Consider the following 288,358-nt stretch of genomic DNA (forward strand, 5'->3'; position numbering starts at 1 on the left):
TTCTCTCTTCCCAGGGTCTCTGCCATTCTATGAGTCATCTCTATTCTTCTGTGTTCTTCTCCTGTGTGTTGACATCCTGGGGCTCCAATATCAAAACTCCAGCATCAAAACTCCAACTAAGTCCTCTGCTCTGCCAAATAATTTTCTCTGTGAGTCCCTGCCCACCAAAGAGGCAGGGACTCAGCATTCTACTGATGTGGCCCAATCAAGGCCTTAATCATTATTTAATCAAGTTAAAGTGAAACCTCTGAATCCAATAAAATCTAATGTGTAACAAGCCAGTTTGCAAATATAATCCAATTCTATTTTTGGAATTATTAATTAATACCAAACTACTACAGATATTTACCTTCTTCCTTTTAATCTGGGTATATGGTAGGGCCCGAGACAGGCCCCTTAGATAGAATGGGAAAGTCAGGGCCATTAGCAAAGAAGAAGGCATGTGGAGCCACAGGGAGTTTATGCATATTGAATTTATTTCATGCTCTTTTCTAGCTTTCTCTTCTCTAGCTTTCTCATTCTACATTCTACCCCTTAAATGGCAATGTGTCTTAAGGACTTACTGCTGAAGGGCTGCACCTGGGGCTTAAAGGCCACAGCAACAACATAAGGCACAACAAAACATAACTAAGAAAATTATAAAACCAACGTCAATTAACACAACTTATTTCCAAATGGATCTTAGAAGTTCCCATCAATACCTGGTTCAACTATTGACTACAGTATGATTACAAAGAAAATGGGGGTTCCATCCTGCTCTTTTCCAGGAATCATTGGCACATTGTTCAATATACTGGGGGGCTATGTCCCTTAATGTTAGATGTTCAGCTGGAAGCTACCCCACCCCCTTATTATAGATAGCATAACCCATTGGGGAGCAGGTAGTGTCCATATCTCTGTGGAGTAGTGCTTCTACTTGTCTCCATATTGTTTCCCATTCTGGTGTGGACTGGTTGGTTATCTGAAGCCATGTCCAACTAGCTTCAGTTGCCAGGGTGATGGTCCATGGAAGGCCTTCTGCTCCTTCTGCTGGCAAGTCAGTGCATACCCAGCACTGGGTTATGTTGTGAACATGGGCATACATATGAGATCTTGGGCAGTATTGGCTTGGGCAGAAAGATGGTAGGGCCAAAGATGCCATGAGAGGTAAATCATGTTTCTCAGGCAATATACATGTGACCTGTTCATCTTGGGACAGAATGGTGGCAGGCACTGGTGGCAGCCCTGGTCTGGAATACTATACTTTGTCTCCTCACACTAAAGTTGACTGCAAAGGTGATAGCTCCACTGGGAACCATGGCATGGGCTACATTTGCAAGACAAAAATTCCCCTCAGAAGGGTTCCCCCTGAGTTTTCAGGCAGTACAACTCATATCTCAGATGGCCATTTACAAACCTATGGTGTCATGGTCAATCCTCTCTTCATGTCATCTCCATATGGTAACAGGATGGCTCTCCAAGTGAGGACTTCAGTTACAATAGTTCATGGCCATGTCCACACTGCTGTTTGTTTTGACTCCAAGGCAGTGGGGGCAGACAATTCCAAAGTTCCATCTAAAACTTTAGGAAATGCAAGAGAATCTGAGGTATTTATTATTACATGTAAGGGTAAAGTACATCTCTGTATAATTAAGTCTAGGGGGGACTGCCTGATTCACCACAGCTGCTCATTTAAAAGGCATACTGTCTGCAGCAGATGGGCAGCCCATCCTTTCAAGGTCAGCATCTTTAGCCCACCCCTGCAAGTTTCTTTTAATAAACCATTATACTGTTCAATCATCATGCCTACAACCTGCAGTAAATATGGCACATGTAAATGCCAATCAATGTCTTCATTTTTTGCTGAGGTTTGCACTTTGGAATCTGTGAAATGGGTGCCTCTGTCACTCAACCCTTCAAGGGAATGCCCATACCAGGCATTCAAAATATTCAATGCCACAGTGGTATTCTTTTGGTGGCTATTTGGATTTGAAGGCCAAAAACTAAATCTGTATTGGTATTCAGAGCTGTGAACAGGAATTTATATCCTTCATTAGAGGGCAGGGGTCCACTATAATCTACCTGCCATATCTGTAGGGGTCTATCTCTTTGCTTTACAATGCTTTCCTTCATGGGCACCCGACATTTACATGGGTATTGTTTAGCACATAGCTCACAGGCTGTTACTGTGTTCATTGCATCTGCAGTTGTTAATGGGATACTATCACCTGCCTATCTGCAGGAGGTTTCGAGCCCCCACATGACTCATGTGCCTATGTAGCCAGGTGGCCCATCCATCACTGGATGGTGTAAAGTTCTTACTTGTGCTAGACTGTCTGCAGGGTCATTTCCTGGATTTATGAGAGGTTTATGCCTTGCAAGATGATAAACAGTTATGCTGCACTCTTGTCTTTTGGACTACAAGTCCTTCTACAAATTTTGTCCCCAGAGGGGTCTTTTACCAATCACCTATTCTTGCTGCCCCCCACTGGGGCAGCCATAAAGTTAGTCCTTTGTGCATGGCCCACCTATCTGTACACATGGTAAATGTTCGTGCATTATCACTAGCCACACAGCTCTTAGTTCAGCCCACTGGCTGCTTTGACCAAATCTGGTTTCAAACCAGATATCTTCTGTATCCACTCAGATACCTACAGCAGTCCAAGACAATAACATGCCTTTTCTGTACCTATCAGTATCCAGTAAACTAGGCATCAGCTGATATAGTGCCCATTCCATGCTTGTACAGGCTAGGCTCTAAAGCCCTCTGCCCGAGGGGTCAACTTGACACTTTATTGGTCCTAACACTTCTTGCAACTGTGCAGATGGGGGGTTAGTACTCAAAATTGCCCACTCTTTCAAATATGCACCCCTCTTAGCCAAAGCAAGTGTCTGAGTGACCCTAGCTCTGGGGCATTTAACCACAAACATACCCATCCTGCCAGGTTCATACTAGGAATCATTGTGTTCCTGTAAGCACTTCACATGCCTGAAGGGCAGCATACACTGCCACTAACTGGTGCTTAATAAGAGAATAGCATGGTTCTGCCCTTTTCCATAGTTGAGACCAGAATCCTATGGGCACCCCGAGCTTCCCATGTGTTTGCCAGAGATTCCAGCCATACCTGGCATCATACAAGTGACATCAAGTTGCAAAGGCAGAGAATGATCAATAACTTGCAAGGCCTGAGCCTGACCAACTGCCTGCTTTGCAGCTTGAAAAGCACGTTCATGGGCATCAGTTCAATCTCAAACACTTCCTTTCTTCTGAAGGATATACAAGGGGTGGAGAATCTGTGACAAATGAGGTATAAACACCCTCTAATATCTTTATAGGCCAGTAAATACCTGTAACTGTTTCAGAGTAGCAAGTCGGGGGTGTGCTTGTACCTTATCTATAACTGCTTCAGGGATAACTTTTGTTTTACCTCACTAAACAACTCCCAAGGATTTGACAGATACTCTAGGCCCTTGGACCTTTGCTTCATTGACTTCTCAACCCCATGTTGTCAGCCTATCTCACAGGTCCTGCTTCTTCTAAATATGAAAGAGAATCAGAGGTTAGCATAACATAACAGAGGATCTATGCATCCATATAGAGAGATCCTGTGCAATCAAACTATGGCAGATGGTTGGGCTATGAATATATCCTTGAGAAGCACCAAAAAGGTCCACTGGTGTCCTTGCAACATAAAGGTAAATTGTTCTTGACTCTCTGGTGCAATATTTACAAAGAATCAAAAGCATTAGCCAAATTCATCATATAATGATATTGTCTCAACACATGTGATAACTGATCCATGATCTCAGTCACTGACGGGACTGCTGCATGTAAAGGTGGAGTCACTTATTCAGTTCATGGTAATCTATCATCATTTGCCATGTTCCATTGGGCTTCTGTCCCTGCACAAGGGAACTATGTGCAGCCTCTGTTCTCCAATCTGCCTAATTGTGTTCCTTGGCCTACTTGCCAATTTTCATAAACATTGTCCTTTGATTCTATTTGTAAAACATCTTGTAAATGGAGAGGACGTCCCATTAGTGGGGACTTTTCCCCCTGCAACTTTGTGTACTGCTGTTCTGGCATCTCTCCTTCCAGAGAGCTAGTAGCACTTCATTAGGTTGCTGCTTTTTCTTATCTGGATTCACATTGGCAAAAATGAAGTCTGCCCACATTTTCAGTTGAGACACTTTCAGTGGTTTCAAGGACATGCTCCCATGGGGCTGTGTTGAGCGGGTTCCTTGCCCACCCATACAGCCCCCTCCTCATGCTTCTCCAGAAGGGAGAGGGACCTTTTGGACTCCACAGTCCTGCTTTATCCACGGATGGGCTAAGAAGGCTGCTAAGGAAACAAAAGTACCTAGTGGATCTGTAGCCAGAATCATGTCCTTCATATGGGTGGAAAAGAGTTCACTGTCTGGGCCTACTTAATTTTCCTGGAACATCATTTGGTGCTTTCCCATCTCATGCACAATCTGAACCAGGTCCATATAAGTGGCCCATTTACTAACAGTCTCTGAGAACTCCCCAGCTTTGTGCCATAACATTCGACACAAAGTCCTGGCGGTGGTGTGGGGACCTAGCCTGGGGATCATCGCAAGTACTCACAGCACCATCAGCCCCTCTGAGAGCTGTCTCTTCCTGCAGTGCACTCAGACAGGCCTCCAGTCACTCCTGGCACCCTGTAAGTCTCTAAACAGTGACATGCACAGCCAAAATGTCCTTGTGCTATTCCCAGAGCATAGTCAGGAACAACCAGAGCATTTTCCCAACCCATTCCTTTTGGGAAAGGTTAACATGGCTGCCAAGGATTCCAGTGCCTTTGCAATGAACTCCAGAGTGGGATGAACCATATCTCAATTCTCCAGAGGAGCCCATTACAGGAGAATCACTGCCACTGGGTACCAAAGAACTGAAGGGGGCCACAGCCCACCTCCATCATGCTCTGCTGGGTTCAACAGGGCTGAAGATCCACTCACCACGCTCAGAACATCCTGCTGCCTATGCCAAATGTTGGGGTCCTAGCCAGGCCCCTCAGTCAGAATGGGAGAGTCAGGACCATTAGCAAAGCAGAAGGCACGTGGAACCATCGGGAATTTATGCACAGTGAGTTCATTCCATACTCCTTTCCAGCTTTTTCTTCTCTCTCTCTCCTTTTCCTTTAAGCTTCCTTTGCTCTCTCCACTCCTCTGTTTACATGGGAGCTGCTTATATGTTACTACTATCAGAATATATTATTGGCTCTTACAATATCACACCTATCGTATTACATATACTAATTGACTAGTGCATGTACCAGTCAGGACCAAGCCCACTCCCCAGAAGCTGAGGAGAGTTATAGTGCATCACTGCATACTGCATATAGCCAAGAAGTAGCCAGGACGCTTAGGCTGTTTAACTATTGGGCTTTAGCACTCCCACAGTATATTTTATTTCTTTATTTTATCTTTTGAATGAGCTAGGTTCTAGCTCTAGTATAATTTCAAATACAAACGGTGAGAGTGAACTTCATTGTCTTGTTCCTGATCTTAAATGGAAAGCATGCTATCTTTAACCATTAAGTATGAGGTTACAGCAGGGCTTTTTAAATGCCCTTTATCAGGTTTAGGAAGTTCCTTTATATTTCTTATGTGCTGAGAGGGTTTTTTTTGTGGGGAGGGGGTATGTTTTTGTTTTCTTTGTTAGTTAATGAGGTATGGATATTGAACTTTGTAAAATATTTTTGTCCCTATTTAGGTACTGTTTTAGTTTGCCAAAGGCTGTTGATGTAAAGTACCAGAAATGCATTAGTTTTTACAAAGGGAATTTATTTGGGGATAAAAGTTTACAGTTTCAAGGCCATGAAAATTCTAATTCAAGGTACCATGAGAGGTGCTTTCTCACCAAAGTCAGCTACAGTTGATCCTTGCAAAGTGAAGTGGCCACCAATCTCTGCTGAGGTATCAGCCTTCTGCTCCAGACTCATTGGCTCTTTAGTCTAGCTCCTGGAACTCAGCTATTAGCAACCAGGCATAGGGCTTATCTTCCCAGGCCTTCTCTATCAGCCTCTGCTGCTCCACTCTTTTCTTGAGTTAGGCTGTACACTATCAGGCATATATTAAGAGCAGGGCTGGTCTGCACTTGAGCTGCTCTGTGGGCCCAGCCTCTTTGTGCTTAAGTGACCCTCTAGTCCTCTATCACGACAGGATCAATAATGGTAGCTACCTTTTCTTGTGTCATTCTGTGTCCCTGCCTGTGTCTCTATTTTTATCAGACCCAGCAAAGGGAGGAAACTCAATCTGAGTTATGCCTCACTGACATAATCCAATTAAAAGGGTCTCACATCCACAAGAATGGATTAATTCACAAACAATCTCTTTTTGGGATTCACTTAAAACTTCCACAGATACCATGTCACTTTTATTATTTTTATATGATGAATTAGATGGACTGACTTTCTAATAATTATTTCTTATAATTAGTAATTACATAGGTATATATTTGGATTTGATATGCTAAGATTTTGTTAGAATTTTTGCACTATATTCATGAGGGATACTAATATATAAATTTCTTTTCTTATAATGTCTAGAATAATTCTAGTATATTCAAATGAATTTGGATATCTTCCCTCCAATTATCTGGAAATTTGTACAGAATTAGTATTACTACCTCCTGAAACGTTTGTAGAACTCACCATTAAAATCATAGGGAAAATTTTTAACAGTAAATTCATTTTCTTTAATAGATAGACACATGCTCATGTTAACTATTTCTTCTTGAGTGAACTTTAGTAGTTTATGTCCTTCAAATAATTTGTTCTTTGCACCTTAGTTGCCAAATTTATTGGCATAACATTGTTCATAGTATTTCCTTATTCTTAAAATAGCTGTAAAATCTGTAGTGATATCTCCACTCTTATTCTTAGTTTTGTAAATATTTGTCTTCTTTCTGTTTTTCCTCATCAGTCAGCCTAGAGTTTTATTGATTACACTGATTTACTAAAAGGATCAATGTTGAGTGTATTAGTCAGCCAAAGGGGTACTGATACAAAGTACCAGAAATCTTTTGACTTTTATACAGGGTATTTATTTGGGGTAGAAACTTACAGTCACAAGGCCTTAAAAAGAAAGTTACTTCCCTCACAAAAGTCTGTTGCCACATGTGGGCGCAAGATGGCTGCCAGACCCAGCTAGGGTTCAGTCTTCCTCTTCCTCTTAAGATTTCATGGTCCGAGCTTCTTCCATTCTCAGCTGTAGGCTGTCATAAGGCTCATCTCTCTTCCTAGGGCTCATCTCTTTCCAGGATTAGCTGCTCTGCTCTCTTCACAGCTGTAAACTGTCAGGAAAATGGCTCAGCTCTCACCCCAGGGCTTCAGCATCAAAACTCAGCTCTCTCCTCTGCTGTGTCATTTGCGGTGTGAGTGTCTGCCCATCAAGGGGACAGAGACTCAACATCCTACTGACATGGCCAAATCAAAACCTTAATCTTAATTTAATCAAGTAAAGGCGAAACCTTTGAATTTAATACAATCAAAGGGTATCAGGAGTTCAAAGGAACAGACCAGTTTACAAAAATAATCAGTATTTCATTTTGGAATTCATCAAAAATATCAAACTGTCATATTGGTTCACTTATTTTCTCTATTATTTTTCTGTTTTCTCCTTCATTGACTTCCATTTTGATCTTTATTTCCTTTGTTCTGCTTTCCTTTACATGTTCCAGAATTTTGAAATGAAAGTTGAGGTCATTGATTTGGACCTTCTTTTCTGGTATATGAGTTCTGTGCATGTATTATTGAGTGATCTTATTTATCATTGGATTTGCTTATTTCTTCTTGAAGTGCATTATTTCTTGCTTTATTTTTGAAGATCTAATATTAGGTGTATAACATTTTATGATTGTTATATCCTCTGCATAAATTGATCCCTTTTATTCTTTAATTTATCTTCTATGTTCTCAATAATATTATTTGCTCTGAAGTCTATGATTATATTAGTATGGCAGCTTTCTCTCGATTAAAGTTACCATGCTGTATTATTTTCTACAAGTTTAATTTTATTCTATTTGAGTCCTTTTTTAAAAAAGTATTTCTTGTAAAAAGCATATTTTTTAGGTGTTAGATTTTTATAAAATCTGAACGTATCTGCCTTTAAGTGCAGATATTTATACCATTTATATCTAATGTATTTATTATTTGGTTAGGTTTAAGTCTGTCATTCTGCTTTCCATTTTTTACTATGATTCTTTTTCCCATTTTTTCCCTTTTCAGATTACTTTTTATGAGCCTATATAATCTCCTTTGTTTTCCTATTAAAAATAACTATTTTGTTGTTTTAGTATTGCTCGAAGATTTATTGTACACATTTCAGTTTCATACAGAATAGATTCATCACTGCAAAATTCCCACTGTGCATCAACTATTCAATGCTTTCCTTCCTCCTCAGAGCCCTGGCAATCATTGACATTTTTCTGTCTTTATAAGTTTGCCTTATTCAAAATGTTGTAAAGCTGGAATAATAAGGTATGTAATCTTTGGAGACTGCCTTCATTCATTTAGCAATGTTTTCTTAAAATGTATTCATGTTTTTCATGGCTTGATAGCTCATTTCTTTTAATCTTTGAATAATATTCCATTGTATAGATATACACATTTATCTATTCACCTATTGAAGGGGGCATATTGGCTGCTTCCAGTTTTGGGTGATTATGAATAAAGGTTTAAATATTTGTGTGCAGATTTTTACATGGGCATATCTTCTCAAAGCAATTTAGTAAATATCTAGGAGTACAAATACTGTATGTGATGGTAAAACTATGATTATCTTTGTAAGAAACTACCAAAGTGTCATTCAAATTGCCCTTAATATTTCACATGCCCCCTGCAAACAATGAGAATTGCTATTGTCCTGCAATTGATACAGAGAGTTTTGTTTTGTGCTGGTATGTGCGTTTGGTGGTAGTGGTGGGGAATTAACCCTTTGAATGGGTATGCAGTTGTATCACATTGCTTTAAGAAAAATTCTCTAATGACAAAATTATTAAGCATATTTTCATGTGCTTATTTGCCTTATGTATATCATGTGGTGAATATTCAAATTGGTGAATAGCCTGTCCTAATTTCGCCTACTTTTTAATTGAGTTGTTTCTTTTTTAATAGTTGAATTTTAAGAGTCCTTTGTATATTTTAGAAACAGGTTTTTTAACAGATACATGTTTTGAAAATATTTTTGAAAGACATTTTTCTTGAGTGTACAGATTTATTTTCTAACAGCACTTTAAATATGCTCCTCTACTGGCTTTTCACCTTCTCCATTTCTCTTTGCCTTGGGGTACCTTGATAACCCATATATTAAGCCTCTTGAAAATTTCTCAGAGCTCACTGATGTTCCTTCCAATTTGGTAAGTTCTTTTTTCTTTGTTGTTTCATTTTGGATAGTTTATGTTGCTATGTCTTCAAGTTTACTGATCTTCTGCATGCTAAATCTGCTTTTTTAGCCTATTCAGTGTATTTTTTATCTCCAGTATTGTAGTTTTCATTTCTAAAAGTTTGATTCAAGACTTTTTAATATTCTTTGTTTCTGCTTAACTTTCTGAACTTAAAGAATACAGGTAAAATAACTATTTTAATGTATAATGTTATAATAACTGTTTGTCATCCTTGTTTGTTATTCAAATATCTGTGTGAAATTTGGGTTGGTTTTCATTGATTATTCACTTCATTATGGGTTGTGTTTTCTTGCTTTCTTGTATGACTAGTAATTATTGATTGGATGCCAGATATTATAAGTTTTACTTTGATAGTGGTTGCATACTTTTTATTCTTATAAATATTTTTAAACTTTTTTTCTGGGATGCACTTAAGTTACTTGAAATAATTTAATCTTTTCAGGCCTTGCTTGGGTGATTTTTAGGTAGTTACAGAATAGTGTTCATCCTAGGGCTAAATATTCCCTACTGGTCAGAAAATAAAGTCCTTCCTAAATATTCTAATGAATGAACTTGAAATTTGAGTTTTTCTGCTTGTGCTGGTAGAGGGAAGCACTATTCCCAGTCTTGTGAAAGTGCTTGGCACTGTTGTATAATCCTTTTGGATTGTTTTTTTCTTCACTTTTGGATAGTTTGTTCATATACATTCATTGAATAGTAATGGGGAAACCACTGCAAATCTCTGGATTTCTACCTCTTTGCAGCTATTTCTTCTGTAAAAATCATGCTGTTGTATATAGAAGTTTGTATATAGAAGTGTGTGTGATCATTAAATAGTGTACATGCAAGCAAGAAAAAGGGAGAATTAAAATTTTGTTCTTTTTCACACAACCATCTATGCAGGCATTTTTAAAAAATCAATTATATAGACACTATAGGCAGGGCAGACAATCCCAAGAATTCAGCACCCTGTCTGTGGACCTTACCTTGGAATATGTGATAACCTATCACCACCCAATGTATTGCAGTTAGACTCATTTATAATTTTCCTACCCATGGTTCTTATCCCCCTTTTATTTGAACCTATATTTAACACTATGCCTATTTAAGTCCCAGAGACTTAAATCTTCCAGATATTCATATGCCAGGTGAGCTCTAAATCTCAGCAGAGCTGCAGCCAATGTCTATTCTCCAGTTCATTGAATTCAACCAGGACAACTAACAAAATGATGATGATGGACAGTGCCCATGCTGAAAAAACAGAGAGCATCTACAATTGCAAGCAAGACAGTTCTACCCATCTGCTCCATGGGATCTAAGACTCCTCTCAATCGGAAGCACAGTGTGCATTACCATCCCCAAATCCTCAAGATTGAGGTATGAACAAATGGGGGAATGAAACTATGGGCTAAAGTAGTAATGGAAGAACTTGTAACACTGATATAAAGGCCATGGTCACCAGAGGTTCTGAAGGGAAGGAGAGGAAGAGTAGGTGTAAGAGGAAACATTTTTGGGACATTACAATTATTATCCATGATACTGCAATAATAGAGAAGGCCATTATACATTTTGTCAAAACCTATAAAATTGTGCAATGCAAAGTGTTAACCATAATGTAAACTCTAGATGGTGGTTAGTAGCAATACTTTAATACGTGTTCATCAGTTGTAACAAACGTACCACACTAATGAAAGATGTTGTCATAGGGAAAATTGTGGGAGGGGAAGTGGTGGGGTATACAGGAATTCCCTGTATTTTTTATGTAAAATTTATGTAATCTAAAGCTTCTTTAAGAATAAAAAAATAAATAAAGCAAATATAATTATCAAAGTCTTATTTCTTCCCTTGGGCTTAATAACTTTGTCAACACCTGTAGATGTAAAAGAAATGAATAACTATAGTTTCACTTGGAAATGTCCCTCAGTTTTTGTAAATGTAGATGATTTAATGCAAAATATAACCATTCCATTGAAAAATCCATTTCACCTTATCAGATGTTTTTCTTACAAAACATCAAATAGCAGAATTAGCATGTGTAGCATGAAATTTTAGCCAAGACTGTTGCTGTTTAAATTTACATTCTGACTACTGAAAGAAAAAATTAAAAATGTTGTTTAAATTCACATCTGACTACTAAATTTAAAAGTTTTGTTTAAATTCAATTCTGACTACTAAAAAAGACTATTTTGCTTTGTTTGAAGAAAAGCTCATCTAATTAGCTTAGAACAGTACAAATTCTTATTTGTGTAATAAAACCTGGACATCCTAAATAGGTCATTGTGGTCACTCAGCAATTGAAGTTTTGATTATATGAATAACACATTCTCCTTCTACTGAATCTCCTTCATTGTCTAATATACCACTAAAAAATTCATTGCTCAATCGACATTTGTTGATTTACTGATTAATTTATTAAGTAAATTAAAATGAAAAGTGACCCAATGCCTATGTTGTTAAATCCCAGTCATTAATCGTTTTTCTGTGTATCAGAAAAAAATTATTTCCTGTTTTCATAATGGTCATACCAGTTTCTGGTATGTAAATAATGCACATATTTATAAACATTTTATTTGCTATTCTTGATTTCAAATGCATAAAATCTATGACTATTTTTTATTCGAAAGCCCAAAATCTAGATTTAAAGCCCTAATTCTATGATATGATGTTGTTTCAGCTAATTCACCATTTTAATGATACTAATGCTTAATCAGTATGTAACTAGTTAGTTGAATTTTCCTTCGTATCCATTTATCTGCTGTTTTATTACTAGCCAATAAACTCATTTATGAATGCCTATTTCAAAATGTTAAATGTGTAATTGCTGCTACATATGTATTAATTTCAGTTTTAAAAATATTTTTTAAAATTTGACTTAAAAATGTTCTTTCCTCTTATTCAACATTCACCTTTAATTCTTTAGTGTCTTTTCTTTTAGGTAAAAAGTTTATGTCATCTAAATTTGGATCCCACCTGTTCGATGTTTAAGATTAACAGATCTAGTGATTAATCAATCTCTGTGAGGGGCCGACTTGCATTACACAATTCTGAAGAACATTAGATTTGTCACTCTTCTGAGAGACACAATATTTAATCACGTTCGTACAAGAGAATCCTAAATTGATAGAGAAGACCCCAAGGAAGGCTGCAGATGGCTTTGGATGTCTTTTCTGGAACGTGTAGTTATATATAACATCATACCATGGTAATGGGCCTTCTTGCATATTTCATAGTAAGCTATTAAATGATTTAAAACACTTTTGCTTTTTTTTAATAGTGTGATAAACTACTTAAGTAATAAAAATGCTTCCTATTCATTCATTCAACACATTTTACCCTGCATCCCTCACCTCACCTCCATGCCTATTTATCATCAGAATGAGCAACCCTTGCTGCATCTTAAATCCATTGGTATTCATTAGTTCATTTCTTTTTCAGACTTTCAGAGCCTTCAAAGTGTGTTGTATTTTGATTTTCTGTCATATAAACTTTGTTTTCCTGGCCCTTCTTTTTATAGCTCAAATATGTCTCTCATTTTTTGTTGTCAACTCCAGCTTCTTGATCACTCTTTCTGAAACACCATGCTACTTGATGTATCCAAACATGAATTGTTTCAAACTGGGTGATATATAGACTAGTAGATTTAGAAAACTAGCATATTCATAATGGAAACTTTGAAATGTAGGTAAATTAATAGCACATTTTCTCATTTAATCTAAAATAAGTTTTTAATGCATTTTCAATAAAAAGTATATTTTTGCAGTTTCCTTATTAATTTCCTTGCATTTTTTGATAGATATTATATGTTTTTGAAAGAAAACTATATTCTAAACAGATGTACCAATCAACTTTGTAATTCCACTCTAATAGGCATCATGTAGTCAATGTTCAAAAATAATCTTCTCACATTTTCTAAACAAATATCAACTTGGATTATTTATCTCCTAAACCCAAAGTGAAAAATATCATAAAAATGCTGTTTTTCATTCCAAAGTTTTTCAAAAATGCAATGTCTGTGCTGAATTTTAACACAATATTATTACATTATCAAAAATAGAAAAGGAAAATAATATTCTTATCTAAAAATATTCAGCTATATTTAGTATTTAAATATCTCAGCCAACCAATTGTTAAAACAAACTTTAATGATCACATTTCAGATAAGTGAATATTTCCACATGCTATAATCAACAAATCTAAACAATTGTTACATGTATGAACAGCACATTTAAACATCTGTAAGTTAATAATATGTATGCATGATCAACAAACCTAAACAAAAGTTGCAAATAATTCTCCATGTTCTGTAAAAATGCAAATTTCCTTTATTTGGGGTTTACACTCACGGTTTTAGTGTTACGAAAGAAAGGAGATGGAATATTAAGTTTTTAAAGAACTAATACATAAATTTTAATTCATAATAATACAAAAATGACATTAATCCTAAATAATTTATTGATCAACTTTATTTGTTTCAGGTGTGCTATAAAGTATAATTTAATTTTTAATTCATGTAATGTCAAAACATATAAGACCAACACAATATAAGATGGAGACAAAACTATGATGATTATATTTTTTGTTATTCTTCACAAAAATTGAAATAACATTACGCATTCTTTATTTTCCTGTCTTTTATATTTTTAGCATTTAGTCCCTTAGAATTAGAATAAACATTTAACAAAACCCAAACAAGGTAAGATCCCTTTTGTATCATCTCAAATAGTTGAACCTCCTACTTTTCCTTAGTTGAGTGACAGGGCACTCACCAGCTCATGGAGTAAGTTTTCCATTTTTAATGAAGTTTAATTACTGAGATTTTCCTCAGATAAAGGTAAAGTTCTGTCCTCTTGAAACTCCTCCTTACTGGTCTTAGTTCACTCATATGGAGCTAGGAAGTGGAGGTTAAAAATAACTCTCCCCGTTTTCAGTGTAAAACACAAATTGTTTACCAATAACCTCTAAGTTAGTAGAATTCAAACGTTAAACTCTGTGTTCTTTATTATGCCCAACAATTAAAATCAATGCTCAGTTTTAGTTTTCTGCTTTTGCTTTCCACTGGGTTCCTTTGAGCCTGTCCCAATCATGTGCACTTTAGAGATTAGCCAAGAATTTGAGAAAACTTTAAATACATATTTGGGGACTCAATCTTCTATCATTCTCCCCTATCCATATTTCTTTTCCTAATGTGATATCCATATTTCTTTTCCTAACGTGATATTCATTCTGGAGGCCTTAAACTTCATCTTCTGTCACTTAAAACTAATATGATTGATACTTTCTGACTGAGGTCTAGCCAGGCCATTCCCTTTGGACTGTAGAGAGCCATCAGAGAAATGGCCATGTAAACCCATATCTCACCCTTTTTCAAGGGTGCTCTTTTGTCAAGGATCAAATATCTGCTACCAGTCTCAGACTACTTTGGTTGCTTTCCAAAATATAATAGGCTATTTTCAATATATATTTTGACCAGTGTTTATAATTAATATCTGTGGAAAGGTTAGCCAATAAAATTTTCTCAAATTACTAGAAATTGGAAACTCTTGAGGAAGCTGTGTTGAATAAAATTATATTTCTCATTGCATGTTTGTATTAATATTCAATTCCTGCATAGCATATTGCTCCAAGGCTTAGTGGCTTACAGCTCAAAGATTTATTATCTCAAAATTTTCCATGGTCTCAAATCCGGAAGCATTTTAGCTTGGACCACATAATGAGGTCTCTCCTAATGCTGCAGTTAAGGGGAGGGACAAGGCTGCAGTCATCTCAAGTTTCCACTGAAAAAAATATATGCTTCCAAGCTTACAAACTGAACTGTTGGCAGGACTCAGATTTCCAAGGTCACTTACTTGACTATTGGCAGTCCTAAATTTGCAGTGGATTTTGGTTGGAGACATCAATGTCTTGCCTCATGGGCGTCTTCATAAAGTTACTTACAACATGACAGCTTGCTTCTTCCAGAGTGAGGCTCCAAGTAACAGCGAGCAATAAGGAACTCAGAACCTTTTTGTAATCTAATCTTAGAATTAACACCCTGTCACTTTTACTATATTCTGTTCAGTAGAAGTGAGTTGCCACTTGGACCAACCAGCACTCAGGAGGGGATTACACAGTGGCAGGGATACCAGAAGTCAGGGGTCATTGGGAACCATCGTAGGAAAAACCTTAAGGGGTATAGCTGTATAAACACATCTCATTCACCTTTCAAAATTCTTCCGATCTCTAACAACTTTGGTCAATCTCCAAAATAGGATACTATTGACCAGAGTTTATCATTAATATCTGCAGAAAGATAATTCATTACAAGCTTTTTTCAAAATACTAAATTGGAAATTCTTTTAAGTCATAATTGTTGATATAGTTTTATTCATTTTTACTTATGATTTTTTTTTCATCAATGACATAAAATGAATCATCTTCCTTCAAATTTCTGTGTTAGTAGGCTTTGATGTAGTTATTACGTTGGTTACCCTATTAAGAGCAGCTTACAAATTCATAATGCAAATTGTACATTGACAATGATACTTCATTTTTGACATTATATATATTTTTACATAATCTTATATATAAACTCATTAGATTGGGGTAACATGTATTTTCAGAATTTTTCCCATTTTATTGTTCTGTCATTTTTTTCTCTTTAGGGAGTGAACAAATTCTAATGGTGACATATAATTTGATCTAGGGAAGAAAAAAGGTGCAAAATTAATAATTTTGCTAATGTAACTGTCTCTTTTAGGAAAATAACCTACAGCTAAATTAACATGTGTTTTCTTTGTATGTGTTTGTGCATAATTGCTCTTTAATAGATTTTAGCTATTAATTGCATGTCTTGCACACATACATACATACATTCCCCATGACTTTATTCACTTTGTGTGTTGTATTCATAATTATTTCTTCTTCATTGAAATAACTACATTTATGCTAAGGTTTAATGGGTAACAACTAAGTAGGTTTATCACCTGGATAGTTCATCAAGTTAAGTTCAAGATTAAATAAGTGGTAATATATAAATTTTACAGAATTCACTTCCAATATATGACAAGAAGTATGTGCTTTTGCTTCAAACATAATGGACTGGAAGAATAGATTGAGATTGGAGTCATGTTGAGATGCTCCCTGCTTCTGCACAGCTCTGGTTTTTTGAACTTAAAAAATTTAATTAACTAGAGTATGCTTTAGTTTCCTCCTTTGAAAATTAAGGTTAGCAATACTTCTTTCCTACCATCACTCATAGATATTGAGAATTAATGAGTTAACAATTGTCGTGTTCTTTGAACTCTTCAAGGGTATTATTAACATTTTGTATTTATCTCACCATTCTTCACACATTCACAGAAAGAAATTAATTAGTCAAGGAAAGGACACCCAAAAATAGCAACAGAAGTTTTTTTTTTTTTCCGGGGGAGAATACTGCCTATACCTTAGTTTTATTTAATGTAAAATAATCCAAATCGGGAGGAAAAATGTTCATAATTTAGATGTGAGAGTTTTGCAAAATTGCTACTTTTACTTATCATGGAGGGTGGGACAGAACCTTAACTTATAAGGGACAGCACTCCAAAATTCTTCAATGCAGAATGAACCATTGCAAATGTTATTTAAAAAAAAAAGAAAAAAAAAACTCTTAGATAGGTAATTTTCATACTATAGCCCTTACCTTGACTATCCCAGTCACTGCTTAGAACATGGGAATCCTCTCTAATCTTTCATTTTTCTTGGCTGGCTACTGTCAGGACTGTTTACTGAGAATTTTTTTTCTCACACCACTCATCTCTAAATCTAAATTAAAAATACATCTGAAAGACAAATATTTTCACCATGTCCACTTCCCCTCCTTAAACAAACATCTTTATAACTTGCCTGGGCTAGTCAAAATTCTCAAATGATCTCAGGTCTTCCACTTTCCCTATCATCTGCTTTACTCAGAGCAGAAACACTCATCCTTTAAACATTCAAATCATATTATGTCATTTCCCTGCTCAAACTCTTTCAATGACATCTTTATCATAAAGGTCCAACAGGAAAGAGATGGCATATCCAAATAGGTAATTGAGTTGAATTTAATGAAGGTACATTTACAAATATATTAGAGGAATTAAGGGAAACCAAGGAGATAGTAAAGCCATTATTATGGTGGAACCATTAGCAATCACAGGACAGAAGAAGCAAGGAGAAATTTGATTACCAGGATCTAGAAAAAGAGCGGGATCTGCAGGATGAGGCAGCAGTTCAGAAACAGGGTCCTTTGGTAGAGGAGCAAACACAATCTCTGCAAACCTTCAGTCTAACTAGGAATGACCTGGCAGGGAAAACATACTTTTACTTCACTCTTCTCCTATCTTTTATTGACGAACCAAAGTGAAAGGAAATACATACAAATCAGCTCCTTGTGATAGAAAGCAGGGCAGAGAGGGAATCTGAGGGGTAAATTTAATGCACATTCTGTCTGGCTTCATCATCCTTGCTGTCTCTGCTCCAGGCACACGTTCCTACATGGGATTTCTTGAACATACCAAGCATACTCTTACTCCAGGGTCTTTGCCTTTTCTACTCCTTTTCAATGTTTTGCTCTTCCGCCAGATATTCCATCTCTGAATATTCTCTATAAAATCAGTCAAATCTCTGCCCAAATGTCAGCTACTCAGTGAGAACTTTCCTGATCGCCTGTCTAAATTAGCATTGCCATATACTCCCTACATTTTCCTCTGTTTCTTTTTCTTCATGTCATTTGTATGTCAGGAAATGATTACTTAATTATTTCTATTATCTGTCTCCATCACAATAAGTAACAAGGGATAAGGATTTTATTCTTGATTATATCTCCAGGGTTTAGAACAGTACCTGCCATACAGAAAAACCCATTTATTAGATTTAAGTTATATTATAACAATATTGCCTCTATTCTAGATGGCTTGTTTTATAAGTCAGATTATAAATCCAAATTGTTCCTGTCAGCAAAAAATATTTTTTTCTTTTTAGCATGCTTTAAAGAACTGAAATTTTTAACTTTAAAATACAAATATACGTGTTTATTCAAGAGTATTTGCTATGCTTTCCTAAATATTAGCATGCACTCCTGCATATAATGGATTTCAACAGGACAGTGTTGATAATAATGTTATGTTAAAACTCATCTACCATGACTTACATGACTCTCATATTTTGATTGTTGTTTCTAACTCAACTGAAATATCCTGGATGGTCATATTATTTTCTTTCAAATTTCCAGCAGATATTTGAGTGCTCACTGTATTCCATATACTGTGTCATGTTCTAGGAATGTCATCAAGAGCAAGATAGAGATGGCCACTGTCATCAAAGAACTTAATGTCTACTGAGAAATTCAGAAAAGAAAAGAGATTATTAAAATACAATATGATACTGTATCATTTTTCAACTGCTTTAAATAACCATACCAGGTTGTACTACATTATTCTTTTATTTATTATTTCCTTTGGAAAATTTTTCTTTCGAATTCAGTTACTTTGTAGGAGGAAAGATGAATAAATCTATTCAGAAGCCACCCTCTTTTCTATATCCAAAATGTTTTAAGTGACATTTTTCTAGGTAGAGACAAACATACATTTATTCATTTCTTTTTTTTAATTTTTTTATTGACTTTGTAATAATATTACATTAAAAAAATATATATATATGAGGTCCCATTCAACCCCACCACCCCCATCCCACCTCTCCCCCCCCAGCAACACTCCTTCCCATCATCATGACATATCCATTGCATTTGGCAAGTACATCTTTGGGCACCTCTGCACCTCATGGTCAATGGTCCACATCATGGCCCATACTCTCCCCCATTCCATCCAGTGCGCCCTATGAGGATTTACAATGTCCGGTGATTGCCCCTGAAGCACCATCCAGGGCAGCTCCATGTCCCAAAGACGCATCCACCTCTCATCTCTTCTTGCCTTTCCCCATACCCATCAGCCATCATGTCCACTTTTCTCAATCCAATGCCACCTTTTCTATGTGGACATTGGATTGGTTGTGTCCATTGCACCTCTATGTCAAGAGGAGGCTCAGATTCCACATGGATGCTGGATGCAATCCTCCCACTTTCAGTTGTAATCACTCTAGGCTCCATGGTGTGGTGGTTGTCCTTCTTCAACTCCATCTTAGCTGAGTGTGGTGAGCCCAATAAGTCAGATTGTAGGTGCTGGAGTCTGCTGAGGCTCAGGACCTGGCTATCACATTGTCAGTCCAGAGATTCAAATCCCCTAAATATATCTTAAACCCCGACACTAACTGCACCTCTAGCACATTAGCATGAAAGTCTTATGTAGAGAGATCCCATCTGAATCCAGATTCATCACACATAAACACCAGTTCCAAAGAGGGGCCATCTGACCTGGTAGTTAACCCCATCGGCCATGACCATAACTCCCATGGGTCTCTTTAGCCCTCGAAGGAACCGATATCTGGGGGTTGTATCTGCTTTATCTGTCTCTCAGACTCTGCTCAGTTGTGCATAAGGGCAATCCTTCTGACAGCCTCCAGACTCTTTTTCAGAGACTCGTAGCCATATAAACTCATTTCTCCTTTCCATTTCCCCCTTACATTAGGTCAAACAGCATTTTAAAGTCATGTTATTTTATGTAGACAGGGATATTCCGCTGATCCGCGTTGAACCTTCCTTATAAGGTCATTTTCCAGTTGCATCATCAGTTGGTAACATTTATTCATTTCAAAGAACATATGTTGGTCTATGCTTCAAAGAGAAGAAACAGCTGTTTTATTGAATAGAATGGGCAAAAATGTAACCTGCGTAGTAGATGGTTCCCATTTTAAAGGGAAAAGTCAATGTGTGGTTGAGATGCTGATTATAAAATATTTAGTTTTGTGGGGTGGGGATTTAAAAAAAAAAATCTGTTCCTCCCCTTGAGAGAATTGATCACCCTGCAGAACAGGGTCCTGGCACTATGACAGAGCAGATTCCAGGTTAGTCTTAACCTATTTAAAGATTGGGTTATATATGGAATGTTGGTGTGTATGGGAATTGCAAGAGGTGAGTCCTATTAGATATAACATTTTGGGTTCAAGACTGCTAGCAAAGAGTTCTGTTTCTGAGTTTGACAATGCGGAACACCTTTCTTCAAAGAACTACCATAAAGAATCATGTTAGCACCCTCTGTTACCACTGAAACAGAGAAATCCACCTCAGCTGCTTGTTTGGGCTCCACAATCTGGCACCACCTTGCAGATGTGAGCAGTGCTTCACTATCTCATAGCCGGATTCTTCCATGCCAAGTGCAAAATATCTCATTGCTGTGAAGTAGTAGCCCTCCAAGAGGATTCCTTCCGCCTCATATATTTGCATAATATCAAGAGGAGAATAGTTTTCACCAGGAAGGCCAAGATGAGGCTAGCTGGAAGTCTTTCCATCGTGAAATACAGAAGAGTGTGCAGCCCAATATCCCAAAATCAGTCACTGCAAAGAGAGTAACTATGGCTATGGTGAATGTCCACAGCCTCACTCAGCTTCAGAATTCGGAGCCTAACTTTCCATATCCAAATTATACCTGGACTCCAGACAACTTGGACCCAGTCGTTTTACCAAATTAAACACTTCTGAGCTGAATTCTCCTCTCAACACCTGGGTGAAGTGAGGAAATCCATGAAGATATAATGGGCTTGGGAGTGAAACTTTGGAAAGTAATGAACTGACTTTGTCATCTTATAGCTAATGCTGGCAAGTGAAGGGTGGAACAGCACCAGTATTTACACAATGAACACAGAATAGAGTGATTTAATTTTTCCCAAAATGTTTATAAAGGCATTGATTTTAATTGGTTCTTAAGACCCTGTATGATCTTATTTCTCTCTAACTAACTGGTGTCTGCCCAATCTTTGTCGGCTGCTCTGGCACATTTCTAATTTTCTTAAATGTGCCATGTACAGCAACATGATTTATTGAGATGTTGAATTTTGGTTTGTTCTTCTTGAACTTTTTTTTACCAAGTTCCTAAGTATTTAAGATTGTGTGCTCCCTTATCATTGGAACAGTAAAAACAAATGTTGTAAGCCAGGTGCCTTTTCCAATTGCCTGAGTTGAGAGGCTTTTGAAAGGTGAGTGAGGTGATGAAGTGTTTTTAAGTGCAGGAAACTGATGGATATTGGAGCACTGTGTAATACAAGGGGCCTGAGTTTGGCTTCCTCACAGAATCCCTAGGAGGTAGTTTCTGGAGTTGGTATGTGGTCAATCTAAAAGCGCTGCCATCTGGGAATGAGGAGCCTTTTCCATGGTTTTTTTTTTTTTTCACCGTGCCCAAGATTGCACAGAAATAGGCATTTGTGACAATAGTGAACTGGAGAGGCATTTCTGAATAGTCTGTTCAGGATAAATTCTGGGTTATCATGTGGTTGTGAGAAATTGGCAAGGATTAAGGATAATAACTAAGTTTAACTTTCTCATCGGTTTATAGGATTGGAGATTGAGTCACTTTAAATTTGCTTTAAAGAGAAATATAAAAGTGATATTTCTTACACATCTGAATTTATAACATAAGGTTTTTATTCACATCAACTGCTCCTTTCTACCCCAAAGTTTGGATCATTGCCTCTGGTTTCTACCTTTTCATTTGGTTACTTTAGGGTCTTACTTAAATGTTACTTTCTCAAAGAAGTCTCCTGTTACCCACCTTTCCAGATTTGGTCAGTTATCCTGATTATAATATTTTTATCCTTCTGTATTTCTTTGTTGTATCATATATCACAATTTCAATTCAATAAATAATAGTATTATTAGTTTTTTAATGCATGTCTCAGCTCTTCCCTTGCAACCAGAGAATTTAAGTTCCAAAGAACGAGATCTTGGCCTGTATTGATTATTGCTCTCTCCAAACACCTCTCATAATGATTTTTATAGAGCAAGTACTCAGTGCATATTGATTAAGTGAAAGAGTGAATATAAAAGTGAATGACAAAGTAAATTTGACCTGGGAATAAGTTATTAGTATAAAGTCTTGTCTGAATGAAATCATTTGGGAATAGTAAATAGAGAATGCCTAAGATGAATCCTGAAGTACTAAACTGTGATGGTGCAGAACCAGTTTTCTACCAATGAGTATTGAGAGAAATGTCTTTCAGTTGATGCTACATTCCTCAAGCCTAAAACACTCTAATTCCCCAACATCCACCTGTCATACACACAGAAATGCACACAAACACACACCACTACCTCTATCGCCATTACCGAAAGGTAGAGACTGATAGCCACTTAAACGACAGAAAGGAGTACAATATTGTAACTTTACTACCTATATGTGTAACTAGTTTTTAAATGTCTGTCTTGCCCATTTGTGAGCTTATGCACTTAGAAATTATACCTATTACGTTCACTCTTGTATATACATAGGTGATATAAATATATATATATCAAGAATAAATATGTGAATAAATGAATGAATGGATAAATTAATGCCAGTAAGGAAAACAATTAGTGGAAAAGACACAGTAAGCAATGTAAGTGAAATATGCATCTAAGAGAGGAGTAGCAGTGGATAGAAAATTGATGATGGGGTATTAATTGTATAAATATTATATTTCTTTTTTATAAGCTTTCAAGAAAAGTAACTAGTTTTTAACCATTTTTGTATTCTCAGTGCCTACCATTGTTTCTAGCACATGGAAGAGAATTAATATATTTTATTAAAATAATGAATGGATGCTATGCCTTAGCCCTTTACGCTTGAGGGTCACACTTGGCAAAAACCAAGATAGTGACTTTCTTGCTACGACTCCACCTAGAAACCCATGCGTTGTGTTTTCTGTTCCTCTTTCCTGCACCTTGTAGTTTTATTTTCTACTCTTTCTGATACTGTCTGGGTTTCTATGATAGACACACTCAGGACCATGACGTTGGTATTGCCATGGCAACACCTAAACCCTAAAGTCCTCAATCCTCCCTACTTTATTTGCCTCCTTCAGAATGTACTTTCTCTACACCTTAGATCACTGACATTCAAATAGGCCCTACTACAGTTTTCAAAAAAAAAAAGACTGTGTAAAAAAGATAATCTGTATATTGGACTACTTCCAGCAAATTAGGAAAATAAGGCAAAAACATTGAGTGGATACTTTATATCCCTTTTCAGCTAGTCTCTTTAGCATTATTACAGTGCTTTCATTTGAGGCTTCCTGAGTTTTACAGGCAATGAGTATATTATCTAAATATTGGAGCAAGAGTCCTTCTCAGAACTGCACCCCCTGTAAATTTTTGGATAGGGCTTGACTTAAAAGGGTCAGGGCATTTTCTGAATCTTGTTGTAGCACAGTTCAACAATATTGTTGCTTTATGCCAGTGTCAGGACCTTCCCATTCAAAGGCAAAGAGTTTTTGCAATTCTTTTTCTAACGAGTAAAATGCCTCTTTTATGTCCAAGACTGTCAACCAGGTGTAAGCATCAATAATATTAATGAGGAGCGTGTAGGGAGACACCACCTGGCAGATGTCCTCCATTACTTGATTGATAGCTCTCAGATCTTGTAGAAACCTATATTCTTGGGTGCTTGGTTTAAGCACTGGCAGAATAGGGGTATTAAAGTCTGACTGACAGAGTCTAGTTATTAGTCTCCGCTCTAGAAATTTCTTAATCAGAGGTGAGATGCCAGCTCTAGCCTCCCATCTCAGTAGGTGCTGTTTTGTTGTTATTGTTGTTTGTTTGCTTTTAATATTTTTTCTTTATTTTTAAAAAAACTTTAGGTTACATACATGTTACAGGGAAAGTATAGTTGATTCCTATGTAGACTACCCACTCCCCCCTCACACTTTCCCCCATTAACAACATCTTTCATTAGTGTAGCACATTTGTTACACTTGATGAACACATATCGAAGCATTGCTACTATGGTCTACAGTTTACATCACAGTTTACACTTTGCACCATGCAATTTTATAGATTTTGACAAATTATATAATGGCCAGTATCCATCATTGTAATATCATGTAGAACAATTTCAATGTACCAAAAATGCCCCATGTTATATTTCTTCTTCCCTCTCTCTTCCCTCAGAACCTCTGGTGACCACTGCCTTTGTATCAATGCCACAAGTGCTTCCATTACTAGAATAATAATGTCTGCTTTAGTCCTTATTTGCATTCCCTACTTATGTTTGTTCATTCCTCTATCTTGAGGATTTGGGGATGGTGATGCCCACTCTACTTCTGATGGAGAGGGGACTTAGATCCCATGGGGAAGATGGATGGCACTGTCTTGTTTGCAGTCGAAGGCACTCTGCTTCTTGGGTTTAACCTTGTCCATCATCATGCTTTTGCTCGATTTCCTGTGTGAGTCCCATGAACTTGAGAGTAGGTATTAACTGTAACTCTGCTGAGATTCAGGTTTCTTCCAGCATATACCTTGGCTGGAAGTTTTAAGTCTCTGGGTAATATATTTAACGGGTATAGTGCTAATTATCAGTTCAAATAAAAGGGCAGTAGAACAATGTGTAGGAAAATTATAATTTATAATGTGTCTAACTCTGACACACTGGGGGAGATGGGTTTTTTATATTCCAATGTAAGGGCCACTGATGGGATGCCAATTTCCTGGGGTTATCTGCCTTGCCTATAGTGTCAAGATATCTCTAGAATACCCAGGAGCACAGTGGGTACGGTTTTAAATGTGGTAGAGTAGTGTTTAGCTGCAGTTTTACCCTGACTTCTGGTGCTTTAACTGCCCATCCTGGGGTCCTCCAATAACCCATACCTTGGCTGGCACCTGTTTTATTTTTCAGGCACTCCAACCTTCTCAGTGTTCCAGCCAAACCTAGTAGGGCTGATTGGAAGGTGTAGCAGAGGACAGTTGCGACCTGTATGTTCATTTCATTAGGAGTCATTGAAAGGGAGGCTTGTAATTTGGAAAGTAAGTCTCAGCAGAGGAGGGGACTTGGCTATTTAGGCACGTAGAGGAAGCACCTGCTTCCCATGTATGAGGTCCTGGGTTCAATCCCCTGTACCTCCTAAGAAAAAATAGTTGATTAAGTTTCTCCAACCTGACACTGAAGTGGTTGTAATAATTTAAGGCTTTTAGTCCCAAATACACCAGGGATAGGGACTAATTCATCAGTTTATGTAGTCTCTGGTTTTAGACTGAATAAATGGCTCCAGTGACCAACAAGAAGTCAACTAACTCCTTACCTATTTGGAGTAGGATCCAAGATTCAAACCCCTGATTCATCATGGGTGATTAGGATGGTTTCCCAATAGGTGGAAGGTGCCTCCAGGCCTTGTTACTCCAGGTCACTGTCTTTGTCCCTGGTTTCTGTGGGATTTGGGTCCCTGGGCAGGATGTCCTAGCCCCTCGCTTCCCAGTGAGGCTTGAGCATTCCTGCTTACAGTGCCTTTCTTCCCTACAATAAGTATATCGGTGGGGATCCAATGGTCTTCTTGGGTCCCACGGGGGTCGTACCCTTCATTGAATATCTGCATCACTCTTTCCTCACCTCAGGGTTTGTGGGTCTCTGGAATTTTTGCTGACAGCTGCTTCTCTGAGGCTGACCTTGTAGGCAGCATGCTTCTTTTGCTGTTTCTCATGGGTAGTCTCCCAATTGTGAAAAGCCTTAAAGGCAATCTCCATGAATTCTGACATGAGTTTGCCCAATCCCCCTTACAGCTTTTGGAGTTTTCACCTTATATCAGGAGCACTTTGACTAATAAAGGACATATTAATGGTAGGCAAATTAGAGGAATCTTTTGGATTAAAATCAGTGTAGTGCAGCAGGCTTTCTAAGTAGGCAGATGGGTTTTCTCCAGGGCTTTGAGTGATTTCTTGAATTTTGTTCAGATTGTTTTTTGGGGGCATTCCTTTCTGGAGACCTGTGATATTTATAATTTACAATGATCCACTTTGGTTCTATTCATTTGTTCACTTGGATTCCAGTTTGGCTCATTTCTGGGAACTGCCTGATTCCCTGGGACATGCACTGGATTGTTTGGATTATTGTTCCTCAGTGAATGGGCTTGGCTGTGGACTCTTTCCAGTACCATTTGTTTCTCCTTAGAGATTAACATTACATCTAGCAGTGGCTATATAAGTTCTCAAATAGGATTTTGTGTTGCATAAATGGGGTTAAATAGATTTTCCATTTTCTGAGGATCTTCCCAATAACTGGAGACTGGGTCCTTCCAATTATACAGATCTGAAGTTGGGAATGGGCTGTGGACGTAGAGATAGGCTATTAGTCTCCCTTGATTATCCATTCCAGCTGGTACTTGTCTCCATGGAAATTGCCCAGCTGAGGAGTTCACTCTCTGACCAAATTGGGTACTACTTTGGTTGTGAGCCGGGAGGCCGTATCTGGAGAATCTAAAGGCAATTTGGACAGGTCCTCCCCACTCTTTGTTCTGCTTGTGTAAGGAGGAAGAGGGATGGTGGAGTCAAGAGATAGTCTAATAATTCATATGAGGAGTTCAAATTGGGAAGAGGTTTTTCTTTCTTTTCTTTGTTTTCTGACTTGATTCTGGCCCTCAGCTAGGTAACATCACTCCATGCCCAAAATATTTATGATGAAGTTTGGCATTGTTGGCTAAGGCCATGAAATATTGTACATAAGATATTTCATTCCATTTACTGAGCTTTTTACAATATAATTCTAACTATGAAATAGCATTATCTTCAAGAGATGCCTTTGATGGCCATTTCTGACCATCTTCTAACTTATATTGTGGGCCACATTAGTTTGCATAAAAATATTCTCTTTTTCATAATTGGCTTATAACCAAAATGTTCTCAAAATTTCAAAATGCAATCTAAAAGATAACATCCCTCCTTTGAATTATTACCCATTCCAAACCTTTTCTCTGTTCTGGTAGACCTGGCAATGATCAGTTCACAATTTTCAAATTCCAAGACCAAAGAGAAATAGTGTGCCTGCCCAGGCACATTGCAGTCCTGTTCCAGGAAGCTACTCCCCTAAGGGCACTCTGAGACTCTGAGTGTCCCTAAGACAAAGACCAAGACCAAGAAATCAGGGCAGTCTAACTGCCTATAGCTTCAGCAGGATAGTTAAAAGCACATCTATAAGACCAACTTAACTTAAAGAATAATTTGAAGGATAGGGTACTCACCAGATTTGAGATTGGATAATTCGAAGGATAGGATACTCACCAGAGTTGAGGTTGGATAATTTGAAGGATAGGGTAGTCACCAAGGTTGGATGGCACAAGGGAAAGAATTTTATTAAGCCAGTGGAGGTAAGGAGACAAAGTCTCAAATCTGCCTCCTTGAACAAAGAAAAATTGAGTTTTTATAATTTTTAGACAAAGAGATGTGGGGATAGAGATGTTGGGATGTCAAGGGACATTGATTTGTTTATTTGAAACTCTAAGTGCAGAGGCTGGCTGGAGTAAGCATGGGGTTACAATTTACAAATTGTGTTGGAAATTGCTTCATTACCATCTATTAGTAGCTGACAAAATCCAGTTAGGTAATGCATAAAGTTGTAAATAGTTCAGTCCACATAAGATAATGCTAAACTAAACAAAATTTGGCTGGAGTAATATATAAAGTTGTAAATCATGTAATTAATATGACTAAGCTAAACAAGTCGACCATCAAGGGCTAGTAAGGCTTGGCAAAATCCATGCATGGTAAGATAGGGAAATATAAATGGGACTAGCTATGAGTTAAGGACGGTACAGCTATAAAAATATAACATAGTATTTAGAATCAATGAAATAAGTTTTAGACATTTGTCTCTAGCTACTTTTAAAAGTGAATAATTCAGTGGCTAGGGTTATTTGTTCCCATTCTGTTTGTAAACTCCCCAGTTTCTCTAGGCTCAGACAAAGAGAAATGAGTGGAAAACAAGAAATTGCTAGGTACAGATAAGGGAAAGAAAAAATAGGAATTTATTTTGTGACTAAAGACAGTTTTTCTGTAATAGGTAACAAGTACACAGCTACATAGCTGTGAGTTGTCAGAGTGAGATTACATAGTCAAAACTAAAATATCATTCATTAGCTAAATCTAAAAATTAAGGCTTCAGTGTAGCATATATCATATAACTGCTTTTGGTTTCTTTCAAGCAGACAGGGATTTCTGTCCTCAATAAGTCACTTAAACTTTTTAATATAGCTTCTTTCACTTTTCAACCAAACTCCCTCATACTTGGGCAGCATAAGTGTTCTGTTACATGTTTTGAAGCACTAACTGCAAAACAGCATTTTAACAGTGGTCTTACACTGAGGTAAAGTATACTGCCAATATATAATGTTAACTAATACATGAATTTAGAGACTATGAAAAACCTGATTACACCTCTTACCCTCACATACAACATGCACAATTCTTGTTCAAAATAATTTCTGTTTTACAGTTTAAGTCTTTTGTCCAAGTTAAAAAGCAAACTTTTGTGCTTTAGATTTATCAATAATTCTTGGCTTTGACTAAGTGAAGAAACTGAGAATATGCCTTACTTTGAGGAAGAAAAGGGAGATAAAAGAGTTTCAGTGGAGAATAAAACATATTTCTAAAGGGTTTCAGTAGAGAATAAAACATATTCTCAAACAGAGTTGGGATGGAAATGGTGTACACTTTTAGATAGAACTATTACTTCTTTGGCATTGTCTCTAATTACTTCACAAGATGCCTAAGACTTCCTATGAAACATCATATACTGTTGGCCAGTTTTCCTTTGGAACTTTATTTCTATCAACTCTGAGGATGATGATTATCACCATAAATGATGATATTAGCAGTTAAATTCAAAGCTATAGTCATCTCCCCCTAATAGAATATCTGACTTAATGCTTAACACTAATATCCCATGACTGACTACACAGGAAAAATAAGCTAAAATACTCCCAAAGTGAGTATAGTGATGTCATATTGTTGAAAGATTTGAGCTGTGAATTTTATTGCTTCATCCACAGATGCAGTCAAATAGTTCAGCTATTTTGAACAGAGGTAGCCCAAAGTAATATTTAGCCTTGCTTTAAGTACACTAAATAGAACTTTAATCCTGGAACATAAAGATACAATTCCTACCCTGATCATGAGAAAAAGAAAAATGAGCATGGCATGGAAAAATGTAAACCCATCACCACAGAAGTGGTGATCCACAGGAGCAGATGAGTGAGCATTCATCTGCACACTTGCAGTACAACAATATGAGATTGTAATCTCACTGGAACTTTAGATATATAAATATGTATATGAATGTAAATACAAATTTGGATTTATATATAATAATTTTTGTGAAGAGAGAACTAATTGCTATGAGTTTGGAATAAAAAGAAATGAGCATATGCCATGGTACTGATTTCAAAAACAAAATAAAACAAACAGATCTTCAAAGTACAGGTTATTAGAAGGTTACCTATGGAGTCAAATAGCTCAGTTAGATAAATTCTCCAAAGAAAACATAATAATTAAATTCCTAATATACCAGGGGCCTACAAAAATCAATGTTTTTCTTTATAGTTCCAATTTACGGTGCATGTAGAGACATCAGTACATTTCTTCAGGCATAGTAATTATCTCTATGCAATAATCCAAAGATCAATCCTTGAAAAATAAGCATGACTGATCTTGCAATCACACAGTTCAATGTTGTATTTTCTTATTTTTCCCTTCCTTAAAGTTTTTTCTCCATTCCTTACTGTTCACAGTATGAAATGTGTCTAGTCCCCTATATATTTCTTACCATTATTCTTAGTTTTATGAACATGGTAAGATTAATAAATCAATGTCCATAGAAGAATAAGAAAGCATCTAAATAAATAAAATCTTCTCTCAAAGAGTTAAAGATCAGACCTCAGTTTAACCAAGAATGTGAATTAGGCAAAGGTGATTTTTCTTCATCAGTGGTACTCTTCCTTTTACCCCATGAGTACTACATTTAAACTTAGGCAAAAGAACTGAGGGTAATACTGACCTCTTACAATGAGTTAGGAAGTATTTTCTCAACTTTTATTTTCTGGAGAGAATTTGGAAAATTGGTATCACTTCCTAAATTTTTTGATAGAATTTTCAGTGAAAACTTATGGACCAGGGCTGTCATTTATTAATTCAATTTCATTCATAGATATAGGCCTATTCAAATGATATATTTATCCTTATGTGAGTTTTGATAGTTTATTTCCTTCTATATTATCAAATTGATGGGTATAATGTCTCTGGGATCTTCAGTGATGCCCTTCTTTCATTTATGATATTAATAATTTGTGTTCTCTCTCTTTTTTTTCAGTTAGCCTAGCTAGAGATTTATCAATTTTATTGATCTTTTCAAAAAAACAAATTTTGTTTCCATTGAGTTCTCTATTGTTTTCCTGTTTTCAATTTCATTGATTTCTGCCCCAATTATTCATATTTTTATTCAGTTGCTAGATTTGGGCTTTAATTATACTTCTGTTAGTGGGATATTCTGGGTTCTTGGTTTCTAGGTTCTTGGTTTCATCACAAGAAAGAATTCAGAGATGAATCAGTTAAACAAGGTCAGAAAAAGAGTTTATTAAGAAATGAGGAAAAGTGATAGTGCACACCCAAGACAAGGATGTGGGCGTGCTACAGGATGAGAGGTGCAATGTGGAGCCCAGGTAGGCCTTTTTAGAACCTTTCCTCCTCCCCCTTCCTCATGTTGGGGAGAAACCCCAGGGATTTGCTGGCCTGATTGGTAGCCTTCTCCCTTCATCTGTTAGCCTTCAGGGAACCAGTAGGAGTTATCAGGGCTTCTTTTGAGCCTGGGAGTTTCAAATGGGACCTTGTGACCAGGGTCTTGTCTGGCTTTTCTGCTGTAATGGTTATGGCTTTGTTCTCAAGCATCTGCCTTCCCTCCGGGGGTTTCCAGGTAGGGTCTCATGGCTATGTTCTGACTAGCAGGGTTCCAGCTGTTAAGGACTTTATTCTGACCAGTTGCCTTCTGTTGATTCCTATACTACCTGCCTCACTTTCTCTAGTTTCCAAGGTGGAAACTTAAGTTATTGGCTGAGATCTTTCTTCATTTCTAATATGTGCTTTAGTGTTATAAATTTCCCTCTAAGTCCTGCTTTTTCTGTCTCCCAAAAGTTGCAATAAGTTCTATTTTCCTGGCGGCAGACTGGGCCCAGTGGTTAGGGCACCTGTCTACCACATGGCAGGTCCGCAGTTCAAACCCCGGGCCTCCTTGACCTGTGTGGAGCTGTCCCATGCGCAGTGCTGATGCACGCAAGGAGTGCACTGCCACACAGGGGTGTCCCCCACGTAGGGGTGTCCCCGCGTAGGGGAGCCCCATGCACAAGGAGTGCACCCCATAAGGAGAGCCGCCCAGCGCAAAAGAAAGTGCAGCCTGCCCAGGAATGGCGCCTCACACACGGAGAGCTGACACAGGATAACGCAACAAAAAGAGACACAGATTCCCGTGCCACTGACAACAACAGAAGCGGACAAAGAAGACACAGCAAATAGACACAGAGAACAGACAACTGGGGTGGGGTGGGAAAGGGGAGAGAAATAAATAAATAAATCTAAAAAAAAAAGTTCCATTTTCCTTTTCATCTAGTTTATGTTTGCAGTTTCCTTGGGATGACAGCAGTTTAAGCAGGGCTTTCATTGCTTGTCTCTTTCTCTGACCTCAAGGAGATATTAAGCTCTACTATCTGCTGGCTAATTTTTCTGTTGTTTTCAACAGTGCCCTGGGAGATAGTTTAACCCCTTTATTAAGGTTAGTCTTTGAAGTTAGTATTTCAGGTTTGCTTTGATCCCATAAGGGTTCTTTAAAGCTACTGCCTTTCTAGTTTCTCAGATAAATTTCCAGTTGATCTAATATTTCCCTTCTTGCTATCATGGGACTACCCTTCTTTCTTTAATTGTTCATCACAAAAATGTCCATTGTGTTCCATAGTGCCTTTAAGCTTGAACTTCCCTATACTCTGTTCTCTTCACTGTGAGGAACTCTTGGGGTTCCTGGAGGTAAACCCTATGAAAGTGTGGGCATCCCTACCCCATAAGGTTGCAGGACCCAGGAGTTCTTCATTCTTATGCTGATTTATACTTAGTCTCCAACAATGGGTCAAAATTACCATTTAAGTTTTCCTACCACTTAAGGCTCCAGTAGCTTCTTGACTGTGACTTCTAAATAATTCAACTTTCCAGATTTTTGGATAATTTGTCCTTCAATAGCAGTTTTTCAAATGCTCCAATGAAAGTAAATGATTTTTCATTTGCTCAGCTTTTTCTTTTTATAATGTCTTCAAAGGTTTTTATGTGCCAGGTTGAAACTTAAATCGTGATAAAAGATTTTAATATTTTTTAATTATAATTTTTATTTCCTTTTTGATTCTAATAGATAAGGTCAAATATTTCAGTCACTTTAAAACACATTTATAAAATGATTTCAACTTTTAAATTTAATTTAATTTGTATATTAAAATGTATTTAAAATCTGCACATGAGGAATTCAATTAAATTATTTTTTGTACTTTAGATAATTGAGAATAGATGGTTGCTGGAAGACAATCCCCAAGATTCTGCCACTCCAAAGAAGACATCCTCCAGAAGCCAGGAGAGCCCTGGATATTCCCCAAGGACTTTATCATTGGGCCCTCCTGGGAAATTGACCGGAGAAATAACCAATCAAAATGGTAAACAGCTGGAACTCCTCCCCTGCCATTAACACAGGGGTGGGATAATCAATAGTTCAAAAAATGGGCACCAGGCTTCAGTTCACTTGCTCTCGTGTTCCCTCACCTCTGGACCCATTCCTACCTCTGCACACTGCTCTCGACATTTTTCCTCCGCCATGTGGCCACATAAGTAAAACTTGGGCATTTATAATCTATAATGGGAAATTGTAGTCTGTAAATCAGCCTGCTTTATCATTTTTCAACCCCTTCCTCTCTACCTAAGACACCTGATCTATTATTTTCTCCCATTTCTCTTCCCTCCCTACCTTAATAAATTATTAGCCTAACTCACCTGACGTGCTCTTGAAATTCATTTCTGCAGCATAGTCAAAGAACCCTGATAAAATCCAGTAACATTATGATACAATTAGAAATATGAAGGTGAAGTTCAGAAAAAAAGAAAATAAAAATGAAAGTAACATGGTCAAAGGGCAATTTGCTTAATTTTTGAAAACACTTAGCAATGAAAATGAAAAGAGTTCTGTAAATTACTATCCAAAGAAAATTCGCAAACATGATACTACAAGTTCTTTATCTGATAACATTTAATTATTGATCAAAACTATATGTGGAAGAAGAATGGGAAATAAAACTATTCTTGTCAAATGTACAATTTAAACAAGTCAGATGAAATCACTGAACTGTTAATTTAACATTTTATTATATTACTATATTATTAAAATTCAACAAACAAGAATGAAAAGGGAATTACTCTTGTTAAATAAACAACTCAGAGGCAAAAAAATTTGCCATTCTGGTCTCCAGTTAGAAGTTGAAGAAAATTGCATTAATAAAATTGGCAAATTGTATGAGAGAGGCAAATCTTTGAAATTTTATTATATTTATTGGATGATACTTTTGGAAAATGACTGCCACATCTTTCTGCCACCTTGAGAATATGTCTAGCGTTATGCAATCCAATACAAAATATGTTTGCAATTTTCCATTGGATGAAAATCACAAAAAAATTCAGTATTATATTTTTTTACCAAATACTTTTAAATGGAGAAAATACTGTAGAAACTGGCCTTTTTTCTAAGTTCAAAGATAATGCATTTTATTACTACTTTACTACCGTTGATACTGAGCAAAAGTAGGTTCTTTTCTCCTGTTAGATATTTAAAGCCAATTCCTGAGAAACTGGAATTTCAAAGGGAGAAAAAGTTTGTTTGCTTGTTCAAGCAAAGGAGGTCAGTCACCTTAGATTGCCCCCAAACTGCCTTCTTGCTCTGCAGAGATTCTAATATTTTATAATAACATCGGGATGCTAATGAATAATTGGGGTGGAGCTGGACACAAGTTCCTTCATTAATAAACATTAAGGGGTTGAAAAAGCTGTGTGTGGGCCCCAAACCAGGGGTAATTACTAAGTTACAAGCATTTTCAGAGACCATATTTCTGAGCTTGGAAAGTACATAGCAAAGGTCAGTCAAAAGGTTTACTATACAGACATTAAACAGAGGAGGGTGAAGTAGTTACCATCCCAATAGTAAGCATACACAAGGATGAGGTTAAATCTAGAGTAACCATAAACAGGGTGGGACCACTCTAGCTAGCTTCAGTAATTTCAGGTATTAACCTTTAGCTATTCATAATATAAAGGCATCTATATAATGATTTAGTAACCATAATTATTTAATTCTTAACCCTCGATTGCACTGTTGCATATTTCCCAACTCATCTTCAAGATTAGCTTTGTCAAAATGAATATATTTGCGACTGGTTTTAGGTCTTCTAAAAAGAGGACGTGTAATAAAACATTTTTAAAAAAGAGAAAGAGTATCTCTCACACAAGCAGCATACATGTAATTGCTAGAACTAAAGACTGATTAAACAGTCAACAAATGATAGTATTCAACAATGATACATAAACAATAATATAGCACATTATGGACCCAAGAACAACTATGTATTATGATGTATTTTTGGCACCAAGTTATTTGGTACATACATACCTAAAAAACAATGCGAAGTCTATATTTGGAAGAAGTTTCCAAAATCTGATGACAAATTGACTTAATATGCAAAGAAGATTAAATATTAATGAAAAAATAAGCTACCTAGAATGGTTTTGGGCATTGAATTTTGTACTCCTTAATAGACATATTCAAGTTTTAATCTGTGTTCCTGTGGGTGTGAACCCATTTGTAAACATGAATTATGAATATGTAAAGGTGAGTCAGTGCCTAAACTCATTTGTGAATAGGATCTTCCAAGATTTGATTTTGATGCAGCTGAAATGAATCAAGGAGGACCTTAATTCTTTGTGACTGGAGTCTTTATAAAGCAGCAGAAATGTGGACTCACCCAATCACTAGAAGCCAAAAGTAAGCTGTAGCCAGAATTCAGAAGACAGAAATCAGAGACTAAAGGAGATCACTATGTACAGAAAGCAGAGATATAAACTAAGAAACCTCAAGAATAGTCACAATTCAGTATCAGAGGGTTATAGACTCCAGGGGAAAGCACGTTCTATCAAGATCTTGACTATAGACTTCCAGCCTGAAAACAGTGAGACAATAAATTCCTGTTGCTTAAGCTAACTAGTATGCAGTATTTGTCATAGCAGCCCTGGCACATTAAGATAAATGGACAATCAAAATGAAATTAGTTCAATAGGTAATAAATTAAGAGAAGAAATCATGTATACACTTCAAAAATATATCTTACTTTATTAAGTTCAACTACATTGTACCAAGAATGAATGTCATATGAAAAGTCAACCTTTAGAATAAATATTATTCAACTCTCAGAAGAAAAATATAAGGAAATTCAAAATGAGTATCATAATTTAATAGTAGATAAAAAATATATATTTTTGTTCCTTAAATGGACATCAAGATAAAAGGATGTTTTATTAGTAATTTTTAATTGAAAATTTTCCTGAGACAATTGTGGATTCAATTCAGTTATAGGAAATGGTGACAATATATGTAAAACGATAGTGTTCTATCATCCAGGATACTGATATTGAAACAATCCACTGATTTTATTCAGATTTTCCATTTTACTTGTACTCATTTGTTTATGTGTGGTTGTGTGTGTGTGTATTTAGTGCTAATCAATTTTATTTCTGGCACAGTGTTTTAGTCTGCCAAAGGGCTGCCGTTGCAAAGAACCAGAGATCCGTTGGCTTTTATAAAGGGTATTAATTTAGGGTAATAGCTTACAGTCCCAAGGCCATGGAAAATCCAACTCAAGATACTATAAGAAGTACTGTCTCACAAAAATTAGCTGCCATATGTTGAAGCAAGATGGTGGGTGATCTCTGTGAGGTTTCAGCCTTCCCCTCGTAGCTTCCTCTCTCAGGCTCAGTGGTTCCCTTCTTCCTGGTTTCAGCTACATGCTGGCATAGAGCTTTTCTTTTAGGGCTTCCTATATATTAATAAGTCTCTGCTCTCTCCCCAAGGTCAGCTATAAGCAATCAAAGAGGTTCATCTCTCCCCCCAGTTTTTTTTGTTTGAGCCTTCTCTTTTCTGTCACATGGCAGGATCAAAATGACAGTGCTCTTCCTTCTTGTGTGTCTATCTGTCTGTGTGAGTGTCCATTTATATCAGACTCAGAAAGGGGGCAGAGACTCAAACTGACTCAGGCCCAGTGACAGTGAAATTAAAAGCCATAATCATAACAGGTAATTTAATTAAATACACCTCAGCTGAATTTAATGCAATCAAAAGGTATCACATCCAGAGGGATAGATTAGTTTACAAACATAATCTTTCTCTCTTTGGGATTCATAAATATTTTCAAATTGTCATACATGGTTTGGTCTATCATGAGCACATTTGACATCATGAAAAGTTCCATCACCATAAGTACCCCTTGTGCTGCCCTTAACCATGTTCAACACCTTCTATTCCAACCCACCCCTAACTTTTGATAATCACTCTGTTGATCTCTACTTTTAAAACATTTTTTACTTGGTATGTTTTATGTAAATAGAAAAATATAATATATAAACTGTGGGGGTTGAATTTTTTGTTCAACATCATTCCCTAGAGATTCATCAAAGATGTAGATGTATCAATAGTTTGTTCATTTTTCTTGCTGGGTAGTACACCACAGCACATGTGTAATACAGTTTGCTTTTCCATTCATTTGTTGAAGGGCATCTGAGCTAAATTCAGTTTTTCTTTATTACAAATCAACTGCTTCTAACATCAGTGTGCAGATTTTTCTTTGAGTGTAAATTTACATTTCTCTGGAATAAATGCCCAAAAGTCAATTTCCAGGGTCATATTATGCTAATTATGTGTTTAGATTTTTAAGTAATTGCCAAACTATTTTCCAGGGCAGTTGTAACATTTTATATCCCCACCAGTAATGTATAATTGATCCAGTTTCTCCAGATCCTTGTCAGCATTGTGTTGTCATTACTTTTTGTTTTAGCCATTTGAATAGATGTGTAGTGATATCTTGTTGTGATTTCAATTCTCATTTCTCTAATAACTAGTGATGTTGAAAATTTTTCATGTGCGTATTTGGCATTCATATAATTCTTTTGGTGAAATATTTGATCAGGTATTTTGTCATTTTCTTATTAAATTGTTTGTTTTACTGTTGAGTTTGGAGACATCTTTATATATTCTAAATATTGGTCCTTTGTCAGATGTGTGGTTTGAAAATATTTTCTTTTAGTCTGTTGTTTGTCTTTTACTTTACTTAACATGGACTATCACAAAGAAAATATCTTCATTTTTGGTGAAGTTCAACTTGTCAAGTTTCCTTTAATGGTGTCAAATATAAGTTTTCTTTCCCATTCTTTTTCTTTTTTTAGTTTTGGAACTCCAATTATATTAAATCATTTGATAATATCCAACAGGTTTTCACAGATTTTCTCCTTTTCTACCTGTCTTTCAGATTGGATAATTTCTACTGTTCTGTCCTCAGATTTACTGACTTTTTTTCTACTGATATCTGCCGTTAATCCTATCCAGTGTGGTGTTTATCAAATATTGTACTTTTCTATTCTAGAATTCCCATTTTGTTCTATATATATATTTTTTCTTTTTTAGCTGAATTTACCTATCTGTTTTACTAATAAAGACCATATTTTCTTTAATTCTGTGAACACATTTCTTTTGATTCTTTGAAAATAATTATAATAGCTATTTTTAATAATTTGCCTTGCAAATTCAATAGTTTGACCATGTTTGTATCAGTTTCTATGATTAATCATTTCATTGATAATAGTTCTTATTTTCCTATTTATTTGAGCACTTGGTAATGGTTTTAGAATATACTGTACATATTGGGGAGTATATTGCAGCAATTCTGGATTCTGCTATTTTTCTCTAAAGCGTAATATTTTACTCTAGTTGGGAGTTGATCTTATGTAGGCTTTGTTTTGTATTTCATTATAACAGATCTGTAGAAACTCCGAGATGTCTTATCAAGGCATTCCATCCTGGTCTGACTATCCTCTGTCTCTCTTGTATATATTATCAGGACCTGATTTTAGGCTCTGTTAGCAAAGCCTTATTTTAGGACTATAATTCATAAACTGTGGTCTGATGTGTTCTAGGATGCCAAAGTGACTGACTAGTGTGCTGTGAAATAGTTTTAAAAATGGAGGGAAATTCAGTGACATCTGTCAGACACATGCAAATTACAACTATTAAGCTATTTGGACCTAACTGCTTAATAAAAGGAACCATTATCTATTTCTTTTGCTTTAGTCACACAGTGAAAAAATTTACTGAGACCTTAGGGTACAACAAACAAACTTCCCAAAATTCTGTTCTAGAATGTTGTTTTAATTCTAAGGTACTGCCTATCTGGTATTTTAGCTGGATGCATGGGAGCCAAACAGATTTAGAGAAGACTATCTCCAATATTGCTTGACTACTAATATTTCTGTTCTACTTTCTACCCCATAGATGGTGGCCTCTTTTAAGCCTCAGGCAATTCCTCTTTGCAGGCGTGTAATGCAGTTCTCACTTAAGAAATTGCGGGGACCCACATATAGATGTTTGCAACCTCTACATTACAGCTCCTGTGCAGCTGGGGTTTGTTTAACCCTGACGCTGACGGGGGGGTCTGGAGGGGTCAGGCTAGACCGCAGCGGCATCTGAGGCTGCGGCAGACAGCCTCAGAGGGGCTCTCAGGTGTGGAGGATGCACGGCAAGGGGAGGAAGAAAGCCGCGGAGACCAGGTCTGTGCGCAAGTCCGTTTTATTAAGGAAGTGCAGTGGGTTATATAGAGAATGAGGAGGGCGGGGTAGAGCAGGAGGAGTGAGGGCTACGGGGCGGCTGGGGATTGGCAGAAACTTGTGGGCGGACTTGTGGTCTTGTGCTGTTAGCTGTTGCTAGGGAAGTGGGCAGATTTCAGGTTATGGTGCAACACTCCTGCCTCTACAGTGACCTGCCCTGTTTATAAGTAAATTTAGCTGCACCATTCCCAATCTCTGCCCCTTGTCTGTAGCCCAGCATGGTAAACCATAGGCAATAAACTGACCAAATCAGAGAGCTGGGGGTTTATGGGTCTGCCTTGGTGAGTTTGTCTTCTTTCAGATATTTCATCATTGAGTTGTCCATAATCTAATGTTGGAAACAATTGGATTATATGGTTTTGTTTGGTTTTGTTTCCAATTTTATGGTTGTTTTAGAATGGGAAGACTATTCCATTTCTAGTTTCTTTATCATTGCCAGGTATGAAAGTCCAAATATATTCCTTATTTTTTTAACAAATCAATTTTATTGATAAATATTAATAAAGTATAAGTTCATCCAAAGTGTACAATCAATGGTACTCAGTATAATCATATATTTGCGCATTCATCAGTTCTGTTATTCTTAGAGCACTTTCATTATTCCAATAATAATAATAATAAAACAAAACTCATCACCTCTTAATATCTCTATGCTTCCTCTGCCATACATAGCTGCTATTTTTTCCTTCTCTCTAGTATATTTGTATTTATATTTTGTAGAAATGAACATATATGTAATGTGACCCATATTTATGTTTTATATGAGGTTTTACTATCTTATACATCCCTAAATTACAGTTTTTAGCATTCCTTCTAGTAATATACGTGACCTTAGACTTCCCCATTCAACCACTGTCATATAATAGCTCTGCTAGTTACAAACATCATGATATGCTCTCACCATTTCTATTCATTTCCAAAGATTTAGGAACAATCTTTTACCAATCTTCCCAGAATAGTCCTCAGCTTTGCATTTTCTACCCTTCTATTTTCTGGCGACCTATATTTTAATTATTGGTTACATGAAGTTACACAGTATATTTAATTCATAGTAGCACAGTCATATGGTATTTGCCCTTTTGTGTCTGACTTGCTTCATCAACCTAATGTCTTCCAGGTTCATCTATGTTGTCATATGCTTCAGGACTGCAATTCTTCTTGCCATTGCATTATATTTCATTGTGCGTTTATACCACAATTTATCCATTCTTCAGTTGATGGATACCTGGGTTTTTTACAAGTTTAGACAACTGTGAATAATGCTGCTATGAACATCGGTGTGCAGATGTTTGTTCATGTCTCTGCTCTCAGTTCTCCTGCGTATATACCTAGTAATGGTATTGCCAGGTCCCATGTCAAGTCTATTATTAACTTCTTTAGGAAGTGCTAAACCAATCTCCACAGTGGCTGTAACATTCTGCATTCTAACCAACAGTGAATAAGTATTCCTATCTCTCCACATCCTCTACAACATTTTACAGTGTTTCAGCTTTTTAACAGCAACCAGTCTAACAGGTGTGAAATGGTATCTCATTTTAGTTTTGATTTACATTTCCCTAATCACTAGTGATATTGAACATTTTTTTCATGTGTTTCTTTGCCATTTGTATTTCTTCTTTGTACAATTGTCTTTTCAAGCTTTTTCCCCATTTTTTAATCAGGTAGTTGTCTTTATTGTTGAGTTTTATGTTTTCTTTGTATATCATGGATATTAAGCCCTTATTGAATATGTGATTGCCAAATGTTTTCTTGCATTAAGGAGGCTTTTACACCCTTTTGATAAAGTCCTTTGAGGTTCAAAGCTAATTTTGAGGATGTCCATTTATCTATTTTTCTTTTTATTGCTACTGCTTTAGGTATAAGGTTTAAGAAATGACTGCCTATCACAAGATCTTGAAGATATTTTTCTAGATTTTCTTAGAAGTTTTAAGGTTGTTGCATTTTTATTTAGGTTCTCGATCCATTTTGATTTAATTTTTGTATAAGGTGTGAGATAATGGGCTTTGTTCTTTCTTTCAGATATAGCTATCCAGTTCTCACAGCACCATTTGTTGAATAGACTGTTCAGGCCCACTTGGGAGGGCTTACTGCCTTGTCAAAATTCATTTGACTATAGATGGGAGTCATTGATTTGGTTGCATTGGTCAATGTGCATGTTTTTATGCCAGTACCATACTTTTTCTAATAATGTAATATGCTTTAAAGTCAGAATTGAGAGTCCTCCAACTTTATTCTTCTTTTTTAAGATCCTTTTGGCTATTTAGGGCCCCTTACCATTCCAAATAAATCTTATAATTCATTTTTCCACTGCTGTAAAAATGGCTGTTGGGATTTTTATTGGGATTGTATTGAATCTGTAAATCAGTTGGGGTAGAATTGACATCTTAACAATATTTAGTCTTCCAATCCATGAACATTGAATGTCCATCAATTTATTTAAGTCTTCTTCAGTTTCTTTTAACAATTTTTTTTGTAGCATTCTGAATACAGGTCTTTTAAGTCCTTGGTTAAGTTTATTCCTAAATATTTGATTATTATGTTTGCCATTATAAATGGTATATTTTTATGATTGTCTCCTCAGATTGCACATCAGTAATGTATGGAAATTTTATTGATTTTGGGGTATTAATCTTGTATCCTGCCTCTGCTGAAATTGTCTTTTAGTTCCAGTAGTGATGTTGTGGATTTTTCAGGAGATTCCAGGTATAGGATCATATCGTCAACAAATAGTGAAAATTTTACTTTTTCCTTTCCTATTTGGGTGCCTTTTATTTCTTTGTCTATCTTATTTTCTCTAGCTGGATCTTCTACACAATATTGAATATCAATGGTGACAATGGGTGTCCTTGTCTTGCTCCTGATCTCATAGGGAAAGCTTTCAGTCATTCAACATTGAGTACTATTCTAGCTGTAGATTTTTCATATTTGCACTTTACCATATTTAGAAAGCTTCCTTCTATTCCCATCTTTTGGGATGTTTTTATCAAGAAATAGTTCTGTATTTTATCAAATACCTTTTCTGCATCAATTGAGAGGACCGTGTAATTTTTCTTCTTCAATTTATGAATGTGGTTTATTATTAATTGATTTTCTTGTGTTGAATCACCTAGCGGGAAATGGAATTCCATTTCCCACCAGAAATAAGGTCAGGGGCTATAGCTACTGTGAGTGGGTGCCACCAGAAGGACAGAGGCCTTCACAGTGCCATGGCAGCTCCAGGCAGCCTCCTTAGCAGCAAAAGTAGCTCCCTGCATCTCCTGGTCTAGCTACTGCTCCTTCAGTCCTGTCTCAGCAAGGCCCTGGTAGGCAGTTCTGAGTCTTCTTCTGGTGGGTAAACTATGCCTTTGATTGGGGAGTTCAAGCAATTAAAATTCAATGATATTACTGTGAAGGCATTACTTACTTCATCCGTGTTGTCATTCAGCTCTCTGTTGTCATAGCATTCTATTGTCTGTCTTCTTATCCTTTAGTTTACCCTTCTTGATAATCTTCACTTCTACAAACTTTTCCAAATCTCTAGCCCTTGTTTTTTCTCTTTTCTTTTTCCTTTCCTCAGGCAGCAACACTCCCTTTAGTACCACGTTAGTGCTCTTTTGTTAGCATATTCCATCAGTTTTTGTATGTTTGTGAAGACTTTGAACTCACCCTCATTTTTTTTTCACCCTCATTTTTGAAGGACAGTTTAGCGGGATGCAGAATTTTTGACTGGCAGTTTTGCTCTTTCAGTACATTAAATACATCATACTACTTTCTTCTCTCCTCCATGGTTTCTGATGAGAGGTAAACATTTAATCTTATCAAGTTTCTCTTGTATGTGATGATTTTCTTTTGCTGCTTTCAGCATCCTCTCTTTATCTCTGGTATGTGTCATTCTGAATAATAGGTGTCTGAGGATATGTCTATTTGGATTCATTTTGTTTGGGGGCATTGTACTTCTTGGATATTGATATTTATGTCTTTCATTAGGGTTGGTAAGATTTCAATCATTATTTCCTCAAATATTCTTCCTGTCTCTTTTCCATTTTCTTCTCTTTCTGAGACACAGATAACGCAAATGTTTGTGCATTTTACCTTGTCATTCAATTCCCTGAAACTTTGTTCCATTTTCTCCATTTTCATCTCTTTTTTTCTCCTGTCTTTTCCAGTTTAGATGCTTTGTCTTTGAAATCACTGTATTAGTCTACCAAAAGAGTACTGATGCAAAGTATCAGAAATTGTTGACTTTTACAAAGGGCATTTATCTCGTATAAAAGTTTACAGTTACAAGTCCCTAAAGAATCCAACTCAGGGTTCCTCTCTCACCCAAATCCATTGCCACATGCTGAAGCAAGATGGCTGCTGATCTCTGCCTTTTCTCTCTTTCCTGGGATTCCTCTTCCTCTTGAGGCTTTTTCCAATCTCAGCTGTAGGCTAGGATAGGGCTTTTCTCTCAGGGCTTCCTATATCAGTCTCTGGCATGGGGCTTGTTTCTTTCCAGGCCTTCTCAGCTTCTCAGCTGCAAACTATCAGGCAAATGGCTCATCTATCCCTCGGCCCCCAGTATCAAACATGACAGAGCTCTCTTTATTCCCATGTCTTCTTGAGTGAGTGTCCATTTATATCAGTTTACCAATGTGTTAGTGACTCATCCTGGGTCACACCTTACTGAGGGTGTTTGAATTAAAACCGTAATCTTAATTGGTAGTTTAATCAAGGGCCCTTCAACTGAATTCAATATAACCAAAGGGTATCACACCCAGAAGAATAGATTAGTTTACAACCAAAATATTTCTCTTGTTGGGACTCTTAAATAATCTCAAACAGCTACAATCATTAATTCTGTCTTTGAACAATTGCTCTTGTATGTCTCTAATTATTTTTTATTCTCATCCAGCATGTCTTTCATTCCTATAAGATCTATTACTTTTCTTTGCAGGCTTTCAGATTGTTCTTTGCGCTCTCCCAGTGTCTTCTTAATATCCTTTATTTCTTTAATCTTATTTTCTTTAAATTATTTGAAATGATTTATGAGAATTGTGTGATTATCAATGATTAATTGCCTTAAATCCTGTATCTCTTCAGGATATTTGGTTAGTTCCTTTGGCTGGGCCATCTCTTCCTGTTTCCCTAGTATAGCTTGCAATTCTTCCTGATGTCTAGGCATCTGAATATGTTGGTGACTTTACTCGGATGGCCAATTTCTCTTCCTTACCTATTGCTGTTTGTTTGTTTGCTTTTTTTTCTTCATAGCTCTTCTTTGAAATTTGGCTCAACTTATTCTAAGTCTTTAAAATTGCCCAGCTTAAGTTATCAAAATTGGGCCAGGGACTCTCTAATTTGTCCTTGCAATTTCCAAATTGACCAGCAGATGGCACTTGTGGATGCACCTTTCCATGAAAGTGTTTCAGTTTCACCATTCTTGTGTTCCAGTGTTGAATCTCCAGAGCAGAGATTCAAAGTGGGCTCTGCTTGCTGAATTCACTGAAGAAAAGACACCCAACTCCCCCTCCCTTTTTCCTTAAAACAGCTGACAGGGAGGGAAATGTCTGTTTCCCTCTCAGCCAGCTGCAGTGAGCCATTGGTTTTAACCTGGTTTAATATCTTGGGGGTGGAGGAGGCAAGCCATTCCTGGTCTCCCTGAGGACTTGGTGATTAACATCAGTTGTTTCCTCTCTCCTCACCCTCCTGGGTGTTCTGTAGCACTGTCCTGGTGTGCGGAAACTCAAAGTGGTTCCTTTGGATATCTTTTGGCTCTTTCTCCACTGTTTTTATGGGAGCATTGAGCTCTGCCTGTCAGTCCAACATCAACTTCCCACAATCCACCCAAATATATTCTTTATCCATATTTGTTAAGCTTGTTACCAGCTTCTCACTGACCAACTGATTATAAGGGCAGGATTTTTTTTTTCTTTATTCTTAAAGATGTTTTAGATTACATGAAAGTTAAATTGAAATATAAGGGATCCCTATACACACTAACCCTCCTCACACTTTTCCCCATTAACAAAATCTTTTATAAGTGTGGTACAAAAATCTTCTATAAGTGTTAAACTGATGAACACATATTGAAGCATTGCTACTTACCATGGTCTATAGTTTATGTTATGGCTTACACTTTGCCCTGCACAATTTTATAGGTTTTGTCAAAATATATAATGGCCTTTATATGTCATTGCAATATCCTGCAGAACAATTCCAAAGTCCCAAATATGCCCCATGTTATACCTAGTCTTCTCTCTCCCTCTCCTCAGTACCTCTGGTGACCAATGACTTTGTATCGATATTACAATTTCTTCCATTTCTAGAATAATAATAAGCCCACTTTAGTCCATAGTTATACTCCCCCTTATGTTTGTTCATTACTCAGTCTTGAGGATTTGGGGACGGAGATGCCTACTTTGCTTCCAATTGAAAGGATGCTTAGATCCCATGGGAAGATGAATCAAAGTGTCTTGCTTGCAGTTGTGGATACTTTCTGTTTTGGGGAATGGGTGTTGTCCATTATCCTTTTGCTAGTTGTCCTAGGAAAGCTCCATGAACTGAAGAGTAGGTATTGGCTGCAACTCTCCTGAGATTCAGGTTCAACTGGTATAGGAACAGTCTGGGACATATATTTAATGGGTATAGTGCTAATTATAGGTTCAAGTAAAAGGGTCATAAGAACCATATGTAGGAAAATTATAAAATGAATCTAACTCTGTTACATTGGGAAGATAGGCTATCATATATCCAATGTAAGGCCCACCGATGGGATGCTGATTTCCTGGGGTTGTCAGGGCAGGATTTTTGATTCTCCTAAATTCCTAGAAATCATAGAGCCAAGTGAAATATGTGTCTATATTAAACACCCATATTTTATGAATATTATAGTTAATCCTCAATGAATCTTTGAAAAAGCACATTATTCATGATAGTTACAGATAAGAAAACTGAGTTATGAAGCCACACATCTAGTCAATGGCAGGTCTGGGATTTAAATCCAGATCTGCCTGAGTCTAAGTCCATATTTTCCAGGCCTATAGAATAAAATATATTGTTAACAGCTACTATTGCTTTTATTTATGCCCTTGAACATATATCCTCTAAATCAACTTTTTTAAGTTAGACCAAATAATTGATATCTTAGTACATGACTGCATTAAATATATAAATACATAAGAAAACCACAGGGAAAAGTTTTGGGTACTTTAAAACTTACATATGCCCCTCAAGTAAATCAATGTTCACACAAAATATTTTTAACCTCAGTGATTCCCAAATAGCCAGTTTCAGAACATTCAGAATATTAGCACATAAGACATTTATCTCAAATTTATTCTAAAATAATAATTCCTCTAGATCTTACAAATGACTATGAAAAATTATTTTTTTCAGTTGTGCTCAGAGAATAATGTCTGATTATAGGATAATTGAATAATATAAATTTAATGTAGGTTGTAACTTAAATTTGTTCTTCTAGTTGTCAGCTGTAAATACCAAATATGAAATACACTATTATAGTATCACAAAAACTTTCTACAATGTAGTGATGATTTATTAAGTCAATATCAAAATTCTGTTATTTTGAAAACTGCTTTTGCCTATAAGGCTTAGTAATGTTGTTTGGTCTCCCTGCTGAATTTTTTTTTTTAATTAAATTTTACTATCAGTGAAGGGAGTCTTCTAAAAATGAATTGTATATAGAAAGCAGATTCTGACATTTACAGCATTATTTATATAGTCAAAAGGGTAGGAGATTAGAAAAAATCCCTTCCTTCTGGCCATTCACTTCCCATAGCTTCTATAGTAAGGTCCAAGCCAATCTTGTTAAACTGAGCAAACACATACAAATCTAGGATTTGGGATACTGTATGCTATTTTCAGGAATTTTTAAAGTTCCTGGAGAAGTTTGAATAGAAATCATTCCATACAAAGCTAATTTTTTTTCTATAGGCATCTAGGGATACAAGTATGTGGCAAGGTAACAATGCAAAAAATAAAATATGAAAGTTTGCAAATCAAAGGTGTATCTCTTACGAGGATATAAACTGAAACCATTAAAATTTTCTTAGTGGCTTGGTGTATTAGGCTGAAAATTGCCATCCCAGAGATGTTCATTGTCATCTCCAGAACTATGAATACGTTAGATTATGTGACAAAGGGGAATTAAGATTGCAGATGGAATTAAGTTTGCTAATCAGATGAACTTGAAATGAGTTTATCCTGGATTATCTTGGTGGGCCCATTGTAAACACAAGTGTCCTGTTAAGTGGAAGAGGGAAGATCATGAGTCAGATTCAGAGGTAGATATGCAGATATTTTGCTATTTGCTTTGAAGGTGGTGGAAGAGTCCACAAAGCCAAGGAATGTAGGAGTCAAGAAAGAGAAGGAAACAGGTTTTCCTCTAAAGCCTTCGATAGGGCACATTCATTCTTACACCTTGATTTTAGTACAGAAAAATTAATTTAGGATTCTGATCTCCATAACTGTAAGATAATAAATTTGTGTTGTTTTAAGCAACTAAGTTCATGGTAGTTTGTTATAGCTAGCAGCAATAGGAAACTAATATACTGGATTTGTACATTGACTAAAACAACAAATTTAAATAAAATCCAAATATGTAAGAGTTTAATTTTTCCATATAACCATTAGGAGTGAACTAATACAATATTTCACAGGACAAAACACTGTGTGGTATTGGTTCACCTGGGATTACAAGCATTAGTGAAAGTTTACATGGTGAACGTGTATGATCCATTCTGAAGAAATCACCAATGCTAACATTTCTGGTATGTATAAAGAGATGAGTAATGCCAGTGAGTTTACATTTAGGTTCAACTGTTCGTGCACTGCACAAAACTACTGCAATCACTAATCAAGCAATGATTTAGAATTAATGAAAAGTTGAATGTTTTGTATCTATTCAATAAAGGAAAATATTGCAATTCAAGGAGCTAAAGATTTCCATCTATACTTAACATTATCAAATGTTTCTAATACATTTACATTGTGCTCATTAACTAATATACCATCTGATGGTTTGTCAAAACACATATGAAACAGTGATAAAATCAAAACTATTACTTTATAATTTTGTCAGTTCAGCTTTATTCAGAAAATTTGCCATTCTTATTTTTATTTTTGTAGCAATATGAGAAAATTTCTTTAATCACTGAAACATATTTGCAGCTATATTAATAGGATAGTTTACAAAATCTAAAAATATGAAAATTGTAAATTTCATGAGTTGTCCTATTTAAATAGACTAGGGTTCTTATTATTAAAAAAGAAGACAATTACTTTGAAAGTACCATTCCCTTGATACCTACCTTAAATTTGTGCATTAGCACTTTTATTATATTTTCAGAATATAATGAGTTATAAATATTAATTTACTGAAGATTTTGTGGAGTGATTAGGGAAGGAAGGGATGTGACAAAATATAATATTCATCATTTTACTTCAAAAGTCCTTATTTTACTCCTCATAATTCCATCCTTGCTTTTCAGCCACCTGTTCTTTCTTCTTCACTCTTTCACTATATAGCTGACTCCAGTTTTCAAATTTTATTTTTATATACGTGACCATATTCAGTAAACAAAAGGTAACTGAATTTTCATTCTCATTAGAAAACAGCTAATATTTGTAAATAAGATTTATATTTTGCCTTTATTAAGGATTTTTGTCTTTTCCTTTTATAGCAATATATTTTTAAACCAATCATCTTTGAAGCTATTACATTGTGAAAATAAACATTCTCTACTATCTGCAAAGATTCTCTTAAATTCAAATTTAGAAATTAGAAATAGCATATATGTATATGAATGCATGCTGTATACTGGTGATAAATTGGGTTTTATTCTTACTCTACTACTCGGTTCCATGGCCTTTTGGTGTCAGTTAACTATATTGTGTCTTAGATTTGTCAGATATAAAATGGAAGATTGACCTAGTTGATCTCTAGGCTTCTTTCCAATCGTAATAGTTTATAATATTTGGAGAACTCAGCCTAATCTTAATCTTTGAAGCATTAATATCATTGGGGAAGTAAATGCTAAAAACTTTTATAATGTAGCATAAATGTGGTGTCTAAAAGAGCAAAATTAGAAGTAAGTAAAAGCAGACATTTGGAAAAAGGTATATAACCTTAATTTTGAATGATAAACTTGAAGAAAGAGATACTTTTGGTAAAATAAAAGAACAGAGTCTGGGATAAACATGCCATGTTGAAAGGATTGTTTTAGAATTGGCTTGACTAATGCATGGAGAATTTGCTGTGAAACTGTATAAGTTTGCGTTGGTATGGTAGAGCCTGATGTTAGCAAGACTGAAATATTAGACTGAGAAATTTTGATTCACTTCCATAGGTGGTGGGGAGCTACTGAAAGTTGTTTAAGAGAAGAATGATATGATGAAAATACAATAGACAGCAAGGCTGGCATAACATATAAGACCCAAATCTGCAGGGTAAAAAAAGTAAAAGAGAAGGATGGAAGTGGAAACAAGTTAAAATATTTGTCAAAGTTCTGCAGTATATAAAATATTGCTTTATATGCTGCAGGAGGTGCCTTCCTATAATAAAGTATACTTGTAGGAGGTACCAGCATATAATATACGAAGAATACAATCTAAATTTGAAATAATAAGAGAAAAACTTATTATGTGGCAGGTTTTTTATATGTAGTCTGACAACCCATGGGAATTTATCTAGACCTTATCCATGGTGGGGTGTTTCAACCAATGAAGACAAGTTTAACAGACTCAGGGTTCCATGAGAAACAGAGTGGCAGAATGGACAATGGAGCTCTTTAGAGCTCATGCGTGAAGAGGAAAAGGGCCGTTAGGATAGGTTAATTTGAGCAGAAGCCCCCAGGGACAGTGTGAACAATCCTTCCGAGTTAAGGCGTGACTGATAATTCTGGCTTAGTCCCATCCCTCCTCACTTGAGTACCCCACATCCAGGAAAGTAGAAGCTTTCAAGAACTCCATGACTTCCTGGAGGTACACACATCTTTCCCTTGGGGCTCTCTCTCACATGATTAAATGTAAGAAAATGAAAATACTTCCCTCTGGCCGAAGGTGGAAGCTAATGGAGAGGTGATTCTGACGTTGACAGCATAGAGAGCAGAGCTCCATGCTTCTGGATATGCTTCAGAGGATCAATAGCTAAATAGTATTAGAACAGTGAGAGATTACCAACTGTCTTGACAGTGGCCTCTGGCTGATGACTTACAGGATATCATTAAAGATCATGAAGAGATTAATAAAATAATGAAAAAGGGCTTATTAAATCATATCGGACATGTTTATCCTATTCCTTTAGAGTCACTATGTATATTGAGCAGATTTATTTTTTGAGAAAGGTCTCATACTAACAATTTCCTTCTGTTTAATGTTAACCATAGCTTATATTTGTCTTTTATGTGCAATTCAAGTGCATAAAGATATTTTTCACCCAAATTTAAGTTCATCAGTAAGGACTATAAGTTAGAAATGCACACTAGTTTTTGCATCTTTCACTTTAAATGAAAGTACTTAGCTTATATCAAAAACTAATAATTTAAATAATCTGCATTAATTTATATATTGTGAAATGCAATATTTTGAATATCTTTTAGAGCTCTTCAGTTACCATTATTTCTATAAATTTCTTGCTCTTGTGAAAGTACGATACTTTGGTAAACATTGTAGGTATATGGTAAATGTAACTCTCATTATGTAAAGCTGAACTTTCAGGATATATGATTTAGACTGAAAGGAGGTAACAAATAAAGATGACTCCTATCTATTATTTCTTACTCTGTTATTGAACAATCTCCTTTCCTAAAAGCAAGAGATCACAAACAAGATTTATTTTCCTTTTCCAACTAAGGTAACTGATGAAAACATATAAAAATAAAACAGAAATGCATAGTTTGAGGTGAAAACCACCTCTTTTCTAAACACACACACACGTGTGTACAAACTCTTTGGGGCAATATAATATGTTCTAGTTACAGTCCTTTTAGTTCCAAGAAAGAAAGGCTGCTTCAACTGGGTCCCGCAAAAAGAGGGGAGGGTATTTTCTTATAAACATATAATGGGCAATTGTATAGTCATCCAGAGATAGGAACAAAGTCTCATAGGGACTGAAACTACAAAGGAGGAAATCAAAGGTTCTATGGACATTTCTCAAGAGCTGCATGGATGCCCTAATGTCAGCATGCGTACTCCTTGCTCTTGTTTCTCCTTCCTCCTCACTTATTATTTCTACTCCTTAATAACTTCAGCTTTCATTATCTCTGGCCTGCTAGCATACCTACCTCATTCCTGACTCAGCTTCATAAATTTTCTATTTTATTTCTGCCAAATACAGCTTTATAAATTTTCTCTTTCAAAATCCTCAGGTACTGAATGCATGTCTCTGGTTTCTTTTTAATTTTTTTTTTTTCAGTTTTGTCTATATCTGTTTATTATATAAATGGAAGAAGCATACAGTTTTACTGTTTTTTCCCCTCCTGACCCCTGCCCTGCTGTTTTTGCTGACTGTGTCCATTTGTTGTGTGATCTTCTGTATCTATTTCCATCTTCTGTATGTATTTCTTTTTGTCCTCTCATTTTTTCTCCTTTAGGATTCACTGGGATTTGATCATGGGGACCTCTGATGTGGAGAGAGGTTCCCTGTCACCTGCATCACCTCAGTTCCTGATTTCTGCTATGATTCACCTTGACTCTCCCCTTTGTCTCTCTTTTGTTCTATCATCATCTTGCTGCTTGACTCATTTGTGCAGGCACTGGCTCGCCAAGTGCGCACTTGGCTTACACATGGGCACTTGTACAGGCACTCCACTTGCCATGTGGGCATTGGCTCACCACACATGCTTGCTTTCTCTTTTTCTTTTTTACTAGGAGACCCCAGGGATTGAAGCTGGGTCCTCCCATGTGGTAGGGGGAATCCCTATCACTTGAGCCACATCTACTTCCCTTTCTTGGTTTCTTAATTCAAATTCTCAACAAAGCATTCCTGGCTCAATCATAGGAGGAATGTGAAGATAGTATGGGAGCATGTGACTTGGCCAGCTCCAAGCCTAGACTAAGGGTGAGAATTCTCTGAAAAAGGTGTTGGCAAAACTGGCACCCCAAAAAATAACATCAAATAAAACCTTGAGAGGCTTCTCAAGAAGACTGATTTTTTAGCCACTGATTAAGGTAAAGTCATATAGGAAGGAAAGGCACGCAATTGAGAGACATTCAGTCCTTTATCCCTCTAGCTCAACCCTTTTTATAAATTGAAATAACAATGCTTCCTCGGTGTTATATATTATGTGAAAACCTTAAGGCAGGCCTGAATCCATTATAATTACTCATTAATGCATACAAATATTTCTACTTTTCCTAGCTCTCTAAATGCTTAGACAACTCCCAATATTTCACTTCTAAAAGTAATTCCATTAAATCTTAATTAAAAAAAAAATTTCCCTGTGATATTTTTTTCTTGAGTTTCGGCTTACATTTTGAATGCAGTACTTTTTTCCCATTCTCTTCCACAGCCTTTATTAATACCTTAATTATTTGATTTTCATAAAGGTTTGTTCAGAGTATTTTCATGAACTTATCACATAGTCATTACAACAACTCTTTGGGAAAAACAGTATTATCATCATTTATTGAGAACTTATGTGCCAGGTGTTATTTTAAGTGATTGGGTGTAACATAAAATGGAGGACATTCACTTTAATAAAGTTTACTTTCTAGTAAAAGTAGAATGAAAGTAGGAAAAAGTAACAGAAAGAAAGAGATCAGACACATAGAAAGAGGAAAGGAAGGAGAGGAAAATGAAAGAAAACATGGTGATTGTATTAGTCAAAGGGGTGCTGATGCAAAGTACTAGAAATCTGTTGGCTTTTATAAAGGGTGTTATTGGGGTAGACGCTTACAGTTACAAGGCCCTAAAGAGCCCATCTCAATGTTACTTCCTCACCAAAGTCTCTTGCCATGTGTTGAAGCAAAATGTTGGGTGACCTCTGCTTGGTCTCTTCTTCCTTCTTCCTCTTAAGTCTCCATGGGCCCAGCTTCTTTTGATCTCAGGTGTAGGCTGGCATAAGGCTTATCTCTCTTCCCAGGACTTTAGTTGTTCAAGCCTTCTCCTTTCTGTCACATGGCAAGGACCAAATCCCAAGTTCTTTCCTTTTCTGTATCATTTTCTATGTGTCTTCTTGAGCAAGTGTCTATTTATATAGCCCACCAAGGATGTGGGAACTTAACCTGACTTACACCTTACTGGAGTGGTTGAATCAAAGCCTGAATCTTAATATAATCTAATCAAAGACATCTCAGGGAGGTCTGGCAAGATGGCATTGGTTTAGGAATTCACTCCCTAGGTTTCTCACAACAAATAGCTGAGAAGGGGCAAAATCCTACCTGAGTGAAGATTTTTGGGAATGCATAGAGCAGGAGACTTCAGGGCATCAATCTGGAGGGAACTGGATAAAGAGATAAAGAGCCCAAGGGAAAACTGTGAGTTTTTCACCCCTGTGGCTAGAAACAGTGAGTAGCTAAGCTCCACCCTCAAGGTAAAAAACCTCTACAAATCTCCTGACTCCCACCAATCACCAAGTAGGACAGTACCTTCTCTGGGAGGAAGAGGGTCCTGGCAAAGGTGGAAAGGGGTTTCCTTTCCATGGTTTTGATTACCTGGACCCCCTCTGAATTTTGAGAAGACCAGCTGGCACTGAATTAACCCCAGGATGAGGGGAGAGGAGAATCTGCTCAGGCAGCCTGAAGCACCTAGCTGTCCTGGGAGAGAGGAACTTGGATGGGGAGAAGATGTAGACAGGCAAAAGACTAGCCTGGAACTGAAAATGATAAAAATTCCAACTCCCCTAAGGATGCAGGTGGTAAGAAGCCTCAATAAGATTCCAAGGGCCTATTTAGGGTCCCTTGGCAGGAAGAGGGGTCTGGAAGAGGCTCAAGAGTGGTTTCTTTGCAGTGAGTTCAGTCACCAGGGTCTCCATTGAATATCAGAAGGGACCTCAGCCTGACCAGGAGAGAGGAGAGGGGACCCACTCAGACAGGTGGTCATGCCCAGCTGCCCTGGGAGAGAAAGCAGTTAGAATACAAAGGGGGTAGGGACAGACAGGCTCTAATCAGCAGGACTCTGGCCAACTGCAGAGATTCTAACCTGCCCAAGGCAAAGTAGGCTGATAGCTTTCTCAAAGACAAACTAACCCAAGGAGAAAGTTTAGATCAATGGAGGAGTTTCCACCTTGAATATATGAGGTCGCTGGTTCAATGCCTCTCTCTTCTTAGAGAAGTGATCCTCCACATTATCAGATAACCAGTTGATACTTTAGGACAAGAAACATATAGACATTCTTTTTGTAAACTTTTCCTGAATCTCTTATTTTTCTTAAAAAAGATTCCTTTTTTTCAATTTAACCTAGTAGACTTGCTAAAACCCAGTTCAAAATCTTCAGAGAGCAGGTTGCCGGGTAATTGATTAATACCAGCAACCCGAGAAATTCCTTAGGGCCCTAAGAAGAAAGACTGTTTTTCCATGTTTTTTGTTTGTTTGCTTGTTTTTGTTCTTTTCCCCCATTTTTCTCTATCTTCCCCTTTTTGTTGTTAATTAGTTGCTGCTCTCTTGTTTCTTCATTGCTGTGTTTCCTTTTTTTTGTTTCCCTTTTTTTTTTTGTTTTCCCTTTTTTTTTGTTTACCGATTTTGTCTACCTATACTATTTCTTTTCCTTCCTTAATCTTTCTACATTCTGATTTCTGTTGTTCTTTTCATTCCACCTTTTTTTTACTTGGTCTTCAATTTTTCTTGTTCTTATTTCTCTCTCCTTTTTTATGCTTTCTTTCTGTTCTTACATTTTTTTCTTTCTGTTTTTTCTCCTTCCCTCTCTTCTAACCATTCTGGCTCTTTCATTCATTCTATATGTTTTTCTCTATTTGGTTTCTCATTTCATTGTTTGTATTCTACCTTTTACTCTTATTCCTCTGCACTTCTTCTTGAGTTAATTATTCATTTTCCTAGGTATTATATGATTCCTCTACAACCTTTTACTATTATTATTACTATTATCCTATCTCTCTTCATACTTTTTTCCTTTTCTGTGGCCCTAATTTTTTTTTTCAAGGGAACGTAGACAACAGAAAGGAAATAGAATAAGAGGAAAGAATTATCAAAGTGAAAACTGACCACACACACAAAAACAACAAAATTAAAACCTTAGATTAGAAAAAGAAGTTAATCAACTGAACAAACCAATGAAGACAAACCAATGCCTAGACACCAACAAAAAATTACAATCTATACAAAGAACAGGAAGACATGACATAGTCCAAAGAACCAACTAAAAAACAGGAGGAAATGCAGAACATGGAACAACTAATCAGAGATGTCCAAAAGATATCATTAATAAAATTAATGAAGTGAAGGAAGATATATTAAGAAGACACTGGGAGAACACACTGAAGAAATTATAAACATACATAAAAAGGTAATGGATATGATGGTGATGAATGGCACAATACAAGAAGTAAAAATTACAATGGAAGCATATAACAACAGATTTGAGCATGCAGAGGAAAGAATAAGCTATATGGAAGATAGTATAGCTGAAATCAATAGTAGAACAGATAGGAAAAAAAAAAAGATAGAAAAAAATCCAGTAGGGACTCAGGCATTTGAATCACAATACAAAACACACAAACATATGCATTATAGGCATCCCAAAGGGAGAAGGAGAAGGGAAAGGGTACAGAAGGTGTGTTGGAGGAAATAATGGCTGGAAACTTCCCAACCTTATTGAAGGACATGGGCATACATGTCCAGGAAGCATAGTGCATCCCAAACAGTATATCCTAACAGCCGTACTCCAAGACATATACTAGAAACCCAACTTAGACCCAGGAATGTAAAGAGGCAGAAAATAAATGGTTGGAAAATGATTTTACAAGCAAACAATAATCCAATAACCAAAGGACAGGAGTAGTTATACTAATATAGACTTTAAATGCAAAACTATTGTAAGAGACAAAGATAGACACTATATAGTAATAAAAGTGATAATCTATCAAGAAGAAAGAATAATCATAAACTTTATGTATCTAATTAGGGTGCCTCAAAATACATGAGGTAAACATTGAGAAAACTAAGTGGAGAAATAGGTGCCTCTACAATTATAGTGAGGGACTTTAATACACCATTATCACCATTAGACAGAACATCTTGACAGAGAACCAATTAAGAAACAGATTTTGAGAATTTGAATAATACATTAGAGAATCTGGACCTAATAGACATATACACAGCATTACACCCAAACACAGTGGGATATATATTCTTCATGACTGCACATGGATCATGCTCCAGGATAGACCACATGCCAGGCCACAGAACAACTCTCAATGAATTCAGAAAGATTGAAATTATATAAAGTAATTTCTCTGACCACAATGGAATGAAGCTGGAAATCAATAAGGGAAAGAAAACCAGATAAAGCTCAAAAATGTGTAAGTTGAGTGACACACTCTTGGACATACAGTGGGTCAAGGAAGAAATTGCAAAAGCTCAATAACTACCTTGAAATGTATGAAAATGACACTATGTATCAGAACCTATGGGATGCAGCAAAAGCTGAATTGAGAGGAAAATTCATAGCTATAAATGCCTATATTAAAAAAAGAAGAAAGAAATAAAATCCAAGACTAACTGTATACCTGGAGGAAGTAGAAAAAGAACAACAGACTAACCCCAAAGGAAATAAAAAGAAGGAAACAATAAAGATTCATAAGAACTAAATGAAATTGAAAATAAGAAAGCAGTAGGAAAAAGTAAGCAAAATCAAAAGCTGGTTCTTCAAGAAGATCAATAAAATTGAAAAATCCTTAGCTAGACTAACAAAGACAAAAGGAGAGAAGATGCAAATACATACAATAAGAAATGAGGAAGGAGATATGCTCACTGACTCCACAAAAATAGAGTATCATAAGAGGATATTTTGAAAACTTATGTGCCAACAAGATGGGTAATTTAGAGGAAATGGGCAAATTCCTAGAAACACAAAAGTAGCTTACATTGATGAAAGAAGAAATTGATGAATTCAACAAACATAAGAAATGAGATAGAATTAGTCATCAAAACCTCCCAACAAGAAGAGCCCAGGACCAAATGGTTTCACAGGTGAATTCTACCAAACATTCCAGAAAGAACTAACACAAATCCTGCTTTAATTCTTTCAAAAATGTAAGTGGAGGGAACATTGTCTAACTCATTCTATGATGCCAACATCACCCTAATACCAAAGCCAAATAATGATGCCACAAGAAAAGAAAACTATAGACCAGTCTCTCTAATGAACTTAGGTGCTCAAATCTTCAAAAAAATACTTGCTAATCATATTCAACAACACATCAAACAAATTATACACCATGACCAAGTGGGTATAATCCCTGGTATGCAAGGATGTTTCAACATAAGAAAATCAATCAATGTAATACATCACATAAACAGATTAAAAGAAAAAAAATCAAATGATCATCTCTATAGATGCAGAAAAATCATTAGACAATATACAACAGTCTTTCCTGATAAAAACATTACAAAAGATAGAAATAGAAGGAAACTTCCTCAACACGAGAAAGGGTATATATGAAAAACCCACCACTAACATCATATTCAATGGAGATATCCTAAAAGCTTTTTCTCTAAGATTGGGAACAAGAAAGGATGCTGACTTTGACTGCTCCTGTTTAATATTGTGTTAGAAGTACTTACTCAAGCACTTAGGCAAGAAAAAGATATAAAACACATCCAAATTGGAAAGGCAGAAGTCAAAATTTCACTATTTGCAGATAACATGATCCTACACATAGAAAGACCAGAGAAATATACAGCAAAGCTTCTAGAGCTTATAAATGAGTTTGGTAAAGTTGCAAGTTATAAGATCAATGTGCAAAAATCAGTAGCATTTCTGTACACTAAAATGAGCAATCTGAGGAGGAAATCAAGAAAAAATCTTACTTAGAATAACAACTAAAAGAAGTTAATACCTAAGGATAAATTTAACTAAAGATGTAAGTGACTTATATGAGGTAAACTACACAACATTTTTGAAGGAAATCAGAGAAGACTTAAATAAATGTAAGAATATTCCCTGTTCATGGACAGGAAGACTAAACATCATTAAGATGTCTATCCTACTGATCTAGACATTTAATGAAATCACAAGAAAAATCACCAAATTTTTTCACTGAATTAGAAAAACTATGAAATTTATCTAAAAGAGCAAGAGGCCCTTAATAGCCAAAGACATATTGAAAAAGAAAAATGAAATCAGAGGAATAACACTACCTGACTTTAAAACATACTGCAAAGCCACAGGGCTCAAAACTTGATGGTATTGGTACAAGGATAGACATACTGACCAATGGAACCAAATTGAGAGTTCCTGTATAGATCCTGTCATACAGTCAACTGATATTTGACAAGGCCACCAAGCCCATTCACCTGGGAGAAAATGGTCCCTTCAACAAATGGTGCTTGGAGAACTGGATATCCAATCCAAAAGAATGAGAGTGGAACACCATCTCATACCTTATACAAAAATTAACTGAAGATAGATCAAAGATCTAAATATAAAAGTCAAGACCACAAAGACCTTGGAAGATAATGTAAGGAAGCATCTACAGGATCTTCTAATAGGAAAAGATTTCATGAACTACACACCCAAAGCACAAACAGGGAAAGGAAAAATACATAAATGGGACCTCTGCAAAGTTAAAAACTTTTGCACCTCAAAAGAGTTTTGAAAGAAAGTGAAAAGACATTCTACTCAATGGGAAAAATATATATATTTAGTAACCATTTATCTGATAGGGGCCTAATATCCTGCATATATAAAGAAATTCTACACCTCAAAAAAAGGTGTATTTTAAAAGAGGGCAAGTGATTTGAACAGATACCTCTCCCAAGAAGAAATACAAATGACTAAAAAGTACATGAAAAGATGATCAACATCACTAGCTGTTAGGGAAATGCAAATCAAACCTATAATGAGATATCATTTTATACCCATTAGACTGGTGATAGTAAAAAAACTGAGTACAAGTATTGGAGAGGATGTGGAGGAATGGGAACACTAATTTGCTGCTGATGGGAATATAGAATAGGGCAGCCATTGTGGAAGACAGTTTTGTTGTTCCTCAGAGACCTAACTGTAGAACTACCATATGATCCAGAAATTCCACTGTGTGGTATAAACACAGAAGAACTAAAAGTAAGGACATGAACAGATATATGCACATCAGTGTTTATTGTGGCATTATTCACTATTGCCAAAAGTTGGAATCAACCCAAATGCCCTTCAACAGATGAATGGATAAACAAATTGTGGTATATACATGCAATGCAATATTACTAAGTTATAAGAAGAAATACCGTATTAACACATGGGATAGCATGTATGATCTTGAGGATCTTATGTTGAGTGAAGCAAGCAAGGCAGTGAAGGAAAATTATTATATGACCACACTGATATGAATTAAACAAATTGATCAGACTCACTCTGAAAGATAGGTTTACAGGAAAAAGAAAGAGAGAAGAAGGTGTGAGTCAATGCCCATATGGACAAAATCTATGATAAAGTGGAAGTGTGTAGTTGTATAGTGGAGTAGCATGACAGTGGTGTAACGATACTGTTGGGTTGGGTGGTGCTGGTTTGTCAGGGGGATGTGGTGGGGAGTGTGGGTTGGAATGTACATGGAAATTAGGGGAGAGTTGGAGGAAGAAGCAGTGAACAGTGGGCATTGGTGGGTACATGGTTGAAACTACAAGGTTGGGAATGCTCTGTTGGCAATATGGCAAGTGAGGGTTGCTGGTTTGGGGTGTTGGATTTGTGGGGCATTCAAGACAGGATACACCTAGGGCAGGCTTCCAGGTACTGTGTGAGTGTTCACCTTTCCATAGTGGGTTGTATCAGTGGGTGGAGACCCACATAAGTGCTGCATGGTGGTGGACACCCATCCTGGGGAGACCTGCTGTGTTCTCCAGTAGAGGGACAAGAGTCTCTTGAGAGCATGGGTGGGTCTAATAGGGGCAGACCAGTGTGCCAAGCCCTCAGTGTTATTATAAGTAACTATGAATTTTGTCCTTCAAGGAGTGAAGACTAGTGACTGCCATGGGTCCGGAGGTGAGAGGGAGGTAGAAATAGAATAGATGGAATAGGGGGCATTTTGGGGGTGATGAAAGTGTTTTACATGACCTTGCTATGATGGATACAGGCCATGTTATGTTCATCAAAATTTATGGAAGTCTATGGTCCAAAATGTGAGCCATAATGTAAATCATTGGCCATAGTTGGCAGCTATGTTTCAATATTTGTACATCAGTTGTAACAAACATACTATCCATATACATTAATAAAATGTTATTAATAGGGGAAGGGGTAAAGGGGGAGGATATTGGGTATACGGGAGTTCCCTGTATTCAGTGTGTGACTTTTCTGTAACCTGTAATTTTGAAAACAAATGAAAACAGTAAGACACTGGGGGAATAAATGGAAGAAAATGTTACTGTACATATAGGACAACAAATCTTACAGTGATGAAAAGCAAAAATGTAAAAAAAAATATTTTTTCATTAGTTTATATTATTGCCATTTTTTCATCCAAAAATGTTTTTGTATTTTAGTTCTTATTTTTAAACTATCATTATTTCATTTACATATTATTTTGTATTTGGCTATTTTACAGGCTTAATTTTTAAAAAGTTTTGGATTGCAGAAGGATTACAACTGTGGTAAGGGAAGATCATTATTGTGGGGTTTCAGTGGTGCGAGCTACTTGGGAGGAAGCTCACCTGGGCATACATATAAGGCATATAAATATGTTCAAATGTTCATGGGGCACTGTAATTGTGGGTGGGGATTCATACAGTAACCAAAGGAATATCTAATTCCCATACTGGGGAGCTTTGCCACATTCTCTAATGGAACACCAAGGATCCTCTGAGTATAGGGGCAATGATTCGTGAAGGAGGATGATCCATTGATGGGTCCTTGGTATCGATGACTGTGCTTATGAACCTTTACTCTTGAAATGATAACTTAATCGAGTAGTATAGAATGTCTAAAGATTTTCTCCTAGGAGCCTCGTTGTTGCTCAAATGTGATCTCTCTTTAAGCTGAACTTAGCATATAAATATATTACCTTCCCCCAGCATGGGACATGGCCCCTGGGGATGAGCCTCCTGTAATGCAGGGATTACTACAAAGCATCAACTAGCAATGCACCTGGTAAAAGACCTTGACCAAAAGGGGTAGAGGTAAAGACAAATGAGTTTATATGGCTAAAAGATTTCAGAGTGAGTTGGGAGGCCATTCTAGAAGTTACGTTTATACATGTCTCAGTAGGATCTCATTGACTGCCAAAGTAGAAACTACCCCAAATAGCAAGGCTACTTAGGACTCTGGAGACATGCAGACACTCTAGTCAGGACAGATAGCTCAGGAGTTTGGTCCCTTGCCAGTGGACCCTACTTTGGAATTTATGCTCCCCTGGATGACAGAGTTTGACTCAGTTGTGATTTCTCCACACATGGCTCTTTTGTTCTTCTATTTAAACCTATAATTAGTACTACAGTTGGTAGGTGTATGTCCAAGAAACTTAAAATCTTTGGACTGTCCATATACGAGCTGGGCTCTGAATATCAATGGAGTTGCAGCACCTACTCTCCAGTTCATTGGTCTCATCCAGGACAACAAACAAGGAGGTGATGATGGACTACTACCATACCAAGGAACTGAGAGAGGCTACAAATGCAAGCAAGAGAGTCCCATCCACAGCCCTAATGGATCACAGGTGGAGTGGACCTCACCATCCCAGAATCCTCAGGATTGGGGAATGAACTATGGACAGAAATAGACTTACTGGTATTCTACTATAGACTTATTGTGACCCTAACAATGGAAGAAATTATATCATTGATGTGGAGGCAGTGGCCACTGAAAGTTCTGATGGTAGGGAGAAGGAAAAACAGGTGTAATATGAGGGCATTTTTGAGACTTGGGAATTTTCCTGAATGACATTGCAATGACAGATACAGGCCATTGTATTTCTTGCCATAACCTACAGAATTGGGTGAGAGAGTGTGTAAACTAGGCTTACTTTAATCCATGCTTAGTGGCAATGCTCCAAAATGTGTTCGTCAATTGTACTGAATGTACCACACAAATGAAGGATATTAATATGGGAAAATGTGGGAGGTATGAGGAGCATAGTATATGGGAATCCCCTATATTTTTTACGTAACTTTTATGTAACCTAATTATCTTTGAAAAATAATAGGTGCAATATGCTGACATTTTCTAGACACTGGAATTGTCCTGATTGATGTTGCAATGATGGATACAGGCCATTACATATCTTGTCATAACTTACAAAAATGTGTGGGAGGGAGTTTTATCTATAATGTAAACTATAATCCACACTTAGTGGCAATGCTCCAATATGTGTTCATCAATTGTAATGAATATACCACACTAATGAAGGATGTTGTTAACATGGGAAAGTATGAGAGGGGTAGGGAGTGAGGCATATGGGAATCCCCTACAATTTTTATGTAATGTTTATCTATTCTAAGTACCTTAAAAAAAAAAAAGACATCTCAAGTGATTCTAATCCAATCAAAGGGTATCATTCCCAGAGGAACAGACCAGTTTGCAAACATAACCTCTCTTTTTGTAATTCATAAATAATCTCAAACGGCACAATGACAAATACTATATAAAGAATTTAAATAAGATGGTGTTATATAGAGTACATGGTAATCTACTTAAAGTCCATGGTTGTTAAGAGTTGCTTAGGGGTGACTTTTAAGCTGACCTCTATATGATATGAGTTATGCTGGGAAACAACAATCTAGCCAGAGACTTAGCAGAGTAAAAAGTGAAAGAACTAGCTTAGAGTGCTTCAAAAACAGAAAGCCAATGGGTCTGGAATTTAGGAAGACAACAGTACTGGAAGGGATTGGAAGTTTGGACAGATTATTAAAAATTTGTAAGGCAAGCTATGGATTTGGAACTTGTTTGAGAGTGATGGAAATAGCAATATCTAAATTATATTTTAAAAAGTGTTTATCCTGATTGCTCATTGATGAATTGATTTAAAGGATCAAGATGGAAGCCAGAAGGTCACTAAGGAGATTGTTGTGCCATCCATAGAAGAAATGATAGTGATAGGCTTTTCCCTAGAGAGATGTGATGCATTCAGAATATATTTAAAGTATCATTGATGAGAATGGGTATGAATGACAGAAAGAGAGAAATCAAGAGCTCATCCTGAAATATGGCATAAGAAACTACATGACTGCTATGCTATTTACTTACTGGCATGGGAAAGACTAGGGTAGAAGAAGATTTATCATGAATAGGGTTTTCATGCAGAAATTTCTTCCCACTGGGTTTTTTTTTTTTCTCAATCCAAAATCCTAAGAAAAATCAGTAGAGAAATTGGGAAAAAGAGAAAATATTATAATTCCCCTGAAAGAATTAAAGCTGAACAATCCACAAAGAGATATTACTAATTTGAAGAAAACCTGTGATGTCAAGTTGAAACCAAGAGTAGGAAATACTGATGTGCAGAATCAAAGGTTAAGGTCAACATTTCTGGGAGCCATCAGGAAACATTTAGGAAGAATCAATCATAATCTACTCAGTCATTCTTGATCATAGCTGCTTCTGAATGAGTAGTGTTTAATTTAGGTTATTTCTGCTAATAAAATAAATATTACTATATATAGTCATAACATACTTTATACAAATTTTATATGGATGTTTCAATAAAAAGTTTTTGGACATGAGTCCTTAAATTGGCAATTTCAACTTGCAATTCTGGGTAACATTTATTGAAGCCTCCAGCTTCAATTCTAGAGATATCCATATCTCCCTTCAATGTTGCCAGTGTTTCCATGATATATTTAAGGGCATCCTGGTTAAGCGCATATACAGTTATTTCTTCCTGGTGGGTTATCCTCTTATTAATATATAATATGCTTTTTTATCTCTTCTAACAGTTTTGCATTTAAAGTCTTTTTTGTCCAATGTTATCATAGCCGCACTTGCTCTTTTTTGGTTACTGTTTGTGTGGAATACCCCTTTCCAACATTTTACATTCATTCTATTTGTATCTGAGTCTCAGGTGAGTCTCTGTAGACAACATATGTATGGCTTATATTTTGTTATCCATTCTATCAGTCAGTATCTTTTGATTGGGCATTTTAATCTGTTAACATTCAATGTTATTACTGTAAAGGCATTACTTACACAACCATTTTATCCTTTGACCTTCATATCTTATTTTTGTCTTTCTTTTTACTCTTAGTTACTGTGACAGTTTAAGATTATTTTATGAATTGCAAAAGGAGAAAGATTATTCCTCTGTGTGTGATATCCTTTGATTGCATTAAATTCAGCTGAGGAGACTTTGATTAGATTACATGTTAAGATAGCTTTAAGGCTTTTGATTGGATTATATCAGTGGGCATGACTCAGGTTGAGTTCCCCCCTTGATGAGTCTGATATAAATGGAATTTCACACAGACAGACACAGAAAGAGAGAGCACATCATTTTTGATCCTACCATGTGATAGAAGGAGGAGGCTCAAATGGCTGAGGCCCCAGGGAGAGATGAGCCATTTGCTTGATAGCTTACAGCAGATATTTGGAAGAGAGTAGAACAGTTGAGATTGATATAAGAAGTCCAAAGAGTCAAGCCCTATGATAGCTTGGAGCTGAAATCTGGAAGGAAGTGCAGCAGCTGAGTCTGAGATAGAAAGCCTGGAGGGGAATGAGAGACCAGGCAGAGATTGTCAGCCATCTTGTTTCAACACATATCAGCTGACTTTGTTGATAAAGCACCTCTTATGGTACCTTGAACTGGACTTTCACAGTCTTGGAAAAGTAAAGTTTTACCTCAAATAAAACCCCTTTATAAAAGCCAAGGCATTTTCCAGTACTTTTCATTGGCACCCCTTTTGATGAAGACAGAAGTTGATACCATGAGAATGGGGCTGGGTCACTACAATTACCAAAAATGCTGGAACACTAGTTTTATAAATGAGTAAGGGATTTTTTTTTGAGGAAACATGAGATGCTTGATGGAAAAGGCCTATAATACTGTGAAGAGACTGTTGGTAGGAATATGGACCATAAAGTTATTTCCAGTGAGGGCTTAGATTATGAAACTATTATTGGAAACTGGAGGAAAGGCAATTCTTGTTTTGTTGTTGCAGGGAAGTTGGCAAGATCAACTCCTGATGTTAGATGGAAGGCAGAATTTGAAAATTACAAGCTTGGACATTGAGCTGAGAAGATTTCCAAAGTAAGTGTGGAAAATGTGGCTGAGCTTCTCCTTGCAGTTCATGGCAAAATGTGAGAGGAAAATGATAAGCTGAGAACTGAATTGTTGGACATAAAGAAATCAGAGAGTAATTTCAGAAATTCCAAGTTTCTGGAAATCAAACCCCATGACGACAGTACCTCATTTGAGGAATTCCCTAAACTTGGAACTTTTAAGTTAGATTAAAAATTCAATATTCCAGGAGGGACTTGTGGAAAGTCTTACTGATAGTTTGAACCCCTGTTTTCTGCATGCTAAACGTCACCAGAAATAACTGTATATAGACTTGTATGAATGAAACCACTGTCAGCCTTGACTAAAAGGGGCAGAGAGGGAAGAAATTGAAGGGGAAACAGCTTTAAGGGGAAAACCATGGAAGCTGATATCTTGATTTAAGACATCTCCTTGAGCCAAGAGAGGAACCCCACCTATGCGTATGGAGAGGGAAATTTGCCCTGGCATTTGAAAAGGGTGATGTTCCAACCTACTGTTAAGACAGTTTGACCACGGTCTGTGGAGAGTGTGGAGTACATTCCCTGGTGGTTGGGAAGTGTTAGATCATCACCACACTTCTCTGAAGGGGTTGGGCCTGTTCTCCATAGGTTGGGGAGAGGTAGGTGACCACCCCACTGTTTTGTGGGGGTTAAGCATATATGGTAGAGATTAGGGACAATGTTGCCATCATCTCCCTGTACTAAGGGATTGAGATTGTACCCCAGAGATTGGGGAAAATGTGGCCATCAACCAAATGTTCTTGGAAGGTGAGGTCTAGAAATTGGTTACCATCCAGATGCTTGATGAGGGTGGAGCTGAGAAAATGGCCATTGGACAAGCCTGTGGAAAAGATGGGCCACAATAAGGCACTGAGAAGTAGACACCATCATTCTAAGGATGACGCTTAGACTTTGAAATCCAATAGAGTATGCCCTGCAAGTTTTTGGAACAGCTGAGGACCCATGACACTTGTTTCCTTCCCAAATTCTCGATACTGCGTATGTTTATCCTATGTCTGTACCTCATTTGTATATTGGAAGCAGATAACTTGTTTTCAAAAGTTTCTCCGGTCTACAGCCAGAGTGAACTTTGCCCCAAGACTGCATGTTTATAATTAATTTATTTTATTTTATTATTTTATTTTTTAATTCATTTTTAAAAAAAATATTACATTCAAAAAATATGAGGTCCCATTCAACCCCACCGCCCCCACCCCCCACACCCCCACAGCAACACTCTCCCCCATCATCATGACACATCCATTGCACCTGGTAAGTACATCTCTGGGCATCGCTGCATCCCATAGTCAATGGTCCACATCATAGCCCACACTCTCCCACGTTCCATCCAGTGGGCCCTGGGGGGATCTACAATGTCCCAGAGTTGTCTGTGAAGCACCACCCAGGACAACTCCACGTCCCAAAAACGCCTCCCCATCTCATCTCTTCCTCCCATTCCCCGCACCCAGTAGCCACCATGGCCACCCTTCCCACACCAATGCCACATTTTCTCTGTGGACATTGGATTGGTTGTGTCCATTGCACATCTATGTCAAGTGGGGGCTTAGATTCCACATGGATACTGGATGCAATCCTCCTGCTTTCAGTCGTAGGCACTCTAGGCTCCATGGTGTGGTGGTTGACCTTCTTCAACTCCATGTTAGCTGAATGGGGTAAGTCCAATAAATCAGAGTGTAGGAGCTGAAGTCTGTTGAGACTCAGGGCCTGGCTATTATATTGTCAGTCCAGAGATTCAAATCCCCTAAATATATCTTTTTTTTTTTTCTTTTGAGTAACTGTGGGTTTTTTTTCACTTTATTTATTTATTTATTTTTAATTGATTTTGTAAAAATATTACATTAAAAAAAATATATGAGGACCCCTTCAACCCCACCACCCCCACCCCATCACTCCCCCCCCCCAGCAACACTCATTCCCATCATCATGACACATCCATTGCATTTGGGAAGTACATCTCTGGGCACCTCTGCACCTCATGGTCAATGGTCCACATCATGGCCCATACTCTCCCCCATTCCATCCAGTGGGCCCTGTGAGGATTTACAATGTCCGGTGATTGCCCCTGAAGCACCATCCAGGGCAGCTCCAAGTCCCTAAGACACCTCCACATCTCGTCTCTTCCTGCCATTCCCCATACCCATTAGCCACCATGTCCACTTTTCCCACTCCAATGCCACCTTTTCTCTGTGGACATTGGATTGGTTGTGTCCATTGCACCTCTATGTCAAGAGGAGGCTCATATTCCACATGGATACTGGATGCAATCCTCCCGCTTTCAGTTGTAGGCACTCTAGGCTCCATGGTGTGGTGGTTGTCCTTCTTCAACTCCATCTTAGCTGAGTGAGGTGAGTCCAATAAATCAGATTGTAGGAGCTGGAGTCTGTTGAGGCTCAGGGCCTGGCTATCACATTGTCAGTCCAGAGATTCAGATCCCCTAAATATATCTTAAACCCCAAGACCAACTACAATTCCAGTAAAGTAGCATGAAAGTCTTGTGAAAAGAGATCCCATCTGAGTCCAGTTCCATCATGCAGAAACACCAGCTCCAAAGAAGGGCCATCTGACATGGCAGTGAACCCCATCTGCCATGATCATAGAACCCGTGGGTCTCTTTAGCCCTCAAAAGAACCAATACCTGGGGTTGTATCTACTTTATCTGTCTCTGAGACTCTGCTCAGATGTGCATAAGGGCAATCCTTCTGACAACCTCCAGACTCTTTTTTGGAGACTCGTAGCCATATAAACTCATTTCTCCTTTCCATTTCCCCCTTACATTAGGTCAAACAGCATTTTGAAGTCATGTTATTATATGTAGACAGGGAGATGTGATTTTGTACTTAGCATTGTTACTAAAATAATTTAACATTTTTTGGAATATTCTAATATCTTTTTGGGATTCAGAGGGGCAGTTTGAGATTATTTTATGAATCCCCAAAAGAGAAAGATTATGTTTGTAAACTAATCTATTCTTCTGGGTGTGATAGCCTTTGATTGCATTAAATTCAGTTAAGTAGCCTTTGATTAGATTAACTGTTAAGATTGCTTTAGGGCTTTTGATTTGACTATATCAGGGGATGTGACTCAGTTTGAGCCCACTGCCCCTTGCTAGTCTGATATAAAAGAACAGTCACACAGACACAAGGAAGAGAGAACTCTGTCATTTTTGATCCTGCCTTGTGACAGAAAGTAGTCTGAAATAGCTGAGCCCAGGGGAGAGATGAGCCATTTGCTTGGGAGCTTACAGATGAATATAGGTAGAGAGCAGAACAGCTGAGACTGATATAGAAAACCCTAAAATACAAGCCGTATGTCATCTTGCAGCTGAAATTGAGAAAAAAGTGGAGCATCTGGGCCTGAGAGAGGAAGCCCAGGGGGAAGGAAATACCAGGCAGAGATCACGTGCCATCTTGCTTTAACACGTGGCAACTGACTTTCGTGAGAAAGCACCTCTTATGGTGCCTAGATTTGAGGCAGTTTCTTCCTTTCCTCTTGCTGATTTTAGAAGAGAGGTGAGCCTTGTCTGTCTCTATACCACCATCTTCCCAGAAGACCTCTGGATAGTACTTTTAACTTAACCTTGCTAATAGATCTCACTGTTATTTGAAAATAAGCCAATAATGTTTGCTAATGTTGTCTATTTTTTTAAATACTCAATATAGGTTTAAAATTCTTTGTACATACTATGGAAATGTATTATTTTCTATCTAGTAAGCATTTTATTATCAGTAACAGTAAATAAAGAATATTAAGAATATTGGAAATAGTTTAAGAATAGCATGACTGGGGGAATTCTCATTTCTCTTTCTCATATTCCAAAGATTACTAACTTTATGAAATTTGGAAGCACTCACATGCATTCCTAATGTCTTTCTTGCCTCACGGTGCTTTTTCCCTCATTTTCACAATCAGTACTTACTTGCTGATTTTCCTTCACCTTTGCCCTCACTTTTCAACCATAGCTACTTTTCTGCTAACCAATTGGTATAGTTATTTCTATTATCACTATCACTAATCTAGGTCTAGGAAAAACTATACATTTTTTTTTCCGAAGTGAGGAGAAAGGATTGCATTCTCTTCCAGAGATAAAGGTGCTTACAGAACTTCTAGAATGTTCTGGTATTAAATTATTTGAAATGCCTATTTCATCCTGGGGGGAGGGGAAGGGAAGTAGTATTATTATTATAATTCCCAATTTTTGGATTTTGAAACTGATGAATAGAGAGCTAAAATAACTAGGACAAGTTTACATAATAGGTTACCAAGAGTGATTAATTAATTAACATTAATTAATTTATTCAATATTATCTAACACTGAACAATTTGACCATAAATATCAGCATCTAATGGCCCTGGGAATACAAAGATAAATAAGATGGCACCTTTAATATCATAAAAACCTGCTATTTAAAATGATTTTCAGATTGCTTTTCTGCTTGGGGTTACCATCAATGATCAAACCATATGACTTGGGAAAATATTCAATGACCATTGCACTCTGATTTCTCTGGATCACAGTACATGATAAATCCTGGTAAATCCTGGCTCCTGGAGGCCAACCTGATGCATGTGAGGGCTGTATCACACTCAGCCAACACCTGCCTGCCAAATTTATGGTGGTCCTCATTTTGCTGGAAGAGATATGTCAGGTTCCTGATGAGTTATAATTGTCTTTCCTTCAGATGTCAAGTGGTTTCTCTGGCAGTTGTTTTTATTATGGACTGATTAATTTGTATATTTTTCTGACAATATTTTTTTGCTTCATAGGTTCATGGAGGCCATGTTTGATTATATCCTGAGCCACATTTGGAGCTATGAAGCTTTAATAAGGCCCATGGCCTAATGTTCATCACTGCCATAGACAGTGATTATTTTACTATGTATATCTTTTAATATAAGATCAGCTAGCACCTTTCTTCAATCATCCCCTGATTTATGTTCCATGGCAAAGATGTTTTCTGTGATACTAAAATGTCTAGGATTTTACAGTGAATTGGTATGGTGGATTCTTGATGAATTCAGGCAAAACGTACATTTAAGAATTGAATTATTCCATTTGCACAAAATCATAGTATTTTATATTAGTAGTTACTATTTTTGTCAGTGATCTAAACTTTTGTTCTAAAATTTTGACTGAATAAATAAGGCTACTCAAGGATTTCTGCATGTGCCTGCTACAAATGATCTCCTCTGGATTTTTGTTGGGTTCCTGAATTCTACATGTACAATCATGGTTGTAAATTACAGTGTTAATTTCCTCAATCACCTTGTGGAATTCCTTGTTTTCATTTCCCATATTGTCCTGTCCAATGAAAGTCATGCAATTAGTATATATTAATTACATTACTTAGAAGTAGCTCAATATGAAAGAATCAAAAAAGGTGTTGAGGAATCTTCTTACACACTATTTCTGAGTGCTTGAACTATGTGTAGCCCTCTGAAGACATAAAATAATATATAATGTATATCTTATACATGAGAAGAGTAAATTTTTTATATTAGTGTTACATTTTGGGTTTGACTATAAAAGGAAGGGACAGGGAAACGGACTTTGGCCCAGTGGTTAGGGCGTCCGTCTACCATATGGGAGGTCCGCGGTTCAAACCCCGGGCCTCCTTGACCCGTGTGGAGCTGGCCATGCGCAGTGCTGATGCGCGCAAGGAGTGCCGTGCCACGCAAGGGTGTCCCCCGCCCACGCGCAAGGAGTGCGCCCGTGAAAAAGAAAGTGCAGCCTGCCCAGGAATGGGGCCGCCCACACTTCCTGTGCCGCTGACAACAACAGAAGCGGACAAAGAAACAAGACGCAGCAAATAGACAACCAGGGGAGGGGGGGAAATTAAATAAATAAATAAAATCTTTAAAAAAATAAAATAAAAAAAGGAAGGGACATCATTTAATTGAAATATATCTTTTTCAGCAAATTTGACTAATGACCCTTCCTAATGTGAAGTCTGCAACTTTGCCTAAATGTTTTAGGTACAGAATTTATTTTATTTTCTTACAAATGGAGATAAACTGGGGAGACTAGAGTGATAATTTTTAATAAGTGATATTTAAAACTTTTTCAGTGTCTCAGTTTAAAGCTGTTTTGGACACCAGAAAATTCTGCTCTTAAAGCTAATCTATTCTTATGCATGTAAACCTATTGTAAGTGGGAACTTACAAGTAAATCACTTCAGTTAAGGGCCTTTGATCTGATTGTGTGACCTGGAATGGGTCTAATTCCTCATATTGGAGTTCTTTATATGCAGGAATAAAAAAACCACAGACACAGACAAAGAAAAAAAGCTTCAGAGACAGCGAGAGAAGCCTCCAGAAGTTGAAATCAATGAACCCAGGAGAGAGAAAAGCCATAGATGCAGCAACCTGTTGCTGAAATCAAGGAGGCCCAGAAGAGGGGGAGAGATGACACTTTCATGTGCCTGATCACCCACAGCTGCAACTCAAGGAGAAAGCATCTCCTAATGATGTCTTGATATGGACACATTCATGACCTCAGAACTGTAAACTTTTTACCTAATAAATCCCCATTACAAGAGTTAACCTATTCTGGTTTATTGCTCCCAGCAGCTTTTCACAAACCAAAACCATCAGTATCCCTACAGTGTATGTCTCAGCTATTACAGTTTGTCCTCTGTATATCCTGTATTTATCTCTTTCATTTCCACTATTAGTATGGATCCTCCTAAAAAAAGACTTCAGGGAAACAGATGTGGCTCAAGGGATAAGGCCTCCGCCTCCATATGGAAGGACCCAGGTTTGATCCCTGGAGCCTCCATGTGAAAAAGAAAAAGAGAAAGTGTGTCTGCATGGTGAGCCAGTGCCCATGTGGTGAGCTGAGTGCCAGCACAGGAGCCAAAGTGCCCACACAGTAAGTTGAGTGCCCATGCAGCAAGCTGAGTACCAGTGGTGGGTGCCCATGTGATAAGCCAAGTGTCCATGTGGTGAGCTGAGGGCCCACATGAGTACCCGAGTGGTGAGCCAGTGCCCACATGGCAAGCCAGTGCCTGCATGCATGGTAAGCCAAGTGATCATGTTAGTGCCCACATGGTGAGCCAGTGCTCACACAGCAAGTCAGTGCCCACATGGTGAGCTGAGTGACCACACAGCAAGCCAAGTGCCTGTGCAAGTGAGCCAAGCAGTAAGATGATGACATAACAGGGGAGAGAAGAAGGGGAGAGTCAAGGTGAAACACAGTAGAGATGAGGAACAGAGGTGCAATTGAGAGGTGACTTCTCTTCACATCAGTGGTCCCCAGGATTGAATCCTGGTGAATCCTAGAGGAGAAAGACGAGAAGAGAAGGCAAAAGAGAAATAGATACAGAAGATCACACAGCGAATGGACACAGACAGCAAAAACATCAAGGTGGAAGCAGAAGTGACTTAACCAACTGGGCTCTTATCTACCATCTACCATATGGGAGGCCCTGGGTTCACTTCCCAGGGCCTCCTTGTGAAGGCAAACTGGCCCGTGCCCATGGAGAGCTGACAGCCCATGCCTGTGGAGAGCTGGTGCAGCAAGATAACACAACAAAGGGAGACAAGCATACACACAGTGCACAGCGAATGGACACAGAGGGCAGACAGCAAGGAAGTGGCAAAGGGGAGGAGGGATAAATAAACAAACAAACAAATAAATCTAAAAAAATAACATACACACAAATGCAGCCGGGTCGGGGAGGGGAAGGAAAAAAAAAGACCACATCAAAATAAGATAAATAAATATAGCAAAATTCACGTCTTGGTTGATTCATCTCATGCTTTGATTCTTGATGATCAAATTCCAATGTTGTTAAAGTAAAAACAAAAAAAATCTCTTTCCTGGGAGTAGAAAAGATTTGTTATAGTCTAACCTCATCAACTAATTAGCTATGACTTCAATAGTTTAATTTGTGTTTATGGTGATCAGTTTCATCATAGTTACATGTATGAAACTCCTTTCTAGTTTTAATAGGTTATAATTCTATAACTTATGGAACCTCAAACCCTGCATCTTTATTTGCATAGAAACAGAATAAGGGTAGGGGTCTCTATTGTTCAGGTAACAGATGGCGCTCTCAACAAAGGTGAAAATGGATAGCTGAAGGAAGGATTGCTTACAAATATGTGAGGGGAAAAAATAAACAAGAAAAGATAATGAGGCATCCTAGACTAACTTCAGTTTGAAGCCAATACCACCCTTACACCTGACATGGTAAGAGTAGTTACCAGACATGGAAAGAACAATAGCGATAGGGGAAGGCTACTCAACAAAGTATGGACTGCAGGAGAAAGGTACAATGACAACTGAAGCATGGTAGTGATAGACTTGGGGAAATAAATCCCCAAACTTTCTCCCCTTCTCCTCTGAAATAAATTATTAGTACTTCCCATTCACTAAATCTAACAGAAAACTAGGAGGCAGGGTTTCCAGTTGCTGCAATACATACAGGTTGATATTCTGGAGCACACAGAGGGACGGAGAAGGGTGTAGAATGGATCTGGAGTATCATAGGAAGAACCCACCTTAGGGTTAATTATAAACAATACTTTCCGGGAAATCCTCTTCTTCTGGATTTCAGCTCCCAAGTCCAACATAACTAAAACATCTGGAAGCTTTAGTGGGAACTTCATATGTGGTAGAGAGGCTGAAAAGGAGGGAAGATTGGCAATAATTTATTTAATTCAATCTTTCTGTAATGATGCCTTTTATATATAATTCATTGTTTCAAACTTTCTAAGATTTCTATCATAACTGAAATATTTGATTTTTCCTGTATTCTTCACTTACAATGAAGTGGATATAAAATGATAAGAAGAGGATAATTTTGCAATGAAGAAAAAATTCCAGGGGGCATACTTCCCCATCTGTAATTATTTTACAAATATCTGTTTTGCATGAAAAACAACACAGTTGTTAGGCATGAAAAGCTGTGTTAATGACTAGCTATATTTCCATAAAAGCAGATGCCAAGAAAGCATAGTAAGGAAGTAAAACCAAATTGTGCGAACAATGAATACCAAAACTGGACTGTCTCCTTTTGAAATAAATGAGCAGACCAATCAAAATAAGTGAATAAATATGCACATAGTTAGCCATAGCTTATTACCATAGAGCTAATTCACCAGAAATTTGTTTATTTTATGTGTTTAAATTTGTTGACTTAACTAGAAAATGCTGTTATTTTATATATAGATGCCTCAGAAGATCTTTTATGATGGGGTTTTCAAGATACTCAGAATTGAGTGTACATTGTAATGCTTGTTGAGTTACAAGAAGATGCCTTGAACTGTTAATTTTGGGAGAAGCAATATGTGGTTTCAAATCAAGTGGATGAGCAAAATGAAGATTGGAAGGAACTGATTACCTCTCACATTTCTTTATTTCCCAGGCAACAACATCCTATGCTTTGCAGCTGTACTTACTCTACCTAAAATTCATCTGATCTCTAAGAAACCTTCCTTTATGCTTTAAAATAAGCAAGGATTGAAATTTGGTTAACCCTCTGCTGAACCAGAAAGATGAGAAAGTTCTTCAAGTACCATCAAATGTGGCACAGGAATTCTACTAAGGTACAGAGTATTTCATAAAGAATGCTGAGAACTCACTCTATAACATATCCTACAGGAACACAGACATGAGGTCATCTTAGATTTCGCCGGAGGAAATACAATGACCCCTTGCAATTAAAAGTATCCTAGAATTGTTAGCAATCTCAACATTAAAAAATCCTTTCATAATCATTATCTCATTTTGCACCTACAAGATAAACAGGGAAAAGATTATTTTATCCATTTGAAAAACTGTGAAAGTGAGATGCATGTTTATTCCCATGAGATAAGTTAGACTTGCTTTACCCCCATGATTTTAACTTGCTTGATTCCAGGCACTTGCTTATCCATTTACCTGTTTCCATGCTTAACCCTCTCAGCGTTCCTGTGAGCTTAATGCTAAATGCAATACTTTATATGCAGAGTAAATGAGATTTAGAGTGGGGAGATCATTTTCCCAGAGTCACTAAGCCTGGGCTATGCAAACATAGGCCTGTCTCAGAGCTTTCATCCTTTTATTATGTTACATAATAATGTAAGATGAATAACAGTAATAAAAGCACCTTCATTCTGATAACCTTAATAAAGCCAAAAAACATGGATATTAAAGGAAACATTTCATTATCCATAAGATAATCATTCATTTTGTATTTTCCCCAAATTCTTGGTATTTCAAGGTAATCTCTTTCCTGCCTTTTTGGGGGGAGAATTATCAAATCTTAATAGTTTCAGAGGAATAGTAACATAATTGCCTATCTTTAAATTAAATGAGGTAAAACATATCACTGTACTTTGCTCTTTTTTATACATTTGGATTAGAAAAGTAATATCTGATGGTTCGGGTTTTAAAAACATTGCATAAAGGATTCCTTCTGAATTTTTAAATAAAAAACAATACCAAGCTACTATTAATTGTATTCTAAATATCCTACTCTAACCAATTGCAGAAAACTGAGAATTCTGTTTAAGAAATGTAACTAGAGCAGATTCCTATTTTATATATGTCTTCAGTCATATATAAAATATGATTTAAACAAATCTCCATATTTAAAAGGTCTTATGTTATCAATAAAAAATGTAGATCCACTTCCCTAACTTGGTTATCCATTGCAGAATTCTGGCATGCCATTAAGGAACTATATTTTATTCACTTCTTGGAATAATTACGGACAATGAAAATTTTTGTGGAAAACAATAATATTCTTTGCAAACCATTGTGGTAGACATCTAAGGAAAGAGTGTGCAAACTACATACCAAAACAAAATCATATATGCATATGAGATAATTTATCTTTGATACATGTGAATTTCCAATGTATCATTTGTTGAATTACCTCATAAAAATCAATGATTTAGTCCATAAATGTGCTAATAAAGAAGTAAACTTTTGCTTTAACCAGCTCTCTATAGCAAAGATTGGATTTATTTCTAGCAAAATGCTTTCCTTTTCCTCCTAATCACACAGCTAGAGCATATTTCCCTGCCTCCATTAGAGTTATGTGTGTCCATGAAATTTGGGCAAAAGTGGTGAACTCCTCTTGTAGGATTAGCCAATAAAACCACCACTGAAATTATCTTTCCACATTTGCTGGCTGAACAAATCCACTTCAAATACTTAGAGGTGGGTGATACCTTTAAATGGAAGAGCTTGAGCCTTTGAATCATTGCATGTGAGGGCATCTGCCAATCACATGAATTGAGTTCTGGTGTGTGTGGAATAAACTTTATAGCCTTAGCCACTGGGATTTTGGAGCGGATGTTACAGAAGTTCAGCTACTCTCCCTTATAATACACTCCCAAGGATTCACTTAACTGAATCAAATATATATATAAAAGTTTCAAATTTATCTATACATTTCTGGTCTCTATTCTCTACTTGTGCTGCTTATAAATATATTTCTAATTTAAAAGTCATCTTTGTGGTCTTTTAACATTACTCTCTGTAATTATGTGACAACTCATATTTAATAATGAAGCAGTTCACACAGTCTTTTATCCTGTTTTTAAGTCACCATGTATTTATTCAAGTGACAGGATGCAAACTCCAGTTCTTGCCATACAAAGTGCAATTTCTTTAAAACACTTCCTTGTCAAAACAATTATATTTCAAGATCACCTAGGAACTTTAACCTGAAAAAAAGGATTGTGTGTCTTTCTATTCAGCCTCACTTTTTTTTTTTTTTTTTTTAACACAAAACATCCATTGCACCTCTATGTCAAGAGGAGGCTCAGATTCCACATGGATGCTGGATGCAATCCTCCCATTTTCAGTTGTAATCACTCTAGGCTCCATGGTGTGGTGGTTGTCCTTCTTCAACTCCATCTTAGCTGAGTGTGGTAAGTCCAATAGATCAGATTGTAGGTGCTGGAGTCTGTTGAGGCTCAGGACCTGGCTATCACATTGTCAGTCCAGAGATTCAAATCCCCTAAATATATCTTAAACCCCAACATTAACTGCACCTCCAGCACATTAGCATGAAAGTCTTATGAAGGGAGATCCCATTTGAGTCCAGACTCATCACACATAAACACCATTTCCAAAGAGGGGCCATCTGCCCTGGTAGTTAACCCCATCGGCCATGACCATAACTCCCATGGGTCTCTTTAGCCCTCAAAGGAACCAATATCTGGGGGTTGTATCTGCTTTATCTGTCTCTCTGACTCTGCTCAGTTGTGCATGAGGGCAATCCTTCTGCCAGCCTCCAGACTCTTTTTTAGAAACTCGTAGCCATATAAACTCATTTCTCCTTTCCATTTCCCCCTTACTTTAGGTCAAACAGCATTTTAAAGTCATGGTATTTTATGTAGACATGGATATTCTGCTGATCCTCATTGAACCTTCCATATAAGGTCATTTTCCAGTTGCATCATCAGTTGGTAGTTGATAGTGGTCCAGCCTCACTTTTATAGTACTCTGCAATCTCTAATCTTACTATACCTCATACTTAAAATATCCCTTGACATATTGTTCCCATTTCTAAAAGGCATTTTAGTAGTTTTTTAAAGTTTCTTATAACTTTTAGTTAAAAAATGCACTTGTTTTCTATATTGACCTCATTTATCCTGTAGGTCTTCTATCTGGACTTTCCAACTGAGAAAGATTTAAATGCATTAATGATTTTTGTTTGTAAGGCAATTATAATCCTGATTTTCAACTAAAAATTTCTTATGGATTTCACTACACTAAGCTCTGAGGTCTGTGTTTATTGACAGAAGGCTAAGAATTTCAAATATTTTAAAAATGAGCTGAGCTTTAAAATCTTCAGCCAGAAGATGAATGCTGGAAATGAATCATTGTGATAATTCTCAGTGTCTTGACATAGAATAATTATATATATTGTAGAAACATCTAATTTCCTTCTTTTCCAATTATGCCCTGCATGGGCTGTTAGCAACCCATATTTTTGGAATAACTGCTAAAACAGGGAAAATGCATTCCACAATGTACTGTAAATAGGTAGAGAAAGGGTAATCTTTTGACAAGTTTGGGTTCACTTCTGTTTCCCTGACCGTGCTGACCCCATTATGTAGCTGTGCAGTACAGTCTTGGAGTGGCAGTTTCTGCATTGTCAGTGTACCAGAGCTGAACTCCAGCTACTGAGGCTTCGCTACAAGAAAGGGTGCATTTTCGTGAGCATTAATCATGGGAAGTCAACTTACTATTAGTCTCAAAAAAATGTCATGAAATGGATTTCGGCTTTGCCCTTTTATACGTTTGGGATACTAGGACTGGGTTGAAGAAGTACGTCCCCCCATATTACAGATATGATACTTAACAACTCGCCAGTTACTGCAATGATAATAGAGCCCAGTGAGTGCTGAGTTTGAGCACTGGTGGGACCAACCAAAATATGACCTGTCTTGGGAATGGAAGTAAGGTAGGCAGTGATGATATCTAAACACATCAGAAGTGGGGTTCAAGGAATCAGCTTTTTGAGTAGTGAATAACAATGGGTTATGGAACTCTGAAGAGGTATTCTAAATGCCAGTCTGAGGACAAGGGCCAGGAAAGCAGCATTCAAATCATTTGGACATCTTTTTGATAAAGATTTCCTCTCTTAGGTTCCAGATATTTTTACTCACTATATAATGAATAGGGAGATAGAGTGTGATTTTTAATAGAGCTGTAATAAGTGGTCTAGAGAGCTTGATGGCATTTGTGCTAAGTACATCATCCATGTGAAAAGAAAATAGGACTTTGATTGACAGGGATAACCCTGTAACCACTTATTTTGCCAAAGCAATAAAGTGTCTCTATGCCCAAGGAAAACATAATTCTGGAAATGGATAGGCATGGGGTATATGGTGTTTTAATAGTTTTTATATATATATGTATGTATGTATATATATGTATATATATGTATATACATACACTCAAGAGCTCTAGTTTTAAAAATGACAAAGACAAGAAATATTAAAGTCATGTGTTAGACTCATAGCAGGCCATACAATTGCTTTCATCTGCTGTTTTACTTTTAGCCTTAATAACTGTTGGATAATATACTATTTCTCTGCTTTCTGGTTTAAATTATTAAATGTTAACAGACTGATATAAAGGAATTGGGAGTCAGGATTTTGTTCACTTATCTCTTAATGGATGATATGAATCTGACAGTCCATGGCATTTTTTTGGTCTCATCGATTCTCTCTTTAAAGATTTCTCCATTGCCCTAATTCCTAAGCTCTATTGCTTTCTTCCTGCAATGACATTTAATTTTACAAGTGGAAAGTTTTTACTTTGTTATGAATGTTACATTATTTTCTTGGGTGTGTTGTAAGCACTTTCCCTCTTTTTGTTACTTACTATATGAAACAAGTTAGGCTTAAAAGAGAAATAAAAAGATGAGTAAAATACCATTTCCCTGAAGTCTCCTATTCTCAAGTAAGATAAAATAATTGCATAAATAAGTATTATATGAAGAAATTAATAATAAATAAGTAGTAGGTAACCCAGTTTGAACTTACGCTGGGATCAGTATATGGCTTGGCACATGAAATAACTATTTACTTGAAGGAAAAATAAACCTGGAAAATGATGCATTCTAAGAACAAAGGCAACAGGCTTGATGGCATCAGCCTGGTACATAGTCTTAGGCTAAAAGGGAAGTAGTGATTTTACTTGGAAGAGGCATAGCCATTGAAACCAGCAGGAAACCTTGGAAATAATCACTGTAGAAATTTGAAGTGAAATGGTCATTATAAGTCTTAGGAGATGATTGGTTTTGGGCAGACACTCTCAAAAATCCAAGTGTCACACAAAGGTGAGTACATGTGATATCGGACATTGCTGAGTCAATATTATCTTCCTTTATGTTGTTCCATAGAATTGGTATCTTTGGTTGTTTCCTCTATTTAGAAGAGGGCTTCTGTCTGTAGGGTTTTTTCACAGAGGTCCCCACTGGGGTGATCATTGGTGTGGTAGTATGGGAATGTATGGTAAATATCAATAACCTGGAGGAAAAGCTTTTCTGGTAGATGTCGATAAGTCAATGGGTAATGCACACATACCATCAGCTTCTAGGGATACCCAGGCCCCTGGGAATAATAGGAAACCAAGTAGTAGTAGCCTGAAGAAGTTGAGGATGAAATGTTAGCATGGCTTTATTATCAATGAAAAAGAAACTAATTCAGAGAGAAGAGAATGAATACTTTCTAGATGGAAATGTCATTTATTTCAGTATCAATTGTTCCTTTATTTAAAAATTTAAGCATACAATCAAATGTTATAAAACACATGAAAACTAAAACATGATCCTTTGTTGAGAGAGGGAAAAGTCAATAAAAGCAAATTTAGAGATGGTTCAGATGTTGATATTATCAGTCCAGGACTTTCAAATTATAAAGGAAAGTTGTTGTCAACAAACAAAAGGAAAATTATAGCAGACTCATGGAAATTTTAAAAGAGAACCAAATAGAAATGCTAAAAATGAACACAATATCAGGAAAGCAGATTTAATTTGATTAACATCAGATATAATGGTGGAATATTAACTACTTTTTATTTAAGATAGGGACTAAGACAAAGATATCTGGTCTCACACATCTATTAAACTTTGAACTGGAGGTTCTAGTCAATGCAAAATTGCAAGAAAAAGTCATAGAGATTATAAAAGAATATATAAAACTATTATTGTCTTAAAGAGAAGATAATTATGCATATATAAAATCCTAAAAATATACAAAAACTCCTGTGGTATTAACAAGTAAATTTGGAAAAGTCTCACGATATCTGCCAATAAAAATAACCAAACATTTTAAAAAATCATATTTCTATATGCTAGTTACAAAGAATTGGAACATAAAATTTAAAAATGTACCATTTACAGTCATCAAAAATCAAATACATAAATGCAAATATACTGAAATATATTCAATATCATTGAGATCTATAAAATACTGCTGAAAAATTTTAGGTAAAATCTAAATGAATGAAAATATTTACTGTATCGATGGATTAGCAAACTCAATATTACCATGCTAATTCTCTATAAATTGGGACCCAGCAATTTCATGCTTAGGTACTTACTCAGGAATAATATGAAAGTATGTGATCACAAAGGAAACATTCAAGAATTATTCATAGCACTCATATTAAAAAATATTGACTATGCATTCAATTGAGCGGCTTGAATATCATTTCAATTTCTATTTATCAAGCATCTATAGTGAGCCAAGTATTATTTACATAGTCAAAATGCAATAACAACATTATTACTCCAGCCCTAAACATGTAAAATTTAATAAAAAATATAATATGACATTTAATACATTAATGGTAAATGGAAATCAAGGATGGGGGCATGGTCAATAGGAAGTCGGAAGTTTGATGTTATCATTTGATCTAGTGGAGGTTTTTATTACACTATTTAAATTCCAAAAATATTTGATACTGTGCTTTTGAATAGAAGCACTAAAATCAGAATTTTAAAAACATTGGTATATTTTATTTCATGAAAAAATTTCTGGTGCTTTTTCACCAACAATTTTTAAGTACACCTCAATTACACCAATTTTTTTTTCTGTTGTTATATTTATTTTTCTGAATAGGACTGAATCACTATGTCATCATACAACAGAGTTGAAATGATGCTGTCTAAAGATTCTGCTAGGGTAAAGATGTAGAGTCATGAAAATAAATTCAGGTTTAGATAATTACAAGTTAGAATTAGGAGGAGATGAGATTAAAGTGGGAGATTAAGCTAATACAAAGGCAGCAGTCAAATTGATGAAGAGGAGAGGGCATAGCTGGGAATTATTTAAGAGTTAGGCCATAATATCCTGGTAGATATTGATGGGAATAGAGGGGATGGAGTTTAGAAAGACTCTCAGATATATGGCACTCACTTAGCAAGTGATAATAACCATAACAATAATAGCAAGATAAGATATAATAGTAATTTACATTAATGGACTTTTTGCTATGTAACCCATACCATAATATGAGTTATATCATCTATAGTAATTCTTACAATTCTGTGAGAGGATGACTGTTATCCTCATTTGTTTTTTCAATAAGTACATTTAAATACAAAGAGATCGAGTGTCTTTCCTAAATTCACACAGGTAATAGCTAGCAGACCCAACAATTGAATTGGACAGTCTTGAGTAAATAATTGCATATAACATAAAGCTTCAGCTATATGTTGTGTATATATATATGTAGTAAGGCAGAAACAAACAACAAGTTTTGCTGAATCCCACTACTATAAGAAGCTTATAATCACAAGCCCATTGCTGTATTTTATTAGCAGTATCAGAGATATGCTTCTAAAATAACTATCAAGAAAATATTGGAGATTTGAGGAAGAGTTTATACTGTCTTCTTAGTATTACTTAAAAATATGTCTTCCCTCTATAATAATGTGTCAAGAAAAAAAGGAATTGCTTTACAAAAACAAAATCAGCATTTAAGGATAAGACTGAACAGCAGTGTCTCTGAAAATAGAACCTTGGATAAGAAACGGATTTAAGATTTTCATTCATTGGGTTGTGAGAATAATCTTTAATTGGATGCTAAAGTAAACTACTAATATGTATTTTTCATAATTTTCAATTAAAATATGTACATATAACTATAATCCAAAGGCAAAACCTAACTATCATTTATGTTATTCAAAGTCAGAACAATGTCAGTGTTTGTTCTAAACATGCTGATTATGAAATTCCAGTGCAAAAACTCATACTACCAAGAGAAGATATTCAAGCACTAACCCCAGGGACATAGTAATTTCGTGGTTTTTTTTGCTTTAGAGAGCACTTTCATGTATTTAAAATATTACTATTACACACTAGAGCAATTTACAAATAATTGACAATTTTTTTATTTTTTATTTTTTTATTTTATTGACTTTGTAATAATATTACATTAAAAATATATATGTGAGGTCCCATTCATCCCCCCCCCACCCCACCTCTCCCCACCCCACCCCCAGCAACACTCCCTCCCATTATCATGACACATCCATTGGATTTGGTAAGTACATCTTTGGGCACCTCTGCACCTCATAGTCAATGGTCCACATAGATATGGACATACTCACTGCCTATTCTTAGTCCCAGAATGGAAATGCCTGACTTACAATTAGCCACTTCATCAATTTTGGTCATGAGCTTTATTCAATGAGAAATTTTGGTTGGTTTAGGACAATCCATCCTCTTTTCCGGGAAATCAGTTCGAAATTTATCCTTCACCAGATTTAGGGGCAGTGTATAGGAATGATTATACAAGGATAATACATAAGAAAGGGAGTCAAAATACCATGTTCTATGAACTAATAAATAAACATTAATATTCAAAACTAAATTTACTACCTTCTCTTCCAAAGCTCTTCTGCTGTAAAATCAATCTCCTTTAATGGTATCACCATTCTTCCAGAAATCCAGATACGAAAGTTCTGTGTATTCTTGACATGTCTTCCACATTTGTGTCCCACATTCAAGCAGTGCTAAGTTTTGTCTAGCCTACCTTTGTGATAGTTTTAATCTGTCTCTTATTCTTTATTAACAATGCTCATAACTTAAATAACTTAATTCAACCTCTGTTTATCATACTTAGCCTATTGAAAGAGTATCCCAACTATTCTCCCTATCTAGCGTCCCAGTATTTCATAGCTGTCATCTGATACTTTTGAAATAGGATATTGATTGTGTTACATAAATAGTATCTCATAGTATTTACAATAAATTCAAACTCCCTAATTTAGTATTTAATGTCCTCCAAAATATCATCAGAAGATAACTTTCTGAACATAGTTCCTACTGATCACCTTATGTACCCTGCCAAGCAAACTGAAGTATTAACTCTTCCCTAAATGTAATTGACACTTTTTTCCAATTTATTTTATTCTTATCATTTTCACCTCTCAAGATGATATTCCCTCTTAATGTTAATGTTTGTTTTCTCCATTATTGAAGTATACAATACATGAACATACATAAATAATAAGTGTATAGTAAAATTTATGAACTTACAAAACAAATACACATATCATCATACAGGGCTCCCATGCAACATCCTATCACCAACACCTTGCTTTGTTGTGAACATTGTTACAAACTATGAAAAAGCATCACCAAAATATTACTAACTACAGTGAATATTTTACATTTGCTGTATTTTCCCCCCAACCCACTCATTTATTAACACACACCATTTAGTTTTATGTATTTTTTGTAAATATCATTTTGTAAGATTCAACCTATATGCCATGCAATATGTTTATTCTATCATTGGAAAGCCTAAATTTACAAATTGTTTTATTTTTCTCAAAGAAGGTAGAGTAGAATTGTTTTGTTTTTCCCTTAAAGTAGGTAAAGTAGGATCTATGTCTGATGGACTTTATATCATTATGGACCTTCACAGTTTTTGCTTATTTTAAATACTCAATAAGTACAAGGAATGGATTTTTGTACTTCAATAGAAAAACTCATGGGGAAAGTGAGAAATGTCACATTATAAGCAATGGAGAATCAATTACTGAATCCAGAGGACTGAGCTGTATTGGTATTATGGCTTCTGATACAAGAGGGGCAATCATTAAGCTTTGTGCCCTTCAGTTTCTTTATGCACTGGTAGGGATGATACATTCTAGATCTTCATCACACTGCGCCATGACAATTCTGTGAATAAAAGGATGAAGGATGAAACTTACTAACAGCTGACTCAATGTAGAATAAGACTTACAAAGGGGTAGTAAATCCATTGTCAGCCAAGTGCAGATTTCTCACAGCCAATAAGAAAAGAACATTACCTGGCTTCTTCATATATTTTGTGAAATATCAAAAAATTTCTCTTTCAATTCTATCAAAGAAAAATATTAATTTTAATGACTCACACATGATAGCTGTCCTAATAACTTTCCTTCCCTTCTCCTTAATGAATGAAATAAATGGATGTAAGCTGTACATGAAATCCTATTAGAGATTTCAGTATAATATTTGGTGAATACTAAACTTGGTTATTATTCATAGGCTTATATAGTCTAAACAATTCATAACTAGCCTAAAAAACAGTAGTAACTAATTCTTAACTCAATAATAAAAATTCTATTTATGCATCTCCTAAATTGTAAAAGTGCAGAAACAAACTTAACAGTAATTAAACTAAGGAAAACATGTACATTAAAAAAACAAACTTGTTCTATGGTTAGATAATTCTATTCAGATGTATCACTAGATATAATAGTGCTTATCCTGGGACTGTCTTTGAAGCTTCACCATTGCCTAGATTGTGAAGAAGGAGAAGTATTTTAGGGTGCTGCTTTCCAGTGTACCACCTCTTACCTATTATCTTTAGACAACTATTACCTCTTACTCTCTTCCTCCCTGGTTCTTGTACCAATTATTAAAATAGTCAATCATAAAAAGATGGGTTTATTTTTTTTCCACAAGGAAATACAAACTTATTTATTTAATTTGGGTCCAAAATGCTGAGGTGTTTTATTTTTACTATGCTTCTCATTTATGAATTTGTCAAATTGAATCCTATATTTCATTTTTCTTTCTTTTTTAAATATAACAATTGCCCAAATACATCATTATTTTGGAAGCCATATCAAACTTAGAGAAATTCTGGCAATACAGTTTAAGTACTCTTTTTCTCCCTGAAACATCTGAGACTGGTGTATCTAGCTAATAGTCTATCATGTCCCAAAATATAAGTATATATTTCTTACAAACAAAGATATTATCCTATCTAACTACAATACAAAGCATCATCCTAAGGAGATTTCAACTGGGGTACCTTTCAATCACCTAAATCTAAAAGCCCATTCAAATCTGACAGATTTCCCAATCTTGTTCTTATTAAAGATACTATGTTCCAGTTCAGAATCATATGTTGACTTTACTTTCCATGTCCCTTTAGGCTCCTTCTTGGATGGTTAGTCAGTCTTTCTTTGACTCTCATGACTGACAATATCAGCCTACTATTCCATAAAATGTCCCTCAATTTGGGTTTTCTGATGTTTTCTCATGTTTAAATTCAGGTCATGCATTCATGCGAGGAATATCTACAGAAAGGATATTCTGTTCTTATTGCCTCCTTTGATTTGGATTTGTTCCATCATTGATTATGTTTATTTTGAGCATTGAAAAGGTGCTATCTATAATATTAGGTTTCTTCTCTTTCAAGTTACTAATTTTGCTTTTTAATCAATAAGTGTGTAAAACTATGCAAATATTCTACTCCTCAATCTGTTAATCTAGTTATTCATTTATTTTACTATGGAACATAGCTTCCTATTTTATTCAGTGAGCTATAATATGTTCTTATCAAATTTGGTCAGTGAAACCCCTTCAAGCTAGCTCCCATGGTTAGGTTATGGCAGGATAGATAATATCCTGCATCTGAACCTGCAATGTTACTCAGGACAATTCCAAGTCTTGAAAATGCCCCAATATTATACCTCTTTTCCCCTCTCCCTGCTTTCAGCAACTCCAGTGGCTATTATCTCCACATCAGTGATATAATTTCTTCAATGGCTAGAATCACAATAAGTCTACAGTAGAATACCAGTAAGTCTACTCTAGTCCATATTTTACTTCCCAATTCTGAGGATTCTGGGATGGTGATGCCCATTCCACATTTTCATTGAGAGGGGGTTTGGATCCCACATGGCTGATGGATGGGATTCTCCTGCTTGCAGTTGTAGACTCTCTCAGTTTCTTGGTGTGGTGGTTGTCCATCCTCACCTCCTTGTTAGCTGTCCTGGGTTAGTCCAATGAACTGGAAAGTAGGTGTTGCAACTCCACTGAGGCTCAGGGCTCAGCTGATACATGGACAGTCCAGAAATCCAAGTCTCCTGCACATACACTCATTAACCCCAGTGCCAACCACAGGATCAATAAAAGGGACAGAAGAGGCATGTGTAGAGAAGTCACATCTGAGTCCAACTCCATCATACTTGGGAGCACAAACTCCAAAAGAAGGACTCACTGAAAAAGCATCAAACTGGAGCCATCTGCCAAAACCATAGGACCAGGGTGTCTCTGTAGCCCACAGGAGCCCTACTACCTGAGGTAGTATCTACTTTGGCTGTAGATCCTGCTGAGAAGTGTATAAATGCTGCCCCTCTGATGATCTCCTGACTCATTTTGAAGTCTCTTAGCCAAATAAACTCATTTGCCTTTACCATTTCTCCCTTTTATTCAAGGCCTTTTTCTAGTTGCATAACAAGCCAGTGCTCAGTAGTAATCCCTTGGTGCCAGGGAGGCTCATCCTCTGGAGTCATGTCCCAAGTTGAGGGGAAGGTAATGCATTTATATATTTATATGCTGAGTTTGGCTTAGAGAGTGACCACATTAGAGCAACATGGAGGCCCTCAGGAGGTAACACTTAGGCACCCTGCAACACCAGGCCAAGTTGAAATATCAGGTGTTAAAGACTCTTAAGAATAGTCATCGGTATCAAGGGCCCAATAGTGAACCATCTGTCACTAGTCATTGACCATGCACTTGGGGGATTGTTGCTCTTCCATTAGAGAATATGGCAGAAATCCTCAGGATGGGAACCTAGCATGCCCTCAGTTGTTGCTTGAATCTACCCACTGTGGCAATACCCAAAGAATATCCAAACTTATCTACATACCCTATATATATGCTCAGGTGAACTCCCTCCCATGCATACCCCATCAATGACACCCCACACCAATGTTCCTCCCCTGCCATAGTGGAACCCCTCTGTGATCCAAAACTTCATCAAAAATGAAGCCAAATATATTGCAAATTAAATTAAATCAGTGTCCTGGAATCCAATGGAATGTGATCAAGCATGTAAGTCCTCTTTGATGTCATTCAAACTTATACTCAAACTCCAGGAGCTAAAGAATAAAATTGAAGAATTCTACAAGGCCTTATTTTAATGCTCCAAAAATTATGTGCTGCTCTTTTGAGAAGATTTCAGAGTTAAAGTGGGAAAAGAGTTTATTGATCAGAATGTAATGGGAAAGAAAAGAATTGGGAGGGATCAATGAACTCATTGAATTTTGTTCAGCTTCACCTTGCATACAATATATTTAAACATTCAAAACTACATTTGGAGCTTTCTAGACCAGCTTCTTACAAGCCAAATTGATTTTATTATGGACTGAAAATTCTAAGAACCAATGTTGTTTAGTGTGACATATGGTCATACGGTCATGTAAATTCAAATTGCTGTTTCCCAAGGATTTCATTTTAGCTGTGTAATTTTATCATTTTATCCCTTCACACTTCATCTATGTAAGATCACAAAAAGAGGTGCAAAATTAAAATTAGCAAAAACAGTTTGATATATTGCTGAAATGTCAGAAAGAATAGCAGCAAATGAGCTGTGGCAACAATAGAGTGTGAATTCATTGATGTTGAAAAGGATGGAATTAGAAGGAAAATATGCTAGAAATAAAGATCGCAGAGGGTTAGGAATGAAGCATTGCAACTTGTGGGAAAGCAGAGAGGACTCAAAGGAAAATGATGTTGCTGAAATAAGACAATTAGGAAGGGGGATCTATCTAGATTAAAGAGCACATGACCCAGAAGTGGCAAAGCATAGCAAAGATTTGTGTCAAATGTAAGGAATATTGAAAAAGCCATAAATCTCTTCACACATGAACTGTGATTATAAAATAAAATTTATTATGCAAAATGGACACACTTTTGTCATTCATACAAACAAATTTATGGAATGTGCAAAGTTGTAGTAGTAGCAGCTCTGAATATATTTCTTTCAAAAATGAAACATGCAAACTGGTGTTCATGTAGGGAGAGGCAGACGGTGAATAAATTTAAAAAAATAAAACAGTAAATTACCCTGGTGACAGAAGCACTGTAGAGAAAGAGAAAGGGGATACTGACAAAGGAGATTGGGAAGGTGTATTGCAATTTTAAATATGGTAGTTAGGTAAGGTCTCACTGGCATCTCGTCAGAGACAATCATCAGAAATAAAAGTAAAAGAGCAAGGTAGTGTACATGAGGGAAACATTCCAGGAGCAGAGGTCAGCAAACTCAACAGCTCTGAGGGAACATCTCTACTGCATTCAGGGCACGTAAGAGTACACTGTTACCTGAGCTGAGTGAGCTTTATATATCATGTGTATGTTGTATGTGGGTGAAATGTAATATTATACACAATATATTAAAAACCTTCTTAGCATAAATCATGTATAAGCACTATCCCTGATAAGGAAAAAGTCCCTTTAAAACAGGGGTTCTTAACCAGGGGTCCATGAGCTTGAAATGAAAATTCAAAAAATGTTATTCCCATGGGGACGTATTGTTGCGGGCGTGATATATGTATTAAATAATACACAGTATAGTATGGACTTAGTAAGGGGTCCGTGGTTTTCACCTGACTGGCAAAAGTGTGCATGGAACAGAAAAGGTTAAAAACCCCTGATTTAAAGTAATTGAAAAATCTAATGACTGGTATGATGTTTCTCTCTGTGTGTCTTTCTCTACATGTGAACATGTACACACATATACTCATACACCTGTGTGCAGAAAATAGCTATAATTAGATGTCCCTCTAAAAAATTGGAACTGATTTTGCAAATAAGATTTAATTTTAAGCTAAATCATAATTTCCAAAGATTATTTTGAGAAAATTATTGTTTTAATATTCTGATTTCTAGTTCCATCTAAAGGAACCCAAATGCCACAGTAGAGTCCACCCAGTAATCAGTCTATCACAAGCTCCCCAATTTAGCTTTAAGTTGATACTTTTACTAAACCCATACAAATGATCATGAAGAATAGGAGATTCAAAATTTTAAATTATATTTCCTTTCATAATTATGATTAATTTCACTAACGTGTATAAAGCCATGCAGAGGGTATATTTAATAGAAATCATTTGAAAGTGTCTTTTATTATTATCCTAGGTGAAGACAGCTTATCAATTATATTTTTAGATAGGTTAATAATGATTATAAGTAGCAAGAATATAATCTGAAAAAAAAACAGCAATGAAAATTTAAGTTAACTTAGAAAACAAATGGTATGCAAAAATGCTCTATTCATGATTCTGTGATGCATGATGGACTTCTGTCTAAAACACTACTTTGGAGTTATTGAGATCAATGATTATTTTGACTGTGCATTACAACTGGTATCTCTACATCTGATGCTCATAGCCACGAATGATGAACAAATTAATATTTGTGCCTTAATTGAAATTTTTGTTCTCAACTCAAGAGTGGTATTTCCCACCCCCTACCTCCACCCTTACTATTTTTATTAAATTCTATTAGAAATGAAAAACAGATTGAAAGGGAAACAACTCTCTGAAAATGAGGTAGCCTTCATGATTAAAGCATACATGCAAAAAAAGAATATATGCTATTTTACAATTCAATAATTTGGCAATTTTGGCCTGTAATTAACTGCAGTAGCCATCATTTACTTACATCCAAAAAGCAAGACTGGTTGTTTATAAGAAATTGTTGTTAAATATCATCTTTAAAAACATTTATAAAAATTAGGGCAAGAGATTTCTTTCTTATAGGATTAAAACAAAAACTAAATCTCTTGCTGTGATAGCACTGGGAAATCTTACTTCAAAAGATGTCTCTTTGTTCTTTTTCATAATAATACCTATTTTGTGGCTGTTGTTATACTCTGGTTCCAAGATAGTGATCCCTTGGGTAATAGTTTTCTGCTTATATCTGCTCACTAAGGTGGTAGATTTTACATTTATTGTAATTGAATCTCATCTTCCTGCAAACATGCAATTTGTCATATGATATTTCTACTCTGATCCCTGAAAGCTGCTGAGCATAGGGATTTTATAGTGTCTGCAAGAGATAACGAAGTCTAGGTTGCTTGTCAAGCGAGGGTTTGTATTTAGAGCAGGCTAGATTAAATAAAAATTGACTTTGGTCCCCTTCTGCATGGGTACTATATGGATAATGAAATAAGTGAGAATTGGACAGGTTTTAATACTGTAGATGAGAAGGCTACAAAATGGGATATCAGCTCAAAGGAATAGTGATTTGGAGAACAAGGAAAATAAGTCTGGCTACGGGCCAACTCACTCAAACCATCTAAACACTTCATTTCAGCATTTTAATCCAGTGATTTATTTAACTTTGAATTTGATGAATTTTATCCCAAATCATGTACTTTTAGAATATATTTGATCCTGCAAATAAAGCTTTTTATTTTATTCCAAATATAGCAATTATTCAGTCAAAAATTAGACAATCAAGTCTGTTTTGCTGATTAATTTTTTTGTGGGTAAGAGATACACTAATATCACACCTTTGAAGATATTTAGAAAATCAATTTTATAATGACTTTAATCATTAGTGTTAAAATTCCAGAAATTAAAAAAAAAATCCTCTTGATTCCAATGCTGTATAATGGAATGTTAGAGAAACTCTAAAATCAATAAGTCAGTATTTAGAGCCAGAATCAGGTTTCATATAAATATGTGTTTACTGTTTTATTCTCTTTGATTGACTTCATATGTAAATTGTATCATGTTGTTTCTTAATAGTTGTAGATTTTATTAATTTCATCTGTGATTTAGTTTGGTACCTGATTATTTTGAAAAGAGGTGACCATATAGCAGGCACTGGTGTCAATAACTCCAATTTGAAAATTTTCAACACCAAATAGCACAATTAATTATTCTTTCTTTGGTACTAAGTTGCCCCTGACATAGGAAATACTATCTTAATTCAGAGTATATTTTAATAATGGAACCTCTGTTTAGAGCCCCAAATACTATACACTAACTTAGAACTATATATATAATAGAAATAATATTGTCTTACCTTAAATAAAAACTTCTTGTTGACACACTGATCTCTATTTCTCCTTGGAAGTAAACAATTTGGTGAGATAATGCAGTCTTCAGAACAATTCATCAAATGCTAATTTTGTACACCTTAACAAAAGCATTGTCCATGGTGCTAGGTATAAAGTGGTGAATAAAACAAAAGTTTCTCAGGCTCATGAATCTTATGGTTTTATAGTCATGATGGGTAAATGAATGATTAAATCAAACAAGCAATGGAAAAATAAAAACAAAATATGAGGGAGAGAAAAAGCAAGAAAGAAAGGACTGTTGTTTTTCTGGACTACATCATCATTTTTAATCCATGGTATGGAACTACTGTTTTCTTACAACTGTTGTAAAACAACATTGTTTTTTCACTCTGGAATCCTTGATGACAGAAATATCTATAGTGAAAACCATCAATCTACATTCATGTATATCTCTAATATGTCATGATTATCTGTAATTTTCAACAATTTATATAATTTTCAAGCTTCCAAATGGAGCCTATGATTTGCACTCCCATCATTTTTTTATTTGCTCAAACGTGATGGATATATATGGTTGTATAACAATGTACTTCTCATGTCCTTTATGTCAATCTCCAAACCTCTGAGAGAAAAGATTTCTTATATTATTTTTCTTTTTCCCTGACTCATAGTAGGTGCTGAGCATAACCTCGCTACAAAAAAGATTTCTGATGGGTGAGTATATTAGTCTTTCCTAGGGGTGCTGAAGCAAAATACCAGAAATCAGTTGAGTTTTATAAAGGGTGTTTATTCGGGGTAGAAGCTTAAGTTTCCGGGCAATAAAGCTTAAGTTACTTCCCTCACCAAAGTCTTTTGCCACATGTTGGAGTGAGATGGTTGCTGACATCTGCCTGCAGTCAGGCTTCCTGGGTGCCTCTCTTCCCAGGGCCCGCTTCTCTCTGGGGTCAGGGTTCCTCTCTTCCCAGGGCTTGCTTCTCCAGGCTCAGGGTTCCTCTCCTTCTGAGGCTTTACTCTCTTTCCTCACAGCTAAGGTCCTCTGTTGCTTACTTCCCGGGGTTCCATCTCAAGACTCCAACATCAGAACACCAACAGCAAAACTTAACATCAAATATCCAACTCTGCCTTTTGCCATATCTTTTATCTGTGAGTCCCCATCCACCAAGCGGCAGGGAAACAATATCCTGCTGCCATAGTCCAATCAAAGCTCTAATCATAATTTAATCATGCCCAGGTACAAACCAGTTTACAAACATAATCTAATATTCATTTTTGGAATTCACAAACCATATCAAATTGCTACAGTGAGCAATCATGCAACTTGAACCAATCTTTAAACATAGTCACTGGTTGTAATCCCACATGGCATGTAAGTTTGTTCATAATATGCTTTTACCAGGTAATGATGACAAATTTTCCCAACTTCTCTTTCTTTAGGCCTATGAGTAGACTACTATCAAATGTATTTTTTGTCTTGCTCAAACTTAGAAATGAATATGGAAGCTGGAATCCACAACTGCTCAGGAAAAATGGAGAAACTATTGTTATTTCTGGCACACGTATCCGCATAACATTTTATTTTCAAACTTACATTCACATATGTAAAAACAACAGTGTATAGAGAGGAAAAGGGAGATGTAAAGTATTCAAAGTAAACAAATAATACTTTATTGAGCTCTGTGATTTACCCAGGACTTTTCAAATATTTTCTCAGTGTCTACAAAGAGAAAGGATAAGAATAATATTTATTAAATTCAGATGTTATTAGAGATATTTGAATTGGAAGCAATGTATGGAACATCAGGAGAAGTTGAAGAAACATTGAACTTTTCTCCCATAGTTAGTACCAGAACCAAGAAGAGGGCCCAGGGTTTTTTGCTTTATATGAAGGTATAGAAATCTGGGTTTATTTAGTATTTGAGTATAATGCATGACTATGTTAATAGTTGATGTGTAAGGGTTAGGGAGAGCAATAAGAAACAAAATTAGTAAAAGAATTTGGATAATAGTAGGATAAATATCTATACTTAGTAGGGTTTTTTCAGACTTTTTCTTAATAATAAAACTCCTCTTAAAAGGGAGTTGGGATCGAACAAAGAGGAAATACCAGCATCTCTTCTATTTTAAGAATCATTGACATATTCATTTCAATCATGGTCAGGAATTTTAAATAAAATGCCCCATCTGTAACTGTTAGATTCCACAGCTTTTCATCCATCAGAGCTATGGTCATAGATTTTAAGTACTATTCGCTCTTTAATTTGCTGATATCATTGACTATTAACCAAAAGTGACTGCCTCTAAGAAAGCCTTAATCCAGGAAATAAACAGGAAAAAATAAAACTAGCTATGAGAAGAACCTGTTTGATACCAGTCTTTGTTCTTGGGCTTTTATAACAATCATATTAAAGCAGAATTATAGTAAATTTAATGAATGCTCTGAATGCTCTATAAAAACATTATGTAAGTGCATTGTTTGTATATAGAAGATATTAGATTTGAATAAGGAATCAAGAAAGCCTTTTTGAAAATATTTGACGTTTCAACCAGTCTTGGAAAGAAATAAAGGATTTTGAAAGGTAAAGATAAAAGAGAGAGCATTCTAAACAAAGGGACTTCCATGAATAAGGATATGGAGAGCTAAAAAGAAAGTGAGAAATATTACATTTCTTAGATTGGCTGAAGCAGGGATTATTTAGAGGGTGTTTAGCTTCCCAGTTGCTGAAACAAATACCTTAGAATGGGTTTGCTTAAACCTTTCATTGGCTCACATTTTAAGTGAAAAATTGAGGTGTCAGTAAGGCAATGTTTTCTTCCTGATGACTATGATGTTCTGGAGGTGGCTGCTGATGATCCTTGATTCTTGTCACATGACAATGAACATGGCAGCCTCTCCTGGCCTTTTTGCTCTATTGACTTTTAGCTTCCTCCCATGATTTCTCTCTCTGTGTCTGAATTTCTCTCTGCTTATAAGAAACTCTGGTAATAAGATTAAGACCTATTCTGATTCAATTGGGTCACATCTTAACTAATGTAACTTCATCAAAAGTTTCTATTTACAGTGAATTCATACTCTCAGAATGGATTAAAATCAAGACCAGGGTTTTCTGGTGTACATAGCTCCTAGCTACCACAGAGGGGAAGAAGGTGATAAATTTGCAGCTGGATATTAAAATCAGATTTTGGGAGGTCCTAAGTACTAAATATCATGGCAAACTGCTTAAAAATAATTTGACAGATAATAATAGAAGAACATAGGAAGTTTTAAACAGTTGCAATTATAATTTTACTTTAATAAGAGTCCTTTACCAACAAAGCATAAAATGGATTTGTAGTGGGAAAAAAAAGGGAAAATTATATTTTTTCGGAGTTTATCAGTGTTTTGATTACTAACAGTAAAAATGGAAAGGAATGGGTCAACATCAAAGAAATGATAACTATAGCAAGAAATTGCCAACTGACTTGACAACTGATTGAATTCAACAACAAAGAAGATGAAGAAATTAGAAGATTTCAGTGATTGAGTACATGGTGTTATTGTCATGTGAAAGTGAAAAATGAAAGGAAGGATAGGGTTTCCTAGTAATTTTGGTCACATGAATCCAAATACAGCTCAAATTTAATGTATATTTATCTACCATAGACTCTATCTATGTACATGTCAAACACAGCTATTCCATTAAATCAGGTATTTTGGTTACACCTTCTGGTGGTTTGAAGCTGTATGTACCCAGAAAAACAAGTTCTCAAATCTAATCCATTCCTGGGTATAAACTCATTGTAAATTGACCTTTTGAAAAGGTTACTTCAGTTAAAGTGTGTCCCACCTTTATCAGGATGGGTCTTAATTCTATCACTGGAGTCCTTCATAAGAGAATGTAATTCAGACAGACAGAGAAAAAGCCACTGAAGCAAGAAGCTGAAATCCACAAAACCTGAAAGAGAAGGGAAAGACCAGCTGATATAGTTTGCTAAATGCTGCCAAGGCAATAAACCAGAAAGGGAGTGGTTTTAACAATGAGAATTTATTAGTGTAATAAAATGTGCAAAGCATGTCAGGAAATACTTTCTCCTTGAGCTGCAGCTTCAGGCGATCAGGCACAGGGCAGCATCTGTAAGACTTTGCCTACTCCTCAAGGCTCTGTTGCTTTCAATGTCTGGCTTCTCCCCTGGCTCTTTCTTTCCTGAGTTCTAGTGATTTCAGTTTCTTGTTCTCATGCCTTTCTTTCTTAGCTTCTGTGGGTTCCCTCTGAGCTCTTGAGTCTTTTCTCTTTGCCTCTGTCTCCCAGGTTCATCCCATTTAAAAAGGGTTCCAGTAAGTAGATTAAGGCCCACACTGGGTCTTAATTGGATTAATTACTGAAGTAACCTAATCAAGTGTCCCCTAACTGAATCTATTGAAAAGGTCCCATTTGAAATAGGTTCAAACCCACAGGAAAGGATTAATGTAAGAATATAATTTCTGGGGTCCACAAAAGACTCAAACTACCACACCAGCGGATACCACAATGTGCCTTGACATGTGGCAGAGGAGCCAAGGATCATTGGCAATTGGTCTGGAAGTAAACATTGCCTTGATGATCTCCTTAATGATGCCTTGATTTGGACATTTTTCAGCCTCAGAATCTTGAGTGAATAAATTCCCATTGTTTAACCAGACCCATTTCATAGAATTTGCTTTGAGCAGCCTAGGAAACTAAAACAGACCCTGTTTATTATTGATGGATGACCAGTAGATAAATGTGGAGATGCCTAGGAAAGAGATTAATTTTGCTGTAGATTGAAGTGGGAATATATATCTATAGATGCTCATTGCAGGTAGAACAAAATGCAACTCATTTCAAGGGTAATTGTCAAAAGCATGCAATTGTGATTATGGCCCATTTTGCAGAAGAATAAAACCTCCCTTATACCCTAGCTGGGAATAGGCACAACAGACTTACATACCTTTACTCTCTGTCCAAAGAGAATATATATACAATATCCTTTGAGATGTATATGACCCATATCTGAGCTTCCATCTCATGGTAAATTGAAAGATCTTCAAGAGATGTGATATCTCAGATATTCCTATCAGTCTATTAAAGACGAGAGAAGAATTGTAGGGCCAGAGAATCAAAATATCCAACATGTTTGTAGTTTCTGTTTTCCCCCTATCTTGCAAGCTCCTTTTAAAGTATCCTGGTCATTTCCTGCACCATTAATTTCTCTTTTTTTATTCTAAGGAAAAAAAAAGTTTAAAGAAAAGAGGTTTTAAATTTAGAGAAATAAAAATATTTTAAAATATGCGAGGGAATGGTGGGAACAGGGCAAATCTAAAGATAGTTTACACCAGTGTGGTCTGTAAGAATGTCCACCAGATTGTTTGATGCATCTGTTCCAATTGGCCGATACCTGTGTTATACGGGCTGATGAATATTTGGAATATGATTTCACCATAGGGGAAAATATTGCAACCATGTAGGACAAAAGTATAGATCAGTGCTTTATATTTAATGAAACTATGGAGAGAAGTTTGGTATAAGGCAATGAAATATTCAGAAAAACAAACAAAAAATATATATTATATATGCTATTTGATTATATGTGCTATATTATATATGGCTACATATTATATATCATATAAATTATAATATACGCTGATTATTATATATTATATATAATATAATGAGATGTAACTCAGAGATAGAACACATAGATTCATAATTATACATATATTATTTAAGCCACACACATATATAAAACATGTGTATAATTATATAACCTATATATGTGCATGCATGCATGTAGGTATGTGTATGTATATGTATGTAGGGGTATATGTATGTGTGTGTAACTATCTTTTGGAAGTTGCTGACCTGTGCTTCTACTTCTGACTTTGTTGTTCAGGGTATGTGCAGAATATTAAATAATACATGCTATCTCCATTCTGACTTCAAGGGAGAACCCAAACATTCAGGAATCTAGGATTAGGTTGATGCTGACACTCACAGTGTTGGTGCTTTGTGACATGATTCAAAACCATTTAGGCAGCCTGCTGTATGGATTTCTCTGTTTGACCTTATTCTCACCTCTATATGTTGGGTATAACCCATGTGGGTATGTAAAATGAGAACTCAGTGAACAAGAAGATGTGTGCAGAACGTTATAACTGAGCTCAGTGACATTCAGTGGAGGGCTTATAGCTGGGCTAAAACAGTGACAAGAACAAGCCAGCATGGGATTTCTTCTATTTAAACAGCTTTATTGAAATATAACTCACATAGCATATGATTTACCCATTTAAAATATACAATGCAGTGATTTTTAGTATATTACAGATGTGTGCAATCATCACCATAATCATTTAAGATATTTTCATCAATTTAGTTGTGCAGTGAAGGGATAAGATAGGGGCATAGGGATACTATTGGGTTGGACTTGGCAGGCTTGAGGGGGCTAGGGTTGGGAGGATGGGTCAGATGGTCCATGGAATTGGGGGAGGGTTGGGGGAAGCAGGTGAACACAGGAGATTGTCAAGTACGTGGTTGAAACTATAATGCTGAGAAAACTCGTTAGAAAGTATAATAAGGGTTACTGGTTTAAGATGTTTGATGGGAGGAATCTGGCACAGGGTTCACCTGGGGCAGGTTTCTATGAAGAGTGTGAGTGCTCATCTTGTCATAGTGTGTTATATCAGTGGGTAGAGACCCATGCAATGAGATGGAAGGAGTTGTACTCTCATCCTGGGGAGGCCTGAGGTTCTCAGAGGGAAGGGTATCTCTTGAGAGTATGGGTGGCTCCCAATGGGGGAGGACAGACTAGTGTTTGAAGCCCTCAGCATTGTTGCAAGTATCTGTGAATCTTGTCCTTCAAGCAGTGAAGCTTGGGTGTCACTGTGGGACCCAAGAGGAGGGGGAGAGAGGAATAGAATAGATGGAAGAGGGGGTAACTGGGGGGCAACGGAAGTGTTCTGCATGATTGTGCCATGATGGATGCAGGCCATGTTAAATTTCACCAAAGATTTATGAAAGGGTACAGTCTAAAATGTAAACTATAATGTAACCAAAAGTTTATAAAAGTGTACAGTTTAAAAGGTAAACTATAATGTAACCATGGTTAATAGCTATATTTCAATATTTGTACATGAGTTGAACCAAATGTAACATCCACATGTAAAAAGATCATCACTGGGGAAGATGGAAAAGGGTTTGATGTTGGGTATATGGGAGTTCCCTTTATTTTATATGTGACTTTACTGTGACCTAAAACTTTTTTTGAAGAAATAATTTAAAAAAAAAAGATGTAAGACATTGAGGAAGCAATGGAAGAGATTGTCTTGCCACTATACATATAGGGCAAAATGTATTACAGTGATGAAAGGCAAAACGTCAAAAACAAATTTTATGATATTTTTCCTTTTTTTTAAGAACCCAATTTATTTTTACTTTATTTTAGTTTTTCTAAATTATTATGTATTTTATTTCTAATTTTTAAACCTATCATTACTATTTCATTTTCTTCTTAATTGACTTTGGCAATATATTAAACTTTAGTTTTGAAGAAGTTTTGGATCACAGAGGGGTTCAACAATGGCAGGGGAGGAGCATTGGTATGGGGTATCATGCTTGGGGGATGCATGGGTGAGAGGGAGTTTGCCAGGGCATGCAAATAGGGTAATGGATATGTTCAGATGTTTGTTGCAAATTGACAAAGAGGGTAGAGATTCACACAACAACTGAGAGAGTGCTGAGTTCCCATCCTGGGGAGTTCTGTCACATTCCCCAAAAGAACAGCAACAAAGACCAGTGAAGAAGGATGGTGCAATGATGGGTCCTTGCTACTGATGACTATGCTTATGAGCCTGTATTTTGAAATTTCAACTTGGCCTAGAGCTGCAGGGTACCTAAGTATTACCTCCTGAGAGAGGCCATGTTGCTCAAATGTGGCCACTCTTTAAGCCAAACTCAGCATATAAATGGATTACCTTCTCCCCAGCATGGGATATGACTCCAGGATGAGCCTCCCTGGCTCTGGGTGATTACTACCAAGCATGAGCCGGTGATGCAACTAGAAAAAGGCCTTGAATAAAAGGGGGAAATGACTAAGACAAATGAGTTTGTAAGGCTAAGAGGCTTCAAAATGACTTGGGAGGTCATCAGACATGTGCTTATGCACATGTCAGCAGGATCTTAGAGACAGCCAAAGTAGATAAAACCCCAAGTAGCAGGGCTCATTAGGGATATGGAAACACCCAGGTCCTACGGTCATGGCAGATGGCTCTGGAATTCAGTGCTTTGACAGTGGGCCCTACTTTGGAATTTGTACTTCTGAGTACGATGGAGTTGGACTCAGATGTGACTTCTCTACACATGCCTCTTCTGTCATTTTTGCTGAACCTGTGGTTGGTGTTGAGGTTATTGTATGCACAGGAGTCTTGAATCTCTGGACTGTCCATGTGCCAGCTGGGTACTGAGCCTCAGCAAAGTATTGGAATGCCTACTCTCCAGTTTGTTGGACTTACGCAGATCAGCTAACGAGGATGTGAGGATGGTCAACCACCAAACCAGGGAACCAAGAGAGTCTACAACTGCAAGCAGGAGAATTCCCATCCATCAGTCCTAAATCACCTCTCAATTTAGAGGTAGAGTGGGCATCACCATCCCAGGGTCCTCAGGATAGAGGAATAAAATATGGATTAGAGTGGACTTACTGGTATTCTACTATAGAATTATTGTGACTCTAGCAATGGAAGAAAATATATCATTGATGTGGAGACAGTTGCCAAGGATGTTGCTGAAGGCAGGAAGATGGAAAAACAGGTGTGATATGGGGGCATTTTCGGGACTTGGAGTTATCCTGAGTGATATTGCAGAGACAGATGCAGGACATTATATATCCTGCCATAACCCACTGAATGGACTGGGAAAGAGTGTAAACTACAAGGTAAATTATAATCCATGTTGTGTAGCAGTGCTCCAAAATGTATTCATCAATTGCAATGAATGTGCCACACTAATGAAAGAAGTTGTTGTTGTGGGAAAAGTGGTGGGTGTGGGGAATGGTGCATATGGGAACCTCCTATGTTTTCAATGTAACATTTTGTATGATCTATGTATCTTTTAAAAATAAATAAAAATATATTTTTAAAAACCTATCTGCTACTGGCTTTCTACTAAGAGTAAATGATCATCTGCCTTTTTTTGCCTTTTTTGTGTGAGAAATAATCTGTCACATAGTGTTGAAATGACACCTACATTAAAGAAGAACAGAAAATTGAGTTAAAATGCATCCCTATTATAGTGTATTTATGGAAAACTTTTAAAAATGCTTTCCCTGACTTTTTTTTAAATAGGAAGAAATTGTAGCTAAATAGATAGAAATTATTCTTGCTCATTACTTATAAAAATGTTGCTTCTACTCCAATTTTTCTATTGTAAATCTGGAATCAATTGTAACTGATGTAACTTATTCATTCTTTTTGAACTTAAAAGTCTCTATTTATATTTTTCCTGTTTAGAACCTACTCAATTGCTGAATAGAAATTATTAGGACATCTGAAGGAAAATTGAGAAGAGGTTTGACAAGAAATAGTCATGCAAATCTCAATGATTTCAAAGGAAAACTGATTGCTTTTCTTTGCTTGATTTTTCCTGAATTGTGTACTTTATGTGCCATAGCATTTATGTTAGCCCCCAAATACACTTTGTACCTAATTAAGATGTTTAAACTAGTGTTTCAGAATATGAAGGCATTTAGTCCTTAAGAATTTGTAAACCCTTGCAAAATGACATTTCTCATTAAAACGAAGTGTTTTTGATCTATATATTTAATAAAGTTCATACCAGAAACCAGAAGAAAAAAATCAGCTCTTGAAGTCTCTAATTGCATGTTGAGGACTTCTCTAGTTATTTTTTATATCTGCAAAGGAAGTTAAAAAATAATTATCTTTCTTTAATGTAAATACCATTAGAAAGTAATACTAAATATTTGCTTTATGTTTATAATCCTTTAAGAAATGACTCTTAGAAACAAGATTGGCTGAGTAGTCATTGTCATGTTAATCCCTCCATCCATTTGGAAGATGAATAGGAGATTTTCTGATTATCATTCCTTTCAATCATTCCATTGTTTTTAAAGTTTATAAATGTTCACAAATGTATATATTCCCACAATCATGGTCCATATTGAGATATCAAGTAGTACTTCCCTTTTGCCTTGTTCCGGTCAATACCCTCCCCAAAAGAAACACTATCTGTCTTCATGAGGTTTTAAAACCTTCATATTCTTTAATAGACATTAGACTATTCAAATTTCCTATTTCTTAAATTTTGGTGTTTCTCAAAGAAGTTGAGAATTTCACCAAACACTTAAATTATGGAGGTAAAATTTTCATGGTACTTTTTAGTATATTCCTTTATCACTATTATTATTAGCTTGTGTTTTCTTTATTGTTGTTTATTCTTAATCAGTCTTGTTAGGTGTTTATCAAGTGTATCATTATTTTTAAATTGTTTTGTCCTCTTATCTTTATTATATCTGATTATCTTTATGCATATAACTCTGGAGAACTTGTCTTATGAGCAATGCCTTATTTTATTATTCTTTCAATGACTTTTTTACAAGGAAAGCCTATGCATGTAACAAGCATTCAGATAAAAAAATTAGAATATTACTTGCAAAAATATAGTGTGTTCCCATTATCACACTTTGAGGAACATGTCGGTATTTTGAAAACAGAAAATAATATTTAGTAGTCCAGTTCTGATATTCATTTGTAATGTACACATTCAAGGTAAAAACTTATCTAGATGGGTATATGGGACATCAGAAAATCAGGGGACTTGCCAGTCACTCAGAATTTTTGGTTTCCAGCTTGGTGTTCAGACATCTGAAAAGTGAGAAGTCAGTTCCCTTAATAGTCAAAGATTTAAAGAAGAGGTTGCATTTGGACTTACTGTCCTTATAAATTTTCACACACACAAAAAACAAACAAACAAAACCTCAAAGAATAGAAGACAAGAAAGATAGTGAGTGAAATAATTAAAGAGTAAGAAAGAGATTGTATAAAAAAGATTGTTCTAGAACTCTTAAGGGACTGTTTTATTGTTTTTACCTTAAGAAAGGTATTGATATATAAAAAGGTTTCAGAATTATTCATCCTCAAAGTACAATGACAATTGAGTAGGAAATATCAGGTTGATAAATAACATTTCATTTCATGATTCCTTCTTGAGAGGGTTAGACTTTGGAGTGGGCAATGTGGATCATTGACTACAAAATCACAAATGATAGACATAACAAAAATGATCTTGGAAGGGTTGTGAGTGAAATTCTATGGGGAAATATAATCTAACTCTGTTAATCTGGTCAAACATTATGAATTTCCCAGCTTAACTTATCAAAATTGTGCCAGGAACTCACTAATGGGGAGCAGATTTTCTCCCACAAGTTGAAGAATAGAAAGATCAAGTGCAGGTTTTGTTCATGAAATTTTCAGGCCAGCAAATGGCCCTCTTTGGCACACCTTTCTATGGAGGTGTATCTCTCTTGGTTTTCTCTTGTTTTATTCTGGTCAGAGCTGAGATTTAAAGTGGGCTCCATTGGCCAAATTCACTGAAGAAAAGCCCCACAACTTCCCTCCATTTTCCATTGTAACAGCTGACAGAGAAGAAGACATCTGTTCTCCTCACAGCCAGCTACAGGGAGCTAGAGGTTTTATCCCAGCTTAATATCTTGGGGGAAGGAAAGTCTTTCCTGGAGGCTAGGAGGTTTAGTAACTCAGTTTGTTGTTTCAGATTCTTTGTCTGTTTGTCCATCACCCTCCTGGGAATTGTGAAGTACGGTCCTGGCCTGCTGAACCCCCAAGCAGGTCCTTACTTTTACTGTAGCAAATATTTCAATTGAAAGATATTATTTGAAAGCCTACCATATGCTATAAACAAAGATGAATTATTTTGCACTGGTAATATAAGAATTGTTTACTGAATCTGTGCAGTCCTCAATTTACTTATTTAGGTTACACTTGCAATCAAGAAATTAAATGTTAATGTATTATTTTAATATTATTGCAGAATTCCTTTTAAAATAAAACTACAAGATATAAAAACAAAAAGAGGTGATCAAAATTAAAAATAAGAATTATCTTATATTTTTCATCTTGGAAAGAGTGCTATCACTGTGTTATTAAGCACTTAGAACACTACGTACAATTAAAATTTAGTATTAGTTTTGTTCAAAATATTTTTTGGTTGTACGTGTGTACTTTTAAAAAATATTACTACAGTATTTAGGCTATACCATCAGTTTTTGTTGAGGCATCAAACTCACCTTAAGGTTTTTATTCTTTGTCTTTACTGATTTATATTTTTGGCCACGCATTCTTGAACATTCTTTCCTTAGTGTTGAAAGTATGGGTATTTTAATTCTTGAAGAAGTCATATTTAATGATGAGTAAAAACAACATTTCAGAAAACAGTAACTGTTCCTGTACTGGTGTTAGGTTCTTGATGCCAAAAACATAGATATAATTTATCTAACAGGATTTATAACTTGGAAAGCACAGAAATTTCTTATAAAGATGTCTTTTCCCTTGATATGTGTACATGTGTATGTGCTTGTGTCTTGGTCCTCTTTTTCATCCAGCTACCAGCATTCTTAAACATTAAACTTCACTGTCTCAATTCCATCAATCAGAAAATTCATTGGCATTTTTGTATAATTCCTTGCTATTACTAGTGACAGTTCTCCCCCAGTCACTATCCATAGGGATTTTTATCAATTACTCCCTATCTAAAAGAGGCAATTAAAAATGTTAGAATCTTTAAAATGAAATTGTTGGCAGTTTCAAGCAGCAGTACATTTGAAGTGTGGATGTGAGGAGGTTTGCCAGAGATGCCATAAACGCTTGCAGGAATGGTCTCAGAGAATTAACAAGATCACAGCTGGGGTTTTTGAGCAGCTGAAATGAATAATACCATGATGTCTGTTACCATTCTGGTCTTAGGTCTTAGCTTTAAAAATTATGTGGTTTCCTCCCTTACATTATGCATCCTAGGCTAGATCAGCTTCACCTACAGATAATGTAAATGGTTTGAATAAAGGCAAAGATGAGTAACTGGTTTCATTGGCTTGGATTCTTCTGAAGTCACTACCAACTCTTTCAAGGCTCATAATTTTCTCACATAAAACCACTTTTTTGGGTGGAATCAGATGAAAATAGTGATTAAGTCTGTGTGTGTGTGTGTGTGTGTGTGTGTGTATGTGTGTGTTGGTGAGACTGGAAGGATACAAGACAGACATTATCGTCAAAATATTGCACAATTATGTACTGGGTAGAATTTTCCTTTATGGTCTAGTATATGGGCAATTTAAAAAATGTGTGTGTATTAGGAAAGAATATGTGTTCTGGAAATTAGATTGATTTTGTTATTATCGTGTTGCTCTACTATTTTTCATCCTTACTTATTTGTCTACTCAAAGTCTCCTTCATGGTTGTCGATTTGTCCATTGTTCCTTGTATGTTTCTAAATATTGATTGTGTATGTTTCTTCTTATATTTTAAGTTAATATCATCAGGTAAATTTAAAATTGTGATAGCTTGCTGGTGAATTAAATCTTACATCCTTTTAAAGTGCTCCTCCTTTCCTTTAGAAATTGTCTTTGCCCTTAGGTCCAATTAGTCTGACACTAATAGAGCAATGAGAACTTTCTTTTGGTTAGTCCTGGAATGGGATATATATTTTTTTACATTTTGCTTTCAATTAAACATGGACTTTCTATGAATCTAAACTCTACCTATATGGTGTCCTCTGCAGACACAGGGATAAATCTATATCCTCTACCTTCTACTAGGAGCATGGAGTGCTGGTCTAGCCTGGGGTCATTCTCTATACCCTGAGAATGGAATTGAGGCTCCTGGCCCTCTGGGGAGTTGCCAGCACCAGGCCACTCTTGGCCTGGTCCTCAGTGACAACCTGCTCCTACTGGGTTTCATTGAGCATTGGGAACCTAATGAGACCCTGTTCTGCCTGGGGACCAGAAACAGGCTTTAAAGCTACTTTTCCCTCTAAGAATATGTGTTCTGGAAGTTAGCTTGGTGGGCTCAAGGGAGATGAAGATCATGGAGCACCGTTGGCAAGATCAAAGGGCTGGGATTCACCAATATTCACTGAATAGTCACTGAACATGAACTCTTGAAGGTCAGCTTTTCTTTCGTTTATTGATGAGTATATGGAATCAAAGACAGTTTCTAAGAGATAGTGGGCTCTCAATAAACTATCATAAGATATGAAGTCTCTAATAATTTTGAAAAATATCTATTGTGCATATGTAAAAGTTTTAATTAACTAAGAACCAGCATATAACACAAAAAATAACTTTTTAAAAGAATATTTGAGAAATAGGGATTTATAGAATTAGTGATGGGAAATACTAAATAAGATTGTTGTTTCATATGATAATTTTTTTTACAGATACATAAAATGTAATATTGAGGAAATGACTTCTAAGATTTTCTGCCAAAAATCACCAATGTCACATTTGTAACCACCTATACCCCTATTTGTTTTGAATTATCAAATCAAATACTGTGACAATAGCATTCTATTCCCCAGGAATTTCATATGGTACTGATTAATCAGTAAAGAGGTACTTCTTTTATTTAATCATATAAAATTGTAAGAACAGTGCTTCTCAAAGTGTGGTCCCAGGAATAGCTGCATCAGCATAACCTGTGTTTTTGTTAGAAATGCAAATTCCTGGGCCTCACCCAGAAATACTGAATCATAATGCTCAGTATGGATTTTAGTATTTTGTGTTTTAACAAGCTCTCTTGAGTTTACTAATGAGAGCTACAATTTGAGAATTGCTGCTGGTGTGACGTAAAAATTTCAAGTAATTTCCACTATGTTTTAATTCAAGGTTGGAATTTTTTTTCCTTTTATCTTGGTATTAATCTTCCGTACCCCTTCTTTCCACCATTCTTCAGACCACAGCTGAATTTTTGAACTCAGTTGAGCATATTAGATATTCTTTCCTAGGAATTTCTGACTGGAACTTTAAAAATTTGTTTATTCTTTGTAAAATTTATTTAAGGAGAGGTAATAGGAACTTGGAAATTAGAGCTACCATTTTGTGGTAAACATGATATGAACCAGAATGTGGAAAGGCTGGGAATAATAAAGCAGAAGTAAAAGGTGACTTACTGCAGAATAGAAAAAAGAACAATGTCTGTTTAGGTTCCTTACAGGTTTCCTCTTGGTTCTTCAAGCATTCCCCTGGATTTTGTGACACACTCCTTTATCTTTCCTGTAAATCTTTCTTCTTTCCCATCCTTCCTTCTTTATTCTTTCACATCACTGAAAAAAGAAAAAAGAAATCATGAATTTAATTTAAAGTGGATGGTATATGTATTAGTCTGCCAAAGGGCTGCCAATGCAAAGTACCAGCAATCTGTTGGCTTCTATAAAGGATATTTATTTGGGGTAAAAGTTTACAGTCCCAAGGCCATTGAAAGTCCAGCTCAAGGCATGATAAAAGGTGCTCTCTCCCCAAACTAACTGCCATGTGTTGAAGCAAGATGGTGGTCAATCTCTGCTTGGTCTCTCCTTCCCTTACAAACTTCTTCTTCCTCTTGAACTCCATGGGCCCAGCCTCTTGACACTTCATGCTTAAGTGATCTTGTAGTCCTGTCTCTCCTAGCATAGGGCTTGTTTCTTTCTGGGCCTTCTATATCAGTCTCAGCTGTTCTGGTCTCTTCCCAATTTCAGCTGTAAGATATCAGGAAAACTGTCTCATCTCTCTCTGAGACCTCAGCTGTTTGAGCCTTCTCATGTCTTTCCATGGCAGGATGAAAAATAGCAGGGCTTTCTCTTCCTCTATTTGTCTGTGTTTGAGTGTCCATTTACTGAGACCCAGCAATGGGCAGTGTCTCAATCTGAGTTATGCCCACTGTTGTAGTGGAATCAAAGCCCAAAATCATCTTATCAAATAATCTAATCAAAGGTCCTGAACTGAATTTAGTGCAATCAAAGGGTATCATACCCAGAGGAATAGATCAGTTTAAAAAGTAGTCTTCATCTTTTTGGGGTTCATAAAATAATCTCAAACTGCCACAATACATACCTCACATTCATGAAAGTGAAATTTCATGAAATGTTGGATGTATTTTAAAAAGGTTTTAAATTACCAAGGTTAAAGGATGTGTAATTTGGATTAGAGACCCTTTCCTTCCTCCCTCCTTGCTGCCTTTCTTCTCCTTCCCTCCATCCCTCTCTTCCCTCCTTCCTTCCTTCCTTCCTTCCTTCCTTCCTTCCTTCCTTCCTTCCTTCCTTCCTTCCTTCCTTCCTCCTCCTTTTTCTTTCTTTCTTCCTTTCTTCAACTGAAATAGTTTTAAATGGTCTTATAAAGTCTCTAAAGCATCTAAATATTAAATAAGACTAACATGCTAAGGGTGGATGAATAGGACCAAGTAAGTTACCATTGGGTTTCAGAATAGAGAGTGTAAGCAGAATGAAACTTAAGTTTCTGTTCAAAGAATATTTGGGGACAGGGGTTGGGAGAAATTGATAGCAGGAGATGAAATGTACTCAATGAATATCTGGTTAAAAAGCAATATAATTAACACTGCTTCTAGCATTAAAATATTACAAAAATTTAATAAGTATCAACTTATAAGTCTATTGCTTTTATCTATGATTTTTAAAAAAGCATGTAAATTATTCTGTGAAAAAGCACCAGTGTTTTTATTTTAATATTAACAAAGATTAAACAATGCTTTACTATTTAGTAAAAGTTCTGACTGAAAAATCTGCCATTTTCTACAACATGCCTTTACCCACTATTCCTGATAAAGGATATACTTATTGTGTCAGAAACATGATCATATACTTCTTTGATGGTTCTTAGAAGATAACCCAAACTTTTACCAAAAATAATTTCTTTCTCCTTGCCATGGAAATATTTTTCTACACTATTGTGATGTTAAATTAAGAATATATATTTTAAATCACCCTATGATGTATTGTTCTCTATCTTTGTAATTATGAAGTTATCTCATTGAGACATTCTAGAGGTTGAAAATATACAATATTACATAAAGTAAATGCAGAGAATCTAATCTACTTAGGGGTATAGAATAATCATTATATCATTGATGATTTTAAAGATGAACAGCATCATTCTTTTCTTTTATTTCAATTTCTCCTTTAGTTTTTGCAAAATGTTTAGTCATATTTAACATATATATTTTTAGAGAACTTCTTAAGTACATAATAATGATATTAATAAAAGAAATCCAAAATATTCAGAAGTATTATGTTTAAAACAGAACGTGTTTTAATTCTACCATTAAAATATCAAATCATAGGGTAATGAATGAATAGAATGTTCATGTAGACTTTGTAAATTCTAAAGAGCTATCTCAAAGTTTTTTCTAGGATAAGGACATAGAATTGCCATTCTTGATTTTTGCAAAGTTATGAATTTTTAAAGGAAGATTGTAAAATAGAGCTACTCATTCAATCAATAAACACTTATTGAACAGCTGCTGTATGACAGACAAGGGGATGGCAAATTCAAGTGTGAAACATATGGGAGAAACTCATAATCATACAGCAGTTCCAAACTCTGGCTGCACATTAAAATCACTCAGACAACTACAAAACAACTGAGTCTTGAACCAAAACTAATTGAATAAGGATCCTGCAAGTGATGTGTAAGGGGAAGGGGCTTTTTAAATGCTCAGCTGATTATTGTGATTAGTAGCCAATAATGAGAAATATTTCTGGTTGTTTATAGGTGTTTGCTATTGAAATTTTCTTGCTGCCACCACTGAAAGCTTCAGGATTTTTGTTTTTAACATTTCTGCTTAGATTATAACAATACATGAAATTTAATTGATCTTCATTAACTTTTTTTTTTACTCAGGTTCTAGAGTGATTTTCAGCACAGTAGCTACCTGGCTAGCTTTTGTAGGGTAAGAAAACATCACTGTACAAGCTATAATGGCATGTGATTTATTGGCAAATTTCATAGATATTGAAATAAAAGGTGAATTTGCTTAAAACGACAATTTTACTGTTTTGTTTTATTCTTAGAAAAGAATTTCCATTCTGTGACCTAAAAGTGGGTAGTAGTCTTTTCTACACTTGCTTTTACTCCCTGGGTTAAGGATGGTATCTTGCCTGCTCTCTTCTGGTGATAAAAAAATTGACACCTTCATTTCTCATCTTCTTAACTGACCAGATCACCAGAAAAGTCTCTAGTATGTTCCTTAGATCAGTGTTACTCAAAGCATCATACAAAGAACCAAAGCCAGGCTAACACTTTGAATCAAGGTATGTGCAGAAACTGAGTATGAGGATCTAGGGACATTTTAGCAATCAGGCAGAATAATCGTATGCCTATTTGAATCTAATAGAAAACAGTGTTTATAATTGTGTTTCTGTTTTTCTCTTCATATGGTTTAGTAATTTATTTTTGTACTTTAGAAAATGATCAGTGTGCTATGGATTGGAATAAGCAAAACTGATCCTTCACCATTGATATTTTGAGAAGTCCTGATAGATATTACTTATATATTTATTGCCTAGTATCTATGCAATGTAAACATTGGCTCTAGGAAGAAATTTTGTGTTGATCCATAATTTGCCTCAGAAACATTTTGTTGATAAATTAATGTATGGAAAAGAATTAATACAAAAAGGGGTACATGTAATATAGAAAAGCAGAAAAGAAAGAAATGAATACATTACTGGAGGAAAGGAAAGAAGAAAAAGAGCAACAAAAAAGAACTAGAAAACTAGCATAAAAAGAGTAAACAAAAGAGCATATTTTTGGCTAGATGCAGTTGACCTAATTTTGTATCAAATTAGTATTCATAATTCTATAAATGTGGCAAATCCATTTTTTCGGAAACTTCAGTACAATGACCTTACAGGTAGCCAAAATCTTTATATCTATTTAGATATTAGCTATTTAGAATTAATAAGTTAGCTATAATAGAAAGGGATAACACTGTAATAAAAATAGATTTGTTTGAACTTTCCTTTTTTCTTTATTACCACATTCTTCATGTTAAATTAAAAGCTGTGAATATTTGGCAATTTAAAACATAAGATACACAAATCATTTTAGATTGGGTAGCTCTATCGGGATCCAAATGATGGTCAAGATTGTCTGACTCAAAAAAATCATGTATCAAGTACAGTGATTTTAAAGATTTGTTAATATAGATTTTAAAAATTGTTATTCTGTTTCTTTGGAGCTTAATCAAGGAAACATAGTTTCTATTTTGAAAGAATCTCTTAATTTTTCTTAAAATACTGACTACCTATAGTTTGACTTTATTTTGTATGACGAAAACAAGGAGGAGATAAAATTTTCCAAAACCTATTAGTAGGAGGTGTTTTGTTTTGTTTTGTTCCTTCTTTTCTCTCAAGCCAATAATTTTTCTTTAAAGGCAATGAAAATTGTACTTAATTGTCACTTTCAGGAAAAGGGGAAAAAACAAAAACAAAACACACAAATGTCAAGACATAAGTATTACCTGCACCTACACTCATTGCTTGGCATGTCAATTTAATTGAGAGGTTGGATGACTTCTGAAGAAGGTACATGAACAATTTTGGCTATTTAAATTCTGTGCTTTATGCAAAAGTAAACTGACGTGCAGATTATTCTACTAACTAAAATCATATTTCTGTTCTTTGCTTAATAATTAGGCTTCATTTTTACAGTTTCATGTTTTGAAATTTCAGGTTCTCTCAGTTAGTACAGAATCAAACAATTATTTTCATTGTAATTTAACTTTTATGACATACTTAGTCATTGTCTCTAGAATACAGCCCACTTGTCTGACACCATCTCTTATTGCATTTTTTTTTCACAGTGAATAGAGAATCCAAGTCACTTTTTCAGAGAAGAATGAATAAACCTTCTCCCCATACATAATCTCTTTAATGTATGGGGATTTAGACTTCCTCTGGTTCTCATTACAATCCCATTTCTTTGAGGCCTGTGTAGTTGAGCATTAACATAATCACATGTTGCATCACGAAAACAGTAAACATTCGTCTCCAAAAAATCTCTATCTTCAGTAGCAAATTTAACTTTACATGCAGTTCCTTATCAAGGTGTGCCTATGAGTAATAAAAATTAAACCTGGAATAAAATGAAAAAGGTTTTAGAAATGATTCAGTGAATTGGATTATTCATTATTGTACTATATAATCAACTTTGGGAATCTTCTGAAATGTAAATAGTATTTAGGAAAATATTCTTAGAAAATGCCAATTTGTATGTAGGAGTGAAACAGAAATTGGAGAGTATTTCAAAGTGACATTTAGAGAATTGCTATGTATAAAGGATGACATGACAAATTTCATAGATAAATTGTAGAGAAAAGCTAACTAGGAGTTCTTTGAATAGATTCCCCTTTTGTCCTGAGTTCTCTATCTTCTACTTCATTGGCTAAATTCTATTCTTATAATGTTCTGGTGACAGACCCATAAGATAAGCTTTTACAGGACAAACTTATCATGCTCAAATTACACTAATAAACTCAAAGGACTGAGACTACCATTTATTTAAATTTTTCCATACTATTTGGTCATTGACTTATAAGATGCTTCAATTGTTTGGACAATTCCTTCTCATAACTGCATTTACTTCTACACTCAACATTTGTATACTCATTCTCTATCTAAATAATTGCAAGCAGTACTGAGATTTCAACAAATGTATTTACCTATTATTTTTAAATGGATGATATTTGGTCGTAATCACTGATTCTAGGGAATTCCTTTTTTCAACTCTTACTGAATTGGGTAAGATTTCTATCAGTCCTCAATTTTCTACATTTCTTTTAATATTTCTTTTCACTTTTCATTTTTATTATTAAATGTGAAATTAAAATGAGTTGAATTACTCAGCCATTTAGGGATCAGCATCTATTTCACTCTTTTCCTCAGTTAATTGTGTCATGACTATCCTATACCTTCTTTCTTTCTCCTAAGACACATGCCTAAATGATATTCTTATTTTATCTGCTTTCTTTTGTTAACTCTAATGCATTCTTCTTTTGGGATATGCTAATTTTTTCCCTTAAAGCTGTAACTGAGACAAAATCTTGCTCCTTTTTCTCATGCCAATTAATGTGCAGGTTTTCTTTTTTAAGGAACATTGCTAAATTTCACTGATTTTTTTTTCTGTTTTGTATTATTGCATTAGAGTAAAATTATGTTCTGATTCAACTAGGGTTAAGTCAATTTGTTGCTGAGCAGAGGTAACTCAATTATAAATAAAATCGAACTTAGTAATTTTCCTCTGATATCTTTTCATGTTTTGAAATTTGGAAAAGATCTTTCTATATTTATATCAGGAATGTCAAGAGAAATGAATGAAAAATTCTTTTTGAAAAGTAAAAATGATTACTGAAGAATTATTAGTTTCTCTGAAAAGGAGAGATGTAGTAGTCTTTTAATAGGACAAAGAAACTGCATCAGAAAAGTTTGTCCAGATTATTTTAAAAATAATTATTAATCAAATTGTTTCGAGACAAACTATTTTTACATAAGTGTTAATCATGATTAATTAAAATATAAGTTGTTTTTTCCTATTTTAGTTTGACTACAGTAAAATAATTTTAGTTGAATATGCACTTAATTTACAATGCCCTTTATAAATACAGAAAACTTTTCATTTAAAAATAAATGTTTATTTTGGTCACTTGGTTTTAATTTACTAAAAGCTGCCAAAACCCCTGTTTATTAACCTATAAACTTATAGTTCCAATGCTGAGAAAAATGTCCAAATCAAGGCATCAGGAAATACTCTCTCCTCAAAGACCAGGCAAATTTGGGCTTCTCTTTTACATGTGAAGATACTTGGTGGCATCTGCTGGTTGCTGTCTTCTCATCTGGGCTCCTTTACTTTCAGCTTCTGGCTGCTTCATCTGTGGCTTTCTCTCTCAATTTCTGTAGCTTCTTCCCTGAGCTCCTATGTCTTTTTTTTTTTTTTTCCTGTGTTCATGGCTCCATCTCTCCATATTCATCCCTTTTATAGAGGACTCCAGTAAGAGGATTTAGACCTATTGGGAGCCTTATCCTACTGCAATAATCTAATCAAAAGGGAAGGTCCCACATACAATAGGTTTGTACCCACATCTCTTCTGAGGTCTATATAAACTTCAAACTACAATAGATGGTACCTGCTAATTTTTCTATAATGTGACGTTGATATTTTCCTTTGTATTTAATAAGTTTTTGTGGAGAGGTATTTTGAAACTATGTAAATATCTTGTACCTCCTAAAATCACTAGACTGAGGGTCTATTGATTATCTTGCTGGAAATCAGTTATTCCTATTACAATTGCCAAGTGATGATTTTCTATTTTCATTATTAATTTTATACCTAATAGTTTCATTCTGTTATAAGGAAAAGGTTTCCCTTTCTCTTATTTATTTTTTTATTCATTTATATATTTATGTCAATATGGGCTCATTCTAATTTAATTTTATATATCATAACACACTATTGTTACCAATATCAGACAAATAGATATCATGTGTCTTCAGATATATTGTTTAAAGGAGATACAACATAATTTCTATGATACTCTTATCCAAAATTCTTAATCTAATAACCAAAGACACATCAGACAAACAAAACCTGAAGGACATTATACAAAATAAACTATTTCTTATCTTAAAAAATATTAAGTCTTATAAAGAAATAATGAGAAGCTGTTCCAGTATAAAGTATTCTAAAGATACATAATAACAAAATGCTTTGAAGAACATTAATGGAAAAATTGGTCAACTTAAATAAGGTCTGTGGACTAGATTCTAGAATTGTATTAATAATAATTCCTGATTTTGATGATTGTGTTATAGTTATTAGAGTGTATCCTTATTACTAGGATATATGTAGCAAAGTATTTGAGGGTGAAGAGGAATTATATCTGTAAGTTAATCTTAAATAGTTCAGAAAATTACATGTAAATGTGTGTATGTGTGCTATGTAATATCTATATATATTTGTCTGTATACATAAAGGTAAGAGAGAGGAGATGGAGAGAGAAAAGCAAATTTGGTGAAATGTTAACATTAGAAAGGATGGAGGATATATGAAAATTTTACTACTTTTTTACATTTTTATATGTCTGAAATTATTTTCAAATTCTAAGTTTAATAACTAAAATTTGTATCAAATTGTTTCTGTATTATATGATTCCTCTTCTTTCTCTTCAGGAAATATTGAACAAAAAACTCCATTAAGTCTCTTCTGTTAAGGCATTTTCTTCTTTCTACCATCCCATCTCTGAAAATTCTTTCTTCATTTCTAACTTTGCAGTAAGACTTACCTCACTAACCTTAGAATACAAAGATCTGCTGTTTAATCTGAGTTCTGAAAGTGCAGTCTTTACCAAACAACCTAGCAATCAAAATGTAAACTTTATATTTATCCTATGTCATTTCACTTCCCAACTATGTGACCCTAAACTAATCAGAGGAAATGTCTTATACTTCTTTCCTCTCTCCACAACTTCTTGCAATTTAAAGTCTATAGAAAATGATCAATTACTCCCTAATGCTTGATCTGAAAGAAGTTTTCTAGGAATATAGATCTAAGCACTGAAGATAAAACAATAAAATGATGGTCATTAGTTATAAAGTTAATTTCCTTCTCTGCATATTGTTTGGGCCAATCTGATATACATGATGAGTCTTAACACACTATGGGAATGCAATATGGATTATGAAAAGCTTGTGGATATTATGATTTTCTCCATGCTAGTCATAACCTGCTATGTTTTTCATTATTGACCTAATTAATTATTTTAAAGAAAAACTTTATGATAGGGCCATATAGGCAGAACCTTCAAACCCAAGAAAATATTTTTCAGATATTTTGAATTTATTAAGCTGTGAAAAATAAATGCCTTTTATTTTATAATTTGATATATATTTAAGAAATCCAATAAAAAAACAACTGGATAAGTAAGTCACATTAGTTCAAATATTTCATAAGATTATTTCAAATATATTTTAACAGATAGAGAAAGAAGAGAGCATTTGGATATCAAAAAACTGATGAGAGAACTTTTGGAAAACATTGAAGTGGAATGGTCAGTTCATTACACTATGGGTATATCAGTTATTTGCTGCTGTTTAATAAACTATCCCAAAATGTTATAACTTATAACAACAATTTAGCTCATAATATTCTGAACAGTCTGGGTGATACATTTGGCATGAGCTAAAGTTGGTTTCAGCTGGATTTGCTCATGAATCTGCAGTAAGCTGGTAGCAGAAGCTGGTGGTTAGTTGGTGACTGATGCCAAAGATAGTTTCATTCACTTATATGATGGCCAGGAGGCTGTCAGCCTGGAAATAAGAGTGATGACTATCTGTGTTTATCTTTACGCATGCTAGTTTGGGCTTTTGCATATGGTGGCAGTGTCCCCAAAAGTCATAAGAGAGGAAATAATTAAGGTAAACCCCATATTAAAACTAGCTAACATTAAATTCTAAGTCAAAGAAGAACAATACACTGGTTCATAAAGAAATCACAATGGAAATAGAAAATATTTTATGTGAATAGATAATAAAGATACAGCATATCAAAGCATTATTGAAAGTATTAAAAGGAAATTTTGAGGTACATTTATAAATATAAATACATACATTGGACTAGAAAAAAAGTGTTGAAATAAAAAACCTATATTTCTATGTCAATAAGCTAAAACAGAAGAGAATAATCAAAATTCAAGAAAATACAAGGAAAACAATAATAATGATATGAACAGAAATAAATTGAAAACAAGTATGCACTAAAGATAATCTATGAAGCTAAGATTTCTTTTAATATTGATGAAATTGATATGTCTCTGGAAAACTGATTTTTAAAAGGTATGTGTGAACAGATTATGGAAAGAAAATACCTATATCATGAATAAAATAGGAAGATATTACTCTACATACTACAAAAACTAAAAGGATAATATAAAGATATTATAAACAGTTTAATGCCACTGCCTTATAACAATTGGTGAAGATAGAATATGCATGAAAAATACCATTTATCAAAACTGACATAAGAAGAAATATGAAATTTTAATACACTTGCATCTATTAAAGAAATTGAATACACTATTAAAAATCATCATGTAAATAAATTTCTAGGCCCAAGTAACTTTCCCAGTCCATTCCTCTTCAATATTTAAAAAAGAATTTTAAAAATATACAACTCTTGGAGAATTTAGAAAAAGAAGGAACTCTTTCCACCCACTTGTTTAAGTGAACATGACCTTGTCAAAATCTGATTACAGACCTCAACATGACCGTGTCAAAAATAATTACAGACCTTTTCTTTACAAAAAATAAAAATGTCTACACAATATATTAACAATCTAATCCTGAGGTATATAAAATGCATATTGGGGGTTTCTATTCTGAACCACTTGTTTATATGTCTCTTCTATGTCTATATGTCTACTACATTGTTTTAACTAAAATAGGCTTATAAAAAGTGTTGTAAGTTTTCTACTTCTACATTTTCTTGAATAGCATTGGAGTTTAGAATGTCCATATCCAATTTAAGATCAGATTTCACATATAGTCATATAAAAGGATTTATGGTATAGAAGAAATTACAATGAAGTGGGAAGAGAATGTTCCTTTCTATTTATGATGCTAAGTTAATTTGATGTACATGGAAAGGATATACTTGACTTTGTATAATTTACATTATACATAAAAGTAAATTTCATATGTACCATAAATCTAAATGTGAAAAGGAATACAATACAATTTATAAAATCAAATTGTAGAATGTATATTATGTAAAATTTTTCACCAATATAATGTAAATGACTGACAGAAAGGAACAAATGATAGACTGGAAAACATTTAAATTAAAATCCTCTGTTTACCAAAAGTAGTAATTAAGAGTAAAAATTTACTATAGGAAAAAATTTAAACAAGGATAAAAGGACTGGTACATTGAAAAGCACAAAATACTCTGAAAGTAATTAATAAAGACAAATAAATGGCAAGATATCTAATGTTCATGGATAGGAAGAGTTAATATTGCTAAGACATCAATATTACTCAGTGATCTACAAATTCAATTCATTCCCTATAAGAAACCCAACAGACTTTTTGCAGAAATGAGAATTCAATCCTCAAATTCATATAGAATGGCAAGGGGCCTCAAATAGCAAAAACTATTTTGAAAAAGTACAAAGTTGTAGTACTCAGACTCTATGATTTCAAATTATACTGCAAAGCTACAGTTATCAAAAAATGTGGCATCAGCATAAAGATAGACAAATAGGTTAATGGAATAGAATTGAAAGTCTGAAATAGACCCATACATCTATGGCCATTAATTTATGACATGGCTGCTAAATTCACTTAATGGGGAAAGATTAGTCTTTTCAATAAGTGGTGTTGGGAAAACTGGATATGCACATGCAAAAGAATGAAGTTCTTCCTATCTCATACTATATATACAATTTAGTCAAAATGGAAGAGCTAAAAATGTAAAACTTTTTGAAAAAACAAGGCAAATCATTATGACCTGGGATTTGTTCATGGTTTTTAGTATGACATGAAAACAGGAGCAATAAAAAAAATAATAGATAAATTTGATCTCATCAAAATTTAAAACTTTTGTTCATCAAGGGTCATTATCAAGAAAGTGAAAAGACAACTTACAGAATTTGAGTAAATAGTTGCAAATCATATATTGGATAAGGACTTAATACCTAGAATATATAAGAAACTTTTATAATGCAACAACAAAGATAAGCCACCCAATTAAAAATGGACAAAGGGCTTGAACTATTTTTCCAAGGAAGATAAACAAATTACTAAAAGCATATGAAAACATGTTTTACAACATAGACATAAGAAAATGTAAATCAAACCACAATGATATACCACTTCATCCCACAAGTATGCTATTATCTAAAAAATGGAAAATAAGTGTTGGAGTAAATATAGAGAAATTGGACATCTGGCACACTCTTGGAGGGAATGTAAAATGGTGTAGCCACTGTGGAATCAATATGGAATTTCCTCAAAAAGCTACATATAAAATTGCCATATGACCCTGCAACTCTAGTGATAGATACATAACCAAAGAAGTGAAAGCAGGGTCACAAAGAGATACATGCACAGGAATGTCTAAAGTATAATAATACACCAATATCCAAGAGATGGGACAGAACACATATCCATCAACAATGAAAGGATAAATGAAATGTAGTATATACACACAATGGAATGTTATAGATTGCAAGAATGAATGAAGTTCTCAGACATGCCGCAACATGAAAAAATCTTGAAAACATTATGTTTAGTGAAATAAACAAGACACATAGGACAAATATTGTATGACTTCACTTACAAGAGATATATAGAAATAGCAAATTTGCAGACTCAGACAATAGATTAGAGGTTACCAGTGGATGGGGGAGGGGAGTAACTTTCGCTGGTTGGTGGTTGAATACGTATAGCTGTATTATCTCCAAATAAACAATTTATATTTCTTATTTATCTCCAAATAAATAATTATATTTCTTCTTTGACTCATCCAATGATGCATTTATTGATTAAATTCCAAACACTTGAGGATTTTCTAGATATCATTTGTTATGGATTTCTGATTTAATTCTATCATGAATACATGGTTTGAGAACATACATTGTAGGATTTCAATCCTTTTAGATGCTGCAAGGGCTTGTTTTATGGAACACTATATCATCTATCTTGTTGCATATTACACGAACACAAAAAAATAGTATATATTCTGCTCTTTCTAGTTGGAATATTACATAAATATAAATTAGATCATTCTGATTGATATTTAAGGGTTCTATATCACTACTGATTTTTGTGTACTATCAATTATTGAGAAGAAAGTATCTTCAACTATAACTCTGAATTTGTCTATTTCTACTTCATTCTATTATTTTTTGCTTCATGCATTTTGAATCTTTGTCATTGGATGCAGAGATTTATAATTGTTATGTCTTCTTGGTAAATTGACTTTATCATTATTAAAATATCCCTTCCTTCCTTCCTTCCTTCCTTCCTTCCTTCCTTCCTTCCTTCCTTCCTTCCTTCCTTCCTTCCTTCCTTCCTTCCTTCCTTTTCTTTTCTTTCCTATCCATGTGATATCATACTTTTGCTGCCTAAAACTCCAAAAAGTCTTCATATATTCTTTATTTTTTAAAAGTTGCTTGACATAGAATTCTAAGTTGATGACTCTTTCAGCACTTAAAGTTGTCCCTCCACTTCTCCTTGTTCTCATACTTCCTGTGAGTGAGTCTGCTGTAATATTCAGTTTTATTCTTCTGTAGACAATGTATCTTATCCTCTGGCTACTGGTGATTTTTATGTTACTGTTTTCAGCAGCATAACTATTATTTCACTAGGACTGTGTGTGTATAGGTGTGTGTGTGTGTGTTTGTGTGTTTTTGCTTGTGTCTTATTTTCTTAGGACTCTTTGAGAAATCTATATGTGTGGTTTAATACCTGTGGCAGTTTGATATTGTTTATGAATTGCCAAAATAGATATTGCATTATGTTTGAGAACTGGTCTCTGTTCCTCTGGGCATATTAGATTGGATTGGATTCAGAGGTTTCACTTTTACTTGACTGAATAATGACTAAGGCTTTGATTGGGCTGCATCATTAGGATGTTGGGTGGGGACTCACAGAGTAAATGACATGGCAGAGGAGAAAGTTGGAGTTTGTTTTTGCTGGTAGAACCCCAGGAAATAGACACTGAGGGGAAGAACACAAAGGAATAGAGATGGCTCTAGGAGTGGCCACAGGAAGACGGAGAGCCTGAGAGTCTACAGCTGACCTTGTGGAGAGAACAGAGCAGCTGAGTCCAGAAAGAATTGAGCCCTGGGGAAAGAGACAAAGCCTGAAGAAACTGGGACCATGGAGCCTTAGGAGGAAGAGGGAAGCTGAACTCTTGCAGAGATCAGCAGCCATCTTGCTCCAACTCACGGCAACAGACTTTGGTGAGGCAAGTAACTTACACTTTATGGTTTTGTGACTGTAAGCTTCTACACCAGATAAAGACCCTTTATAAAAGCCAACAGATTTCTCATATTTTGCATCAGCACCCCTTTAGCTGACCAATACAATACCTTTCATTATTTTCTGAAAATTTCTGGTTTCCTTCTTCTCAAACATTTATTTTATCCTGTTTTATCTCTTTTCTTCTTCTGGTGTCACATATATTAGACTACCTGCTATTTTCCTCCAGATCTGAGATGCAGTGTTCTCTTATACTTTTTTTTTCAATATGGGTAATTCATATATTTCTATCTTCAAGTTAATTTATTCTTTGCTCAATCCTGCTTAACCTGCTGTTGAGCTTGTCAGAGGCATTCTTTATCTTTCTTAGCATGTTTATTTTCTGACATTTTGGTTTCACTATCATCATCATGTTCAACTTTTTGCTGCAATTCCCTATCTATTAATGAATGTCACCCCCCTTCCCCATTTGAATCTTTAACATGTCAGTCACTGATATTTTTAATTTGTGTCTGATAGTGCCATCATATAGTACACAGTATCTTTTGTTTTTTTGTGTCTCATACTTTTTGGCTGACACACTGGCATCATGTACAGAAAAGTTGATTGAGGTAAATTTGTGTGTGTGTGTGGAAATAGGCATAGTTCTTCTGGTGGCTTTTTTGATATGAGGATTTGATTCAATCTAGTGATATTAATTTTGGGTTTTCTGTAGTAATTGTCAGTGCACCCCTAGCTTTAAATTCTTCTGGTATTAACCTTATGCTTATTGTGGGGAATGGGGTATAGGCTTCATTATCAGTTTTAAACCCTCCCTTTGCAACCATACTTCAGAGATAGCCTCTAGGTTCTTAGCCCTCTCCTAGCAGTAGATTGTTACAGTTTTTTCTCAGTGCCTACTAGCTTGGTGGAGGGGGGAGAAGGAGAAGGGTTGAGGTTTCTTATCTTTATATAGCTTGGGTATTAAGCAAATCCCGTCTCTGTGTTTAGGGGCTGACATAATTCTGCACATCTCCCAGCAGTAGGTGATCTTTTATAGTATAGGCTTACAGGGTTTTTCTCCTCTTCCCCAGGGGGAGAGGATTTTATCCTTTTTTTTGTTCTGACAGTATGAATAGATCTACCCCTATGCTGAGAGGTCAATAGTGTTTGTTGCCCTTCCTTTGGCAACTTCAGGCTTTTCTTTAAAGAAAAACAAGATTCATGGGGACTTTTTACCTTGCACACAGTATCATATGTACCCCCCCACCTGCCACAGTCTGCAATAGATGGAAACTTCTCTGGTCTCCTCCCCATTTACAATATATCTTTTGATCACTCAGTGAAGGTCCATGTAGAATAGCCTGTGGGTGGATGTGAACCCCTTCTTGTATCTGATTGTCTCAGGGGTTCTATATTTTCATGTTAGTCCACAGTTGACTTTTAGTAGTTTGTTTAAAAAATTATCTGATTTCTTTTTATCCACCTGTAAATTGGCTCTGCCGTCCTCTAGTACTCTGCTTGTATATCATCAATTCCTTGATGATGCTTGCCTTAGTTTTCCTATGGTTTCAGTTTTCAGATGTGTACAAGAAGTTATGAAAGTATGATTTTCTGATTTTTTGTGTGTGGATAGGTTGTCAGCAACACTATTTCCAGCTTTCTATACATTAAGCAGAATTTGGAAGTCATTTATTAATGAGGAAATCTGTTGTAAACATACATCTTTCAGTCATTGAAATAAATAAATGATGTCATTTGGTTAAACTCAAAAAACAGGAGAATAAGTGGGGTTAAAATTACATATTACATTAATTTTAAAGAATGATTCCTCAAACACAAAAGTTAATCTATAAAAGGTTTAAATATTTATTGACAAGTGAGTCAGGAAAATTTAAACAAATTTTACTAACTTCTACTAATTAACAAATTCTAGGTTTTTTATTTTTATTTCATAGAAATATATGCACCTCAGCTGGGAAGTCACAGGTGTCCCTAGCAGCCATCTCCCAGCCCTTGCCTACCTCTTTCCCTTTCCCCACTTGCTTGATTGTGTGCAGATGTTCTAATGTTCCCATTCCATGGTGGATTGGGGAGGCTAGGTCTAATGGAACAGCCTGATCAAATTTTGAACCAGAAACCAGGAACAAGAAGCCCAGCTGCTTATCAGGGCTTGAACTCTGCACAAAATTTGCTTAAAGTGTGCCTTTTGTTCAGGTTGGACCCCCAACACCTGGGTTGTATAAATAGCCTGCCCTCAAGCATCAGGTGTGTCTTATTTCCTACATGAAGCAGTATGTGCAAAACCAACATCCTCCAATCCTGACCTGACCAGTTGGCCTCCCCTTGGATTGGGCAATGATGTAATTTCTTCCCTTGCTCTTCTGGACCCCTTTTGCTGTGTAAGTATTGAAGTGGTCATTTGCTGAAAGTTTCTGTTGTGCCTGACCTGTGGTCCGTGATACACTGTTTAACAACTTGCTCCTTTGCCTTTTATACAATTTCATCTGGATCTGTCTATATGTTAGCTATGTGTTTGATTTTTACTACTGATTCTATGTTTGTAACCTAAGTGTTACAGGTTCCTGCTTTACCCAAGACTTAATTTAGTAAAAGGTCAGTGCACTTGGATAAACCTCTATCCATGGTTTATTGAATATTGATAGACATATACTTTTGGAGTAAAGAAAAATTATGAATGAATCAGCTCACTCTATAGGGCAAAGTGAACCAAAAGAACTTCAGTTACTTTGGTTGAATGCAGGCAAAAATTAATAGAATGTGTTTTGCTTCAATCGTCTCATTCCTACTGTTAAAAGAACCATTTTCAGACTCTTACTCAAAAGAAAAATTGGGAGTAATACAGTTATTATGTGTATGCTATTTTAATTATTGAATGGGATATAAAAGGTTTTGACAGAAATTAACCAATATGCCTTGAATGCATCTATCACAAAGATCATATTGGGCCTACCTTAATAATTAGTAATGTCCACTATTACTTTTCTTGCCCAGAACTTCAATTATTTCATAGTTTCTCAACCATATTACATCACAAACTCATTATTCACTGTAGTAAAAATGATAACTAAAGCATCGTTAATATTCACATCTAAAAATTTGAATTTTAAGAGGTGGCAATATAAATTATTTCTTCAAATATTTTGTTTTCTGCTGGCACTAGATTCATAGACACTTATTCTTAAACATATACATGTAAATTGAACCATTTTGACGATTTAAGTTTGACTTGTATACAGCAGTGTTTTTGATTCCTTCTTAATCTCCTTAAATGAAGATTTATTACATGCCAATTAGCCGATATTACACTAATGTATTTCCTCAAACATCAAGGGCTTCTGAAAAATGTTAAAAAAATTTATTATGAATGAAAATTGGTTCAGCAAGTCCTGGTGGATATAGGGTATATAGAGACAGCAAAAACAAATCTCAAACCTTCAGTGGATAGTGTTGGAATACAACCCAGGGCCATTTTTTAATTCCTTGCAGAACTGGAGCTGTTTCATGGAGCTACTTTGATAATTGCTTCAAAGCATAGTGTATGTGGAAGCAATTTTGCAAAGAAACGTTTTACCTGCATGGGGAAGGGTAAAGGCAATAAATAAATAAATAAACAAATAAATAAATAAATAAATCTTCCAAGGCTGAAGATTTCAGATATTTCCTGTTATCTTAGTCTCTTCAAACAGGTCTCAGTGGCTTAGTTGGCCTACTTGTGAAGCATAGGTAAGAACATTTCCTTTCTGGATTTGTTCAAACTCTGTAACATTCTTGAAAGCAATAAAAGTTCTAAAGAATCACATATTAGTGAAATGTGGATTCTATATATAGTCTAATTTCTTTGAATTACTGTGAAGTGGAAGTCCATTCAAGCATAATACAGAATTTAATATAGGAAAATATTTTAAGGAGGTAAGTATTGTAAGTATAAAGATGGTTGCAGAAGAAAATAACATTAAAATCCTGAAATTATTAATAAATTTAAAGGATAAAAAAAGCCAAGATTATTAAAAATTAAGTGTTTCTACTATACCTCCATTGTTATTACATTTTTGGGATTTCAAATTTGTTTCTACATTTTACTTAACCCTTAATAAGCCCTTAATGAGAAATTTAAATTGCTTGTGGATGAAGTTCTTCATATAGGAGACATTCAAGTAATTTGTGACCAAGCCAGAAGGGAGACAGACTCTTCTTTGGGAAAACTAGAAAACACTTAGATACTAGTTCTGAGTTTTATTTTTCACTTCCTTATATTTAATCTTTTAATGCATATTGATTCTCTTTCCCCAAATATCACAATGCATTCATCTACCCATACTCTCTTAGTACATCAAAAAAAGATATCAATGCTTTAATACAGTTTCTTTAACATAAAATATCAGCATTTTTCATAATATAATTCATCTCTAATGTTGAAATTTCATGCACTCTGACATAGTTGAGGCAACATGTTTGGACAAGAGACTGTCTTGGTATCCAGAAAAGTAAGAATTCTTCACCCACTGTAATAGTGGTATTTTTCATGTCTTATTCCTTGCATAATATATAATTACAGTATCATATTTCCATCACCACAGAAAGATCACATATGCTCATTTGCAATCAATCTCCATTCCCTCTGCCAGCCCCAGTCAATTAATCTACTTTCTCACTCTAGGTGTGATTTTATGGACATTTCATGTAAATGGAATTATGAAGCAGGTGGTCATTTCCATCTGACTTCATTTATTAAGTAGAACATCTGTGAGGGTCATCATGATGTAGTGTGTATCATTATTTCCCTCCTTCCTTCTTGGAGTGCAGCGTACCTGGAAGCAATTTAGCAAAGATAAGGGAATTTTACTGGTATGTGGGAGAAGTCCTTCTCTCTGCCTCTGTTCTCTTTACTCCAACCTAGGAAACCAAATAAAGTTCTGAGTAGTTTTCTTCTTCTGGTTGCAGAGGCTCTAATACATTTGGGATTTGTCTCAAGCTGGGACATATCCTCAAAGTTGAGAGTATCCTCAAAGTTATCACTTGTTATCCTCCTTATCACTTGTTCTTTCTGTCTGTTGACCTCCTTATTTTGTGACGTGATCTTATACATTCTTAACTCCACATATAATTTCTTGTCCTTGGTAATAGCTACTGCTTCAGTTTCCTTGACTCTAAATTATCCTTCTGCATGGTTTTAGCTATTCACTTCCATCTGGGTGTCTCTCTCTCCAAACTTTGCTCCTATCCACAAATAAACAATATGATCTGAATGAATCCTTAATGTGGAGAGAACTAGCTCATTTGCCCTTTAACAATATCACTTAAAATAGATTAAAAATTATTTTGTCTTTACCATCCGTTTTAGTTTGCCAAGGGGCTACTGATGCAAAATACAAGAAATAGGTTGCATTTTGGAGCATTGCCGCTAAGCATGGATTATAGTTTACATTGTGGTTTACACTCTCTCCCATGCAATTCTGTAGGTTATGACAAGATATATAGCATTATAGATAAAGGCTTGTATCTGTCATTGCAATATCATTCAAGACAAATTCCAAGTCCTGAAAATGCCCCTATATTACACCTGTTTTCCCTCTCCCTGACCTCAGAACCTCTAGTGGCCACTTCTTCCACATCAATGATATAAGTTCTTCTATTGCTAGAATCAAAGTAATTTTATAATAGGATAACAAGTAAGTCCACTTTAGTCCATACTTCATTCCCTAATCCTGAGGATTCTGGGAGGGTTGATGCCCACCCAAACTCTATGTGAGTGGGGGCTTTAGTCCCATATGACTGATGGATGGGATGCTTTCTTGCAGTTGTAGACTCTCTCAGTCCTTGGTATGGCTTGTCCATCTTCACCTCCTTGTTAGATTTCTTGGATGAATCCAATGAACAGTTGAGTAGATTTTGCAACTCCATTGAGGCTCAGTGCCCAGCTGCCACATGGATAACCCAAAGATTCAAGTCTCTTAGGTGTATACCTGCCAACTCCAGCACCAACTATAGGTTTAAATAGAAGGGACAGAAAAGCCATGTGTAGGGAAACTGCAACTGAGTCCAATTCGGTCACACTGGGGAGCACAATCCCCGAAGTAGGACCCATTAGCAGGGCACCAAACTCATGAGCTATCTGCCCTGACCATATTTCCTGGATGTCTCCAGAGTCCTCAGAAGCCCCAATATTTGGGGTAGTGTCTAATTTGGCAGTCAGTGATATCCTACTGAGACATGCATAAATGTAACCTCTGAATGACCTCCTGACTCACTTTGAAGTCTCTTAGTCATATAAATTAATTTCTCTAGCTTTTTCTGTTTTGGTTGAGGTCTTTTTCCAGTTGCATTGCTAGTTGGTGCCTGGTAGTAATCCCTCATTGTCAGGGAGGCTTATCCCTGGGAGTCATGACCCATGCTGGGGGGAAGTTATTGCATTTATATGCTGAGTTTAGCTTAGAGTGAGGCCACATTTGAGCAACAAGGAGGCTCTCAGGAAGTAATGTTTAATTTTTAAAATTATTATTACTTACAGGAAGATCTTACAATGATTATACAATTATATAGCATAAAAATAGATTAAGAAGTAATTGGTACAAAGAGGCAATACATTTGGTAAAAAATTAAAATGAAAGGAACTTAGAATTCAAATGATAATTATGGTCTGTAAATCTGACTTCAAGTTTCCTAGAAGTCAAAGCAAAGAGAGCTAAAAGTTTTAGTGTCCATGTGAAAAGCAAATATTATTTACAGAAATCATAGAACTTGCAATAATTAATTAATTTAAAAACAGAGATGAATAAATGGAGAGTAATGATTATTCATAATTTGAGTTTGAGTAGTTTAGTACTTTACAACAAAGTACAATATTTCCAATGTAACTGTATTAGTCAGTCAAAGGGGTGCTGATGTAAAATACCAGAAATTGGTTGTGTTTTATAAAGGGTATTTATTTGGGTTAGGAGCTTACAGATACCAGACCATAAGCATAAGTTACTTCCCTCGCCAAAGTCCATTTTCACATGTTGGAGCAAGAGTCTTGCTTCTCTCTGGGTTCAGGGTTCCTCTCTTCCCAGAGCTTGCTTCTTCCTGGGCTCAGGATTCCTCTTTTGCTAGGGCTGGCTTCTCTTTCCTCTGTGAGCTTACTTCCCAGGGCTCCAGCTTAAGGCTTCAGCATCAAATTCCAATATCAAAACTCCAACATCAAAAATCCTCGACTGTCCTTTGCCATGCCTTTTATCTGTGAGTCCCCAGCCACCAAGAGGTGGGGACTCAATGCCCTAATGATGTGGCCCAATCAAAGCCCTGATCATAACTTAATCATGCCCGGGTACAGACCAGATTACAAACATAATCCAATATCTATTTTTGGAATTCATAACCATATCAAACTGCTACAGTAACTGAAGTGAACATACCAGGATATTAATAAGTATTGATAAGAACAAATAGTTTGCATTAATGAGAAAACAGTGAAAGTTAAACTGCATGAATTTAACCATAGCTCATAACTATATTAATAGCTAGCACTTGTTGAAAACCTACAAATATTGCAGACACTATTCAGATATATGGAATATCACATTGAACTCTTGCAATAATTTTGTGAGGCGGGTACTTGTATTGTCCTTATTTTATACATCAGGAAAACTGAGGTATAGAGAAGTTAACCACTTTTTACAATATCATAGAGTTAAGTAATTATTGAGATAGGCCATGTAAACTGCAACCAAACAATAAATCCTTGATCCTTAATCTGATGATAGTTTGGGTCCAAATTAAATTATTTCTGATTTTGGAGGTTCTCACAAACATTACATACATGGATTCTGTTAAATGATGAGAAATAATTGAAATATAGTTTTAATTAATATTAAAATTTTCCATTAAGTCATGTAATTGAGCATATTTATTTAAAATATATGTAGATTTATATTTACAAATATATATATATGAATTATACCTTCTGTAATTTTATTTTGCTTCAAGCCATTTTCTCAGTAAATCACTTAAATACTGATATTTTTACAACAAATTTATGCTAATCAGAGATGTTGAATATTTCGAAAAGATGACTTATCAGCATATTCACAATATACTTGATGGAGTCACCTTTAGCATGGACCTCTGCACTGGTAATTGTGCTATGTTAGTTTTAATGAAAGGAAGAAGGGAGCAAGAGAAGAAGAGAAAAATGGTAAAGAAGGAAAGGAAAAAGTTAAAAAAAGAAAGCTAAAATGTACAGGGTCACTTAAAAGAGTATGTTTACAGTTCTGAATTCCATTCTTTTTAAAATATTAAGCTGAATCTAGATGCATGTAAACATCAATGGAGAGAATATAACTTAAAACATTTCTCTCCCTTTCCTTAAAATGAAGAAACACAACCAGAATAGTTAAAGGGGATTCTTCAGAAACCAGCCATTTGGAATGTAAGAAGACCAAGAAAAATACATCCCTTTGGCCTAACTAAAAAAAAAAAAAAAAGAAACAAAGCAGGAAAAATGAAGCTTATATGAACCTCATCTTATGTGGGGATGAATAAATGCAAGAAAATATCCAAAAATAAAAATAACATGGGTTTCATGAAAATATTCTCCAGTACAAAAAAGTGCAATATAACATTTTAGTTATATAAGTAAATAAATTTTCAGGAGATTCTGTTTTGCAGTACTAGCTAAAAACTTCAAATATAACCTATGGAAGTTAGTACATGATGAAATAAGACAAATTCAAATGATAAAAGAAAAAACCATTATGAGATAATTAGAAATAAATAAGGGAAATGGTTATTCTAAAGTAAGACTGTGAAAAATGACAACATAATTTGAGGATAAAAATATATATTTTAGGAGACTTAAAGTTTAAAACCCACAAAACTGATAATTGAATCCATATGAAGAGAAACTTAAGAAGTTTGATGAGAATATGCAGTAAAATAACAAAAATGATTTTATGAGATAAAATATTATAAGTAATGATAAGAGAGAACAGTGAGTAAGCATATGGAAAATGGATAATCTGCTGAATACGTAACCAAAGACAGACAGACTTGATAAATTTACACCTATAGAAAAATTGTTTGGGGATAAAACGACAAATGAGATACATTTCCTAGTTTCATAAACCTTACATGTGAGTACTGGACTCAGGCAAATAAACAGTCAAATGCCATTAGTGCTATCACAGGCTTGTTTACTTACGCCCTGGATTCCACTGAGCACAGGAGATAGACACCTCATCCACAGTTGTGAAAACCTGAGAAAACCTCTCACAGAGATGATATATAAAGTACTGAAAAAAGTAAGATTAAGCTTTTAATTAAAAGTTTAAAGGGTTAAAAAGTAGTGGTATGAAAGTGAATGCATAAACTTTAAATGCTAAAATAAAATAATAGTCTTATTCAATGTTATATGATAATGTCATTTTGCCATATATTGCAATTAAAAATATCCTAAAATTTGTGATTTAATTTCTAAAAGCTCTGCTAATCTTCACAAAACCCTGACTATATCTGTATTTCATGTATTTTAAAAATGACATGCAGATGCTCATTTAAATGATTTCTTTTAAAATTTTGCAATGATGTTTTTATGTTTATTAGTGTAATGGAATTTTGATATCTAAAGCACTTAGTATCAAACTGATCATTGAAAGTTTGTTTACCAATACAGCAATATTAAGTTTTGAGACTTCTAAACTTCACAATATCTAGAAATGGGAAACTAATAATTGTTGAGAGTCCTATTGCCTAGCATAAAAATTAGAGAAAAATTCAATATGTTAGAAAGCACCAAATGACTATTTTGTTCATCTGGAAATAAAACTATTTGTGTTCTTTGTTTTTAGCGTATCATTTGTTATGTTCTGTGCAGTATGTGTATAATTTACATGTATAATAGGGTAAAACACACTCTTAAATCACACTCAAGTCAAACTGACTAGTGTTCCAATTGCCCTTCATGGTGTCTTTTTCTTTTTTTTAAGATTTATTTATTTATTTATTTCTCTCCCCTCCCCCCACCCCGTTGTCTGTTCTCTGTGTCTATTTGCTGCATGTTCTTCCTTTGTCCACTTCTGTTGTTGTCAGTGGCACGGGAATCTGTGTCTCTTTTTGTTGCATCATCTTGTGTCAGTTCTCCATGTGGGTGGCACCATTCTTGGGCAGGCTGCACTTTCTTTTGCATTGGGCGGCTCTCCTTACAGGGCGCACTCCTTGCATGTGGGGTTCCCCTACGTGGGGGACACCCCTGCGTGGCATATCACTCCTTGAGCGCATCAGCACTGTGCATGGGCCAGCTCCACACGGGTCAAAGAGGCCCGGGGTTTGAACCATGGACCTCCCATGTGGTAGACGGACGCCGTAACCACTGGGTCAAGTCCATTTCCCCATAGTGAATTATTACTACTATTATCAATAGTTAACAAAATGAAATTCTTCAGTTCTCATTTAAATATCCTTGGAATATTAGGACAATTCTTTGGAGAAATACAACAAAATTGCCTTATTTTTTTTTTAATGAAATTTTCTTTTTCTCTCCTCTTCCTCCTACCCCCCCGCCCTGCCCCAGTTGTCTGTTCTCTGTGTCTATTTGCTGCATATTCTTCCTTTGTCCGCTTCTGTTGTTGTCAGCGGCATGGGAATCTTGTGTTTTTTGTTGTTGTTGTTGCATCATCTTGCTGTGTCAGCTCTCTGTGTGTGCAGCACCATTCCTGGGCAGGCTGAACTTTTTTTTTTTCGTGCTGGGCAGCTCTCCTTATGGGGTGCACTCCTTGCATGTGGGGCTCCCCTACGTTGGGGCACCCCTGCATGGCAGGGCACTCCTTGCGTGCATCAGCACTGCGTGTAGGCCAGTTCCACACGGGTCAAGGAGGCCTGGGGTTTGAACCACCGCCCTCCCATGTGGTAAGCAGACACCCTATCCACTGGGCCAAGTCTGCTTCCCCTATTTTTTTGATTCATTGTCTCCTCAACAGATATGTAAAATGCATGAAGAGGGAATCATAACAGAATGTTAAGCACTTAGTAAGTACTTTAAAATACTTGCCATTTGGGTAGTTGTTACATAGATATTGCTATATCCTATGGAGAGTCTAATTACACAGAATATTTTCAAGATTGATATATTAATGGAAAATCCTTTACAAGAAAGTCTGTCTAATTTTCCAAACATGTAATTGTCATTATCAAAAATAAACTTCAAATTTGATTTTTTGAGAGAAGAGTTGAGTTGAATTATAATTGTTATTTTTAGAATTTGTTCTGTAATGCTGTAAAGTAGCAATTGCCTATTTCAAATACCTGAATATGCTCCTCCAGAAATATTATAATTGAAAAAAATATCCATTTACAATACACAGTAAAATCTGAAGATTCGCACCAGAAATCCATCGGTTTTTGTTAACTGTATAAAACACTGGGTTTATTTCTTTGATCAGCTCCCTTTTTATTATTCCCACCAATTTAGTAAAAGGATTAAGCTTACGGATGCTGGAGCCAGACTTTCTCAGTTTGAACACTTCATTCTGCCAATTCCTTGCTGTGATAACTCAGGGTATTTACTTATTAACCTCTCTGTGCCTCAAGTTTCTCCTGTATTTAACAGACTTTTTGTGAGACTTAATTGAGAGTATAGTGGATTGATGAATTAAACATGGATATAAATCCTTTGTCTCTCCTTAAGTCAAGTGGTGGAATCTATTTTCTCTCCTCTTAAATAGGCACTGTCCCAAATTGCCTTGACCAATAGAATATAGCAGAGTTGATGCTCTGTTACTTTTGAAGCCGGGCTTTAATTTTTCTGTAATTTCCACTTTTATACGCTTGGATTGCATCTTGTTAGAACCCATTTGCCTCCTATGAGATGCTCAAGTCACAAGGAGATGCCTATTAAAAAGAATCAAAGTGCCCTGGTCCACAACCCAGCTGAGCTCCCAGCAAACAGCCAACACCAACTGGCAACTATTGGGAAAATCATCTTGGACGTTGCAGCCAAGTTGAGCATCCAAATGACTGAAGTCACAGCTGACACCACACGGAATACCAGCTGGACCTAGTCAACACACAGAAGCATGAGAAAAATAATAGATTGCTTTGGTTGGGAGAGGATGGTGGTTTGTAACATACCAATAAACTTTGAATAGTGTCTGCCTCATGGCAAATACACATAAAAATGCGGCAACAGTTATTTTAAATCATCTTTTGAAACTCCTAGGTTAAGTTCTATCTCTATTCTTGGACAACTTGTGTTTTGATATTCCAATTTGGCATATTTTTGTGTTTGAAGAAGAATTTACTAAAAGGTTACTTATCAGGCAACTGGGTGCTGTGCAATTGGTGATGGATACAATAAGGGAAATTTAAAGCTATCTATTAGGGAATCTAACAAAAGAAAGTAATTTTCCAGGTATTAATCATTCAGGTTATCTTGCCTTGAGGAACCCAGATAGGACTTTGGGAAAGGTTATAAAATAAAAAGATGACTTTGAAACATCTTCCTAAATAACTTCAGGTATTTGCATGTTTATCAATATTATCATTCTATGAATATGGGAAAGCTTTGGAATTATAATAGCTGCAAATAACTTATGCTTAAACTTTAATAGATTAGCATATTATCATTCAATTTGTTGATAATTTGTGTATACTTTTTATGACTTTTCAAGTATGAAAACACCAATTTATAGTTATTTGGAAATAACTAAAATTAATAAAATATAAACTTCACAAAATATGTATAACATAGACCTAATATACTCATCTGAGCATATCCGTGCAATATTTGCAGTCAACTAATTATGATATTTGAATATTTTTCTCAGAATTCTTAGGTCAAATACTGGGTAAAAACATATTCCATAGTCATATTAAATAAGGTGTTTTCCCTTTAGCTACTAAATATAAATTCACTTTAATAGCCATTTATTATTTAGTAAAATTTACTCAATGTTACTAAAAGATTTACTAATATATCCTTATTTTATATCTCCCAAATAAAAAGTTGTCATTTAGCAGGGTGGTTTTCAACTTGGGATAATTTTTACCCCCAGAAAATTTACTTTGTTTGGAGACATTTTTTAATTGTCACCACTGTGAGGAACTAGAGGTATCTACAGGTGAGGCTTAAACATCCTTCACCCCTATAGCAAAACATATTCTGGTCCAAAATGACAATATTGTCGAGATTGTGCAGTCCTGATTTAGCAGTAAAAGAAGAGTGGGTCTTTTGGAGAATAAAGAGTAATTAATTAATCTTTAATTTTTTCTTTAGTTATTAAGATGATGTATCTAATACACCAGCCAGTCTGTTTCAAAATATAATACAGATCAATTCCTAGCTATGGCACTTTAGAAAATATGATGCTTACAAAGTAGAAGCTAAAAATATAACAGTAATACTTCAACATTGGGAATTCTTTCTTTAACATTAGACAGTTGAAACAAAATATCTAAATGGAATATTTAAATTTGCTTGATAGGATTTTCCATGCTTTCTTTCCAACAAATATTTTTCTCTTTCCCTCAACTAACTGTTTTAATTTGAGTAGATAGATCCCTAGAATGTATTCTTTCATTGATTAGGTCAAATGCTGACTGGCTTTAGAATGAGCTTTAGAATTTGAGGAAATGATTTGTAAGAAACATAAACAGAAAAAGGAGGTAAATGCAATATGGATTTTTATTAAGTGTCATTCGTTAATCAAATTATTGATACTGAGACAAGATACCTGAATAGTAGAACCTACGTCAAATTCATTGAAAATAAAATTTCAAAGAAAATTGTGTCCTCATTACATTTATCCCATGTTTGATTTATTATAGATTAGTGTGCTCTTTTAAGTCTTGCATTGAATACAATGTAAAATCTGTAGCAGATATTAAAAAATATAAAATTAGCTGAATTATTTCAATTATTAAACCTGTACATTAATTTTCCATTACTACTTCATCTTTTACACATTTATTTTTTCATTTTATAGAAGAAAGATGTTTGTTTATTTTTCCTTGAGGGAAAGTTTGGCATTACTAGTCCATGGTCAAAATGGATCATCTAACACTTGGGCTGATATTTGCAATTCTGCATTTGAAGAACGTTTAGAATTTTGGTTTCAATTGAAATACATGTTCTCTTCACCATATAAATTGCACCCAAGAGCATAACTTTGATGCAATCTCAGTTTCATGAGCTGATTGTTTTTGATCTACAGTCAGAATGATTTTCCTTGAGATGAGGGTGCTATAATGGGCTTTTAAATGTCAGATTTCACCCTTGGCAGTGTGTTGGCTAATGATCCTGGAAGAAAGAAATAAAAAGTTGATGCAAGGGACCCAAATTTTTCACTTTCATTTTTTTAACCACTTTCATAAATATGAAACCTGTAACAGGCTTTAAACCAAGTAATATGCTTTATAGTTCTCTTTTTTTCCCTTAACATATTAGAACATCAGAAAGACTAGATTTCTGATTCATCATGAATGCTATTTCAGATTGCATTAATGTAGATTGTCAGTTTACATACTTATCCTTCCCCTCTTATTAACATGATTTTCTCTATCAGTTAACTCAGTAGGGGTGCTTTCTACAAACCAAGAAACTTTACAGGTCCACTCGATGGCACTATCTCTAAATGTCTTGGCTACACAATGTACCAGAGGAGAGTCATGTTCAAATCCTAATATCGGTAATTGCCACTTAATTTTATGATGTACTACATATATTTCAGCAGATATTTTCAAACAGACTAAATCTTTCAGAGGTTTCTGTTATAATGAGCTTGTCATTTATCAGACCATACCCTCTGACTGAAAAGAAAATAAATTTCTTCTTATGGATAAAGAGCATGTACTTAAAAATCAGATAAAGACTGTGTGGATAATGCTAAATGATGCAAAACATTGTTAACTGTTCTCTGGCAAACCATGTAAGGATTATGCTTATTTTCTTTTTGTTGTTTCTATTCCCTCCATCCTTTTGCTGATCTGTAGATGATATATTTGTTAGTATCTGACAAATAGTCACTTTTCAGAGAAACAAATACTAAACAACTTATGCCATTGGCTGGCATTTCAAGAGAGCTGATTTTGTAAAGTACAATTCTCCTGAAAATATTTTCTTTTAGACATTGTGCTTGCAACTTGAATAATTCATTTCCTCCCAACATAGTCATTCCCTTATATGGTGCTTTTCCTATCAAGAACTAAACATTACTGTTCAAATTTAAACACAATATTTGCTAATAATTTAATTATTAAAATACACCTCAAATTTAAATTTTACTACATTCTTTAGGGCCCTTAGGCAAATTTCTCACTGGAATTTAATTATCTTTAATTGGCTTAATCTAGCAGGGGTCTTCCCTCATTTCTTAGCAGAATATTTCATTTAACTCATCTTGAACTTTTTTTTTGCAATTGATGGCTCCTATATTTGTGCATGTGTGTGTCTGTATGCATCTACATGAGTCAAAAAAAATCTTGTCAGTATTATTTCGATTTGTCTTCAGATTCCTCCCTTAATAGACAAAAAACAGATTATTCCTAACATAGTCATAGGAGTTAAGTTTTAATGCTTCATAAACTCTAAAAATTGGTTCTGCGACTACCTGACTCTTCTTGGTACTGAATACACACACATACCTCAAGCCTTCAACTCTAAGGAAAATTCCAGTACAAAAAGAAGGTAAAACAACCTAATCATGACATTCCATAAATATGGCAGGCACTTTTTCCATAATTGTAGAATTCCGTAAATATAAATTGGCCTTTCTGACTCAATTAATTACCTTTGTCACCTAATCACAGTGATTTTTTAATTCTTTACGAAGGAATGCTGTCCTTTGAAAGGTCCGGCAAAATGTTCCTAAGAAAATTCAAGCATCGTCTCTGAGAAGTTCAGGAACAAAACAAAACGTCTGCTAGGTTATATGAGTCTCTGTGTATTGCCTCCCTAATGTGCTGGGCTCAGCAATTCTCCGCCAATAGACGCCGGCTGCCCTGATGGTCAGTATCAGCATATCCTGGAACCATCTTCTCTGCTTAGTATCATTCTTTTTTAACATAATTATAAACATTGCATCCCAATGTGAATTGGAATCTCAGGCCTTCTCACTCTAGGCACAGAAGAGTATCCACCAAACTCAGAATCCTTGTTGCCTTTTCACAGTTAAGACTTTATTACATGCTTAAACTTTGCTCTCTGGATCCAATTTGCTCTCCAAATGAGTTCTGTGCCATCCCTTGGAGGATTTACAGCTCCAACTGTAAATAGATTTCTGTCAGATGAGAAGGCATGTCCAGGCATAGAGTACTAGCTGTTAGACAGTATCCATATGCCTAAACTCCCAAGAGGAGAATCCATGTCTCAAATGGAGACATATGATAAGAGACTTCTAAATCAGTCCAGGTAACAACAATAATAATACCTATCAATATTTAATCATGATGCTTACTAGAGTGTAAGAGATTTGCATCACCATATTTAACCCTTGTAGAAATATCTGGATATACATGCTGCTATTTCAACTTTTTACAGAGGAAAAAATGAAGCTTATGGAGCTTAGGTAACTTGTCTAAGGTCTTCTAGCAATTAAGTGACAAAACAGACACAAAATAAATTCGTGGATGATATAACTCAATTATATTTCCTCTCATCAAAACTCTAGAACCAAATATGGATTGCTAATTCTACTTTATAAACATTTAAAATTTCTCTTACACTTTGGTATTTCCCTTAAGTTTAGCTTCTTGTCGAGATACTTGAAGCGGTTAAAGTCAAATGATATAGCAAAATAATCTTTAAAATTCAATTTACACAAAATTTATTTAAAGTATCTTTATTATCCTATTTAGCGAGACCATAGTAAACTGGAAGTTTGATCACTATCACTTAAAAGTAGCAGCTAATATTCATTAATATAAATAAGTTTTTGATACAGTTTTGTTTTTACTAGATATTTGAATTTAACAGTGTTTACTTTTATTCCAATTGTTTAAAATTTGATCATAACTATATTACAAAGCAACAATTCATTAAGGGGAATGCTCTGTTCATATAATTAGAATATTCTATTCCCCAGTATTTCAGGGTGTACAATATGTCAGATGTCTTTGGTCATTATCATATGACTGGGATTTGGGCTACAAGCATTTCTGTTTCATTAAAATAGCATGGAAGAGAAATAAAGATATCAAGTGTTACATCCAAAACTAATTCCATTTACAGAGAAATTTATGTGGAAGTGTTGGTCTAAAATATGTTTATTCATGAAGGTTTTCTGGTGGTAGAGGGTTTAGAAAGAATGTAGGAAGATACATTGGCTACCAAACAGTGACCATTATTGAAGAGTGAAGTCTCTTGAGTGAAAGATGAAAAAATTGCTTGCTGGCTTGAGGGTTTGGTAAATTGAATTACCTTCTTCTGCCACATGACTTTGAAGTTAGCTAATGTAGGTAGAATACCACCCTAACCCTCCCCACCCCCCACACACAAATTAATGTTGGATTTAGTCATGTTACTATTTTGTCAATGGAATGCAGGCCCAAGTAACATTTTGCCAATTTGACCAAGGCCTTAAGAGTTTTTAAAGCTTCTACTGTCCCCTTGTACTGCTGTAACCCACAATCAGGAAAACATGTCCTATGTACCTGTTCTTCCAAGAAGAATGTGGAAATCTGTGAAACAGAACTGGCAGCCTGAAATCAAGATAAGAAGCCACAGCCTGAACTAGAGCACCTTCAGCCCAACTGCCATCTTGGAAGTCACTTATTCTTGTCAACAAGATTGGACAAAAATTGGAGCAACAGCTGACTAATACATGCCCTTAAAAAAATACTCTGTCTTAAGTAGAAATTAAGCAATGACTTTTTATAAGCAGCTCTAAACTATAGTGCAGTTTTTTCAAAAGAAATTTACTTTAACTAAACCAGAATAGGAAAGCTAATTTTTATGAAATTAACTCAATTTTAAGAAATTTAATTTGAAAGATAATAATATGCCTTGGTTATATGCCACTCCTTAAGTAAATTTTAGTCCCTTAAATTGAGTTTTCACAAAATATTCAATGTCTCTCAAAAGATCCTAAATCTGTTAATTGTAGGACTTCTTTATTACAGTAATATCTAACATGAGACTTTGCCAACAAAATAAATATGAGATGTTGAATGATTTATATAAATATTTATAAGGAGGACCTGAATTTTTTAAAATAAAAAGGCTCTTATATTCTTTAATATTGAATATATATAGTAGATTTCAAAAATTTTCTAAGGTAAATTTAAAAATATATATGCAAATATTCACATCTACAAACATATTTTCATATTATTCTATTCCTCTCTTTTCTCCCTAGCTTTGTTTGAATTTTATCAGAATTATATAAGATAGCTATACATACGTTATTTTATATAGGACCATAGTATTCCCATATTGACATTCATTTTTTTATGCTATGTGATAAATGCAAATGCATCATTAAATCAGAAAATATATTTCCCAAATCAAGACATTCATTCTAAAATTGTTAAATGTAAATAAAAATGTATCTGTTTTTTAAAACTTACAATGTGCCATTTTGGGACAATTTTATTGTCTTTGAGTAAAAACACTGTATTCATATGGCTACTTTTTTTCATATTAAAATGAAAATTTGTTATAACTTTAATGGAAACATTCTTAAATATGTTCAGTTTGATACAAATATATTTTATGTTTTTAACAGCAAAAACCAACCAACCAAACAAAAAATACTGGAGATCTTACGTATGACACATCGGCATTACAGTAGTATTTACCTTGCCCAGTCTCTGGGAAACAGGCAGAAAAGCAATCATAGGGATCCTGTAGGTGACTTTAATAATATTTTGCCCTCAATGAGAAAAAATTTTCCTTTTGAGTAATGTGACCAGTAGCAATTCTTTACTTCAGAGAGCTAAGATGAAAGTGTGGGTCTTATGTACGGTAATAGAAAAAGCTTAGAAAATCTATCTCATGCTCTCAAACAGACAAACTACAGATAATCACAGTTCACTGTCAGAAATATTGCTTTAACCCACATTTCCTATATAATATCTCAGTACTATTGAAAATGATACTCTGTAGCAGTCAGGTCTCAAGTGAGTGTGGTCAGTTGAAACAAGGAAAAGTGTCCAAATGCTTTGTCAGAAAATAGAATGTGAGGCTTTGCAAACTTAATGCTAAGTGATTTCAACAAATGTATAGACAACATTATAAATCAAGTTTAGCTATAGAAAGGCTTGAGAAAAATATAAAAATATTTACTGTTTGTGTTTTTAATCATAGGAAGAAAATCCCATAAATTCAAGTGAACCATCAAGAAACAGTAAACATAAATATTAAAAAGTTTTGTGGGAGTACATATTTTTAAAAATTGTATATAAACTAACATAAAAGTGATAATTTTGAGCTAAATGAGAGTCCCAGTGAGTTAGGACAAAAATAAAATATATATGAATCTATTATGAATATTTTGAAGGTAGGGACATTTTATTACAAAGGATATTTTAGAAAAAAGATTTTTCTAGAAGTGATTCTTTTTCTTTTCTTTATAGGACAGAAGGATTTCATTGAGATGAGCTTCCTGCTACAAATACATGTGCATACTGCATAAACTATATATATATATATACACACACACACGCACACACACACACACACATATATATATATATATATATATATAATGGAAAATTATGTTAAGGAAATGATCTTAAAAACAAAAAGAATGAGGAAGAGTAGGGGAATTAAAAAGAGGGAAAAGGCTACTGGCTACTACCAAACCCACACAGACTTGTCTGTCATTTCTCCCATTAAAGAGAAAACTTAAATTTCAGGGAGGGCAAGAAAAACCATGGCCTGAAAAATTGTTGGAATCTGACTGCATCTAGTAGAGGAGACAAAGAAAAAAAATGTGCTTTGGGATTATATGCTAGGCCTTGCATTGCATCTGGGGGAGAGGCAGGGGCCTGTGAGAAGGCCACAGCCCTGAGACCAGGTTCATAGTGCCTAAGAGTGAAAAGTAATCAGAACATCTAGCACACCCACCAAAAACCACCAAGCAAGCAATTAGTGACTAAAATTAACAGTGGCATACAGCTGGGAGACTTGCACATATCAGATTCTCTTTTGGCAACAGTATACAGAAATGATCCAAAGCCAAAATGGGAAGACAAAAAGCCAGGTAGTGAGAAGATATTAAGAAAACACTGGCTAGTTATCTCACCTTAAACTTAGGATATCATTACTGGAATTTTAAGCTTTTGTTGCACTAAGGGTAACTATAGCAACAAAAACTTTGCTTCAAACCCTGCTTAGCTCCCAGCTATATTAGCACAAAAACTCTACATTAAAACCTAGAAGAAGGAAAGTCTGGTTTATCTTCTAGGATAAAAACTATTTTTTGGTATATATTATCTTTTCAACATTTCTAATTAACCAAAAATAAAAAGCATGATAAAACACAATCTGAAAAAACATAGCAACTATCAAAGTGTGTTCGAGGTATGATACAGATATTAAAACTTTTAGATGTAAAAATTACTGTGATTTATTGTAAAAGGCTCTAAGGGAAACAGACAGTATTCAAGGGCAGATATAAAATTTTAGCAAAGAGATGGAAACTATAAGAAAAATCAAATGGAAATACTAGAAATAAAATAGAAATTATAAAACAGTTAAGGAAATGAAGAATGATTTTGACAGGCTGAAAAGATTCAGTGAAGTTGAATATAGGCAATAAAGATTCCAAAATTGAAATGAAAAAAGTGGATGAAAAAAAAAAATTAGAAAATCCAGGACTATTAGAACAAAATCAAGTAGTCTAACATATATATAACTGTAATCTCAGAAGAAGGACAAAGTAAGAGGGCAGAAGAAATATAAAAACTTAATGGCAATGTGTAATTAACAGCACTGAATTTTATTATATATGTGAACATGATTAAAAGGTGGAAACTTTAGGTCATGTTTATGTTACCAAAATAAAAATTAAAAGAGAAAGCATAGGACTGTACAGCACAGGGAACCCTATTGTAAACAATGGACTATAGTTAATAGTACAATAATAAAAATGTTCTTTCACTATTATAACAAATGTAACACAATAATGCAAGGTGTTAATAATAGAATTGTGGGGAGCCACCCGCTGTGAAATCTATTTACAGCCTCCAACAACATGGGCGGATTTCACAACTACCTCAGCCCTGCCCCTCCATTTCCTTCTTCTTCCTCCTTGTTTCTTTGTTCTCCCCTTCCCGCCACAACTCTGATAACCACAGCAGCACGCATGTGCAAAGCGCGAAACTCTGCAGACCGGGCATGAACTTTCAGCCAATCCCCTCCTTGGACGTCTGCCACCCGCAAAACCAGCCTACCACCTATGGACACGCTCCCTTCCCTCAGTATAAATTCCCATGTTCTGCCCCCAATAAACGAGGCTTGATCAGAACCCTGTCTTGCCTCCATTCTTCTCTCGACTCCTGCCCCTACCCCTGCTTCTTCCCACAGGCCCCTGGACTCGCCCCCGCCGGTTTCCGGCATAGAATGATATATGGGGAAAAGTATACCCTAATATAGTCTATGAACTGTAGTTAATAGTATAATTATAATATTCTTTCATCAATTGTAACAAAGGTATTACATTAATACAAAGTGTTAATATTAGGTGGGAGTGGATATAAGAACACTGTATTTTCTATATGAATTTTCAGTATACTTTTAACTTCTGGAATTTAAAAAAAATTAAAAATAAAAAAGTAATGGCCAATAATTTTCGAAATTTGTGACCAAAGCCAAGCCATAGAGCCAAGCTCAGAAATCACCAATCAAAATAAATACTAAGAAAAAAGCACTTAGGAATATGGTACTACTCAAAGTGCTAAAAACCAAAGATCAAGAGCAAAATTTGAAAGTAACCAGAGGTAAGTTAGACACAACAGAGGAAAAATAAAACAAGTATAAGAATTAAAATAGAGTGTTCATCAGAAACCATGAAAAGAAAAAGACAATAATATTACAAAAACTTGAATCTGCATAAAGAAATGAAGTGTCAGAAATGAAATAAAAGATTATAAAATAAAAGCAAATTTTCATTTCTTTTAAATATAACAACTTAAAATAAAAATATTAGATGTTTACAGTATATATATAAAAGTGAAAGGTATGGCAATAGTGTATGAAATGAGATAGAGGAACAGATAATGTATGGTTTTAAGGTTTTACATACACAAAGAGTACATGACCTTGAAGATAGATGCATGCTATTGAATATATATTGTAAACCCTGTGGACACCAATAAAACATTTTAAAAGGATTTAGTAATGACTCAATAGAGGAGATCAAGTAGATTTGTAGAAAAATATTCTAACAATTGCAAGTTATTGCATTTCTGTTCTGCTAAGGAAGGGTTAAAAATAACTTTGTTGTTAAGCTTGGAAGCTTAATATCTAATGAATCCTGCCAACTACGCAAAAATGTTTTGCTAAGGAAAAGCTAAAAGCTATATAAAAGCAGCTTTATTCAATTAAATAAGTTTCAAGTTATATCAAATTATTATAATAATTGGGCAATCACAGTAGAAAATAATTAAGTAGGGATATAAGAAAGAATGAAAATATATACAGGCACTCACCAAATTGGGGGAAAACATAACATTTGATCTTTTCTGAGGCAGGTAAGTCCCTTTGGCAGCTGATCAGAGTCCCAATTGGAAAAAGGTCCTAGGCAGAGCATCCCCTCCTGGGGGAGAATTCAACTGGCAGCCATAAGGGACCCCACTTTTATAAGAGACCAAATCTATGATCTCAGGGTGGTCATGCAACTCGTGATTTGTCAGCTCCCCCTAGAACAACAATGCCCGTCCTCAGGAGAATGGCCAGTTCCCTCGAGGGACATCGTGCCCCAAAGTGCTCTATTCTATACATGATTCTGTAGATGGTACACTGAACAGGAACATGAAGGTTTTCAGTTTTAGTTTTACAGGGGATACAAACAGGATGTGCCCATTCCACATCTGGTAACTTGTTACTTTTAAACATTTGTTTTTTGGTTACTACATAAGAGGGTTGCCTGCATAGCAGCATTATAACATTCCAAAGGACAATGACCAAGTTAATCATTCACAATTCTAGGCTAAAACAGCAGACACTATTGATTAGAAAGCTTATGAATTCACAATTCTTAATAATTTTCTTATAGTATATCAATTTCCTATTGTGATGATCCATTTATTCATTTAACAAAGGGAAATATGAATAGACATTTCATAGATGAAGAAATAAGAATGGCCAATAAACATAAATAGAAGCTCAATAATGTTTCTAATAAGAAAAACACAAATTCTAAAAAAGTTTGGTTACGTTGCTGAAAAATTAGACAATAATATCCAATTTTAGAAGTAGTATATAAATTGATGCAACCTTGTTGGAGGTGTTTGGCATCATGTTATAAAGTTGAATTGTGCTTATGTCCTATATACCAGGAATTCTACTTCTAGGGACAGTCCTTGATTATATTTACCCAGAAACATACACATACATGGTATTCTTAGTAATATCAAAACTTAGAGACAATGTACATGATAAGAGAATGGATAAATAAATTTTAGCATTTTTATGTATTCAAATAAAACAGCAGAGAATATGAACTACTGTCATGTGCTTAAATATGAAAGAAATCAGTAACTTACCATTCAATGGAAATCATCAGTAATAGAAAAATGCGTACAGAATGAGTTTATACACAATTAAAATAGTCAAAACCTAATAATCTATTTGTTTTACTACACATATTCTATAACAATATAATGAAAGAAAAAGAAAATGATATTTAGATCTTGATCAGATTAGGGAAAGGAAGGAAATTTCTAAAATATGCAGAGGCAGAAAGAGGGCTTCAATTCTACTAGAAAATAGAGAAATAAAATAAAACAACTTAAACATATATGCACAGGTACATATATTTTGCATGTTGTCTAACATATATATTCTTATGAGTATTTGTTCATATGTATATTTTTTTCTAAAATAAATTATTAAAAACATATTCATGGGGAAAAAGTAGACTATATAAACAGATGTGAAGATTGAAGATGTTATTTCAACTTACAGTGTCTCATCATTTTTCTATTTGATTAAAGTTCTATGAAAGGAAATTTGCTCTGAATATTTTATTTAAAGTTAAGAAGAATTTGTTTATTGAACTTCTTATTCTTAAGTTATTTTAACTTTTTATATGCATACACTAGATAGGATTTTAACTGTCACTATCTAGGATATTAAAATATCCCATTAGGTTGCTGGAAAATATGCAAAGAGTCTGAATTCCTGCTTTAGCATGTAAATTATTTCTGAACCAATCAATCTGACTTTCACTTGTAACACTACCCAAATTTATGTAATTTTGAAATATATACAAAAATAAATATAAACTCTATCTTTTCATCTATTCAGTCTGAGGGTCTTGCTGAGTTAGTGTATCGGTTTCATTTTAAAATGTCACATTTCCTTAAATCTCATAGTGAACGACTTTTGAGAACTCTAATGTTTAATCTGACTTGTTCAATAGACTTCTTCAAAAGTCAATTTGCCTCCATGCCCTGCTGTGTAAATTCTCTTATTCTTTTCCATGATGTGTAGTACACCACATTGTGTAATTTATTTAGCAATTAACCATTATTTTATGATTTATAATTATTCAATTAAAGTGCATGCTACTCTTTATGTAGGAGTAATGTAAATGCTTGAGTAGTAAATATTGATGTTCTGTAAGGAAGACCCTTAATGCAATTCTCTTTTTCATGCCTACATTGCATGCTATAGACCAATCTCAAGTTTCTATCTTTCTAGAGAATTTCAGAATGTAGTCTTATCATCAAGGTTCTAACCAGTGCAATGAGATATAATTACAGGATAACAGGAAACAAAATTATGAAATTGGTAGATAATATTTGGATCAAAACATTTTATTAGAATTAATTTAAAAATTCAGTAAAATTTCAGGTAAATAAAATAAAAACACATTAATAAGTTGACATAACTTGTTCAATGTTTGTATGTTTGCTTTGTAATTTACAACTTTTACTATACACTTATTGTTTACATATGTTCATGTATAAGTGATATAAAAATAATAGGGTGGGTTGGAGGAAAAATATACTAAATGTAAGATACTTTGGTTAGTAGTAATATTTTGAGGATGCTCCTAAATCATTAGTTAAAAATGTTTCACAACAATGCAAGGTATCGGTGGTTGGGTGAGGTATGAGAGCCCTGTATGATGTTGTGTATGTGTGTTTTGTAAGTTCACAACTATTAGTACATACTTATTGTTTATGTATGTTTATGTATGAGTGATATACTTCAATACATTTTTTTAAAAAAGATCTCTAGAAAAGATAATAAAAAATACAAAAAAATTAAAAGGACTTCTTCAATAGTAACAGTGTTCGTGACTAAACACAAAATACACCTGTTCCTCCCTCTACGTTTTCCAGCTCCTTTATAGTAAATTGGGGCCAGAAAACTGGTATAAAAGATGGCTGTCACTTCCAAGGTGAAGCATTTAGGGGAGGATGTGGACCCTCCAGCTCACTCTTCTAACACAGTGATCTGGAACCTATGTGTTGAGACTGAGGCATCAATACATCAATCAGTCTATATTGCTGAGTCACCGAATGACAGATAGCTATCCTAAAGTATTATTCAATTCATTAAACTTTTGATATGTCACACTACAGAAGGTGGGGGACTAACTAGTTACTACAACATACACTAGACTATCCTTACTAATACATCAATGCTATTTGATGCAAGAGTAATTGCTAATATTAATAATAATACAAATAGATTTTAAAGTGTGTGCTACTAATGAAGAGAATGGTAGAAAACTTTCCAAAGTTTTATATGGTCCATGATTTGTCTTTAACAAAGTCATTATCTCAAACAACAGTTTTGACTGAAGACCTGTACATTTAAATTTTAAATGTTATTAAAAACTATTAATAGCCTATGTTAATGATTTTCTCTGTTTCTTGTATTTGGCTTTCCTTCTTAAGGTAGTTAAGTATGGGTAGATTATTTGAAGTTCTTCGAACATATTGAAGAAACTATGCTATATATATTTAGTAGTAATGAGTATAGAATATATAAAATACAATTCTATGAGGTTAAACTAAATTGCAGTTACTTCTTTATGGCGAGTCTGTTATCTTGAACACAATTTTAAAATATAAATTTAGTTACTTGATGTTTCTTCAATAATTTAGCTTTTAGGATCAAGTATAAATAAAATTGCTCTCACTTCAGTTTCTAGAAGCCAAATTTAGTTGGACTGGCTTAATTGAGAGCTCCTGAAAAGTGTCAATACTGGGCATTATAAATATTTTACAAAGTCTCTGAAAATAATCAGAAGACCATCCATTAATTAATCTGATAAAAAATTTTTAATATGTTGCTATCTAAATTGAATGTAATCATATCCTGGCCCAAATAATCACTTAAGAATTTTTGGCTCTACATTCTACTATTTGAAAGTACACAGAAAAAATAAATTTATTCTGGAAATTTACAAACATTATTTAAAAACATATACTTAATCGAGATATAAGTATATGACTAAGCATTTACTTTATATACTATCCATGATGTTTATAATACTAATAAATTCCTTATTTTAATATGTATACTAATTTTTATTGTTTTTCACATACCATATAATAGAAAACTGAAAGTTGTTACAGAAAGGAAATTAGGATTACAACACTTTTGAGAAAAAGAGTGAGAAGGAAATATGCAAGTTTGTAAATAGATACTCATAACTGCATGTTATTCTTTTACTGACAAAGAGATAGTCTTAAACATTTTATCATAATATTTATGGAATATTACCAGAAGTATTGAACATTTCAATTTCTTAACCTTAAAGGATAAGGCCCAATAGTTCTTTGCTTTGAAGCTCATTTAATATTTTATATACTTCTGTTGGTATTATGTATTTCTGCACATTTTAAAAATATATAATACAGAAGACATAAATTGCTAGATTTTTTCTAATACATTAAAAAATTATCCTCCTCTCTCTATTTTTCATTGTCTCTGAGTTTAAAAGTACCTTCCAAAGATTTATCAGAGCAAAAACAAAATTGTGAATCTTAAGAAGGAAAGTTTGAAGTTAAATAACACCATAACCCCAGTGATGTGCAGAACCAAAACCAGATATCTGAAATCTTGTGCAATCACATAAAATACAAGAGTATAACTGATCACCATATTATTAAGATATTTTAAAAGACAATAATATATTAATCCACATCTGTCTCTTAAGGGGTAGCTACACTCTCCATATAACTAGTTTGTCATAAAGCCAACATACAACATAAGCTTTAGAACTAATGAGTAATGCATACAGCTAACCATACTGTCTTCTTAATTACAAATCTTTTGAGATGATTAAAAAGTGTTCTTGAAGAGCTAGAACATTTGTCTCTCATATTAAGTATTAGCTTGCTATGCTGAAGAGATAACAAAATGTTACACATCCTCTCCAATTTCTTTTAAGGAAAACAATAGAGAAGATGGATAAAAAATTGCATTCAGATATTATTGCTGTGAATAAATTAATGTCATATTTCATTTTAGAAGGTTTTTCTAAAATGTATAATTTTTTCTTTGATGTGTTAGACACTGCATAAAGGACAGATTCACAATCTATGTTGAACAAGATAGACCAATCAATAACTGCATTTATCTAGATTTTGAATCTATAAAGTGGGTATAATAAATCCTGGAGTTAATGGCCTCTGCTTTTGCCTCAAAAAATATGGCATAAAAATTTATTATATCAAATCCATTAAGACCTGGCAGTCCTTTCTCACTGGTTATCCCTGAATTTGATTTTAACATTTATCCCTGTTTCATTTAAGAATTTATTTAGGCCTTTGCATTTAATAGTACCATCCATTAGCATATAGTGTTTAAGAAGATAAAGCAATTTGTTGTGTTCTAATAGCTTTGTTACTTTAAGAAAAGAAAAATCTATTTTGAGGTCCCAAGGTAACCTCACTAGAGCCAGGCCTAAAAAACATAGATCCAGAAAACCCATAATTGTGAGGCAGATGATATTATGTTCCCAAGGTCAGGCAATCGGAGAGAATGAGCTAGTATGGTACCAGGCAACAGAAATTTCTCTGCAGGTGGAAAAGTATAGCAATTCAATTTAGACATAGAAAAAGTACAGATAAACATATTTTTAAAAATATTTATTTTATTTATTTCTCTCCCCTTCCCCCCCCCCCACCCCAGTTGTCCATTCTCTGTGTCTATTTGCTGCATCTTCTTTGTCAGCTTCTGTTGTTGTCAGCGGCACTGAAATCTGTGTTTCTTTTTGTTGCATCATCTTGTTGTGTCAGTTCTCCGTGTGTGCGGAGCCATTCCTGGGCAGGCTGCGCTTTCTTTCCTGCTGGGCGGCTCTCCTTGAGGGGCACACTCCTTGCGTGTGGGGCTTCCCTATGCGGGGGACATCCTTGTGTGGCACAGCACTCTTTTCATGCATCAGCACTGAGCATGGGTCAGTTCCACACAGGTCAAGGAGGCCCGGTCAAGGGCGACCTCCCATGTGGTAGATGGATGCCCTAACTACTGGGCCAAGTCTGCTTCCCAATTATTATTCTTTGTAGAAAATTTTATTTCTTAGGAGTTGCATTACTGTAAAGTATGAGGAAATTATCAACTACATTTCTAAAAAGGCCTTAAAATTGCTTACTAAAAGTTAATGAGAAAATGATCATCCTTCTTACATTCTAAAATCCTTTATTTTGTTTTTCATACAGTGTAACTGAGTATATCAAATGAAGTTGTTTCCTTGAGGACAAATTATTTAGGACAAAATGCAATATATGGGACCAAGGATGATTTTTTAAAATGTGAAAATATTACTTCTTTACACTAGATTATTGGATGTTAAGGCAATGCTTAAGTCACGATATTGTTCTCAAAGCATATTTCAAGGTTTTACTGCAGTGTTTCTTATATTTCCAAAGGTAAATATCTTAATCTATTGAAAATTCTAAATTCAACCTTGTAATATACCTATATATCACCATTCACTTCAAACCAAAAGAGATTAACAAGCCCAAATCATATTAATAGTCTAACCATAATATTAAAATCTTTCCACATTAACAATGATCTATCTTTTGCTAAGGAAGGATGCACAATGTGTTATCTCATAACCTTCATTGTCCCTTTATCCTCTACTCATGTATCTCAACTGAAGCATCCTTCTCTTGCTTTTTCCCCAAGTCATTTAAAGGTTGAGAAGATTCTGACGTTTATGTTTTGATGGATATCGTTGTGATCTATGCATTTTAGAGAAAGAAAGCAACCAACAACAAAAACTATACAAAATGCAAACATTTGTCCAAAAATAGCAAAGTTACTATGGGGTAAAAGGTTTGATACCCAAACTCAAACTCAAAGACTATACTAAGAATGTTATGGAAAGTACACCAGAACTCAGCTGAAGCCATGAGGAATTAGGTTTAATTTTACCACCTAAAGATGTTTAGTCCTCAATCCCTGATATTGCCTAAATTTATCATTAATACAATGATCAACAGTGGCAGGAACAGCTATGTTAGTCTGAGCACTCAGTTTTGTTTCCTCTGTGTTGGTAATTGAATCATGTATCCCTCCAAAGACATATTAAAATCTTAATACATTTCTGTGGGTGTTAATTCATTTGTTAAAAAAGGACCATTGAATATGTTAAGATAAATCAAGGAGTGCACTGATTTGTCCATATGAGCCTTATGAATGAAGACCTTATAAAGAGAGGGAGTTTGGATGCCATCTTTCAGAAGAAGCCAGAGAAAGACAGGAAGAGACCAAAGAGAGAGAGAACACAAAGTGAGGGAAGCAGAGATATAAGCCAAGGAACCCCTAGGATTGCAGCAAGCCAGCACCAGAATGCTACAGACTCTGAGAGAATGCATAGACATCTGAGACTTGGATTTTGGTCTTCTAGCCTTTAAAACAATGAGACAATACATTTCTCTTGATCAAGTCAGTCAATGTGTGGTATATGTTATAGCAACCCAGCAAAATTCGGTGATGTGCACTTTTGCAAGGTTGACTTTAAAACTTTTCATGCAATAAAATTTTCCCAATCTGCTTGAAGCTTGCCAAGCAGAACACAAAGGGGCAAATATTCCTACTTCTTCCAGCAATTTTCTTCCTTTTCCGTGCTTGTGGTGTGTATTGCTTCACAATCCAATAGTTACCCTGTGTTCCACAGCCCAGGAGTGTCAAAGAGTTTCCAAATTTTGGAGGACAACAAGTTAACTTGTCTGTAGAGCCTTTTTACAAAGTTATATTTCATGAAAAAAGCCCCACCAAGGACATCTGTATTTCATAATTTGGCATACTTTCTCTCTAAATAATGGAACAAAAGTTTAAAAACTGAATCCTTGCACAGCAGGTGTAGCTCAGTGGTTTAGCACCTGCATCATATGTATGAGGTTATGGGTTCAATTCCTGTACCTACTAAAAAAAAAGAATCTTTCCTCAGAGAATTAGGATGTATCTCATTTCTATATACTTTTGAGAATGAGAGACATACTATTTCCCTTCAAATTGTCACCACCAACTACCCAATATTGAGTTCTGCAAAACTACATACTAAATAAAAAACAAAATGACCCCCAAACTATTCAGTATTCAGTATTAACCATACATTCTGAAACTTTTTAAATAAGCATATTATTTCACTGAAAACACATCAGTTATACTACTACTGTGACATATTTCTTTTGTCACTTTTCTTCTGGTAAGAAGTTAATTTAGTGACTGCTTACTGGTTTCTTCTCACTGATACATTTGTCTTTCCTTGCCTCCTTTTCATTTTTCATATATATAATAGAGCTGAATATAATTTTGGTTTACTAGGTAGTACAATGAGCTCCCCAGGGGGAGGACGATGTGTTCCTTCAGCAATGGCATTAATAAGTGATGTAATCCATTCATCAGGAGTTTATGAACTCACTGGCTGAGTGTTTGAAACAAGGTTATTAGCATACAAATTTTAAATAAAGCTCTCATATTCATGATTGAAGATGAAAAAATGTATATCTTCTAAGTTTGTCATGTTGCCAGAAACTTATTTACAGTAGATTTACTATCAAACTTAGTCATCATGTCAGTATTTTATGATTAACAACAATTTAGATCCAGAGACTTCGTATACATTTACAGAAGCTGCAGTGGCTCATTAATCTATGCTGTAAAAGTATTAATTAGTGGCTCCTGGTCATGATGCATTTTGGAAACCTAAGAAATCAAAAGAAGAGTGTATGGAATAATTTATTCTCTTAAAAATATCACCAAGTAGGGAAAAAGCCAATATGTACACAATCTAAAATTAGTTTTACAAAAATAAACATGCTTTTGTTGTGTGTGTGGGTTTTAGGAAGTGGCATAAGACTAAAACTGTTAAATGAGGCATATATTTAAAAATTTGCATACTTGAATACCTATAACTATGACAGATTAGTTACTAGTAACTCAAAACTGAGAAATCTTCATCTCCTAGAGAGCTTGTGAAAAGAATTTTTTTTAAGAGTGTGGACCCAAGTACTGCTCAGGTCATAGCCACCATTCAGACATATATCACAGTTAATAAAATAATGTTTATTTTCAGAGACATTCTATTTATAGAAAAACTGTTCTGTGAATTTCATTGCTTCTCTCCAGGGTTCTTTTTTAGACTTGGTATTAATTAAGACATTGTTTTCAACAATGAAGACATGAATGACTACATTTAGTTCAGGTGTCATTTTCTCTAGAAAGTATTTTTTGAAGTCCCAGTTGGTATTTGGTGTTCCTATAAAACTGGGCATATTTTTCTATCATAGAACTCAGTATTTTACTGTAACTGTCTATTTTCTGGTGACGTCCTTCCTTGGAATAGGATGTTGACTTAAATCTTTGTATCTCTAGATATGACACAGAGCGAGCATTTAAAAATATTGGTGGAGTCAATTGGAGGAATCACAAACAAGAATATTTCACTGTTAGATAAAGACTGGCACAAAATACAAGAGAAACGAAAAGGAAGTAGGGATTTTACGGAAAGAGGATCTGGGGAAGAATTTGTGGAGAGGATTGAAGCTATTGTTCAATACATAAAAATTTCTAGTGAAGTAGGAGGCAGGAGAAGAAAGGAATGGAAAGAAATAGGGAGAAGAATAAGGGCTAAAAGCAAATAAGCTTTTTGGTAAACATGAATTAGTTGTGTTAAATTAAGTAGAGTATTAGGAGAGTGAGAAAAATAGGATGGATGGGTCTGTATAAATTATGTGGGCATCAATAGTGAAGAGATTTTTGTATATCATGATAAAGAGTTTGGACTTCATAATAAAAGATAATGGAGGGAGAAATGTAGGAAGATAACATCAGATTAGACAGGCAAGTCTCAGCTCTCTCAAAAAAACTGGAGAAAGAGCCAAAAACTGCCTGAGAGACCTGCTTAGTGGTCAGCAGACCATGACAGTGCTTCACAACATTGAGTGATAACAAGAAATGCACAAACATATGTATTATCAGTGTCCCAGAAGAAATAGAAAATGGAAAAGAAGCCAAAATAATATTTGAGGAAATAATGACTGAAAATGCCCCAACCCTTATGAAGAGCATAAATATCAATATCCAAGAAGGACAATGCACCCAAAACAGAATAAACCTGAAAAGTCCTACCCTGAGACACCTACTATTCAGAATGACAAATATCAGAGATAAAGATTCTGAAAGCAGCAAGAGAAATACAAAGCATCATGTACAAAAGAACCTCAATAATATTAAGTGCCAACCTCTCATTGGAAACCATGGAGAAGAAAGTGGTATGCTCTATTTAAGGTGTTGAAAGAGAAAAACCTGCCAGCCAAGAAGTCTATATTCAGCAATGCTGTCCTTCAAAAATGAAGGGGAGTTTGAAATCTTACAGACAAAAACTGATAGTGTATGTTACCAAAAGACCAGAATTATAAGAAATACCAGAGAGAACCACAGCCTGAAAGGAAAACAAAACAAAACCAAAAACAAAAAACAAGGTTGAGAGACTTAGAAAAGAGTGTAGAAATGAAGATTACAAGGAAGGGAAAATTAATGGGTAAAAAGATAGACAATAGCACAAGATGACAACAGAAAGTCAAAGGTCAAAATGGATGAAGTATTTAGTGCCTTTACAGTAATAGCATTGAATATTAATGACTTGAAATCCCCAATCAAAAGAGACAGACTGACAGAATGGCTAAAAAATATGAGCCATTTTATATGTTGCCTACAAGAGAGTCACTTCCTACGTAAGGACACAACCAAGCTAAAAGTGAAAGGTTGGAAAAAGATATTCCAATCAATAGTAACCAAAAAAGAGCTGGAGTGGCAATATTAATATTGGACACAATAGATTTGAAATGCAAAATTGTTATGATGGATGAAGAAAGTCATTATGTTTTAATAAAGGGGCAATTCAGAAAAAGAAATAGTTATACTAAATATTTAAGCCCCTACCCTGAATGCCCCAAGATACATGAGACACACACATGCAAATCTGAAGGGAGAAATAAATGTCTTTACAATAATAGTTGGAGACTTCAATGTACCAATCCCAGGATTAGATAGAATATCTGGATAGAGGATAAATGAAGAAAAAGAGAGCTTTACTAATATGATAAGTGAGCTAGACCTAAGAGACATCTATAGTGCATTGCATCCCAAAACAGCATGATACATTCCTTTCAAGTACTCAGAGATATTTCTCCAAGATAGACCATATGTGCTGTCACAAGTTCATGTCTCAATAAATTTAAAAACATGGAAATTATACGAAACACTCTTCCTGATCATAACAGAATGAAGCTGGAAATCAATACTGGACAGAAAAAGGGAAAATTCAAAAATATATGGAGATTAAACAATACACTCTTAAATAATCAGTGAGTCAAAGAAGAAATTGCAAGAGAACTCAGTGATTTTAACATATCAAAACCTATCGGACACTTCAAAGGCAGTGCTGAGAAGGAAATTTATAGTCCTCAATACTTACATTAAAAAAGAAGAAAGAACTAAAATTGATGTTCTGACTGTACACCTGAAGGAGCCAGAATAAGACCAGCAAACTAATCCCAAACAAAGTCAAAGGGAGGAAAGATCAGAGTCAAAATAAATGAAATAGATAACAACAACAACAACAACAAAATAGAAAGAATCAACAAAATCGGAAGTTGGTTCTTTGAGAATATCAACAAAATCAGCAAACCCTCAGCTAGATAGACAAAGAAAAAAAGAGAGAAGTCACAAATAAAGAGATCATAAAAGGATACCATGATCAACTGTATGCCAAAAAACTTGACAATGTAGAGGAGATGGAAAAATTGCTAGAAACATTGTAACAGCTTGATATGGTTCATAAATTCCAAATATAGATACTGGATTATATTTGTAAACTGGTCTGTACCTGGGCATGATTAAATTATGATTAGTGCTTTGATCTGGCCATGTCAGTAGGATGTTAAGTACCTGCTCCTTGGTAAAGGACATGGCAAAGGACAGAGTTAGAGTTTTGATGCTGGAATTTTGAGCTGGAGCCCCAGGAAGTAAAACACACAGAGGAGCTTGGTTGTGAAGAAAGAGAGACGGTCCAGGAAGAAAGACCAGCTGTTCACCTGAGAGTTTGCAGTAGCTGAGCCCCAGAGAGAGGCAAGCCCTGGAAAGAGAGGAACCCCAGAAGCCTGAACCCATGCAGACATTGGCAACCATCTTGCTCCATCATGTGGCAGTAGACTGGTGAGGGAAGTAACTTATGCTTTATGGCCTGGTAACTGTAAGCTTCTACCCCAAATAAATATCCTTTATAAAAGCCAACAGATTTCTGGTATTTTGCATCAGTACCCCTTGGTTGACTAATACACAAGCATGAACTGCACTCACCCTAGGAGAAACAGAAGACCTCACAAACAAATTACAAGTGAAGAGACTGAAATAATCATCAAAAACCTCCCACAGATGAAAAGCCCAGGACCGGATGACTTCACAGATGAATTCTACCAATCATTCAAAGATGACCTAATACCAATATTGCTCAAGTGCTTCCACAAATTTGTATAGGAAAGAATGTTATGAAACTTATTCTATGAGGCCAGCATCATCCAAATACCAAAACTGGATAAAGATACTCCAAAGAAGAAAATTACTGACCAACATATCTCTAATGAATATAGATGCAACAATCCTCAACAAAATACTTGCAAACCAAATCCAAAAGCACATTAAAAGAATTATACACCATGATCAAATGGATTTTATATGCAAGGGTGGTTCAACGCAAAAAAATCAATTAGTGTAAGGTGCCACGTTAATAAATTGAAGAAGAAAAATCACATGATCCCTTCTTTTGATGCAGAAAAGGCATTTGACAAAATATAGCACCCTTTCTAAAAAAAAACAAAAACACTCCAAAAGATAGGAATAGAAGGAAGCTTTCTCAATGTGGTAATGTGTATATTTGAAAGATCTACAACTAGCATTGTACTCCAAGGTGAAATAATGAAAACTTTCCTGCTGAGATCAGATGCCCACAATCACCATTATTATTCAATATAGTGCTAAAAGTCCTAGATAGAACAATTAGGGTAGATAAAGAAATAAAAGACACCCAAATAGAAAGGAAGAAGAAAAACTTTCATTATTCACTGATTACATGATCCTCTATCTAGAAAATCTTGAAAAATCTACAACAAATCTATTAGAATTAATGAGTTCAGCAAAGTGGTGGGATACAAGATTAATATGCAAAAATATAGTGTTTCTATATACTACTGATATGCAATCTGAGAAGAAATTTTTTAAAATATAGTTTTAATAGCTACCAAAAGAATCAAATATTTAGGAATAAACTTAACCAAAGACATAAAGGACCTTTATTCAGGAAACTACAAACATTCCAAAAGAAACCAAGAAGGCTTAAATAAATGGAACGATAGTCCATGTTCTTGTATTGGAAGACTAAATATTGACAAAATGTAAATTCTACAGAAACTGATTTACAGATACAATGCAATCCCAATAAAAATGTCAACAGTATTTCTGCAGAAATTAAAAAGCCAATAATCAAATTTATTTGGAAGGTTAAGGGGTCACGAATAGCCAAAAATGACTTTAAAAAGAACGAAATTGGAGGATCTCACTTTCTGAGTTTAAAGCATATTACTTAGCAACAGTGACAAAGATAGCATGGTACTGGCATAAGGATAGACAGATTGACCAATGGAACTGAATCGAGAACTCAGAAATCGACCCTTAACATCTACAGATGAGGGATTTACCAGCCAAAAAAGCTTCTAAAAGAAAATGTAGAAAAATATCTTTAAAATCTAGTGGTAGGTGGTAGTTTTTTAAAACCTTTCATCCGAAGCACAAGCAACAGAAGAAAAAATAGCTAAATGGGAACTCCTCAAGATTTAACACTTTTGCCCTTCAGAGGACTTAGTCAAAAGCGTGAAAATGAGGCCAACTCACTGGGAGAAAATTTTTGATAATCACATATCTGATAAGAGCTTAATATCCATGATATAAAAGACCATACAACTCGCCAAAAAAAAAAAGACAAAGTATTCACTTAAAAATGGGCAAAAGGCTTGGAAAGACAACTATCTAAAGAAGAAATACAAATGGTGAAGAAACACATGAAAAAATGTTTGACATCACTAGAAATTAGGGAAATGTAAATCAAAGCTACAATGAGATATCATTTCGCACCTATTAGACCAGCTGCTGTTAAAAACTTGGGAAACTGTAACTGTTAGAAAGGGCTGTAGAGAGATAGGAACGCTTATTCACTGTTGGTGGGAATGTAGAATGGTACAGCCACTGTGGAGAACCGTTTGGCACTTCCTAAGGAAGCTGAATATGGACTTGCCATGAGACCCGCCAATATCATTGCTGGGGATATACCCAGAAGAACTGAGAGCAGTGACATAAATAGACGTTTGCATACCAAAGTTCATAGCCATGATATTAATGAGAGCCAAAATCTGGAAACAACCCAGATATCCATCAAGGATGAATGAATGGATAAACAAATTATGGAGTATACACTTGATGGAATATTATGCAGTGGTAAGAAGAATGAAGTCGTGAAACATATGACAACATAAGTGAACCTGGAGGATATTATGATGAGTGAAGCAAGCCAGACACGAAAGGACAAATACTCTATGATTGCTCTATTATGAACTAAATATATTATAGGAAATATAAACATGTGTAAAATTGCACATATAAGACAGTTTTTCTTTGAAACTGAACAAATATAGGTTAATAATACAAAATGTTGCTATCAGATCACAAAATCCATTATACTAGATGATGGAGCTCAGACAAAGAATACCATATTTTGTATGATTTCATTTATATAAAATGTAAATATAAATCAATTTATAAAGATAAATTTAGATTAGTGGTTATGTAGGCTGGGGAAGGCATACTAAGGGTGTGGAATAATGAAATTGTTCTAAAATTTTTGAGATGATAAATGTGCAGCATTGTGATTATACTAAAAGTCATTGTTGATACACTTTGGATAGATAATATGGTATGTGAATATGTCTCTGTAAAACTGCTTATAAACAAGTAAGTAATTGTGCAAGAAGAGCCAGAAATAGTAGCTACTTACGGCAGGGGAAACAGAGAAATTGAGAGGTGAAGAATTTTATTCTTTGTCTGTTTTTTAATTTTTATTATTATTGAAATAATGAACATGCTCTAATAATGATTGAAGTGGTGAATGCACAACTCTGTGATTATACCATTGATTGTACACTTTGGATGAATTGTATGTTTTATTAATATGTATCAATAAAATTGATTTAAAAAAATAATGGAGAAGAGTTGAATATAAATGTTGAATATAAATGTTGAAGAGTTTAAAGGGCAGACCGAAGTAGGGGGTGGGAACTGCTATACTAGCATTTAAGAAAGTTAATATCATTGATGTGGTGAGCATGGACAGAAAATATTAATTCCTTAGAAAGCTATTTCAGTACTTATTCAAATGATAAGAAGGTATGCATTTAAGGCAGTCTGGATACAGAACCAACAATGACAAATCTATGAATTTATCTAGGTTTGGAGATTAGCTGAGCAGATACGACAAGGTTGAAGTTAATTTCATGTAATGATTAAAGCTGCTGAATTTATAACCCTGGGATAATAGATAATTTTAGAAGGACATGCATTCAAGACAAAACTTACAGAAAAGGTTTGTAAGACAGTTTTAATGATTATAAAATAATTAGGCAAATTGATATTTTGTATCTCAATCTTTTCTTCTGACACTTAGAGAAGGTTTGAAATGTTTATTCTTGCATTTGAAGATAATTGGTTCCATGCAACAGACTGTAATATATTGTAGTTTTCCTTGCTATAAAAGGCCACATATCATAAAGTTAATGTGCAATCGGTTTATGTCGGTTTAAGTTTTACTACTTTAAATCAGTCAGATCACTGTTGGAATATGACACAATTATTTTGTATCTCACCGTCCTCATATTCTTCTGGGCCATTATGGATTTCTTTCCCATTTTCAAGATACTAAAAAATCACCAAGCTCCTGGGGGTACTTTTATCAAGAACTGAAGAATATATTTTATTTAAATTGCCTTAGCTATTGTTTTACTTCTCTCAAAACAACTGCCTTGAAATGTAATTAAATAGAAATGAGCCTGGCTGCAATGGCATGTACAGAGATGGAACATCATAGGGGAAAGTCATAAACTATGAAGCAGTGAGTACTAAAATCTTTTAATATTGAAAACTAAATGGACAAGACAAAGACATTTAGTCACTCCATCTACTTAACTCATTCATAGCCATAAACCTAGCAAATACTACAATTTCAAAAATCTGAACATCTCTCCCTCTCTCTTCCACACACACATATACATTCTCACTCTGTCACTGAATCTTACAGAAAAGCTGTAGTTAACCAGGTCTAAGGGGATGGATCAGTTGAAGGGCATTGCAGGCAGAAAGAGATTAAAGAGAGTAATCTCTCAGAGATTAGATGCAGCATTGTACAGTTAGGGAACTGCAAGAAAATTACAAGTTATGAAAGAGAATCTGAGAGAGCTACTAAGCCATAAGGAGTTTTGCAAGCAGTGTTAAGGAATTTGGCTCAAGGGAAATAGACCCAAGGAAATTGACAATCATTATATGGTTTTAAACAGGAGGATTATATGATCATGTTTGTGCTATAAAAAGATAAATTGGACTGCAGTCTTCAGTGGTATATTGTTGGAGGGTGAAATATTTGTTTGGAAGCTAAATCCGGAAAAGAGATGATGCTGAGTTGAATTAAGTGAGTGACACTTAGAATGGATAAAATTGGATTGTTTGAAAGTTGTGAAAGAAGTAAAATCAACAAATCTAGCTGATTGATTGGATGCTGGAAATGAGGGAAATGGTATATGTCAGATTTCTAGCCTAGGCAGTTGTGTGGTTATTCACTCATTATTCGATAAGAGAAGAAAAAAGAAATAAGTCTTGTGGTAGTGTGGTAGTAGAAAATTATTTTAGTTTAGGAAATAATTGCTTAGGTTTCTTCTGTGAATGTTCCAGTGAAAATGTCTAGTAGTAATCTTAATGTCTTATATAGTTTCAGTTCCTTGTTTAGTCCTCAATAACTAGATTTTAAATAAATTTATTGAAAAATTTGAGGTTCTCAGACAAAATTCCTTCTATTTGCTGGGGCTATCTCCTATAACTACATTCACACCTTTATTTGTCTCAGAAAATGAAATGCTTATTCTTTAATTCCTATTCCTTAGGCAATGTTTTGGATTTCTCTTAGAATTCTATTATATTTTAATTTCCAATTTTTCTGTCTTCTGGATCTTTTCTTTTACCATTTATAACTGTTCTGCTTGGTCCTATGCTTAAAAAACAAACAAGCAAATAAACCAAAAAATTTTTGAAGGATAGCATTACTTTTTTCCATTCCTGTTCATGCAAGCTTCACAGAAAATTATGCAGCATTTATGGGACTATCAAGTTGGGAGTGTATCCAGTTGATTTTGTAATTCTTCAGTCTACCTCCTTACTTTCTAGTATGTTGAATTTATTCTTATGAAGTTCATCAATTTCTTCTCATTGAAATAGCCAACAGAAACTTTTTAGAATGTACTTTACTTCACCTCTTTTCTGCAACAAATCTCTGAAAATCTCTCCAAGTAATTACTCAGTAGTTTTGACACATAAAGGGTGCTCAAATAACTAGGTACAAATATTTAGAGACATGACTGCTGTAATTTCCCTTTCATCTATTCCTTAAAAGGTTTTATCATTTACTCTGGACCATTTCCAGTGTGTTTCAGGCCACTAAAATATCCACACCAGAAAGGCAAATTTCTCTTTTTTCTCTCATTTTCTCTATGCATAAAACTAGAATTAGTTCTTCCGAAAAATTTCTCTCACATTTTGGATTTCAGCTTGCCCTAAAAATTCAGTCCTTTCCTTTTTGTTTTCCATGCTCTATGTACATCACAAAAATAATCTAACAATCATGCAGCTCTCTTTAAGTCATTTAATGTTAATATCAAGCAAATTGCCTGTTAACAATTTCTTAGTAATATATGTATGTTTATATATGTACATAAGTTTATGTGCACATAACATAAGTGAGCTATCATACAATATTTACCCAGGTATCTATCAAAAATAATTTTTTTTGCTACCATTTGTGAAGATTCTGTAGCAGGTAGTATGATTATTACTTATATACATTATCTTATGCCATGTTCATTGATACTCTTTATATCAATTAAAGAATAAGGTAATTTACATTTATATGAAAATGGATAAGAGATTTGACCATAATTATGTACAAAATCATCTGTACCAAGATTCAAAGAACTGTGATTTCAATGACTGTTCTCTTAAGCTTAAGCATGGAGAATAAGATAGCACCATATTATAAAAGGCCTTCCCAAACTGCAGTGATTAAATATCCATAGAGGATGCTGAATGTGTTGTGTTAATTTGATTTCAGGATATTTTTAATTAACAATATTAAGAGTCTAATATAATTTATTTTTTCATCCAAAACAATATTTGTCTGTTTTGGGAGTACACCCTGTTTAATTACGTCAATAGATTCTGTATTTATGAAGTTTAATTTCCATGCAAATACTCATTTTTTAATTTCTTTAGTCATAGTTTTTCTTTTCACTGAGTTGCCTTCAAGTTAATGTCGAAGTAATATATAAGATTGGGAACTTCTTGGGAATATAATTTATAGCAGGTAAATAGGATTAATATGAAGAGGTGTTAGTGAAATTAAAGGAGAAAGCTTTAGAATGTATTTTCCTACTTCACAGGTAACATAAAATCTTTTTTTGTTTTGGTCTACCCTTTGTGTTAATGGTTCTGTGAAAAACTTATTTTTCTTTATCTACTTATTTATCTTTTGAATAAAATCCTTAAATGATATTTTAGAAAAGCAAATTGGTACTGTTTGTCTGCAAGTGAATATGTGTTGAACCACTTATCTGCCAATTACTTTTGGGCCTGGACCTTGTAAATGGGAAGCCAGCACTCAACCATTGAGCCTCATCAGCTCCCCATTGTATCAAAACTTTTTGTTGTTGTTCAGTGCTCTGAAGTGAACTTGTCAGTCTTTACTATTTAGGGGTCTATAAATAATTTAATATTTATTTCATTTTCAGGTATATAGCAGTTTTTTAATAAAAATGCTTATACCATTTTATAATATTGAATGAGGCGCATGTTTGAAATAGGATAAATAAAACTATTCCAGAACTTAAAAGTTAAATATTCACTTTCATATATAATAAAATCTTAAAAAATTAAAAACTATGCAGAGTATATCACAAAAGTTATTTTGGTGGTTTTGCAGTGTCAAGAATTGCTTATACTAACTCTAGACATAAATTATTTTCTAAATATTACATAAAATAATACTGTCAATAATAGATAATTATTTAGGGGTGCTGACAGAAGTTTAACTTATTGCATTTATAGACATCAAAAATCCAGACACTTTAATATTGAAAAATATAAAAATATAAAAATCAATAAAAATCAATATGAGGTGCCAAAATTTTTTAGGGATTCATATATACCAGAATCTGCATATTTCCCAGTCATCTTTATACCCTCCAGGGAAGAAGGAGAGAATGTGAACATGTCAGATCAAAGGAAGCAACTGAACATAACTATTTTGGACCACTTGGAGTCACTCTGTTTCCCAGAATAGTGACATAAGCAATAACAAGTTGGTATTGGCTATCAGCAGTGTGTCTCAAGTCTTCACATGCGTTTCTCCAAAGTTTCCTGAGTGCCCTCAGGACATGGTAGCTGCCATTCCCAGGGTGAGTGATTTGAGAGAGTAAAGTGAATGCTGCAATGTATATTGTGACCTAGACTAGGAAGTCCCACTTTGTGGTTTTCAAAACATCATATTGAATATGTCACCCCTAGTCAAAGTGGGAGGAAACTACAGGGGTATTAATACCAGGAAGTAAGAATAGATAGGGGCCATTTTGGAGACTGGCTACCATGAATTCCCTACTTACCCATCTAAATTTGGTATTTTGGAAGCAGCAGTTTATTTTTTATGCCTCTAGTTTTCATTTTAAAGTGAACAACTCAGTGTCATTTAGTGCATTCACAATGGTGTACAACTATTGCATCTAACTAGTTTCCCAAAACATTTTTATCACCTCCAAAGAAAGCCTCATAAGCGATTACTCCCTCTTCTTGCTCAGGTGCCTGACAACCACCATTTTGCTCCCCATCTTCATGGATTTAAAAATAATCTTACAATATGTGACCTTTGCTGTGTAATTTCTTTCATTTAGTATAATGCTTTTGAGTTTCATCCACATTGTAGCATCTATCAGTACTTCATTGCTCTTTGTGGCTGATTAAAATTCCATTGCGTGTATATACCATTTATATATGTGTATGTGTGTGTGTGTGTGTGTGTATAGATATATACAAATATTTATCAGTTAATCCCTTGATGGAATTTTTATTGTTTCCACCTTGGACATTTGAATAAGAATGCTACATGTACCAGCATTTGCTTTAGTACCTGTCTTCATTTTGGGGGGAGTATAGCATCATCATCATTTTTTTGTACATGGATATCCAATTATTCCAGCACCATTTACTGAAAATATTACCCTTCTCAAATTTCTTTTGCTCCTTTGCCAAAGATCATTTGTCCATATATGTGCAGGTCAATTTCTGAACTCTGTTGTGTTCCATTGATCTCCTTGTCTATCTTTTCACCAAGTCTCTATCATCTCTTTTGTTAGAGCTTTATTGTAAATCTTTAAATACGGTAGTGTTAGAACTCCAAATTCATTCTCAAAGTTATTTTGGCTATTCTTAGGTCATTTGTTATTCTCTATGACATAGAATCAAATTGTCAATTTGTACAAGAATATAAAATAAAATTCCTATCTGATTTAGATTCGAGATCATTGAAACTGTAATTAAATTTGCAGATCATCTTAATAATATTATTCTTCCAACATATAAATATGGTATATCTCTCCATTGATATATGTCTTCTTTAATTTCTCTCAGTAATGGTTTATGCTTTTTGGTGCACAGGTCATGTGGATTTTTGGCATTTATCCCTATGTATTTCACATTTCATACTAAATTTAGTTATTAGTTCTAATATCTATTTTGTTGTTCCCATCAGATTTTCTACAGATTAATATTGGATAAAAGTGGTGAAAGTGGACATCTTTGTCTTTCCTAGGCTTAGGAGGAAAACATTTCATCTTATCCCAATAAGAATGTATACATTTTTCATAGATATCCTTTATCAAATTGAGGAAGTTCTCTTCTATTCCTAGTTTATTGAAAGTTTCTGTCAGAAGAGAGGTTGGAATTCTTCAAATATTTTTGTTGCATTAATTAAGATAATATAATGCCACTGAACTGTCTTCAGTGTTTGATTATTAACTGAACCTGCATGTGGCAGTTTGAAGATTTTGTGAACCTCAGACAAACCTGTTCTTAAAGCTAATCCATTCCTGTGCATGCAAATCAATTGTAGTTGGAAACTTTTGATTAAATTATTCAGTAAAAGGGTTGACGGCCTTTGATTAGATTGCCTAACCTAGGGTGGGTCTTAATCCTCTTACCAGAGCCCTTTATAAATGGAGGAATAAAAAGTCCTAGATACAGAAAAAGCTGCAGAGACAGAGAGAAGCTTCCAGAAGTTGAAATCAATGACCCCAGGAGAGAGAAAAGCCACAGACACAGCAGCCAGAAGCTGAAGCAACCAAGCCTGGAGGGGAGGAGAGAGACAAGTGGATGTTGCCATGTGACTGATTACCTACAGCTCCAGCTTGGGAAGAAAGCATCTCTTGATGATACCGTGGCTTGGACACTTTTATAGCTTTAGAATCATAAGCTTTTAAGCTAATAAATCCCCATTGTAAAAGAGAACTCATTTCTGGTATATTTCTTTGGCAGCATTTAGCAGACTAAAACACTGTATTTCAAGGTAAACCCTACTTGGTGATGATGTGTAACCTTTTTATGTATAGTTGGAAACACATTAGTAAATTTTTATATTTAAAATTTGTTTTCCATCTGTGGTCATAAGACGTTTTGATCTTAACCCCTTCTGTATGTTCATATATATATTTACCATGTAATTAGATGGATAGATAGACTAATACAATATCTATTTATATATACATATATTATGTAAATACATACAGATTAGTAAATGAATAAAATATACTGATAGAGAAATTCATGGAAGGAAGGATGGATGTAGGGAAGAAATAGAGGGTGGATTGAGAAAAAGAGAATAAAGATTTATAGATAGACTTAAAGATATACAAATTGAGTTAGAGATGGGGAGACAGAATCCATAGTGCCATCCCTTTGAGGTGGTCTTTCTGACTAACTTGTCTATCTCAGTTCCTGAGAGTGTCTCTGATTTCATGTTGATGTAGCCATGTTTATACGTTTAGAGAACACTATCTTTTCTGGCAGCATGATGGGCATGTCCACTCTCCCAAAAGAACAAAGACCTTTAATTGTAAAAGTAGTATAACAAAATGCTAATTACAATAATAATAACTAACATATGCCTTCATTTACCAAATGCTAGGGATTCTGATAAACAGCTTATAGATGATACTGTAATTTATTCTTTTCAATGTTCTATAAGTACTATTATTGCTATTTCTTGTGGGTTGAATTGTGTCCCCCACAAAAATGTGCTTAAGTCCTAACTCCTAGTACCTGTAAATGTGACCTTACTTGGAAACAGGGTCTTCATATTGTAATGAAGTTAAGATGAGATCATACTTGATTATCGTTGGCCTTAGATCCAATGATGGGTGTCTTTATAAGAAGAATGTGTGAAGACACAAGGACACAGATACACAGGGAGGAGAATTCCAATGAAGGTGGAGACAGAGATGGAGTGATACATTTACAAGCCAAGGAATGCCAAACATTACAGTAACCACCAGGAGTTAGGAAAGAGTTACGGAAGAGATCCTTCCTTAAAGACTTAAGAAGAAGGCCCTGCCAACACCTTGACTTTGGAATTATAGCCTCCAGACTGTGAGAGAATAAATTTCTGTTGTTTTAATCCACCCAGTTTGTGGGTATTTATTAAGTTATTCCTAGGAAATTAGTACACTATCTTCTATTTTAAAGATCATACCAAGGCATATAGAGATTAAATAATTTACTCAATTTATCATATGTACTAATTTGATGTAGGGATTTGAACCCAAATATTTTGGTTATAAACTAATGCTCTTAAGCTCTGTAATAGCATACAATGTCTAGCTCCTGATTTTTCCTTATCTCAACAACTTCTATCCATGTATTTTGCTACTCAGAGCTAAAGTGAGAGCAGTCTTAGGGAATTGGGAAAGGGAGGTTATGTTTATATTAAACAGTAAGAGGAACAGCTAATATATTCCAGATACTCATGCTTTAAAACAGTAAGGAAAATAAGTAATATCAAGGACTAGATGGAAATATACATTTGAGCTTTTTGAAATCGAGTTCTATGTTTCTAATATCTTTTGATATTTTATTAGTAGTCTAATTTTTACATTATAATGATGACTTGTACATACATTTTTTTTTCCAGGGACTAAAGAAGACCCATATCACCATGGAGCTAATAGGATTCACAAAAGATCTAACAAATTATTAAATATACCAAATATATACAATAGTTTATGCAATATGAATGTACAGCTTAAAGAACTATAATATAAAATACATTACTCTTTTACCAGCAATTCCACTTAAAAACAAAATATAGCAAGCCCTTTGAATAAATTTGCTTGTCCTTTCCCAACCAATATTAAAATCTATATTGAATTTTGTGTAAATAAATTATTTCATTTTTTATATGTAATAAAACCTACATAGGAATGGAATTTATGATATGCATAGTCAGATTTCCTCAGTGGTCACCCCAATTTAAACCTCCACTGGCAACATATGAGATTGACAATTGTTGCACATCCTCATTCACACTTGATATTTCACTTTTTCAATTTTTGACAATCAGATGGAAATTAAAAACTATCTATAGTTTTAATATACATTTTCCAATAAGTTCACACTGCTGGGTTTAAATTCATGTGTCAGCTTGGCTAGGTGATGGTGTCTACATTTTTTGGTCTAGCAAACACTGGCCTGATTGTTTCTATGAGGGTATTTTGTGGGTTTAAATCATTAGTCAATCCATTGAAACTATGACTGATTACAATCAACAAAGGAGACTGCCTTCAGCAAATGAGAGAAATCTCCTTAAAGGCAGAACTGAGGTTTCAGCAGTCAGGAAGAAAAATTTTTCTCACTAGTCTGGACAGCCAACTTCTGGGGAATTCAAGTTTCATCAGTTTTCAATATGTGGCCTGCCCTATGGAATTCCAGTCCCCCTGGTCTCATGATCCAATTCCTATAATATATTTGGTCAGTACTGTTTTTCTGGAGAACCATGACTAACACAGTCTTTTTAATATATTCACTAATGATTTATGTTTTGGCTTATGTAAAACATCTGCTTTCTCTTTTGTCCACTATTCTTTTGCATTGTTTATCTTTTCCTTATTGATTTGTAGGTACACTTAAATATGTTAGATATTTTTCTGGTCAAATATGTTGCAATTTATTCTAGTTTATAGCTTATCTTCTCACTTTCTTTACAGTGCCTTTTAATGCCAGATATTTTTATAATCTGCAAATAAATAGTATGGTTGGGATTGGTAGACATACTAAAATTTTAGATAATTTGCAGAAAATTTCTTCCTTGTAGCAGGATAATGGTAATTCTGTTACCTTTCTTACCTTATAGTAATCATAAATGTATGCTGAACTTTCTAATAAGGAATTAGTACAATGAAGGAAGTTATATAGTTTTAGACATAATTTCCATTAATATCAGGTACCTTCAACAAGTTAATAAATTTGGACTTGAGAAATAATACGATCAAATGTATTATTATGATATTGACATAGGCACTGATTGCACAAAATATATCAGATTTTCTCTTGGCACAGTTTCCATGGGTCAGATATTAAAATCATCATTTAATTAACTGAAATCCTCCAGAATCATGTTATGTGAAAAACGCATTTTCAGTCATTGTGTAGAAAGACATATGTGTGTGAGGGCAAAGAAAAGTGTTCATGAAATCCTACAAGTCAACACTCCATGCTATGTCTTTCTCTATTGATTGCTTTTCTACAGGAAAGTATTGTGCTCTGTACATAACAGTTTTTGATAAAAATAAAATGCTTGACCTTTCCAGGCCACACTCTGTTCTCTGTACTTTAGCAATATGTGTTCCCAGATTCTATTCTCAAAGCTGTTGAACACAAATTGATGGAAGTGTATTATTTAGGCATTCCATCCTTTACACATTTTAGTAAACCTTATTTGTATCTGATGAAAATATAACTGGCTATTTGAAAAATAATGACTTCATTCTTTGTCTGGGATAAAAGTAACACACTTCTCTTCTCAGAAAGTATATATGATTCCTGTCAGTTCATGTAAAGGAATGGTTTTGATAGGGTCTAGTTTATGTCGTTCATTGCAGTAATGAGAGGTTTTGAAAAAGAATACAAAGGATAAATATCCATTTACAAACTCATCATAGCTTTTATTACAAGCTAGCTGAACCAAATTATTCATGATAACATTGTTTTTCTCTCCATTGTTTTATGCTATTGCAAAATTGTTCCATTATTTCTGTTTATCATTTTATCATGAATAGTCTCTGAAGCCTATTTTTTTCTCTTCTTAACACAATTTACAGCAATAAAGACTTGGAATCTCATGCAGAAATGACAGTAGGTCCTGGCAACTCTCTAAGGTAACTGTCCTACTCAGTGGACCTTGTGCTCTGTCTCCTCAACACAAAGCCTCCACGTTTGACATAGTGTGGGGCATGTTGCATCCAGGCCTGTCAGACGGGGAAAAGTCACAGTCTCAATCTAGAAGGGACTCATGTCCCTTTTGATCTTGTCTCACTAGACCAAACCAGTTACTTATACCTGCCTAATTATAGAGGACCACAGTTTTCTATATTTATGATTTTTTGAGCACATATTATTATATAATGACTTATTCATAGAAAACTACATGCAATAATTGAATTCACAAGGAAATAGAAATAAAAGATGAATTTAGAGAGTGACTCTTTCCAGTGAACATATTTTTATTTTATTATTTTCCTTCTATCAGTGTAGATACGCCTTTTTTTCTATCAAGGCAACATGTAAAGTGAACTAAAACTATATGTCTATTGGTGCCTGTTCTTCAGTTAAAAAAGAAGCAGACATCTTTAAGAAATATCTAGGTGGTGAATGATAATGTGGTTCGCCAAATTGTGACCAGATCTAACATGTACAGTGTTTGACACACTGCCAAATTAGTCCTCTTGCAGTCCCCTTCTCTTGAACATCTTGCAAACAGTTTTCTCTATTAGAAGGTTTTTGTTTTGCTTTATTTTGTTTTCTGTTGTTATATCAATGAATAGGCAATGGGTTTCCATTCACACACTTGCATTACTTGCCCTGTTCTATTTTTCATCATTGTGTGAATAATTTTTCTATTAACATGAGTTCTCTAAGTAGCTATATGTGAATTTGATTGTACTTCCTCTGCAGTGATGACCTCATTTCCTTCATTTATGAGTTCTTTAATCAAACCTTATTACGAGCTCTACACTTTAATTTCAGGACTCCTCTCTTTTATTCTTATAACTATGGTAAAGTTTAGGAAAAGATGTAACTATGTGAATAATTTTCCTTCTTGGTGAAACAACATGAAGTAATTTCTGTGATAGAGTTTTATATGTAATCACTGGATTTCTGGCTTTACAGCTTCTGAGTTTAAATGTTTCTTGTAAGAGCTCAATCCAAGGACGAGTTTCTCAAATACTTTTACAGGGAAAGCATTTTCTAAAACATGAAAATTAGAAGGTAAAAATGCTGAAAGCCACCACAAGAAGATTTTAAAGTTTTTCATTGTTTTTCTTTTAGCATCTCATTTTAATTCCAGAGACAGGGGTACTGACTTTTAAACTAAACGCCTGTCTTCTCTCCTTCAAGCTACTTTCACTTTCAAAGAAATGAGTTGAAGCATATGTCCTTAGGTATCTATCACTTGATTGTAACATCTCAGCATTCATTTGACAGATTAATGGAGAAAACTGCCAATGCTGATTTCTTTCTAACCATGACTTTTGGCACAGGCATACTTTTAGAGACATTTCTTATGTGTTCTTGGAATAATTTTAAGAAAATTACTGGTAAGGCATTTTGGAGAAAGGTAGTTTCTTCAAGGTTTACTTTCATGTACCTAAAACCATGAAATTTATTTAATTCACTACCTGATGCTCTTTATGAGGTTACTGTAGAAATTTTAGACTAGTCCTTTTAAGATTTATGGATTTATCTGAATATTATTTTACCATCTAAATATGCTGTTGCTGACTAGATTACAATTAATTTTTAAAAAATTGAACTGATCCTGAGTTTTGGATGAAAATTAGCTAAAAAAATGAAATGTCTTTTAAAATATAAATTATAAAATAAAATAATTTTGTAATATTCCTTTCAAATACAGATTTCTTACATTGATTTCCCTGAGTTCAGGGTAAGGGCGTTTTTATGTTGCGATGCCCAGTAGTTAGCTCATATTCTGGTAGGTAATAGGTGCTTAACACATGTTGAATGAATGAATGAGTGTATGAATGAATGAAGATTCAGGCCTGAGACTCTTTGATGGAGAAGAAGCCATTTATTTCATTTTCAGAATTACCTTCAAATGGAAGAAATAATTTTGATAGCTTTTCTCTCCTGATGACTTCCAGAATGTAGATTTTGGGTAACTATTATTCAATAAAATGTAATGACAGTCACAAATGTGAGCTGCTATATTAGTTTTCTATTGCTGCATTACAAGATACCACAAACTTAGCAGCTTAAAACAGTGTCCATTTATTATCTCCTATTTTTTGTAGATCAAAAGTCTAGGTATAATGAAACTTGATTCTCTGTTCAGGGTCTCCCCAGCTGAAATCAAAGTGTCGACTGGTATTGTGTTTTTCATCTTGATGAGAGGATCCTCTTCCAACCTCACTAGTTGTTGGTGAAATTCATTTCCTCGAAGCTGTTGGACTGAGGTCACTGTTTTCCTGCCAGATGTAGAATGCTCTCAGAGGCTGGAGGCCTCCCACAGTTGCCTGCCACAATGCACTTCAGAGGCATTTAACAACATGGCTGTTTGCTTTCCCCAGTCCAAGCAGAGAACACTTGTCCAATTTTCTTTCTCTACTTCAACCAACTGGAGAAAAAACTCTGCTTTTTGTGTAATTAGATCATTCCCATTGAGAGAAGCTCTCTACCTTAAAATAAACTGATTTGAGACCTAAATTACATCTGAAAGATACCTTCATAGCAATATCTAGATTAATGCTTGAATTAATAATTGGGAGAAGGTGTGTCTACACCAGGAGCTGGGAATCTTGAAGGCCCATTTTAGAATTCTGCTTACCAAACTGAAAATAATTTTAAAACTTAAATTTTCTGTTAACTGCATTAAAAAAAAAATGAAAAGAGGCACTTAACTTAATTTTAGCAGTATTTTATTTAACCAAATATATCTAAAATATTATCATTTAAACATGTATTGAGATAATTTATTGAGATAATTTATATTCTTTTTGTCATACTAAGCATTAGAAATCCAAAGTTTTAGTATATCTTAGTTCTATCCATATTTCAAGTACAAATTTGGTTGGTGGCTACCTATTGAACAGTGCAGTTATAGCTATGATAGGTCAAAAATCTAAGAATTTAAGGAAGAAAGTAGAGTACCAGTCTTCTGAAACTGGACAATTACATTGAAAGTGATCCCCCAGATAGCAGTGCCTATCCTTATATTGAACATATTTTTTTTGTCCAGAATTTAGGCTGAAATAACAAAGTAAAATAAAATTAATTTCAAAGAGAAAAATCAGTTTACCAAATTCAAGTAGAAAATAGCATTTTGTTAAATCTCTTACAATGTTTCTTCTCTTATATTTTTAAAGGATTAACTCATTTGAGGATATTTCATTTTAAGTTCCCATAATTGTATCCCCTCCAAATAATTACATTTGCATAGGACTTTTCCAATAATCAGCCAATATTTAATTTACTAACAAAACATACATAGATGTGACCATTTCTTAACATGAACTTTTGTAAAAGTTAAATAAGAGAATTATTTTCTTAACTTTTACTGAAAGCAGCACAACATCCTTCTTTGTGTATTTTAGTAGTTTAATGATATTAAAGTTTCAATCTTTTTCTCTAAACAGTAGATTGTTACTGTTTTGCAAAAATCATAAAAGCTAAGTCATCAAAGAATATACATTTGTATTGGTATCATTTCAACAAATAGCAGCAGTTAGAGTGAGTCACAATGTTAAAAAACAGTGACAAGAGTAATTATATTATTGACACTATATTCTTTTATTCTATGTTACAATCAATGTAACACTAATAATAGAATTCACTTACCTGAGAAAATAAATTATTCCAAGCAAGGTTAGGACACCTCAACACCTCCACAATAAATACTCCATGATTTTTCCTGCAAGTGGACTTTATTAAATAGCATGAGTTAATAAATAAACATGTAATATGGACTTAGTTCCTCAGTAACACTTTACTGCTTTAAGTACATCACCTTTTAAATTGAGATTACAATACCAATCATCTTCCTCCTGTAATTGACAGCCATATCTAATGAATATTCACGGAGCTTTCTGTGTCTCACTTGATAAATTTAAAATGCTCAAAAGTTTTTGCAAAGCATGTTGCCTAATAGCTTTCCTTGATCCATTTTGGCATCACTTTCTTTGGTCGCGTATTTAGAATAGCAGAATTGCTTCATTTCAATGTTCTTACTTAATGTATTGCATAGCATTTTTTGTTGGTCTTATTCTACACTGTTCACCACATTGCATTTTGATGGAAATTATTGTATTTTGTTTGTTTTTGTTTCTTTGGTTTGGGCTTCTTATATCGTATTATTATTGGCAGGGGTGCCCAAATCCTAGGTTGTTTAGATATATGGCTGCTGCAACATGTGGAAAGAGAAAACATTGTACAAAACAACTTTTACCACACAATTGTTCTTCTAGCTTTGAGATTGATGTGTAACAGTACTGTAAATGGTGAAAGAAAAAATGTTAGAAAAGGAAAAAGAAAAGTTGTAGAAGAAAAACAAGAAGAATAGGCTTTGTAAAGAATGGAAAGAATGCTACACTGAACATTTATTCTGAACTCTATCCTATTTTACATGCCAAGCAGTGCACAAAGTATGCAGTTAAACCAGGCTCACATTCCTTTAATGGAAAGTTTTAGTTGTCAGTTGCAGAACAAAGATTAAATTGATTTTTACATTATAATTGATTTTGAAAGCTATTGCTAAAAATATCATTTATCATAAAACCCACATCCTCCTCAAGATATCACCATAATCTTGCTTCCTTTTATTTAAAAAGCCCTTTCCAGACATTTTTTCCTTCCTTTATCTACATCCTATTAAATTCTCTGAATTTGTTCCAATTAGGTGGTTCACATTTTCAACATCATCAGTAGCCAACTTGTTGGAAAATCCATAATGAATTATGAATCTTCATTTCATCTATCAGCAGAATTCAATTCTTTTAAAATCTTTAATTTTCTAAAAAAATTGCCTTCCAAGGTAACACCTACTCTTGGTTTACTTTAACTAGTGGCTCCTTTTCATTTCTTTTTGTTGGTTTTTCCACATTTTCCAAATCTCCAATATTTGGCATACTGGGAATATCAACATGTTTTAGGGCAGTAGTGTCTTTTTAAAATTCTACTCAGTCTTTTAATATGATCTTATCCTGTCTTTTTACCCGAGTTTATATATTATCTGTAGGAGATACATCTGGTGTCCCATTCCACATTTCCTCAGGCCACCTCTGATTTCAAATATAGATGTTGTGTACAATTCCATGCAAACTCAGACTTATCTTGCACTGACAGTATTCTACCTCAGGCATTCACTAAGCATATTTCTGTTGATTGCCCTAGGGAAAGAGTAACTGAGATGTGCCAAGGGTGCTTAAAGCTCCTGGGTGATGTTTTACAGTAGCTGATGGATAAAATATCCAGCCTCCCTTCCTTCAGTTGAAAACAATCTCAGTTTTCTGGACTTTTCAAGAGATTCTTGTAGAATTTAGTTCCCAATACTTGCAGTAGAACCTTCAATAATGCACAATTAATATGGGCTTTTCTCCTGCCACAATATGCCTTCTCTCTTATTACTACTTGCAGGGATCCCCAACTAAGTAAAGTTCTGTACCTATAATTTGCTTTTGTCCTAATTCAAATTAAGGCACTCTACTTATTCTAACAGCTTCCAAATTTACATCTCCAGCATGGATCTCTTTTATGAATTCCTGAATTTTCAACAATAAAGTGAACTACCTATTTGACCTCTCCAATAGGTTGAATAATAGGCATTTAAAACATAAAAAGTCTAACAAGAATTTCAAACACCATTATCACCCTGGTTCAAGCCATCATCATATTTACTTGAACTATTAGATTTAATTTGTCTCCATGTCACAAATGCTACTGTTCTTATAACTTCTCTACACCAACATGAGAAGAATTTTTAAAAATGGAAATTAATCCTTTGAATTTAGATCCTCTAGTAGATTCTCAAATCTCACTTAAAGTAAAATCCAAGGACCTGTGCAGGGTTGTGGGATGATAGTGATGGACTAACAGGCACAAAAACTATGGAGAGAAAATCAAAAGCTGTCAGAGGGACCTGCTTTGGGAGTCAGCAGACCAGGACAGTGTTACACAACTCCCAGAAGGGTGAGGGATGGAGAAACAAAGAAGATGAAACAACAAACCTGAATTAATAAGCCCCTGTGGTGGCCAGGGAGGGCTCCCTCCTCCACCCCCAAGATATTAAACTGGGCAAACTCTTAGCTCACTGCAGATGACTGAGAGGGGAACAGACGGCTTCTTCTCTGTCAGCTGTTTTAAGGGAAAATGAGGGAAGAGTTGGGTGCTTTTCTTCAGTAAATTCAGCCAGTAGAGCCTGCTTTGATTCTATAATCTGGAGATTCAACACAGGAACCCAGGAAAGCCAAGACTGAAATACCTCCTGAAAAAGGGACACTGATAAGCACCATCTGCTGGCCGGTCTGGAAATTCATGGAAAAAACTGTTCTCAACAGTCTCTTTATGCAACCCCTGGAGAAAATCTGCACCCCACTAGTGAGGCAGGCCCTAGCCTGATTTTGAAACTTGAGTCAGGCAATTTTAAATTCATAGAATAAGTTGAACCAAATATCAAAGAAGAGCTGTGAAAAACAAAACAAAACAACAACAGTAGGCAAGAAAGAGAAATTGGCCATCAGAGTAAATTCACAAACTTATTCAGATACCTAGACACCAGGAAAAAATTACAAGCCATACTAGGAAATGGGAAGAGATGGCCCAGCCAAAGGAACAATCCAAATGTCTTGAAGAGATACAGGATTTAAGACATTCAGTGATAATCACACACTTCTTCTAAATCCCTTCAAAGAATTTAAAGAAAATATAACTAAAAAGCTAAAAGATATTAAGAAGAAACTGGGTGAACATAAAGAACAATTTGAAAGCATGCAAAGAAAAGTAACAGAGCTTATGAGAAAGAAAGACATAATGGATGAGATTAAAATACAATAGAGGCACATAAGAGCAGATTTGAATTGCTTGAAGACAGAATTAGTGATTTTGAAGACAAAACATCTGAACTGGAATAGAAAGGAGAACAGAAAGAAAGGGGAATTTAAAAAATGGAACAGAGTTTCAAGGAATTGAATGTCAACACGAAAAAAACATTTATGTTATTGGTGTCCCAGAAGGAGAAAATAATTGAAAAGCATCAGAAGGAGATTTATGAAGGATATAAATATCAATATCCAAGAAAGACAATACACCCCAAACAAATAAATCCAAATAGACCTACTCTGAGACACCTACTAATCAGAATGAAAAATATCAGAGATAAAGAGAAGATTCTGAAATCAAGAGAAAAGCAAAGCATCACATTCAAGGGAAACTCAATAAGATTAAGTGCCAATCTGTCAACAAAAACCATGGAGGAGAGAAGAAAATGGTATGATATGTTTAAGGTATTGAAAGAAAAAAACACCTCATCAAGAATTCTGTATCCTTCAAAACGGACCTTCATAAATGAGGGTGAGTTCAAAGTCCTCACAAATAAAAATTGGTAGAATATGTAACAAAATTGTTGAAGTACTGCCTTACAGTAATAATATTGAATGTTAACGGATTGAACTCCCCAATCAAAAGACAGACTGATAGAATGGGTGAAAAAATAAGCATCTATATGTTGTCTACAAGAAACCCACATCAGATGAAAGGACACAACCAGGTTAAAAGTGAAAGGTTAGAAAAAGTTATTCTACATAAATAGTAATCAAAAAAGAGCTGAAGTAGTGATATTAATATTGGACATTTTTCAAATGCATAACAGTTATAAGGGATGAAGATCATTATATATTAATAAAAGGGCAATTTACCAAGAAGAAATGACTATACTGAATATTTATGCACCAAACCTAAATGACCAAAATACATGAGGCACACACTGGCAAAAGTGAGGGGAGAAATACATGTCTCTATAATAATAGTTGGAGACTTCAATATGCCACTCTCAGTATTGGATAAAACATCTGGAGAGAGGATAAATTAAGAAACAGCTTGAATAACATGATAAATGAACTAGACTAACAGACATCTATTCACTGATGCACCCCAAAAGAGCAGGATATATATTGTTTTCAAGTGCTCATGGCTCCTTCTCCAAGATAGACCATATATTGGGTCACAAGATAAATCTCAATAAATGTAAAAAAGATTGAAATTATACAAAACACTTTTTCTAATCATAACAGAATGAAGTTGGAAACCAATAATGGATGGAAAAAGGGAAAATTCATATATATACATGGAGGCTAAACAACACACATTAATAATCAGAGAGTCAAAGAAGAAATTGCAAGAGAATTCAGCAAATATCTTGAGACAAATGAAAATTAGAACACAACAATATTAAAACTTATGGGACACTGCAGAGGCAGTGCAGAAGGAAAATGTATGGCTCTCAATGCTTATGTTAACAAAGGAGGATGTACTAAAATTGAAGATCCACACCTGGAGGAACTAGAAAATAAACAGCAAACTAATTCCAAACCAATCCAAAGGAAAAAAATAGTAAAAATCAGAGCAGAAATAAATGAAATTGAGAACAAAAACAATAGAGAGAATAAACAAAACCAAAAGTTCGTTCTTTGAGAAAATCAACAAAATTGGCAAACACTCAGCTAGACTGATAAAGAAAAAAAGTGAGAAGAAATACATAAATAAAATCAGAAATAAAAGGGGGGGGGCATTACCACTGACTCTAAAGAAATAAAAGAGATCATAAGAGGATGCTATGAACAACTGTATGCCAAAAACTAGACAATATAGAGGAGATGGATAAATACCTAGAAACACACAAACCACCTAATTCACCCTAGAAGAAATAGAAGACATCAACAAAACAATCAGAACTGAAAAGATAGAAACAGTTATCAAAAACCTCCAAAAGATGAAAAGCCAGGACCAGATGGCTTCACAGGTGAATTTTGCCAGTCATTCAAAGACAATCTAATATTGCAAAGTCTCTTCCAAAAAAATTGAACAGGAAGGAATGCTACCAAACTCATTTTATGGAGCCATCATCACCCTAAAACTGAAACCATATAAAGATACTGTTAAAAAAGGAAAATTATCAATGAATATTTCTAATTTTAAAAGATGCAAAAATCCTCAACAAAATACTTGCAAACTGAATTCAAAAGCACATTAAAAGAGTTTACACCACGATCAAGTTGGTTTTATTCTAGGTATGCCACCACTTCTTGGTTCAACACAAGAAAATCAATTAGTGTAATATACCACATGAATAAATTGAAGAAGAAAATTCACATGATCCTCTATTGATGCAGAAAAAGGCATTTGACAGAATACAGCCCTTTCTTGATAACCCAACATGTAAGAATAGAAGGAAGCTTTCTCAATATGGTAAAGTGCATATATGAAAGATCTGCAGGTAGCATAGCACTCAGTGATGAAAGACTGAAAGTTTTCCTGCTGATATTAGGAACAAGGCAGGGATGCCTACTGTGCCATTATTATTCAATATTGTGCTAGAAGTTCCAGCTAGAGCAATTAGGCTAGACAAAGAAATAAAAAGCACCCAAATAGGAAAGGAAGAAGTAAAACTTCTGATGCTGATGAAATGATCCTATATCTAGAATCTCCTGAAAAGTCCACAACAAACCTACTAGAACTAATAAACAAGTTCAGTAAATGGCAGGATACAAGATTAATATGCAAAAATCAATAGCTTTTCTATATGACTGATGTGCAATCTGAGGAGGAAATCAGATAAATTCCATTTATGATAGCAACTAAAGGTAATCAAATATTTAGGAATAAACATAACCAAGGACATAAGGACCTGTATTTAGAAAACTGCAAAAAATAGCTAAAAGAAACTAAGAAGACTAAAATAAATAGATGAACATTCTGTGTTCATGGTTGAATGACTAAATATCATTAAGAAGTCAATTCTACCCAAATTGATTTACAGATTCAATGCAATCCCAATAAAACTTCCAACAGTCTTTTTTGCAGAATTGGAAAAAAACAATTATTAAATTTATTTGGAAGGGTAGGATCTCCAAATAGCCAAAATACCTTTAAAAAAGAAGAAGGAAGGTGGAGGACTCTCACTTCCAAGCATTAAAGTGTATTCCCTAGCTACAGTGGTAAAAAGAGCATAGTACTGGCGTAAAGACAGACACATTGACCAATGGAACCAAATTGAGAACTCAGAAATAGACTCTCACATCCACAGTCAAGTGATTTTTGACAAGGCTGTCAAACCCTCCCAGCTGTGCCAGAACTGCCTATTTACAAAAAAAGTGGTGCTGGGAGAACTGGATATCCAAATTCAATAGATAGAAAGAAGACCCCTATTTCACACCTTATAAAAAAAATTAACTCAAACTGGAACAAGGACCTAAATATAAAAGTGAAAACCATAAAATTCCTAGAAGAAAATGTAGGAAAACATCTTCAAGATTCTGTGGTAGGAAGTAGTTTCTTAAACTTTATACCCAAAACATGAGTAACAACAACAAAAAAGATGGATGGAACTACCTGATTAAAAGATGGACGATTGTCCAAAGAAGAAATACAAGTGACAAAGAAACACATAAAAAAAAGTTCAACATCACTAGCAATTCAGGACATGCAAATCAAAACTATGATGCAATATAATTTCATACCTATTAGACTGGTCGCTGTTAAAAAGTAGGAAAACTGTAAATGTTGGGGAGAATGTGGGAGGTAGAAACAGTTATTCACTATCAGTGGGAATGTAGAATGGCACAGCCACTGTGGAGGACTGTTTGGCAGTTCCCAAGAAAGTTGACTACAGACTTGCCATGTGACTTGGCAATACCATAATTAGGTATTAATATATTTCAAGAAGAACTGAAAGCAGAGACATGAACAGACATCTGCACACCAGTGTTCATAGAGCCATTATTCACGATTGCTAATTGGTTGGAAACAACCCAGGCGTCCATTAACTGATGAATGAATAATCAAATTGCTGTGTATACACACAATGGAATATTATGCAGTGGTAAGAAGAAATGAAGTCGTGAAATATATGAAAATATGGATGAACCTGGAGGACATTATGTTAAGTGAAGGGAGCCAGACACAGAAGGACAAATACTGTAGGATTGTAATATCATGAAATAAATATAGTATATAAACCCATAATGTTAATTTAGAATATAGGTCACCAGAAAATAGAAGGAGGGTAGAGAATGGAAAGCTGAGAGTTGATCTGTGCAGAATTGCTAAAAAGGTTGTTTTTAAATCTGTGGAAATGAATAGAAATGTTTAAAGCATATCATGGCGTTTGTAACTAGCAGGCTATTGAATGGGTATGACAGTAGTTGAAAAGGAATGTCTAAGGTGATGTATTACCAGAAGGAAAGCTAAAAACTGTAACATTGAACTGTTTAAGATAGTAAAATCTCAGTAAAACACAAATATGGGTGATAGTGCACATATAAGACTGTTTTTAGAAAATATACAGTATTCTAGAAAGAAGAAAAAAGAATAGCAGCTATGTATGTCAGGGGAGGCATAGAGGTTTTGAGAGGTGATGAGTTTTGTTTTGTTTGTTTTTTATTATTGGAATAATGAAAGTGCTCTAAGAGTGATTGGGGTGATGAATGCACAAATGTGATTACACCAAATACTATTGTTTATACTCTTTGGATGGATTTATGCTTTGTTAATATGTATCAATAGAACAGACAACTAAGGGGAAGGAAGGGAAGAGAAATAAATAAAAATAAATCTTTAAAAAATATTTATCAATAAAACTGAATAAAAATGCTGTTCTGCTAGATAAAATGCTTTGCTAATGCTTTGCATTATATATATATTAGAGAGAGAGAGATTGATATAATAACTCAATTAACTCAAGCATAAGAAAGCAATACACACACATATATTTATTTTATTAAACTTCTGTTAATTGGGAGACTATAAAATAAGCAAAGGATTGTCTACAAACAGGGGTCCAACTGCTGCTTCATAATCATTTATTTTATATATATACTATAGATATAAGCTCACGAAAGCAGGGGCACACCAACATACGTGGCACACCTCTGGCCAGAGTGCCGAATGGATGCCATATAAATATATGTGTGCATATCTAATTTAATAAGGCTATCCTAACAATTAGAGTGAGAAACAAGAATAACATAATCAGTCAAAAGATTAAATCAACATTGAACAGAGTCAAAAAATAGCAGAGAAATTAGAACATACAAACTCACCAACGTCTAGCTCATGGCTGGGAAGTTCCAAATCCACAGCCAATACCAGAGTCTTGATTGAAAGCAATACCTGTGTAGATCACCCTCTCCCAGGGTGGGACTTCCACTGGCCTGACCAGGGACTGTTCTTTTATTGTGTTCATGATCAATGAACTTGATACTATAGATGCCAACTTGTGAGCACTGCTTCAGTTCCTGAGGAAGTGGCCAGCTTTCCCCGGGAGGAACACAATACTACCCAGAATGCATCCTATCTGTTCTTATTTGTTACAAAACATCCCCAATGTGCCCACTGTTTTAGTTCTCATCACTCCTCTGAAATATGAAAAGTGCTGACCAGTAAAACACTGCTGAATAACAAAGCTTCCAGCATGATGTTTCACTTTTAGGTTTGGACAATATTTACAATTTTTTTTCCCAATACAAATGCTTAAGAAAAGAAAAATATGAATGTACAAAATAATTAGAGAGACTGAAATGAAATAGCTGTGTACGGCAAGGGAAGCTTAGAGAGATTGAGAGGTGACTATTAAGGGGTATAGTCTTTTGTTTGTCTTTTTCTATCTATTATTACTATTAATATTGGAATAATTAAAATACTCTAATGTTTTAACTGATGAATGCAATCATTATTAGAGTATTATACCAAATATCATTGATTGCACATTTTTGGATAGCTTGCATGCTTTATTAATATGTATGAATAAAACTGCTTTAAAAAAATCCAAGGTCCTTATCCTTGCCAAGAATGCCTACTTTTATAAAATTGTACACCCACTGTTTCAGGTTACTAAAGGCTATCAAGGCAATATACCAGAAAGGGGTTGGCTTTGAAAATGGGGATTTATTAACTTACAAGCTTAAAGTTCTGAGACTATGAAAATATCCAAGTCAAGACTTCATGAGGTGATGCATTTTCTCCCCTGCTATGGGCAAATCTGGGCACCTCTCTCACTTGGCAAGGCACATAGGGGCATCTGTTGGCCTCCTCTGGGTTTCCTTGCCTTCAGCTTCCTGCTTCATGGATTTCTCTCCGCTTCTGTGTTCCACTGATTTCAGCTTCTGACTTCTGGGGCTTTGTCTCTCAGTTTCTTTAGAGTGGCTTTTCTGGACCCCAGAAAAGATCATGTCCTTAGAGCTATTCCATTCCTGTGGGTGTGAATCTATTTAGGTGGGACCTTTTGATTAAATTCCTTCAGTAGGGTATCACCCAGGGCAGCTCTTAATCCTCTTATTGGAGTCCTTTCTAAACAGATGAATATGGACAGAGAGGAAGCCCCAGAAGCTGAGAGAGAGAAAGCAAAAGAAGTAGAAAGGACCCCACAGAAGCTGAGAGAAAGCCATGGACAGAGCAGCCAGAGGCTGAAAGTGATAAGACCTTAAGAAGGGAGATGCTGCCATGTGCCTTGCCATGTGAGAGGGAGGTCCAGGATTGTCAGTGGCCAGTTTTCAGGGGAAAAACATTGCCAGATGCAGCCTTGATTTGGACATTTTCATGGCCTCAGAACTATAAGAGTTTAAGTTAATAAATCCCATTGTAAAAGCGCTCCCATTTCTGGTATATTGCTTCCAGGAGATTTTAACAAACTCATACACCCATGTATGGCTAATCTTTATGCCTATTCTGTCTCTTTGTCTTCCTAGAACTAATGAAACTCTGACATATTAAATAATTCAATTTTATTTCTATTTATGTACAGTTTACCCCTCCCACTAGAATGTAAGGCCCAAAAGGGCAAAGATTGTTGTTGTTTTCTGGTTTTTTCATTGCCAAATCACTGTCCAGCAGCTAGAACAATATTTGGTACTCAACAAAATATAATAGAATGAGGAAACATTAAATATCTATTTAGTTATTGGTGAACTGATAAATATGTACCTCAAGAAATTCCACAAGAAGTTCAAAAATGCTAAAATCACAAGAAAGAAAATTATGATAATATTTTGTTTTTTAGCTGCTTTCTATGTATTATCTATTGTTTTGTCTGATATAGAGTTTTCTTATAAAAAGAAGTGAACTTTTCTTTTCAGTATGTTGCTTGTGAATTCCAATAGGTAATCACCCTGCTTTCCGGGCTAAGCATGCCTGCATGCCAATCACGTTAAATCTTTGTTTATACTCTGAGTGGCATGCTCTTCCTTCTGCAGCATACTAGCTGCTTTAGGACATCCTGTGACATCAGTGCTGATGCCTACACAATCTCTGTGAAGTGGGAACCAGGGAGACTGCGAGAAATGGTCAATATCCATGCATATGTATTATAATTCCCTATCCATTTATCAGACAACTGATCAAGATTGCCTTAAATTGAAATTGGTGGTCTCTTGAATACTGAAATAAAGGTAATTTATGAGTACAGCAATTGGGACTTTGAAATTATTAACAATTTTTTTTTAAAGAAAAGACAAAATTCCCTTTATTAACACAATTCATCATTTAAGAGGATATCATTAAAGAACCAAATTTTGTAAGTGGGCATTCTTTAGATGTAATTTTTGATGCTAAAATATTTGTTTATATATACCCTGCAATTGCAAATAAAAATTCACTCTCGGATATGTGAAGAAGAAAGACACAACATAGAATATGACTATTTGGACTAAAAGGTCTTTTTAATAATTTATACTAATTTACTCACAGAGTTATATTAGTTGTAGAAGTTTCTTTTCACTTAATTATTACCTTCAAAAATAAATATAGGATTACACTTACCTATAAGAAAGCTAAGATAAGAGAATAACGTGTCATTATCCTGCATCTTATTATTTAGTACAATATTAAAATATATTAATTCACATGCCTCAATCCAAGAACAGGTTCACTCTTCTTAAATACAATCCTGAGTAAATTAAAAAACAAAGTCTTGAACAGAAAACATACTTATCTGCAACAGGATGTGATTTAATTTTAGAGTCCATGACTGTGCATGGCATTGTTGAACTATAATTTTGTAACTATAATTTTGTAATTTTGTAACTAATTTTTTTCCTGACTCTTTTTTCCTTTTCATCTGGATGTTGCTCTCAAAATAGTCCTTGTCACAGTTAAAAAGTAAGTTAAAACTTTTCAATCATATTTTTGTACTTACTTGATTTACTGAATTCTTACCCATAATATAGCAGGGCAAATGCAACATTACATATTATATGCTTATGAAAAATTCTAAAAATGCATGTAGTGTTTTGTAAATACTTCTGTATACTTCATTAATGCCAAACCATGTGTTGTAGATTGAATGAAATATCCTAAATTAGACATGACCTTAATTTTAATTATTGTCTCTGTGGGTGTGAACCCATTACATATAGGACCTCTTGAAGATATTGTTTTTAGTTAAACAGGTATGGCCAATTGAAGTATGGTGGCTTACTGGAGGTCTTCCAAAATTAAGAACCAGAAGCTAGGGTTAGAGAAGGCTGCAGAAAGACAGCAGACATCAGCAGAAACCTGGGAGAGAAAGAAGGGGAAATCACAATTTGACAAGAAAACTGCAGAGCCCCAAGCGTTGTTAAGTCAGTACCAGAACTCCACAGTATTCTGGGAAAGAGCAAGCCCTGAGGATATCTAGATTTTGAACTTCTAGTCTCAAAACCATGAGCCAATAAATCCCTGTAGTTTAAGCCAACCCATTATATGGTATTCATGATAACTGCTTAGGCAAACTAAGACACCATGTAATGTCTCTGCAGAACATCTACATTTAATTTTAAAATAATGTATATGCTCAGAAGAACATGAATTTTTAAAAACCATTTCTAGCCAATGAAAATATTTATGATCAAAGATAGTATATTTTTAAGTGGATTAGATAATTTTGGTTTCATTGACTGGAAGTGATCGTGGGGAAAATCATACCCAACTATTCTCGGAAAAATAGAAACAAGTGTATAACAAAGAGATGGAACTCATTTTCTCTTATAATAATCACAGCTAGCATTTTTCCTATATATTGCTTGCTGCTAAAGTAATATAATCATATGAATGGAAATCAAAAGAATAAGAAAACTCATTCCTACCCTCTCCAAAACATCATACTGTTCTCATTTTTTCTGCCGTGTTTCTAGTCTTTATGCAAAATGCTAAAACAAATTTTACAAAGCTGTAATTATAGTTTATATAATTATAATTATATAGTTATTTTAAATTTCATGTTTCACTTTTTCCACATATGTTTGTTAATTTTTACATTCAGTAAACACTCTACAACCTTTACTGGGTATTTATTATTTTCCAGAAATTGCTTCAAAATGTCAGGTTCAAATATTAATACATTTTTGCCCTCAAATAACTACCAGTGCAATAGGGAAATTGCCATATAGACAATACTCAAATTCATTACAACAAATGCCATATTGTAGTATACATGATGCAAAGATGATAAAAATTAGGAAATAATCAACTCCACCACACACTTATAACTGAGTAGTTTTAATGAATGCTGGTTATGTTATTGAACACAAAAAATAAACAAGCAAATAGCTCACTTTACAGGAACTGAACTGAATTGCCATTCCAATAACCACAATATACCCCAATGCAAGTTAGACATGTTAAATACTGAACTAAGTATGTAAGAGATGGGTGGGAAAAGATTAGGTATGGGAGTCAATTTGGGATGATCTGGGGGGTTCTTCTAACCTCGGACAATCATATCCAGAGTATAGGATGGTTCTGTACCCAAGGACCAAGAGGATTAATTCACATTTGCATACTGGTTAGTATACTGATCTAAGCAGGAGTGGTGGGAAGGAAGTTTGTCAAAGCAGTTAACCAGCATGGAGTGGTAAGAGTTAAAGCAATGAGTCATCATCTGTATCTTGGGCTCCCCATTGTTCACTGGAAATGAAAACCCCCTCTTCTCTTGTACCTAGAAGCTGAGCTAGAAGACATTGAAAAGCGCAGCTCCAGTCTCTGCCTGTCAACAAGGCTGACAGGCATAAATGGCTAGGTTCCTAACCATTCTCAACCCTGATGCAGAAGTCCTGTCAAGCCAAGGAACAGGAACAAGATACATTGACAGATATCACAAACCAGAAGGTACAAACAATCCCCGCAGGCCATATGCTATCTGTCATAGCTCCTTGAGGAAAAACAAAGATGGGACTAGCAGGCATGGCAAATCTGATCCACTCTACTTATTAAGACATGACCACCTGGACAAACTGTCCAAAAGAACTCGGAATTTATTTTAGCCAGAATACCTTTTCATCCTGTTTCTCTTCCCCAATCTAACAGATCAACAATCAGACCTGGTTTTTACAAAGCCTTTTCTCTAACTAACATATATACATATAAACATATATTTCATTTATTATCTCCACAACAAATTAATATGTAAGACACAGAAAGGATTTTAGTACCGTTGCTCAGGGTAAACTTGGTTTATTTTTTAAATCATGTAAAAACAGTTTCAATTTGGAGGAGTATACATTTGTTTAGTTACTGAAAATGTAACTTTTAATTTAAACAAGGGCTATAAAAACAGCCTCAAAGAGAAGTTGAGAAATGCTGATAACATAGTGCAACTTATTTATTTTTTATATTCTAAATCGATTAAAGATTTAGCTTTCCTTCCTCTGTCCTTTGGCACAGAAACATAATTTTAAGATAAAAAATGAAGTGCTTGAACTTAACAGTGCAGTAGGTTTCATTATTTTTAAGGAAGAACAATAATTTTTTGTGAAGTTATATTCTGAATCTATATTTGTTGATGTGTTTTGAATAAGATTTCTAAGTCTTAAATATTTTAGATGAGAGTCTGTGACTCTCTAACAACTCTACCAGCATACACTTAAAAAAGACTTAGAAAAAGTAGGTATTAGAATAGCTGGGATTTAGATAATTTTATTCATGCCTTCATTTCTTATCAGTCTGGCTTTATTGCAAGATAATATTCTCTTCAGATAGCATTGCTCAACTTTTATTAATGTATGGAGAAATAAATGACTTAAAATCAAAACACTAAAGTGACTCTTTTCTTTTTATGGTAGTTTCCCTTTTAAAAAAATATGACAGCTGGAATGTTAAAATGTAATGCAATGGAGAAGAGGCTGTGGCTCAATCAGTTGGGCTCCTGTCTACCATATGGGAGGCCCTGGGTTCATGTCTCAGGGCCTCCTTGTGAAGGCAAGCTGGCCTGTGCACCATGAAGAGCTGACGGCCCATGCACCGCAGGGAGCTGATGCAGCAAAGGGAGATACAGAAAAAACATGCAGTGAATGGACACAGAGAAGAGACAGCAAAGAATGGAACAAGTCGCAAGGGGGGCATAAATAAATAAATAAATAAATCTTTAAAAAAATGTAATGTAATGTAAAAATATTAAATTGCTATAGCTTCCCATTTCATGTTGAATAGAAGGAAATTAAAGCAACCAACTTAACCACTGTGTATTGCCATGCCCATCACTAGCCTTGTAATATAGTGCACTGCATTTCACCTTTCAAATGATATTTATTCATTACTTAATATACCCCTTTACCTAAACTCCATATAATTAACTTATTAGAATAAAGTTTAATGTCTTCTTGGAACACCCTCCTGTACTCCATGCATTGTTCATGCAGTCTCTCCTTTCTCTCTCTCTCTCTCTCTATCTATTCATCCTCTATCTATTTTTCTAATTACTGGCAATGGCATTTTGCTGACTGGTGGAAGGGTGATAATGTCCTTTAATTACCAATGGTAGGATTTAATTTGAGAGTTTCTACTTAGTCTGTTATTATTTTCTGTTTTTCAATTTTGTTATTGTTATTTTTAGTCTATAGGGAATTTGAAAAATAGAAGTGATCTAATTATGTAGACATAAAATTTCCATTTTACCTATACCTATATATTTATATCTATATTTATAATTTTATCTATACATTGAATTAGGCACACATATGCAATCTTCTCCAAACAACACAGCTCTCTTTTCCCTTTATTATAGTGTCTCCACCAAATGGCAGATTGAACTTTATCATAATACATTTTACACTACCAGACTCTCTTATATTGTCATCTTACTTTAACTATTCAGGTAGAGGGAATGGATGAAATTAAATAACATGATTTCATTTGACTTAGGTCCCTCACCACTTAGGGATGGCTTGGGAATCATAGCCTCTTAATTAACCAGGTCTTTTTTTTCCTCCAAAGATTCTGCATAGTTTTCATTATCATTTGAAATACATGATTTCTGTCAAACTTGAAGTTGTTTTTCCAAGTCAAATTACAAGAAGAAATTGACTTGGAAAAACTATGCTTCCTATGTTTCCCATGTTGCAGCACTCACTTGAAATACAGTGATGGGGTTTGGGGGGAAGCTGGTACCCTGACATGCTTTCCTAGCTCAAGCAAGTCTCTATTAGTGATTTCTAGAATATTAGGGTACAGGAGCTTCTGTTTTATTTAATTCAACTAACATTCATCAAACAGCAACTGTGAATAATGTACTTGATATTAAGATATAAAGACCTAAATATGGAAGATAGAGAAAGATACTACACAGAACAACAATGTTCTATGAGAACATTACTCTCCCTCCCTTACCCCGCATAGTATGTATCCTCATCTAAAATCGTATGGCTTATTCACATGTACATTTCCCTCTTGTTTGTCTTCCCCCTACTGAATTTAAGTTTCATAAAGACAAAAAATAATATGCATTTTGTAACATCCTAATCTCATATTTCATACTGAAACAGAAAGTGTAACAGAACACTTAGCCAATTGTTAATATGCTGTCCTGTTTACTTTATAATTCATGCTTTCTCTTTCTCCCCACCCCACCTCTTTCTCTTTCATTTTCACTCTCTCTGACAACCACTTAAGAAAAAGTTCCAGATATTAGACTTCTTGTTCTTTATGCCTAAACCCTTCAGTGTGAAAGGAACAAATATTCTTTTACATAACCATAGTATACTTAGAAAAAGAAATAAATCTAATATTGTTGTAACAGAATTACAGCAGTCATAGTCCATATTCAACATTTAATCATCTCTATAGTATACTTTAGAGCTATTGTTTTCTCAGACAAGAATGCAATACAAGATATAAAGCACTGAATTATCATGGTTATTTACTCTTACTTTAACCTGGAATAAGTCTTTCATTGTCTTTCTTGAACTTGAAGATTTTGCAAAATGTCACTAAATTGAGGTTTGTCATGCATTTTCATGTGGTTATATTCAAACTATGCATTTTTGGCAAGGAATACACTATGCATTTTTGGCAAGGAATACACAGAAATGATATTATATCCTTCTCAGTGCATCATATCAGGAGGCACTTGATGTAGGTTTGCATTTATATTAGTTATATTAATTTTAATAGCACAATTAAGATTTTGTCCAACATTTATCTTCATTATCAAGTGACCATTTTTCCCTTTATAGTTAATAATTTATGGAAAGATTCTTGGTGATGATGTTAAATATCCTGTCTTCATTAAATTTTACCCGCTCACTTTAGCATCCTTAAGGAATGCTGTAAATTCATCATTCCTGTTGTATATTTTAGTTGGCATCATGCTGAAAGAGTTTTCCCTTCTCTCCCATTTATCCATTCACTCATTTATTGATAACAGCATGAGCTCAAGAATTCTTATTTTACTCAGTGAGTTATATTCTGTTACTGTCATCATTTACTTTATTGCTCAAAATATTCTAGGTTTGGCCCACCAGAGTCCCATTGAACAGACACTTACAGCCTTTTATTATGAACCCATAGTTCTCTGAGCACTTACTTGTTTTCTAAGTTGTTCCATGCTTATCTTACATTCTTTGTACTGATCCAGTAATTAGCCATTTATCCAAGAAGACTGCTCATTATAATCAAGAATAATATTCGGAAACCAAGGTTTTAGTGCTAGTATATTACTTGTTTCTGCTGTGTCATTATTTATAGGAAAATTCAACCGAAAAGATAGAAAATAGAAAATAATAGACAAAAAAATAAACACATATCATCATTTCTATACTTAGCTTTTTATGTATCTCTAATAAAATATAGGCATTCATACTGATCCCTCCAATTCCAATCCTTGAGCACATAGAGAACACAGTATAATTTAGCCTTCTCAATTTTTACATTTAAAACTCTATTTGCAAACATTGAGAAAACTGCTCCCATTTTTCACAAAATATTTATACAGTTACTTAACTCTAGAATACAGAAAAATTGTTCCAGAATTCATAAATAATAAACTGTGAAAAGAAAACCTAACAATTAGAATTGCTGCTTGCTTGCAAATTTTCTTTGACAGAGAATTTAAGTACAATAAAGCACATCTCCAATGTACAATTTGATATTTTGGTCAAGCACACCTGCATCACCCCATTCCTCTAACCAGATATAGATTATTTTATCACCCTGGAAAATTTCCTCATTCCCTGTGTCAGTCATGTATCTCCTCAGAGACGATCTTTTTTTGTTGTTTCTTTGTTTTCTTCACCATAGATTAATTTTACTATTCTAGAAATTCATCTGAATGAAAACATACATTATATTCTTTTACTTCCAGCTATTTCATACTTCATAAAGTTTTTTATAGTTGTACACTTTGTTTTATGTATTCGTAGTTTGCTCTTTTCTAGTGCTGAGTAATGCTCCATCATATGAATATAACAAAACTAGCTGTCAATTCTCCTATGAATAGACATCTATGTATCAGTCAGTTTGAGAATATTATAGTTAAAATTGTTATGGATTTTCATACTTAATTTTTTTTACATATATTTTTATTTCTCTTGGGTAAATATTTAGGGTAGCATTTGCTGGATGATACAGTACCTATATGTTTGATATTAAAAACTTCTCAATAACAATTAAGAGAATTGTGCTATATCCTTACCAACATTTGGTGTTATCAGTCTTTTCATTTTCACCATTCGAGCAGATATGTAGGGATACTCATTATGGTTTTGCTTCACATTTTCCTGATGAATAAGAATTTATGCTGTGGTTATATGATTAGTGGCTTTTCATTTAACTTACTTTTGGAAATATCTTCTCAAGTCTTTCAATTATTTGCTTCAGTTTTCTTTGCTACTTAATTATTGAATTGAGGGAGTTTGTTTTTTTCTTTGTCATATGTATATTTTACATTAAAAAAAAATCTCATTCCATGTTTTGTCTCTTTATTTTAGTAACAGTGAAATTTGACGCCAGGAGTTTTTACTATTTATAAAGCCTAAGTTGTCAATTTCATCTTTTATGTATGGCAAGAAATATTTCCTACCCACAGGTCATGAATTAACTACCATATTTTTTCTTCTAGAGGCATAAATTTAACCTTTACATTTAAAGCTATACTCTACCTCAAATTAACTTTTACAAATGATATGAAGTAGGGGTTAAGGTTCATTTGTTTTTATTTTCCCCAAATGGATATCCAAATTTCCAGCACCATTTGTTAATAAATTTTCATTTTTGTGTTAAATTGTTCTGGCACTTTGGTTTACAAAATAAAATCAATTGATCTTATAAGTGTGGGTCTATTTCTGGAATTGCACTGTATCCTTCATGTCAAGTAGTATAATTCCTTTAGCTTTGTGCTTTTTCAAAGTTATTTTAGACCCTGCATTTCTATATAAATTTTAAAGTCCTCATGTGCATTTCTATTAAAAAATATGCAATTATTATTTGGATCACAATGAATCTATAGATCCCTTTAGAAGAGTGAAAATTTTAATAACGCTGAATATTTTGAGGTTGACTATATCTTTCTGCTTATTTATAACTTAATTTATTTTATGAATATTTTTTCTATTTAATGTTTTTGCTTTCAATATAGAAGTTTTGCAAGTCTTTTGCCTAGCTTATTCCTAAGCATTTTAATTTTAATGATGTTTTAATTTTTTTAATTTCCAATTTTTTAATGCTAGTTTAGAAAAGATAAATATGATTTTTGTCTTTATGTTCCATGGCCATGTCAAAGTCACTAATTAATTTTGATAAGTTTTTGTATGTTTTTAAAGATTTTCTATTAAACAATTATGCCACCCATGAAAAGGTAGCATTTTACTAATTCCTTCCCAATAATTATTTTAATTTCTTGCTTTATTCCACAGGCTAGGCCATCAAGTCAAATATTGTATAAAAGTGGTATTTGTTCCTGCTCTCAGGGGCAGAGTATAGTGAAAGTTTTAGGTTTTTCATGAATGCTCTTTTTTCAATGGAGCAATCACCCTTCTGGTCCTAACAAGATGACTTCTTATTTCAACATGAATATCTGTTTAGTTTTGTTACATGATCTTTTAAAAATATTTTTTCTTTGTTTTTAAAGAAGCATTCTATTACATAGATGTTACATTGAAAATATAGGATATTCCCATATACTCCACACCCTCCTTCCACACTTTCCCCTATTAACAACATCATTCATTATTGTGGTGCATGTGTTACAGTTAATGAACACATATTGAAGCATTGCTACTAAGCATGTTCTATTGTTTACATTTTGTTTCACACTTTGCACCACATAATTTTATAGGCTTTGGCAAAATTTATAATGGCTTATATCCATCATTGCAATATCATGCAGAATGATTCCAATGTCTCAAAAAAATGCACCTATTTTTCCCCCTCTCTTTGCTCAGAACCTCTGGTGACCACTGTCTTTATATCAATGTTATAAATTTTTCCATTAGTAGAATAATAAGGTTGTTTTAGTCCATAGATGCATCCCCCTCTCCTCCCTTATATTTTTTCATTCCTCTATCTGACGATTTTGGGGTGGCAATGCCCAGTCTGTTTTGGATTGAGAGGGAATTTAGAGCCCATGGGGCAGATGGATTGGAATTGTCCAGTTTGCGGTTGTAGATACTCTCTGGGCCTCTTGGGGTGGGTATTTTCCATTATCATCCTTTTGTTAGTTATCCTGGGTAAGTCTGATGAACAGTAGAGTAGGTGCTGATTGCTTGCCTGGTGCGTGAACAGTCAGAAGATTTAAGTGTCTGGGACATATTTTTAATGGGTATAGTGCTAATTATAGTTCAGATAAATGGGACAGAAGAACCATGTGTAGGAAAATTATAAATGAGTCTAACTCTGATATGTTGGGGAGATGAGTTATATATTCCAAGGTAAGGCCTACTGACAGTGTGCCAATTTCCTGGGGTTGTCTGCCCTACCTATAGTGTCTAGATCTCTCTAGAGCCCCCAGGAGCCCTCCTATCTGAGGCACTGTTTACTGTGGCAGTCAGTGAGATCCTCTTCAGATGGACATAAGTGTAACTTCTGGAATGACTTCCCAACTCACTTTGAAATCTCTTAGCCATATAAACTCATTTGCATTTAATATTTTCCCTTTTTGGTCTAGGTCTTTCTCCAAATGCATCATTAGTTGGCACTTGATAATCATCCCTCAATGCCAGAGAGGCTCATCCCTGGGAGACATGTCTCATGTCGGGGGTAAGGTAGTGAATTTATACCTTGAGTTTGGATTAGAGAGAGTGTACATTTGAGCAACAAGGAGGCCCTAAGGTGGTAACTCTTAGGCAATATATAGTACCAGGCCAAGTTTTGATTTCACAAGGACAAGGTTCATAAATAAAAACATCATTATCAAAGGCCTGGCGCATGGGTCCACCCTCCTTGGTAGGCACTGCTCATGTACTCCAGAGATTCTCACCACTCTATGAGATAATGTAGTAGGATTCACCAGGATGGGAATTCAATATCCTATCTGTTAGTCTGTGGATCTCCACTCACCCAGACAACAATTTTTTAAAAAATTATTTTATTATTGCTAGTTTTTTGTTGACTGTGTTTTGGGGGAGGTTTTGGTAGGCAGAAAGGGGTTGCAGCTGTGGTAGGGGAAGATGCTTGGTCTAGGGTATCAATGGTGGACAGATATGTGTGTGCGGGTGAGCTTGGCACATGCCTCTATGGCATATGTATACATGATCTTTTTGAATGACCTCATAATACAAGATGGCAATTGTTCAATCCTATTCCATATTATAAAGGGATATGTAGAATAATAGTTGCTTTTTCTTTAAGTATTTGACAGTATTCACCAGTGAAATATTTGACCAGGGAGTTTTCTTTTTGCATATGTCTTTGATAGTATATTCAATTTATTTAAAATTTATAGGGCTTTCAGAATTACTGTTTTACCTTGTGGCAGGTATTGTAGATTGTTTTTCAAATAATTTCTCCATTTTAATCCTAGTTGTCAAATTGTTTCCACTTTATTCCACGATTATCAATGTATGGTGTGTAGGTTGTGAAATGATAGGCTCTGTTTTATTCTTGATATTACTAGTTTATGTTTTCTTTCTTCCTTGACTTTTCATGCTGGGACTTATTAAATTTATTAATCTTCTCAAAGAAACAATTTTTGCCTTGTTTTTTAAATAACTTATTTTATATTTTCTTGATTTCTAATTTAATTCTGTGTGATCGGAGACTGAAAAATGTTCACTTTTGATTTTCCAAGTCCAAGGAACCTTATTTTATGACTTCAAAAATCACATAGACACTCAGTTTTTTCTAATTGTCTTTTTAATTACTGAGAGAGGTGATTAAAATTTGCAATGATTGTGGGTTTGTCAACCTTTCCCTTTATTTCTGTCAATTTTCACTTCATATGTTTTGAAGTTGTGCTATTAGGCATCTACAGATATTTTTATGTTATGTCTTCTTGATGAATAGACCTTTTATCATTATGGAAAGTCCACTATTATTTCTCAAATGTATTTTTTCATATATAATGTCTAGTTTTCTAATGCTTACTGTTTATATGGTCTTTTTCCATACTTTGACTCAAATTATATGTGTCTTTATATTTAAACATGTATTTAGTACATAGTATACATCTTGATCTTGCTTTATTATCCACTTTGAAAAGTTTGATCTTTAAATTAGATAATGTTCACAATATCTATCTATATAAATATATTTAGCTCATTGATCCATTCTGAGTTAATTTTTATACATGATGTGAAGTAGGGTACATGTTCATTCTTCTGTATGTGGATATCCAGTTTTCCAAACACATTCGTTAGAGAGATACTTTTCTTTCCCCATTGAGTGGACTTGGCACTCTTGTCAAGGGTGTCAAGCTGCTTCTGCCTACAGGGCAAGTTCTGGGAGGGTGAGCCAAGGACACTTTTCCTTTTTCAGTCTCTCAGGCTGCCATTGGATAGTTTGGCACTGACATACAGGCACTGCAGTATATGCGTAGGTGTTACTTTATTTCCTCAAGAACAGGCCAGAGGCACACAGTGGAATCACAGGCTGGTCCCACAGAGCACTGGGAAAGGGGTAGGAGAGGGACCAACAAGGGTGTCATAAGTTTCTTCTACTGTTTTTAAAAACTTTTCTTCATTTGATACTTGCACAGTTATTGCAACCCTTTTACATTTTCTGAGGTCCTGAGGAAGAAGGCTCTGTCAGGTTTGCTATTTATTCAAATAATCTGTAAGGAAATGGCTCCCTGGAGTATTATGCCACCATCATGGTAGACTGGAAGGGGAAGTCTATATTTTTAAAAGCCATAAACTCTCTACTTCTGTTCCACCAGGAGCTACGATACCTATATTTTATTAATTACCAATATGATTGGATTTATGGATACCATTTTCTATTCATTTTCTATTGATCGTATCTATTTTGTTTGCTTGTTTACTATTATATGTTTCTTTGTGCAACATTTCCTGTTTACTTTGGGGACATATTTAATATAATGCAATTGTATTTCACTTTTGTCATTTTTGCCATACCATATTTTGGTGTTTGCTACAAGCATTGTAATATACAACTTTAACTTATAATTGAGATGTAATGTTTACCATTTTACAGAAGTTATGAACTTACAAATGTGTATTTTCATTATCATTATACTTTACATTATTTTCCTCAAATATATTAAATATACACATGTTAAAACCTTAAAATTTCCAGCTGTTTAATTTTTTGAACTTATTTCTTCAAAAAAATTGTCCATTTTCTCTTTTCTATATTTCATAAAGTACAATCATGCCTTTTAATGTTTTACATGTCAATGTTAACTTTGTTCTTCAGATTGTTTGATTTCTATTGATACATTTTTACATGTACTGACTTTCCCTTTTATTACTGTAACATTTTTGTTTTTTTCTGCAAAATATTGAATTTCCATTTGGTTATTTATATAGTTACAGATTCTGCTGAGATTCCCTGTCTTTGTATTTTTTAATCACAAATTGCCTTTAAGTTCTTGAATGCCTCTTTATTCCTTCTTTAAGGTTCTTGCCTTCTAATTCCAATATTTTATTGGGGTTATTTGGATTTCCTTTCAAATTTTTTTTTCTAGTGGCTACATTTTCTTTTTTGATCTCATGTCTAATAACTTTTATGGTATAGTGACAATATAGATAATATATTATAATTACTTCATATTCTGTTATCTTCTTTGAAGAGTGTGGGTTTTTTTCCTAAAGGTAATAAACATGGCTGTACTCAGATTCCATATTACATCTCCCTTCAGTGGGCAGGTGCTAAACCTGATCAGTTCAGACTTAAAATTTGAGCTTTTTGTTGAAATAGTATAATGATCAAACTGCACAATTCAGGACTTATGCACAGATTTTGACAGCACATATTAGCAGATTTGGTGATACCCCTTTGTGTCTCCTTCCTTTCTTGGATCCTTTCTCACTTTCCAGACACTTTGGCAGAATTAAATTTTCCTTACACCAGTATGACATCATCTTGAGTTCAAGCCACCTTCCACCAAGTGGATTGAGTTATGACTTCAAGCATAAAGTCATTTAACTACAAATTTTATCTAGCTTAATCTATCCTTCATTAAATGGTAGACTGTGTTTCTAATTCTGCTTGCTGTTCAAAACATTCCACCGTATTCAATTTTTTTTCATATTTTGTCTAGATTTAGTAATTGTTATCACTGAGAACATTATTCTGATGCAAACTACTTTATCATTGGAAGTGGAACTGAAGAATATCGTGTAATAGGCACCACCAAATTCCCAACGTCTAGTACAGTATCTAGTACCTGTAGGACACATCAGGAGTTCTATGTTTGTTGCTAGTGCTTTAATGTGCATAGTACATGGTATAATTCTAAAGCCAAAGAGACTATAAAATCAAGTATTAGGTAAGTATAGGATAAATGCTACTACATTTTAATTGCATTTATTAAGTAAACAGAAGTTACTTTAAAGTTATATAAAATAAATTCTATTTTCAAATCCAATATAATAAAAAGCCTATTAGAGAAAGCCATATATATGCTTGTCGGTGCAGGTGAATACACTTGTTGTCAAGGCTAAAGATTTCCAAACTTGTTCAATAATATCAATACATGTTCTTTAACTCACTGACCCACTTTCATAGTAACTGAGATCATAAATATATTTACCATTCCTTGAATCATTTTATAAAATGTTCAGAGCCAGAACTATTCTATAAAATTGTCAATCAATTATGTTTTCCAATCTACAGGCTTTTATTTCAGCCTCATTATTTCAATATTATCTGTAGGTATTATGGCACATACTTAGAAAATTATAAATCTATAGACCCTAATATTTTTCAAGTAGTAATTACAGTATTTGGAGAACACATGAAAAAGAGGGATGGTTGTCTTTCAGGAAGAAATAGCAGTATAAGTTCATATGGATGCATTTTGTGAGACTGAGTGGTATATTCAAAATTTTTGAGGATTTACTTAGACCATAAAACTGGAAGCATCTGTACAAAACATGAAATGATGTAAGGCAAGTAAGTCAAGAAAATAAGCAGAAGGCATAAAGATTAGAAAGGAATAGGTAAAAGATCTTTATGATTATGCATGCAGGAAATCCTATGTAACCTACAAAGGAACTAAAACTAATAGGTAAATTTAGCAAAGGCCTAGGATATGAGTTCAATATATAAAAATCAATTACATTTCTCTATAACAGTTACAATTGAAAATTACATTAAAGAAAATAATGACATTATCTATTGGATCAAAAATACCAAAATACCAAATATGTAGATAATAATCTAACAATTACTGGGTAATGCTTTAATCTGCGTATTGCAAAATTTTGCTGAGAAAATTTAATGGAGATTTTAATAAATGGAGAGGTATAACATGTACATGGGTTGGAAAACTTAATATCCATAAGATGTCCATTCTCTTCATATCCATTTATAAATCAATACAATATCTATGTAAAATCCAGCTGCACTTTTTAGAAAATTGAAGTTAGTTATTTTTAAAAATTATTTGAAATTTAAAAGGGCCTAGTATAGCCAAAACAGTTTTGAGAAAGTAAAACAAATGAGGGTTTTATACTAGCCAGATTTTAGTCTTACTGTAAATCTGTCAATTCAGTAAGATACTGAAATCAGGATAGACAGATTATGGGAACAGAACAGAAAGTTGAGAAATAAAACAAAATATATATGGTCAACTTATTTATGACTGAAGTACCAAAAACTGGTAAATTGGTGTGCATCAAATTTAAATTTTTCTGCTTGCCAAAAGATATTGTAAAGCAAATAAATAAACAAGACACAGAGTGGAAAGGTATCTGAAGAACACAATTATATCAGTAAATAACTGCTACAACAATGCCTATATATATATATATAATACTTGAATACTCACATTCCAAAAGAAGATATATGAATGATAAATAAGCAAATGGAAAGGTGTCAACAGGATCATCAATTTGGGTGGCTAAAATTTAAAAGACTGACAGTAACAAATGCAGACCAATAGATAGAGAGCAACTGTAAATCTCAAAAATTGCAATGGAAATACATAATGCTCCAACTGCTTTGGGGAACTGTTTGATAGTTTGTGGGATTAAACATATTCCTACCCCATGATTTAGAAATTTTACTCTAAGGTATTTTCCTAAGAAAATGTCAATATACTGAATACCCAGGACCCTGGGAATGAATAAACAGCTTGTGGTGTATTTAAATACTGGACTACCACTCAGGAGCAAAAGAGTGGGCTATGATATATGTGACCAAATGAATGAATCTGAAAAATGTCAACCAAAAATTCAGTCATAAAAAGTACATTTCTTAATCTATTTATATGAAGTTCAAAAACAGACAAAACTATAATAATAAAAATCAGAATGTGATACTCTGGAGTGGGGAGCAGAAGGGATTGATTACAAAGGAGATCATCAAAACTTTTGGGGATAATGGAAGTATCCTATCTTTTATTTTGAGAGGTGCTTACATTCATTTAGATAAAATTTTTATATCATGTGGGATATCTAAAAATTTTTATTTTTTGCAAATCAATTTTATTGGTATGAAAAAAGCATATAATTCATCCAAATTGTACAATCAATGGTATTTGGTATAGTCACCTTGTTACACACTCATCACTTCTGTCATTAGAGCATTTTAATTATTTCAATAATAATAATAAATAAATAAAAAAGTAAACCTGAAGATTCTTCACTCTCAATCTCTCTCTGTTTCCCCTGCTGTACAGAGCTGCTATTTCTGGCTATTCTTGCATATTCATATATATATTATATTATATTATTTTATTTATTTATTCAGCAATTTATTGAGCTACTAAAAGCCATAGATACCAAAAGCCATTGATTATACACTTTGGATAACTCGTATGGAATATGGGATTTTAAAAATATTTTTTCCAATTTGGTTTAGGCAGATTAGGTCAATTCCCTATCAACTGTGTACTTACTCAAATAAACATATGGACAATGGAGTAGTGTGGATCGATGTGCAATGTGTATTGTGGTGTGTGTGTGTTTGTGTGTGTATGTGACAAGTGTAGGTAGGCAAGCAAGGAGGATAAATATTGAACACACTTTAATTTATTTATTTAAACTTCTGTTGTATTTAGGAAGATGTCGGAATACAAAAACATAGCCCTTCTTTATTTATTTCCCCATTGTGAGTTTCCAGACAAGACAGCAGGATAATATGAGTGATGATCTGATTGTTGATATGGAAAAATAAATGAGACTCACAATCAGCCCAGTTGTTTTTTATTAAGGTAAGGGATTATAACAGATATTCCTAATATAACTGAATGGTATTATTGCATGAGATATGATCTTCTTTGGCATATGAGCTATTCTACATAATTCCTTAGAAGGACAATTCTTCAAGAAATTAATCTTTAGTAACAAAACCCATAGGAGGTAAATTTCTTTCTCTATATTTATCCTGATTAACTTAAAAGTCCACCATGAAGTGAAGAAGGGAGATCATTTATATTAAAAATTAAATTGTGAGGATTTTAAGTTTTGATCACAATTCTCAGTCCCCATGCTCATTTCACTCTCATTGAGGGAAGGGCCCACAAGTTTCTGCACCGGTAAAAGTTGCCAAGTTTAAGGTCTCTTCCATTGTCTGCTGAATAAATACAAGCAAACCTGCTTGTACCATGCACCATTATTTCACACTTTTAAGCTTCCTTTAGCTGTTTGATTTATCTCCACAGCACAGATATTATTTATAAGAAATTCCACTGACTGAAGTGATACCTATTCATGTGTACAGTTGCCAATAAACAATTCACTATTGTCATAAACAGTCCTGGTGCTGCTGATGACTCCACAAATATTGTTTGTGTTATGTAGGGAGAATAGTAGATGGGACTCAAGGGAGCCAATAGCAAGATGGCAGAAATCCAAAATGGGCTTTTCTAGAAAACTGATCTAGAATATTCCTTTAATGGTCTTTTTATGTGCTGCTTCCTGACTTTGGCAGGAGGCTCAGGGTGCACATTAAACAAAATGATTACATTGACCTTGATTCTGCATCATTGCTCTTATCACAATAAAAACTAATTGAATTTTCTATGTGAAACACCTTAGCAAACCCCTCATGGGTTAACCTCTAAATTTGCTTTAACATATGAATATAGACCACTCAGAAAAAGACAATATGGAAAAATAATTTTTAAATCAGGAATAGATTCCATGGAGTCATACATAGTAGCTTAATTATTTGACAATTAAAGCATCAATTGTTACTAAATATTAATGCTTATTATAATCATAAGCACATCCCTTTAAAAGTGAATTGACATTTTTAATTTTTAATGTGTATAGACAAAAGAAGATTACTCTTCTTATGGTTAGCATTTAATCAATATTTTGTGCACCCTTTGATTTTCAAACATTGTGATTTATTTATTATTTTAAAAATATAACTCTATATAAAAATGTAGAAATGTGGAAACAGAGAGAGGATGCGCCCATTGTATGTCTCAGAAAGAACTTGCAACAACATTCTTGGAGTTCAGAGGCCCAACTGATGGATAAAATTCCAATTTCTTCTTTTCATTAGTGTCAAAGAAGAATGTGATTTAATGGCAGGGATACATCTGGCTAATTTATTCCTGGAAGCAGAGAAGGCAGACCTAAGTAAAGAATTACAGAGAAAGTCACATTTTTAGCAGTGAAAGACAACCAAAGAGACTTGGCATTGGCATCATCTCATTAAGTAGAAAGGAGTAAATACAAAACATACAAAAGCCAGTATAAGTATAACTCTAGCACTTTGGACATTGCTGGTATACCTTCTCAACTAAGGTCTTTGGTACTTAGCTTATCCAGGAAGATGAAACCACTTCAAAAGTTACTAACAAAAACAATAAGATTATAAGATACAGTTTACAAGATAAAAAGTAATACAGGAACAGAAATAGCAAATGGCAAGTATAAAATATTCACCAAGAAAATTTACCAGAGAACAAATGAAGAAAATGTCTTTAAAGGGTATAGGAGTTTGGCATTGTTTATGAATTCCAAAAATAGATATTGGATTGTCTTTGTAAACTGGTCTGCTCCTCTGGGAATATTTGATTGTATTAAATTCAGAGGTTTCACTTTTATTTGATTAAAGAATGATTAAGGCTTAGATTGGGCCATATCAGTAGGACATTGAGACCTGCCACCAAGGGCGAAAACTATAGGGCAGAGGAGTTGGAGTTTTGGAGGCTGAAGCCCCAAGAAGAAAACACAGAGGAGAACACAGAAGAATAGAGGGCCCTGGGAAGAGAAAGAGCCTGATAGTCTAAGTTGACCCTTTGGAGAGAATAGAGCAGCTGAGCCCAGGGAGGAATGAGCCCTGGGAGAGAGACGAGACTCCTATTACAAGAAGCTGGGACCAGGGAGCCTTAAGAGAAAGAGGCTGGCTGAACTTTTGCAAACATCGGCACCCATCTTGCTCCATCATGTGGCAACAGACTTTGATAAAGCAAGTAACTTATGCTTTATGGCCTGGTAAATGTAAGCTTCTATCCCCAATAAATACCCTTTTATTAAAGCCAACAGATTTCTGGTATTTTGCATCAGCATCCTTATGGCTGACTAATACAAAGGATAAGAGCACAAAACAGAAATGCTAGTGCACATAAAAAAGACAATGAAGTCACTAAAACATAAGTGGAGAAGGCTCAAGAAAAATAAATAAATAAAACCATTGGAAAATGAAATTGAAATGAACACAAAGAAAATCAGGCAGTTGAAAACATAGCAAATAACCTAAAGAAATGAGAGGCAAACAAAACAAATAGCATAAATATTTTTAGAAGATATAGAAAGGAAAGAACACATAGGCATAACCAAGTTCTTTATTTAATAAAGCTAATATCAATATTATGGAAAAAAGAAATATTTAAAATTACAATTGAACAGAATTTCCCTGAATTAAACAAAGATTTGAATCTTCATAGTGCTATTGTTTTTTGTTTTTTTAAATATATAATTTTTATTTTTAAAAGATACATGGACCACACAAAATGTTACATTAAAAAACTATAGGGGATTCCCATATGCCCCACTCCCCGCACCCCCACTTTTCCCACATCAACAGCTTTTTTCATTACTGTGGTACATTCATTGCAATTGATGAACACATTTTGGAGCAAAGCTACACTGCATGGATTATAGTTTACATTGTAGTTTACATCCTCTCTCAGTCCATTTAGTAGGTTACAGCAGGATATATAATGTCCTGAATATCCTGCATCGGTGCCTGCAATGTCATTCAGGACAACTCCAAGTCCTGAAAATATTCCCATATTACACCTCTTTTTCCCTCTCCCTTCCTTCAGCAACTCTAGTGGCCACTGTCTCCACATCAATGATATAATTTCTTCCATAGCTAGAATCATAATAAGTCTATAGTAGAATACCAGTAAGACCACTCTGTCCATATTTTATTTCCCAATCCTGAGGACTCTGGGATGGTGATGCCCACTCCACCTCTTGAGAGGGGGCCTCAGTCCCACAGGGATGATGGATAGGACTCTCTTGCTTGTAGCTGTAGACTCTCTCAGTTTCTTGGTGTGTTGGTTGTCCATCTTCACCTTATTGTTAGCTGTCCTGTGTTAGTCTAATGAACTGGAGAGTAGGTTTTACAACTCTGCTGATACTCAGGGCCCAGTTGGCACAAGCACAGTCCAAGATTCAAGTCTGCTGGACATACATGTACCAACCCCAGCACCAACTATTGGTTCAACAAGAGAACCAAAGAGGTATGTGTAGAGAAGTCACATCTGAGTCCAACTCTGTCACACTCAGGAGCACAAACTCCAAGGTAAGGCCCATTGGCAAGGCAAAAAACTCTGGAGCTATCTGCCAAGACTGTAGGACCTGGGTGTCTCCATAGCCCAAAGGAGCCCCACTACCTGGGGTAGTATCTACTTTGGCTGTCTCTGAGATCCTGCTGAGTCGTGCATAAATTCCACCCCTCTAATGACCTCCTGACATATTTTGAAGTCTCTTAGCCATATAAACTCACTTGTCTTTACTATTTTCTCCTTTTATTCAAGGTCTTTTTCCAGTTGCATCACCAGCTGGTACTTGATAGTAATCCTTCAGTGCCAGGGAGACTCATTCCCAGGAGTCATGTCCCATGCTGGGTGGATGGCAGTGCATCCATATGCTGAGTTTAGCTTAGAGAGTAGCCACATTTGAGCAACATGGAAGCTTTCAGGAAGTAACTCTTAGGCACCCTACCACACTAGGCCAAATTGAAATTTAATATCAACTGTAAAAGGCTCATAAACATAGTCATCGGTATCAAGGGCCCATCAACGGACCATCCTTCATCACTGGTCATTTCCCCTGCACTTGAGGAATTGTTGCTGTTCATTAAAGAATGTGGCAGAGTTCCCCAGGATGGGAACCCAGCACTCCCTCAGTTGTCATGTGAGTGTCTACCCACTGTGGCAATACCCAACAAACATCTGAACAAATCTGTGTACCCTATATACCTGCCCAGCAAACTCCCTAAAACTAACTATAGATCTGCCATATGAACCAGCAATTCCACTGCTGGGTATATACCCAAAAGAATTGAAAACAAGGACTTGAACAGATATGCACAGCAATGTTCATAGCGGTATTACTCACTATTGCCAAAAGTTGGAATCAGCCTAAATACCCATCAACAGATGAGTGGGTAAACAAAATGTGGTATATACATACAATGGAATACTATTCAGCTGTAAGAAGGAATGCAGTACTAACACATGGGATAACATGGATGAATCTTGAGGACCTTATGTTGAGTAAAGCAAGCCAGGCATTGAACAACAAATATTACATGACCTCCCTGATATGAGTTAAGCAAATTGAGCTATCTCAGAGAGCTAGAGTCTCTGGAAGACAGATTTATATGAAATAGAAAGGAGAAGAAGGTAGTGAACCAATGCCCACAGGAGAGAAATGTAATGATAAGGTGGAAGTGAGTAGTTGTGCAATGAAGGGATGTGACAGGGGTATAGGGATACTATTTGGTTGAGTGGTGCAAGCTTGACAGGGTACTAGGTTGTGATGAAAGGCAAAACATCAAAAAAAAAGTTTTTACTATTTTTCCCTTTTTTTAATACCCCAATATTTTTTACTACAGTTTAGTTTTTTTCTAAATTATTATGTATTTTATTTATTATATTTAAACCTATGATTGCTATCTTATTTTCCTATTAATTGAATTTGGCAATATATTTGTCTTCATTTTTTTAACAATTTTGCATCATAGAGAGGTTCAACATGGCAGGCCAGGAGTGTTGCCATGGGGTGTCATTCATAGTGCTATTGTAGATAAATGATAATAAAAGTACTTTTGGTATTTATACAGGAAAAAAAATGAAATCAATTATAAAGCTGCAAGAGAAAAACATCAGGCTGACATCAGACTTCCTTAAGCCACCATCACTGAAATACCTACCAAAGTTACAAGAAAACAATATGTGCTCTAAATTATTTACACTGTCAATTTTTTTTTCTAATTATATAGGTAGTAGGCCAATAGTTTTGAAAATACTTGAGAATTTAGAAAACATTGTTCCTATGAGTTCTTCTGAAAGAATCTCTCCTAGAGGACAAATTTCAACAAACCCAAGAAATACTGGGAAAAATTAGCTAAAAGCAGCTATATCAAATACAATGGTTTGAAATATAGTAGTATCAAATAGCAGTGAATATCAAATACATTTTCATTTTGGTGAAGAAAAGACTAAAAGAAATGAGAAGATTCCTATAAAAGAATGGAATGTTTGTAATATAAATACTGACAATATCAAAATTATATACCCACAAATATTTGTAGCAAAAGGAGGAAATGCTAAAGGTAATAGTTGTGTCTATATAGTTATATTTAATAGGTAGAGTTCAAATGAAACTATATGTAGCAGGAAATCAAGTAATTCAGTTAGAAATATACTGAATAACACTGGGATAAAAGCAAAGAAATTAAAAGTAATAAAGTTGAAATGAGAGAGGGGAGAACTATACTAATTACATTACTGCTCAGATGAGGGAATTAATAGAAACTATCATAAAAATAGAATTTTAGGGAAATCAGTAATAGGTAACAGGCAAATAAATATATTGAGTAACAAAACGACAGGGTGAAGGTTATTTAAAATCTTTACATAGTAGAATGGAGCTGCTACTGTGTATATCTTTCATTATAATACTTGTAATTGGGATGAACTCACCTAGTGAGCAAAAAAATCTCACTTTCAGATTAGACCATAAATAAAAACCAACTTAATGATGAATAAGAAATACAAGCAAAACAAAATAAATAACAATGTTTGCAAAATAAAGGAATAGAAAATTGTCTACAGGAGAAATGCTAATTTCAGAAAAATATTAAATATGATAAAAGCACCTTTATATAGTATAATTCATAATGAAGAAAGTTAACATAATATCAGTATTCACTGATATATCACTATTAAATATATATCAATATTGACATGAAAAACATCTAAAGAATATAAGGAAATATAGACATATTTTGGTGATTGTGGAATATATTCCATGATAGATATAGTGGAAAGGTTTTATAAATCAAATAACAAAATTAATAAAGCAGATTATATATAAAACATATATAGCTTCTTTTCTAGAACCCATGGAACATTTACCAAAATGGACTATTAGAGAAAACAAAAACCACAGTTCACCAAAATTAGAAACTGACTATAAAATCAGAATATAAACATCTCCTTTTATTTGAAAATTTAAGGAAAGAAGACACCTCTCAAAATCCTTTAAGGCAGAGATGAAAGTCAGTTTGTAATCTCAGTATCTTTACAAAGATGTAATAATAAAAATACTACATGACACAAATATATGAGACCCAGTTAAGACAGTGCTAAGTGGTATCTATATATCTATATCTATATATGTAGACTCATACATAGCCATATATATCTATATACACCAATATCCATATATGTCCATAGTCCATATACATACACACACACAAATAAATACATTACATTAATAAAATAACAAACTCAAAAATATTTAAAGAACAAATCAATAAAACTATGATAAGCATAATAATAATAATAAGTATAAAATCTGAGATCAATGAAATTAAAATAACTCAATCCAGAAATATCTCTGAAAACTCTTTGGAAAGAAAAATAAAAATAAGATTAAATATCATAATTAAGGGAAAATACACAAAATAAAATTTAAACAAGAAACAATTACAAATAGGAAAAGATCCATAGGCAAATTTCCTAGCTTTATACAAATATATTTGAAAACATGAATAAAAAGAGTAATTTTCAAAGAATATTTACCCAAATAGATTCCTGAAAATATAAAAAAATGAAGAAATTATTAAATTGATGAAATTATCAAAGAACATACTTCAGCTCTGAAAAAATCACCAGGCCCAGATGGATTCAATGGGAAATCTTAGCAAAATTGCAAAGACCAAACGATTTTAATACTATTCAAGTTGTAATACAGATAGGCACCATAATAAGACTTTGGTAATTAAAATAGTGTAATACTGATGTGTAAAGTTGTAACCAGTCAAAGATCATAAAAGCAAGTCAAAAAAGAGAATCTAACACATAAAGAAATTTTTAAAAATATAGAAGTAGCACTTTAAGTTAATAGGGATTAGAGGTTATTCATTAAAACATGATTAGATTATGTGTTAGGTAGAAAAAATATTTTGGATTCACACCTCACAGTTGTAGACCACAATAAATTGCAAATTTTTCAGTATTTAAACATAAGAGTGGGTGTCGTTGAGAGGTTTGAGTGCCTGCTTCCCATGTATAAGGTCCTGGGTTCAATCCCCAGTACCTTCCAAAAAAAAAAATGCACTCCTTGGCAGAAACCATAAAAATCAAAAGACAAATAATATATTTGGAAAATAACTGAACACTAAAAATAGTGGTAACTTCTTTTATATAGAAAGAATTCTTACAAATCAATCAGTAAATATTTTTAAAAAGTAATAAGAGAAGCAAAAATTATAAACAGAAAGTTCACAGAAGAGGAAATATAAGTGGATATTAAAATATGAATGTCAATGTCCTGCACAATAAGAGAAATGTCAATTTATACCAAAAGCAAACAAATAAAAATCAAAAAGACATTGGGATACCATTTTACGTCTATCAGAGTCAAAAGATCATAGAGTGCCATATTATATTGTGTTTCAGAACTTACAGGGAAAATAGCATTCTTGTAAGAAAGAACCTTCAGCATAGTGTGTGCTATGCATAAATGTCAAAGGCCCAGGTTGTGAATGAGGCTGAAATTCAGGCAGTGCTTGCTCTTCAAGGCTTTTTACTTGGCACAAGGCCTAATTTTTCTGTATCAAGAGTTGGAAAACCATGACCTGTGGGCCAAATCCAGCCCTCCACTTGTTTTTATATATAAAGTTTCATTAAACATAGCCACACTCTTTTATATATTGTCTATGGTTGCTCTAACACCAAGATGGCAGACTTAAGTAGTTGCTACAAAGATATTTTGGCTCTCAAAGCCAAAGTTACTCTCTGGTCCTTCACAGAAACCATTTGCCAATCCCTAAAGAAGGGGTATTATTTTCTTTCCACAGTGGCTCTGTCCAATCACCAAGGTTTACACACCAAAGAGATGCATTAATAATGAATAGTACCTTTTGCAAATTCATTCCTTCAGTAAGAGAGACTTTCTAAACTGTCAAGTGATGCCTTATAGACTATCAGATGCTGGAGTGGCTTCTGTAAAGGTCAATTTAGCAATATCTATTAAAGTGCCTAATATATAAACCCTTCATCCCATTTATTCCACTTAAAGCAATTTATCTTATTAATGTACTTATACATATGTGAACAGAAGTGTATATATGATGATTCATTTTTAACAGCCAAAATATCCAGACCTACTTAGAAGTTTATCATTAAGAAATTAGTTACATAATATATGGTCTGTGGCAATTTGAAGCTAGTGGATCCCAGGAAATCCTGTACTTAAAGCTAATCTATTCCTATGCATGTAAACCTATTGTAGGTGGGCCCTTCTGAGCAGATTCAGATTTAAAAATTTTTCTTTTGATTAGATCATTTTAATAGGGCATTACTAGGGTGGGTCATAATCATCTTACTGGACTCTTTTATAAATGGAGTAATATAAAGCTACAGACAAAGAAACAAGGCCATAAAGACAGAGAGAAGCCTCTAGAAGTTGAAATTAAAGAAATCAGGAGAGCGAAAAGCCACAGACTGAGCAGCCCAATGCTGAAAGTAATGAGGTCCAGAAGAGAGGCAAGAAATGGGTTGACTCTGCCATGTACTTGATTGTCCACAGTTGCAGCTCCATGAGAAAGCATCTCTGATGATGCCTTCATTTAGACACTTTCGAGATCTCTGGACTGTAAGCTTTTAACAAAATTAATTCCCACTGTAAAAGCCAAGTATGTCTAGTATATTGCATTGGCAGCATTTAGCAAACTAAAACATGGACCATTACAAAATAGGTTAGTATGAATAATTTTAAAAAGTTCCTTTTGAGGAATTAAAACGCTATGAACTTCCCTAATAATGTGTTTGAATGGAAGAAATAAGCAGTGTGTAGAATAGTACATACAGAATGCTACCGTTTTTGTAAGAAACTTGATGGATCAATTTCCTTATTTTCTATCTCTGGAAAGATACATATGAAAATGATAGCATTGGCTGACTTTTAGGTAGGGGGATTAAGTGTTTGAGGACAAGTGCGGAAGGGAGAATTTTATATTCCTGTGGGGAAATGATTGCATAAATTTACCCAGTTTTCACACATTCCAGCTCTACACATGTTGGCCATGCCCTAACACAATGATTCTGGGTTTGACCATGTGACTTGTTTGGGCCAATGAAACAGCAGTACATTGACACATACAGAAAACTAATAAGGAACTTGCACATTTTTACTTCTCTTTTACCCCTACTACCCTCATGAAATGTTGCCTGTAGGCATGTGAGAGACAAATGGAGAAAATTTGATTAATCACAGCCAAGGCTATCCTGAAAAAATAGCCCTCAGCCAGAGGCCACCAATTGAGTACAGATTCATGACTGTGTATAGGCTTGATCATCCTAGTCAGACCAAGATCAATGAACAAGACTATGCAGATATCTTGTAAATTCCGAGAAAATGAAATAGCTGTGGTTTTAGGTATCTAGATTTTCAGGTGTTTGGTTACACAGCAATATTAGCTGATAAAATATTATTTTAATGATAAAATGTGTACCTTGTAGAAGTTTTATTGCTCAAAAATAAAAATAAATTAAAAATGCAACTGGAAACAGTATAAATATACAATTTTTCATCTCTCATCTATCATATAAGTAGAACACTTTTATAATGTGACTTTTCAGCATCACACAACTGGGAAAAAATTGTCACAAATATTGTTGGTAAAAACCTACATTTTGAAAATAGTTTCCACAAAGAATTTTGGGCATATGTATAAAAAAAATTTGATAATCTTACAGAGTCTTAGACCTGGAAATACCACTTACAATTTGTATAAGGATAATAATCTTTGATGTTTACAAAGTCATAGTTATAAAGATTTTTATCATAAAAGTATGTTTAAATGGGAAATATAGTATATGATATGAAGAATAAAACACAAAATGCCAAATATATTATACAGTAAACTTTCTATCGTCCTGTACTCTTAAAGGTATATAATAAGGAATAAAACGTGTACCAAGGTAAAACAAATTCTACTTTTTATAGTTCTTATAACCATTAATTAAACAATTTGATCTGAAGCATTTTCATATTCTCTAGTCCCTCCTCAATTTAGTCACCACTAAATCTGATTGGAATTGATAATTATATTTATCTAACCCTTCCCTTTTATGAGCACTTTGAAATAGAAAAGTTGCCTTATTAATTTCCATAAAGCTATTAGGGAGAAGGGTTGGTACACATTAGGGGTTAAATAAGTATTCAATGAATAGATGGATAAATGGAAAATTACAAGCTAAAGGAGTTCAAGAGAACAAGAGATTTTTACAGTCCAGTTTTCTGACTGGAAATTGAATAAAGAAGGTAAAAACTGAGTTTTACCGTTTATAAGATTTATGAAGATAAATGTTATACTAAATATCATGATAATAATAATAGCTAACAATTACGGAGCACTTACTAAATGGCAGGCACAATTACAAACACCTTATAACTTGCTTAATTATCTCTGCAATTTAATGAGGTCAGTACAAGCACAAACATTGTATTCTCTTTTTAATTGAAGAGGATGGGGCACAGAGAGATTAAAAAGCTTGTTTATATGGCTATGAGACCCCAAAAAAGAGTTGGGAGGTCATCAGAGGGGTCTCATTTATGTATGCCTCAGCAGGGTCCCAGACACAGCCAAAGTAGATACAACCCTAGGTACTGGTTCTCCTGAGGGCTACAGAGATCCATAGGTTCTGTGGTCATGGCAGATGGCTCTGGAGTTCAGTGCCACGTCAGTTGGCCCTCTTTGGAGTTTGTGTTCCTGAGTGTGATGGAGCTGAACTCAGATGTGACCTTTCTACACATGCCTCTTCTGTCACTTTTACTGTACCTGTGGTTGGTACTGGGGTTGGTGTATACTCAGGAGACTGGAACTCCTACCTCTGGTTTATTGGACTTACCCTAGTCAGCTGAAAGGGAGGCAAAGGTCAACTACCACACCAGGGAGCCAAGAGTGCCTACAACTGCCAAGTAGGAGAATTGCATCCACCATCCACGTGGAATCTAAGCCCCCTCTTGATATAGAGGTGGAGTGGACATAACCATTCCAGGGTCCACAGGATGGAGGAATAGAGTATGGATTAGAGTGGACTTACTGATATTATACTATGGAACTGTTGTGATTAGTGATGAAAGAAATTGTAGCATTGATGTGGAGAAAGTGGCCACGGTAGCTTGTTGTGGGTAGGGAGAGGGAAGAAGAGATGTGATATGGGGGCATTTTCAGGACTTGGAGTTGTCCTGGGTGATATTGTAGGGACAGATGCTGGACATTGTATGTCCTGACATGGCCCACTGGGTGATCTAGGGGAGAGTGTAAACTACAATATAAACCATTATCAATGAGGTGCATCAGTGCTCCAAAATGTATTCACCAAATGCAATGAATGTCCCATGATGATGAAAGAGGTTGTTGATGTGGGATGACTGAGGTGAGGGGGGTGGGGGGTATGTGGGGTGAGGGGGGTGGAGACTTCTTATATTTTTTTGAATGTAAAATTTAAAAAAATAGAGAGAGAAAAAAAAGCTTGTCTAAGATTACACTGTGTGATGGTGGAGGTTGGGTTTGAACCCAGGTATTCTGGCTCTAACATTTCTACTCTAAGATTCTTAGAAAAGAAAAACATTCTAAACAGTGGAATAAAGGAGTAAAGTAATGTACAAAGACACAAAAAGCATTCAGGTTTGTAGAGAGAGATTTTAACAATTTGCAGAGACAGTGACTATCTACTCCATGAGATGTGAAATTCTGTCTACTGGGAAATTCACATAGAATGTGATAACATACCAATTGAAAAGGCAAGTTGAAATCAATATTCAGAGACTTTAAAAAACTATCAAATGGGATAGTCAAATGGGATAGTCAAATGGGAGACATTTGAAAAATTGAGTGAACTGTATAAATACATTATTTAAAATTATACCTACACAGATAATTCACATCTAGCAAAAACAAAACAAAACAAAACAAAAAACCCACATTGATTACAAGTAATTTAATATTTTGAAAACTTCAGAAAGAAGTACAAAGAATAAAGCTGTGTGAACAGATTGGGGCATCTGTTGAACTCTTAATTAAAAATTTTAGTTTTGAATTTTATGAACATGTTTTCTTCTCAATATTTTTATCATCCTTCATATGTTTGCACATCTGTTTCTTATCTGCTTTTAAAACCACACATGACACAAATATTGAATTAAATTACAGATGCATATTTTAAATAATCCATTCACCAATATCGTTTATACAAAATGTCAGGGAAAATGAATTGATGAGAAAATCCTGTGCCTCACATCTTTATTTGGCTAGGATGCAGTATTAATATATATGGGAGACACGTTTGATGAGTAGGCAAGTCAAATATTTTAAACCAATGTTTATAGGGGTCTATATTTTTAAGGTATTTCTATCTGATATGAATATAAATATAACAGTTACAGGGAAACTATGGCTAAAACCAAAGGAATCTAATTAGGCTTACATGCAGAATTTTTTCGGTGACCTGAATCATGGTTTTAAAATATTCCTTATTCGCTCAATTCACAAATTTTATTGAGTGCTAATTATCTATCAGGCAATTGTGTCTTGATTCCCATCACATTTCTGCCATTTATTAGCATACTAGATATTACAGATTATGCTATTACTAGCAGTTTAATACTGAGTAATCTCTCTAAATATTCTGAGCTTCAGTATACTTTTTCTAATATGAGAATATATTATACAGTTTTTCAGTTGAAATGATCCATGACATGACAGATGAGAATATGTATATATTAAAATTAAGAATATGTATATATCTTGCTAGTAGTAGTAATAGAATTATAACTAATTTGTTTTAGTATTCATACAACCCATCTCCTTTTAGCCAGGATATTTACTATGTTGGTATTGTTACAAATCCATGTTTAAAATGAAGGCATTCTACTCCTTACAGTTAAATTTACTTTAGTAAGTAAATGTACAGACTTCCCTTATTTTGTTGATAGCATGTTGTTCTTCTTTAAAACATGGTCAGAAATATACTAGTTCCATCATTAATTTTTTAAAACATTTCTTTTAAATCTTTTTTAAAAGATTTATATTTCCTTGGGGAAATAATAGATGTCACTCCGTTAATGCACCAACTACACTAAAGGGGGCTCTAATTAGTGGCATCTCATTTACAAAACGGGTCCATGCAAACTACTGACTTAAGCTGCATTTTGATGCTGACAGTCTCCGCAACAAGGAAATGTAAAAACACGATGTGAAGATGATAGTGAATGCAATATAAAAATTGCCACAGCAAGCACCTTGTCAATCTGATGCTGACAGGCCAGACATATTGATTGGTTGGTGCTGGCAGAAGATTAAGTAGGCAGGACACGGAGCCAAGTGTAGGTGGATAATACAGTCCATATGGTAGACTTCTTTTATTTAAAATTATGCACCGATCTGGAATGACTGCTATTTGGGTTTGTGAGTTTAACTCATGATGACTGTAAAATGGAAATTGCCTGTAAGTCCCTACTAGAAGTAGCAATAAAGTTACATTCAGCCTAAGGTACTTAAGCAAAATTGCAGTCACTAGTAATAGAATTTGTCGCTATCTTTGCCATTGTAGATAAATCCATCTTTTTGGTATTGTGACCATTGAAACATAAAAATTAAACCTCTTAACATGGTCAGGCCTTTTGTACTAAATGTTAAAAGCCATTTATGATTGCTATCTGGAAGCTATTTCTAACTGTCACTTCTTGGGGGAAGAAACAATTTTTAAGTATCTCAGAAGTTTTATTTACAGCTAATGGGATACTCCATAGTAGAGAGATCATGAATTGATTTATGAAAAGAGCTTATAGAGCCCGTGGTTGGGCTCTGTGCCTTCTGTCTGAGAGTATTTTGCTTTTATTATTGTTGCTAATGCATTAGATGAAGACACTTTTGTTGATGATAAACTTAAAAGACACTTACTTTACTTACATGTTTGTGGAGGATATCAGAACAGAATTTTATTGAATGGCTTGGCCGTGTATCAATGACAGCATCTGCATTAGTCAGAGTTCTCTATGGAAATAGAATCAACAAGAGATATCTGTCAATAGTATGTAATTTTATAAGAGTTTTTCACATAACTGTGGGGATGCACAAGTCCAGGTTCTGCAAGCAGGCTACAAACCAAGGCTCCAATGAAAGTCCAGTGAAGGTCCTTGGTGAGTGTCTGGGAGACTGACTGTCCAGAAACGAGCTGGACAATTCTCTCTGAATGCTGAAATCCCTTCCCCTTTTAAGGCATTCAACTGATTGGATAAAACATCACTCATTGCTGACAGCAATTTCCCTGGTTGATGTAGATGTAATCAGCTATCTATGCAATAAAGTCACTGGTGACTGAAGTCCATAAATGTCCTTGTATTACAATCAGCCCAGTGCTTGCTTGACCAAACAACTGGACAGAATTACCTGGCCAAGATGGCACATTAGCCTAACCATCACAGCATCAAATATTTTTGCTTCCTTCAGACTATTTAGGGAATTAATGTAAAGTAGTAAATAAGTCTTTGAATTCTAGCATCTAAGATACTATGCCTTGGAATCAATGTTAGTTAGTTTTACCAAGCAAAATGAAGTACAGACTAGAGGTAATTATTCAAATAGTATATATGTGCTTCCTATTGGTTTGTGTAGGAAGTTCTGGTTAAAATTAGTAGGGTTCGGGGAAATTAGTGAGGTTATTGTCATACAATTTTACAAATTGAAGTGTGTCAAAGGGAAATCAGAAACACCTATATGAGTGCCTGTAAAAGATGAGTAATAATCATAAACAAAAATGGATGCTATATACTTTTCATTTTTAATATAAATTATATAAACTTTCAGATGTTCTTAGAAATATTCTAATTACCCTTTGAAAGTCATATCATGTGTTTCAGTCTTCTAGATGAGCAAATATTAAAAAGAGGAAAAGAAAATAGGGCACATATTTATTGAATGGAATTCCAGAGTAATAAGGGATGGTAAGGAGAATTGAAAAAAACACAGAGGGTCTTGAAACAGGAATAAAGGAAATTCTTAGGTTGCAAACAATCCATACTTTATCCCTTAATAACAGCTATCCTTGAATAGCTATTTTCATATTTGTACAAATGTGTATCTTTTATGTTATTATATGGTGACACCACCTAACAATGGTTAGGTTCATGAAGCATCTCCATCTTGTCTGTACAATAAGGCATGAATAAAATGTTTGCTTATTTATTTTACCTTGTCCTTTTTTGCTTTATATTAAAAAATACATGGAGGGGGGAATGGAAATTATAATGCCTGCTGACATCAGTTAATCCTCAGCACTGGAAGTTTAAGTTCAAGATATTTTGTCATGTGTTCCAATTGGAAGGGAAATAAAATTAATTTAAGACCACTGGGAATATATTGCCAAAGTTTTAATTTAAAAAGTGAAGTGTGACTGGTGGTTCATATTATTTTAAGCTCTCAGTGGAAGAACTCCCCTAGACCCCCCACCAAAAAAACAATAAAGACAAGAAAAAGAAACACAGAAAAACATAGACTATTTTTACTGTTCACACATTTGTTTTTGCTTCAGAGCACACAATATATAAATATGAGGATATTCCATAAATGGAAAAAAAGTCTTAATAATTAAACATTCATGTGAAAGAAAGTGGTTTATTTGAAACCTGAGGTATTTAGATGAACTATGAAATTACATCTTTAAAATGACTTAGGATAATATATTTTACATGTTATGTTACATAAAGGAAGAGAATGGAAAGCTTAAGCATTCCTGAAGCAAATTTGATATGTTGAGATGAGAATATTGTCTTAACATAAACATGCATGAAAAGAATTTAAAGTAACTGGGTTGGTGGGGGTAGGGAGGTAGACAGATTTTTCTTTCCTGCAGGGAAAACAGCTGTTGAGAAATCCTAGGGAGCCAGTTTTTTTCCCCACGCAATTAGAAAGATGAGTAAATAATATTTATTCATGTAATTAATGTGACCAAATGCATGCATGTTATTTCTTATGACTGCTTGTAGCAAATTATCACAAACTTGATGGCTAAAAATGACAGAAATTTATTTGCTTGGTTCCGGAGACAAGAAGTCTGAAATCAGTATTACTGAGCTGAAGTCAAGTTGTAGGCTTCCTCTAGAATCTCTAGAGGAGAATCCATTCATTGCCTCTTCTAGGTTCTTTTAGCTGCCAGCATTCCTTGAATCACGGCTTTATCACTCCAATATTCAAGGTCAGTATCTTCAAATCTCTTGGCTCCATTTTCACATAGCTGTCTACTCTGTGTACATACCAACACTCCCTTCACATCTTTATTATAAGGACATTTGTGATTATGATTAGGGCACACCTAGAAATCCAACGTAATCTCTTCCTGTCAAAATCATAATTTAATAACATATATACAAACATGTTTTTCCTTATGAGGTAACATTTACAGAATCTAAGAATTAGGATCTGATAATATTTGGTGGCCATTATTCTGTCTATTATAATAGAACTACTCCAATAGAATATCTGACTTATGAAGCTTCTTATCCATGTCATTATGATGTGGAAGACAATATCAATTAGATTCTTGCTTCTAAACTATGAGCCCATACATAAGGAAGCAAAATATATCTTTAAAAGACAGAATTCCTTGAAAACTGTATCTACCAGCACATAACAAAGAGACATTAAAGCCTTAGAAGGAAATGAAATACACCACTTTTATCACTATATGGAACATCTGAGCAGAAGATCAATAAAGAAACAAAGAGTTTGAATAATATGGTAAATGAACTAAACATAAGAGACATAAACTGACCATTTCACCCCGAAATAGAAGAATATATATTCTTCTCAAGTGCTCATGGATCTTTCTCCAGGACAGATCATGTGTTGGGTTACAAAGCAGATCTCAGTAAATTCAACAAGATTGAAATTTGAAAAAAGCACTTTCTCTGATCAGAACAGAATAAAGTTGGAAATCGACGAGAAGCAGAAAAAAGGAAAATTCACATAGACATAGAGATTAAACAACACACTCTTAAATAATCAGTGGGCCAAAGAAGAAATTGTAAGAGAAATCAATACATATCAGAGACAAATGAAAACAAGAACACAACATATCAGAACTTATGGGATGTAGTGAAAGTTGTGCTGAAGGGAATTTTATAGCCCTAAATGTTTAAATTTAAAAAGAAGTGTGGAAGTGTAGAAGTGTAGAAAAAGAAGTCAAAACATTAAAAGCAAGTCTTTATTATATTGTTCATTTTGATTAATACACCAATTTACTTCTATTTTATCAGTATTTCTAAATTAGTATGTATACTTCTAATCTTTAAATCCATCACTATATTTCAATTTCCTATTAATTGAATTTGGCAATATATTAGGCTTCATTGTTGAAGAAGTTTTGGATCACAGAAAGGTTCAAATATGGTAGGGGAGGAATACTGGTGTGGGGCATTATTGCTGGGGGTGGGACACATGGTTGGAAGGGAGTTCTCCAGGGCATGTATATAGGTGACATAAAAATGCTTGGATAACAGTTACAAATGACAACTGAGGGAGTGCTGGTTCCTAGCTAGGGGAGCTCTATCACATTGCCCAATGGAACAGCAACAATCCCCCAAGTGCAACAGCAAAGACCAGCAAAGAAGGATTTTCTAACAATGAACCCTTGATACTGACAACAATACTTGTGAGTCTGTGTGCCTGAAATATGAACTAGGCCTAGAGCTGCAGAGTGCCTAAGAGTTACCGCCTGAGAGCCTCCATGTTGTTCAAATGTGGCCACTCTCAAAGACAAACTCAGCATGTAAATGCATTACAATCCCCCCAGCATGGGACATGAGTCCCAGGCATGAGCCTCCATGGCACCAAGGGATTACTACCAAGCACCAACTGGTGATGTAACTAGAAAAATGACCTTGAATAAAAGGGTCAATTTAGACCAGCAGAATATCTCAGCCCACATGTAGGATCATGTCTTGAAAATTGCTTTTTGACCTTGAATAAAAGGGGAAAATGGCAAAGACAAATGAGTTTATACAGCTAAGAGTCTTCAAAAAAGAGTCAGGAGGTCATCAGAGGGATCATGCTTATGCACTCCTCAGGAGGACCCCAGAAACAGCCAAAGTGGATACAACCCCAGGTACTGATTCTCCTGAGGGCTACGGAGGCCCACAGGGATATGGTCATGGCAGATAGCTCTGGAGCTCAGTACCATGTCACTGGGCCCTACTTTGTGAATTTGTGTCCCTGAATGTGATGGAGTTGGATTCAGATGTGACCTTTCTACACATGCCTCTTCTGTCACTTTTACTGAACCTTTGGTTGGTGCTAGCATTGGTGTTTACTCAGGATACTTGAATCTCTGGACTGCTTATGTGCTAGCTGGTCCCTGTACCTCAGCAGAGTTGCAACTCCTACTCTCTGGTTCAATGGACTTAGACAGGTTGCTCACAGGGAGGTGAAGATGGTCAATCACAACACTAGGGAACTGAGAGTGCCTACAACTGCAAGCAGAAGAATTGCATCCATCATCCCTGTGGAATCTAAGCCTCCTCTTGATGTAGAGGTGGAGTGTACATCACCCTCCCAGAGCCCACAGAATGGAGGAATAAAATATGGATTAGAGTGGACTTACTGATATTCAACTATAAAACTTTTGTGACTACTAATAGAAGAAATTGTTTCATTGATGGGGAGAAAGTGGTCACAGTACTTACTGAGGGCAGGGAGTGGGAAGAAGTGATCTGATGAGGGGGCATTTTTGGGTATTTGGAGTTGTCCTAAATGATATTGCAGGATCAGATGCTGGGCATTATATATCCTGCCATAACCCACTGAATGTACAAGGAGAGAGTGTGAACTACAGAGTAAACTATTATCCACGTGGTGCAGCAGTGCTCCAAAATGTGTTCTCTGAGTGCATTGAGTGTGCCACAATGATGGGGGAGCTTGTTAGTGTGGGAGGAGTGGGGGGATGGGGGTATATGGGAACCTCTTATGTTTTTTATAATGTAAACTTTTTTGTCATGTATGTATCTTCAAAAAATACAATTTACAAAAATGATGAGGGTGGGGGTGTGGAATGTGGTTAAATGGGAACCTTATGTTTTTTTTTAATGTAACATTCTATCTGATCTATTAGCTTCAATAAAAATAAAAAAAAGAAAAGAAAAAAAATACTGCATTAAAAAAAGAAAAGAATTACTCATCATTTTCAAGTGGATTTTATACCAGGCATTCAAGGGTGGTTCAACAAGAAAATTAATAAGTGTAATACATCACATTAATAAATCAAAGATGACCATATGATCATCTCAATTGAAACAAAAAAAAATGCATTTGATAAAATCCAGCATCTTTTTTTGATAAAAACATTCCAAAAGATAGGAATTGAAGGAAACTTTCTCAACATCACAAAGGGAATACAGGAAAAGTCCACAGCTAATATTGTACTCAATGGTGAAAGACTGAAAGATTTCCTGTTGAGATCAGGAACAAAACACGATGCCCACTGTCATGACTGTGTGGAAAATAGTTCTAGAGGTTCTAGCTAGAGATTCAAGCAAGAAAAAGAAATAAAAGGCATCCAAATTAGAAAGGAAGAAGTAAAACTTTCATTATTCACACATGATATGATCCTATACCTAGAAAGTCCTAAAACACTACAACAAAGCAACTAGAGCTGATAAACAAATTCAGCAGAATGGCAGGATACAAGGTTAATATGCACAAACCAGTAGTTCCTCTATCTACTACAATTAGCAAAATGAGGAGCAATTCTGAAAAAAATTCCATTGACGATAGCAACTAAAAGAATCAAATATCTAAGGATAATCTTCATGAAAGACATAAAGGACTTGTATTCAGAAAACTATAATTCATTGCTAAAATAAATCAAAGAAGACCCAAATACATGGAAAGATATTCCATGTATGTGGGTTGGAAAAGTAAGTGTTGTGAAAATGTTAATTCTACTTAAACTGATTTACAATGCAATGAAATACTGATAAAAATTCCAACAACCTTTTTAAAGAAAGGCAAAACCCAATTATCAAATTTATTTGAAGGTAAAGGGACTCTGAATAGGCAGAAACATATTAAAAAGGAACAATGAATTTGGAAGACTCACACTTCCAGATTTGAAATCACACTATCAAACTACAGTGGTAAAGAAACAGCATGGTACTGGCATAAAGATAGAGATATAGACCAATGGAACTGAACTGATGTTTCAGAAACAGATCCTCACATCTATGGTCAAGTGATTTTTTAACAAGGGTATCAAGCCTACCCAGCTGGGGTAGAACACTCTCTTCAATAACTGGTGCTAGGTGAATTGGATAGCCATATCCAAAAGAAAGAAAAAGGACCCATATCTCACACCTTTTACAAAAATTAGCTCGAAATATATCAATGACTTAAATAGAAAAACTAGAACCATAAATCTTCTAGTATAAGATGTAAGGAAGCATCTTCAAGACCTGGTGGTAGGTGGTGTATTCTTTAACTTTACACCAAAAGCATGAGCAATGAAATAAAAAATAGATAAATGGGACTTTCTCAAACAGTTTTGTGTATCAAAGTACTTTGTCAACAAGGCAGCCTGCTCAATGGGAGAAAGTGTTTGGAAAACACATATCCGATAAGGGTTTTCTTTCCCTGCTAAATAAAGAGATCATACAACTAAATGATAAAAGAGAAGGCAATCCAATTTAAAAAGTGGGCAAAAGACTCAAATAGCAATTTCTTCAAAAAGGAAATACAAATGGCAAAAAAACACATGAAAATGTTCAATACCACCAGCAAGTAGGGAAATACAAATTAAAACTTCAATGAAGTAATTCACACTTCATGCTATGGTCATTATTTTTTAAAAAAGAAAACAAGAAGGGCTGCAGAGTATGTGGAGAAATAGGAACACTCCTTCACTGTTGGTGGTAATGTAATATGGTGCAGCATCTCTGGCAGCCAATTTGGCAGTTCCTCAGGAACCTAAAAATAGCACTGCCATATGACCTGGCAATCCCTCTACTAGGAATATATCCAGAAGAACTGAAAACTGTGAAACAAGTAGACATATGCACAGCAATGTTCATAGTGGCATTATTCATAATTGCCAAAAAAAGGAAACAACCCAAGTGTCCATGACCGATGAATGGATAAACAAAATGTGGTATATGCATATGATGAAATACTATGTTACTGTAAGTGGTAATGAAATTTGAGTACATATGAAAAGATGGATGAACCCTGAGGACATTATGTTGGTGAAATAAGCCAGACATAAAAAGAGAAATATTGTATGTTCTCACTAATATGAATTAAATATGAAGAACAAACACATGGAGTTAAACCCAGAGTATAGTTATTAGCAGATAGGAGAAGTGTTGAGAAGGAATACTTATGCTTAATATATGTAGAATTTTTAATTAGCTTTACTAGAAAAGTGTGGAAATGGATAGAGTTGATGGCAACACATTATAGTGAGTATAGTTAACACAGCTGGTTTGTGAATGAGATTGTGGCTGAAATCAGAAGTTTAGGGACATAAATATCAATTAAAAGAAAGCCAGAGAATAGTCTAGACATTGACTAGCATAGTAAATTGGAGGTGGGGGCGAGGGTGAGGATTGGAATTGATAGTAGAAATGCAAAAATGTTCTATGAACTAGAACAAAAGTATGTTTCTATTACAAGGTGATACAAATAAGGTGATTGTAGCAGTTTTGCATTGTTCATGAATTCCAAAAATAGTATTGGAAATGTTTGTTAACTGGTCTGTCAGAGGTATCACTTTTAATTGATTAAATTATGATTAGGACTTTGAGCCACATCAGTAGGGTGGGGACTCACAGAGAAAAGACATGGCAGAGGACAGAGCTGGGAGTCTTTTGGACTGGATTTCAAGAAGTGAACACACAGGAGAAGAGCATAGAGAAACAGAGATGGCTCCTTAGACATGGCAGAAGCTCCAGGGAGAAAAAGAAAGCAGATCACATGATAGTCTACAGCTGGCCTTGTGGAGAGAGGCAAAACCTAGAGAGCTTCATAGTCTATAGCTGACCTTGTGGAGAAAACAGAGGAGCTGAGCCTGGTGAGAAATGAGTACCAGGAAGAGAGGAATCCACAAAGCATGAACCCTGGCAGATGTTGGCAGCCATCTTGCTCCAATATGTGGCAACAGACTTTGGTGAGTGAAGTAATTACACTTTACGGCCTGGTCACTGTAAGCTTCTACCCAAATAAATACTCTTTATAAAAACCAACTGATTTCTGGTATTTTGTATCAGCACCCCTTTGGCTGACTAATACAGTGATGCATGTGAAAAATACAATTAATGTAACTTAAGGACTATAGTTGGCAGCAGACTTGGCCCAATGGATAGGGCATCCGTCTACCACATGGGAGGTCCGCGGTTCATATCCCGTGCCTCCTTGACCCATGTGGAGCTGGCCCACGTGCAGTGCTGATGTGCGCAAGGAGTGCCGCGCTATGCAGGTCTGTCCCCACGTAGGGGAGCCCCACTCAGTGTGCCCCGTAAGGAGAGCTGCCCAGCACGAAAGAAAGTGCAGCCTGCCCAGGAATGGTGCCACACACACGGAGAGCTGACACAACAAGATGAAGCAACAAAAAGAAACACAGATTCCCGTGCTGGTGACAACAGAAGCCGACAAAGAAGACGCAGCAAATAGACACTGAGAACAGACAACCAGGGTGGGGGGGAAGGGGAGAGAAATAAATAAATAAATAAATAAATCTTTTTTAAAAAAAGGAATATAGTTAACGGCAATATTGCAATATTCTTACATCAATGTCAAAGAATGTACTACATCAATGCTAAGGGTCAATAATAAGATAATAAAATAAAATAAGATTTTTTCTTTTGGACTAAGGAAAACTTTAAAATATGTACTGAAGTGATAACTGCACACCTCTGTGATGAATATGAAAGCCATTGAGTGAACACTTTAGATAAATAGTACAAGGTATGAGGCTGTATAACACAGTAAACCATGTGGTGGAAGATGGACTGTGGTTGACAGTACAGATATGAAAGTGTTCTCTCAAGAATTATAAGAAATGTACAATACTGATGCATGGTGTTAATAATGGAGAGTGTATGGAAAAATATACTAAATGTCATCTATGGACCACAGTTACTGGTAATAGCCTGATGATGTTCTTTCATAATCTGCAACAAGTGTTCCACAACAATGTAAGGTGTTGGTTGAGGGGTGATGTATGAACATTCTGCACATTATCCATACTTGTTTTCTAACAACTTCTCTAATAAATATATATATATTAAAAAAGGAAATGATAGAATCATCATATTAAATTATTCCAGAGTGCCAAACAGAACAGAATCACTAGCAAAAACTGACAGTCATTTCCACCAAACTCCAGAAAACAGTTGAAGGGTTGCAGTAACTTGGAGAATGCTACCTTAAGAAAGTACAGCTTGGGCGACGGACTTGGCCCAGTGGTTAAGGCATCCGTCTACCACATGGGAGGTCCGCGGTTCAAATCCCGGGCCTCCTTGACCCGTGCGGAGCTGGCCCACGTGCAGTGCTGGTGCATGCAAGGAGTGCCATGCCATGCAGGGGTGTCCCCTGCATAGGGGAGCCTCATGCGCAAGGAGTGCGCTCCATAAGGAGAGCCGCCCTGTGCGAAAGAAAGTGCAGCCTGCCCAGGAATGGCGCCGCACACACGGAGAGCTGACACAACAAAGTGAAAACACAGACTCCCGTGCGGCTGACAACAACAGAAGCGGACAAAGAAGACACAGCAAATAGACACAGAGAACAGACAACCAGGGTGGAGGGGGGGAAGGGGAAATAAATAAATGAATGAATAAATAAATAAATAAATAAATCTAAAATGATAGGAGAAGCATGTGGTTCTCTTTCTGGCTTCTGTGCCACCCCCTTACCAGCATGGTGTGGAACCAACCTGCACACCCATTGTACATGCTTGACCCTGTTCCAAAGGGAGCAATGTAATCCCTATGCATATACTGAGGTTCCAATATGTCTGTACCAACCTATTCAGTCAGAAAGACTGATCCAGGAAACTCATCTCTAGCACACAGTCCCAAGAGTTGCCTTGCTGGAAGAAGTGCCTTGCAGACCACTAGAGCAGTGTAAGAAATAATTAAATCAAAACAGTTTGGAGCAAAGAATTACAGCTTTAAAATATACAACAGAGCACCAAGGAGATTAAGAAAATTTATTTCATAAAGATTAAAAGGGGCATTCAAAAACTGTAAACAGGGTAATCCCTAAGTCGCCAATAAAGCACATGCCCAAGACAAGAATCAGACTCAGAAAAAAAAAACAAAGAGGACCCTGAACTTTACTTTTGCCTTAGGATGGTCTTCTTCTTGACAGAAGAGCTAACTCTGAAGGAGAGCATTGGCCAAGAAGTCAATTTTCAAAACTGTGTAAGGTAGTTTTTGCTTTGGCTTGTTTGCTTTTATTAGCTCATGACACTCAAAGAAATATCTGATATATCAGTAGCTAGACATAAACATAAGAACAAACAGCTCAAAGACTAAATGCCAGAGATAACACATTAAAATATTAAAATGTAAAGTAAGCAAAAAAATGTTACAAGGCTAACAAAGAAATAGGAAATGATGGCCAATCCAAAAGAAAAAGATAAAACTTCAGAAGCCATCAATGAACACCATACTTTGGATATATCAGAAAAGGACTTTAAAAAGTGATCTTCAATATGCTCAAATATAATGGAAAACTGGGAGAAAAATGAAAGGATATCATAAAAAGATGAATGAATAATAAGAGAATAAAAATAAAGAGATAGATGCTTTGAACTATATGGTAACCTATCTCCCCAATGTATCAGAGTTAGGCTTATTTATAATTTTCCCACACGTGGTTCTTCTGCCCTCTTTATTTCCTGTAATTATTAATAGCACTATACTAATTAAATATATGTCCCAGAGATAAATTTTCTGGCTGTTCACGTGCTTGGCGAGCCCTGGATCTCAGCAAAATTGCAGCCTACTCTACCCTCTGGTTTATCAGAATCACCCAGGACAACTAACAAGAGGATGATGATGATCAAGGCCTGTCCCAGAAAGCATCTACAATTGCAAGCAAGAGAATTCCACCCATTTGCCTCATTGAATCTAAGTACCCTCTCAAATGGAAGCAGAGTGGGCCACATCATACCGAAATCCTCAAGACTGAGGGCTGAACAAATAAAAGAGGAGAATGCAACTATGGACTAAAGTAGACATTATTATTCTAGCAATGGAAAAACTTGTAACATTGATATGAAGACAGTGGTCACAAGAGCTTCTGAGGAGAGGGAGAGGGAAGAAAAAGTGTAACATGGGGCTTTGTGGGGACATTGAAATTGTTCTTCATGATATTGCATCAATGGATATGAGTAATTATACATTTTGTCAAAACCTCTAAAATTGTGTGGGGTAAAGTGTAAACCATAATGTAAACTATAGTCCATGGTTAGTAGCAGTGATTCAATAAGTGGTCATCAATTGTAACAAATGCACCACAATATTGAAAGATGTCGCTACTGGAGGAAATTGTGAGGGGGGAGGGAGTGGGGTATATGGGAATCCCCTATGTTTTTGATATAAGATGTATGTAATCTAAAGTCTCTTTTAAAATTAAAAAATAATTAAAAATAAATACATAGATGTATTTAAAAGGAAACATACAGAAATACTGGAGTTGAAGATCATAATATATTAAAAGAAAAATTTCCTAAAGGATTTTAAGAGTTAGACTGGAATTGGCAGAACAAAGAATCAGTGAACTTGAAGACAAAACATTTGAAATGATTCAGGTTGAGGAGTACTGTTTTAGTTTGCCAATTGGTACTATTTATTAATTCCAAAAATAGATATTGGATTATGTTTGTAAAATTGACAAATATAATCCTCTTGGTACATTAGATTGAGTTGAGTTCAAAGGTTTCACTATTACTTGGTTAAATAATAAAGGCTTTGACTGGGATTGTCTGGTAACTATAATCTTCTACCCCAAATAAATACCTTTTATAAAAGCCAACAGATTTCTGGTATTTTGCATCAGGACCCCTTTGGCTGACTAATACAGAATTTGGTACCAGAGAGTGGGTTATGCTTTTGCAAATACCAAAGTGCTGGAATGGTTTTATAAATGGTTAAGGGGTATATTTTTGAGGAATTGTGAGAGGTTTGATAGAAAAGGCCTAGAGTGCCTTGAAGAGACTTTTTTAAATGCCTTAGAAGTAAATGATGAAACTATTATTGGAAACTTGAGGAAAGGCAATCCATACTTTAAAGTTGCAGAGAACTTAGCAAGATTAACTCCTGATGTTTCATGGAAGACAGAATTTGAAAATGGTGAGCCTAGGCATTTAGTTGAGGAACTTTACAAAGTAAACTCATAGATTGTGGCTTGTCTTCTCCTTGCAGCTTATAGCAAATTGCTAGGTGAGCGAGATAAGCTGAGGACTGAAATTTTGGGCACAAAGAAACCAGAAACTGATTCCAAAAATTCCAAGTCTCTGGAAATCAAGTCCCAAGATGATAGTGCCCCATTTGAGGACTTAACTAAACTTGAAACTTGTAAATCAGGATTGAAGATGCAGTTATCTCAGAAAGAGTTTCGGAAAGACTTATTGTCTGAGGGCTTGGACCCCTGTGTCTGGCATGCTAAGCCAATAAACTTTTTGAGAGCTGTATGAGCAAAATCACTGTCAGCCTGAACTTAAAGGGACAAGGAAAGTAGAGATTGAAGGAGACACAGCTTTAAGAGGAAAACCATGGAAGCTGAGATCTGGAATTAAGACATCACCTTTGGCCAAGAGAGGAAGCCCACCATGTGTACAGAGAGGGTGAGTTTGCCCTGGCAGTTAAGAGGGTGTATGTTGCCATTGAATGTTCAGGGAGAGTTTTGTGGCCCCAGGTTACAGAGAAGGTGGAACACATTCCCTGGGGATTAGAGAGGTTAAGGCTGATCCCCATAGATCTGAGAGGGGGTGCCTTTTTCCCCTGGATTAGGAAGAGACATGTCACCAACTTGTTGCTCTGAGATGGTTGGGCCTTTATGCCAAAGGTTAGAGAGTATGTTTTCTTCACTCCACTGTACTAGGAGAGTTTTAGGGCTTTAACCCAAAGATTGAATAAAGTGTGGCCATCTCCCCAACACTCTTGGAGAGTGACAGCTGGAGCTTGGTTGCCACCCAGATGCTTAATGAAGGTGGAACTAAGAAAATGGCTGTTGGGCAAGCCTGCGGAAATGGTGTGCCCCCATGTGGACCCAGGGAGAATAAATCATCATCTTGAAAATGACTCTCAGACTTTGAAATGGAATGGAGTATGCCCTGCAGGTTTACTGAACTGTAGAGGACTCATGATTCATGTTTCTTTCCCCATTTCTATTTATGGTAATGCAAATGTTCATTCTTTGTCCATTTATGTTGGAAGTAGATGAATGGTTTCATAAGTTCCAGAGGTCTACAGCAGATGGAACTTTGCCCCAAGACAAACTGTATTTTCATAAACTGTTTGTGATATGATTTCATTCTTAGCACTGCTACTGAAATAAGGTTTTTGAGTATTGTAATGTTTTTTTGGAATTCAGAGGGTGTAGTATAGCAGTTTGGTATTATTTATGAATTCCAAAAATAGATATTGGATTATGTTTGTAAACTGGCCTGTTCCTCTGGGTATATTAGACTGTATTGGATTCAGAGGTTTCACTCTTAATTGATTTAATTATGATTAAGACTTTGATTGAGATGGTCTGGTAACTGTAAGCTTCGACTCCAAATAAATACCCTTTATAAAAGTTAACAGGTTTCTGGTATTTTGCATCAGCACCCCTTTGGCTGACTAATACAGCCACCAATGCAAAGTAACAGAAATCTATTGGCTTTTACAATGGAGATTTATTTGTGTGTAAAAGGTCTCTCAGCTAAATTTAATGCAATCAAAGTTTACCACATTCAGGAATATATTAGTTTACAGACATAATTTTTTCTTTTTGGGATTCATAAAATAATCTCAAAATGCCACACTCCAACCTGTGAATCTCAAAAAGACATTGCAATGTTCCAAAAACCTTAAATCATTTCAGTAGCAGGGCTAAGTACAAAATCACATCAAAATCAGCTATAGCAATAGAGTTTGTCTTGAGACAAAGTTCCTTCTGGCTGTAGACACGTGAAATTTACAAAACAAATTATTTGTTTCCAATATACAAATGAAGCATGGACATAAGATAAATATTTGCATTATCATAAGGAGAATTTGGAAGGGAATCATGTGTCATGGGTCCCCAATAGTTCCAAAACCCCTGAAAGTCTTACTCCATTAGATTTCAAAGTCTGATTCAACTTTAAAATGATGGTTTCTTCTTCTCCTCAGGGCCTCATGGGAATCCACCCTTTCCATAGGCTTGCCCAATAGCCAGAATCCTGGTTCCATCCTCATCCGGCATCTGGGTGGTGACAAAACATCCTCCAAGAATATTTGGGTGATGGCCACACTTTCTCAAATCTCTGAGGGACAGTCACAACTCCCTTCATACAGTGAGGTGGCAGCAACGTTTTCCCTAATCTCTGACATACAGGCCCAATCCCCTCAGATCAGTGTAGTCATGACCTAACTTTCTCCAAACTATAGGGAATAGGCCCACCACCCTCAGAGAAGTGGGGAGGTAATCTAACTCACCCCAAACACTGGGGATTGTGCTTCTCCCTTTCTGTAGGCTGGGGTGGCCAAATTCCCTGAACAGCAGGCTGTATCATCCATCCTCTTTAAATGCTGGGACAAATTTACCCTCTCTGTATACATGGGTGGGGCCCCTCTCTTGGACCAAGGAGTTGTCTTAATTCCGTACCTTAGTTTCCATGGTTTGCATCTTGAAGCAATTCTCCCTTCAGTCACTACCCCCACTGTCCCTTTTAGTGCAGGCTGATAGTGTTTTTGTTTGTACAGATCTCACAAAAAACCTTGTCAGTTTGGCATATAGGAAACAGGGGTCCAAGCCAAAACAGTAAGACTTCGCACAAGTTTTTTCTGGACAACTGCATTTCTGATTCTGACTTACAAGTTCCAAGATTAGTTAATTTTTTAAATGGGACAATATCATCTGGGGGCTTGATTCCTGGAAGGTTGGAATTTTGCAAATCATCAGTCTCCAGTTTCTTTGTACCTAACAGTATAATCGGCAAATTAACATTCCTTTCATATTTTGCTATATGCTGAAAGGAGAAGCCAGGCTGATTTATCACCTTTTCTTTGGAAATCTCTTCAGCTAAATGCCAAGCTTGACATTTTTCAAATTCTGCCTTCCACATAACACCGAGAGTCAATCTTGCCAATTTCTCTGCAACATCAAAACAAACATAGTCTTTCCTCCAGTTTCCAATAACAGTTCCACCATTTCCTTCTAAGATTTCACTGGAATTAACTTTAGGATCCATATTCCTAGCAATAGTCTCTTCAAACTATTGTAGGCCTTTTCTATCAAGCATCTCACAATTCCTCCATAAAATACCCCTTCCCATTTATAAAACCATTTCTGCATTTTGGTAATTTTGGTAGCAGCACAATCCCACTCCAGGCATCAATTAATCTTTTAGTTTGCTGAGGACTTGCCAATGCCAAGTACCAGAAATCTGTTGGCTTTTATAATGGTGATTTATTTGGGGGTAAAAGCTTACAGTTCCAAGGCCATGAAATTACCAAATTGAGGCATCAACAGAGATGTTTTCTCACCAAAGTCAGTTACTGTTGATTCCAGTGTGTTGCCAACTGGTAAAACAAAGATGGCCTCTGATCTCTGTGAGGTTTTAGCCTTCCGCTCTGGACCCACTCTCTTCTCTTGAGTTTCTCTGTGGGCCCAGCCTCTTGTGGCTTCATGTGTAAGCAACCTTGTACTCCTCTCCTGGCACTGGGCTTCTCACTTAGGGTTTCTGTCTTTGCAGCTGCTAGGTCTATTATGCAGGCAAGACTAAAGGGAGTTCTTCGGACTGAAAGGAAAGGATACTCGATAATTTATTAAAATAGCATAAAGAAATAAAGACCTTTTGTAAAGGTAACAATAGAAGTAGTTGTAAATGCCAGAGATTATATTGCTTTTTTGGTATGCAACTTTTTACTTCTTAAAGGTTTAAAATATCAAATACTTAAAAGGAATGATAAATTTATGGTTTGGGACATACCAAGCCACACACACACACATATACATATATATATACCTTATATATATACATTATATATAATATATAAAGATGTAACTTGTAAAAAGTAAAACAAAAATGTGGGATGGTAGAATGGTATAGGTAGAGTGTTTCTTTATGTTATAGAAGTTAAGGCTGGTATCAAATCAAAAGTAATTTTTATAGATTTGGGATATTAAATTATGGCCATAGTAATGACAACAACAAAAAAATACCTGAAAAATATATTCAGAAGAAAATGAGAAGAGACTCAAAATGGTACACTACATAAAAATCAAATAAATATGAACATTTGCATTAACATAAGAATTAAAGGAGTAAAAACATAGGACCTAGAAGACCAAATAGAAAACTAAAATGGCAGAATAAAGCCCTGCATTATCAGTAGTTAATTTAAATGTCAAAGGATTAAACCTTCCAGTCAAAAGGTAGAGATTGGAAGAATGGGTAAAAAGTATCACCCAAGTATGTGCAATTTAAAAGTGAGTCATCTTAAATTCAAAGACACAAGTGAGTTGAACAGTAAAAGATGGGGAAAATATGTCATGCAAATAGTTACCAAAAGAAAGCTGTAATAGCTATTCTAGTAGCAGATGAAATATACTTTGAGCCAAAAACTGTTACAAGAGACCAAGAAGGTCATTATATGCTGATAAAGAGGTCAATTCAACAAGAAGTCATAGCAATTATAAATACATATGCATCTAAAGGCAGAGTCCAAAAGTATATGAAGAAAACATTGACAGATTTGAAGGGATAAATACAGGTTAAAAATAAACAGTAAGTGATACCAACACACATTTTTTAATAATGGGGTGCATATATAAGTTGAAAATCAAAAAGGAAATAGAAGACTTGAATAATATTATCAACCAACCGGAATTGCAGACATATATAGAACACTTCACCCAAAAGCAGCAGAATAGACATTATGCTCTAGTACCCAAGCTCCAGATGTTAGGTCACAAAACAAGTCTCAATAAATTTTTTAAAAAGTGAGATTACACAGTGTATCATCTCCAGCCCCTAATGGAATTAAACTAGAAAACAATAGCAGAGAAAGAACGGGGAAACTCACAAATACATAGAAGTTAAACAACACACTATTAATTAATCATCTAATTAGTAAAAGAAGAAATCACAAGGAAATTAGGAGATATTGTGAGTCAAATAAAAATGAAAACATAACATATCAAGGCTTACGGGATATGGTAAAAGCAGTGTTAAGAAATTTATGTATAGCTCTAAATGCTTGTTTGAGTTAAAAAGGATTTCAAATCAGAGATTCAACCTCACAATTGGAGTACATAAAAAGCAAGGGCAAAGTAAACCTAAAGTGAGCAGAAGGAGAGAAGAAATTATTAGAATGTACATAAGTGAAATATTGTATGAGGTCCCACATTAAATCTCTGGTTCCTCCTCCTCATGAGCAAAAAGAAATAAAAATAAAAATAAAGACAATGAAACCAAAAGTTGATTCTTTGAAAAGATCAATGAAATTGACAAAACTTTGGCTAGATTACCAGAAAAACCTGCAAAAAACTAAAGTCAGTAATGGAAGAGGGGAAATTACTACAGACTTCATAAAAATTTTAAAAAAGGATAATAAAAGGATCCAAGCCCTATGGTATTCCAATAAGTTAGATATCCTTAATGAAAAAGACAAATTTCTAGAAAAACACAAACTACCTATACTGATTCAAGAAGTAATAGAAAATCTCAACAGCCCAATAACTAATAAAGAGTTTGGATCCGTAACCAAAAACCTCACAACAAAGAAAATTTCAGGGCCACATTGCTTCACTCGTGAATTTTATCAAACATTCCAAGATGAATTTACACAAATCCTTCTCAAATCCTTCCAAAAACCTGAAGAAGAGGAAACATTTCCTAGCTAATTATATGATACCAAAGTCAGATAAAGAGGTCATAAGAAAAGGACAGACCAATTATCCTTATGAAAATAGATGCAAAAAGCCTCCACAAAATACTTGCAAACAGAATCTAACAGCATATTAAAAGAATTATCCTACCCTGATCAAGTGGGATATGTCCAGTTATGCAAGAGCAAATATAAGAAAAAAATTTAATACACTACCTTAATAGAATGAAGAGATTTAAAAAAAAAACAAAACATGATCATCTCAATTGATGGAAAAAAGACATTTGGCAAAATTCAGCACCTTTTTTTGATTAAAACACTTAGAAAACTAGGAATAGAGTAAAACTTCCTCAATATGATGAAGGAAATATATGAAAAACTCACAGCTAATATCATTACCAATTATGAAAGCCTAAAAGCTTTCCCTCTAAAATCAAGAATAAAATAAGGCTGCCCATTGTCACCATTGATATTGAATATTTTATGGGAAGTTTTAGCCTGAGCAATTATGCAAGAAAAAGAAATAAAAGGCATCCACATTGATGGAAAAAAAGGAAAATTTTCCTGTTTGCAGATGACAAGATACTATATATATAGATAATCCCAAAAAATCCACAACAAAGATTTTAGAGCAAATAAATGCAAAATCAACACTCAAAAATCAACTGTATTTCAATACACTATGAATGAATGATATGTAGAGGAAATCTAGAAAAAAAATCCATTTACAATAGCAACTAATAGAATCAACTGTGTATTTATAATTTTAACCAAGGATGTAAAGAAATTGTACATTGGAAATACAAAGCATTTCTAAATGTAATCAAAGAAGACAAATAAATTGAAGGACATTTCATATCCACGGATTGGAAGACAAAATGTGCTTAAGATCAGTTCTACCCAAAGTCATTTACAGATTCAACACAGTCTCAATCAAAATTCCTACAACCTTCTTAGCAGCAATGAAAAGCCAATCATCACATTTTTATGGAAGAGTAAGGGGCTTTGAAAACCATCTCAAAAAATAGAGCAAAGTCAAAGGACTCACACTTCCCAATTTTAAAATTTATTACAAAGGTACAGTAATCCAAACAGCACAAGGACAGACATATATACAAATGGAATCAAACTGAAATCTCAGGAATAAGCACTCACATCTATGATTTTTGACAAGTATGCCAACTCCACTTAATTAGGAAAGATTAGTCTCTTCAAAATGTGCTGGGAAAACTGTATATTCATCTGAACAAGAACTAACATGGAACCCTACCTCACCATAATATAAACTCAAAATGGATCAGTGACCTAAATATAAGGACTAAAACTTAAAAAAAAAATTAGAAGACACAGGGGGGCATTTTCAGGGTCGTTTGTCAGGCAATAGTTTCTTAAACTACACCAAAAGCACAGGCAACAAAAGCAAAAAAAAAAAAAAAGATCAATGGAACCTAACCAAAAGTTAAAACTTTTGTGCATTAAAGGATACTATTGTGAAAGTAAAAAGTCAACCTACAGAATAGGAGAAAAAATTAGAAACCACATATTCAATAAGTGTTTAATATTCAGAATATATAAAGATATTATGCAGCTCAATAGCAAAAATCCAAAAACCCATTTAAAAAATGGTCAAAATACTTGCATAGGCATTTCTCCAAAGGAGATATAGAAATAGCCAATAAGGACATGAAAATATGATCAACATCATTTGCCATTAGGGAAATGCAAATCAAAACCACAATGAAATATCATTTCACATCCACTTGAGTGGCTACTAGTCATAAAAGGGAAAATAACAAGTGTAGGTGAGGATGTGGAGAAATAGGAACACTCATTCATTGTTGGTGGCAATGTAAAATGGTACAGCCTCTGTGGAAAATAGCTTGTCATTTCTTCAGAAAGTTAAGTATCTAATTGCCTTATGACTTGACAATCTCACTTCTAGGTGTTCTGAAATAATTGAAAGTAGGAACTCAAATGATGTTCACAGTGGCATTATCCAAAGTTACCAAAAGATAGAAGCAACCCAGGTGTCCATCAACTGATGAATGGATAACAAAACGAGGTTTATAGATACAATGGAATATTATTCAGCCATAAAAAGGAATGAAGTTCTGATACATGTGACAACATGGATGAACCTTGAGGACATCATACTAAGTGAAATCTGTCAGATACAAAAGGGCAAATATTTTATGACCTCACTGATATCAATTAGTCAAAATAAATAAATTCATAGAGTTAGAAACTAGAATACAGTTGATCAGGGACTAGGGAATCTGGAATTAATGCTTAATTGGTAGAGTTGTGTATGATGGAAAAATTTTGATAATCAATGGTAGTTATAGTAGCACAAAATTCACAACGTAACTAAGACCACTGAATTATATTTTTGATTGTGCTTAAAAGGGAAAATTTTAGGTTGTATGTTTGTTACTAGAATGAAAATTTTTAAAGTACTGTAAGACTGCTCAACACAATGAACCCTAATGTGAATTATGTTCTATCTCTAATAGTATAATTATAATAATATTGTTTCATAAATTGTAGTGAATACACCACCCTAATGCAAAGTGGTGTAATAGGGAAAACTGCATGTGTGATAGGAAGTGTATAGGAACTGTATGAGGGTGTGGTTATGGGAATTCTGTATTTTCTGCATGATTTTTCTGTGAACCTACAATTTCTCTATTAAAAATAAGTTAATTACAATTAAGGGGAATAATGTAGTCTCAATAAAATCAAAGATCAAAAGATCTAGAAAAACACAACAACGCATCGAGAAAGAAAGAAAGGAAAAGGTAAATGCAGTCTGAGGAGAACAATCCAAGTATAACTTCATAAATTCAGAAAATGATTTTAGTTTAGTTATCCCATTTCTCTCTGTATAAACATAAATATAAAATTAATTCAAATGACCTTTTCAAATCCTACACACAGACCCTAAATAAGGTGACTGACAGAGTTATGTTAATCAAATGTTTCTTAATTTTTTCCTGCTTCTACATTTTCAAGTTTATTGTGACTGAAAATGCATATGTTAACCATCTTAGACTTAACCACATCCCCAAAACTGAACTTATCCTTATCCTGTGGGAGGGATGATATTGTACATTACAGGAACAACTCTACTCTCTTGTGGAATCTCAGATTAAAAAACAGAACAGGGATCTAGTAGGCACAATTATAATCATGTCTTGTTTTCTATAAATTAATCTGAAGCTTCTAAGGCTGGTGAATTTAGGGACAATTATAGGTTCCTTTATTGCTTCTGAATACCAAGCCCCACACTTTCTCCTTCCAATGGAGCTTAACCCCTAATATTGGGCTCCTAATGAGAAATAATACTGTGTAGTGGAAAGAATCATGGCCCTAAGAATCAATGTTGTTTGTGAAAACTGGAGCAGACTATCGATAAATGTTAATTTTCTTTTTCTTTTTTTCTTTGCCATAGGCATGACTTACTAGACCTGACTCATGTTTTACCCTAAATACTCAGAATTCATCACGAATTAGAATGCTAATTCTAATTCTAAACCAAGTTTTAGATTCTAGCCCACTCTTGTTCATGTCAGGAAGAGGCCAGAGTTCTGCGAACTATGGACTGGAGTGTGCCTGAATTCCCACCATTGTTTACAGCCAGGATTCCTATATGAGCTGACATTCCTTTCTTTTTGGTGATTCCTTGAATTCTGTTAGAGTCTCAAGTTAATTCAGACAATTCCTTTATTTTCTTCCTGGATATATTGGTCCAGTCATTTCCTTAATTCCATTGTTCCCTATTTAAACAAATCATTATACCTAGTCCTTTCTGTCCTTTGAGCCTTGGAGAAGTAGAGGAAGGATAATATTACTCTTAATGCTTTAGTGTCAGTTTTGACTATGATTCCTAGAAGAGTTGAATTAGTAAACTAGAGTAGGTAAGGTTGGGGTGTGGATGGTTATAGATGAGCAATATAAATAGGATATGCAAAGGCATGGGGGATACATAGTTTGCAATCAGTTCAGTGTATCTGGGTCACATATCTGCAGTTCAGCAAGGTTAGAGTAATAACAGATTGGCAGACCAGATTTTCCTCACTAATTGAACAAAATGAAACCAAACTCTTAATGGTCATTTTTCTGTTAGGCTTAGCCTTAATTAGGATAGTGTATATTTGTTCTCCTATCAGAACTCAGCTCATATTTTGTTTTCAGGTGCTCTAAAGGCTTCTTAAAACTGATCCTGTCCATATCACCATACCTTGATACATAGGCTTTCTATAAATTGTCTAGTTCCTAACCTAGACTTGAATCTGTATAATAAATATGATGATATTTTAAATGATGCAATATATTCATCTATTTTCAGTCTTTCTATGCCACAAACCCCTAGCATTTTTTTGCACGAGTGATAATTACCTTTGGAATCTACAATATAAATCCACGCAAAGAAAATTATTGAGTGGTTTAAAGAGGCCCTCTGCATTGCTTTATAGACTTATTTAATCTTTTGCTGAAAATGAAGTGTCTGTCAAACAGGTAGTTTATGAAAATGACATTTTGGCATGTGTACATTCTCATTTTCTCTCATCTGACATGTTCTCTTCAATTTTTAAATCAAAACATGTCTCTGCAGCTCTCCAAATCATAGGTTCAATGCCATTTATGAACATGAAGTTTTTCTTTTTTCATTGTTCATCATTGTCAAGAGGAATAGGCTGATAACTTTAAAATATTAAATTTCTTGATGTTCATCCTGAAATTGCAAAGAGTAAGGCAAAAGGTATATAAAATAAAAATTTAACTCTTCTAGAGGATCACTGGTGGACAAAGATATAAAATAAATTATTTCAATTAAAGCCATCTTAATATTGACATTATAAAGAGGCTCGCTTCACCTGAGCATTATGGATAACATATAAATGCAAAGTTCAGTCAACAGCTGGGGGCTTTTTACTCAAGAAGAGCTCCTGGGTTTATAGAGAGACTTGATTCTGAAAGTTTTGCATTCATTAATGTAATGATTTTAAAATAATTTGTCAAGATTTCTTTTTCATTTAGGATAATGGAGTTTTTTTGGTCTGATATTAACATCTTGTAGTATTAGCATACATTTGTTCAGTTTTGAAGAAAGGTGGTCCTATATATTCAATTTTACCCATATTCATATTTCACTTGGATTTTACTATGCTATACAGTCCCATGTTACTTTTTTTTTTAGCTTTCTGCGGCGGCTTGCTCGGTCGGTAGAGGTGGGGTCTGGCTGTGGACGAGGGGTCGGTCCAGCTTTGGACGAGGGGTCGGTCTCACAGGGGTTGCACGGTTCGGCTGACGGGGTCGCCCGGCAAAGCCAGTGACAAAGGGGTCACCCGGAGAAGCAGGCGATGAAGCTGGGGACAAGGGAGGCCAGGCCCTTGTCGGGGGCTCTCAGGACTGGAGGGCACACGGCAGAAACCTACCGCGGAGACAAGGTAAACACGCAAGTCCACTTTACTGAGGGAGAGGCAACAGTTTTATAGGGGCTGGGGAAGGCTGATTGGTTGAAGCCACGCCCTGTTCTGATTGGTTGCCGGCGAAAGGTCAGTGGGCGGTACCGGACGGGGGAGGGGTGGTGGTTAGGGATTGGCTGTCGCTGTTGCTGGGGGAAGGGGCAGGGTTTAGGGATTGGTGGCTGCTGTTGCTGGGGTGGAGGGCAGACTGGATTTTTCCGCCCACGCCTGGCTGTTGCTGCTGTCCGGGGGGAAGGGAAAAGGGCAGACTGGATTTTTCCGCCCACACCTGGCTGTTGCTGCTGTCGGGGGAGGGGAAAAGGGCAGACTGGAATTTTCCGCCCTGCGCCTGCGCAGGGAGAAAGAAGAAGAAGGGTGCCGCCCCACAGGCATCGTGTGGCACCATCCAGGAGGAGGGGCGGCCGCGGAAGCATGGCTGCCGAGAAGGGGAGACCCGAGGGCACTCTGCGCCCATGCCGAGCTTCCTTCAGGGGTGGCGGTGAGTCCGACCAGCCACCCTATTATGGGGGCAGCGGCTTGGCCTGCTGCGGCTGCTCCCCCGCCAGGCCAGCAAACCACACTTCAGCCTGAGGGGTGACCGCAGCTTTCCTTTTAGTAATATACATGACCTTAGACTTTTCCTTTAAACCATTTGCATACCCGCATAATAGTACTGTTAGTTACTAAAAGTATGTTTGGCTTTTACCTTTTCTATTCATTTTCAAAGATTAACATACATCCATTTTACAAATTTTGTACAAGTTAACCTCAGCTTTCCATTCTCTAACCTCATTCTATTTTCTGTTGACTCATATTCAAATTATTAACTTCATGACATTACACAATATATTTAGTTCATAGTAGTGCAATTATACAGTATTTGTCATTTTGTGTCTGGCTTGCTAAACTACACATAATGTCCTCGAGGTTCATCCATGTGGTCATATGCTTCACAACTTCATTTCTTCTTACAGCTGTATAATATTCTGTTGGGCAAATACATCACAGTTTGTTTATCCATTCAATTGATGGACACCTGGGTTGTTTCCATCTTTTGGCAATCGTGAATAATGCCACTATGAACAACAGTGTGCAGATGTCTGTTTGCATAACTACTTTCAGCTCTTCTGGGTATATACCCAGTAGAGGTACTGCCATTTCTACATTCCCACCAAAAGTGAATAAGTGTTCCTGTCTCTCCACATCCTCTTCAATGCTTGTAGTTCTTTGTCTTTTTAATAGTTTTTTAAATAGATCATTCTAATAGGTGTGAAATGATATCCTGTTGTAGCTTTGAATTGCATGTCCCAAATCATTAGTGAAGTTAAACATTTTTTCAGGTATTTTTTTGTGACTTTTGTATTTATTCTTTGGAAAAATGACTATTCAAGTCTTTTGCCCATTATTTAATTGAGTAGTTTGCCTTTTTATTGTTGAGTTGTAACATCTTTTTATATATCATGATATTAAGCCCATATAGGATATGTAATTTCCAAATATTTTTTCCCATTGAGTCAGCTGCCTTTTTACCCTTTTGACAAAGTCATTCGAGGTGCAAAAGTTGAATTTTGAGGAGATTCCATTGATCTGTTTTTTGCTTTGGTTGCACGTGCTTTTTGGTGTAAGGTTAAATTAACCACCGCCTACCACAAAGCCTTTAAGATGTTTCCTTATATTTTCTTCTAGTAGTTTTATGGTCCTGGCTTTATATATTTAGGTATTTGATCCATTTTGAGTTGATTCTTGTGTAAGGAGTGAAATAAGGTCCTCTTTCATTCTTTCGGTTATGGAAATCCAATTCTCCCAGCACTATTTGTTAAAGAGATTGTTTTGCCCCATTAACATGGTTTTGGTAGATTTGTCAAAAACCAGTTGATCATAGAGATGAGGGTTTATTTCTGGACTCTAATTCTATTCCATTGATTGATGTGTCTATATTTATGCCAATACCATGCTGTTTTGACCACTATAGCTCTGTAATATGTTTCAAGATCAGGCAGGGAAATTTCTCCCACATCGCTATTCATTTTTTAGAATGCTTTTGGCTACTCAAGTGCAGTTTCCCTTCAAAATGAATTTGGTCATTATCTTTTCTATGTTGGAATTTTGATTTGTATTGCATTTGATCTAAAAATCAGTTTGGGTAGGATTGACATCTTCACAATGTTTAGTTTTCCAATCCATGAACATGGAATGCCTTTCCATTTGTTTAGGTCTTCATTGTTTCTTTTACCATTGTTTCATAGTTTTCTGCATATAGTTTAGTATTTCTTTGGTTAGATTGATTCTTAGATATTTGAGGTTTTTTGTTGCTATTAGAAATGGAATTCTTTCTTGATATCCTTCTCAAGTTGTTCAATACTAGTATACAATATACAGTATACTAGTATACATTACATATACATTACTGACTTTTGTGTGTTGATCTTGTATCCTACTAATTTGCTGAACTCATTTATTAGATCCCATGGTTTTGTGGTAGACATTTCAGAATTTTCTAAATATATGGTCATATCATCTGCAAATAGTGAGTTTTAATTCCTCTTTTCCTATTTTGATGTCTCCTTTTTCTTGTCTAATTGCTCTAGTTAGACCTTCCTGCACAGTGTTGAATAGCAATGGTGACAGTGGGCATTCTTGTCTTGTTCTCAACCTTAGAGGGAAAACTATCAACCTTTCCCCATTGAGAAGGATGTTGGTTATGGGTTTTTCATATATGTCTTTTATCATATTGAGGAATTCTCCTTCTATTCCTATCTCTTCAAGTGTTTTTTTTTTTTTTGATGAGTTTATTTTTTTAAATTTTTTGTCTTTATTTATTTTTTAAATATTACATTAAAAAAATATGAGGTCCCCATATATTGCCCACCCCCCTCACTCCACTCCTCCCCCCATAGCAAGTGTTTTTACGAAGAAAGATGCTGGATTTTGTCAAATGCTTTTTCTGCATTGATTGAGATAATCATGTGTTTGTTTGCTTTTTGCCTTCAATTTTTTAATGTGGTATATTACATGAATTGATTTTCTTGTGTTGATCAATCCTGGCATACCAGGAATAAATCTTACTTGGTCATGATATAGAAGTCTTCTGATATACTGTTAGATTCTATTTGCAAGTATTTTTTTGAATTTTGCATCTATGTTCATTAGAGAGATTGGTCTGTAATTTTCTTACCTTGTAGTATCTTTATCTGGCTTTGGTATTAGGTAAATGTTGGCTTCATAAATGTATTGGGTAATTTTCCCTCCTCTTCAATTTTTTGGAAGAGTTTAAACAGAATTAGGGTTAATTCTTGAAATTCTTGGTAGAATTCACCTGTGAAGCCAGCTGGTTCTGGATATTTCTGTGTTGGAAGATTTTTGATGACCGATTCAATCTCTTTAGATGTGATTGATCTAAGTTTATGTATTTCTTGTAGCATCATTGTAGGTTGTGCAGTTCCAGTAATTTGTCCATTTCATCTCGGTTGTTTAGTTTGTTGTCATACAGTTTCTCATAATACCCTCTTGGGATCTTTTTTATTTCTGTGCGGTCAGTCATAATTTTAACTCTTATATTTCTGGTTTTATTTATTTGCATCTTATCCTTTTGTCCCTTTATTAGTCTTGCTAGGGGTTTGTCAATTTTATTGTTCTTCTCAAAGAACAAACTTTAGGTTTTGTTGACTTTTTTTTTCTCAATTTCATTTATTTCTGATCTAATCTTTTTTTATTTCTTTCCTTCTTGCTTCAGAAATGGTTTGCTGTTCTGTGCTTATTTCCCCCAGTTGTTTAGTTAAAAATTTGATTTTAGTTCTTTCTTCTTTTTAAATATGGATGTTCAAATATTCCTCTCAGGACTAGGACTGCCTTTACTGTATCCCATAAGTTTTGATAAATTGTGTTCTCATTTTCATTCATCTCAATGCATTTACTAATTTCACTTACAATTTCTTCTTTGACCCACTGATTATTTAAGAGTATGTTGTTTAACCTCCACACATTTGCAAATTTACCTCTTTCCCATCTATTATTTATTTCACATTTCATTCCATTATGATGTGAAAAGGTGTTTTGTAGAATTTGCTTTTTTTAAATTTATTGAGACCTGCATTGTAAACTAACATGTGGTCTATCCTGGAGGAAGAGCCATGGGCATTTGAGAAGAATGTAAAACCCACTGAGTTTGGGTGCAGTGTTCTGTATATGTCTGTTAAGTCTAGCTCATTTATCATATTGCTCAAGTTCTCTGTTTCCTTGTTGATGTTCTGTCTAGTTGTTCTATCTAATGATGTGAGCAGTATGTTGAAATATCCAACTCTTATTGTAGAGATATTCATATTTCCCTTCAGTTTTGCCCAAATTTACCTCATGTATTTTGGGGCACCCTGGTTACAGGCATAGATATTTATGACTTATTTCTTCCTGGTGGGCTGTCTCTTTTATTAATATACAATGGCCTTTTGTATCTCTTATGTTTTGCAATTAAAGTCTTTTTTTGTCCAATATTAGTATAGCTACCCCCGCTTTCTTTTGGTTACTGTTTGTGTGAACTATCTTTTCCCAACTATTCACTTTTTTCTTGAATTTTATTATTTTTTTAAACATACGTAGATCACACAAAATGTTACATTAAAAAACATAAGAGGTTCCCATAAACCCCACTCCCCACATCCCCCACTCCTCCCACATCAACAACTTCTTTCATTAGTGTGGTACATTCATTGCATTTGATGAGTACATTTTGGAGCATTGCTATACTGTATGGATTGCAGTTTATGTTTTAGTTTACACTCTCTCCCAGTCTACTCAGTGGGCTATGGCAAGATAAATAATGTCCTGCATATGTCCTGCAATATCACTGAGGACAACTCCAAGTCCCAAAAATGCTCTAACATCACACCCCTTTTTCCCTTTCCCTGCCCTCAGCAACTCCTGTGGCCACTGTCTAAACATCAATGACTTAATCAATGACATAATTTCTTACATTGCTAGAGTCTACTGTAGAATTATTGTGACTCTAGCAACCATTCGCTTTTAGCCAGTTTGTATCCTTGGGTCTAAGATGAGTTTCTTAAAGGCAGCATATGAATGGCTCGTGTATTTTTTTTTAATCTATTCTGTCTTTTGATTAGGGTGTTTAATTGTTTCACATTTAATGATATTACTTTAAAGTTATTATTTACTTTCACCATTTTATTCCTTGGTTTTCATATGTCATATTCTATTTTCATCTGTCTTTTTATTCTCTTGGTTATCCTTTCTGCTCTTCCTTCTTCTATAGTCTCCTCCAAGCCTCTCTTTCCTGTGTTTTTCTTCCTGTAAGGCTTCTTTTAATATTTCCTGCTAAGGTGGATTCTTTTTTATGAACTCTCTTAGTTTCTGTTTGTTTGTGAATATTTTAAGCTCACCTTAATATTTGAAAGATGATTTTGCTGGATATGGAATTCTTGGCTAACAGTTTTTCTCTTTCATTATCCAAATTGTATCATGTTACTGTCTTCTCACCTCCATGGTTTCTGATGAGAAATCCACACTAAGACTTACCGGTTATTCTTGTATGTAATGGCTTTTTTTCTACCTTGCTGCTCAGAATTGGCTTTTTTCCTACCTTGCTGCTCAGAATTTTCTCTTTATTTTTGATGTTTGACATTCTGAGTAGTACGTGTCTTGGAGTAAGTCTATTTGGATTCATTCTGATTGGGATACATCACACTTCTTGGATATTTTGTTCATTTCTTTCATGAGTGTTGGGAAATTTTCATCCATTATTTCCTCAAATAGTCTTCGGACACTTTCTCTTCTCTTTTCCCTCTGGAACTTCCATGGCACATATGTTGTTGCATTTCATGTTATTCAATTCCCTGAGCCCCTGCTCATTTTGTTCCATTCTTTTCTCTCTTCTATTTCAGCTGCTTTGTCTTCTGTATCACTTATTCATTCTTCTATCAATTCAAGGCTGTTGTTGTATGCCTTTAATGTTCTTTATCCATTTGCTTTTTTAAAATTATTTTTATTTTTAAAGAAACTTTAGATTATGTAAATGTTCCATTTAAAAACATAGGGGATTCCCATAAGCCTCATCCGTCCCCCTGCCACAGTTTCCTACATTAACATCTTTCATTAGTGTGATACATTTGTTACAACTGATGAACACGTATTGAAGCATTGTTACAAACTATGGACTATAGTTTACTTTATAGTTTACACTCTGTTTCACACAATTTTTTGGTTTTGACAAAATATATCCATCATGCAATTTGGATGTATCCATCAGTAATTTTTTGCTGATACATGTATTGATCTGTATCCATCATTGCAGTGTCAGGCAGGACAATTCTAATATCTTGAAAATGCCCCCATATTACACCTATTCTTCTATCTTCCATTCTTCAGAGTCTCTGGAGGCCAATGCCTTCATATCAATGATTAAAGTTATTCCATTGCTAGAATAATAATGTCTAAAACAGAATAATAGTAAGTCTACTTTAGTCCATGGTTCATTCTCCAATCTTAAGAATTTGGGGATGGTGATGCCCACCCTGAGCAGGGATCCTGAAGGCTCAAGAGACATCTGGACACTATAAGCTGGGCAGACAAGCTCAAGAATTCAGCAACGTGTCAGTAAGCCTTTCTTTGGAATTTACACTCTCTAATGTAACAGAATTAGACATATTGATAGTTTCTCTACATATGGGTCTTACGCCCCTTTTATTTGAACCTATAATTCTATAATTAGCATTATAATTGTTAAATATATGTCCCAGAGACTTAAATCTTTGGTCTGTTCATTTGCCAATTGAGCCTTGAATCTCAGCAGAGTTGCAATACCTACTCTTCACATTCATTGAACTGACTCAGGAGAACTAACAAGGAGATGATGATGGAAAGTGCAAATCCCAGGGAACAGAGAGTGTCTGCAACTGCAAGCAAGATAGCTCCATCAATCTGTCACATGGGAGCTAATGTGCTTTTTATCTCATCTATCATATCTTTCATTCCCATGAGCACATTTACTTTTCTATTCAAGTTTTCAAATCCTTCTTTGTGCTTGTTCAGCATCTTCTTGATGTCCTTTATCTCTTTAGACATATTGTCTTTCAACTCAGTAGTTTGCTTTTGGAAATTTGTGTGTATCACATTGATTAGTTGTCTCAGATGCTGTGTCTCTTCTGGGGCTTTGATATATTCCTTTGTTTGGGTTATATCCTTTATTTTAGTATGACTAGTAATTTTTTGCTGATGTCTAGGCATTTGATTAGGATGGTGAGATTACTCAGATGCTCAATTTCTCTCTTTTTCATAGGGATTTGGTGGAGGGAGGCTGTGTTGCTGCTGTTCTTTGATTCTTGGTTCAACCTGTTCTGGGTGTTTAGGATTGTCCCTATTAGTTGCTCAAATCTGGGTCCTGGACCAACTAATGAGTTGCAGACCACTTCCTAGAGCCTTGGGGAGGGAGGCTGTAAAGGTCAGAAAAAGTCTGTCTTACTTATTTACTTCTAATTTCCTCCTGTGCACTTCCATGGTCCACCAGCAGCTGGTGTTCTTCTGGTGTCCTCTCATTTCAATGCCATTTCAGAGTGTCTGCAGCAACACAGCTCATGTGATAGAGGATCCTGTCTGGAAGCTAAAAACCTCATAAGTCAAACTTTCTCAGAGGGAGTTCTCACTGGCAGCCCCCTCCCTTTTCCTGGATATGAAATAATTCCACTCCTTTCTGTGTCCTTTCTGTCCCTCAGTAGAGAGGGAGACTGAGAGGGTTAGCCATCTTTAGTCCCTTACTAGTTCCCAAGGTAAACAAAGGCATGCCACCCCCTCCCACTCCCCCCCCCCCCCACTCTGAGCTGGAAGGGCTCACAGGACACAGCAGACCAAGTTTGTGGATCAAAAGTTGAGTTAGCCTTGGGCTGTGCCCCCCTCTCTCCCTTTTCCTTTTCCTTTGCCCTTCTCTCTGGTAGGCAGTGTCCAGCCTTCCCCTGGTGTCATAAACCATAGAAGATTTTTTTTTCCTCAGGATGTTTCTGCCTTACCTCCAGCTATTTTTCTGGGAGAGAAGGAGTCCTGTGTCTTTCTAGTTCTCCATCTTCCTGGAAGTCCAAAATATTTTTTTAAATGTCTAACGTGTTTATTTTCTAAAGATGTTTATTTCTTTCCAAAAGATTATCCTCTTCACACATAGTCAATCCCTTGATAAGCTAATGAAAGTTTGTAATGTTTGACTAATTCACTTGTTTTATTTTTAATAGCTTTATTGATATTTAATTCACATATCCAACAATTTTCATTTTGAAGTGTATAATTCAATATTTTTTGGTATATTCACAAATATGTGCAACCATCACTAAAGTCAAGTTTAGAACATTTTCATCACCTCAAGAATAAATCCTGTATCCTTCAGCTATCACCCTTCCCATCCCACCCACATACCTCCCTAAGCTATCACTCATCTACTTTTTGTCTTGACAGGTTTCCTTACTCTGGGCTTTCATACAAGTGGAACAATATTATATGTGATCTTTTGGGTCTGGTTACTTTCACTCAGCATAATGTTTTCAGGATGTGTTCATCTAGTAGATGGTATCCATACATACTTTCTTCTTGTTTATGGTGGAATAATATTCCACTGTAGGATATACCACATTTTGTTTATCTGTTAGTGGATGGGCATTTGAGTCATTTCCATTAATGTATGGTAATGGTACAAATGTTCAGGTACAAGTTTCTGTGGAGACTTGTGTCTTCATTTCCCTTGGGTAGATATCTACAAGTAGAGTTGCTGGGCCAGCTGGTAACTCTATTAGAAAGATAATTTGATGAACTGCCTGATTGTCTTCCAAAGTGGTTAGACCATTCTATATATTTGACATTTTTGTATTTCTTTATAGAAATGTAGATTCAGATTGTAATAGTTAAGTTCACAAATCAATTTGGCTAGGTTGTGGTGTCTGGTTCTTAGGTCAAGCAAATACTGACCTAATTGTTAGTGTGATGATAATTTGTGGATTTAAATAAGCAGTAAGTTGATTATATCCAGGGTTGATTACTTCTACAACCAACTAAGGAGATTGCCTTCATCAATGACAGAATTTTCATCCAATCATTTGAAACTTTCAAAGGGAGAATTAGAGATTTCAGCTCTCAAAAGTAAGAATTTCTATCTCTGCAGTCAGCTTCTCCTAGAAATTCATCAAAATCCTTCATTGGAGTTCGCAACTTGAGAACTGTCCCACAGAATTTGGACTTTCGCATCATATATAAATGTTTGAAAAAAGAGAGAAACTAAAAAGACAATGACAATTAAATACAATACATTATCCTCTACTAGATCTAAAAATAGATTATATATATATGTCAGTTTTGTCTGGAGAACCAGACTAATACACAGGTAATCTGGCCATTTTTTTAAACTTTTTGTTTTAAAATAATTTTAAAATTACAGAATAGTTGCAGAAAAGCAATACACAAAACTCCATATATCCTCTACCCACATATTCAGATTTGCTGAGTTTTAATATTTTGTCACATTTGTTATATCATTATCTCTTTCTCTGTCTCTGTTTATTTTCTAAACATTTAAGAGGAAGTTGCATACATCATGCACTTAATACTTCCATGTATATTTCCTAAGAACAAGAATATTCACTTATGTAGCCTCACTAAGTACCATTATCAAGTTTAAGGAATTTAATATTGATATAAAACACAGAGTCTATATTCCACTTTTTTAAAAAGATTTATTTATTTATTTCTCTCCCCTTCTCCCCACCCCAGTTGTCTGTTCTCTGTGTCTATTTGCTGAGTGTTCTTTGTCCACTTCTTTTGTTGTCAGCGACATGGGAATCTTTGCTTCTTTTTGTTGTGTCATCTCGTTGTGTCAGTTCTCCGTGTGTGTGACGCCATTCCTGGGCAGGCTGAACTTTCTTTTGTGCTGGGCAGCTCTCCTTTCGGGGCGCACTCCTTGTGCGTGGGGCTCCCCTGCATGGGGACATCCTTGCGTGGCACAGCACTCCTTGCATGCATCAGCACTGCACATACGCCAGCTCCACACAGGTCAAGGAGGCCGGGGTTTGAACCGTGGACCTCCCATGTGGTAGACAGTTGCCCTAACCACTGGGCCAAGTACACTTCCCTATATTCCACTTTTAAAAAGTGTCTCAGTAATATCCTTTTGGGCATTTTTTTCCTCTGTTATTAGGTGTAGTAAAGGATAATGCATTGTATTTGTCATTGTCTTTTTAGTTTCTCTCTTTTATTTAATTTGTGGAAACATATATATATATATATATAATATATATATATGTAATGTAAATTTCCCATCTCAACCACTCCCAAGCACACAATTCAGCGAGATTAATTAAATTAATGAGGCTGTGTTACTTTCACCACTGTTCATTAACCAAACTTTTCCATTCCCCTAAACAGAAATCCAGTACCCATTACGCATGAATTCCCATTTTCCCTCTAGAGGTCCTCCTTTTTGTCTATGAAATTGCATATTTATACTATTTTATACATGTAGTTCCTCATATATGCTTTTAGCATGTTCAGGAAATTGCCTTCTATTCATAGATTTTTTAGTGCCTTTATCAATAAGGGATGCTGGATTTTGTCAAAAGCCTTTTCTGCATAAATTCTGATGACGTGTTTTTTCTCTCTTCATTCTATTCATGTGGCATATTCCTTTGATTTTCTAACATTGAGCATTCCTGCATTTTTTGGAATAAATCCCACTTGGGCATAGTGTTTAATCTGTTTAATGTGCTGCTACATTCAGTTTGCTAGTATTTTGTTGAGAATGTTTATGTCATATTCATAAAGGATATTGACTTGTAATTTACTTATTTTGTGATATCTTCACCTGGCTTTGGTGTTAGAGTGAAGGTGGCCTTAAAGAATAAGTTAGGATGTGGTCCTTCCTCTTCATATTTTTGGAACATTTAAAGGATTGGTATTAATTCTTAGAATATTTGGTAAAATTTACCTGTGAAGCCATTTGTCCTGAACTTTTTCCTTTGATGTGAGATTTTTAATGATACTTTGATTTTTACTATTTCCCAGCCTCAAACCATGAGTGCATAAATTCCCATCAAGGTGATACTTTCTTCCTGAGGAACAGCATTCTGTGGCTGACTGATGATGATCCTTAACTCCTCTGTCACATGGCAAGGCACGTGGCGGCATCTTATTGTCTCTTCCTACTTTTCCTAATTTCATTTCAGCTTCTTCCTTCCTGTGGCTTTCTCTCTTGCTATCTAAATTTCATTTCTTCCTAAAGGACCCATCCGGATTAGATTGGGTCACACCTAAGTGAAGTAACCTCATTAAAAGGTTCTATTTACAATGTGTTCACACCCACAGGAATGGATTAATTTTAAGGACATGCTTTTCTGGAGTAATCCAGCTTCAAACCAACACACATGGATTTATTTCTTTAGTCTCGTTTTTATTTTATATAAATATTATATTTATAAAATATATAAAATAAATAAATATATATATATGTCCATCCTTGTGTCAAAACCACACTGTCTTGATTATAATTACTTTGAAGTAATTTTGAAATCAGGAACTGTGAGTTTTTGTACTTTATCCTTTAATTTCCTAGGATGATTTTGGCTATTCTAGGTACCCTGCAATTTCAAATGAATTTTAGAATTAGCTTATCATATGCACAAAGGAGACAACTGGGATTCTGACAAGGATCATGTAGATTATTTTAAAGAGTATTGCCATTTTAACAATAAATCTTCTGATCCATGATGTTTTCCATTTATTAGTTTCTCTTTAATTTCTTTCAGCAATGTTTTTGTAGTTGTTATAGCATTTTGTTGTATTTGTCCCTAAGTAATTTATTTCCAATGCTATTATGAATTGATTATTTTTCTTATTTCTTTTTCAGATTATATATTTCCAGTATATAGAAATACAGTTGATTTTTTAATATTAATCTTGTATTATGCCACTTTGCTGAAATTATTTATTAGTTCTAATAGTGTTTAGTATAATCCTTAGGGTTTTCTATACACAAAAACCATGTCATGTATGAATACACTAATTTTTACTTCTTCTTTTCCAATATGGATGCCTTCTACTTCTTTTTCTTGCTAGATTGCCATGATTAGAACCTTTGGAACATGTTTGAATATAAGTGGCAAGAGTCGACATCTTTTTCTTGTTCCTCATTTCAGCATGAAAGCATGTGGTATTATGGCTTTTAGTATATGCCCTTTATTAGTTTAGAATGTTCCAGTCTATTGCTGGTTTGTTGAGTGTTTTTATCATGAAAGGGTATTGCAGTTTGTCAAATTTGTTTCTGTGTCTATTGAGATGGTCATGCAATTCTTGTTTATTTCATCATTAGCGTGTTTTACATTAATTGATTTTTGCATATTAAACCGACTTTGCCTCTCTGGGTTAAATATTACTTGGTCATAGTGTATAATTTTTAGGTTGCTGGACTTGGCTTGGTAAGATTTTATTGCGGATTTTTACATCCATTTTCATAAGGTATGTCAGTCTATAGTTTTCTTTTCTCTTCATGCCTTTAATTAGTTTTGGTGTCAGGATAATTCTGACTTCATAAAGTGAATTGGGAGGCGTTCCTTCCTCTTGTACAGTTTGGAAGTTTTGGGGAAGAATTGCTATTAATTATTCTTTGCATATGTAGTAGAATTCAGCAATGAAGCCATCTAGGCTTTGACATTTCTTTCCAGGTAGTTTTCTGATTACTGATTCAACATCTTTACTTGTCTAATTGCCTATTTTTCATGAGTCAGTTTCAATAGCTTATGTATTTCTAGGAATTTATACATTTTCTCTAATTTATTTAATATGTAGTAGTATAATAATAGTATAATACTACAGTATTTTATTTTTGTAGAGTTGGTGGGAATGGTCCTTCCATCTTCCATTTCTGATTCTAGTAATTTGAGTCTTTTCTCTTAATTTATTGGTCAAATTAATAAGATGTTATTTTGTTGATATTTCAAATAATCAGCTTTTTGTTTCTTTGATTTTCTCTATTGTTTTCCAATTCTCCAATTTATTAATGTCTACTCTTTAACATTTCTTCCTTTAAGTATAGTTCACTTTTTTCAAATGTCTTAAAGTAGAAGATTAATTTTTCTTTGCTATCTTTCTTCATTCTTAATGTAAGCCTTTTACACCTATAAAATATCTTCTAAGCACAGCTTTCACTTAGTCCCATAAGCTTTGATATGTTGTGCCTTGATTTTCATTCACCTTAAGGTGTTTTCAGATTTGCCTTTGATTTATTCTTTTACTCATGGGCTACTTAGTAGCACACTATTTAATTTCCACATATATTTCAGTTTCTAATTTTTTCCTGATATTGGTTTCTAATTTGTCTTCATTGTGGTCAGAAAACATACTTTATATATTTTCTAACCTTTTAAATTCAGTGAGGAGTGTTTTATTACCTAGCATATTGTCTATCCTGGAGAATAAGAATAATGTATAGGCTGCTGTTGTTGAGTGGAGAATTTGATATTTGTTTGTTAGGTGTAGTTAGTTTACAATGTTGTTCAAGCCTTCTATTTACTTTTGGGTCTTCTCTCGAATTGCTGTATCTATTATTGAAACTAAGGTATTGAAGTCCTCAACTATTATTATTGAATCATCTATTTCTTCCTTCATTTCTGTCAGTTATTCCTGCATGTATTTTGTTTCTCTGGTATAAGGCCCACATATGTTTATAATTGTTACTTCTTCCTGATGAATTGAGCCCTTTATCATTATAAAATGCCCCTCTATATTTTTAATAGTGTCTTGTATTGACATAAAATAAATTATATTTGGTGTCTCATCATCTCCAAATGGTCCTGGTCACTTCTGCTTTTTTGTGCTATATGATTTAAAGCTGTCAATCTCTAGTACCCATGGGAAAACCCCACTCCTTCCCTCTGAGTCATAATAAAAGACAGAGCTTTGGACCTATGCTATTTCTTCTCCCTTCCTAGTTCAACTGACCCAAGCAGGAGCCTAGATTAGGTAAGCCCTGGGCCCACTTGCTGCTCTCATTTAGTCTTCTCCCTCTCCAGGTCCTTTGATCTAATAAAGCTGTCCTTTAATGTATTCTTGGCTGTCTAGCCATCTGTGTTTGAGTCTCTTCACCTGAAAAACTTCCATACAATATCCAAAGCACAGCTTTCCTAAGGTGGCTATTGGTATGATTCATTTTTCTTCATCTTTTTTCTTTCAATTTGTTTGTGTCTTTGAATAAATTGTATGTCTCCTATAGATAACATATAATTGGATCATGTGTTACATGTTTTAATCATCTGGCAATCTCTGTATTTTCAGTGAACTGTTTACTCAATCATATTTATTTTTTACAATTGAGGTAATAGGATTTACATATGCCATTTTATTTTTTTCTTTTCCATATGTCTCATGTCATTTTGTCCCTCTATTCCTCCTTTATTACTTTCTTTAGCATTAAGTATATATTTTCTAATTTAACATTTTAAATAAATTAATAATTTTTCACTATATTTTTGAGTTATTTTTAGTGGTTGCTGGAGAGCTTACAATTTATACACTTTAACTTATAGGAATCAGCTTCAAATTTATATTAACAATACCAGTAAGGTACAGAAATGTAACTCCTAGATAGCTAAATTCCTCTCCATCTCTTTGTGGTATTATTGTTATTTATATTATATCTCTTAATGGTACAACCCAAACCATACATTGTTATAACTATTATTTTACTACTTGCTATTTTCTTTGACCATTACAGCTTTACTCACACTTACACTTTTGTAATATGCAAACACATTACACAAACATTACATTTCTATATTTGTAGGCCAAACAATTCATTTCTATATATATTATTTTCTACAATTGATTTTCAAATAAATTAAGAGAAGAAAAGAAAAACATGTATTACAGTGTATATTATGACTGTATAATTTATTTTCCCAGTGTGCTTTGTATGGTTAAATACAGCCTGGGGTCACTTGCCTTCAATCTGATAAAGTATTTTGTTATTTCTTATTAAGATGTGTCTGCTAACAAAAAATTCTTTCTGTTTTTGTTTTCTTGGTTTTACCTTCATTTTTGAATGATAAAGTTTTGGATATAGTAGTCTTGCCTCCTGACCTACATCATTTCTGCTGAGGGTCAGCTGTTAATCTTACAGGGGTTCTTCTGTCAGTGACTTGTTATTTTTTCTTTTGCTGCTGTCAAGATTTTATCTTTTTTTTTTTTTTTTTTTTTTTTTACTTTTAGCAGTTTTATTACCAGGTGTCCTTTTGTGATTCTTTCTGTATTTATCATACTTGTACTTTGTTGAACTTTCTGGTTGTGAAAAATTTGGGGATTTTTCACTCATTATTTCTTACATATTTTTTCCTTCTCCTTTCCCTCTCTCTTTCCTTTCTGGTATTCCCAGTATGCACATGTTGTTGCTCTTAATGGTGTCCCACAACTCTCTAAGGCTCTGTTCATTCTTTTCATTCTATTTAATTCTCTGTTCTTCAGCTTGCATGATCTCTATAATATATTGCAAGTTCACTAAATCTTTGATCTGCCAATGCAAATCTACTGTTGAGCTCCTCTAATGATTGTCTTTAAATTTCAGTTATTATACATTTCAAACTTATTTGCATTTGGTTCTTTTTTAAAGTTTTATCTCTTTTTGTTCATATTCTCTGTTTCATGTAACATTGTCATTTTACCTTCCTTTATGTCTTTAATCAAGGTTTCCTTTATTCTGTGAATATATTTATATTGGCTACTTTAACTTGTTATATTTGTGAATATATTTATATTGGTTACTTTGAAATTTGTTAAATTTGTATCTTGTTAATATTACAGGCATTTTCTGTTGTTTGCTTCTTTCCCCAGTGTATGTGTTACTGAGAAAGTGTTCATTGCCTGATGTGCACAGAAGTCAATGCTGTGACTCAAGTATTTTAAGACAAGAAAGCATTTTATTGTATGGCAGCCAGACAAGGAGACAGGAGAAATCTCAAATCTGTCACCCTGAGTCTAAAGAGCTTAGGGTCTTTATGGGATACAAACAAAGGTAGGAGGAGATAGTAGCAATGTTATTTAAGTTGGCATAAATTGATTGGTAGTATGCAAGCACAGGCCTGAGAATCCCTTGAGAAATGATAAAAGCTAGCTGGGGTAGACACTAACTGACTATAAAATAAGGAACTATAAACCAGGGGCAGACATTTGGTTACAACAATATTATAGATCAGTCAGTTAACATAAGAAAACAACTACAATAGCAAGTAAATGACTAAGCTAAAATAACAACTACAGTCACAAGTAAAACCATTTTAGTCAGAGTTTACATGTGGATCATACTTTCCTGTTTCTTTGCATGACTTGTAACTTCTTGTTGGAAAATGGAAATTTTATGCCATATGTTGTAGCAACTATGGACACTGGTCCCCGTCTCCAAAGCCTGTTACTTGCTTTCTTATTGCTTATGAATGAATGGATTATTTTAGTGTAATTAATTTATTTCCATTCCACAGTGTTAAGTCTTTGCTATTGCTCTTCAGGTGGCACAACTTTGGATCTGTTCAGTCATCCTGGGTTGTCAGTATTGTTCATAAAAGTCTCTTCCACTGTTTCTCTGACCATATCCAGCTGTTAAACCCCACTAATTGCTAGACAGTTGCTGTAGTATTTCCAGCAATACTTCAGAACATAAATTCTTCTTCAAACTGAATTTAACCAAATTGTATCTCCCTACATGTAATAGTTTCTGTGATATTTTTTCTGGCCCTAAGAGGTCTTCTTCCAGCTGTTTTCTTCCCCAGTAATTTCCTGTAAATAAGTCAGCCTATGCTCTAGGTCATATCTTCATTAGATCCACAAATCCCCTCCCAATTTTACTGCTTATTAGTGTATTCTTAGGTTTAATTGCATCATTTCATTTGGGAAAATTCAGTTCCTTTGGGAAAAGATTAGGAGGTACTCTTTTATGACCTGCATCTCTCCCTAAGCAAAATCAGTGAACCAAGGTTCTGGAGGTATGGATAGGGACAAGAGTGAACTCCTGAGTGATGTCCCAACTATAGGAAATGGCCACTCAGTGGAGGGGGTCATTAGTTTAAGGTACTCTTTGCTTTCCTCTCCTTGCATGGAACCTCCCCCACATAAACTGGGAGAAGGGCTATAGGGGCCTGGAATCTTCAGTGTGCCACACCCAGGCCTATCTCCATTCTATTAGTGGGGATGGAGTGGAAGAAGGAAGCTCTCACCTCTCGAACACACTTGCCTGGGACTTAATCTCATCAACAGTCTCTATCCCAGGAAAAAGGCCCTCCAGCTGGGATCAAGAGTGTTAGAGAATCTTATGTTCTTGGCTGCAACAGTCTAGACTGGGGGATCCACCTTACTGAAGTAGGATGGGGAAAGAAAGGATTGGTCTTCATTAAAAAAAAAAACAGATTTTCAAAAGATTTTCATTAATAGATATTTCTTCATTTGTTGTTTTTCCTTAGGACTATTTAAATGGTTGATTTTTATAATGGTCATCAGTTTCATGGGAGCAGCTGGAGTTGGTAGAACTGCTCACACTATCAAGCCAAAAGTGGACACAGACTATTTTTGACATTATGCTTCTTACTCTGAGTAGGGACACACAGAAATCACAATGCCCCAAATATGTAGCTCCACTCCAATAGGACAGACTGAGGGGACAGGGGACACAGACTGAGAAACCACTTAAAAGAATAAAAAGAGGAAAGCAGGCATATAGTACTGATCAGGAGTCAAATTCTGGCTGCTTTATTTTACTTGTTATGTGAATAACTCATTAGCAATTGTTTGACCTAAAGTAAGGGGGAAATGGAAAGGAGAAATGAGTTTATATGGCTACGAGTTTCTAAAAAAGAGTCTGGAGGCTGGCAGAAGGATTGCCCTCATGCACAACTGAGCAGAGTCAGAGAGACAGATAAAGCAGATACAACCCCCAGATATTGGTTCCTTTGAAGGCTAAAGAGACCCATGAGAGTTATGGCCATGGCCGATGGGGTTAACTACCAGGGCAGATGGCCCCTCTTTGGAAATGGTGTTTATGTGTGATGAATCTGGACTCAGATGGGATCTCCCTTTATAAGACTTTCATGCTAATGTGCTGGAGGTGCAGTTAACGTTGGGATTTAAGATATATTTAGGGGATTTGAATCTCTGGACTGACAATGTGATAGCCAGGTCCTGAACCTCAACAGACTCCAGCACCTACAATCTGATTTATTGGACTTACCGCACTCAGCTAAGATGGAGTTGAAGAAGGACAACCACCACACCATGGAGCCTAGAGTGATTACAACTGAAAATGGGAGGATTGCATCCAGCATCCATGTGGAATTTGAGCCTCCTCTTGACATAGAGGTGCAATGGACACAACCAATCCAATGTCCACATAGAAGAGGTGGTATTGGATTGAGAAAAGTGGACATGGTGGACGATGGGTATGGGGAAAGGCAGGAAGAGATGAGAGGTGGAGGTGTCTTTGGGACATGGAGCTGCCCTGGATGGTGCTTCAGAGGCAATCACCGGACATTGTAAATCCTCACAGGGCCCACTGGATGGAATGGGGGAGAGCATGGGCCATGATGTGGACCATTGACTATGAGGTGCAGAGGTGCCCAAAGATGTACTTACCAAATCCAATGGATGTGTCATGATGATGGGAACGAGTGTTGTTGGGGGGGGAGAGGGGGGGGTGGGGGAGCGGGGTTGAATGGGACCTCACATATATATTTTTGATGTAATATTATTACAAAGTCAATAAAAAAAAACTCATTAGCATTAAATAGTTAACTTTCTTCAGTTCAAGTTTGCAATAATTGGGACAGGGGATTCTTAACAATTTTCTCGATTTATGGAATTTTCTATATCTAAAAGACATCCATTAGTATAACTGAAATAGAAAGCATATTTCTTATATGCCACTTTAGGTGAATAAAGCACCTAATTGTCATTATTTATCCAGAACTCTTAAGGTTATTCCAACACTAGTGAAAGATGGTCCTTAGTTCTATTAGACACACAATTTTTGTTGTTCTTTCCCTTCTTTTTTACTATATTTACTTCTTATTTACTATATTCCTTCTTATTTACTATAAAAATTTTTAGCAGTATGAAAAATCAGAAAATATGTCAAACACTTCTGTGCCTACGATTGACAGTTTAACTTTCATAAAAATTATAAAACTAAACCATATTTAAAACACAAATAATGTATAATAATGATTTATTATACAGAAAACATCCTTTGTAACCATTTTCCAAGTCAATATATAGAACTTTACTAGACGTACCAGATGTCCTCAATGTGCCCTGACATTTATGACTTCCGCAATCTCCCAAGAACTCACAACTACTTCCTTGACTTTCATTAATGTTTTAGCACCCAGTTGTGCAACCCTAGGCACTAGAATTTTTTAAATTTAAATTTAAAACTTTTTTGTATCTCTTACTATAAGTTCTCACTTCACCCTTCTCTTTTCATTATAAATTATCTGTTGATAAACCTAAGACATTTGAATTGTAGAGTTTCCCACAACCTGAATGCTGTTTATTGTATACTAGTTGTGTAGTTCAGAATATTCCTCTGTTGTCTGTATGTCCTGAAAATAATTGGCAGCTGATTCTTGAAGTTGGGCCAGACTCATTCAATACCTCTGTCAAGGTTGTCAGGAGACACATAATGTCTAATTGTCTTTCATTTCGAGACCTAGGCAGATAATAATGCACAATGTCTCAATTCATTAATTCATTAGAGTTTGCAAAATACTGATATCCTCATTCTATTTTTTATTAATTAGTTACAGACTTCTGTACAGAGGTGCTTCATTTAAATAATCATTTGGTTAATCATTCATATAATTTATATAAGAAAGGTAGAAGAAATGATTGATTCTGTTTCTGTATTTCTTAGTTTCCAAGGTAATGATTTTTTTCTCTGTCTTTCTCCAATGGTGACCAGTTTTAGCATCATCATAAAGTCATCCATTTACTTATGTTTGATGTTTATCAAACATTTGTTATCTATATTGAAATTCGAGATTTTCCCATCTTTGGTCAGACAGTGCCTCCTCAGGGTGGCTCCTGAGTTCATTGGCTGCGATCATAATAATCTTTGAAATCTTCTTTACCATCTGATATCATAGGATAATCCAAGATAATTTTATATTTTGTCAACCTCATAGCTGAAATCAGTTATTTCTCGAGAATCCCTGATTTATTTTAGTAAAAAGGCTATTGCTAAACTGTAATCAGTAAAGGCTATTGCTAAACTGTAATCAGTATGCTAGAAATGTTCATTGCTATTTTGGTTGGCCATAACTACTAGGCACTATTTATGGACAGAGCTAGGAAATACCTTTATATTTTTAAAGATAAAATATTTAATGAGTTTTTGTTGATTCTTCAAATTTAATTTAATTCTATAGGGCTTTTATTTAATCTATTACACATTAGATCTGTCAGTTTTTATATCACACTGACAATCCTGATTTTTAAGGACATAAGGGTTGTTAAAATTAAAATAACACTAGTTACTCATTTTTTAAATTCCACATTAAACACATTACTCAGAGGAATAACCTTAATATCACGACCACCAAATTAATCACTAAAGTAACTGAAAAGTTTTTTCCATTTGTTCTTTCCATCTTGACCACATTTTTATATTTGATTTATACCTATGTTGTGAGAATATAAGTCATCACATATGTGCTCTTCCTGTTAGCCATCATTTTGTATTAAGTAAATATATAAGTGATGCATCCATAAATTTTATTTTGCTATCTTGCTAGTTATTATGAATGTCTGAATCATGTTTTGTCCTAGATTTCTCAGGAAGGACTTGTGGAAAAAATAATTGCTGATTTCTTACATGTTGCTAAGTTTATACGCTTTTGAAAAAATCAGTTTTATTGATACATATTAATAAAGCATACAATTCATCCACACTGTACAATCAGTGTTATTTGGTATAATCATATATATATGCCTTATATTTGAAGGTCACTTTTGCTAGTTAGGAAATCTTGATTTATATTTTCTGTCTTTGAGATTCTTAAATAATTAGTTCCATTTTCTACTGGCATAAACTGTTCTTCTTTCCTTCTTTCCCTTAATATCACTAGCTCTCCTTATCCATATGTACAAATGATTTTGCTTAAACATGTTTTTTGTTTGTTTATTTTTGGGCTCTTTCAGTAAGTAATTTCAAATTTTTTTTTCATGTTTTTACTTATTTCTGGAAAGTTTTCTCAAATTATACATGTGTTTATTCTGTTCCCTTAATTTAGTTTTCTTCATATACTCCTATTTTCTGTATGTTGACTCTCCTTTGCCTACTTTTAATTTTTGAAAATGTATCAAGAATCCTTTTTACCTCTTTTTTAAAAAATTTAAACTTTTATTTGGAGATAATTGTATGATTCACAGGCAGTTGTCAGAAGTAATACAGACAGATGTCATATACCTTTTATCCAATTCCCCTCAATGGTAATACCTTCCAAACTATAGTACAATATCACAACAAGAAAATTGACATTGATACAATCCACCTATATTATTCAGATTTCATTAGTTTTACATGCACCAATGTGAGGCTATTTATCTAGTTCCATACAATTTTAGTGCACGGGTCGATCTGTGTATCCACTCTTTCCCTGACCCATGCCTGTTCATAAACTCTGACAACCACTAATTTGTTTTCTTCTATAATTCTGTCATTTTAAGAATATTATACAAATAGAATCATATAGTACACAATCTCTTGGAATTGTTTTTCTTCCCTATTCCACATAATTCTCTTGTGACTCACCCAAATTGTCTGCATGTATCAGTAGCACTTCCATTTTATTGCTGAATAGTATTTCATGATATAGATACACCATACTTTATCAATTCACCATCAAGTTATTTGCATTTTTTATCTATTGAGATGGAATGGCTGAATCACATAGCAGGATTCCATTTAACTTGTAACAATACTGTCAAACCATTTAACCAAGTAATTCTACTACTTTAAATTTCTACTAACAGTGTATTATTTCCAGTGTGACAATATTTTCATCAACACTTGTTATGGTCAATTATTTTAAGTTTAGATATTTTAATAAGTGTGTAGTTTATAGCATTGTGGTTTAATCTGCATTTCCAAAATGATTAATGGCACTGCACATCTTCTCAGATCCTTATTACTATCTATGTATCTTCTTTCACAATGTGTCAATTCAAATATTTTGCCTATCATTTCACAGATTTCTTTGTTCTCTTATAATTGAGTTTAGATAGTCCTTTATATGAATCTTTACTCAGAAATGTGACTTGAAATATTTTCTAGTTGTCTCTCTCTGACTTATTTCACTTTCTTTTCAGGGTCTTTAAAAGACCAAAATTTTAAATTTTTATAAAGCACAGTTTATTTTTTCTTTTGTAGAACATGATTTAGATGTCACAGCCAGTAAATACTTGCATAATCTGTGGTCATAAAAATGTTCTTCTATTTTTTCTTTTAGACATTTTACAGTTAAAATAGATGATCTATTTTCAATAAACTTTTGTATATAGTATGATGTATGGAACTTTTGTTGATGTCTTATATTTCAGTTTCATTTGTTGAAAAGATGATTCTTTCTTCACCAACTGCCTTTGTAACTTGTCAAGTATTAATTGTTTAAAACTATGAGTCTATTTCAGGAATCTCTGTTCCCTTAATCTAATTATTTATCTTTATGCCAATACCATCATCTTGATTATTGTATCTTTATATTAGGTCTTAAATTAAGATAATCATTGTCCTCCAGATTGCCCCCCTCCCCAATCTTATTTTGGCTCTTTGAGCTCCTTTCTATTTTCACTTCAATTTTAGAATCAACTTTTTCATTTCAACACAAAAACCTGATGGGATTCTTATTGACATTACTGGAATATACATATCAGTTGAGAGAGAACTGACATCTGAAGAGTATTGAATCTTCTAACAAATGAACAATATGTTTATGGCTATTCAGGGTCCCTGCCCCTCCAAATGAATTTTATAATTAGCTATTCCAATTCAATAAAAATTGGTGATGTAATTTTTATTCATATTGCATTAAATCTGTAAATTAACTACGGTAAGACAGATATCTTAATGATGTTTAGTCTTCCAATCCAAGAATATAGAATATTCTTTCATTTATTTATTTCTTCTTTGATTTCCTTAGCAGTGTTCTGTAGTTTTCTGTGTACAAGTCCTTTAGTACTTTAGTTAAGTTTATTCTTAGGTATTTGACTCTTTTAGTTGCTATTATAAATGGAATTTTTTTCTTGATTTCTTCCTCAGATTGCTCATTATTGGTGTATAGAAATGGTACTGATTTTTGTGTGCTTATCTTATATCCTGCCATTTTACTGAACTCCTTTAGCAGCACTAGAATATTTGTTGTAGATTTCTCAGGGCTTTCTAAGGACAGTATTATGTTATCTGCAAATAGTGAAATTTTTACTTATTCCTTTCCAGTTTGGATGTCTTTTATTTCTGCTTCTTGCCTAACTGCTCAAGCAAGTACTTTTAATCCAATGTTGAATAAGAGTGGTGACAGTGGACATCCTCACCTTGTTCCAGACTTAGAAAGTCTTTAGCATTTCATCATTGAATATAATGTTAGCTCTGTGTTTTTCATATATACTCTTTATCATGTTGAGGAAGTTTCCTTCTATTCCTATATTTTAAAGCATTTTTACCAAGAGAGGGTGAACTATTTTATCAAATGCTTTTTATGTATAGAGATGATCATGTGATTTTTTTTCTTCAATCCATTAATGTGGCATATTACATTGATTGATTTTTTTTTATGTTGAACCATCCTTGCATACCAGGGATGAAACTTACTTGGCCATGGTGTATAATTCATTTGAGGTGTTGTTGAGTATGATTAGCAAGCATTTTGTTGGGGATTTTAGCATCCAAGTTCATTAGAGAGATTGGTCTGTAACCAGCCATACATTTAAAACTCAATGGAACAAAAAACGCTGAAGGAAGGTGGTGGATGGAAATCAACAAGACATACAAAATAAAATAACAAGACTAGACCAACTGTTCTTAACTGGGATTATTTTAGAAACTCAGAGGACAATCCCCATCCCCACCCAAAACAATGAATTATCTAACTCAAAATGTCAATAGTATCAAGATGAGAAATCCATATGTGGTGGTTTGGAGCTATGTACCCCACAAAAACATGTTCTTAAACTGAATCTATTCCTGCGGATGTGAACCTATTGTAACACATTTTGATGAGGTTATAGCAGTTAAGTTATGGTCCAACTCAGACAGGATGGACCTTAATTCTATTACTGAATTCCTTTATAAACAGAATGAAATTCAGATAAAGAGAGAAAAAGGCATGTGAAGCAAGAAAGTGAAGGTCAGGAAACATAAAAAAGAAGGGAGAGGCCAGGAAAGGCTGCCATGTGCATTGCTATGTGACAGAGGTACAAAGGACCAAGGATCATCATCAGCAAGCCCCAGGATGCTAGTTTTTGGGAAGAAAGCACTGGCTTGGTGATACCTTGATTTAGACTTCTAGCCTTGAATCCATGGGCTAATAAATACCTGATATTTCAAACAAACCCACTGAATGGTGTAGCAGTTTGATATAATTGATGAATTCTAAAAAGAAATATTGGATTATGCTTGTAATCTGATCTGTACCTGGGTGTGACTGAGTTATGATTAGGGCCTTAAGTCCCCACCCCTTGGTGGGTGGGGACTCACAGGTAAAAGGCATCATGAAGAACAGAGTTGAGGGGTTCTTAATGTTGAAGTTTTGATGCTGGAGTTTGATGCTGAAGTCTTAAGCTGGAGTCCTGGAGAAAGAGAGAGAGCCATTCACCTGATAGTCTACAGCTGACCTTGTGGAGTGAGGCAAAGCCTAGAGAGCCTCATAATCTATAGCTGTCCTTGTAGAGAAAACAGAAACTGAGCCCAGAGGAACCGAGGAATCCTGAACCCTTACAGACACCAGCAACCATCTTGCTCCAACACATAAAAATAGATTTTGGTGAGGGAAGTAACTTATGCTTTATGGCTTGGTATCTGTAAGCTCCTACCCCAAATAAATACCCTTTATAAAAACCAACCAATTTCTGTTGGCTGACTAATTCACATGGTATTTGGTAAGCAATCAAGGAAACTAAAACACCATGATCTTAGACAAGGTATAAAAACAGTCCCTAAGAAGCCACTGAACTTCCTCTCCAACTAATATAACAAAATCATTCAAGGCCACACCAAGGTGAAATAACTTACTACTATTTCATAAAAACATTGGCAGTTTTCCCATTCATGTGTTACAAATCATTTAATATCCCTGTATATTTTAAATTCAAATCAGACATAAGATATATTCCTAATGCCCCCCCTCCAAATCAACTGTTTTTAGTATGGTTTAATGACATATTCAGTCAAGGGAGTTAAATGATTAAATGATAGTGGGGGATGAGATTAAATAAATTGAAGTATGTATGGAGGGATATATGCAAAGAAATGGAAAAGGAAAATAAACAGATTAAAGACTAACCAACTGAGGAAAATGCTATCAGAGACATTGCCACTCAAATGCAGAAAGAGTAGGCAACTTCTAGTTAGTTCTTATATGAGTTTATGATAATTAAGTTGCTATTGCTCAACCAAGTGTTACAGTGTTAAACCAAGATTAAGTTATTTCTTTATAATTCTAAACATGAAAGCTTAATACCATGGACAAGAAGCAGAAACAGATTGAATCCTGTAAGTGCTATTAATAACAGTGTTTTTTGTTTTGTTTTTATTTTTGGTCAAATCCTCATTTTACTAATTGGAGTGGTGCACAAAATACTGCATACCTGATAAGGTTTTGTGGATTAAATTATGTATGGATAATTCATTTAATTGCAGTTTTATTTCTCATGCTTCAGAAATACAGGATTTTTTACAAACTGAAATTTTACAAATTGTGGCAACCCTGTGTCAAGCAAGTCTATCGGTACCATGTTCTCAAAAGCATATGCTCATTTCATGTCTCCATGTCACTCTTTCAAACCTTTTTCATTATTTTTATATCTGTTATGGTGATCTGAGACCTGTAAACTTTTAAAATTGAATTGCTTTGGAACACCACAAACCACATCTATGTTACATGGTAAACTCAATTGATAAATGTTATTTTGTGTTAGTAGGTGTGAAAACAACATTCATCTCTGAATTTCTCCATCAGAGCTCTTGGTGATCTGTGACCTGTGACAAACACCAGCTAATTATCCCATTGACTGTCCATTCTCCCATCTCTCTCCCTCTCCTTGGGCCTCCTTATTCCCTGAGCTGCAACAATGTTGAAATTAGGCCAATTAATAACCCTGCAATGACCTTGAAGTGTTCAAATGAAAGGAAGAGTTATACATCTCTCACTTAAAATCAAAAGCTAGAAATGATTAAGCTTAGTGAGAAAAGGATTTAGAAAGCTGAGATAGGCTGAAAGTTAACTCTTGCACCAGTTGGCCAAGTTGTGAGTACAAATGAAAAATTCTCGAAAGAAATTACAAGTGCTACCACAGTGACCATTAATGAATGATGAAAAAGTGATACAGCCTTATTCATGATTGTGTGAGTGATAAGTAAATGAAACAGACTTATTGCTGATATGGAGAAAGTTTTGTAGTCTCGATAGAAGATCAGACCAGCCACAATAGTTCTTTAAAGCTTATTCCAGAGTAAGACCCCAACTCTCCTCAATTCTATGAAGGCTGAGAGAGGTGAAGAAACTGCAGAAGAAAAGTTTTAAGTTAGGAGAAGTTGATTCATGAGGTTTAAGGAAAGAGTCTGTCTCCATAATATAAAAGTGCAAGGTCAAGCAGCAAGTGATTATGTAGAAGCTACAATAAGTTATCCATAACATCAAGCCAAGATTAATGATGAAAATTAAAATAGTAAAAAATCAGATTTTCAGTGTGGATGGAATAGCCTTCTATGAGAAGAAGATGCCATGTAGGACTTTCATAGCTAGAGAGAAGTCAGTGCCTGGCTTCAAAGGACAGGCTGCCTTTCTCTTGTTAGGAACTAGTGCAGCTGGTGAATTTAAGTTGAAGTCAATGCTCATCTACCTTTCCAAAAATTCTAGGGTTCTTATGAATTATGTGAAATATACTCTGCCTGCCCTTATAAGTGGAGCATATCTGTTTACAACATAGCTGACTGAATATTTTAAGCTCACTATTGAGACCTACTGCTCAGAAAAAAATATATTTCTTTCAAAATTTTACTGCTCATTGACAATGCACTTGGTCACTCAAGGGCTCTGATGGAAATATACAATGAAATGAATGTTATTTTCACCCCTACAGCTGCAACATCCATTCTTCAACCCATGGATCAAGGAGTAATTGTGACATTCATGATTTTTATTTAAGAAATACTTTTCATAAGGCTATAGCTGCCATGGAGGGTGATTCCTCTGAAGGATATGAACAAGTTAGTTGAGAGTATTCTGGAAAAGATTCACCATTCTAAATACCACTAAGAACATGTATGATTCATGCGAGAAGGTCAAAATCTCAATAGTGACAGGAATTTGGAAAAAGGTGATTCCATCTCTCATGGATAACTTTGAGGGGTTCAAACTTCAGTGGACAAAGCTACTAGAGATGTGATGGAAATAGCAAGAGAACTAGAATTAGTAGAGCTGGAAGATAGAACCTGAGAAGATGAGGAATTGCTTCTTATGAGTGAGCAAAGAAAGTCAATCCTTGAGATGCTGAATATGCTTTGAACATTGTTGAACTGACAAAAAAGGATTTAGAAATCTTTCTTGAAAGGAAGAGTCAATCAATGCAGCAAGCATCATTGTTGTTTTAAGAAATTGCCACAGCCTTCTTAACCTTTATCAACCACCACCCTAATCAGTTAGCAGCCATCAACATTGAGGCAAGACCTTCCACCATCAAAAAGATTATGACTCACTGAAGGCTCAGATGACGGTTAGCATGTTTTAACAACAGCATATTTTTTTAGACATAATATTATTATACATGTAATAGACTATAGTATAGCATAAACACAATTTTTATATGCATTGGGAAACCAAAATTTATGTGACTTGCTTTATTGTGTTGTTCATTTTATTACAGTGGTCTGGAACTGAACCTACAATATTTAAAAGATATGCCTCTAATCTATAAAAAGCACTTATTGTAAAACCCATCTTAGTATATGTACTCATTAAATAGTAAACTTCAGTGGGTGAGCCAATTATAATGATGCCTGATGATGATGAAGATGATGGTGGATATGATGATGCCTAAGTTTGTATGAACAGCCAGGAGGAGCAATGAGTCAAAATTGGCCTAGAAGAGATGAAGGAATAAGCAGAGTGTGTGTTAGGTTAGAGAAATAGACTACTACAAGATCAATAGGATATTCAAATTAGAGCAGGCAAGAGACAAATTTAGGAGTCTTTTAAGAGAAGATCTTATCTCCAACCAAATGTTAGTTATACAGGTTTTAATGACCAGGGTCTCAGAATGTTAATAACTGTAGGTTTCACAGGCAAGTGAATCAAGGTTAAGAATAATTTTAAAAACCCCACACCAACTTCTGGCAACCTGTGGATAAAGGAACTGAAATTTAACTAGTTTACCTTGGTGTTAATTAAGGTGCTGCTCAAGTAAGGCAGTGCATTACCAGAAGTGAGAAAGTAAATCCTGGTATGTGAGATGTTAGAGGAAGAACAGGATCCTACAGTATAAAATAAAGGTAAAATCAGTTGTAAGCAGGACAAGTCTACATAATTTCTTTATTTTCCTTGAATTTCTTTAAGAGAGCTGGAGAGAATAATATATATTTCTTATATTTATTTAAAAAATTTTTATCAATACAGGCAAACATAAAGATAATTATGATTTAATTAACATTAATTAAATAATATTAAACATGACTATGTTCAGTGTAATTTTGTTTATGAAATAACTCTGTGGTTTTAGATTTCAGGAAAATCCTGGTAAGATTTTTCTAGGTTCCTCAATTTCTTAAAATATATTTTGTATTTTTTGAAAAGATATTTAAATTACATAAATGTCACAAAAAAAATATAGGGGCTTCCCATATGTCCCACTCTCCACAACCCCCAGATTTACCCACATTAACAGCATCCTTCATTAGTGTGGTACATTCATTGCGATTGATGAACACATTTTGAAGCATTGTCACTAAGCAGGGCTTATAGTTTACATAGTAGTTTGTGCTCTCTCCCACACAATTCTGTAAGTTATGGCAGGATATGTAATGGCCTGTATCTGTTGTTGCAGTGTCATTCAGGACAATTCCCAAGTCTTGAAAATGCTCCCGTATTACATCTGTTTTCCCTCTCTCTGACCTCAGAACCTCCATGACCACTGCCTCCACATCAATGACATAAGTTCTTCCATTGCTAGAATTACAATACGTCTATAGTAAAATAACCAGTAAGTTCACTCTAGTCCATAGTTCATTCTTCAATCCTGAGGTTTCTGGGCTGGTGATGCCCATTCCACCTCCAATTGAAAGGGGACTTCTCAATTCCTCAATTTTAAGGCAAAGAACATGTAATAAAATAATTTGCTTCTTCTTTAATTAAATACATTTTTCAAATATGATTATTCCTGACCTTCATTTGTCCATAGAGATTAAGTAAGGATATTTTCCCTAAGAATGAGAGCCACTTTAAATAAAAGAATAAAAGATATTGAAAATGACATTTTGCTTAAATTTTAAACAGCTTATGATTTAAGGCATTTGATTCTTTAAAAATGATGTAGTCTTTTTCACCTCTACCTGTCCCTGTAGAAAAAGTTCTAATCAATCCTTCCAAGAGACTTATCTGTCAAAGCTCCAAATCAATAATTCTTCTAAGTACTAATGGGAAGTCAAGTGGCATACAGAACAGAGGATAGTAGTGCCTCTAGCTCTGTTAAGTCAGCACAAACTAGGACAAACAGTCAAAGGAAAGACTCTCTTTTAGAGAGGTAAACATGTCAGCATAAAGAAAGAGCACCAATGTTTATTGTCTTTTTACCTTAAATGATTTCAGCATTAAAATTTTTGAGACAGTGATATATTTCAGAGATTTAAAGTTTACTAAGACTATTCAATAGTAAGTTTAGTATTGAAAAAATTGTAGCTTTAAATATTTTAGTTTTGGTTCAAAATTAGAATGAAGTTCTAAAAGTTAAATTGTATGCAGGTAAATGTAGGAAAAAGAGTGTATCCAGCTTAAAAATAATCACTATCATTATATTTTGGCATTTTAAATTTTAACTCCTGTTTTTGTTTGCCAAAGTCATATAGATACAAAGTACCAGAAATGTGTTGGCTTTTATTAAAGGGATTTATTTGGTGTAAAAGTTTTATAGTTCCAAGGCCATGAAAAGTCCAACTCAAAGTACCTTAATTGTTTTCTCATCAAAGACAGCTACTGCTGATCCTGGAGTGTTGCAACATGGTGAAGCAAGATGGCTATCAATCTCTATCAAAGTTCAACCTTACCCTCTGTATTCACCATTTCCCCTTGAGATGCTCTTTGGGCCCAGCCTCTTGGGACGTCATGTTTAAGCAATCCTGTAGTCCTTTCTTTTATATGGTAGGATCAAACATGATGGCTTCCTTTTTCTATGTCTGAGTGTTTCGGTTTACATCAGACCCAGCAAAGGGGTGGAGACTCAACCTGTGTCATGCCTCACTGACACAGTCCAATCAAAAGCCCTAAAGTGATCTTATCAAATAATCCAATCAAAGGCCCTTCAGTTGAATTTAATGCAATCAAAGAGTACCACACAGGAGGGAATAGATTAGTTTACAAACATAATCTTTCTCTTTCTGAGATTCATAAAATAATCTCAAACTGCCACTACTTTACATTTTCACAAAGTTTTTTGAGAATTTTTGCAATAGTCAAAAGTTTCTTGAATCATTAATTGTTATAAATATCCTGCTCCTTTTATTCTGCTGTAAATGGCTTAAATGTAGTTTTGATTCTCTTAACTGTATAATTAGGAAATCACATATATTGTTCATATATATATTTATTTAAGTGTATGTGGGAATTTTTAATCAAAATTTGATCATTTGAAAAAAAAAGAATTCCTGTAAGGTTTAGTTGTAAAGAAATCTAGGCTATTCTTTCAGTTTCTGTCACAAGTAGTGTTAATTTTTTTTCTCTTTATTTTTTTAATGTTACATTAAAAAATGTTACATTAAAAAAATATGAGGTCCCCATATATCCCCCACCTCCCTCACCCCACTCCTCCACCCATAACAACAACCTCCTCCATCATCATGAGACATTCATTGCATTTGGTGAATACATCTCTGAGCTCCGCTGCACCTCATGGTCAATGGTCCACACTAGCCCACACTCTCCCACAGTCCACCCAGTGGGCTATGGGAGGACATACAATGTCTGGTAACTGTCCCTGCAACACCACCCAGGACAACTCCAACCCCCAAAATGAGGCCTAATTGTCATAGACATGATACATCTCAACCAGTCAATTTAATGGAACCTACGATTAACAGGAAAACTAATGTGATGGAATATTTGTCAAAGACCACATTTGTGCTTCATGATGAAGGTATTGTCTAAGCATACTGGAGTCTTTTTAACTGATTGGCACACAAAGCATTTGGAGAAGGGTCAAAGGAGTCTCTTTCCCTGGACTTTCATTTTTACAAATGTGAGACCCTCAGGGCTAGGTACAGTCAAATATTATTTGATCATAATTGGTAGCTGTCAAATATCCCAGGTCTATTTGTACAAAGTAAATTGTATTAGGAATGGACAACCTCAAAAATGTGATACACAAATAACATAATGCTTTTAATCCCAATCTTATAATTATATATTCTGTGTATTTAAAAAAAACACACCTTTAACTATAAAAAAAGTAAAATATACTAGATTTATATATTATATAGATAATTTATATAAATATAATAGAAATATTTAAATATAAAGTACATTACATATATGTAGTTTACTTATGAAAATATAAAACAATACCTCAAAGAGACACAAACCAAAGACTGGGAAAGTTTAATAAATTGTTCTGGTATAGATTTGGAGATAAGGAAGGCTAGTATATAAATCCCCCTATTTCTAGCATAAGAAGTTTAACTCAAACATAATATTTTTTAAAAGTAGAATTAAGAAAAATGAAAGTAGCAGAACAAAGATAAGGTATGAAGGGGCAAGAAGACAGAACATTCTGAAGAAAAACATCTATAGCATGAAGACAAAACATATGAGCTCTATGGAATTTTTCGAGCCCAAAATCAATGGACATAAAAAATATCTTCCCTTCCCAACTCTCTGAGTTTTTCTACTCCTACTAACTGTTCCTTTCATTGTTGTCTTTTGAAATAATTTCTCAATCCCAACACTCCCTATGACTGAAGAAAGCATAATCAAAACACAAGCAAACCTGGTGTTTGCAACTTATTTTCATAGGCAGTCCACTGCCATATTATTACATAAATACTATTATATATATATTAGCAGAAATGGACAGAGGAGGATAATGGAGTAGAATTACTGCATTTGAAAGTATGAATTATGTAGCCTCCAAAACAAAGTGCAGCAATAATAAATCTTTGTGTTTAGTTGATGACTCTCATGTATTTATATAAAAATATCTATTTAAACTTTCTCTTCTATCTCTCCTACTAATCAAGCCTAATACAATATAGTTGAACTACATATATTGCAAACCCTAGCTGTGATAATAATGTTATTTATCAATAGAAAGAACCAAATCCGTAAATTTTTTAAAAGAGTACAAGTCTAGAGAAACACCTAGATTCTAATCTGGACTTCTACTAACCAGCTCTAATACCTTACACAATTAATTTAACCAACTAACCTCAAACTGCCTCTTCTATGAACACTATCCTTTTTGAAGTTTTTATTTGACCACAGTGAATTGAAAGACAGAATAATGTAATAATTTTTAAATTAATTACAGAGGATATTGATACTCTTCTAATTGTTGTATTGAAATAGACTTTATAAAACTGGTGATAACTGGTAGATAGTTTTTTGTTGTCAATACATTTTCTTGACAAACCAAAAATGTTAAGACCATGTTACTGTCTATCTTTACATATTAATAAATATATAAATATTAACATATATACATATATTTATATAAACATGCACATGCATACAAACATTTCTGTGTGTATATATATATGTATATATATATACACACACATATATATATATATGTATATATATATCCATGAAATATAAAACACATCAATCATTGAAACCTATCTTTTGTAGCATTTTCTTCAATGGAAGTGTGAGAGAATTGAATTAGTGGTTTCTAAGATTTTTTCTAGTTTTGAAATTCTGAAGTTTGCAGATGTTATAAACCCCTAGGTCCTGCCCGAATTTAGTCTTGACAGGTCTCTTGAGATCATCCTCTGAATGTTTGTTTTTCAAATGTCTTTTGTTTTTGGATCATTTCCATTCCTCAAACAAATTATTTTATTTCATATTTTCCATATATGCTTCAGGTAATGACTAGACAAGAATTTATTGGGCATTTACTGTGCACCAGGCATAGTACTGGAGGTTGTTAATGTTTGGTTAGCATCATATTCTTCAGACAAATACTTTAAGAAGTAATATTCATCCCTATTTTACAAATGAGGAAACTTATCCTTGATTTTTGATTGGTTTATTAACCCAGTCTGAACTGCATTATTTCTGTTAACATTAAATCCATTGCTCTTTTTTTTAAAGCAATTTTACTGAAACATACTCATAAACCATATAATCTATCTGAAGTATATAGTCAATGACTTTAGTATAATCACAGAGTTGTGCATTCATCACTGCAATCAATATTAGAGCATTTCATTACTCCAAAAAGAAAAATGTCCTACCCCTTAGCAGTCATCTCCTAATCCCTCTATCTTTCCCCTGTCATACTTAACCACCAATCTAATTCTGTCTCTATAAATGTATTTACAACTACATTTTGTATAGATGGAGTCAAACAATATGTAGTACTTTGTGTCTGGTTTCTTTTGCTTAGTATAAGTCTTTTTTTTTTCCTGCAAATGATGGAAAATAGTGATATATTACTATTCCTTATAGTCCATTGCTGATTTGTTTTGGGTGTATTTTTGCCCTATTATTAACATCTTGTAATATTAACATACATTTTTTCTGTTTCATGGAAAGACATTCTTACATTTGTTCTATTAACCACACTTATTGTTCACAAGAGGGTTCACTATGCTATACAGTTCCATGTTTCAACTTTTGCTTTCCTCCTCAAGACATACACAACCTTAAACTTGCCATTTCAACCACCATCATACCCATATTTTTAACGCTAATAATTACAATCATTATATTGTGTTATCTTCATCGAAGTTTGCTTTTGTACCACCTCTTGGATAAATGCTGAAGGGGCAGTGCCTAATCACGTTTTACTGAGTTTACATGCAATGGGTAATACATATCATTTTTTCAAAAGAAAAAATGTTTTAAGAAAGAAAGTGTGGTAGATTGAATTATATACTCTTGTTTAGACATGTTCTTGCCCTTAATCCACATTCCTGTGAGTATGAACCCATTTTACTTTTTAATTATTTTATTTTTTTAATTCACTTTTTATTTATTTCATTTCCTTCCCCCCCCCATTGTCTGCTCTCTGTGTCTGTTTGCTATGTGTTCTTGTGTCCACTCTCATTCTTGTCAGCAGCACCAGGAATCTGTCTCTTTTTGTTGTGTCATTTTACTACGTCAGCTCTCTGTGTGTGCGGCATCACTCTTGGACAGGCTGTGCTTTTTTCATGCAGGGCACACTCCTTGCGTGTGGGGCTCCCCTATGTGGGGGACACCCCTGCATGGCATGGCATTCCTTGTGCATGTCAGCACTGCATGTGGGCCAGCTCACCACGAGTCAGGAGGCCCTGGCTTTGAACCCTGGACCTCCTGTGTGGTAGGCAGATGCTCTATCAATTGAGCCAAATCCTCTCCCCTGAACCCATTTTAAACAGAAGCTCTTGAAGTTGTTTTTTAAATTGAGGTGAGGCCCAACTGAATGAGGTCATGTCTTAATCTGGATTACTGGTGACCTTGTAAAGATAAAGAAAGCAGAAACCAGAGTTGGGAGGAGCTAGAAGTCAAAGTCAATGGAACACAGAAGAGAAAGGAGAGGATATTGTCATGTGATGTAAAGCAGGGGTACAAGGGAAGGAACCCCAAGGATCTCCAGCAACCAGTATCTGAATATTACAGACTTTTTGGAGAAAACATCGCCTTACTGATGCCTCAATATCATTGCTCTTTTCATCAGACTACCCCTACCACTGGCTTGAGGTAAAAAGCATTTAGTGTTGATATAGTGATTACTACTTTTTTTTAAGCATTATAATTTTGAAAGTTCTATAGAAATATTTGTTAGTATAACAGATTGTATTCTCAACTGATAACTCTATTTTCATGGGTAAAATGATGATACTAGAAAGAGCTTAATGTTTGAGCCCTTCCTGCATCTCAACAGCCCCAACAACAGTATGAATTTTGTAAGGTCATCGCCATTCTTGTGAAGTAACAGAAGAGCCAGGGGAAGCACACACAAAGAGTCGAGCAGTCGAGCATGAGAAAGGATTTTAAATCATATATTTCTAGGATTTTTCCATTTGTCTAGTTTAATTCTGCTAATATATTTTCAGCCCTTTAAGTATTTTAATTAACAGCAAATTCTGTACCCTCTACCCCAAGAATAAGCAGTTCAACTGCATCTAGAGATGCTGCCAGTTCTTTCTCCTTTGCACACAAACGTAGGCAAAGAATGATCATGGCATTGATTTCAGGGCCATGTTCTGCAAAACTGCAACCCCAAGATGGTGTCAGAATACTCATCAATATCTGCAGTTATTTCTGGGAGCACCAATCACTGTGGAATATAAGTACTTGAACAAACCCATAGGACTAGAAAATATCTACTGTATATATTGCAGTGTGGTATGGCCACAAGGAAGAGATTCATAAAAATACAGTTCATTAGCAAGTCACCATGTTACTAAAGGTTAAACATTGATTTAAAGAAATATTTCCTTTACCTAGAATACTTTTCTTGATACTTGATATGCTTGTCTTTTTTTCCTTTATGTTTTCCCAAACAAGCTACTTATAATGCTTCTAATCAAATGATATACAGTGAAGCATAACTTCAAAATATTGACAGTTTCAACAAATATAAACAGGCAGTTAAATTCATGTTGATTGATACTGAGGGCATCAGTAGCTCACTATGAGTATGCCCATATTTCTACAGATTATATAATTCAACAAAAAGGGTGATATGTAGTTAAAGCATTCCGTATGCATTACCATGTTCACATTATTGTTGATATCTCATACAACTTTGGTGCTGGTTTATTTAGTTGTTTTTCATGGCACTCTTAAGGATAAAATAAGCTATTTTACCATTAGGAGTCTCAGAGGTTTCAGGGAGTTATCGAAAAATGTCACATAGTTAGGAAACAGCATTGTTGAATTTGACCTTGTTGGTATATTAAAGATGATCATAAATTCTTCATTATTCTTTCCTATTAGAGATGAAGTTTTAATTCTGAGCTGTCCTTAGGGACTTACTTGGCTAATAGAAAGGGGAAGATGTGATTTTCTGAGATTTCTGAGTCTAGGTCATAAAAACATTTATATGTGGAGCACTTTTTTTCTGAGGAGAGTCAGCAACAATGTAAGAAGACAGAGAACTTTATGCTTGAGAATCCAAGCCATGTAGAAAGGCCATAGAAGATATGGTGACGCATTGACAGAGAGAAAAATTAAGGTTCTTTAAGGTGCCAACTATGTGGGTGAAGAAACTATCGTGGAAGTGGATACTCCAGCCCCAGTCACCCCAGTTGATGTCATCATGGATCAGTGATCAAACTAGCAGGTGAACTCTTCCCAAATCAGGACACATAAATTTGTCAGCAAAATAAAATGATTATCTCAAGTCACTAATAGTTTTGCAACAATGAATAACTAGAAAATACTTCCTAAACCTAGGCCCTTATTTGGATTTTATCCTCTTCTTGCAATTTTTTTACTTTTATGTAGTCATAGTTTAGGCTATTTCGGTACACACATTTGATTCTATTTGTTACAAGTGAATCTTAACCAGGCAAGTCATTATGGGAAACTCCATTGTAAGTTAGGGGAGAATTTTCTGTCCCTATTTCTCAAGATCAAACTTCAATTGTTATTTAACCAGGTCCATAACCTTGAGAAGCTTCTTCTCATTTCCTGAGACTGTATGAATAAGGTTGAAAGCAGCAGAAACTATTCTTTACAGAGGAGGAACAGTATATGTGGTTTCCATTACTCTCTACTGACTCAGGGAATTTCTCCAGAATCTATTATCCTGCATATATATTTATTACTTTCATTGTTTTTATGCAGCCCCAGTTACTAATAATAGTTCTTTGGATTTTCTCTCTCTTCTCATTTCATTTATCCTGGGGTCTTGATCTATCATCAGATCATTTCCATTTCATTGCAAAGTCCTGCTTGTCATGCTTATGTCCCCCAATTTCACATTAGATGACATCTGATGAGACCAATCCCATCTCATCATTACTTCCAGTAAGTCTCAATGACTGACCCTTCCTCTTGTTATATTTTACCACATTCTGATTTCCCACCCTCAGAAGGTTAAAGTTATCTTTCTGACTTTTATGATCTTTAGTCCCAAAAGAGGATATGCATGTATGTTTGGAGGTTTTACTTTCCTTTTATTCATTGTTATACTGTCAGCACTATAACAGGGCTTAAACACTTGACAAAACCTAAATGGTTCCTCATCAAGCCAGCCCAACCGTTGGCCCAGCCTGGACCAGTTCCAAAAAAGTGGGACTGTTGCCTTGCCATGTGTGTCAAGGGTTACAATTTTTACCCTTGTTCATGATACTGTGTTCTCTGTCTCCTTTTTCTACAACTGGGGACAAAAGTATTCCAGTACTAAATCCTCCCTTCATGTGAAAGGAGACTGGTCTTGAATTCACCTGCTTTTACTGGTGTTTCTCCTGACAAACACAATCAGAATCCTTTCATATATATTCCTTCCTGTTGATAAAACGATCTGAAGTCCATGGCCATATTCTTCAATTTGCCTGAATAATTCCTGTTGCTTAGCAGTGAAACCTCTTTGAATGAATTAACTCTGGGTCTACCCTTCTGCCTATTTGTGAAGGCAAAGTCTGATGATTATGCCTCACTTGCCACCTAAAGCATTTCTATTGATAGGAAGTTGTATGTTTTTCTATTTGCCTACCTCAATACTAAAAAGCTATCACTGCCTTGAACTTTCATTATTTCCTCCCCAGTACATGCCCTGACCAAATTTTACCAAATTCTATTTCTAACAACACAGTCTTTCTCTTTCATGTTGAAAATTGGGTTTTCAGAAAAACGTCTTATGACTAAGCAGCAATAAGTAAACCCATGTGAGGACGATACACAGCATTTTGGGGGGTATTGTTTTGTGTTATTTTTTGGAATAGGATGAGTCAGACTTGAACCTTATTTTAACTTATCTAACTTTGCAACTCCATAATGTTAGATAACATAGAGAACACACACATACACACATACATCTCAAACACTTTGCCTTAAACTGGAGAAGAGAAAATAAATCAGTTTGTATTAAAACAATTAAGCCTGATTTTGGAAAATATTTGGTCAATTTTTAGTATCAAATTGCTGCTCTAGCTTGGGTCGGGAGTTCTAATACTTAGAAGACAGACATTATTTATATAAGTTGAAATCTGAAAAGAACCCAAATCTATCATATAGACCTTATGAAATGTTTCTCAGTAAATAATAAGGGAAATTACACACACACACACACACACATACACACCAAGATGATTTAGAAATTCCATCTTGTATCTTTTCTATTTTGATTTTGTTCTAATATATAGTACTCTTCTTGGATTTTATTTTAATAATTCAAACTTAAATATGAGTGCTTGATTCTCAAATAAAAGTTCGTTTTTTAATAAAGTGTGAATTGCTGCAAACCATGTAAAAACGGAAACTTTGTTTCCTTATCTATAAAATTAGACTGTACTCTAGGTCTTTATATAAAGAACATCTAAAATTACTGCAATTGTTTAGTATTACCGAATATATGCTTGTGGGACAAATAAGTACTTTATTTTGTTTTGTTTTGATTTTAGTGCAAGCTGTTTTTTGTGCACATTTCACAAGAAAATGCACTTCCATGAAATGGTTAAAAATAGCTGAATTAATTATAGTACTAATGAAAATGGAGGCCATTGTATTATGTTTTTAGATATCAAACTTTCTTTACATATGTAGCAGTGAAAGAAACCTATATTTGATTTGGAATATTATCCTAAATACAATTAATTCTAATCTAAAGAAAAGTTTCTAGAAATATTACCAAGATATTCATTCACCACCCTTCATCTAAGCAAGATACAATATATGGAGCTGCAGTGAAATGAATAAATAAACATCAGACACACGTTAATTTAATCAAGTATTTTTGTTTTTTTTTCCTGTCATATTAGTCAACAATAGCTACTTAAATATGACAAACCACATGAAATAGCCAAGAAGCAATGTGGTCAATAGGTTTATTACTGGTCTCAAATAATCTGAAAAGAAATATGTTTCATGTTACAAGGATGCCTTACATATGCTAATCAAGCAATGAGCTAGTACATAAATGTTTTTTCCAACTGTAGCTGTTTGATGGATAAATTATCATCACATAAAAACCATTCAAAGAAACTATGAAAAATATTATTATGAAATATAAATATTTTACTTCTCAGTATATGATCTGGTTATTATGAAAACTGACAATCAGGCCTGGAAGCCATTAATTTTTCAGAAACATATTACCCAGTCTAGAGGTACAATATCTTCAATAGCCATGGAACTAACTGTCCTAATATTTAGTCACTCACTTTAAAGTGACTTTTTAAAAATTACTCTTCCATAATATACTTTATCTAACACAGTATTGCTGACTTGGGTATATAGTATAATTCAGGACCCAGATGAGCTAGATTTTAGTAGAAAATCAAACCTTTCATTATCATCAGTAGGAGGAAACAGAACATAAGTAAATTAAGGAAAAATTAAGCCTTATGACTACAAAGAGGTGCTATTGGCTATCATAGATTATATCACAATTGGACTTGGAACAAGACACAGGAAAACCAGTCATTCTGTCTTGGTAAATTATATGTTGCTATTATTAATCAGTAACAGCAACATGAACAATGATACAATCATTTACATATTCTGTATGAGATTTCATATGTGCTTCATAAAAACTATATCAAATATATATGAGATATCATGATTATGAATATATTCATTTTATAATTATTATTAAAGTACATTAAGAAAATTTCAGCTATTTTCTCCAAAGTCCAATAAACTTCAATAATTTGTAAATGATAAAGGCAATATATGAAAATAATTTTTACCATTTTGAAGTCCTATGCTTTATCTACTATGAACACAGTGATAAAAACACCTATGAAGAGGTCTCACCTATCTAAGGAAATTACACAAAAGCTGTGTATTTCCTTACACACATAATTAAGCCCAGAGTATTGGATGAAGTCTCATTGGGACAGGGAAACTAAGATAAATTTAATCTTCTTTTTCCTTCTCCATTCCCAATTCAGGTATATTTATTCACGAGTAAAGAAAACACATTTATTGAACACATTTTAAGTACCCGCCATGCTTCTTGGCATTTTTAGCTATTTAATTTAATCTGGATAAAATCTTTTGATGTAGGTTTAAGTAAATTTTAAAATATCAAATGTATGTAAGTAGTTTTTTTTACCACTTTCTGGTAATTGGAATTAGAGAGGGGGCAAATGAAAAGGGTACAAAATGTCATAACAATTAGCAGTATTAAGCTTGCATTAGGACTTTATGTTAAACAATGAAGGATTATAGATAACACATATTTATCTAATATATAATAAAATATAGATTAAAATGGTAACTTTTACCATATATTTAATAGAATCTGGATTTTATTTATATATATTATTTGGAGTTAAATTGTTATGAAAAATTATTTGTTAATAAGGAAAAACACATTTTATGCCTTTTTGACATGCAAAATAAGACCTTAAAGAAAGCCTATTTGCAAAAATAAAAATGATTGGGGAAATTTTTTCAGTTTTCCCTAAGTTGTATCTTAATTCTAAAATTTTAAAATAATCATTTTGAAGATCTCATACTAGTATCATTATTTTTGTGATTTTCTCATTTTCAATCACTACCAAAAATAATGATGAAACATCCTCCTTTCTTTAGGGCCTATTAATTTAAGTTTCTTTTTCCCCTTTATTTTAATTTTAATTAGCTTTATGATATCCTGCACCTATGGAAACATTTGAAAATTTTCTGGGCAAATTATATGAATTGATATTTTACTTCACATCAGTCATTCAATAATTACTTAGTTTCTACTACAAACTATATGTCTGGTTTTGTTCTAGTCTCAATGATGAAAATGGCAAAGACCTTTACTACACAGGACATATATTCTAGCTGGAGAAAACAAACAAAATAAAATAAATTAATGACGAATCAAATTATGAGAAAAGTCAGCTAATGATAATTGCAATGTGAAAATATGATAATATGTTAGAAACTCACTGGTGATAGGTGGGATTGCTGCTTTAGATGGAGGGTGAGGGTCAGTAAAGATCTATTTATCTTACACTAAGATTATGTTAAGGTAGAAATAAGTTAAATGTTTTGGGTATGAGTATTCAAAATATAAAGACTGGGAAACGGACTTGGCCCAGTGGTTAGGGCGTCCATCTACCACATGGGAGGTCCGCGGTTCAAACCCCGGGCCTCCTTGACCCGTGTGGAGCTGGCCCATGTGCAGTGCTGATGCACACAAGAAGTGCCCTGCCACGCAAGGGTGTCCCCTGCGTAGGGGAGCCCCACGTGTAAGGAGTGCGCCCTGTAAGGAGACCGCCCAGCGGGAAAGAAATTGCAGCCTGCTCAGGAATGGCGCCGCCCACACTTCCTGTGCTGCTGACGACAACAGAAGCGGACAAAGAAACAAGACACAGCAAACAGACACAGAACAGACAACGGGGGGAGGGGGAAATTAAATAAATAGATAAATCTTTAAAAAAAAAACAAAATATAAAGACTAGCAAGTACAAAGATCTTTGTATGGGAACATAGTCTTTGTGTTTGATGAGCAGGCCAAAGACAAGTGAAGCTGAAGTGTATAAGAAAGGAGTTTGAAAGATGACGTTTGAGAATTAGACAGTTGATCAAATAAAATATTGTTGACCACCATAACAAAGAGTTAAGATTTTATACTCATTATGTACTCATTCTTTTACCAGCAAGGTTTATCACAGACACTGTGAAAATAGTGCTGACTGATATCAGTATTGCTTTAAAAAATGGATCAAATAAAGCATCACTCCTATATTGTTGCCTTAGGAGAGATATGTGATATGCAGTTTATAGATGGACAGAATTATCAAGAAGGCTCACAAGAGAATGTAGTGTGCTGATTTTTCTAACCTTACATCTGTATCAACTACATGTGCAGGGGTCTAGATACATCTGTACTTTTGATACAAAAATAATATCTGTATATATCTACATGTTTAGTTATACACCATATAGTTCCAAAATATTTTGAGGCAACTTCCAACAGCATTTACTGTGCAATAGGAAAAAATAAAATTTGGAACCAATAATACAAAGTTATTAAATAAGGGTAAATATTGAGTTCTAAACTTTATAATGGTCCAAGTTAAGGGATAAATGTATTCAGTTATAATATCCTTACAAAAAACCACTGTAGTGGGTTTTTACCCCATCTTAGTTTACCAGGCTGCTATACACAAAGCATAAACCGGTTGATTTAACAACAGGAATTTGTTGTCTCCCAGATTGGGAGGATAGAATTCCAAAATCAAGGTATCAGTTTGAACATGCTTTCTCTGAAGTCTGTAGCATTCTGGTGGTTGTTGCTAACAATCCATAACTCAATCTCTGCATCTGTCACATAGCCCTCTTTCTCATTCAGTCCCTACTGTGTCCAAATTTCCTCTCTTATAAAGATTCTAATTATATTGGATTAAGGCCTACTGAGATTCACTTTGGCCTCACTTTAATAAGATCCTAAAACATTTTATTTACAAATAAGTTCACATTCACAGGACCAAGGGTGAGGACTTGAACATGTCTTTGGGAAAGATATAATTGAATATAATTGAATCAATAAATAACCCCCAATGGCTATTTCTTGTACAGAGAGCAAAAGATTAATGTGTAATTAAATTTTATACTATTACTAGATTACATTTATGTAATCTAAAGCTCCTCTAAAAATAAAAAATAAAAATTATTTTTAAAAATTAAAGTAAAAGTAATGAAGTTGAAATATATACATTTTTGATATAAGAAATGGCTAATATATCCTTTTGTAATGTATTTACTTAACTTGTGATGAAAACTAAATGTGTAAAGGTTATTTCAATGATAAAAACCCATAATACCAATATTTTATGTAATTGCTTCTTACATTAAAAAAACAAGTCATTCTAAGTAAAACAATTCTTTTACTATATATGAGATTAAGTCATTAAACTACTTCATTGTCAAAACATGCATTTTGAGTTGTTTATCTGTCCATGTTCTTTTCTCCAATTCACCATGGATAAACAACTTGTTTTATAAAATGGATTTTATAGACATGGAAGAGATTATGCCTTCTATTCAAAGCCATATTTTTTATATTTGGTTAAAATTAAAATCCAGCTAAATATCAGACAAGTTCAATATCATCTTCATAGGGCAAAGGTGCCCAATATATATTCTGACTTTGTTGGCATAAAATTCAAATATAAATTTACCATGTTATTAAGGCATTCAAATAAAATATATTCTCTTATATGATAGAGGGAAATTATCACATCAATTCAAACTTAAAATATGTGTGCTTCCCTCTATAAAATTGAAAGAGCTGTAGTTTCTGAGTTATAAACATGTCCGGTCATATAATTTCTTTTTTTTAAAACCATGCCAGCCATAGAATTTTAATGAAAGTGATTTCTTCTTTTATACTTTAGGAAGGTTTTGCTGCACTACACAAATAATGCAAAATGGCAATATTTGGTTTAAATATTATCGTGATATTCCAATTGCCTTTTAATATACCAAATAGATGGGGAAATTTATACTTTTTCCTTTTTAAACTTTACCCACAAAATTTACTCATAAGGAAACCCTTTAGTATACCTATTGCATATTTATTAATGGTTCTCTAATAATATTTTAAAATAATTCCCTACCTCTTGAACCAGGTATTTTAATTCTACAGAAATTTATTTTAAATATTTGAAAATAAGTTGACCAGAAGATTGTGGGAAGATGGTAGAGTAGGGAGCTCCAAGACTCAACCTTCCACTAAACAGCCAAATAAAGACATTGTCCTAAACTTTTTGAAACTCTAGGGACCAGAACACTCTATAGCATCCAGGGAAAATTGGGAGGAAGAGGCTGATAAATTATAGTAAAGGACGGTAAATTAATATATCCACAGCACCCATTTCCTATTCAACAGGCTGCCATGGTGTCCAGCCCTGGCTAGCTCACTTATCAAAGATATTTAAAAGTCCTCTTTCCCCAGACAAGACAGCCAATCATAGATCGCAGCTTTTGATTAGTTAATTTGGTTCATTGGTGGTCATGCTCTGAGGGCAACCACTGTTTTAACCCACCTGGACAAAGGTATTGGCTATTATTGTTTCCACTAACTTGGAAAAGGGCTGAGGCAGCCATTGTTTCAAACCACCCCAAATAGGGACGCTGGTAAAGGAGACTTAAAGACACTATACTTCCTCAGGACCATGGGAGTCTTTTAGCTGAAGGGCTGCATTTGCTAGGCAGGCCTGGAAAACACAGTTTTGGGGAGCCATCCAGCAGAGAAGCTCTTGGCACCCTTACTGATCAATTTCCTATAGGTGCTAAAAGACAAATACATAAAAAGTAATAACAAATTTGTGGTTTTGGATATAAAATATATAAAAGTACAAGTGGATGTACATGCTATTGATGTTAAATTGTTATCCAAGAAAATTATTGTTATGTATTTAAGATGTTGAATTTTAACCCCATAGTAGTAACAAGGAAAATAGATGAAAAATATATCCAGCTAGAAATGAGAAGGCACTCAATATGGTACAAAATAAAAAATTAAATAAATATAAAAGCATTAATTAAAAGTAAGACTTACAAAGGCTAAATAGTAAAATGGCAGAAAAAGTCCTATATTATCAGTAGTGACTTAAAATGTAAATGACTCTCCAGTCAAAGGACAGAGATTGGCGAATGGATAAAAAGCATGACCCAACTATATGCTGTCTGCAAGAAACTCATCTTAAAGGCAAAAATACAAGTAGGTTGAAAGTGAAAGGATGGAAAAATATATATCATGCAAGTAATAACCAAAAAAGAACTGGGACAGCTATACTAATATCAGATAAAATTCACTTTAAGTTAAACACTGTTATGAGGGACAAAGACAGTCATCACATACTGATAAAGGGGATATATTTGAAGGGAGAAATTGATGGTTCCACATTAATGCTAGGAGAATTTAATATACCATTTTCAATAATGGATATAACATCTAGTCAGAATATCAATACAGAAATACAAGACTTGAATGATACTCTAAACCAACTAGACCTAACAGACATATATAGAACAATTCACCCAACAAAAAACAGAATAAACATTTTGCTTGAATGCACATGGATCATTCTCCAGGAGAGACCATATATTAAGCCACAATGCAAATCTCATTAAATTCAGAAATACTGAAGTCATAGAGTGTATATTCTCTGACCACAACAGAATGAAGTTAGAAATCAATAACAGAGGAAGAAAGGAAAAATTCCCAAATGTTTGGAAAGTAAACAACATACTCTTAAACAAAAACAAAGGGTTAAAGAGGAAATAAGAAGCAAATTAGTAAATATAATGAGATTAATGAAAATGAAAATACAGCATATCAAAATGAATGGGATATAGTGAAGGCAGTGCCAAGAAGGAAATTTAAAGCTCTAAATGTTTATATTAAAAAGCTAGAAAGACTTCAATCAGAGACCTAACCTTCAAACTGAAAGAACTAGAAAAAGAAGAGCAAACTAAACCAAAAGTGAATAGAAGGAAGGAACTAACAAAGATTAGAGGGGAGATAAATGAAACAGAAATCAACAGCAACAAAAACAATAGAGACAATTTAAAAAACCAGACATTGGTTCTTGGAAAGGATCAATAAAATTGGCAAACCTTTAGGTAGACTGACAAGGAAAATAAAAGAGAGGATATAAATTGTAAAAAAAAAAAAAAAAAAAGGTGAAATGGGGGACATTACAACTGGCCCTGATGAAATAAAAAGGACTATACATGGATGCTATTAACAACTTTATGCCAATAAATTAGATAAACTGGATGAAATGGGCAAATTCTTAGAAATACACAAACTACATACCATGACTCAAGAAGAAACAAAAGATCTCAACAATACAACTACCAGTAAAGTAGTCATCAAAACCTCCCAACAAAGTAAAATTTATGGCCAGATAACTTCACAGGGAAATTCTAGCCAACATTCCAAGAAGACATAACTCCTCTTCTGCTGAAACACTTCCAAAAATTGAAAAGAAGGGAACACTGCCTAACTCATTCTTTGAGACCAACAGTACCTCATACCAAAGCTGGATAAAGATACTATAAGAAAAGAAAACTACAGACCAATATCTCTTATGAATATAGATGTAAAAACCTTCAACGAAATACTAACCAAGTCCAAAAGCATATTAAACTAATTATACAACATGATCAAATGAGGTTTATCCCTGGTATGCAAGGTTGATTCAACATTAACAAAAAAAAAAACCACAACGATTAATATAGCACACCATATTAACAGAATGAAGGAAAAAAAACACATGATCATCTCAATCAATGCAGAAAGGGCATTAAACAAAATATAGTACCCTTAGTTGATAAAAACACTTAAAACATTAGGAGTAGAAGGAAACTTCCCAACATGACAAAGGGCATATATGAAAAGCACACAGCTAACATCCTACTTAGTGGTGAAAAACAAAAAAGCTTTCCCTCTATGATCAGAAACAAGACAAGTATGCCCACTGTCATCAATGATATTCAACATTGTCCTGGAAGTTCTTGAAGAGCATTTAGGCAAGTAAAATAAATAAAAGGCATCCAAATTAGAAAGCAAGAAGTAAAACTTTCCCATTTGCAGATGACATGATTCTACATACAGAAAATCCTGAAAAATCCAAAACAAAGCCCCCAAAGCTAATAAATGAATTCAGCAAAGTGGTGGAGTACATGATCAACAATGAAAAATCAGTAATGTTTTTATACATATTGAACAATCAGAAAAAGAAATCAAGGAAAGAGTTCCACTCACAGTAGCAATTTAAAAAGTCAAATATCTAGGAATAAGTCAAAACGAGGATGTAAAAGATATGCACACAACAAACTACAAAATATTGCTTAAAGAAATCAAAGAAGACCTAAATAAATGGAAGGGTATTCCGTGTTCATGGATTCCAAGAAATTATCATGGAAATGTCAATACTACCCAAAGCAATTCATAGAGTCAATGCAATCCCAATCCCAATTCCAGCAACCTTCTCTGCAGAAATGTAAAAGTCAATTGCCAAATTTATATGGAAGGGTTAGAGGCCTTGAACCAGTAAAACCATCTAGAAAAAGTAAAATGAAGTCAGAGGACTACACTTACACATTGTATTAGTCAGCCAAAGGGGTGCTGATGCAAAACACCAGAAATCTGTTGGCATTTATAAAGGGTGTTTATTTGGAGTAGAAGCCCACAGTTACCAGGCTATAAAGCATAAGTTACTTCCCTCACCAAAGTCTATTGCCACATGTTGCAGCAAGATGGCTGCTGAAGGCTCTGAGGGTTCAGGCTTCCTGGGGTCCTCTCTTCCTGGGGATTGCTTCTCTCTGGGCTCAGCTTCTCTCTGGGCTCAGCTCCTCTGCTCTCTCCACAAGGCCAGCTATCGACTATCAGACAAACAGCGTGTTTCTCTTCCCAGGGCCTTTTCTCTTTCCACACAACCAAGCTCCTCTGTGTATTTACTTCCCAGGGCTTCAGCTCAAAATCCAACGTCCCTTCTCCTGGGGTCAGTTTCTCTGAATCTCCACCCACCAAGGGGGTGGGGGCTAAACATCCTACTGTTGTGGTCAATCAACACCTTAATCATATTTAATCAAGTAAAAGTAAAACCTCTGAATCCAATACACTCTAATATGCCCAGAGGAAAAGACTAGTTTACAAATATAATCCAATATTTCTTTTTGGAATTCATCAATAATAACAAACAGCTACACTCATTTTAAAACTTATTGCAAAGCCACAGCACTTAGAACATGGTTTCTGTCAAAATGACAGACTATAGACAAATGATGTTGAATTGAGAGCTCAGAAACCATCCCTCACATTTATGACCAACTGATATTTGACAAAGGGGTGAAGACCACTCAATTGAGAGAGAATAGTCTCTTCAACAAATGGTGCTGGGGAAACTGGATCTCCTTTTGCAAACAAAGAAAAGGACCACAACCTTATACAAAAATCAACTCAAAATAGATTTTAAAAAACAACACCACCTAATTATAGAAGCTAGAACTAAAACTCCTAGAAGAAAATGAAGGGAGGCATCTCAGGACCTTGTGTTAAGCTATAGTTTCTTAGAAAGCATAAGCAATAAAAGAAAAATAGATAAATGTGACCTCATAAAAAAAAAAAAGTACGAACCTCAAAGGACTTGGTTATAAAAGTAAAATAGCAACCTAAACAATGGGAAAAACTATTTGGAAAATACATATCTGATAAAGGTTTAATATCTAGAAAAGGAAATCCTTCAACTTAACAAAAAGACAAACAACCCAATTGATAATTGGCAAAAGACTTCAATAGACATCTCTCCAAAGAAGATATAGAAATGGCCAGGATGCTCCACATGAGAAAATGCAAATCGAAACCACAATGAGATACCTTTTCACACAATTTATAATGGTAAATAACAATTTAAATGGAAAATAACAAGTGTTAGAGAAGATGAAGAGGACCACTCATTCATTGCTGGTGGCAATTT

At 34.8% G+C, this 288,358-nt stretch overlaps 1 long non-coding RNA gene across 1 annotated transcript; it reads right to left on the minus strand.

Moving 5' to 3' along the window:
* Positions 1-102,135: 102,135 nt before the first annotated feature.
* On the minus strand, positions 102,136-215,532 carry LOC131278619 (uncharacterized). Its single transcript, XR_009186001.1, has 3 exons — positions 215,448-215,532; positions 107,531-107,683; positions 102,136-102,245 (listed from the first exon to the last, which is right to left on the minus strand). It is a non-coding gene; the product is annotated as an uncharacterized lncRNA (long non-coding RNA).
* Positions 215,533-288,358: the final 72,826 nt, after the last annotated feature.

The sequence above is a fragment of the Dasypus novemcinctus genome, chromosome 5, assembly GCF_030445035.2.
Source record: "Dasypus novemcinctus isolate mDasNov1 chromosome 5, mDasNov1.1.hap2, whole genome shotgun sequence".
Taxonomy (NCBI): Eukaryota; Metazoa; Chordata; class Mammalia; order Cingulata; family Dasypodidae; genus Dasypus; species Dasypus novemcinctus.